Genomic DNA, 252,186 nt, shown 5'->3' with positions numbered 1-252,186 from the left:
AGCAGGCAGATCTCTGTGATCTTTGAGGTCAGCCTGGTGTACATAGCAAGTTCCAGGATAGCTAGGGCTAACCAGAGATATCATTTAAAAAAAAAAAAAAAAGACAAACAAAAATTAAACTTTTTAAAATCTGAGTTATTGAAAAAAAATTTCTATCAAAAATAAAAAACTGAGAATAGTGTTAGTTTAGGCCCTTTTTTGTTGTTTAGTAAGACAGAGTTTCTCTGTCACTGGCTATACTGGAACTACCTCTGTAGATCAGACTGGCCTTAAACTCAAGAGATCTGCCTATCTCTGCCTCCTGAGTGCTAGGATTAAAGATGTGCACCACCAGCCCAACTTAGGTCCTCATTTTGAGCTCCACTGTTAATATAATAGTTGTATTTATTATGTATAAAATGTTCCTCCTGCATGTACACCTCCATGCCAGAAGAGGGCACCAGACCTCACTCCAGAAGGTTGTGTGAGCCACCATGTGGTTGCTGGGAAGTGAACTCAGGCTCTCTGGAAGAGCAGCCTGTGCTCTTAACCGCTGACCCATCAGTGCAATCAGTGACCTCTAAGCCCTTCTCCTAAGACTGAATGGCAGTTCTGCACTGCTGGGTAAAGCTTGGCTGCATGCCTCCAGGGCAACTGAACTTTTGAGGGACACTTGTGCCCTCTGAACTTGTCTTGGCTGAGTCTACTGGGCACCTCCTACATCTGAAAGTCACGTGCCTGGGTCAAGGCAGGCCGGAATTCAGTTCTTCCTGACCTCACGCAGGCCGCTCTTCTCAGGCCACAGGGCTGAATGACACGGATTCTGTGCAGTTAGACTGTGTGCACACCTGGGATGAGCTGCTCTGAGGTCCCAATTGTCTCTAGCACACTTCTCATGGCCACTACACATGAAAAGACATCTGCTGAAGGGCACGGCTGGTTCTCCCAGGTAGGAGAGGGCGCCGCTTCATATGGGACTTGAACTCATTTTGTCAGGCTTGGCAGCAAGCACCTTATCTGTCTTGTTGGACTTGACACCTAGTTATTTATTTATTAATTATGTATACAATACTGTCTGTGTGTATGTCTGCAGGCCAGAAGAGGGCACCAGACCTCATTACAGATGGTTGTGAGCCACTATGTGGTTGCCGGGAATTGAACTCAGGACCTTTGGAAGAGCAGGCAATGCTCTTAACCACTGAGCCATCTCTCCAGCCCCGACACCTAGTTTTTTCACAGAGTTCATAAAATAATTATTTTGGTTCTTTTAAATTTGTTAAAACTTGCTCTGCGGCACAGAATATAATCACTGTTAGAGATCCCACAGACTGCCAGCCAGAGCTGTACTCCTGTTGGATGAGTCTGTTAAGTCCATTTGGTGGACAATGTAGCTTAACTTGAAGTTTCTTCATGGATTTTGTTTGGATGATATATGGACAGATTAACAGCAAGACACTGAAGTCACTTACCACTGTTCTATCAGGACCAGACTAACCTCTTATGCTCGTTACTGTTTACTGTATGAAACTGTAAGGCCTGATGCTCACTGCATTTAAGAATTGTATGGTTTGGGGGGCTGGAGAGATGGCTCAGAGGTTAAGAGCACTGCCTGCTCTTCCAAAGGCCCTGAGTTCAATTCCCAGCAACCACATGGTGGCTCACAACCATCTGTAATGGGGTCTGGTGCCCTCTTCTGGCCTGAAGGCATACACACAGACAGATTATTGTATACATAATAAATAAATAAATAAACAAACAAATAAATAAATATTTTTTTAAAAAAGAATTGCATGGTTTGGCTGAGTGCTGGTGACACAGGCTTTTAATCACAGCAGGGAGGCAGAGGCAGTCCAATCTGAGTTTGAGGCCAGTCTGGTCCAGAGTGAGTTGCAGAACAGCGAGAGCTACACACAGAAACTGGATTCAACAACAACAACAAGGATAAAAAGGACTGCTCAAGCCGGGCGGTGGTGGCGCACGCCTTTAATCCCAGCACTCGGGAGGCAGAGGCAGGCGGATCTCTGAGTTCGAGAAAGGACTGCTCAGTCTAACAAGTACGTATCCTTTCCTGGTCCTAGTTTCACTCTGACATCACTGTAACAGTTATCCTGCAGAAAAGCAGCTCTGATACCAGCTGGACTGCAGCCCTGTAGACTGCACAAAATAAACTCATGGCTCCATTCCACTAGGCGTGTGATAGCTTATTATAGTAAAAACAGGAAGTTAATACAGTACTAATTTAAAAAGGGATACTTTTCAGATAAACTGCTTAGGAAATAAAGTTTTATTATACAAAATTTACATTTACTGTATATAACAAGTATATCAACTATAACCTCTTTTCTTTGAGGTTTTTCTGTGAAAAACATTTCTAACATATCCCCCGAAAGCATAAATTTCTGTATAGCATATATCCAGCAGCTCATTTTATGATTTCTTTGGGATGAGGGCGAAGGCTCAAAACTGATCAAAACAGTGCAGGAGGAAGGCCACTGCCGAAGAGGAGACGCCAAGAGCTGGGGATCTTCCATGGCAAGGCAGATGCTGTGGGGTTGTTACTCTGTAACAGAACAGTAAAAGGCAGTTTTATCTTTAATATCGCCACTCAAATCTCCTTTGGTCCTGACACTTGTGGCTAAAGCAACAAGTTTTGTACATAATTATATAAAATAATGTTTCTAACCTTCATCTCAAATATATTCCCTACTTCCCACCTGAGTGCTGGGATTAAAGGTGTACAACATCCCTCTTGACCCGTGGCTCTTTGTATGATGTAAAGGCTCATTTCTCGGAGTATATGTACTGGCTAATTTTGTGTCTACTTGACACAAGCTATAGTTATTAGAGAGGAGGGATCCTCAGCTGAGGAAATGCCTCCAAGAGATCCAGCTGTCAGGGATTTTCTCAACTAGTAAGCAATGAGGGAAGGCCCAACCCACTGTGGGTGGTGCCCTCCCTGGCCTGGTGGTAGTGGGTTCTATAAGAAAGCAGGCTGGGCAAGCCAGGGAAAGCAAGCCAGTAAGCAGCTCCCTCCATGGCCTCTGCATTAGCTTCCACCTCTAGGTTCCTGCCCTGTTTGAGTTCCTATTCTTTCTTCAGTGATGAACAGCAATGGTGACGTGTAAGCCAAACAAACCCATTCCTCCCCAAGTTCTTTTTTGTCATTGTTTTTTGTCACAGCAATAGAAACCCTAACTAAGAGTATAGCATTCACGCCATGACAGGAAAAGACATGTCAATTATAGTATACTCAACAGCCATGGTACTGCTCACATGGCCACAGCAACATACTTTCCTACAGCACTGAGCTGCACAGAATTCTGGTTTATTATTATAAGAAGCTGCCTGGGGCAGCACGTGGAGCACACCCTTTATTCCAGCACTGGAGGCAGAGTTCAAGCTTTAGAACAGTCAGAGTTACATAGAGAGAACCTGTACCACAAAGTAAACCAACCAAACAAAACCACAAAACAAAAAGCTGTTGTCACAAATACTGTGACATGAACAGTGAGCACATTGAGGAATGCAGGGCTTTCCTGTCTGGAAATCTGCCTTAATCAAACAATGAGATAACAGATCAGTTAACTGTCCTCCCTTATTCTCAAGTTTGGCTCAAAACTATGTAAAGATGTTTATTTACTGAACAAACTTTCATCTCTTTAGTCTACTTACACATAAAATGCAAGTTAATGAACACAGAACGAGTCAGATCAGAGACTTACAGACGGTTTGACTATTTGAAGCCATTCATTAAGATACTCGACAAGACTGACTGCATCTGGGATATTGTCCCCTTCTGAAACGAATTTCAGCAGAACTGCCATTTGGATTTCTTTAGAACAGCTACAAGAAATAAGAAGAACAATTCAGTGTTTTCTCCTGATACGAGATGCTTATTGTAGCGTGTGAATCTTTACAGTTAAGTTAGCATGCCTCATGTTAGACAAAGAAAAGAAATCACTTTGTAAGAAAGATTTATTTTTACCGCCTATTGTCCCATATATGTTCTAATTCCCAGGAGCCGGGGAATGAGGCAAGTAGGTGCCTCATTCTCTTTCTCAGGGAAAACCAACCTTTCTATTTTTAGCCATTAATACATGAAATGTGTTCTGATCTACTTCAAAAGCTTACTTTGAGCTGTGCAGTGGTGATGCACACCTTTAAACACAGTACTTGGGAGGCAGAGGCTGGCGGATCTCTGTGAGTTTAAGGCCAACCTGGTCTATAAGAGCTAGTTCCAGGACAGGCCTCAAATCTACAGAGAAACCGTGTCCAAAAAAAAAAAAAAAAAAAAAGGAAAGAAATGAAACATAAACATAATATAAATAAATTGTTCCAGAAAAACAAACTGAAAAGCTCATACAGTTTTTGGGAGAGAAATTTTAAATGTTTTCAAAATAAAAATCAGGAGGGCCTAGAGATCTGGCTCAGTGGAAAGTTCTTGCAGAAGTAGCATTCCTGAGGACCTGGGTTTAATCCCTACCTCAGTGGGAAGGGGGCAAAAAACCCATAAAAATCCATAAACAAGGGGGCTGGAGAGATGGCTCAATGGTTAAGAGCACAACCTACTCTTCCAAAGGTCCTGAGTTCAATTCCCAGCAACCACATGGTGGCTCTCAACCATCTGTAATGCGGTCTGGTGCCCTCCTCTGGCCTGCAGGCATACACACGGACAGAATATTGTATACATAATAAATAAATAAAAAAAAGAACGTTTAAAAAAAATCCATAAACAACAAGGAAGAAGTTCAATCAAGAATAAAATCTAATGTGCCATGCACCATGGGGATTAGCCCTGCCAGTGAAGAGATTTAAAAAGCTAAAAGTGCAGAATGCTAGATCCCTTTGTTTGAATCCTGGCTCTATTTATTATGTGTATAGCTGTTGGGAAGTCATTTAAGCTCATAGCTTTTAAACTGTTTTTCTTATGTGGTTATCAAAGGTAAATGTATCTGTAGTGAATCATGCATCAACAGTACAGAAAAGTGCCAAGCACCATCATGTTGGTATTACTTATTACAGTTATTAGCTACAATGACTCCTTCAGGGTCTGCAAAAGCAAACAAGCCTGATTGATTATTTCTTTTTTTTTTTTTTTTATTTTTTTTATTTATTTTTTTTCTCATGGTTTCTGATTGATTATTTCTAAGACAGTTTCACAATGTAGCCCAGACTAGAGAAAGGAGGTGTTTGTCCACAGGCAGCTGTGGCTCACAAAAGTCTATCTGAGGAACACAGGGATGGGGCTCATTTCCATCTCTTCCCAGCAGAGGGTAGAGCCAAACATATGGTACTGGACGTCAACAGATGCCTTCTGTAATGCGCGTGAAAGGAAGGCTGAAAGAAATATGATAGTTTTCACCTCTCCTAATTCATTTCCTTCTGTAGACTAATCAAAACAAACTGTACACAAATGTCTAAAACAATTATAAACCCATGTTGTTTTATGCATTGAATAAAAAGGCAAAATGTATGTCGCTGAACAGTGCTGTTTAGAACTGAGTTCTACGCAGCTGATGTCAGTGCTTAGTTTCAGCCGCATAACCTGGAGGTGCATGTGTAACTACCAGGGTGACCATATAGAAAGGTTACAAGTCTATTTCAGAGGCAGAGAGCAAGCATGCATAAACTCTTTCACGAGGACCCAAGTTCAATCCTTTGAACAACAAACAACTATACGACACAGAGGGAAAAGAGAAAAGAATCAAAGTCTATCACTACAGAACATCAAGTAACATAAGAAATGGCAAACAAAAGCTGTAAAACACACAAAGAACAAACATCCTCGTCAGCAATTGTTTAGTAAAGGATTAAACACTATAAAAGGACAGAGATAAACCAGTCTGGTGATGCATGCTTTTGTTCTAGCACTTGGAAGGTAACTACAGGAAGATCACAGGCTGAGCTATTAAAGGAAGCTAAAGACCCCATGCACTTGGGAAGTGGAAACAGGAGGATCAGGGGTTCAAGGCCGACTTGGGCTACACAGACAGTGAGACACAAAGAGACAAACTCACCTTTCGTCATAGAGTGTTTTTGTGATGCCACCTCCAGGAATGCGGATACAAAATTCAGAATCACTCATTTCAGGAATGCACTTACTTTTTTCCATTTCTAGCCAGTCAAGGCTCTTTATTTTATTTTGAACACTCTTTTGCATAGAAGGTGTAAGCAGGTACCGGAAGGGAGTACTAGAAAAATCATATATTTTTTAAAAGTTACAAATACCAGAGAATCCCATCTCAAAAAACAAAGAAGCAAACAAGTCACATCTTAGAATAGTAATTATAGTTCATATACTACTTTATTAACTTTGGGATAAAGTATAAAAGCTTTTATTTCTATTTCTGGTAAATTTTGTCTTTTTTTATATTTAAGAACTCACTCTGAACCAGGTGGTGGTGGCACACACCTTTAACCTGGAAGGCAGGGGCAGGTGGATCTTTGTGAGTTCAAGGTCAGCCAGGTCAACAGAGTGAGTTCCAGGACAGCCAGAGCTACACAGAGAAACCCTGCAAAAAAACAAAAACAAAAACAAAACAAAACAAAAAACACCAGAAAAAAAAAAAAAAACCCTCAGTTTTTGGGGGGTTGGGATGGATGTTTCTCAGAGGTAGAGATTTGGTGTGTAGAAGGTGCTGTTTTGGATCTCCTCTTTAACACACACACTCTCCCTCTCTCTCTCTATACACACACACACACACACACACACACCTATACATACATACACACAAACACATACACTATACCCATACAACCTGGATTTCATCCATACTTCCTCGCCCAATACAAACACATGAAATTACTGGCATACTAGGGTACTAAAATGATTTCTACAAATAAAAATAATTCCAATATAGAGAAATAATGTTGGTTTCAAATGATTTTAGTTAATTGAGGGGCTGGGAGGATAGTTCAATCAGTGACAGTGTTTGCTGTGCACAAGACCTTGGTGTGATCCTTGTGCTGGGAGAAGCTATCTTCCTCGTACCCAGCTGTACTAGCCTCAGAGAAGCTAAAGGATCTACCCTCTTCTTACCTTTCTTTTACCTTCTCTCTAAATTCCAGCTAGGAAAGGATGTAACTGGTATTTAAATTTTAAATAAACAAATGACCATCGTGTAAATCATAGCAATGGTGCCAGGCGGTGGTGGCGCAGCCTTTAATCCCAGCACTCGGGAGGCAGAGGCAGGTGGATCTCTGAGTTCGAGGCCAGCCTGGTCTACAAGAGCTAGTTCCAGGACAGGCTCTAGAAACTACAGGGAAACCCTGTCTCGAAAAAACAAACAAACAAAAAAAAATCATAGCAACGGCAAGAACGTACCTTCGAAGTTGTACATCATTACGGTGATATGAATGGCTGCTTGAAAGAACAATAATCCTGGCACAGCTGCTACTTTTCACCCAGGCCAGCAATTTTTCACAGAATGACTTGGATTTATACTTTGTAAGCCATTGAGAAAGTAGAAAGAAAGCAAGAAATTGAGTTCTGAGTAAAAAAAAAAACCTATGTAACCATTTATCTATCAACTTCAGGTGATAATAATATGACTTACTGACATTAAAATGATCAGTAACCTCAAATCCACCTACTTCTTTTAAATTGAAAAGGATGGGCGAAGATTAATGACTTAAAGTATCTTTATAATCATAAAACAAATTGTGAAGAATGTAGATCTCTATCCTAAGGAAAACTTCCCTTTTCTTTACTTAATCTATTGTACTTAATAACCAACTACATAGTTATATACAAGGTATTCTTATTAAAAATTTCATTGCACTATGATCACAAATAGAGATAAGCAGAATAATTTTAAAAAAGGAATTATCAGGTGAACGCAAAGTAATGAATATCTGGCTTTGATTTCTTTGAGAAATCAATACTGAGAAGAACAGAATGAGGGTGACAGTTAAGAATACCAACTAAAGACCTAACTGCCAAGTGTAACGTGCCAGCCTTGACTCAATCTAGAACATAAAGATTTTGAAAATAATTGGGAAGATCTAAATACACGGGATGGCACTTCCAAACAGTAATAATAGTGCCAGGGTTAAGAATGATGCTGTGGTTGTCTTCTTTTTAGTTATAAACACCTCCCCCCGCCCACCTACCATTCAGCAAAGCTTGGGTATCTGTCCTTGTTTCTCAAAGCTGTGTGGACATTTAAGGATGAAATATATGAAGTGTGTTTGCCTAGTAAGACCAAGGGCCCTGGGAGTAATTTCCAAAACTGGAAAATCAAAAACAAAAGCATACGCACTCCCAACAAACAAATACAAAAGCACTATCATGGAAAAAAAACATAAATGTAGCAAGAGTGGTGCAATGGTGCACTTAAAAACAACGCCACAAGGAAAGAGAATGAACACGCCACTGTGAGGCACAGACGAACTCACCCAGAACACTGACGAAACATCTGCTCTAGGGGTCGGTCACCTCTGTAATAATGATTTACCTCATCACTGTGTGTTCTTGGATAGCTGATAATATTCTATTTCTTCACTTGGAAGAATTCTTGTATTCTTTTTCACATATATTATATTTAGGTAAAAAAATAGAAACTATGTTACAGTTAACTTTCCCAGTAAACTTTTTTTTTTCTGGAGGGGTGTTCAAGACAGGGTCTCACTATGTAGCTCTGGCAGTCCTGGAACTTGCTTGGTAGACCATGGTGACCTTGAACTCAGAGATCCACCTGCCTCTGCCTCAAGTGTTGGGATCAAGAGGTGCCCCCCACATCTTCCACTGAACTCTTAACAGGGCATGATAGTGCACACCAGAGAGGCAGAGTCTAACTCTAACTACATAACAGACTCTGGTCTCCAAAAACAAAAATAAGAACCTTCTGTATTTCTGACCTCCTGAACAGATAATAAATAATCCAGTCAACAAATGTTTACTGAATTTCTGTGTGTGAAAGCATTATCCTATGAGCTGGGCAAGGCATGGAACGACATAATGTCATCCTAATTTACTCTCCACCAGCAAGGCAATAAATACACGGTACGGCAGGTAATGAGCATTTCTGAAGTGAGCACACGATGAGCAGACATGATGTGGTCTGGGAAGGTAAGCAAATACTAAAGAGAAGCAAGTCTTTAGCAGGAAAGCATACTAGTAGAGACTCTGAGATGGGAGTGAATTTATTGTCTGAACATTACCACCATAGGCACCAGTGTGGCTGTAGGTTGGCTATGCAGGGCAGCTACCAGCAGAATTCTCTGCAATCATGGCAGTGGTTTTTTTGGGGGGAAAGGGGTGGGTAGAGTTTCGAGACAGGGTTTTTCTGTGTAGCTCTGGCAGTCCTGGAACTCACTCTATAGATCAGGCTGGCCTTGAATCTCTTGCTATGTGTACCTACAGAGACTACATAGATATATACATGGGGCTAGAGATTATTTTATCACAGTCAGCCAGAGTTTCATAGGTCCTTGTAGAGGACTGTGAGTTAATTTTGAGAGACGGAAAGCCCCTGAGTGCTACAGAGATGAATACTTTGCACTGGTATGGATCTTGGTTTATTGATACATATTTAAGGTCAATTTTATTATATGTAAATTTCTGCTCTTGATTAAGGTATTGTGTTTGTGCAGCTCATTTAAAAATATAATGTATAATTAAGAAATACAGGTTAGCCGGGCGGTGGTGGCGCACGCCTTTAATCCCAGCACTCGGGAGGCAGAGGCAGGCGGATCTCTGTGAGTTCGAGACCAGCCTGGTCTACAAGAGCTAGTTCCAGGACAGGCTCCAAAGCTACAGAGAAACCCTGTCTCGAAAAGCCAAAAAAAAAAAAAAAAAAAAAAAAAAAAAAAAAAAAAAAAAAAAGAAAAAAAGAAATACAGGTTAATAGATAGTCATCTATGATAGTCAAGCTTGTAGTCATGTTAGTTAGGTCTTCTAGATATTCAGATGGATAGGTATTCTTCAAACCTTTCATCAACTAACAGAATATAGCATTTAAAATGTTTTAAGAATTGAGAACTTTTCATGACAATGAGATACATCTGCTCCTGGCAGCACCAATCTACTCCAAGAGGATGATGGGCATTGAAGAGGCTCCTTAGGAGTTTGTTAGCCATTTGGGTAAGAAACTGCTCTTGCCTGGACTGCTTGATGGTATATTGTATGAACTGGACATGCAGGACCCACAGAAAAATGACTGCTGAACTTGCCTAAAGGTCAGATAGTCCTTCAGGGTTCCTGCGTCATGAAAGAATCTGCCAGACATTCTGCAGGATACAGAAGAAAGTGACTGACAAACTGTGCTGTAATTAATATAGTTTCTGTGTTATTATTCAGGTCTGGGCGGCCAGGAAACAAACAAGCAGGCTCCATTTAGGTGCTCCAGGCACCTGAGGGCTTCAAGGAGGAAAAATGTGATTTGACCTGGTTTAGATGACTGGTATGACTGTTGGAACACAGACTGTCACGTGTTCGTGGAGGTGTTGGGAGCAGAGTGAAACAGAAGCTTGAGTGATGACAATAGTTTTATAAAATTGAGTAGTGACTAGAGCAGTTTTGATAAACGATTCATATACCAGAATTTTTCTACAGCATTACTCGAATTGAGAATGTAATAAAAACTTACAAGTCACAATTCTTTCCAGTATAAAAATTAAATGATAGTAACAAAACTGAAATATTATAAAACTTTTATAAAATCAGGCCTTTCCTTAGTGTACATAACACAGGAGAAATGATTCTATGTCTTGATTTTCGATGCTTGTTTGACTTTGTGTTTTGTTGCTATACTTTAATGAATTTAAAAAAAGTAAATATACCAACCTTAATGAAAATTGACCTTAACTGAAGCACCACTAGCTTTCGAGAAGGTAATGCATATACTACAAGGAGAAGAAGAAAGGAAATTATTGGACAGGCTACAATGAAGAAGTTGCTAAGTTGAAATTATTAGTATGATAAGTAACATTTGAGTATAATAGCTTTTTTTTAATTTTTTTCTTATGATTTATTTATCTTTATTTTATGTGCATTGGTGTGAAGGTGTCAGATCCCCTGTAACTGGATTTTCAGACAGTTGTGCGCTGCCATGTGGGTGCTGGGAATTGAACCAGTGTCCTCTGGAAGAGTAGTCAGTGCTCTTAACCGCTGAGCCATTTCTCCAGCCCCAGTATAATAGCTTTTGCACTTAAATATTTTCAACAGTTAAAATAAAGGCTTTAGAACTAGTGTATAAGTGTGAAGAACTGAGTCTGGATCCCTAGATCCCACATGTGATGGTTAGCATTGTTTGTCAACCTGACTCCATCTGGAACCAACTAAAACACATCTGTGAGGGATTTGACTAGATCATCTGAGACGGGAAGAGCCTCCCTAAATCTGGGTAGCACCTTCTGGTGGCAGGTCACATAGAACCACATGGAAAAGGAAGCTCTTGCTTTTTGCCTGTTAGCCCTCATTCACTCTAGCTGGTAAGTTAATCTATCCCGTTGCTGAGGTACTCCTTTGCTGGCATTAGAAACTACTTCTTTGCCATGCAGTGAGGCAAAGGGAGGCGGACCTGTGAGTTCCAGGTCAGCCTGTTCAAGTGAGTGAGTTCCAGGACAGTCAGGGCTACAAAGAGAAATCCTGTCTCAAAAAACAAACAACAAAAACAAAAAGAACCTTCTTCTTCAGGATTCCAATATAGACTGAAAACCAGCTGAAGCATCTAACTTCACTGACTGAATAACTCCTGGATTCTTGGCGTTTTAGAATCAGTCATTTTTGGACCAGCCAGACCCTGTCAGCCACTCTAATATTATATTACATATGCATTTTTATCAGTTCTGTTGTAGAAAACCCTAACTGATACACCATGTATTATACAGTCATGGTGGACATGGCAGCTCATTCCCTACAGCAAGCTGGCTAGCCAGACTAGCTGTGCCATGGGACTCTGGGTTTACTTGACTCTACCTCAATGAATGAAATGAAGAGTAATCAAAACATACAGGCTCTAAGTGCTACGCCCTTTCCAACTACCGTCCTTTAGCTCCTTCCTTTAGGTCTTTTTTTTTTTTTGGTTTTTCGAGACAGGGTTTCTCTGTGGCTTTGGAGCCTGTCCTGGAACTAGCTCTTGTAGACCAGGCTGGTCTCGAACTCACAGAGATCCGCCTGCCTCTGCCTCCCCTTCCTTTAGGTCTTGCTGTTTTACTTTACTGTTTTGGAAACAGGTCTTACAATGAGCCCAGGTTGGCTTGAATCCTGTTTTACTTACTATGTAGCTGGAGTATAGGAGTATGCCAGCAAGTCTGGTTTATAGTCTAATTTTAATTTTTAAAGTCAAGAAATTTGCTGGATGGTGGCACATGCCTTTAATCCCAGCACTCAGGAGGCGGAGGCAGGCAGATCTCGGTGAACTCGAGGCCAGCGTGGGCTACAGAGTGATTCTAGGATAGCCAGGGCTACACAGAGAATACCTGCCCCCCCCACCAAAAAAATCCAGAGAATAAAACAAAACCCTTATATAGTATATGATTTTTATTTAGTTGTACACACACATACACAGTCCCCGTGGAGACCCTGATATGTCAGATCCTCCACAGCTGGAGTTAAAGTGGTTCTGAGTAGTCTGGTGTGGGTGCTGGGAACTGCATTCAGGTCCTCTGGAAGAGTAGCAAGGATTCTTACCACTGAGCCATCTCTCCAGCCTCTAATTAATGTTTTAGACTAGCAGAGCAGTGAGTTTCACCATGGCATTTCAAGTGTCACTATATTTTGTTCCTTAGAGTCTATTCCTAGTTTAAAAGAACTCAGGCTGGACATGTTCATTCACAGGAGGGCCAGGAGTTCCAGAAGAGCCTATATTATACAGTGAGATTGTATCTCAAATAACTAAATACTCTACATTAAAAAAAAAAATGCCATGACATACCTTCAGTATTTATACTGAGTTCGTCTGAATTTTCTTCTGCAGTTGCGTAAGGGTTGTTACCAACCATTGGCACCAGGCAATCAGTATAGAAATAACCAATCTTAGACATGTTCAGTGTAGAAATAATCAGATCGATTGCAAGCTGGCCAACATTTCCAACGGATACTGCTGGCTGAAATAAAAAAGATATGCTCTATGAATCATCAAAATTAGCAGCACTTTTAAGTTTAGATAGCAAGAATACCGAATGCTTATGCTTAGGCATGCGGCAAGACTCCGATTCTTTTACAAAGTAAAACAAACCAACAAAACTTCCTGCCCTTATAGAGCTTCCATTCTACCAAGGAAGGGTTTTGTGATAGCAGTAATACGTACAGTAATGTCGTGAAATAATACAGTGTATGTGTGTATGCTGTTTTTAGTAGGTTGATCAAGAATAGGCTTACTCTAGGTGACAAAAGGCTACAGACTTCATGAAAAAGGTAAAGGGGAGAGCCACAGTTGCTAACAGTATTTTCAAGGTAGGGAAAAAGCAAGGAGAGAAGAGCTGAGGTATGAACAACAACCAAATCTTGGGTCTTCTTTCAGTTAGTCTGCTACACTATTCTCTCTCTCTCTCTCTCTCTCTCTCTCTCTCTCTCTCTCTCTCTCTCTCTCTCTCTCTCTCCACCCCCCCCCAAGGCTTCAAAGTGCCAAATATTTACCTTTACCGCACAAGAGTTTTCTGAACTCTAATCTACTGGTCTACTGGACACGCCATCACGCCATGTGTTTATGGCACAGGCCACTCAATTCACACAAAGCTAAATTTCTGCCCAAACTTCTCCTGTTTTGTAGTTCACAAAAGAGCAATATTTACTAGTTTGCTTAAACCAAGGATTTTCTTACTTTTCCTTTACTAATTAACCTAGTAATGTAATATGCAAACAATTTTATTTACCACCAAAAATATATTTTGTGTCGCAGACGCACATGTGTGTAAGTGCAGCTTCCTGGTGTGTGGGCACAGGTGCTTGTAGACACATGCATGGAGAGAAGTGGATAATGCTGGGTGTGGGTACCTTGCTCTGTTACTGTCTTGGTGCCTTGAGATAGGATCTCTGAGTGAACCCAGAGCTAGGCTGGTGACCAGGAAGGCTCAGTGATCCTTCTTATCTCTGCCCTCCACGGTGCTGGGGTTACAGGCCAGCAAAGCCACAGTTTTTATGTGAGTGCCAGTGATACTAGATCCTCAAGACAGAGCTATAAGAGCTCTCACTGAGGCATCTTCTGAAGCTGCTTGTTATGTTTTTAAACATAGATAACAGTCTATGTATGTGTCCCAAGGCAAGGAACACAACTGAGATCCTTCCTCAGTCCATGGCTGAGGGCTGCCTATTTTCACCCTTTCAGCCATTGCCTTCTTTTGAATGGCAGTCTTCCCTGGTTACTTTTCCACTCTCACTGGTATTTTGACCCAGACTCCTGGTTACTTTCTGTAATTTCCTCAAGGATTTTGCTACTTTTGGGTATAACCATCAGTCTTATTATACTATGGATTATGTCCACTATTATATAAACATACCACAGTACTTATTCCTCTGCAAAATTTGTTTTTAATTTTATGAGCATTGATGTTTTGCCACCGGAGCCGGGTCCTCTGTAACTAGAATCAGCCATTTGTGAGCTGCCATGTGGGTGCTGGGAACTGTACCCAGGTCCTCTAGAAGAGCAATCAGTGCTCTTAACCACTAAGCCATCTCTCCAGCCCTGCCCCCTTTAAATTTTCAAAACAATTTTCTTTCATTTTTTGAGACAGGGTCTCGCTGGGTAGCCCTGGAATGCAAAACGTCGATCAGCTGACCGTGAACTCAGAGATCTGTCTTCTGAATGCTGAGATTAAAGACCTGTGCCACCACCACCCCAATAGTATTTTTACTCTTAAAATTAAAAGAAAAAAGTGTACTTTTGATGCCATAGTACCTTCATTGCCATGCCACTTCTCAGGCCTCTAGAAAGCTAAAATGCTCTGGCAGTGGTCCACTACAGTGTAAGCAGGAATTTATCTCCAATACACAAACACATATGCGCTACCTCAGTGGTTCTCAACCCTCCTAATGCTGCCCCCCTTCTACACCATTCCTCATGTTGGGGCTTAAAATTATTTTCACTGCTACTCTGTAATTTTGTTACTGTTACAAATCGTCACACAAACACCTGTGTTTTCAGATAATCTTAGGCCTTTTTGGGCCGTTCAACACCAAAGAGTGTTCAACACCAAAGAGTGGCGGGACTTGACCCCACAGGTTGAGGGCCGCAACTCCACTTCCACTTCTCCCAGTTATTTGACCACCCCGCAAACATTTCATTAGTAACTTGCTTACCCCCCCCCCACCACCTACTAATGGTGCCACTCCCAAATGAACACTTTGTAAAGCCTTACTTGCTTGAAACATAAGAGATCTCTGTCTCTCCTTTTATAGCAAACATTGCATTCTCCTCTGGTCCCTTCTAGGTCACTGGGCCTCAAGCCTACTCTCTCCACATGGCACTCAGTTTTTTTGGTTTTGCCTAAAAGGCATCCATTTTTTCAGGGCACTCCTAGCCCCATCTTTTTGGTCACCGATTTGTCTAAGAGATCAAAAGCCCCTTGTGTTTCTCCTGTCAACGTTTCAAAGTTTAAAAACATTTTTAAATGACGCGTCTGTCTGTGAGTACATACACATGTGAGCGCAGCTACCCGAGGGAGCCCCCAAGAGTGTCAGGGCCCCTAGAGTTGCAGTTATACGCCACTGTGAGAATGTAACTGAACTTCATTCTCTGCAAGAACCCTACAGGTTCTAATAAGTGAGCCATTTCTCTAGTTCCTTAACCCGCAATTTTTGTTGTTCTGGTTGGTTTATTTATTCAGGAAAGGCAACCCTCTTTCAGGATGTTCTGCAGACGCCTTCCAGCCTCAGTCTTGGAGTGCTGGGAATACAGTCTTGTTCAAAGCACTCTCGACCTTCCTCCGGTCCATGATCACATTTCTGTATCTTTTACAACCTTCCATCTTCTTATTGTTTGCTTTTACTGATGTACATGTGTTTCTAACTACATTGTAAACTTCGATGACAAGCATCTCTTCTAACAGTCACTGTAACAGAATGCGTAACAAAAATGACTAAACCAAGACAACTGCCCATTAGCTAAGGTAGTTACTGCAATTGATGGCCTAGATCAGCACCAAACTACCTGAAAAATAGACTTTCACGGATAAAACTCAAGGATTTCCCCCGCGCTACTTATGTACAATCTGATATCTACAAACATTACAGTAGACAGGCAACGAAAGCTACAGCCGGCAGACAAGTTCTGAAGGCGCTGACAGCAACATGAGCCCGGTTCTCCTAAGGCCAGGTGGCGTTTCCCGGGTCCGGATGGCCACAGCGCCAAACTCAAGTGGAGACTCACCATCAGGAGTGTGAAGTTCGTTAGGTCGGGGACCGACTCCCCGCAGGGAACGAACATGATTGCGACGGGCGGGAGAAAAGCACGAGCACGGAGCTGGAAAAAGAGGTCTGCTCCGGAGCGTAGGAGGCGGAGCACGTGACCGGCCGGGGGCCTTCGGGTCCTTCGGGCGGCCGGCGCTTTGCCTGAGCGCAGCGCGGAAAGAGGCCTCCAGCGCGCGGCCGGCTGCCCTTCCCGGGCCGCAGGTGGGGAACCGACACACGAGGACGTGGGGACCGCGCGTGGGGGCGGGAAATCCCTGAAGCGGCGGCGCGGTGGCCGGCGCCGCTCAGGCAGCTCGGAGGACAACCCCGGAGTCTGTCAGTCCGCACCGTTTGAAAACAGTTCGTTGTGCCGCCGCGGCTACCGGGTTCCCGCCCTGCCCGGTCTGACGCTATCGCGCCGCCGCGCCGCTTTGTGCTCCGCCCGCCACTGATGCTGAGTGTTCGGGACGAAGGGCTCCGCGCTTGCATCGTCTGAGGCGGCCGCGAGGCGCCAGAGTCAGCATGTCGCTGCCTCCGGAGAAAGCCTCGGAGCTGAAGCAGCTCATCCACCAGCAGCTGAGCAAGGTGAGGAGCGCGGGCGGACCGGCCCCGAGCTCGGTTCCGGGCGCTCGGTGGGGACCCGAGCTAGGACATTGGACCCGGCCCGGGCGGGCAAGCATCTGCCGGGTGAGAGACGCGCAGGGAGCGCTGAGGGCTCTGCAGCCAGCGTGTGGACGACTTTGAGACGGAGGCGATCGCTGATGGTTTTCTCAAATTCATGGAGAGGCGAGAAGTCAGGGTTATTTTAAGGCAGGAACCCCCCACTCAGCGATAAGAAGTTGTGGGAGACATGGCACTCATACGAGTGACAGCGAACGGGCTTCGGGGAGAAAGAAGCGCGAGTTTCAGCCAGCGGCGCTCGGCGGCTGCCTGTAAGCTGAAGTAATAAAGCCTCTTTATGGTGCGTTCGTGCGCCAGGCTGTGTGCCGAGTCGCTAGCTTCTTTTGTCGAATCCTCTAGACAGTCTCGCTTTTCCATCGTACAGGCAAGAAAACAGAGTGGCAAATAAGTTTAGAGTTGCAAGCTGAATAAGCGGTTGCTTTCGGTTCTGCCTCCTTCCAGGTTTGTTTTCTTTTGCTTCTGAATCTCCACTCCTTTTCTAAAGATTTGTTTTTATTGAATTATTTGTGGGCAACCAGCAATAAAGTTGGTTTATAACCGGTTCAGATTGCTTCTTATATCTTGCTCGAATGTTTCACATCTTAAAAGCTTGCTTTTATTGGCATTTGCCGGTAGTTTTAGAAGCCTCAAACTCTGGAAGTGTATCTAACTGTTTTATAATGCTGTAAATTGTAATGTGTTCCCTCCACAGATGGATGTCCATGGCAGAATCAGAGAAATTCTTGCCGAGACTATACGAGAAGAATTGGCACCTGATCAACAACATTTATCAACAGAAGATCTGATCAAAGCTCTTAGACGTCGAGGAATCATTGATGATGTAATGAAAGAACTTAACTTTGTGCCTGTAAGTAGTTTTCTAGGCAAACACATTGAAAGTATTAATATCTGCTTATAGGGCCCATACTTGGGGCTCTTCTTTTGTAAAAGTACTGTAAGTTCATTCTGTCTAGTAATAGCCATTTTACTCAGGGTTTTTTTGCTTTTGTTTTTTGAGCCAGGGTTTGTCTGTGTAGCCCTGGCTGTCCTGGAACTTGATATGTAGACCAGTCTGGCGTCTACCTCTGTGTGCTGGATAAAGGGCATGCGCTACCACTGCCCTTCCAGTTTTCTTAGTTTTTAAAAAAGACTTGTTTGTATGGTTGTTTTTTCCCACATGTGAGTCTGTACCACATGCCTGCCTGGACACGGTGGTCTGAAAGGGTGTTGGGAATTGAACCCAGGTCCTCTGTGAGAGCAACCAGGGCTCTAAACCACTGAGTCAGCTCCTGTAATATTCTTTCTTTGGGTGTTTTGTTGTTGCTTTTTGTTTTTCCAGGCAGGATTTCTTTGTGTACCCATAGCTATCCTGAAATTTGCTATGTAGACCAGGCTAGCCTTGAACTCAGATCCTGACTGCTGGGATTAGAGGTGTGTGCCGTGACAGCCTAGCTCCTTTTCTAAGGTTTTAAGTGGGCCCCACCATGAGTTGGCAGATAGTGCTGATGGGATGGGAGGTGTACACATCTTCCTTTCTCAGAAGTGGCAGAAACTCCTTCTGTCACTCTGTGGATCTGTCATTTATTCAGTTAGGTCTGTTTTTAAAACAAATACACTTAGAAAATTCCTTAAGAAAAGAATTGATTACATAAACCCCTCAAATCTCCCGTACAAGTAGGTCAGTAGTGGGATGTAGTCTTGTGCACTCAGTAAGTAGGCCTTAGTTTGAAAATGAGGCAATAATGAGAAACTGTGGCCTCAATACAGGAATAATATCCTATTAAAAATAGGATGGACTCATACCCGAGAGAATTGGGTACATTAATACACTGTCATCTTTTGGGTTTTGAGGGTTGTTATAAAAACTGACCTATTAACAACCTCTGCTTCATGAATGTTACTTTTTATTTTTTTTTTGTTTGTTTGTTTTTGTTTTGTTTTTCGAGACAAGGTTTCTCTGTAATTCTGGCTGTCTTTGAACTTGCTCTGTAAACCAGGCTGGCCTGCCTCTGCCTTCCAAGTCCTGGAATTAAAGGTGTGTACCGCCATCAGGTGGCCAAATGTTACTTTTTTAAAAATCGATTCCTGGTGGAATGTTTTTGGATTTTTTTCCTTTTTTTTGAGACAGTGTCTCACTATATAACTCTGACTGTCCTAGAACCTACTAAGTAGACAAGGCTGGTCTTGAACTCAGAGATCTGCCTATCTCTGCCTCTTAAGTGCTGGGAGTAATGGCGCATACCACTGTTCCTGGAAGCCAAATGTTATATAGGGTTTAAAGGAAGTTTAGCCTTGTTTAAGGTAACGGTTTGTTTTTAAGACCAGGCTTGGTGATGCACACGTTTAGTTCCAGGACTCAGGAGGTAGACAGATCTCTGTCAGTTGGAGGCCAGTCTGTCTTCATAGAGACCCCCAGGACAACCAGGGCTATATAGAAAAAAACCACTCACAAAACTACAACAATAAAAACTCTAAAAAAAAATTGTGAATGGCAAGATTTAAATTAAGACAATTGAATTCCTTCATTTTAGACTTTTACCAGTTAGATCTCTTTTATGCAGCTATTTTTTTAAATTTTTAAAAAATTTTTTTAAAAAATTATTATGTATACAGTGTTCTACAGAAGAAAACACCAGATCTTATTATAGATGGTTGAGAGCCAAATGTGGTTGCTGAGAATTGAACTCAGGACTTCTGGACGGGCAGCCAGTGCTCTTAACCTCTGAGCCATCTCTCCAGCCCCTATGCAGCTATTTAATTTTAATTAGGCTAGGAAAAAAAGGCTTTGATTTGTTTCCAGTCTGTATGGTTTTACTTTTGGAGGCAGTATGATCTAATCTCTTGCTTTTCTTTTTGAAGGTGTTTTGTTCTGCCACTGCCATCTTCTTAACTAGAATTCTTATTTTCTAATTTGTATTTTTCTCTGCTTTTCTAGGAGAGTGTTGATCAAGAACTCCCTTCTCCAAAGCAAACTGTTGCTTTTGATAAGCAATCAACATTAAAAAAAAGTATGTATATACATAAATATTTTTACCATAAATTTGGTTGTGGTTGGTAATGGACATGCTATAGTGTTTGGCATTTGATAGAAAAGATTTCAAGTTTTTCTTTTCAAAATGAAGTACTTAAAATTTGTCATTAGTTTACCTAAAACTTAGGTAAAACATTTTGTATAAAGTATATGATACACTGTATAGTACTGTTGAACCAAAATAAGGAGTATTGATTTCTTATGTCTTAATGATACATTTTATAAGAACTGGTCGTATACCACCTTTAATTCCGGCACTTGGGAGGCAGAGGCAGGTGGATATCTGTGAGTTTGAGGCCAGCCAGGTGTATATAATGAGTCAGGGATACACAGAGAGACCCTATCCCAAAAACAAAGAAATGAAAACTATATGTGCTTGCTTTTTTAGTGGTGAAATAATTATTTGACAAATATAGTTACTAAGTTGATAATGATCTTAGTTTGTGGAGGTGATTATATGCTTAATAAACAGCTAAAAAGCAAAGATACACCTCTCCTTGGCTTTGATTCTCTCAGTCATATCGAAACTATAAACTCAGTAAAGAATATCATAGATTTCTCCTTACCATAACACAAATGATTCTGCTACATAGTAAATTTGGCGATTTATTTATGTCAAAGTCTTTATTTCTGTCACGTCGTTTCTAATGTCTTGATCACACTCATTCAGTTATTGGCAGTTTCCTCATATGTTGCTACACTTTGCAGCTAATATTGATCCAACACGGAGGTATCTTTACCTTCAGGTTTTGGGTGGAAAAGCTTTCTTGGAACATCTGCAAGAACCAGAGCCTTTACCAGGACAAGTTTGTTCAACTTTTACTTTATGTTTACATTATCGGAACCAGCGCTTTCGTTCAAAACCTGTTCCATGTGCTTGTGAACCTGATTTTCATGACGGCTTTTTGCTTGAAGTTCACAGAGAAAGTTTAGGTAAGAAACTGTAATGATACCTAGCTACATTTGTTTGCTTTTTAATTGCAGAACAACTGCAATGGCTTCTGCTATAGAGAGATTGTCAACCCGGCCTGATGGCTCAACTTTTAATCCCAGCTCTCAAAACAGAGGCAGTCAGATGAATGAGTTCCATAGCGAGACAGATCTTGCAGGGTGAGGGAGGAGAGAGATTGATTATGATAGATAAGTATCTTTAAGTTAATTGCTCATATCTGTCATATACAGTATTTTGTACCTTCAAGTACTGGAGTTACAAGTGTGTGTCACCACACTCAGTTTTGTAATTTAAAGTTTGAATCTGGTTGAAGAGGGCACCAGATCTCATTACAGATGGTTGTGAGCCACCATGTGGTTGCTGGGAATTGAACTCAGGACCTCTGGAAGAACAGTCAGTGCTCTTAAGCTCTGAGCCACCTCTCCAGCCCTAAAAATTTTTTTTCCAGTATAGGATTTCTCTGTGTAGACCTGGCTATTGTAGAACTCTTTCTGTAGGCCATTAATATTTTAATAGGGAGGACAGCCTAGTGACAAGCATTTAATTCCAGCCCTTGGGAGGGAGAGGCAGGTGGATCTTTGAGTTCGAGGTCAGCCTGGTCTAGCGTTCCAAGGACAACCAGGACTACACAGAGAAACTCTGTCTTGAAAAACCAAAAAAAAAAAAACCAAAAAACCCTAGAAAAGAGAGATGGGGGTAGGGGCTGGAAAGATGGTTTTAGCTGATAAAGCTCCCGCTGTACAAGCCCGATGGTCTGAGTTTGGCTCCAGAATTCACCTGGTGGTAGGAGAGAACCAACTCCTGCAAGTTGTCCTTGACTTCCATTTAATGCTGTGGCACATGCATACCCCACACACATACACATGTGCACACACCAAAACTTTCTAAAATGTTAATGAACACTGGGTGGTGGTGGTTCACGCCTTTAATTCCAGAATTCAGAAGTCTGAGGCAGGTGGATCTCTGTGAGTTCCAGGCCAGCCTGGTCTACAGAGCTAGTTCCAAGACATCTAGGACTGTTACATAGAGAAATCCTGTCAATCCTGTCTAGAAAAACCAAAATGGAAAAAAAGAAAGAAAGAAAGAAAAGAAAATTTTTAATGGGCTCGGCAGTTGTGGCACATGCCTTTAATCCCAGCACTTGGGAGGTAGAGGTAGGGACATCAAACATCTGGCATTTATGTGAGTTCTGAGGATCTGAGCTCTGGTCCTCTTGATTGTGCTGTATATATTTGAACCATTGAGCTATCTCCTTGGACCCTGGATCTTTCAGATTTATATAGAAAATACTGTAATAAATTCTGGAGTTGAAGAATGAATGTAATTTGAGGATTAATAATGACATATATGTTTATTTTAATACTTATTTTTATGTGTATAGGTGTTGTGCCTGCATGTATGTATGTTTGTGCACAATGTGCAGTGCCTACAGATTCTAGGAGAGGACATGAGATCCCCTGGAACTGCAGAGGGTTGTGAGCTACCATGTCCGTGCTGAGAATTGAACAGATATCCTCTGCAAGAACAAGTGCTTTTAGCCACTGAGCCATCTGTCCAGCCCCCTGGATTTTTAGGTTTCTCTTTTTGGTGTGTATGTGTTTTTTTTGAGATGGATCTCACTGTGTAGCTCTGGCTGGTCTTAAACTCACAGATTTTCTCACCTCATTCCAGAGTGCTGGGAATGAAGGTGTGTGCCACCTCACCTAGCTGATGGCCTTTTCTTTTGTAGTGTTATATAATACATTCTTTTGAAGAATAGATTTTTCATGGGTCAGAAAGCACTGACTACTGTCAGTAACATAATGAAATAACTTCTAAATAACTCGTCCTATTCTGTCAGTCCTGTCAAACATCAGTCAGAAATGGCATGGTATTTTTCCCCGATTCTGGCATACTTTTAGAGATATCACCAAATTATTTCATTGAATGTAAGATTCTTTAGTATACTTTTCAGTAAAAGTGTGTGTGTGTGTGTACCTGAGTGCTTGTGTGTGCACACATGTAAACTTGGTGCTGAGTATGGAATTCAAGGCCTTGGGCATGCTACAATCACTACCACTTAGCTACATCCTCAGCTTGTGAAATGATTCTGTGTTCCTAAGTAATATGTAATATAGTGTATTTTTTCCTTTGGTTTGTGTTGCTAGGTGATGGAACTAGAATGGCTGATTCAACAACAATGTTATCGATAAGTGATCCAATTCATATGGTGCTGATCAAAACAGACATATTTGGTGAGACCACTCTAGTGGCTTCCTATTTTCTGGAATGGAGATCAGTTTTGGGCTCAGAAAATGGAGTGGCCAGTCTGACCGTGGAACTTATGGGTGTAGGTATGATGATTAGTTGCACTCTCACCTTTTTATAGATACTGATTGTCTGTAAATACATTTAATGTCGTCCTAAGGGCTTTACAGGAGGGAGACCTTAAAACAGGCCTTTATGAGAATTTCAGTAGTGAGTTTTCTTAGGAAATAATCAGGAAGAATAATGCCACCATAGTTCTTCAGAGTCAGTCTGGCTTATCCTAAGGAATTTTTTTCCCATTGGAAAATGAATAGAAATTTTGGAGGTTCAACATTTTTTTTTTTTTGTTAAATAAATATGAGGTTTAAAAAAAACTAGGATTTTTTTTTAAAGATTTTTATTTATTATGTATACAGTGTTCTGTCTGCATATATGCCTACTTGCCAGAAGAGGGCACCAGATCTCATTACAGATGGTTGTGAGCCACCATGTGGTTGCTGGGAATTGAACTCAGGACCTCAGAAAGAGCAGTCAGTGCTCTTAACCTCTGAGCCATCTCTCCAGCCCTAGGATTTTTTTTTTAAACGCATGAATATGTGTTTGCATAAGCTTCTTTCGTGTGTGCCCCAGAGTACAGTACATCCCCATCACTGCAGTGGTTCTTGCCGGGAGGTTACAGGCTATTTTGTTTTTGATTGTGGATGGAATCTCACAGTGTATCCTGGGTTGTCCTTGAGTTCCCTATATAGAATAGTTGGCCTGCCTCATGCTACGATTATTCCCTATACCATCGTGCCACCTTCATATCAACGGTTATTGATGAATGAGTAGATATTCCTCCAATCCATTACAGTGGAGAGGTAACATTTGAAAGGTGATAACTTGTTCATTGTCAGTAGCAATGAATAATACAAGGCAGAGGTTGTACATTATCTTATTATTTCCTTCTTTTGCTTACTGCCTACTTTATAATATATGTTAGCTCATAAAACGAATGAAACAAAGATCTACTAATGTTTTATCTATACCATATTGTGGAATTGCACTGGTGTTACAACTTATCCATACAAGTTGAACGTGGGGCTAGCGTGATAGCTCAGTGAGTAAGATGCTGCACAGGTGGCAAGAAATGAGTTTGTACCCCTAGCACCCACATAAAAGGCTGGGCATGGTGACATGCATCTGTAACCCCAACCCTTGATGGCAGCGAAGATATGCAGATCCTGAGAGCCCAGCCAGTCCAGCTAATTGGTGAGCTCCAGGTTTGGTGAGTGAGAAACTTTGTCTCAAAATCTAAGGCTGAGAGCAGTTTAGTAGAAGGGACCCAGCTTCAGCCTCTGGTCTCCACACATGTGAGTGGGGAAAGCCATTTACATATGTGTATGCACACATACAAAGAAAAGAAAGAAAAGCTAAATTTGGTCAGTAAGGCCTTAGTAATTTGGAATTTTTTTTTTTTTTTTTTTTTTTTTGGTTTTTCGAGACAGGGTTTCCCTGTAGTTTCTAGAGCCTGTCCTGGAACTAGCTCTTGTAGCCCAGGCTGGCCTCGAACTCAGAGATCCGCCTCCCTCTGCCTCCCGAGTGCTGGGAGTAATTTGGAATTTAAGTCAGACTCAAAATATATCTGTATTTAAATAAGAAGACCTAAAGTTCTCATTACACATGAAATTTGTTTTTAAAAGTGATTTCTAGTTCTTTGTCTTCAAAAATAGATAGGCCTGGGCCTGGAGAGATGGCTCAGTGCTTGAGAGCACTGACTGTTTTTCTAGAGGACCCATATTCAATATAAAGCACCCACATATTGGCTCACTACTAATTGTAGTTAACTGCAGTCTCTGGGGACCTGGCCTTCAAGGGCACTGCATTCATAAGATGCACAGGGTGCACAGATAGGTATTCATGCAAACACTCATAACTATAAGATAAAAAAAATTCAAAATCAACAAAAATAGGCCTAACATGGTAATCATAACAATGACCTGGAAATAAGTATATGCCAATTTGCTTAAAAAATACTAAATAGTCATATATGTGTGTGTGAATATATATGCATGTACACACACACACACACATATAAAATCATGGGTTGAAAACATGATGTGATAAGAAAGGGTAGATGGAATTACTGTATATTATATATACTGTATATAATAAAAAGTATGAATGCATTCTGGTTTCATTGAGACAGAACAGGTTCTTAACAGTTGCTTTGGTTTTGTACATAATGTGATGTCTAGTTAGAATTATGTACTTAAAGATATAAATTTAAGAATTCTAAACTCATGAGGTCAGAAAAGTTCCTTAAAGTGCTTTTAGAAAGCTAAGAATATATTTAATGTTAAAGTACGTGCTTTAGTAAAAAGTAAAAATCATTTCTATTAAGTGTACTGTTGAGTATTACCTCTCTACTTAGGTGATAAAACACCTTACTCCTAAAGTATTTTAGTATAGTCTTGAAAGTTCTATATTTTAAATAAAGTTTTTAAGTAGAATTTTTAAATATTTATTTGTATTTATAGGCACAGAATCAAAAGTTTCTGTGGGAATTTTAAATATAAAACTTGAAATGTACCCACCACTCAACCAAACACTATCTCAAGAAGTAGTGAACACACAGGTAAGCCAGTTTTTCTTCTTTGTACATTTGCTTTAGGAAATATTTACTCTATAAAGTATTTCCATTTTAGAAAATATATATATATATATATATATATATATATATATATATATATATATATCATTCCCGTTTAGATTTGTACTAAAACTTTGCTGAAAGGGATGGGAGAAGAATTTTAAAGCTTGGGCTGGTGAAGCAGTAGTAGTGTTTGCTAAGCATATACGAGGCCCTGGGTTGATCACACTGTAGGACCGACCGCAAGTGTGATGGGGGAGAGACACAAAGTTGAAGGACATAGGAGGAGCATCGTGGGTGGTATTTTAAAAAGTTTTATTGTATTTGCTTGTGTTTTCTGTGCATTGGGAGTGGGTGGGTAAATGTGTGCTGTGCTACTGTATAACTTTCAGGAGTGGGTGCCGCCATTCCACCATGTGTGTCACAGGCGTCAAGCTGAGGTTATTAGGCTTTTGGGGGCAGATACCTTTGCCTGCTGAGCCACCCTCATTTCATAGACATTTTCTGAGAGCCTGGTTTCTGTGTAATCCTCTGTAGAACGCTTGGAGACGTTCTCTCCCGCTGGAGTCCAGCCTTGGCTCGAGTTCAGGTCCTGAAATGGGAAGGGGTGCAAGGAAAAATTTGACCACAGATGTACTGCACATGAGTGGCCCTGAATACTTTGAGCTGTCTTTATTTATATTTAACAGAGCTTGCTTTGCCAGGCTTACATAAACAGTTTTATTATTAGTTTCTATTTTTGACTACTAAGAATTACATCGTAGTCATCATAAGAGCCCCCTTGTTCCCCTTTATGCTTCCCCAAACACATTTTCTCATCCCCTGCATAATCTCATTCTAGATTTAGAGTTCAGCTTTTTGCAAGCTGAACTAAATTTCGAGGTAGGCACATCCTGCTCTTGCAGCACTTTTGCCAGCTGACAGCTTCCTTCAGTTACAGAGTTCAAAGGTTAGAGCCATGAATACATTGCTCTAAGGAGAACAATATTTTAATTCGAGCAGTTGTTTTCTTATTTGTGAGATATGACTTTATATTGTGCATGGTGGTGCATGTCTTTAATCCCATCACTCAAGAAGCAGAGACAGGTGGATCTCTGAGTTCAAGTTCCAGGATAGCCAAGGCTACACAGAGAAATCCTATGTCAAAAAAAAAAAAATGCTTTTATATAGTTACCTGACCTATAAGAGGGTCCTGTTTATCTCAGTCTCTGTGAGAGGCAGACTTTGATAAGGCACTGCTTTCATATCCCACCATACCTAATTCTTCTTCCAGCACTTCATACACACACTCACTTCTGTGTGTGGTATATATTCATTCTATATTTTGATTGCATTTTTTTCCTCTATTGAGTCAGAAAAGTTCTCAGGGATAGGAACTGCAGTTAGTAATTCAAGATAATGAATTTTGTTGGAGGAGAGAGGCTGCTTATTTGTCCCTGGCTGCTCAGCCCTAAAATAATCACACAGAAACCATGTTACTTAAATCACTGCTTGGCCCATTAGCTCTAGCTTCTTATTGGCTAACTCTTACATATTAATTAAGCCATCTCCATTAATCTGTGTATTGCCACATGGCAATGGCTTACTGGCAAAGTTTCAGCATGTCAACTCTGGCTGCTGCTCCATGGCGTCTATCTGACCCCGCCTCTTTTCTCCCAGTATTCACTTTAGTTTTCCCTGCCTAGCTCTGGTCTTTTGCCCTATCGCAAGCCAAGATAGTTTCTTTATTCATTAACCAATAAAAGAAACACATAGACAGAAGGACCAGAATCTGAGAAGCATTAACCCTCTGCTGGATCTTAGGGAACATTTGAGAAAGAATGGAATTACCAGGGAAAATGACAGCTGTCCCATGTGTGACTGACAGAGTGAAACTGAAAACTGCCGAAAGAATCAACAGCACAAGGAAAGAGGAAAGAGCCTGCAAGCCGTGTGCGTCCAGCAGTGTCCTGAGCTGCCCCGCAGCCCACTGGTCTTTGCCCAGTGAGAGGTGGCCTCCGTGGGCTTTGCTTTGTGCAGAGACCCATTGGACAGTCATTCATACATAACACTGATCTCAAGCGAGGCTGCACAGCCCCGATACTCTCCTAACTCCACCGTCAGGTCTCAGTAGTTACTTCCTGGGTTTTGTAAGATCAACAGATCTCTCAGTCCCTTGAGTTGGATTTCTGTTTCATTGGGTTTTAGCTGCAGCTGTAGCTCTCTGCTTTCTTATGGAAAAATTCGCCTTAATTTTAGTACTTTATACTCTTGGATGGTCTTAGACTTTCTTCCTCTCCTTTTCCCTTCCTTTCTTTCACCCATTCCCTCTATACTGTACATCAAACCCCAGGGCCTTGCAACATGCTAGGCAATAGAGTCTTTTTTTTTTTTTTTTTTTTTGGTTTTTCGAGACAGGGTTTCCCTGTAGTTTCTAGAGCCTGTCCTGGAACTAGCTCTTGTAGACCAGGCTGGCCTCGAACTCAGAGATCCGCCTACCTCTGCCTCCTGAGTGCTGGGATTAAAGGTGTGCGCCACCACTGCCCGGCGAGTCTTGTTATCTTTTAGTCTTGTTATTTCTTAATTTTATTGCTCTTTTACTTTAAGAAATGTATTTTAGCTATTTGCTATCCTAGAGATTGAATTGAGGGCCCTATGCATGATAGACATGCACTCTGCCACTGAATTATAGCCTTAGCCCTTTAAATTTTTATTATTATCATGTATGTGTGTATATATTATTTATAAAGCTATATAATATATGAACAAATTATTTTATTTTTTTAAGAGTGGATTTCTCTGTGTACTCCTGGCTGTCCTGGAATGCACTCTGTAGACCCAGCCTGTTCTTGAACTCAGAGATCTATCCCCCTGCCTCTGCCTCTGCCTCTGCCTCTGCCTCTGCCTCTGCCTCTGCCTCTGCCTCTGCCTCTGCCTCTGCCTCTGCCTCTCCAGTGCTGGGATTGAAGATGCATGTCACCATCACCTGGCTCAAATAATTACTTTAATTACAATTTATTTTGTTGGTTTTTTTTTTTGTTGTTGTTGCTGTTTTGAAACAGGAGGGTCTGGGTTCAAAGTTTGTTGTTGTTTTTGAGTTGGGAATTGAACCCAGGGGTTTATGAATTGTAGATTTACAGCAGCTTATTTTTAGGAGTCTGGAGCTAGTAAGTAAACAAAATGCCAGAGACAGAAAGTGGTCAATGGAAAAATTACTGCAGGGTGATATGTGTTAGAATAGTTACTGGGAGGCCAATTTAGGTCACGTGACTGTGGTAGAGTGATATCTGAACTGCAAGAAACATTAGTATTAGTAATTCCTAAGTTGGGCCTATATGTTCCAGATAGTGGGAGCAACAGCCTTGAGCAAAGGTTTGTGTGAATGGGAAAGAGAAAATGAGACCAGGCCAGAGTCAGAATACACAGGCAGGTAGTTTTCAGTATGGTAGAAGGTGATTGACCTGCTTTATTATTTAAAAATCTGCATTTTGTGCAGGAAAGGGCCACTTAGAGAGTATTGTATGGATTACTGAAGTGGTTATAAAATCTAGGAAATACTGACTTGTTTGCAAATAAGCCGATGATAGTTCATGTTAATATGGTAGTAGGAATGGAGAACAGTAGATTGTTTTAGTAACTTAGGAAATTTTATAAATATTAATTTTTTTTTAAATCAAGCTTGCCTTAGAACGTCAGAAAACTGCAGAGAAAGAACGATTATTTCTGGTGTATGCAAAGCAGTGGTGGAGAGAGTATTTGCAAATTCGACCCTCACACAATTCACGGCTGGTAAAGATTTTTGCGCAGGTTTGTAAATTGTTAGAAAAGTTTCATGCTTGTGTTTGATGTAAATATCTAATTTGCATTTGAAAAATACTTACATTTCCCAGATGAATGTTGATTTCTAAAAGAGTTATCTTTTATTGGCTACATCAATGGCATAATACATTTTTTAAAAATTGGAATATACCTTTTAATGATACTTAATATTGATTAAAAATTGGATACTTGGGGCTGGAGAGATGGCTCGGTGGTTAAGAGCACTGACTGCTCTTCCAGAGGACCAGGGTTCAATTCCCAGCACCCATATGGCAGCTCAGAACTGTCTGAAGATCCAGTTGCAGGGGATCTGACATCTTCACACCAATGCACATAAAATAAAGTTAAATAAACCATAAAAAATATTTTAAAAAAATTGTATACTTTATGGCTTATATGCAAATTTAGCCCTAAGACAGAACAGGGGCTCTAGACGTACATTGTGTTTCTTAGTTTTTACAAAACAAAGCGAAAAACAGTGCTACATGCCATCAAGATGGCTCGGTGAGAAAGCATTTGCTGTGCAAACTGGCAGCCTGAGTTCAATCCCAGATTCATATGAATATAAAGGTAAAAAGGAAGACCAGCTCCACAGAGTTGTTCTCTGACCTGTGCACATGGTCACACACATTACATACACACAGTAGTAAAAATAGTACATAAAATTTTTAAAAAATAATTTATTTGTAGTGCATTGGTGTTTTGCCCACATGTATGTCTGTGTGAGGGTGTTGGATCTCCTGGAACTAGAATTGCAGACAGCTGTGAGCTGCAATGTGGGTGCTAGGAATTGAACTCAGGTCCTCTGGAAGAGCAGTCAGTGCTCCCAACCATTGAGCCATCTCTCCAGCCCCATAAAATATTTTTTAAAAAAATACTAAGTGCATTAATTATGTATAACCAGTATTTCTAAGCCAATGACCAGGAATGTTTAACTGACAATTTCAGCTGCAGATGCACCTTGGCTCACGGTGCAGGTTCACGTTTATGACATGTTGTTAGGTTGAAAGTGCCGTTAATAGAGCTGACCTGCCCTGTTGTGCCTTAGCAACATAATACACTGAGGGATATCACTTGTTTACCTTTGTAATCAGGAGGCACACTGGAGCAGTGGCTGCCCATTCAAGAGATATTACTTGCCCCATTTTTACTAGTCTAATTTAAAGTTTAGTCCCTACTTAGTGCATAAGTTAACTTCTGAGGAACAGATCAAATAGTTTATGTATGTTGTTTCTGTGCAGTGTTAGATTTCTTGACATAAGTGTTTCAGATGATAGCAGTCATGTACATTACATTCCCTAATCATTGGAACAAACTACAGCTAGCTTCATTTCTAGATAGGGAGCTTGGCAATAAGAGTCCTAAATTAGCATTGGCGTGAAGGAGAAAAATTGCTTCTAACTTTATATAATGTTGTCCTTGCTAAGGTATGGGATTGTATTAGGCAAGTGCTATGTAGAAGTACATCAGCATTTCTAAAAATTGAGCAGTAGTGTTTCTATGGCCTGAGTTAGGTTTTATCCTGTCAGAGCATTTTATATCATTTCCAAAATTTAATCACAAGTGGCTCCTTCACTTTGCTATATTAGTAATCACAATGTTAAGAAAAATGTAGGCTTTGTTAATACCAATTCTAAAAATATGGTAGTAGGCAATTGTCAGACAGCTTTGCATTCTTAGTAGTTATTCATCATAATTGTTAACATGCATCCCCTTTGGGGCATGGTAGCACACACCTTTATTCCCTACACTTGAGAGGCAGAAGCAGGGAGATGAGTTCAAGGCCAGCTAGGTCTTCACAGTTCCAGGCCAGCCAAGGCTGCACATGATGAGACCCTGTCTGAAAAATAAAATAAAATATAAAATCATAAAATGCATCCTGTGTTTAGAATATATTGTATTTTCCTAAAATGTTTTTCAAATTCTACTTTCAGTTGACTATCGTCAATCAGTCAAAAATATTTTAATATTCTGCCTGGGTATAAAGTTCTGTGTGTTAATATGAAAGATTATTTCATCCTAGATTTAGATCCCTTTCGTTCCCTTAGTCTGCCTGCTGACCCTTTTTCAGAGCAGTTCTTGAGTAGTACAAGCTTTGGAGTCAGACAGCTTAGACCTTAAGAACCCTGGCTTCAGGGCACACCTTTGATCCCAACACTTAGGTGGCAAAGGCAAGTGATCTCTGAGTTTGAGGTCAGCCTGGTCTACAGAGCGAGTTCCAGGATAGCTAGGGCTACACTCCTGTCTTACAAAACAAAACAAAATCCTGCGTCCATTGTATAACAGCTATAATTTGTTTCTTTTATGAAGTGAGAATAAAATAGAGTTTATAAAAATTTTTAAAAAGTTAGCTCTTAGTAGTGCTAGATGCAAGTTATACACTCAGTAAATGGTGCCCAGAATTATCTACAGAGTAATAGAAAGATGTGACTCCTGGGATAATTAACTTGTTGCAGATACTATTTTCCCCTTCTTCCTCTAGGATGAAAATGGGATAAATAGACCAGTCTGCTCCTATGTTAAACCTCTTAGAGCTGGGCGGCTTCTGGACACGCCGAGGCAAGCAGCACGGTTTGTCAATGTTCTGGGTTATGAGCGAGCCCCTGTTATTGGAGGAGGTGGCAAACAGGAGCAGTGGTGCACTCTGCTGGCTTTTCTCTGCAGGAACAAGGTATCATATGCACATAACAAATAGCAATATCCATTATCATAAGTATTTTTGATTTATAGCATGCTTATAAAAGAATTTACTTGAAAACGTATTTATTACCAACTTGAACAAGTCAAATCTTACCACTATTATCTGTAACATTTACATATCAGCATTTAAAATCTACCATCTTTATTCTTGCATGAAATTCCATCTTTCTTTCTTTCTTTCTTTCTTTCTTTCTTTCTTTCTTTCTTTCTTTCTTTCTCTCTTTCTCTCTCCTCTCTCTCTCTTTCTTTCTCTCTCCCTTTCTCTCTTTCTCTCTCTCTTTCTCTCTTCTTTCTCTCTCTCTCTCCTCTCTCTCTCTCTCTCTCTCTCTCTCTCTCTCTCTCTCTCTCTCTCTCTCTCCCTCTCCTTCCTTCCTTCCTTCCTTTTTCTTGAGACAGGGTTTCTCTGTAGCTTTGGAGCCTGTCCTGAAACTAGCTCTTGTAGACCAGGCTGGTCTCAGACTCACAGCGATCTGCCTGCCTCTGCCTCCTGAGTGCTGGGATTAAAGGCGTGAGCCACCGCTGCCCGGTGAAATTTCATATTTAATAGAATATTATTCCTTTAAGATAGAGTCTCAGACTTACTTGTCAGAAACAAAGTCATAGAGCTGAATGTGTTGCTCATGCCTGTGATTCTAGCTCTTGGAAAGCTAGGGCAAAAGATTTTTTCAAGGCCAGTCTGACAACAGAAAGCTCCAGGCCTGTCTGTGCTATATAGTGAGATCTTGTCTGAAACATGAAACAGCTGGATGAGGTGGTATGCAAAGGCAGAGGCAAGTGATTCTCTGTAACTATGGGGTTAGCCTAGTGTACATAGCAAGTTCCAGCTCATGTCAAGGCTGCATAGTGAGACTATTTCAAAAAAGAGCAAAAGTCTTAGCTGGGTAGTTTTGGTGCACGCCTTTAATCCCAACACTCAGGAGGCAGAGGCAGGCAGATTTTTTGAGTTCAAGGCCAGCCTGGTCTACAGAGTTCCAGAACAGCCAGGACTACACAGAGATACTCTGTCTCAAAAAAATAAAGGAACAAAAATCTATAAACAATAATTATGAGAGAAATTCCTGGATTTTATGGTATTCATTTTCTTCACTGTGTATTGGTGTTTTGCCTGCATGTTTTTCTGTGCATGACACGATGTAGTACTTACAGAGGCCAGAAGAGGGCATCAAATCCCCTGGAAGTGACATTAGAGCACCTAAGTCCTCTGGATTAGCAGCCAGGGCTCTTAACTGCTGAACCATCTACCCAGCTCCTGATAATAAACTTTTAATGGTTTCAGTAATTTAACTTACAGTATGGGACGATTCCTAATCTTCTAAACTCTAAAAATGTTACTAATATAGTGAGCAAGTAAGACTGCTTTTACCATTTACTGTCGGTGAAACTGGAGCAGACAAGTTTCTTTCCCTGCTGCTGTCTTGTAGTCATTTTGTTGGTGGTCGTGTAAATAGAGTGTGCAGTCACCAAGGACAGTTCATACAGCAGAGGAAACATTTGAGTAAGAGGTTGACCTGTCAGTTAAAAAGGTTCGTTTTTTGTTTTTCTAGGTTTCCTTTTTATTTTGTAATGTTTTTGAGGCAGGGTTTCTCTATGTAGTCCTAACTGTCCTGGAACTAGGTTTGTAGACCAGGCTAGCTTCGAACTTGCAGAGATCCACCTGCTTCTGTCCCCAAGTACTGGGACTAAAGGCATGTGCTTTACTGCCAAACCCTCAAAACAAGAACCCCAGCTAATGAATGCTTTCTACCCACCTTCTTTCTAAAGATTTCCAAATGAAGGACTTACATTTTGGTATGTATCTGGGGAAACAAAAAGAACTCAATTGCAACTCATAAAAATTTAAACTTTAACTAAAACTGTCAGTTGAATTTTATGTACTAATGTTTACTCAGTTCATGTGGCTTCATAACAAAAGAACTAAAAAAAAAACGCTGAGATGGATTCTTCCTTCCCATAAACATGAAAGGTTTGCTCCTGGCTTTGTAATTATTTTGAGGTAGATTTAATGAGACAATACTTAATAAACCAGTGTCAAATCTGTTAAAATTCACATAATGGCGTAAAAGGAGAGGGTATCAGGTGCATACTAGATAGCTTAAGATACCTTTCCTAGGTTCCTGAGGGACCCAGCAGTCATAAAAAATCAAGTAATTAACAAAAGTTTGACTAAGTTATACTTCTTAGAGTTGGTAAATTTCCTTCCTGCTACCATGGTCCTTTGATTAACCCAAACTAATTCTTGTTGTAAAATGTATTTTATGAAAGTTATCAAATAGAATTAAAATCTGACTTATAAAGCCAGATGGTGATGGTTCATGCCAGCACTTAAGAGGCTGAGGCGGGCAGATTGCCATGAGTTCGAAGCTAGCTTAGTCTACACAGTGAATTACAGGACAGCCAGGACTACCGTAGAGAGACCCTGTCTCGAAAAGCAAAAAACAAGAAAACAAACAAACAAACAAATCCAACTTACATATGAAAATTTGTGGTTGGCCCTAAATCCAGTAATGATAGTTGTTCTAATCAACTAAGTATACAGCAGCTAAGATCCAAAATGGGATTAGCTACCCCACTATCTTTAGTCTTCAACCATAGTTGTTTATAAGTAGAATTACTTGCCACAGCTTAAAACTCAAAGGACTTGACTGTACTTAAAAATAGGTTGTATTGGAGAAGGTGGTGACAAACTTCTTTAGTCCCAGTACTCAAGAGGCGGTTGCAGGGGGGTGGATCTCTGTGAGTTTAAGGCCAACCTGGTCTACAGAGCTAGTTCTAGGATAGCCAAGGCTACACAAAGAAACTCTGCCTCAAAAATGCTTCCCACCCAGAATAGGTTGCATCTTTAAGATAGTTGGGAAACACATTATTTATTCAAGACAATGTTTATTGCTGAGCTGTAGTTTCTAAAGCTTCTTCTTACATATTTAAACTTAGAAAATTTCTAGTGCAATAGGAATAATGTACTTTTAACATTTTTATTTAAATAAGTATTTGTTTTATAAAGCAAGTTGTCACCCCTTTTAGTTTTATTTCTGTTACTGTGCTAAAATACCCTGACTGAAAGCAAGTTGGGGAGAAAGGTTACAGTCCGTCATAGCAGGGAAGTCAAGGCAACAAGAACTTAAAGCAGGTAGTCATATCATATCCACAGTACAGAACAGAAGGAAATGAATGCATACATGGTTAGGATCAACTAGTGTTTCACAGTTCAGACTTCACACTAAAGCCTGTTGTGCAAAATTGTTGCTTCCACTTTTCTGGTGCCATTTTTTGGAGCTATTCATGTGTCTTTGGGAGTGTATGCCAAAAGTAGAGCTGTCCTGTGCAAAGCATCCAGATAGTGCCTGCCTTCAGTGGCTAGAGCTATGGGAATCAGCTCCAGCGAGCAAGGTAGAGTGGACACCAAGGCTCTTTATTTTGGTTTTTTTGAAGCAGGATTTCTCTGTGTAACCCTGGCTGTCTTGGAGCTCAGAGATTGTATTTTATTGTATTACCACCATGTCATTAAAGATACAAGTAATAATTTATTCCCAATTTATTATCTTTTATATTTATTCATGTATATATTATTTTTCCATAATTTATAAGTAATATATAGATAAAATTTTGTCTTTTTTAAAATTTAATATTGTACAAAAAACACATTTTCCATGGAATTTTTTGTTTGTTTGTTTTGTTTTGAGACAGGATTTCTAGCTGTCCTGGAACTCATGCTGTAGATCAGGCTGACTGTGAGCTCAGAGATCTGCCTGCCTCTGCCTTTAGAGTGCTAGGACTAAATGCATGAGCTCCCACGTCTTGCTTGCTTTGAAATTTTTGATATTATAAATGGACTTTTGCATTAAATGCTTTTTAAATGTTATTTTTGAGTTTTGTTTTTATGACAAAAATCTTAGTAAAAGACACATACTGTGTCTAAAGTTTTCTATTAAACAGTGTGATACGGGTATAGCTCAATAGGAGAGCAGCCCTGGGTTCAGTCTACAACATTGTAAAAAAAAGTTGTGGGATGGGGAAGGAATATAAATATAAATTTTCACATTCGGTCATTATTTTTGCATGTTACCTATAATCTTTTTATACTTAAAATATCTGTATATACAAATATAATATATGCCTATACTGTGTGGCCTAAAATGAACTTCTGATCCACCTCCTGCGTGCTGGGATTATAGACATGCACCATCATGGCCTGCTTACAGAGTGCTAGAGACTGAACCCAGGCTTTGTGCATGTGAGGCACTCACTCTACCAACTCAGTTTTATAATATATGTAAGTTGTAAAAGTAGTGTAGTAAGGGATGGACATGGTGACACATGCCTGTGAGTGACCCAAGCTTCTGTCAGAGACAAGAGATCACTGCAAATTAAAGGCCATCTTTTGCCATGTAGTGAGAACCTATGTGAAAACCAAAACAAAGACAGTAACATAGCAGAGAAAATCTTGACAATAGATGGGAAATTATCCTTAATTTATCCTAATAATAAACATTTTATCATTAATTGTTCTTCTAAGCATCTTCTTATCTTAAAATCATATACATGTACTGTTAGAGTTCATTTGCTTAATTTGAGCATTTTTTGTTTATTTACCTTTCCTCCTGAAATATTTTCAGCTTGCTTATTCATGCCATTTATTTATCTTTTAAATGTTCCTTGTAATTTAGGATCTTTTCACATTAGGATATTTTTTCCTTGCTTCAGATTAACATTGGACTAATAGTTAAACTTGAAACTTTTTATTGTTGTTTTTAGTTATTTAATGCAGCTGTGGATACATACTAATTTTACTTGACTTTACCTTCTAGGGTGATTGTGAAGACCACGCCAACCTCCTGTGCAGCCTTCTTCTTGGATACGGACTGGAGGCTTTTGTCTGTGTGGGGACCAAGGCTAAGGGGGTACCTCACGCATGGGTTATGACTTGTGGGACTGATGGGACCATCACGTTTTGGGAGAGTTTAACAGGGCACAGGTTAGTCAACTAAGTTTACAGGGATAGTTGAATGCACGTCTAGGACCAGTGAGTTGATTCTAAGTGGTCGTCCTCTGCCTCCAATTGTGTTGCCAACGCATGTGTGTATTCACACATCGACATCATACATGATAATAGTGAAGCTCTTAAACATTAAAGGAAACACAGGTATAACTGGGCTGGTGGATCATACCCAAGGCCTTACATTTATTTGTTTTGTTTATTGATTCAAAGTGTTGGGGGTCAGAAGACAATGTGCAGAACTGATTTCTTCTACCATGTGGGTCCTGAAGCTCAAACTCAGGACAAGAGGCTTGGCAGCAAGCATCTTTATCCACTGAGCCATTTGAAATTATATAAGTTTTGTTTGTTTGGCTGGTACTCTAAATTTACAGACTTTTTTTTACTTAATGTAACTAAGTAAATGACCTTTAAGAAAATACTATGTACTTCTAAAATATTCTTTATTATCATGATATTAAGAAATATATATTGGATAGTCACACCTAATAATATATAGTTAAATTATTTTAATTATGATGTTCTGTAGGATAAACTTCCTTGAACTTCATCATAGACATAGAACATTTTCTTTTTTTCTATTTTTTTCATCTGTTTCTTTGTTTGTTTGTTTTGAGACGGGGTTTCTCTGTATAGCCTTGGTTATTGTGGAACTCACTCTGTAGATCAGACTAGCCTCGAACTCAGGGATCCATAACGTTGGTTTTCTAAAGGTGTACCATGCAGATAAGGTGGAGTAACTGGGCTGGGGAGATAAGTCAGTGTCATGCTTGTTATGCAGGCATGAGTTCAGACCTTCAGAACTCATGTAAAACTCGAGTGTGGACATGTGCTGCAATCCCCAGATGTTGGGTTGGGAGCCAGAAGGGTCCTAGGCATGTAGAGACCATCTAGTCTACTCAGAGCTGTGAGCTCTGGGTTCAAGGAAAGACCCCATCTTTAAAAACAAGAAAAAAAGTAGGTAGCTATAGAAACACCTGTGCAATATCAGCCTCTGGCCTCTTCACGCGCAAGTATGAGCAAGTGAGTAAACACTCCGAGTCATCAGATTGTGACGATGCAGAGAGCAAAAGCATAGGCCAAACTTGAGTCTTGGCAAGTAATTACAGCGTCCTTTGTGTGTGTGTGTGTGTGTGTGGCTTAGTATGATAATTGCCTTTATAGTTTTTAAATTCTCATATAAAATTATGATGTCTTTTAGGTACATCCACAAGCCTACTAATCCTGATGGACCTCCACTTGCTGAACAGTCCAAACCATTGCACCCCTATCGAACAATTGGTTGTGTTTTCAATCATCAGATGTTCCTGGGGAACTGTCAACCCTCGGATGCAGTAGAGACCTGCATATTTGATTTGAATGATGAGTCCAAGTGGAAACCCATGAGTGAAGAAGCAATTAAGTCTGTGTGTGCTCCAGGGGCTACCACGTCTCTCCCTCCCTTCCCACCTCTGTGCGCATCCACGATTGACGCCTCAGTCACAAGCAATGAAATCGAAATGCAGCTGAGACTTCTAGTGTCAGAACACAGAAAGGTGACCAACAAAATTAGTTGTAGCGTCATACTTTTGTTTTTAAATTTTTTTTCTAATTCTTTTTGGGGAGGAGGGGTTCAAGACAGGGTTTCTCTGTTTCTCTGTGTAGCATTGTCTGTCTTTGAACTTGATCTGTAGACCAGGCTGGCCTCAAACTCACAGAGATCCACCTGCCTCTGCCTCCTGGATGCTGGGATTAAAGGTGTGTGCCACCATTACTGGATAGAATTATTATTTTATATATATGAGTATTTTGCTTGTAGGTATGTATGTGTGGCACTTGCATGTCCGGTGCCCCATCCAAAGCGACTTTCTAGATCCCATGGGACTGGATTTATGGACAAATACAACCTGCTATGTGGTTACTGGGAATTGGACTTGGTCTTCTGCAAGAGTAGCAAGTCACTTAACCACTGAGCCAGCTATCCGGCCCAACTTCTTTTTCCTTAAGTGTGTTCAATACCGGTAGTCACTCATTATTCTAGTCCTGTTTTTATGAAAATTATTGTGGTGGAAATTATGGGACATAGTTGTGAGACTTAAAAGTTGCCAAATGGAAAGATAGGGTAGTAGCTAAGAACATTTCTTGCTGTTCCAGAGGACCCAGATTCAGATCCAAGAACCCATATCCAGGGGCTCACAGCCTATCACTCCATTTCTTGGGAGTCTGACAAATCTACCAAACCTTCAAAGTTATTACTTCCTCCTAGATTGAATAATTAGAGATTTGTTCACATTCTTCAGTCAGACTGTGGTTCAATGTCACTGTTTGGATTTCCTCTTTGTGAAATGGTTTCTTCAGTTAACCAATACATTTTTTAAAGTTTTGTTAATTTCCTTTTGTCCCCACCCATAGGCTTTTCTCTTTTTAAGGTTCATGTATTTTCTGTGACAGTTTTTGTCTGCATGTCTGTATGTATGGTATGTATGTACACCAGAGGTGTGTGCAGCGATCAACAGAAGGCATCAGATTCCCATTAGAGTTAACAGGGGCTGTAAACTGCCATGTGAGTCCTAGGAATTAAAACTCGGTCTTCCAGAAGAACCACAAATACTTATAACTACTGAGTGACCTCTCCAGCCCTATCTTGTTTACTGTCTTCCACATGGGTTGACATAAAATATATCCCCATTCTAGCTTTAATTTGTATTCCTTTAATAATAGGATCAGATGTCTTGTTTATTAGCTGTGTAGATATCCTTTAAAAGGGCGTTAAAGACAAGACGGCACTGATTAAAAGGATAAAATTAGCATGTTTATGTTTTTTAAAATTAATTTATTTATTTTGAGACAGAATGTCACTTTCCTGCTCTGACTGGCCTGGAACTCATCCTGTAGACCAAACTGTCCTTGAACCCAGAGAGCCCACCTCTTCCTCCCAGTGCACCACCACTAGTGAGATTTATTTTAAGAATTTACCTTAAGCTATGAGTTGTAGTCCAATGGTAGAGTGTTTGTTAGCATGTACAAAGTCCCCAGGATTGCACGCGCACACATGTGTGTACACATACACTGCCCAAACTTGACACTTTGACATTTATCAAAAGAAGCTGTTAGGTGACCAAAGCCTTAGAGTAGTAAGTTGTTTATGATTCACAGCCAACAAGGGACTGAAATCTAAAATTTCTAGAAAAATGTATTTCTAGTGTACCTTTGGTGTTTTTAGAATCTTGTTCTTGGAGAAACTTTCCTTATTTTCCTAAAGCTGTCAAAGGCAAACTGGTTCATTATATTCTCTGGACTCCCAATCACTGATAGCTTTGGCCTAGCATACTCCTTGCTCAATAGCTCATAAAGCATTTACGTGTTTTCAGCATGGAGCTGATGGGGAGACTACTTAATTACACAGCTTGGGCAAAAGTCCCTCCTTGTTTTCTCCTTCTTTCATGTTGCCTGGTAATTGAACATATGAGGACAATATTTTATTGTACTATAAGCTTGTTTTCAACACAGACCTGTGGTTTCACCATGGTGTTCTGGTATTACGTATGAGAATTGGCATAGCTAATCAGCACATGTTAGTAATCAGGGAAATATAAATTAAGGTCAGAATGAGGATATCATTTCCCATTCACTTGTAGCTGAAATCGGTGTCATTAACTAAAGTCAGTAGCACCTGTAACCCATTAGGGGACTGTGCAGGGAAAGGGTTAAGTTGATTCAGGCCTTTGAGACTCCTTTACAACAGCTAGAACCCTGAGTGGATGAAAGGAGACTGTCATGGTCAGTAATCACAGAATGAAAATATTTAGAATTCTAAGGCGTTTTTGATATTTGTACCTAAAGGTTTTTGCTTAGTTTGTATATCAGTAGTTCACTTGTGTTTACAGATGAAATAAATCATAATTGTCTTGAACATTCATAGAAATGTGTGTTTTAAGTTTTCTGTCAGCTGGTAGGTAGCATATTGTCTTTGCCTTTTAAAAAATTTTTTAAGATTTATTTCTTATTTTTTGTGTATGAGTATTTGCCTGCATGCCTAGTATCCATGACTTTTAGAAAGGGCTTGTGATCCCTTGGAACTGGAGTTACAGATGATTGTGAAACGCCATGTGGGTGCTGGGAATGGATCTCTTTAAGGGCAACAAGTGCTCTTAACTGTTGAGCCAACTTTCAAGCCTTGTCTTTACCTTTTAATCTCTTATAATGTAGATGATAGTGCCTTTTAGGATCACTCTTCAGGAAATACTTGAGTGTCATTTATTCAATTGATTTATTGACTTTGTCCCCTATTGTAGGTGAATTTATGCAGATTGTCTTACTAAACTTTTTGAGGGGTAAGGGGGACAGAATAGTTTTTTATACCCTAGGCTGGCCTCAAACTTTCTCTGTAACTGATCCTCCTGCATCCACTTCCTGTGTATTGAGATTACAAGTGTACATCTTCAAGCTTAGTTTTATGTAGTTCTAGCAATTGAACCCAGGGCTCCAAGCCTTACCAAGCAATTTAAATAAAATATAATCTCAAAGTTTATTGACATATGTCTTCTATATTAGGATGATTATGTATATTCTGTCTAATTGGTATTTATTTTGTAGTTTTGAACTTTATACATGCTAGATAAATCATTGTATTGAATGATTTTTAGTTATTCCTAAGAAATAGAACATAATAACGTCCTCTTATTTTTATTACTGTTCATCCCTAGAATAATTAATAGTAAACTGAGAAATTATGATACCTTAAAAAACTTCTCAATACAAAAAATTGAAATAACCCCATGTATCTTATTTGATCACCATGACTTACAATTCATTAGCAACACTAATTTCAGAAAGCCCACAAACATATGGAAATTAAACAGTGTTCACCTGAATCACCAATGGGTCAAGGAAGAAATAAAGGAAATAATTAAAGGCTTCCTAAAATTCAACAAAAATGACCACACAACATACCCAAATTTATGGGACACAATGAAAGCAGTGTTATCCCAGAGAACCTTGACAACAAAGAAAACCCTAAAAGAAACATACATTGATTTAATCTACATAGGAAGTAAAAAAAGACAAGTAAAAGAAAAATCCTAAGTAAATTGGGAGCATGGGATCATGGAAGAGCGTAGAAGGGCAGGGAAGAATGGAGGGGAATGGAAAAAAATATACAGCTTAATTAAAAACAATTTAAAAAATGTAAAGTGCAAAAAAAATTCTCTTCATCTGGGCATGATGACACACACCTTTAATCCTAGCACTTGGGAGACTGAGGTAGGCAGATCTCTAGAGGCCAGCCTGGTCTACATAGCAAATTCTGGGACAGCAAGGGCTATGTAGAAGAAACCCTGTCTTTAAAAAGAAAACCTGAAAGCTTGGGAGGCAGAACCAGTCAGGGCTACCGGGCATGAATTTATCTAAAAACAAACACAGAACTCTTCATGTCAGGTATGGTGGCAAATATCTGCAATCCCAGCACTCAGGAGGCATGAGCAGGAGAATCATTGTAAGTTGGAGGACATCTTTGAAGGCTAGCTAGGGCTACAAAGTTAAATTCTCACACACACACACACTCGACTCATCTTAAGTTGGCAAATGCCTGCAATCCTAGTGTTTGGGAGATGAATTCGAGGCCAGCCTAGTCTACAAAGTGATTTCTAGAGCAACCAGGGCTACACAGAGAAAATGTTTGGGGAAAAAAATCAGTAGAAAGTACATTTTTCTGTAATCGGATTTTAAGACGCTAATATTTTTCACTATTTTAATTGTTACAGGATCTTGGCCTCACTACCGTTTGGGAGGATCAGCTTTCCTATCTTTTATCACCAGCTTTGGCATCATATGAATTTGAGCGAACGACAAGCATATCTGCAGGCAATGAAGAATTTCAAGATGCTATCCGGAGGGCTGTACCTGATGGCCACACATTTAAAGGGTTTCCAATACATTTTGTGTATAGAAACGCAAGGCGTGCATTTGCCACTTGTCTTCGGTAAGGGTTTTATGGATTCAGCTGGGTGCATTCCTTTAATCCCAGCACTCAGGAGGCAGAGGCAGGTGGATCTCTGTGAGTTCTAGGCCAGCCTGGTCTACAAAGTGAGCTCTCGGACAGCCAGAGCTACACAGAGAAACCCTGCCTTGGAAAACAAAAACAAACAAAAGGAATCTAGAAAGGCAATTATTCTGATCATTGCTAGGAGTTACAGCATACATATATGGGAGTGTCTACAGTGACTTTCTCTTTAAACACATTTTCTTTTTATATAGGTCTCCTTTTTGTGAAGAAATAATCTGTTGTCGTGGAGATCAGGTGCGACTGGCAGTTCGTGTTCGAGTGTTTACCTACCCTGAATCTGCATGTGCTGTTTGGATCATGTTTGCTTGTAAATATCGCTCAGTATTATAGGACTAACATTTCCTAAGAATTACTTCTGTGTTCTATTAGAATGGTATATGACTAGCTGTGTGAAGGTTTCCTAATTTAAATTCAGCCTCTGACTTTGGATGTCAATGTTTTGTATAGATCTGACTGGTAATGTTTTAAAATATCATGTATGTACTTAAAAATTAAGTATAAAAAATTTGTATTGAATTTAGTATAAATTAAGTGTATAATAATAAATGATACTTTCTTTTGAGGGACTCAGTTTGACTGTGAATATAAGATGTTTACATTAATAAGTAAAGAGATTTGTCTAGTGATTTAAGCCATAGTTAAATCAAAATGGTCACTATTTTTCATAAATGAAAGATTATTTTACACAAATTAGGAGAAGTTAACTTCGTAATAGCTTATTTATTATATAGATGAAAATATATTTTGCTGAATTAGTATTTTTGTGGTTTACTCATGATATTAGGGATATTTGAGGCTTTCCAGAAATTTTTGTGAAGACTTTGATGTAAGAATAGGAAAAAAGGCCAAGTGTGGTGGCATAGGCTTTTAATCCCATGAGAGGCCAGCCTGGTCTACATAGCAAGTTCCAGGCCAGTAAGGGCTATAAAGTGAAAACCTATCTCAAAAAAAGTAGTATCAAAAGCATAAATATTAATAACAAATCTCACATGAGTATGTGGGAGTATAAATAATTTATTGATATTATTAAAATGAATTGAGCACTTTAGAAAATACTTATTACACTTCCTAGTTACAAAGTGATTTGACTTTCTCTAAGGAGCTAATGATAAATTTGTCCAGTTTGACTGTCCATTCTGTGCAGAAGGTTGTTTTGTTTTTGTGATACTAGAAACCCAGGGCTTCCTGCATGCCAGGCAAACACTACCACTGAGCTAGACCCACAGTATCTCACTATGTAGCCTTTGCTGGCCTGGAACTCACAGAGATTTGCTTGCCTCTGTGTGCAGTTTCTTAGTTTAGTTGCTTTACCCATTGGTTGTCTTAAGATGTAAGTGTATGCTAGTTCACTATCCAAATTATTTATTCTTTTCATTACCTACTGTTGCAAATAAAATAACTTTATTTATTTACTTGTTTTTGGATATTTGACTTTTTTTACATTGACTTTGTATGTTTGTGTGTGTGTGTGTGTGTGTGTGTGTGTGTGTGTGTGATGTGGTGTGTCAGAGTAGGTAAAATCAGGAGAACTTTCAGGAGTAGGTGCTGTCTTCCGTGTTGGAGAGTGGACTCAGGTCATCAGACTTGGCAGCAAGTAAGTGCCTCTACCTGCTGAGCCACCTCACTGGTCTAAAACTTGTTGAAATTATTTGAAATTAAAGTCTAAAGATATTGTGCCAGGCAGTGATGGAACACCTTTAATGCCAGCAGAGGCAGGCAAATCTCTGTGAATTCAGGGTCAGCCGGGTCTATAAAGCCAGTTCCAGGACAGCCAGAGCTGTACAGAGAAACTCTTGTCTTGAAAGATAAAACAAGGCTGGGCGGTGCACTCGGCAGGCATTGGCAGGTGGATCATTGTGAGTTTGAGACCAGCCTGGTGTACAGAGCAAGTTTCTTCCGGGACAGGCACCAAAGCTACAGAGAAACTCTCTTTGGGGGGAGGGGGAGGACTTCTTTTTGTGTTTCCTGTCCAGGAACTACCTCTTATAGACCAGGCTGGCCTTGAACTCACAGAGATCCACCTGCCTCTGCCTCCCAAACTCTGGGATTAAAGGCGTGCACCACCACTGCCTGGTGAGATATCTTAAAACTCAAAAAATGACTTTACCTTAATTTTAGAAGTCTAAAAATATTCTTCCCTCACTTTTACCTCTTGTAAAACTGACATTACTTTAAAGAATTAATCTGTTACCAGAATTACACATGAAGCCATCAACAGAACATTTCTTGTAATGTATTAAGATCAAAGCTGTTTTATCATTAGGTTGGGCCTCTTGCCTTCCTATATATTAATACATTTATTTCAGTATGTTTTGCTATAAATTCTATAATAATTTTTTTTAAAGATTTATTTATTTATTATTATGAATACAATACTCTGCCTGCATGTGTACCTGCACCCCTGAAGAGGGCACCAGATCTCATTACAGATGGTTGTGAGCCACCATGTGGTTGCTGGGAATTGAACTCAGGACCTCTGAAAGAAGAGTCAGTGCTCTTAACCGCTGAGCCATCTCTCCAGCCCTCTATAATAATTTTTTTAAGTTAATAAGAGACTGTTTAAGAGCACTGGCTGCTCTTCCATAGGACCTGAGTTAAATTCCCCGCACCCTCACTGTAATAATCTGTTCTGTCTCTTTAAGAGACAAACCACGCCCACTCCCTCCCCTGTCCGCTGAGGCAGGCTGATCTTCAGCTTCCATCTCCCTCTCAAAGAGGCAGCTTCTGCCCCTCCCCACTTCCTCTCCTCTCCTCTCCTCTCCTCTCCTCTCCTCTCCTCTCCTCTCCTCTCCTTCCCTCCCCTCCCCTCCCCTCCCCTCCCCTCCCCTCCCCTCCCCTCCTCTCCTCTCCTCTCCTGCATTTATAGTATATGAGACCATGCCCAAGTGGGCTGGTATCTTAAAGGAGCTCCCACAGCCTGTCTTGAAAAACAAACAAACAAAAAACAGCAAAAAAAATTATTTGACCATAGATGTACACATGTTTTTTCTTAAGTCGCACTTCTCTTCCTATTATGCTAATATCACACTGTAGAAATGTAAAAGCCATCTCATTTATGTAGCACTATTGGCCTGGGACTCATTAACTAAGCCAAACTGGCTTGGAAGTTGCTTCTGTCCCAAGTGCTAGGATTACAGGCATACCACCATGCCCAGTTATTTTTTGACAGTTATATGTGACAGTTATTTTTTGAGGCAGTGTCTCACATAAACCAGGTTGGCATTATATTCATTCTGGTAGCTGAGGGCGACTGAATTTCTGGTCCTCCGGACTCTGCCTCCTGAGTCCCAGGATTACAGACGTGTGCCACCACAGTCCATTCTCTGTAGTAGTGGAAATCAAACCTAGAGCCTCTGCCTGCACTTTACCCACGAAGCTACACCTCCAGCACACACACTTTTTTTTTTTTTTTTTTTTTTGGTTTTTCAAGATAGGGCTTCTCTGTGCTACATTCCTGGCTGTCCTGGCAACAGGGTTTCTCTCTCTGTGTTACACTCCTGGCTGTCCTGGCTCTAGTTCTTGTAGACCAGGTTAGCCCCAACTCACAGAGATCCGCTTGCCTCTGCCTCCTGAGTGCTGGGATTAAAGGCGTGCACCACCACTGCCTGGCTGCACATACACATTTTTATTACTGTTTCTTTAAAGTTCTGAGCTTGGGAAAGTGTAGATTCACAATCTTGTTCTTTTTCCAAGACAACTCAGATTATTCTGGGTATCTTGAGATTCCATATAAATTCTAGAACCAAGCTGAGAGTTGGTGTGCGCACACCTTTAATCCTAACACTCAGGAGGCAGAGGCAGATGGATCTCTGTGAATTTGAGTCCAGCCTGGTCTACAGAGCAAGTTCCAGGAAAGGCTCCAAAGCTACAGAGAAATCCTGTCTCGAAAAACAAAAATCAAACAAAAATTTTAAAACCAGATTTTCAATTTATATTTTTTAAAAAATCAAGCTGATGGGGAGGGGCAGGTAGAGGAGGGAAAGTCAGTTGGCCTTCTAATGGTTCAGTTGGAGTGTGTGGGTCACTTTGGGGAATGTTTTGTTGTTTTCATGATTATAGCCTCTTCCACTCTTAAACTTTAAACTGATCCGTGTCTTTGCATCTAAAATGTATCTTAAACAGATGACATATAACTGAATCTTTTTTAAAAGCCAGTTGAAAGTCTGTGTGTCTTGATGGGACTGTTAGATACATTCAGACTTTGCATGTGGAAGGGTATGTTGTAAATTCCTAATAACCCCTCCAAGGAAAACACATTCATTATTATATATTAGATTCATTTTTACTGATGTATTTGTACTTAGGTCTGCCATTTTACTTTTTATTTTTGTCTAATGCCTATTTTGTTCTTTTATTCCACCTTTGCTACTATTTTATTTAGAGGTTTTTTGTGTCCATATGTTCTGTGAGCCCCACTGTGATATCTCCTTCCTCAAGATAGAATCTTGCTATGCAGCTCAGATTGCTCTCAAACTTGATCCTCCTGCCTCGGTTTCTCCTGTGCTGGGGTTACATATGTGCACCCCCATGGTCTATTTCTTTTTTTCTGCCTCTCCCCTCTTTTTCTAATTTATTTATTTTTACTTTATGTGCATTGGTGTTTTGTCTGCATGTATGAGGGTATAAGATCTTGGAGTTACAGACAACTGTGAGCTGCCATGTGGGTGCTGCTGGGTCCTTTGGAAGAGCAGTCAGTGCTCTTAATCACTGAGCCATCTCTTCAGCCCTTCTCACTCCCCTTTGTTCTTTTCCCTCACTACTGCCTTTATTTTCTGATGGGTGAATGTTTTGTAACGTGACAAGTACTTTCACCCATGAGCCATCTATCTCCTCAGCTCCAGATCCTTTATAAAAAGTATGTTCAGCATCAATTATTATGAGAATGTCTGGTTTTTTTTTTTAAGACAGGGTTTTTCTATGTAGCCCTGGCTGTTCTGGCACTAGCAATGTAGACCTGGCTGGCCTTGAACTCCCAGAGATCGACTTGCCTTTAATCCACCTGGGATTAAAGTTATGTCCCACCATGCCAGGCTTGAGAATATGTCTTTAGTCAGATATGGTGGCTTAGTCATGTAATCACAGCACTCCAAAGGTTGATAAAGGAGGATTGCTACCTTGAACTACAGAAGTTTCAGGTAGGTCTGAGCTACAGAATGAGACTGTCAAAAAATTTTATTTAAATGGTACATTTATCTTTTAAAGTATGTATATAAGAGAGTCCAATCATTTGGTTGGTATTTGTATTGTTGTATCTGTATGTATATTTTTTGTGTGTCTGTATATGTATATTTGTGTGTGTGTGTGCACATGTGTACACATGCATGTAGAGGGCAGAGGTGTAGTTACTGGGGATTAAAGTTAGGTCCTCTGCAATAGCAGCAAGTGCTCTTAACTGCTGAGCTGTCTGTCCAGCCCAAGATACTGGTTCTCAACTGTAAATTAGCCTTTATGATAATTCATGATTGTTTTTATAGGAATGGGACCAAGTCGATCACGTGGAAGGCAATTACTATGGGACATGACTATGGTGATGAACCCTAAGTGCCAATTAATTTACAAAGACTAATCAAGGAAGGATGGCCTCATTTTGGGGTTTCAGTTAGTGTTTTGAAATATCAAGTTTAAATAATTATAATGGTCTCCTATTGGCGTAGACTTGATAGGATAAGGGATGAGTGTCAGCCCCAGAGAAAAGAAGCTGGTCAGGAGGCCTGGACTCCACTCCCACCCTTTTACTTACCAGCCCTACATTTTACCCTGTGACTGTCTCTTCCTACTTGTTAGACAGGGATAATAACTACCCTTTTAGTTTTTATAACTGGGGAAAGAAAGTATTAAAAGTCACTACAATATGTGGAATACAATGATTGATATTGGAAACTGAGGTTACAAGATGAAAAAAACCACTGTTATATTTTTTCCCCTTTTGGTGTACTTTTCCAGGTGAATGTGTCTCTTAGGAGCATTTGTCTGGGAGTATCTGGGATAAGCCAGGGCTGCACAGATAGGCCATGCTCCCCAAAGGCCTTGGAGCAGCCCAGCCCACATCGTGTCCAGAGCATCAAGCATGAAGTACATCTATTCTACAAAAGTAATGAGTAAATCTAAGAAAAACTCTCAAGGATCCTATTTTTAAAATAAACATGGAAAACTAAGATCATATTCTGAGTTGCATATGCCATTTTCTTTTCCTGGTGTCCTGACACTTTGAAGATATCTTAAATGTTGAATTAGGTTGTTTGAACATTTGAAGTGTAAAAGTCACTTTTAGAAACCCAAATTACAGAGTAAAAAAAAAAAAATGATAGCAACTAGAGTGAAATAAACATAAAGGTATTTGGACCTTTTGAGATTGAGTTGGAAGTAAGAAGCAGAAAGCTGCCCACGATGGCACAGGGTTACAGGGCCTTCATGAGGAGCACAGAGAAACTAGCAGTCACTCACAAGAGAACCTCATGATGGTGAATGAGGGGCTCATCAAAACCGCAAAACATACCGAAGATCTCTCTACAGAAAGTGTCCAGTGTTCAGTTACAACCTGAGTCGATACATACTAGAATATGGACGTGGTTTTAAGGATTTTTCCTCCTGCTCATTCTGTGTAGAGAAGGCATGCCAGTGTTCTAGCTGTCATCTTGCTTCAACTTAATTACATGTCTGCTCACAAAAGGCAGAACATTTACTTTATATTACATATCAGAATTTGTCCTTAACCAAACCAAACTCACATCCCTCTTTGTATATAGCCTGCCAGTGATTCATGGTATTTTCCCTTTCAAAATGTTTACACTTTAAATTATTACCCAGGAAATGAACACAATCCTAGGGTTGCAAATCAGCTTTCAAAAGATTTAAAAAATATTCAACATGGGGGTTGTGGGTAGAGCAGAGTTGTTAGAGGCATTGTCTAGCATGCAGGAGCCCTGGGTTTGAACCCACATAAACCAAGCGTGGGTGCGCAGTCAAGAGTTTGTCCATGGCAACAGAGGGTATTTAGAAGTCAGTCTGGATTACATAAAAAATTCTAATTCTATGGGCTGGAGAGATGGTTCAGTGGTTTAGAGCACTGACTGCTCTTCCAGAGGACCTGGGTTTAATTCTCAGTACCCACACTGCAGCTCATAACTGTCTGTAAGTCCAGGATCCCAACACTCTCACACAGACATACATACAGGCAAAAGCACCCATAAAATAAAAATAATTTAAAAATTCTAAAATTTGGGTTTTAACAAAATTTTCGCTCATTTCCACTTCTTTCCTCCTCCCCCCAATTGTTATATTATTTGAATGTATGTTTACTGCCATATTTGAGTGAATGGCTCATGGACTCCTTTGATCAATCCGTTCAGCGTGTTCTGAGTGGGTCAGGCAGGCAAAGGACAAAACTGGCTCGTGGGCAGCAATACTCCGTTAGATCAGAAGGTGGCGATGTTGTCCATAAAAGTGGCCCATTTGTTTCCCTGCATTGTCTGAAGAATTTTAAGCTCTTCTGTATTTTCAAAAGCCACACCGAATCCAGACTTTTAAAATAGTAAAGTTTGGAACTATTAGCATATTAATACTATTACATAATATATCATAGTAACTCTAGTATTACTATGCATTAGTCTCACAAACCAGGAAAGAGGCTTTGCCTCAGAGTTTTGTCTCACAGAAATGCTACATTAATTTTTTAAACCTGTTTTTGTGTGCATTGTGTGTGCACACACTCACATCGAGTTCAGGGACTGGCTTCATGGACTGGGTTCTCTCCTGTAGCTTTCTGGTCTGTCAGGCTTGGCAGCAAAGTCCTTTCACCCACTGAGCCATCTTGCTGGCCCTAAATACTGCGTTTTTACATTGGAGATTATGAACCAATAATTGATTCTACTGGAATGGTTTGTTTTACCTCTCTTGGAGTGAAAACGAAAGGTGCCTATGGAGCTTTTTTCCTTGATCGCATCTCCATTTCTTTTCTTTTTTTTTTTTTTTTTTTTTTTTTTTTTTTTTTTTTTTTTTCGAGACAGGGTTTCCCTGTAGTTTCTAGAGCCTGTCCTGGAACTAGCTCTTGTAGACCAGGCTGGCCTTGAACATCTCCATTTCTTAACCCTTAACGACTTTGTTTTTCTTTCAATTCCTGCTGTCTGCATGGTGCCATCTTACTTGTGACCAAACCATTATGATTTCTAGTATAAGATTAACTGTCGCGTGCAGTTTCCCGCATTCCGCACAAAATGGCACCTACTATGATTTTCTTACTTGGTTGATGCTGCAACTCTAGGGATCTGGAACACTAGCATGGGTGGCACATTACCAATTAAAACCATCTACCAATGGATGGACATATTGCTTAAGAATTGCCTGTTTTATTACACACTTAAACGGGTTCAGGGAGGTCCCTACCGTTGTACGGATAACTGCCCTTAGTTTTGTCTCTTGACACCAAGTCCTGTTCATATGACAGGCTGGGCTGTTAACTGAGCTAGGATGAGCACGGTTTATCGGGACTACCTCAGGAAGGCTGTTGTAACTTTCTGAAAGGCTGCTTTAGTGAATCTCTGAGCGCTGTGCACCGCACTCCAGGCCCTGATTGGAGAATTCAGGGAGGCACGCCTAAGATCGCTGTCCTCACTGAACACTGGAACGTGTGACTGGAGAGAATTCCCAAACACAAGAAACCCAAGCCCGACGTGGTGGTGCGTACCTTGCAATCTCATTCAACAAGCCAAGGCTGAGCAGGGCGGTGGCGGTACACCTCTTTAATCCCAGCACTCGGGAGGAAGAGGCAGGTGAATCTCTGCTGGGTTCGAGGTCAGCCTGGTCTACAAACCAAAAAAAAAAAAAAAAAAAAAAAAAAAAAGAAAAGAAAAGAAGCCAAAGCCGAAGAATAGCGAGTTCAAGACCAGTCTGGGTTATCCGTGGAGCCTGTTTCCAAATAAACACATAGATAAATATATCTAAAAATTAATTTTGCAAATGAGCGTGTTGAGTGGTCATGGGGCCAAGGGGAGGTCAAAGCGGGGAGGTCAAAGCGGGGAGGTCCCAGGCAGCCAGAGGCGAGGGCGATTCATGTGACTGTTTCTTTTTAGTAAATCGCCCCAGATTGAATTCAAGTTCTTAAATAGAATACGAGCGAGCCGAGGCGAGGCAATCCGGGTGACAGCGACTTGGCAGCCGGACCCCGCGGGACGCACAACCCCGGCCGCGACCGAGCCGTCGGCCCTCGCCGCACGTCACTCACTGCGGGGGCAACGCCCCCCGGCCGCGTTCGGCGGCGGCCGAGCGTCACTCAGCACCGGGGACGACGTCCCCAGGCTTCTGGCAGATCTCGGCCGCGCGCCCCCAAGACGAGGCGGGGAGGGGCGGGGCGAGGCGGGGCGGGGCGAGCGGACGCCATCGCCGCGCTACCGGCCGGCGGCGTGCTGGCCAGCGCCGAGCGCAGCGGCGTCCCCGCCTAGTCCCCGCGGCGGCGCGCGGCCGGCCTGGGCGGCGGCGGCCCGGAGATGCGGAGGCGGCGGCTCGCGGAGACGATGCTCGGGCGCTGAGGAGACGCGGCCAGCCGAGCGCCCGCCGCGCAGCGACGTGGGCCGCATGGCGCAGCCCTCCAGCCCGGGCGGCGAGACGCCGCAGCTCGGCGCGACGGGGGACTCCCGGGACGCGCTGAGCCTGGAGGAGATCCTGCGGCTCTACAACCAGCCCATCAACGAGGAGCAGGCGTGGGCCGTGTGCTTCCAGTGCTGCGGCTCCCTGCGCGCCGCCGCCGCCCGCCGCCAGCCCCACCGCCGCGTGCGCTCGGCCGCGCAGATCCGCGTCTGGAGGGACGGGGCCGTCACCCTGGCGCCCGCCGCCGGCGAAGAAGGAGAGCCGCCCCCCGCCTCCGGTGAGGTCGCGGCCCGACACCCCCGGCCGAGCGGGAACCGGCGGGTGGCCCCGGGAGGGCGGGCGAGCGGGCGGGGCTGCGGGACCCGGGCTCCGGGGACGCTGTGTGCTTGTCCGCCGGCCTCGGCTGTTTACCGGTGGCTGCGCGGGAGGTCTTGTCAGGAAGATTACATCTTCAAGAATGAGCAATCTCCTCGTACCATGTTTTGAATTTGTCACGAGTCTTTGGGAATGCCAGGGAAGCCGCTGAGCCCCGAGAATCCTGCTGTTTTGGGGAGGATTAAAATAAATGACGACTCTAGGTACTGAGTGTGAAAATGGGCTGGGATGAAAAGTACAGGCTTATTTAAAGAAAGAAAATAAAGTAAACCGGCTGTTCAGATAAAATTGCTTTTTAGTTAGTACGGGTACATTCTTCATGACTTGTCATCTAAACAGTGACACATTACCAGGGGCTTACTCACATGCTTTATTGATGGTAACACTGGTAATAGGTTTCCCCTATCCAGTTTTATCTAATTCATTCTTTGAGAAGCAAGTCTATTAAAAACATAGCAAAACAATCCACCTTCTCCTTTAGAAAGTTGATGGAAGTGTCAAAATGCTTAAGGTAGAAAATGTAATTAGACTAGTGTGTAAAATGACATTTAGTGAAAATCTTTCCAAATTCAGTATTATCAGCCCTACTAGAATGTGCTCTCATCTTTTTTAGTTAAAGTAAGTATAGCTTTATTTATTTAAAGCCAGCCTTGTGATGTATTAAAATCCTCAATGTTGCACTATTTTTGGAATACCGTGTGATGTTTTGATACACGTGTATCTTGAATGATATTTAAAGCTTTCTTTTTAATGATTCTTTTGAAATCCTTTTTTCTTCCTTTTAAAATTTATTTGATCTGTTGCTTGATTTTTGACTTAGCCATAGCAGTTGGCAAAGTCAGTTGCAATTTATTTAGAAGATGCCATGAAAAGATAATTTTCTCCAAACAACGAGACTTTGTTTTCATCCCGAACTGTTTGAAGAGGACAGTGTGTGTGCGCGACCTCACTTGAGACCAATCTTTGGTTGTACTGAAAGAACAGCCCTGGTTGTATGGTGTATCAAGGACTGTTGAGGAGCTTGATCCCAGAAATGTTTATCAGACTGATAGGTTCTTTGGGGTGATTTCCCATAAATCTTGTTGGAAGACTGAAATGAATTAGTTTTTGCGTCGTTGATATGGCTATAGCTCCCTTCAGAGAAAACAGTAAATAGATGTTTCCCAGGAACTATAATGAGTTTTTCAAAACTTACTTCCAAATTTTTACTTATCACCGTGTGTGTGGTGCGAGGAGGGACACTTGCCATCCTCCACGTGCAGGTCAGAGGACAACATCCTGGCGCGGCTTCTGGAGGGAAACTTGGGTTGCTAGGCTTGTGATGCGAGGAGGGACACTTGCCACCCTCCACGTGCAGGTCAGAGGACAACATCCTGGCGCGGCTTCTGGAGGGAAACTTGGGTCGCTAGGCTTGTGAGGCAAGCTCTTTACTCTCTGAGCCGTCTCATCGGGCCTCTATTTTATTTTTATTTTTGCATTTTTTTTTGGGGGGGGGGGGGACTAAGTCTCCTGTACTCAGGCTGAAGCTGTTCTCGAACTCTTGGTTCTTCTGCCTTCACCGCCCATTGACATGGCCCATCACACCCTACTTCGTAATGGATTTATAACCACCTACTTTGTCCTATTCCAGTCGGTGATCTCTGCTCCCAGATGCAAAGAGAACCTGACCCGTGTAGTTGATAATCAGGAGCGTCTCAGAGCCTATTGGTTAAAGATGAAAGGAGAGGAAAGAACAGAATAAAATACATTGCATGAGAAAAGATTTTAATGAAAATATTTGGGCTGTCATTTTCTTTCTTTTCTTTTTTTCTTTTTTCTTTTTCCTGAGACAGGGTTTCTCTGTAGCTTTGGATCTGTCCTGGAACTCTCTGTAGACAAGGCCAGCATCGGACTCACAGAGATCCTCCTGCCTCTGCCTCTCAAGTGCTGGGATTAAAGGCTAAGGTTGTCCAATTTCAAATGTTGTTCTATTAGTTTATTTCCTCCCGGAGTTTAAGAGTAGGTCCGTGGCTGTGGAAAATACAAGTCTTTAAACATTCACTCTTGATTCTTGTTTAAGACAGGTTCTCCTATAGCCTTGGTAGGTCTCAACAGTCCGTGAAAGAGACTGGCCTTGAACTCATGACCTTCCTGCCTACAACTTCCCAAGTCCAAGCGCTGGGACATAGATGTGTGCTATCACGCCCAGCTTTAAATCTCTTTTTTAATAAGTGATTAGTAATGACTATTGGTTGCCTGCCCTAGATTCTCAGGGAAAAAAACAATGATTAGTAGGTTGGTATTGGATAAATTTCTTTAAGTCTTTTTTTCTAATTTATTTATTTTTAAGTACATTGATATTTTGCCTATACATGGATATCTATGAAGGTGCCAGATCCTCTGGAACTGGAGTTACAGACGGCTGTGAGCTGCCCTGTGGGTGCTGGGAATTGAACCTGGGTCCTCTAGATCTCTTTACCATTGAACCTTCTCTCTAGCCCAAGGTTTTTTGTTTTGTTTTTGTGTTGTGTGTTTTAGAAATGAAGCAAGTTTATTGAGTACACATCAAGGGGAATCAGACTGGGCAGTAATAAAACACTGCTTGCTTGCTTTTTTTTATTTTTTGTTTTATTTTGTCTCACTATGTAGCCTTGGGTGGCCTTGTACTCAGAGACTTGCCTGCTTCTGCTGGGATGAAAGGCTAGAGCCACCATACCCTACTTTAGGACCTCATTTTCTAACCCAAGCAGGTAGCCTGTAACTTACCTTGAATAGCCCAGACTGACATTTAACTTGTGACAATCATCCTGCTCCCCAAGTGCTGGGATTACAGCCATGAGCTTCATCCCAGCTCATTTATTTTCCAAGTCGAAGTTTTGAGAAGTCCAGTGGCGTGTTCCAAGTCAGACTGGTGACCTCTCTGACAGAAGCCCAGGTCTAAGTGTCACAGCTTTGTGAAGTGACACATTTTGTTTGACTCCCCTCCTTTGGAGCTAAATGATGTCAAGAAAGTCCCCGAGTCTTCCAGTGTCCAGGATGCTGTGGGGAATCAATCTCTCTCTCTTTTTAAAATCTAGGCAGTGTGTTCAGTAATATGTAAATGATAACAGATTCATTCTCCCCCCAGTCTCGTGGTCTTCTCACACCACCATAGTGTCTTTTGTCCAGTTGTTGTTAAGTCTTCACTAAAAATTGAGATAGATGTCGAGGACAGATGTTAATCTCAATACCATTGACATTTGGAGCCAAATAATCCCCTGTTGTGGACTGTTTTGTGCGCCTTATTTCTCTTTGCGATGTCCCAGGGTGCTACCACTGGTTGACAGTAAACCTGTTTTTTCCACTGTGACAATAAAAGATATTGATTTATTTATTTTGAGATAAGCTCTCTCTCTGTAGCTTTGGCCGTCCTGAACTCCCTATAAAGACCATGCTGGCCTTGAACTCACAAAGATCCTTATGTCTCTTTCTCCCGAATTCTGGAATTAAAGGTGTGTGCCACAGCGTTTGACAATGAAAGATCTTTAGATCCTAGGCAGTCTTTGGACTGGGTACTGGAGAGATGAGTCAGTGACTTAGAGCACTTGTTCTTGCAGAGGACCTGGGTTCCATTCCCAGTACCTACCTTAGGGGCTCAGAACCATTTAAAACTCCAGTTTCAGGGGATCTGATGCCCTTTCCTGACCTCCAAGTGCAACCCCCGCCACAGTGTATATGCATATATATATATATATATATATATATATATATATATATATATATATAAAATAAATTTAAGAATAATTAAAAAATAAAAGGTCTTCAGATAGGACTGGAGAGATGGTTCAGAGGTTAAGAGCACTGGCTGCTCTTCCAGAGGTCCTGAGTTCAGTTCCCAGCAACCACATAGTGGCTCAAAACCAACTATGGTGTCTTCTCTCATGCAGGCTCACATGCAAGCAGAATACTGTATACATAATAAATAACTAAATCTTAAAAAAAAAAAAAAAAAGAAACAAAAAGGAAAAGAAAGGTAGGTTCTTCCGTGCAGAGTGGTTCTGACTGAGAAGTGTTGTTAGCAGTTGCTGGGTGATACCCGCATTGTGGCTGTTAGAGCCCTTCACCTGCCACTGTGGGTGCTGCTGTGGAGTTGAATGGCTGAGCCTCTGGTCTGGCCTACCAGTATTGCTCCATTGAATCTCAGGAGAAAGAGCACCTCGTGTGCTTTTCTGATTTAGTTTAGGACTGAGTACAGTAGAGCGTTCCCTGTTCTACTTTCAACTTAACTTGTGCTGTAACCATGTTCATTACGATCTCAAAGGAAAGGAAAAACTTTGTAAACAACAACAAACTCCAGTCTTACTCCAAGCATTCCAGTAACTTTTTTGTATATTTACCTCACTGTACTAAGTAGTTGGTTTGTATGAGGTAGTTAAAAAAAAAACCCCAAAGATAAAAGGTTTTATTTTATCCCCTTTGCCTATGCAGTTTGGGTTTTTTTTGGTCTGTTTGATGTATATGTGGAAACAATGTCCAGCAGTAAACAGAATTTTATTTTGCTGAGTTGTTCTAAAAATAAAAGAAAGTTGCAGGTGGTGAGATTTGGGGACAGCCTGGCTCTTTCTGTGATAAAAGTGTTATTCATCTGAGCTGTCACAGAGAAATGCTTATAGTGTCATATTAGAGTTGAGAATCCTGCCTGGTCCCATCAGCCTTTCGGGATTTAAATACCCATTAAATAGCACTCAGCCATTTCAACTTTGGCTTCAAAATCTTGACATCGCTTTCGTTTTAGATGTATAAAGAACATTTTAGAAATTGTGGCCCCTTTTTGATTTTAAATAACCTGAAGGGAGGTAGCGAGATAGATTTCCTGGGAGCAACAATGGAGGCTTGTGCGCATACGAATGAGGGAGTCCCTTGAGGATGGTTTTTGGTATAGAGCACATTCAGGCTTTGTTTGGGATGTGAAAAGAGGGTGGGATCAGTCAGGCTTCTCAGGAGGTTTACACTAATGCGAGCAGAGTGGTCTCTTTGATTCTAAAGAAACAGTGTTTGTGGAAAAGGTGGACACACTGAAAACGGGCTCAAAATATTTCAGTCCACTCTTGTTGTGTTTCTTGAGTGTTCATAGCTTGATCACTATCATCTGTCTGTGTAAGACTATATGTGTATGAGTCCAGGGTAGATGTCTGGGAGTCAGTGGTGGAATTGCGGACTGCCAAAATCCATTATTGATTACAAGAGTAAGAAAGAGTCATCTTTGTTGCTAGTCAGACTAGTTCAGTTTAACAAACATATCTTGAATTTATATTATGTACCAGCAGTATTCTGATTTCCAGTGCAGTTTAAACATAAATAGTTGTAAAGAGAAACAATGTAAATACAGTGGTGAGTTACCCTAAAGTTAATACTGCTGAAATGTCAAACCTACTCCTCTAGTCTCTCTCCAGGTACTGGGAAGGTTCAGATACTCATTTGCAAAATGAAACCTGATTGGGTAAAATCGATGTCACTTTCAGCTTCACTTTGTCCTCAAACCTATTGTGTTGGGTTGTCTGGAAAGAGTCTCAGCGTTCTGGGGAGAAATTTCTCCCCATTCAAAAGGATGTAAATAGTTTCATCATATTCAGATATTGATACTTAAGTTTGAACTCTGTTAAAAAATTATTAGCTTAAGAGTTTTCACTGAACAGAAAAAAAAACCCCACATACATTTACCAGTGATTGTATGTTGATAGGCTACGAATACTCTACATGCATGGTGACTCTATATCTGAAATTCCAGCATTCAGGAGGCTGAGACAGGAGGATTAAAAAAGGTTCAGGAATAGCCTGGGCTACATAGTTAGAGATTGAGAGAACATGCCTGGAGAGAATAGAACATGGCAGGCCAGTCAATCACCCTGTTTATTCGTCATATCAGAAACATTCTGTGCCACAGCTTCTGTAGCATAGAAACGGGTCCCCTCTTTCTCCTGCATCTGTACATTAAAGATGTTTCTGTGTTTCCGGTAGGGTGGGTACATAGCTTTAACCCCAGCTCTTAGGAAGTAGAGGTCAGTGGAGCTCTAGTTCAAGACCATCCCATCTACATAGCAAGTTGCAGGCCAGCCAGAGTTACTTAGTGAGGGTCCTAAACCCAAAATGAACAAGAAAAAGCCATCTTGTATGTACATACCATGTCCCTGTCTCTCCAGTCTGTGGGAGTTCTTTGCATCTTGTCTTTGCTTGTGTTTTCGTGACTAGACAGGACTGTAGGTTTGAGGGGAAGAATACCAGAATAGTCGAGGTCTCATCTTCTTATATCATATAGCAGTGATTTTAGTTCTGGTAGTTGGTGAAGACAGTGTTTACCAAGTTGTTTTTGCTCTTAAAGATAATTTTACCTTTCTTTATGATTGTTTAAGAATGACACTTAAAAAATAAATGTAATTAAAAGTGTCGGATTTTTTTGGGGGGGATATTGTTAGGAGTGTTATGTCCAGTCTTGTGTGCGTGCTGGTATTCACTCTGCCGCTAAGAACCCTACCATCTCGAAACCTTAGTTTTTAATTTTAGTTCAGATTTGTTTTCATTTAGTCTGATTACTGAAATTTGGATTTTATAAACTGTTCTGTTTTGCATCTCTTCTATATTAATTGTCTTACTGATTTTTGATTTTTTTTCTTTTTCAAGATGGTTTCCTTGTAGCTTTGGAGCCTGACCTGGAACTCACTTTGTAGACCAGGCTGTGCTTGAACTTACAGAGATCCTCCTGCCTCTGCCTCTTGAGTGCTGGGATTACACGTATACGCCACCGCTTTTCAGCTAGTTCATTTTTTAAAATGCCATAAAACAGTATTTTTTTCTTGTCAAGACAGTATTTTTATATAATTTTATATTTATCTAGATTGTTCTATGTAATGTCATCTTGATCCTTCTAGGAGATTTGCAAGATGAAAAACTACTTTCCCTTCTTTTAAATTTTTCTTGGCTTACAAAATAATGGGTTTCATGTGTATTTTCATGTGTATCATATCTACCATTGTACTTTGCTTATATTTAGAAGCCATTTTTCTCCTGTGTCCCCTCTACTAGTCCCCTTAACCCACAAATACTTATTGTTTTATTGTCTTTTATTTATATATGTATATGTGTGTATGTGTGTGGGGTGTTTTGTTATCTGAATTCGGCATATGAGAGCAAAGTTGTGGAATGTTAGTTGAAGATGTGTTACATATAGTTGTGGTTGGTTCATATTTTAGTGTCACATTCCTTTGTGGCCATGTTGTTGATTCATTCCACGCTTCATTGACATTTGAGATTCAGATAGCCAATAGCATGAATAATGCTGCTGTTGAACATGTCTTTTGGTGAAAAGATGTAGCATTTGTGTTAAGTAATGTGCCTGAAAGGGCAGTTGCTCCTTAGTTGTGTGTTCAGTATTATAGTAGATACTGTATTTTAGTTAAAGTTTTCCAAAGTGATTGTACCTCGCAAACTTAAGAGTTATTTTTATTTTATGTGTATGAGTATTTTGTCTGCATATGTGTCTATGCACCTCATGCAGGTAGTACCCATGGAGTCCAGTAAAGGGTGTTGGTTTCCCTGGAACTGGAGATACATGTAGTTGTGGGAATCGAACCTAGGTGCTCTGATAGAGCAGCTTGTGCTCATAACCACTGAACCATCATCTCTCTAGCCTACCTCACAAACGTTTAAAGCCAAAACCATTCTGGGGCATGTAGGTGACTGTATAAATACTGTCTGTTTCAAAATGGTAAAGTGAAATGAGGGCTGTGAGGTGGCTCGGTGGTAGTGCACCTGCTGACAAGCCCGAAGGTATGAGTTTGATCCCTGGAACCCACCTAGTGGCAGAGAGAGCCAGCTGCGCAAAGTTGTCTTCTGACTTCCTAGAATGCTGTGCCACATGGACCGCCCGCAGCTCCTTCCATACTCATCCGCACACTGTAGTAATTCTTCAAAAGGTCTCATATGCCTTTAATCCTAGACTTTTGGAGGTATAGGGAGGCAGATCTCTGAGATGGACGCCAGCCTGGTCTACTTAGTGAGTTTTGGACTAGTGAGGACTACATAGTAATACCTAGTCTCAACCAAAAAGAAAGTGTCTCAGGTTTGAATAGACCAGGGAGCCATGACAAATAAATGGTATGTGATATGTAAATACTGGCATAGGAAAAGGACAGTGGTGGAAAAATGGAAGAAATCTACATTTAAAAAAAAAAAACTTTTCAGAGGCAGGTTGATCTCTGAGTTTGAGGTCATTGTAGTTCATACAGGAAGTTCCAAGCCAGAGTGAGACTCTGTCTGCAAAAAACAAAAAACAAAAGAAAACCCAGAAATTATAACATTTTAAGGTAATAGGTGTAGATGTTTGATCTTCTAGAATGTATTGAAATATCACTTTACATTTCATAAATATATATAGTTTGATTTGTCCACTTAGCACACAGTATTTTTATTAGTGATATGTTGAGGGATTATAGTCTTAATAATAACAACCTCAGGGCCTATATTTAGCTTCTGAAAACTTTAAGTCTTACATGTTTTCACACTGCTTGTGCTAATCTTTTTCTTTTAATTGGGACTATTGTCTTCTCGTATTTGCCACTTTCTCTACTATACCCAGTATGCTTCCTCAATATGTTGTGTTTTTGAGAGGTAATGATGAGTACAGTTGGCAAGGATGGCAGTGTGTAATCAGCCTGGCACATGGGTTGTCTGGCTGGATTGGGCGTCTTAGGTTTTCAGTGAGAACCCCGCACTGTTAGAGGCGTCCCTGCTGAAGGCTTCCGTTTGCTCATTTCACCAGTATTCGCATGTCTTTCCAGTGGACTGTGTTAGATGCTGAAGATGCACAGAGGAACAGAGTACACCTGCACGCAGAAGCTCGCAGGTGCATAAGCTACCACCCTGTGGTGCAATACAGTAATTGAGAAGGCTAGAGACACAGAAACTGTGATCCCAGAGAGAGAGAGTGGCTGCCTTTACCTCATGACTCTTTAACAAGCAAGTTTTAAATGGGAGACTGAGTTTAGAAGTTGTGAAGGTTGAAGTGTGACATGGTAGACATACAGACAGAAATATGTAGGTAGAAAAGTTTGGAACTGTGGAAGGACTCCATATAGTATCCAAAGGCCAAAGTGCCACACGTGTAGACACTAAGTGTGACATTTGTCGTGCCCCCCTTTTCCAGGTTAGAAGCAAACACTACTTACTAATAGGTCATGACTTTTTTTTTTTTTGCTGCTAAATTTATAAGCAGCCTCTTGAGTTCTCAACAAGATGCTTCAGGCAGCCACTACAATTATCTGGACTTGGCATGTGAGGTTAAACCTGTTTGTCTGCTTTGTGGTGGGTGTTCACTGTGCCTGGAGCATAGGATGTGTGTGGGAGTGGTGGGGAGTGAGACAGGCTGGAAAGGCATGTTCATTGAGAGCCACACTATTGTTTGTGCCTATAGGTTGGATGGGCAGTGGAGAGCACATAAGGAATTTACACTGGAAAATGGGTAAACAGATTACTCTTTAGAAAGACATACAGACTTTGTAGAGAGTACCTGTCTTCTGGGATGCCTGTATTCCCAGTACTTGGAGGCTGAGACTGAAGGATTATTTGAGTTTGAGATTAACCTGGTCTACATCAACCAGGGCTACCAGCAAGACCTTGTCTCAATAAAGCAAAAGAATAGATACATGTCTTCTACAAATGTTATTGGACAGACCCCAGTTGACATTTCGTACTACCTTAGGTGTTAGTAGCCTTTGGGCTAATAAACTATTTGGAATATTTCTGCTTCAGACCTGAAGTGATAAAGCTTTGAACTAGATCAGTAAGAATAGAAAGTCAGGTTGGTGCTTTAGAAATGGACCCTGGCATGGCTCTTTTGTTTTGATCTGTAGGTGGAAGAAGAAGGAAGCCTGGAAAGCTCTCAGACTCCTACCTGGGTGATGGGAAAGGCAGGAGGAGCAAGTTAGGGTGGGAAGATGATGATTTATGCTGCAAGGAAATTAAGGTGGCGTGGGACATATTTTCCAGGTAGAGTCATGTTAATTTCCACCAACTTCCTTTGCTCTTTCAGACGCATGCAAATCACCTTTGCTTCCCCTGGTAGCACAGGACTGCATTGGTGCTGCAGGAGATGAGGCTTAGATTATTGGTTCTGAGGCTGAATGTGTAGTTAAAGCCTCTGGTAAAGCTACTTAGCCTTTCTGGTTTTGTTTGTTTGTTTTAATTTGTAAAAATGGGAGTTGTGTTTGTCCAGCTTATAAGGCTGTATGTGAGAGTATGTTGTCAGCATTGTACAAAGTTATTTTCCCATCTTTTTGTGAAAACCATTTCAAGATCCTTTGACTGGAGATTGATAAATTCTAAAACAATATCAACTCTATGTTTTGAAGTCCAGAAAATGAGACTGACAGAATGTGGAATGTGATATTTTTAGGTCCATGGACAGGATTTTTGAATGGACTTATGAGCTATGGAGAATTTCTTCAGACTGCTGGAGAAAGTTTATATCTGATCACCATTCATAGTTCTGCATGATTGCACAAGGAGTTTTTGTGTGGTTCTGTTTCTGTGAACTGTCTAGAGAAGGCAGCTCTTTTCAGACAAAGCATGTTGAATGATGGGGTTTTCACTTGGCTAATGATGCTCACTGCTTGATTATGGGCCGTTTGCAGAGATGCCTATTTAAGTCCTTTTAACCAGATTTGAATTGGGCCGTTTTTCTTCTTATTGTGGTTGAGTTTTAGGGGTTCTTCATATTAGGTCTCTGAAGTTCAGTTAATTTTGTTTTTTTGTTTTTTGATGGAATGAGATAAGGGTCTATCTTCATTTTTCCTGTATGTGGATATCCAGTTCCCCAAGACCGTCTGCTGGAGAAACTGTGTTCTTTCTTTATTAGCTGGCCTTAGCAGAGACACAAATAGCTTTCGATGCATATATTCTTAAATTCTGTTTCTTTTCTTTCCAACTGATGGTTAGTTATGTGCTAACTCTTTAGTCTAGCTTCTTTAAGTACTCTGGGAAGTAGGGCTTCTTTACATCAGTAGTAAAACTGTTCAAGTGTGTTTCTTAATTTCTGTAGCCTTTCATTTGAGGTGTGGGTGAAATGAGACATTTGGACTATTGCCTGCTGTATATAGAATTAAATCTTGGGGGAAATGACCACTCATTAGCCTCGTGGCTCTCAGACTCCGATGTTCTTCTTTGGTTTGTGCTTATTTCATTCTGTTCATCTTTAGAGAACTTGGGCACTAGAGGCCGAATACCAGTGAGTTCCGTGCAAGGCTGGGTAACCTAGTGAGACCCTTACTCAAAAACAGAACAAAAACTTAGTTTTTATTTATTAACATAACATAATGTGTAATTAGAAAATTACAGAAGGCTTATTTCTTGGTAATAAACATAGTAAAAGTTAAACAGCTAAGAATGTGTGTGGGGGCTTATTTGTTTGTTTGTTTGTTTGTTTATCCTTTTCCTCTTTCACTACTGGGGATTAAACCCAGGGACTTGCATGAACTGGTCAAGTGTTATACCACTGAGCTGAACCCCAAGCCAGCCTAGATAGCTTTGATAGTTCAAATAACTCACACCTTCCTTTGCTCCCCTTTCTTCTGGTTCATCTTCACTTCTCCTTCCTCTCCCTTTTTCTTCCTTTTTCTTTCTTCTTCTTTTGAGTCAGGGTGTCACTGTGTAGTCCCAGATAGCCTCACACTAGAAATCCTCCTGGCATATTCCTTTTGTGTGCTGGGCATAAAGTGTGCCCTACTACTTAGCAGCCTTTTGTTCTTGTTAGAGAATTGGGGGGAAAAAGACTTATGTGAAAAGCCAGGCATGGTTTTGCACAGCTTTATCCCAGATCTCAGCTTTGCTTGGGAGGCGGAGGCAGGCAGATCTCTTTGAGTTGGAGGCCAGCTTGCTCTACAGAGGAAACTCTGGGACAGCTAGGGTTACATCTTGAGACCTATATCTGCAGAGACAGAGGGAGAAGGGAGAAAGGGAGGGAGGGAGGGAGAGAGAGAGAGAGAGAGAGAGAGAGAGAGAGAGAGAGAGAGAGAGAGAGAGAGAGAGAGAGAGAAATGGAAATGGGTGGCCAAGTTGTGCCGTGTCTGAAGGGAGGTAGAAAAGTATCGAGATAGGTCAGTAAGATGGCTCCACTGATATAGGTCAGGTGAGCAGGTCAAGTCTGGTGATCTGAGTTAGATTCTTAGAGCCTGCATTGTAGAGGGAGAGAAAACTCCTGAAGGCTGTCCTCAGACCTCCAGACACGGACGGCTCTGTGCTGTGTGTTTGGGCTCAGGTACACACATATACACACACTCAACCACACACACACCAGTAAGTAAGTAAATAGTAAAATAAATAAATAAATAAATAAATAGGCATGGGCTGTGTTTGGGCTTATGTACACACACAAAATAAATAGTGAGTGAGTAAATAAATAAATAAATAAATAATGTTGGTTTGGGTTTTGTTATGTTTTGTTTTAAATGGGACAAGGTTTCTCTGTGTAAAGCCCTAGCTGTCCTGGAACTCACTCTGTAGACCAGGCTGGCATCTGCCTCCCAGTACTGGGATTAAAGGTGTGTGCCACCATGCCTAGCTCACTTTTGATATTAATAGGGAACTAAAATATAATGATGTTCATGGATGGGTCTCAAGTCCTCAGTGGCCATGATCATTTAAAAATTCAGTTGTTATTAGATTGCAAAAAGTTTTTTAATTGTCAAATTTCAACCTGTTCATTATTCAGAATTATGCTTTTTAAATTATTAATGTGACAGCTATCTTAAATCCCACCCACCCCACCTCTCCACACCCACCCGTTTTGTAGACAGTGTTATGTAACCTATGCTGGCCTGGAATTTGTAACTATGTAGCCACAGTTGGCCAGAAACTCAGGAGAGTCCTATTGCCTGAGCCTTGTACTTAAAGTTAGCTACTATGCTGTACTGGGAAATTGTGTCTGGTGCCCTACTTCATAAGCACACATTCTGCCACTGAATTAATCTCCAGTCTCTTCAGTTATCTCTTGACTCCTCTTATCTTTCACATTCTGTAGCTGTACCTTGGGCTCTCCATCCCCTTTGCTCTCTAGAATGACAGAAGCCTCCTGGCAGGCCTGTGCTTGCTCTGTGTCTCTCTGGACAAGGCTGACCTGGAAATACAATCAGCTCATTCTTTCATTTTTTTGAGACAAGCTCTCACTGTGAAGCTATGTAGCCTTGGGTGGCCTGGACCTTGCTGTGTAGACCAGGCTGGTCGCACTTAAAGGATCTGCATTCAGTGCTGGGATTATAGGTGTGCACCATTCACTCTTGATTAGTGCCCCTTGTGTTTCAGAGCACACCTGCTTTTCCTGACACAGTCAACTACCTGCCCACAGGTGTATCTAGGACTCAGGCTACCTCCTGGTTCTCCAACAGCCTCTTCCTCCAGCCTTAAGTCAGCCCTACCCAAATCCAAGGTTTAAATATCCTCAAGAGGGCTTGCCTAGCTAACCAAAGTCGGTCATTTCTGTTGTTTCCTTTCTCTGTCTTTGGGCACCAGTAGCAGATCACCAGCTGCCATCAGTGTTCACTTGCCTACACTGACTAAAATGCAGCTACTGTGGTACAGGGCTGTGTCTGACTTGCTGTCTGTGAATTACTCAGGGATTTATGGGACAACTGAGAGGGATAGGCAAGCTGTGTATCTATCAGTTTTAGCTTGAAAAAGTGTAGTGGGAGGCTGCTTATTCTTCCTGTCCACCAAAAATCAAAATAATCACACATAAACTGTATTAATTAAATCATTGCTTGGCTCATTAGCTCCAGCTTCTTATTGGCTAATTCTTACATATTAATTTAACCAATTTTTATTAATCTGTGTATCGCCACATGACAGTGGCTTACTGGCAAAGTTTCAGCATGTCTGACTCTGGCAGCGGCTCTATGACTCCTCTCTAACTCCTCCTCCTTTCTCCCAGCATTCCGTTTACTTTTCCCCACCTAGCTCTGTTCCCCTATAGCTCTGCTATAGGCCCAAAGCAGTTCCTTTATTAATCAGTGATATTCACAGCATACAAAGGGAAACCCACTTCCCCTTTTCTGTTTAAATAAAAAGGAAGGTTTTAACTTTAATATAGTAAAATTACATAGAACAGGTATTAAGCAAGCATTACAGTTATAATATTTATATCTACTTTATCTCTTATCATAACTAAGGAAAACTATAACTATATATTCTTCAATTCTATCAAAGACCCCAGAAGGATCTAATATTACCTAAGTAAACAGGAAGTACATTGTAAGCAACTTCCAAAACTCTAGAATTGACAGACACTTCCTGCTGCCTGGACAGTCACCCAAAGTTCTTCCGTATTGTTGGGGCATCCATCTGCAGCCTACAGGCCCATAGTATCCAGCAGACTTTTCCATGAAGCAGGAAATTTCAAAGATAGTTCCATATAGGCAGTTTTTCTGTCACTTTTTGTTGTATCCTGCAGAATGTCTAGCAGACTCTTTCATGAAGCAGGAACCCTAAAGGATCGTCTCACCTTTAGGCAAGTTCAGAAGTCATTTCTCTGTGGGTCTTGCTTGTCCATGTCCAGTTAAGCGGTCCAGGCAAGAGCAGTTTCTTGCTCAAATAGTTAGCAAACTTTATAAGGAACCTCTTCGATGCCCAACTTCTTCTTGAAGTAACTGGTGCTGCTAGGAACAGACATGTTTCTGTCATGAAAAGTCCTAAGTTCTTAAACATTTTAAGTGCCATATTCTATAGTCTTTGAAAGATTTGAAGAATGCCTATCCATCTGAAATACATCTCTGTACATCTAGAAAAATCTAACATGACTACAAGCTTGATGATTATTAACCTATATTTCTTAATTATACATTATAGTTTTAAGTGAACTGGACAAACAATACCTTAATCAAGAGCAGAAATATACATATAACAAAAATTTGCATCAGTAAACCAAGATCCATACCAATGCAAATCTCTATAGCATATTCCCCCTTTAAATGTAAATAAACATTTATAGACAATATTTGGGAGTATGGGTGTGGTTCTGTCCAAACTTCTTCCTGCTGTTTATTGGGTGAAATAATTTTCTTTTGGGTGAAATAATTTTTGAGGAGTGTTCAAGGCAACCTTTCAGGGGGGCTTGGTCCATCAAACCATATTAGTTTGGAAGCAATTCTCATCTTCTGTGGAAACACAAGAAGAACCTCTTTTTCAAAGCAACATATTATTAGACCTATATTTTGAATTCAAGATACCTTTAAGATATACATGTTGGTTTAGCTTAGCAGCCCATACAATGAAATGTTTCTCTGTACTTAGCTCATTCACAATCAAAAGATTCAAAATTCAAAGAAAACACAATAATATACATAATCCAGACTCTCTGTGTATTTTCCATCTTTACGTGACTTATTTTTCTTTACTCCTTTTAATCTATGACTAGCTGTACTCTGTCTCTTTAAAGACTTTACCTTCTTATAAAAAAACTGTTTACTCCTTTTTATAACTGTTTCTTTTATAACTTTATAACTTTTTCTTCTCTCTCCCAAACCTATGTACCGTGACCAATCCAATACCGTGACCCATTTATAGGTCTTTTTTTATTTGGATTTGTCTTTATTGCGTATCTGTAATTATTTTCTGACCAGAAGTGCTTCAAATGCTAAGCACTTAAGAATCTAAGCTACAACATTGCTACGGTATATACAGTACTTTCTGTTTGCCTTGCCCATTCCAACATGGTGGAGCTGCTCACTGCTTCCAAGAGCCACACACACCACCCCACTTCCAGGCACACAGCTGGTCCATGTTGCCATCAAGCAAGCCGCAGCATGCTTCTCACAAACCCCTTCCAAATGCTCTGTCTTCCTAAAGAGCCAGAGGTCGCGCTGGCAGCATGGCCCAGAAAGCCAGCATTTCAAAATGGTGAGGCTTTTTCCTGCTACCGCTGAATCACGAAAACCTCTCTTAAAGGAGCCACGGCATGCCACCAGCAAGCAAAACCCATTTGGGAAAATAAATGCGGCTAAACTTTGTTTTTTAGTCTAGAATTCCTTTCCAAGTTTTCTCAGGTTTTACGTGGATTTAGTCCACAACGTTGGCGCCAGTTTGTTGGAAAGAGCCACTAGTTTGTTCTTGGCTCCTTAGCCCTGAAACTTGTTTACACGTGGTCAGATGTGTCTAACAGTTGGAGTTGAAGCACGTAGGACAACATTTTAACCATTTAGCTTAAAATTTTTGATAGGTCTGTCTTTTGGTGGTATACCTTGCTGTTTTTAGTCAGCTAATTTGCATCCTGTTGATAATATGACTGATAATTCATACTTGATGAGGCTTGTCACTTCAGAGAAAGCTTTCCACCTTCATTTAAAAATAGTACTGATTTACATGACAATGTGTTTGGTGTTTTTTTTTTTCCCTGAAACTACCTTAATTTCTACCAACAGGCTGTGTAGTTTATCAGCATTTATAGTTGTCCTTAACAGCCAAGCTCAGGGACCTATTAGGGGCATTCGCAGATGTTCTTCCTGAGACATTTGGAGCATATTGGATGAGTGGAGTTTTACTGATCATTAGCATTTAAAGTTTAATGTCTGTAGCAGGGCTGGTGAGAGGTTCATCTGGTGAAGATACCTGGTAGCAAGCACTTGAGTTCTAGCCTGGGATCCATGTGGTGGAAGGAAGGAAGCAGCTCTTGCCAGTGGAGAGTGGTCCTTTGACCTCCACACATGCTCTGTGCTGTGTATGCACACACAAATGAAAAAAAATAAAATTACAAATGTCTCTTGAAGATAAATGGCTTTTGGTTTTGTTTTGTTTTGTTTTTTAAAGTAACAGGCATTATCTACCAGGACTCCTTCATTACTTAAACCAATTGTATTCCTTTATGGGAAGATATGTCTTCCTAATTGGTAGGCCATGAGGGGGCCTTATCTTCATAGCAGAGCAGATCTTTTACATTGAGTTAAAAATATGAGTTTAAGGGGCCGGAGAATGGCTCAGCAGTTAAGAGCCCTGGCTGCTCTTCCAGAGGACCCCAATCAATTCCCAGCACCCATATGGCAGCTCACAACTGTCTGTAACTCCAATTCCAGCGGTTCCAACACTGTCATATAAACATTCATGCAGGCAAAATACCAATGCACATAAAGTTAGAAATAAATTATTTTAAAAATATGTGTTTCAACTGGGTGTAGTGCTGCATGCTTTTAATCCCAGCACTTGGAAGGCAGAGGCAGATGGATCTTTGTGAATTTGAGGCCAGCTTGGTCTACAGAGTAAGTTCTATGACAGCCATGCCTTTACAGAGAGATCCTGTCTTGAAAGCCCCTCCTCCTCAAAACGGTGGGGGTGTGGGTTGCAACACAGCCATGGTTCTTATATTCTTAAGAAATACAGAGCTGAGCTTTTAAGGGCTTTCTGAGAAAATCAGCCCTCCTGCATTTTTGAGAACTTTGAAATATTTGAAAACTTAATGATTACATGCCACTTCAGATTTAATTAACATCTGTCTTAGAGGACAGTAGTAGTAGTGCACAGTGTTAATCTCAGCACTCGGGAGGCAGAGGCAAGCAGATCTCTTTTGAGCACAGCCTAGTCTACAGAGCAAGTTCCAGGACAGCCAGGGCTACACAGAGAAAAAAACAACAAACAAAATCTGTCCTAAATGTAATCTAGTGAAATTATTACTCGATTCAAAGAGCTAATTCACTGTGATTATAATCTGAAGATTTGTTAAGGCCTACTATAGCTTAGGTTATTGAAAACAACGAAAGTGGAATCATGGAATTTTGAGTTTGAGAGGGATTCTTTGGATATGTATGTTTTTTTCGGAGGCAGAGGCAGCCAGCCCTTGAAGGAAGACTCAGAAATGATAAGACATAGCTCCCTGAACAGGCGGCTGCAGCTTAAGGTGTGGGAAAGCAGTGGGGTGCTAGGATGGCATGCCTGTAGTTTCCCCTCCTGACCTTGGCAGGAGCAATGGAGAGCTGGTAACAAAGCCATGCTGGCATGTATAACAAGGCTAGATGAGCCCTGCAGTGTTTCTACACCTCCCACCTGCTTTGTTGGCATGTGAGCATGTGCCAGTCATGTGACTTCTCTGGCTTGCCATGTCTCATCTGCAAAGTAAATGGATTGTGCAGTCCTGTCCAAGGCCTTTGTAGCTCTGAGATGTGTGATTAGGATTCCCATTCCTAGGTCAGCACCTGGGTGTGGACTTGGATGACAGAATTTGTGGGTGGCTGGGAATGTTGTGCTCCTAACCGGCATGTGTTCTTGCATGCTCAGCAGTTCGTGTGGGGTAACCAAGTGCAGTTGCGTCTTACACAAGGATTTGGTATTCTTAAGAAGAGTAAGTTTTGTTTTGCATCAAGTGATTACAAGGAATCTAATTCAGTAGCCTATGTTTTTTAACATCATACAATAATTCCTTAAGTACTTCGTTATTTTTCAGGTGCAGAAAGTTGTTCACAGCTTCTTATAGTTGTCCTAGCCAGTGTCAGGAGTCTGCTGAGGGTTCCTGAGTTGAATCAGGCAGGATAGGCTCATTGTGCCTTTGCAAAGTGGAGTCTCCCATTTTTGGTGTACAGTGCTAGGTTTTCAAGTTGGATAATAAATACCTCTAGTTCCAGGTCAGCACCCAGAGTTTCCTCTCCTTCCCACAGATTAGGTTTGTATATTGTCACACAGCACAAGCCATGACTTCCCAGCATTGCTCTGTTCTCTCCTCCGCCTATGCTGTAATGGAAGTGGATTTTAGAATCTTCACCAATAAAAAGCATATTTGCTAGGCATGGCCGCACACATCATTAATTACAGCACTGGAGAGGTAGGCAGATCTCTGAGTTTAAGGCCAGCCTGATCTATATAGGGAGTCCCAGGCCAGTCAAGGCTGCATAACCAGACCTTGTCTCAAAAGTGAAATAAACAAACAAGCCCAAATTTCTAATACTTGCCTTCTTTCATGGGGGGGCAGGATCTTATGTAACTCAGGCTGGCTTCAAATTCACTAGAATCTCTAATCTTCACTTCCCAAGTGTTGGAATTATAGGCATGGTTTCACAGTGCAGGAAATGAACCCAGTGCTTTCTGTGAGCACTCTACCAACCCAGCTGTATTCCCAGCCCTTTGTTTCAGAGTTCTTATGATTTTTTTCTTCCTAATGGATTATTTCCTGGGGCCGGAGAAATGGCTCAGTGGTTAAGAGCACTGGCTGCTCTTCCAAAGGTTCTGAGTTCAATTCCCAGCATCCATATGGTGGCTCACAAACATCTGTAATGCGATCTAGTGACCTTTTCTGGCCTGCAGACATGTATGCATGCAGAACGTTGCATACATAATAAATAAATCTTTGTTGGCCGTGGTGGCACACGTCTTTAATCTCAACACTGGGGAGGCAGAGGCAGATGGATTTCTCTGAGTTTGAGGCTAGCCTGGTCTACAAAGCAAGTTCCAGGACAGCTAGGGTTGTTTCACAGAGAAACCCTGTCTCAAAAAAAAAAAAAAAAAAAAAAAACCAAGCAAAAAGAATTATTTCCTCACTCGGGAGGCAGAGGCAGACGGATCTCTGTGAGTTCGAGGCCAGACTGGTCTACAAGAGCTAGTTCCAGGACAGGCTCCAAAGCCACAGAGAAACTCTGTCTCGAAAAACCAAAAAAAGAAAAAAAGAATTATTTCCTATTGGTGATGTGATCCATGTTCTTTAAAGGATGTTGCTTTCTTCTGTGTTACAATTTGCTATCCTGTCCTCCTTTTCCTCTCCTACAGATGAGAGTACTCAGTGTTTCCCCACAGATAGACTCTGTGCTCTACTTTGAGCTGTTTCTTATGGTGTTCTTAGGTAAATTAATTACCAATTCTATAGAAGTCTTAACTCCTATAAGTAATTCTCCATAGTATTATGGTCTGAACACTCTCATGTTTATATAAATAAAATATATATCACCATATATGAGTATAATTTTATGTTAGCAACAAATTTATGCCATATATTCCCTTGGTATATAAAAGCCTTATAACTTAAAGTCATTTTGTATGCATGCTCATGTAATTTTTATTGCTTGTATATACTTTTTATTTTACAAGACCCAAGGTCCCATTTTCTAGTCTGAGTTTCAGCCACTGTTTTATATTACATAGGATTATATTAAGATCATTAGGCATTAAGGAACTGTGGATTTCAACTGTACTTTTCATTTGAAGAATTGGGTGGCATACAGCTATGATTTTTTTCTTTGGTGATGTCACCATGAATAGCAAGATGGCTAAATCCTTCTGGGCATTAAAAATTTCAATCATGGTAGAACCATACTGTGAATAGGTACAGATGTAGCAGTCTGGGAGAAGTAGGAGTTACTAGGAGAGTAGTCCTGGGAGGGAAGGCTGTGCAGACATGTATAAGCCTTAGACAGTGGTGTGTAAGATGAGTAGATGGGGCTCATGAGGTGGCTTAATAAGTTAAAGGTGCTTGCCACCAAGCCTGATGATCTGTGTTCAATCCTCAGGACCTGGACGGTGGAAGGCCGTCTCAACACACATGTGCTATGGCACCTGTTTGTGCCACACATATACAGATAAATAATTGCAGGGGAAAAAGAACAGATGGGAAAAATTAAAAGTTTCTGCCACCCCATGTAAAGTTATTATCTGTTTTTGTTTAAATAAATTACTCTTAAAGTAGCTGATTTTATTTTCAAAGTATTATTTTGTCCCAAATTGACAAAATATATAGTTGTACAAGTTCTTGGGTATTGTGTCTCATTGATGAGAAAACACTGTTGTTGGTATAGCCAACCGTTGTTGAGTTCTAGGGATGTCTTAGTTAGGGTTTCTGTTGCTGTGATGAAACACCATGACCAAAAAGCCAGTTGGAGAAGGAAGGGTTTCCACATCATTGTTCATCACTGATGGAAGTCAGGACAGGAACTCAAACTGGGCAGGATCCTGGAGGTAGGAGCTGATGCAGAGGCCATAGAGAGGAGCTGCTTACTGGCTTGCCCCCCACCCCAACCCGCTTGCTCAGCCTACTTTGTTTGTTTGTTTTTCTGGGGTTTTCTGTTTTGTTTGTTTGTTTTATTTTTTGAGACAGGGTTTCTCTGTAGCTTTGGAGCCTGTCCTGGAACTAGCTCTTGTAGATCAGGCTGCCTTCGAACTTACTTCGAGATCTGCCTGCTTCTACCTCCCGAGTGATGGGCTCAAAGGCGTGTACCACCACCGCCCGGCCAGCCTACTTTCTTATAGAACCCAGGACCACCAGCCCAAGGATGGCACCTGGGCTGAGTCCTCCCCCATTGATCACTAACTGAGAAACTGACTTACAGCTGGATCTCATGGAGGCATTTCCTCAGCTGAGGCTCCTTCCTCTCTGATGACTCTAGCTTGTGTCAAGTTTACACACTACCAACCAGTACAAGGGGTTTCTTTCTCCTTTTTTGTTGTTTTGTTTTGATATAAGGCCTCACTCTGTAGTTCATGCTGGCCAAAAACTAGATTTTCCTGCCTCAGCCCAGAGTCAGTCAATGTCTGTCTGTCTGTCTGTCTGTCTCCCTTTCTCTCCTTTGTCTGTTTGCATTTTTGAGACATTGTCTCACTGTATAACCCTGGCTGACCTGGAACTCACTATGTAGGCTAGCCTCCTTGAACTTATAGAGATCCACCTGCCTGTGCCTTGGTAATTAAAGGTTTGTACCATCCATGTATGGATTTTTTCCCCTTCCCCCTTCTTTTGATCATAAATGCAGTGTTTTCTTTTTCTTTAAAAATTTCTTTCTTTTTTGGGACAGTCTCGTAAGTCCTGGTTGTTCTGGACCTTTCTCTATAGACCAGGCTAGCCCAGAACTTGTAGTGATCTTCCTCTCTAGCATCTTGAGTTCTAGGATTATGAGTATGCAGCCAGCTTGGTAACTGAATGAACCAACAACTTTGTACATGAAAAAAATTATCCTACCACTTGTTGTTTTCACATGTTCAGTTAAGCTGTGGCTGTAGTTGCTTGAATGTATTATTGATGACTTTAAAAGCCCTCAATCATTTGAAAGTAATTTTTTGTATTTTTATTACAGGTAAATTGGGATATTCACATTGTACAGAAACAGAGGTAAGAAAAAATGTATGGATATTTCTGTAAAACAGTCTTATACTTTTTGGCATGACTTGAGTAGTGAACTCTTGCTGTGGATTTCTCAGTTTTCAGATAATGTTATATTTAGAACAGGCATGTAACTTCTCTATTCAGGAAGAGTAAATGTGAAAAAAATCAATTACCTTGTCTACTTGGCTATAGCATTAGAAGAAATGGCTTAAACGTAGCTTATTTCCTATATTCATAAAATGATTTACCATTCAGAGCCCTGAATAAACATTATTTAAGTTTATCTTATTTTTTCATAATTCAGTCTGGTGTGTTATGATCATATGATATGTTATGCTTGGATATGGACGCTTCCATAGTGCTTCTTTAGTAGAACAAGAAAATTAAGACATGGGCATTGTTCAGTGAGATTAATAATGTGAAATGCTTGGGTATTTTTAAAGGAGGTTTATTATTTTAAAATACATTTGATAATTTTACTCGGGATTCTCATGTGAAATTTAAGGAGTTTCTGTGTGATTGCCTGTGTTCCTTACAGGGTTTTCAAGGATAACATTGGACGCCGGGCTGCCTATATGTGTGTCATCCTGTTCAGTAGCAGAGTGCCATCTAAGACTAAAATATTAGCAACTTTGTTAATGCGTACATATTTAAGAAATTTTAGCCAGTGGTGGTGGTACATGCCTTTATTCCCATAATTCCAGCACCTGGGAGGCAGAAGCAGGTGGATTTCTGTGTTTGAGGCCAGCCTGATCTATAGAGTTGAGGCCAGCCTGATCTATAGAGTTGAGTGGCAGGACAGTCAGGGCTGCAGAAAAACATTGTCTCTGAGAAAGGGGGGGGAGAGGGAGGGGGAGGGGAAGAGAGGGAGAGAGGGAAGGGAGAGAGGGGAGAGAGAGGGGGGAGAGAGAGAGAGAGGAGAGAGAAATTGTGTCTACTTTTATAATGAATCTGAGTGCTGCTAATAGGTTTCAGTAAATTTTAACTCCTTTTGTGTAAAATGTAAGCTTCCTAAAAGATGTCACATAATTAAAAACTAAAAATACATTCTTCATTTTAATTCAATTCATTTTTATATTTTCTGTTCAACTTTAAAAGTATAATTTTTTCAAATTAGTTTTTTAAATGGACTAAAAATTTAGTATTTTTTAACAAGAACTTACTGTTTTTGTTTAGTTAGGATTTTTGATGTGTTTTTCACAAGATAAAAAGGAGTAGGTTCAAGCAGAAGAGAGAAGTATTGCTGCAGTTTCAGGGTCTGTATATTTATAGCTATGAAATTCTGAGTGATGAGTTTTCCCCCAGACCTTTGCCTATAAAATATTTAATATAATTTCTGTTAAGCTCATAGGACTGTGGAATTGTAAAAAGAGAATATATCACTATTGTAGATTAAGAGTCTACAAATGCAGTTCACATCCATCAGCATTTGACCTTGAAATGTCCTAATGCAAAGCTTGTCTTGAGCCTCCTCCTCCTGTCTCGTGTTGTGTTGCCGAGAGATCAGCATGGTTTTAACACTGTGTAATATCTGAGAGTGTGCCTATCAGACTAACTGCAGAGGCAAACCTGAGACCTGGCTGCCCACTACCAAGCCCATTAGAGTGTTAGAAAGGTGTAAAACTTTTATTATTTTTTTGGTTCAACGGTAATTTTTTTCTTTCTTAAAAGTCTTATTTATATTAATGTACTGCAGGTTTAATTGGTGAAATTAATAAGTATCTTTAAATTTTGTTTTTATTTCTGGCATTATGAATGTTAGTGGTTTATAGGCTGCGTCAATAAAAGCTCTTTGGTGGTGATTTTTTGTTTTGGTTGGTTTGTTTGTTTTAGAAGAGTATCAAGGTTGGAAAACCAGGCACTCTTGGGCTGGAAGAGAGCCTGCAAGTGCAGCTTGTTCCTGAGAAGTGGGGTAGGAGGGAGAGAGGAAGCCAGCATGTTGAGGCAGCAATATGGAGTGCCTGATGACTGACCACAAAAGCCAGTCCTGGAGAGTGGTTGCATTAGGCTGGATAGGGTGCTTTTGAGAGCCTGTCTTGGTTTCTGAATTGATTTTCCCTTGAGGAAGGAGACTCCCATATCCTAGTATGAGGCCGAAGCCTTTTGTACTCTTGCCAGCAGGAAGGCCAGACTAAGAATGTATGGAGTTAGCTGTGTCAGGACTGTGTACATGTGTCATGTGTGTACATGCCTGAGCTTATGAGTGGGTGTAGGTGGTGGTGGAAGGGCTGGTCAGTTCCCTCTTCTCCCAGCTTCCTAGAGTCCTGGTGGACTGCTGCGAAGGACGGCAGGATGAAGGTGAAGAAACATGTCTTGATAGAGCGTGTTGTTAGAATGTCCTGGTTCCTAAGCAGGGTTCATAGGCTCATGAAGGGACAGAAGGGAAATTACCTTTTCTGAGGCTGTAGTAGTCTAATCAAAGCAATGTAGTCAACATAGAGTTTTAATAGCACATAAAAACTATGTTATGAATTACCTTTTAACTGAATTTTAGTTTATTCTTTGAGATGTCACAGTTGTATACAGTGTATTTTGATCATGTTTACTCTTATTTTCCCTCTCCAACTACTCTTGGATCCCATTTTCCCCCATCTCCAAGTTTCATGTCCTCTTTATTTTCTTCTTAAAACGTAACTGCTGAGACAATTTACACTGCCCATGTGTGCATAGGTGTGAAGCCATCTCCTGGAACACTCAGTCTGGCAGGGGCCAGGACCCTAAAGAAAGCTGACTCTCTGTGCTGGTTAGTTTTCTTGTTGTCTTGACATAAGCTAAGTTTTTCTGGGAAGAGGGAGCAAATTGAGAAACATCTCCATCACAGTTTCTTGACTTTCATTTGTTGTGAGATGGTGACAACCCTGGGTAGATGATCCTCAGTTGTATGAGCTGAACAAGCCAGGAGGAGCAAGCCAGTAAGCAGTGTTCCTCTGTGACCTCTGCCTTAGTTCCTGCTCCAGGTTCCTGTTTGCACTCTTGCCCTGATTTTCTTCCATGCTGGACTGTAAGTGCTAAGATGAAATAAACCCTCTCCTCAGTTGCTTTTGGTTAGGGTGTTTATTGCAGCAAAAGAAAGCAAAGTAGAATATTTCCCCAGCAGCCATCAACCATCAGTAACAGCTTCTTAGCTAGGGGTAGAAGCGTATGAGCCCCTCCCCTCAGCCCATGCTGGAATGCTCTCTGAATACTCTTCCAGGGCTTGTCACCTCACTAGCCATGAGTTTATGGCCAGATTACTGTATCAGGTACCTGGTTTCCTTCTGTGGAAAGGCCTTAAATTCAGTATAAAGTTCTGGCTACTCTAACATTCACGGCAGTAGTGCAGCCATGAGGATGTCAGTCGCACCATATTCTGGTCATTATTGTGACCCACAGGGTTCACAGCTGGGTAAAACTGTTGATGGCCATCCCCCGCAGCAGTCTGTAGATCACTTTCTGGAACCACTAGAGCTAGCTGTTAAGGACAAAGCTTCAAGGTCAGCACTAGCTTCATTTCGTCCTGTGACCAAAGTGTGTGATTCTACCTGGCATAAAGTTTGGGAAGACAAGTAGGAGCAATGCCTATATCTTGTATTGCTTGGGGACACACACTGTCCCCACCCCACACTGATTAGTTTGTTGTTGTTTTATTGTTGTGAGTTCGGATATCCTTATGTAGCCATACTGTCTTGAAACTCACTATGTAGACCAGGATGATGTTGAATTCATAGAGATCTGCCTGCCTTTGCCTCTTGAGTGCTGGTATTAAAGGAATATGCCACCATGCCCAGCTGGCTAAATATTTTTGTCAATTTAACACAAGCTAGGTTCATCTGGGAAGAGGGAATTTAAATTAAGAAAATGTATCAGATTTGCCTATAGGTAAGTCTCTGAGGGCATTTTATTTATTAATGATTGATGTAGGAGAGCTCAGCACACTGTGGGTGGTGCTTCTCTTTGGTATATCATTCTGGGAAGTATAAAAAAAATTGTAGCTGAGCCGGATGGTGATGGTACATACTTCTAATCCCAGCACTCAGGAGGCAGAGGCAGAGGCAGGTGGAGCTCTTTGAGTTGAAAGCCAGCCTGTTCTTCAGAGTGAGTTCCAGGACAGCCAGGAGTTGCAGGGCTACACAGTGAAACAAAACAAAACAAAACAAAAACAACATCAAAAACAAACAAAAAGAAATGAGAGGAAACATAGCGAATCTGGGCAGCAAGCTAGCAAGCAGTGTTCCTCTATAACCTCTGCTTCAGCTCCTCTCTGACTTCCCTTCATGACAGACTATAAATTGTAAGATAAATAAAATAAACCCTTTCTTCTTGACATTGCTTTTCATCACGGTGTTCATGGTGTTTATCACAGCAATAGAAACTTAACTAAGATGTTCCCCCTTCCAACGACTCAAGGAGAGGTATTCCATTCTGGATTTTTTATTTAGCAAACTATGGCTCCTGGGAGGTTCCTGATCCCCTGTATAGTGTAATTTCCATTTAGTATCTCTTTCTCTTTCTGTGTGTGTGCACGTGTGTGTTTAGGAAGCTTATAAAATAGATGGTTCCATATGACTTTTCCAGACATCCCTAGTGTTATGTCTCTTCTGCTCTCTCCTCTGTCTGCCCTCACACGCCTCCCATCTTCTTGTTGTTTTTTTTTTTAACGTATAATTCCTTTTTTAGAATTCATTTTATTTTGGTATGTTTTACTTTTATTTATTTATTTTGCATATGTTTGTGTGTGCTCATACATGCTGCATGTAGAGATCAAAGAACAGTTTTTGAGAGTTGTTTCTCTCCTTCCACCATGTGGTTTCTGAAGTGTCACATTTAACACCAGGTTTGGTGGCATGTACCTTTAACCATGGAGCCATCTTGATGGCTCCTATAATTCTTTTTTTTTAGATTTTTTTAATTGATTTTATTGAGCTATACATTTTTCTCCGTTCTGCTCCCTTCCTTGCCCCTCCCTTTCTACCCTCTCCTATAGTCCCCATGCTCCCAATTTACCCAGGAGCTCTTGTCTTTCTCTACTCCCCATGTAGACTAGATCCATGTATGTCTCTCTTAGGGTCCTCATTATTGTCTAGGTTCTCTGGGATTGTGAATTGTAGTCTGGTTTTCTTTGCTTTATGTCTAAATACCACTTATGAGTGAGTACATATATTTGGAGAACACTCACAAGGACTCGGGGAGATGGAGAGTCCCCAACACTCTAGTACATGCAGGTGCAGTTGTTAGGCTCCCGGTGGGGGGAAGCACTAAGGCTGAGAGGCCTCAGAAATGGCCTCAGAGTTTTACAATGGCCAGCTTTTATATAATTTGTTTTAAGGAATGTTCCTTTAAATAAAAACAGGGTTTTCACTATGTAGCATATGCATCTACCACCTGAGTGTTGGGAGTTCAGGTATATGCTATCATGCCTGGCTTCTACGTGAATATTTTTTTTGAAGACGTGGTTGTTGATCAAGTCTATTTTTATTTATTTATTTATTTATTTATTTATTTATTTATTTATTTTGTTTACAGTGTTCTGTCTGCATGTATGCCTGCAGGCCAGAAGAGGGCACCAGATTTCATTACAGATGGTGTGAGCCACCATGTGGTTGCTGGGAATTGAACTCAGGACCTCTGGAAGAACAATCAGTGCTCTTAACCTCTGAGCCATTTCTCCAGCTCCCTCTACGTGAATATTTAAAAGTTTTTAATAGGCAATTAAATTTCACCCATTTTTTGGTTCTTAATAATTTAAAATTTTAATTGAAATATAATTACATCACTTCCCTCTTCTTTTTCCTCTTACCAAACCCTCTCATGCTCTTTCCCTCCAACCCTTCCCACCCCCCTATTGCCTCTCAAATTCATGATCTCTTTGATTATTACTATTACGTACATACATGTGTGTATATAAACATAAATATATAGCCACAGCATGCTGAGTCTGTCTTATAATGTTTGTATGTGTATAATTTCAGGGCTGACTACTTGGTTTTTGAAGGCATTTTTTCCATTGTTTTATGAACACATCCCTTTGTTAGGCATTATCATGGTCAGATCAAACCATTCCCACAAGTCCTACCCCCATAATTTTCATATTCCCATGCCTAGCAGCTGCCCACTTCTTGCTGCTTTTAATTTCTTTCAGGAGCCCTGCACGCTCCCTTCCAGAAGTGGCTCACGCTCCAGCTGGTAACTTATAAACTTGTAAATGGTGACTGATCTGTGCTTGCACTTGCCTGTCTAGAAGGCAGCTCTGACCCAGGGTTAAGGACAGCTTTAACTGCTGCCATTGTACAAGTTTTTTTGCTACCATTATTAAAATAGTATGTATGGATTGGAACCCTTGAAAATTGCCAGGCACTTAAAATTCCTGGATTGTAGCTGGACTTGTAGTTTCCAATCTGAGCCTGTTCCATTCCATCTTGTAGACTAACTGCTGCCAGTCACAGAGCACTCAGAGCCTTTTCCCTTTGCGAGAGAGCGCCTAATGAATAACTAGAGCAGGCTGCTTTTCTCGTGGATGGTTGGCTATGTTTTAAGTGGAATAGGTTAAACCATTATATAACACGGAGTTAGCTTTTATCATTACTTAATCTTGATAGAGCTCATTTAATTGAGCACTCATTGATAGAGCTGATTGTAATCTGTGCAATAACAAAAACTGGAACGTCATTGAAGGGAACTGTAAAAACACTCATGACTTATTTTTATTTTTAAATATGTATGTGTGTGTGGTTATGTGTGATTGAGTGTAGTGCCCATAAAGGCCAGAGACATTGGATTCCTTGGAGCTGCGGTTATAGGCTGTTGTGAGCCACCCAAGGTGGGTACAAAGAGCTCTGGTTCTCTGCAAGAGTAATGGCTGCTTTTTACTTCAGCGTCTGCTCTCCACCTCCTCCTCTTATATTTTAAACACTGTTTAAGTGTTTACATGCTCATGTCATAAAAACTGTTTGTAATACTTATACTTTTACATTCATTTTAAAAACTACTGAGGGTCTACTGTGGTGAGCATTGATAGAGACATTATTTTAATAACAAACCTATGAAGCTAATTATATGATTATTGACATTTTGGAGTTGAGAATTAACGAACAGAGAGACATAGTACCCTTTGATGTTAATCTTCCCTGTTGAGTTTAGGATCACTTGGGAGACACACTTGTGGATATGCTTGTGAGGATGTCTCTAGAGAGGTTCAACTGAAGAGGGCAGAGTCCCCTTAGCTCTGGGCAGCACTGAGTAAACTGGGTGGAGAGGTGAAAAGGAAAAAGAGAGTTGAGTACCATCATCTATCGGTCTCTCTCTGTGAACACAGCGTGCCGAGCCACTTCATGCTCCTGCTGCTGTGCCTGTCTCCCGTGGTGGACAGGACCGGCCAACTGTGAGCCAGTAAATCCACCTTCAGTTGCTTTTGTCTGCTACCTTGTCACAGCGGAAGTCACTGATAGACTTGCCCAGCTCAGATGGCTGGTAGGCAGCCGCATTCTTTGCCTGCTTCCCTGTGTCGTCGTCATCCACTTGTTTTTGCCTTCAGTGTAACACAGCTGCACAGGGCTGGAAGTCACCTTGCTGTCCCTTTTCTGCATGCGCCTCTTACCAGTGAGTACTGCAGTGAGGGCCTTTTGAAGCCAGGGGCTGTGCTTCTGCTAAACTGAAGCTTGGGAAGAGGCTCGAAGGCAGCCCATGAGCCCTCAGTCTTCATGGATTAGATGGGTGCAGGGTTTTTCTGTAAGAATTTATGAAATAGACTGATTCTAAATCAGAATGATTTAAGAATTGTCCTATATATAGAAATCCTTGGGGAAATTGGACCTGTAATTCTTGGTGTGCCTTGGGGAAATTTAAATGCCTTGGGAATGAGTCAAAAAATACATTGACGTTAGTATCTTAGGCTTAATCCCTGTGGTTGTGGATAGTTTGGGGCATATACTTGAGTAGATGAAAAAGTTTCCAGATAGCCTAAATCACCAAAGGTACTATGTTGGGTTTGTTGCTTTAGTGCAGAGTGTAACATTGGAAAATGTGCATTTGGTCTTTAGCTAAATCTGCCCGTTCCATTTTGACCTCGCCTCTGGCCCATGAATGCTCATGTGACAGGTATATACTGCTTTTTAAGTTGACACTGGCTAAACCTTGCTTAATTTCAGAAGTGATAAAAAAAAATCTAACCTGAAGTAATGGGATGTTTTTATTAAAAGTAGCAGGTTGAGGAAATGGCTCAGCTGGTAAAGTGCTTGCTACACATGCCGGAGGGCTTTGTTCACACCCCCAGCATCTGTAAAGCTTGAGCATGGGCACCCACCTGTAACCCTGGCACAGTGACCAATTGGAGAGCATTGTTGCCTTTGCTGGAAGTTGACTGGAAGATTACCCCAGCTGTCTGAAGTTCTGTGAGTTCCCAGTATGGCTACCCTCCTCCTCAGAGCCAGTCGAGATGCTCCTCCAACGCTGGGTAACATGGACTTGGAACCTCAAGCATCCCATGAGCCTTGCTCTGTTCTGTTGCCTGGAGGCATATAGCAGGTCTCACATGACCATCAGGATGTGGAGACCACAAGGCCATCGTAGAGTCTGTCTGTATGATCAGGGTCACAAACTGTATGGCATGCCTCTCACTGTCTGTCAGAGAACACTCCTGCCTCTCAGGTATCTTGTCAGCTGTGTATGACCCAGGGACATGAGACAGATGAATACCTTAGGAGCTCTGTGCCTCACTTGTGGTCTTTATAAAGACAAAACTAAGGAACTAGGTCAAAGGAGACTAAACAATGACAACTAGAATCCATGATACTTTGTTTGGAGCAAAGTACAGAGAAAACATTTAGGGGACAGGTGTTGACATATTAATGTGTATTATGCATTGTATAGGTGATAATTTTCCTGATTTGGGTAACTACTGTGGTTGCCTAAGATATGTTCTTAGCTTTGGAAAATAAAATTCACACTATTTGGATAGTAGGTAGGCATTGTGTGTGCTGCTTTCCTCCCAGATCTGAGGGAGGCTAGGCAAATGCACAGCAGAAGAGGCATGGTCTCTGTCATTGACAAACCTGGTAGAAGACAAGTAGAAGTTCTTAAGGGCTACTCTTGAGATGTTTCTGAAGCTTTAAAATTATATCAAAATAAAGTTCCCCAAACTGACTTGAGCTTCAAGGACATGTCTTAGAAGTTGGTAGTCTGATTGGGGGTTGACGCTAGTTAATGCTGCTCTTTCACTTCCCAGTTCTAATCTCACAGGAGCTTCAGCTGAAGCCTGTTGTCTGCCACGCTCCAGGGACCCATAGGGGCTGCCGCCTTTCTCCTTGAGTCGATAAATATTGTTGCCCTTTACGTTGAAAGCTGCTGGGTGTGGTGCTGCACACCTTTTATCCCAACACCCGGGAGGCAGAGACAGGCAGATCTCAGAGTTTGAGGTCAGTATGGTCTACAGAGTGAGTTCCAGGACAGCCAGAGCTGTAACACAGAGAAACCCTGTCTTGAAAACAAACAAGAAAACAAACAAACCCAGACCTATAAGCAGTGCTTTGTTATATATCCATTGAGACGATACAGCCTGAAAGCAGGTGAGAGGGGAGAGCCCTTTCCTTTTCTTCTGTGGTCATTAAATGTCATTAGACTGTGTCTTGTCGGAGGGAAATCTTAGAGGTAAATATTGTTTTAATAAAAACTAGGAGCATGGAGAGTACTTGGAAAAGAATCAGTGCTTCTGAGGTAATTTTAGATGTGAGGTACCTTATAAACATTGTATATATGTTGCCTGGTGGTGGTGGCGCACGCCTTTAATCCCAGCACTTGGGAGGCAGAGGCAGGTGGAACTCTGTGAGTTCAAGGCCAGCCTGGTCTACAAGCATTAGTTCCAGGACAGACTCTGTAGTGATTAGACGAGCAGGCGGCAGGCTGGAGGTGAGCAGGCCTGCTTTCCGTCCCGCCCGGCTCCAGCATGGTTAACTTTATACCCGAAATAACAACACACAAATTGTATTCTTTTAAACACTGCTTGGCCCATTAGCTCTAGCCTCTTACTGGCTAACTCTCACATCTTGATTAACCCATATTTAGTAGTCTGTGTAGCACCACGAGGTGGTACCTTACCGGGAAGATTCTAGCCTGCATCCATCTTGGAGAGGAGAGTCATGGCGACTGCTTCATGGCAGTTGCCTCACTTCCCTTCTTCCCAGCATTCTGTTCTGTCTACTCCACCCACCTATGTTCTGACCTATCAGGCCAAGCAGTTTCTTTATTAATTAACCAATGAAACAACAGATAGATAGAAACACTCCTACATCATTCAAAGCTACAGAGAAGCCCTGTCTCAAAAAACCAAAAAAAAAAAAAACCCAAAAAACAAAAACGCAAAACCATTGTATATGTCTAGTTTAGTTTAAAAATATAATTGTAGACCTGTGGGATGGCTTAGCAGGAAAACCTACCTGCAGCTAACCCTGACAACTTGCGTTCTATCAAGCCACATGGTGGAAATGACTCCAGAAAACTGTCCTCTGACCTCCACAGGCATGCCATGCCATATGTGTGTCCCCTCCATATACATGCACCCAGTATAAATGAATTAAAGTGTAGTAACTAAAAAATAATTGCATATAGTTAGAAAGACATAATCATACCAGGCAAGTACAAGAAAATATGTAACTAAATGTCACAGTTATTAGTTTCTACCATGAATTTCATAGTTTTGAAATGTCAGTGATTTGATACCCTTTCTTTTGGTGACTCAGTCTGATCTGTTGTATAAAAATGCAAAATATCCAGACAGTGTGCTGCCTTGGCCTGCAGACACCAGTACAGGCCAGCTGTCTTCACACCCACCACCTTATCCAGCTTCCTGGAGTCCCTAGTAGATGCGATTGGGCAGGGCCTACACACCCAGCTATGCAATAGTGTGGGCTTGACAGCCACTGGATTCCATTCTTCTTTCCGTCATCTAGCATATTTAATTAGGCACTGGCCCAGTTTGTTTTCTGTTGTTGTAATAACACCAGCCAAAATCAACATGGGGATGAAAGGGTTTACTTGGTTTACAGTTTACAGCTCAGTACAGAAGCTCAGGTAAGAACTTAGAGGCAAGAACTGGCACAGCGACCATGGGGAGTACTGCTAGCCTACTGGCTCACACTCAGGCTTGTGTTCTGCTCCCTGTACATCTCAGGCCCTACTACCCAGGGATGATACCATCTGTAGTGTTCGGGGACTGCTTGCATCAGTTAGCAATTAAGAAAATGCCCACAGCCATGCCCACAGGCCAATCTGATAGAGGTATTTTCTCAACTGACTGCCCTCTTCCTAGGTGTCTCAAGTAGACAACCAGTATTAGCTGTCACTGACTTCCTGGAAAGTGCTGTCAAGAAATTTAACTCAGCTATTTCAGGCCTTTGAGAAGCTCAGAAAAACCAATGGAAAGCTTATCTACTTTGCTTCTTCTTTTTTTTTAAAAATATTTATTTATTTATTATGTATACAATATTCTGTCGGTATGTATGTCTGCAGGCCAGAAGAGGGCACCAGATCTCATTACAGATGGTTGTGAGCCACCATGTGGTTGCTGGGAATTGAACTCAGGACCTTTGGAAGAGCAGGCAATGCTCTTAACCGCTGAGCCATCTCTCCAGCCCTCTACTTTGCTGCTTGAGCGCTATTAGTACAAGAGAAACGGGGAGCCACAGCTGTTAATACATAATTCTCAGCAGATCGTTATGCTGCAGCATTTTCCTTGGCAAGCATGTCTTTGAAATAGTCAGATTTATTTTGGGGACCCTAAGATGAAACAATCATTTACCAAATGCAGAGCCGCCAGGCGCAGACATTCAGAATTAGTCTTGCCCTAGTTGTTGGTACTGGTGTGACATAGAAAAGCTGTTCTGGCTCCTACCTGTCTCCGTGAGTTCTCAGTGCCTGTTCATGGTTAAAGCAGCACCTGCCACCTGCTCTGAGCACAGCCTTTTCCTCCACATCATTACCTTGAGCCCAGACAGGAGGAGTGGCTGCTGAGGAAGGAAACAATGGCAAGTTTGAATAAGGGGTGCTCGGGCTATATGAAGAGGCCAGAGCAGCAGGTCCTGCACACCTTTGTCAAGAGCATTCATTGTGAAAGCAACAGGGCTGTGGAGATTGGAGCGGGGTTTGCTTCTTCTTAGCATGGAGGAGGAAATGAGAGGTTAGCAGGGTCCCGAATGGCTCACATTTGCAGGGAGTATGTATTTCATGTATTCCAGGCCAACCTCTTAAGTTGCAGTAGGAGAGTGAAGTTCTGATCCTGTCTCTACTTCTCACGTGGTGGGGTTACAGCTGTGCATCCCCTGCTCAGCTTGTACTCTGGGTCGAACCTAGAACCTCCTGCACCCTGCACAGGCTCTTATCAGCTGAGCTACATCTCCAGCTTCTGGTGACTTCTTACAACATGATGTCAGTCACTAGAAAACTAATGACAAAAGTCCTGCCTCCTGTTTCTTTTTTTGTGAATTATTTGATTGTCATTTTAAACATTAAGGATAATCAAAAAGGAACAGAACAAGGACAAAAAAATTGTCCTTGGAATAATGGAGTTTTATCTAAGCTACAGATTTTGCCAGTAAGATTTCAGTGTGAATTATTTATCATAAGCAACAATTCTGTTACTTACGTTGATTACTCAAAATACTCCCTCTCTAACTTTTCAGGGAAATATTTCTTTCTAAGCTTCTATGCAGTAAAAATTTAAGTACTCAGTGACTTGCCTTTTGTGTCTGATTTATGTATTGCTGTATTTTTGAAAATTAGAATTAGAATGGTAAAAAGAGTAATGTGTGCCTGTGACCCAAAAAAAGGCAAAAGAGAACTGAAATGACAGAGCGGTTCCAGGAGTTGAAGAGTTCGTATGGAGTGGAGGAGGGGGGCTCCTGTTTCACTAGACACACGAAACAAGACAGTGCTCACTGCCTTTGCTTAGCTTCTGTTTAAGTCCTTACCTTCTTTTCATTAAGTAAAAGGTGGTACTTTAGGCCTTCCCCTTTTCTAAGCCTTTGAATTTACTTGGAAACTGTCCACATGGAGTCAGGCCCCGCTGCACACCTGTCCTTGACAGTCCAGAACTCTGCAGAGTGGGCTGGGGCTGGAGCAGCGCTAAGGACTCGTGGGCTGACCATTCATTGTGTCCTTCCAACAGTGGCTCCTTGTGAGGCAGGTTGAGTGCATCAATGCCCCATTGTAGTTTGGTTTGTGTAATCGGTACAGTGTCTCTTCCAGCCCTCTCCCCAACTTTCTTCAGGTGGCAAATAGGTCAAGGTGATGTCCGATGAATGTGACTCCCTGAGGTACATGAGGAAGATAGCAAGGGTGAACTTCTCAAATGACAGTGGCCTCTGACCTCAGAACTCCACAGGTACTGCTGTGTGACATCTCTACTGACAGTTACCTCCCCAAGCCAGACTGCCCCCACATGTGCGCGCGTGCTCATGCATGTGCCAGAGGCTGACATCAGGTGTCTTTCCTCAGGAGCTGTAGACTAGACTGGCCTCGAATTCAGTGATTCCCTTGCGTCTGCCTTCTCAGTGCTGGGATTAAAGGTGCGTGCATGCTACCACTGCCTGGCTTGTGAACTCACTTTTATAAGTCATGTTCTTTGATTTTTTTTCCTGATGTTCAAACATACAAAAATACTTTTGTGTTTCAGCTGTCAGTTTTGTTTTCAGAAGTATGTCCTCTGCCCCCTTCTAGTGACTGCCTACTGAGCTGCAGCCGGAGACACCTTCTCCCTGCTCTGTCTTCCTGAAGTCCAAAGGCAGGGTGGCATCATGCCTAACGCCACTCTGTGGGCTTTCAGGGCGCCATTATCCCTTCAGAAGAGTGCTTACAGGAGTTGGCCAGGAGTCTTGGTCTGCAGCAGCCTGGCTTTCTCAGGTGGTGTTGCCTCTCTTGTTCATTTTCACACGCACTGGCCACCGTCCTGTGTGACAGACATCTCAGGCACCTTCTGTCCCAGGGCCTTTGTACTAGCTAGTCCTCCTTGTAATGCTTTCCCAGATTGTTGTGTGCCCAGCTCTCACTCACCACTGGCCCGCCTTTCTCCTGCTCTGCTGTAGCCATGGGGTACGGTATGCGTTAATTATTACAATTTTATACTGCCGCCTTGAAATACCTGTTCTCTCCACAAGTTCTCTCACCTTTTTCCTACGAGAACGTAAACTTTAGAGAGCACAGTTATTTCTTGTGTCACTGCTGTCACAGGCTCTGTGGTGGTAGCAGATAACGTCATCTTCAGAGAGTTTTCTCAACTGTATAAAATGGGAACATGTTTATAGTGTTCATAGGCATCATTTTAGCTAAGCACTCCTCCAGTGAGCTTATGTTATGCTCATAAAGAAATAAAGAATCAGCCTGTGGTGGTGGTATATACCTTTAATCCCAGTACTTGGGAGGCAGAGACAGGTTGATCTTTATGAGTTCAAGGCCAGTCTACAGAGCTGTTACACAGAGAAACCCTGTCTCAAAAAACCACCAAAAAAGAAGAAAAAATTAATAAAGAAATCATGACACTAGTACAACCCATTTCACAAACTGCGCACAGAAACACAGGTGTAGAAAGACCCTGACTCAGGAGAAGTATCCTGGTATGCCATGTTAGTCTGGGGGCCTGTGGAACCTCCTCCCCCCCATGAGGATGGTATCCTCAGGGACCCCTGGGGACCCTCATACTAACGTCTTTTCTCCACAGAGCTCATGCTGCCCTTTCTCTTGTGGCTTGGACTGTGTGGTGGATGTGAGGCTCATGCCTCTTTTGAGCCTTCTCTAGTTTAAGTGTTCTGCTGTGACCTCACACTCTGGTATGCTTTCTAACATTATGAGGAAAATTCATTTCTAGTTTTCAGACCACATCGGAAGAAAACTTTGAAGCTTAATGTATTCAGAGTTAAAATGGCTATTCAGTTACTGGTTACAGTGCCCTGATGTGCCAATTAGTCTAAGCTTGAACTTGCAAACCTCTTTGACAGTGTTTGCTTTATGCAAATAAAGTATGTGAGCAGCTAATGGGAAAGGACTTATTTGGTTAACATTAAACCACCCTCCATGTAGCAAAAGGTAACTGGTCTTCAATGACATTAGGTCCCTGCTTCCTTGTTTTGATGCATAAGGTGGCAAAGGTGGTGGCTGTCACTGGATTAGACTAGAAGGAGCCTGCAGCTGTGTGTCCATCTGTCTTTGTCCTGTTTCTTCTCTGGCTGGGACTTCTTGTTTGTTTTCTCAGCTTGACACAGAAGCTCTTTTCAGAAGTGATGCACCGTAAACCACTCAGAACAGGCTGGTTTACTAAGAACAGTTTTCATCCAAGTGCCTGGGACTGAGGGCCAGCGTTCCTTGTATACTGCTGATGTGTGTGTGTGTGTGTGTGTGTGTGTGTGTGTGTGTGTGTTTAGAAGCAGATCATGGTGACAGTACCACTGAGTTCTCTCTAGGAAGCCCAATAGGGCAGGCTGCCTGCACACCTCCCTTCTTAGTCCCTGGGCAGGGAGGTCCAAGGTCAGTGTTTCCTCTCCCCTCATTTAGATCCCTCTGTGACCATGTGTGAGTAGAGCCGCACAAACTCATATCCATGGGCTCTAAGCGGTGGCTGCATTGCCTGCTCACGTCCTGATATCCTTAGTCTAGATTCCGAGTTTCTAAAACTGACGGAGGGGAGCGGGATGAAGGTTAATATGCGTAATGCCTATTTAACAATGATAATTAAGATGTGGGAAAATAATTGACATGGGACCTTGTCAGTCACATGGCATCACAGTTCAGTAAATGTCAGCTGATAGGAAAATATACTTTAAGTTGTATTTCTTTCCTTCACATTCTCTTTTTATGCATATTAACTTATCTGTATTTGTGAATACCTATCTGATCTCTGCCAGGAGCTGAGTACACAAGAATGACCGAAACAGACCTGACCTTGAGCACAGCATCCAGCAGGAAAGACAGGTGTGCTTGAAACCTGACAGTTACTAGAACATTTATGTTGAACCAGGAATAGGGTTTTACAATTACTAGAACATTTATGTTGAACCAGGAATAGAGTTTTAAATACAGACTTTAATTTTTAAAAGCTTCTGCAGTGGAAAAGTGAGAAAAAAATCAGTGTAGTTTTCCAGAGTTTTGAGAAAGAGGTGCTTACGCGAGCGAGCTTGTGTAACCGTCCTTCAAGGACAGTTAGTAGGTCAGTAGAAACAGAAGAAGGGGTAGAAAGAAACAGCTTGTAAAGCAGACTGGAACAAGTCCATTGAGGATTTTCTAAATGAAACAAGGAGAGAATTGTGAACTGAAAAGTGAAGTTCCTAATTTTCCAGCACTGAAGTCATAACTCTGACAGCAGAGTCAGACTTAGTAGCTGGTTTGCCACAAAGAAAATTTGGTTTGAAAGTATGAACAAACCTCAACAATTCTAACATAGTGTAGTGGTCATTTTGTTTTTGGTGTAACCGAATACTATATAAAAGTTTATTGTTAACTGTAAATAATATATCATTTAAGCATTTTAAATTTTATGTATATGATTTTTTTCCCTGTGTGTATGTGTGTACGTAGCATGAATTCTAATTGGTCTTAATAATAAAAACCTGGAGTCAGATATTAGGGGGTGAAAGCTGAAAGATCAGAGAAGCAGGGCAGCCAGCTACTAGTTCTTACCTCTCTGACATCCTCAGACAGAGTGGGGTATCCTTTCTCTACAATACCTCAGACTCAATGCCTGAGCTCTAGCCTCCTCCCGCTTTATATTCCTCTCTCTGCCTAGCCATATCCCTTCCTGTCTCCACCTCCCCAGTGCTGTGATTAAAGGTGTGTGACTACCAAGTACTGGAGTTAAAGGTGTGAGTCACCACCACCTGTATTTGATTCACTTTTAGACTGAATCGATCTTGAGTAACTCAGGGGTGGTCTTGAACTCACAGAGATCTGTCTGCCTCTGATCCTGAGTACTGGAATTAAAGGTGTGTGCCACTACTGCCTGGCCTCCATGGCTAATTAGTGGCTAGCTCCTCACTGTAATATTCAGACAAGCTTTATTTGTTAAAGCACAAACAAAATATCACCACATGTGTATACACACACACACACACACACACACACACCTGGTTCCTACGTATTGGATCCTCTGAAACTCTGGTTACAGATGGTTGTGAGCCACCATGTCGGTGCTGGGAACCAAACCAGGTCCCTTGCAAGAACACTAAGCCATCGCTTCAGCTTCTTACACATCATTTCTACAATGAGTAAGATTTAGCATAATGAGAACCAGGCACAGTGGCTCATGCCTTTGGCGAAGATGAATGTCCGTTCTCAAAAATGCAAACCTTCCAGTCAGTTCCTCACAAGAGAAAAGGTTAAATGGCTGAGTAAACTTTTTGGTTTTTGCTTTTTTTTTTTTTTTTGACAGCAGGATGCAAATTAAAACTACTTTGAGATTTTATTTTACTCCAGTCAGACCAGCTGTCGTGAAGAGAACAAATGACAACAAATGCTGGCAAGGCTTTGGGGTGGAGACCTTTTCCTTACTCCCTGCGGGAGGAGTGCAAACTGAGGGAACAACTGGAAATCAGCATAGACCTTCAGAAAACTCAAACTAGGAAACCATGTGACACAGTGTATCACTCCTAATGAAGATGTGCTATATACATAAAGGAATTTAAATTAGCTGTCAAGAAAAATAAAATGATGACGTTTACAGGAAAATAGATGGAACTTCAAAGTGTATTAAATGAGATGACCCCATATCAGAAAGACAAAATTTGCGTGTTCTCTATCGTGTGTAAGTTTCTAACTTTTAATATTTGTGTGTATGTAAATAAGGAGGCATGAGAGTGGATGTGACTTATGAAACTAGATAGGAGACCAGGGAGGAAAATGAGATACTGAGAAAGGGAGGTGGGGGAGAGGGAAAGGAGGCTTTTGGGGGTCATAGGACAGGAGAGGAAGGAGCAGGGATGGGGAGGAATTTGAGGGAAAAATAGCAAATTTTGTGTAAAAAAAAATCCCATAGTGAAACCTAAACCCCAGCCTGGAGCTCCCCTTCAAGGACTTCTGGCCAGGGACTGGATTCCTTGGTAAGGGCAGTGACATTTGTGGATGATTGTGCCTTTACTCATAGCTGGGCTGAAAAAACAAACCCCAAATTCTGGGTGTAGAATTAGAAAGTCAGTGACATCCTTTTTACAACCAAAGCTCTGTATTTCAAAGAGGAAAGTAAAGCAAAATAAAGTGTCCCTTTGCATAGCTGGCTTGTCTTTACTATTTTTGAAATGTTTCTTCTTTTTTTCGTTAAATAATTTTGTTAAACAGTAAAATCATACTATTTTTGTTAAGCCTGCTTTTCCTTTTTGTTTATGCCGTCTTTCTTCTGATTTGTTTTTTTCTTGGCATGGCAGTTCTGTCCCTTTCACCGTCCTGTGTGTGTTCGTAGTGACTCGTGTGTTGTGAAGTTGCCTGTTTAAAACAATTCCCACTTGAGAATCTGCTGCCTAAGGCGTGTCTCGCCTGTTTGCATTCATTAGGATATTTAATATATGTGGACTAATTTCTGTCTTCGGATTGTTAGGCCCGTTTTGGTCTTAATGCCTCCTCCCACCGTGCAAAGCACATTTTGTCGTCAAGCATGTACTTCTGCATAGAAGCAGCGACACAGAAAAGCCACGGGCACTGCTCTCTCCGTTCGATCAAAGTCCCCACAGCTCTTTCTGTCCTTCTGACCATGGTAACAGTTCCTTCCGAGAACGAGTGTCATCAGTGTCAGACAGATTTGGAATTATTTAAACTGTTTTATGAACTTCTCTACCGATTGTTGAAAATTATGATGCAAAACATTGGTTACTGGGGAACTTAATGTGATTAGTGTAGGGTCAATAGTGTAGAGTCAAGTTTCCTATATAAAAACATACCAAGCCACTTTTTTTTTTTTTTAAAGTTGAGGAATAAGTGGGCATCACCGCTTGGGTAATGTAAAACAAGGTTAAATATTTCCTTTTGTTAATTTTTTTTCTCTACAAATGTTCTTTAAGCTTTCCTATACCTTTTCATGTGATCTAGAAGAGACCGTTCCATACACATGCCTTATGCCTTCTCATAAACAAGAGCAATAACTGGCAAAGCCAGAGGGTACCAAAACAGAGAAAATGCGAGGTTGGACTGGGTGTAGTTTCCACTTCCGGAAGACAGAGTTATCATGGGCATGAAGTTGACCTGATTCCTATGGTGCTCCGTTGAGTTGTACTCAGGTGGCTTATTTGCATTGAGCCACCTGTGGAGCTGGGGGGATGGCGTTCTCTCTGAGAGCCTGTGAACCTTGTCAAGTTGTAGACAGTTGTTAGTGAGACCTGTGATTGAGAAGCAGTTCATCGAGTTCCTTGTCTGTCTTCTCAATCTATCACCTAGGCTCTCTGAGTAAATTTTTTTCAGTAGATAAATTTAAAGAGAGGGCATGTTTTCATATTTAACCAGAGTAAAGTTCAAAAATTAACAAACAGGTTTTTTTCTTTCAATGTCTTTATCTTTTAGTCATGGTTAGTATTTAACCTTCTAGTGCCTTGGCTTTCAGAATGGAGATTATAATTTGTGCTGTATGGAACCTTAATTAATACTTACTAATCATGTGCTTTAAGCCAGAGATGAAAGTCCCTTCAGTTCAAAGTTCATAATAACATTCCAAATAAGCAGCTGAACTTTCTGGAGAAATGACTGGCCTCAGATCATTAACTTACATATCATGATTATTTTGTGCTGTTTTGATAAGATGGGCCATTTTTGTTCTTTTTAAGACAGTCTCAGTCCCACCTTCTAGAGTTCTTAAGTCTTTTTATTTCACTCAGTGAAATATCTACTTAGTAGTTGATGGGCAGTGTGTGAGATATTGTGCTAGGAACAGGGCATAGATAGATCTTTCCTTCAGACAAACAGAAGAATGGAAAGAGAAGAATTGGCCCACAGAAAATGTCTCATTTTCCTTACTCTTTCTGTAAGTGTATTGTGACAAAGCACCATGTCATACTAAATTTACTTAGTACTTAGACATCAAGTATGTTAACGCATGCTCACAATACCGTGGAGATGACTCAGTGGCTAAAGGCTCTTGCTGCCAAGCCTGAAAACTAGAGTTTGATCCTTAGAGAGAAGTAAAATGAAAATAGTGGAGGAGGGAATCACCCTCTGACCCCACCACACACCCACACGCACACGCACATGCACAAATATACACACACATAAATTTTAGAAATTATTTGGTTTCTTTATTCTGTAATAGTTGGCTGTTGAAGCAGTGTTTCTTAGGCCTGTCCTTACGCTGTGGATGTAAGCATGTGAATGTGCTCCAGATCCTAAAATTGCCTTTCTTGTAATGCTTGACCTTTTTGTTATGTCTGTAACTTCACCTTAGACTCATACAGAAAGCTTTGTTTTCTTTACTCTGTCGACCTGTGTTGTTTAGTTTGATAGCTACTTCCTACCTTTTAAAATTAAAATTAGATGACATTTAAACCTATCAGTGGTTCTTTGTGCCCAGTGAACAGCAGCCTAAATGTAAAGCACATCATGCTAGAATGTTCTAAAATATTAGACAATGCTGTAGTTTAGAATAACGCTCACTGTGTAAGTTTATGTATATTTTTTCATCCAATTGGGTTCTGCCCAGCAAATCCACATTTTAAGATATTATTTTAGACATCCCATATTGTGGTTTTTTGTTTTGTTTTGTTTTTGCCATTTTCCATTTCTTACTATAACTTCAGCAATAGTTTTAAATGTTTTTTAATTTGAGAATTTCATACATGGCTGCATTATATTTGCATCATTCCCACCCTGTCTTCTCTCGGCTTCGACTCTTCTCCTGTTCCCACTATCCCCTCTCTTTCCTCCCTGACTCCCTCTCAAATTCATGACCTCTTTTATAATTATTGTTATACACCACCTCCTACTGAGCCCAATTAGTGTTGCTGTTATTTGAATGTGTTTGGGGCTGACCACTCAGGGATTGAGGTTTGTCCCTGAAAACCACTTGTTCCCTCTCCCTGAACAGTCATTGACTTCCTGTAGATTTTTATAGTTTTTTCAAAATACAATTTACATACCACGGCACTTGTCCATCTAAAATGTGTAGCTCACGATGTTGAGCATATTCTTTTGGGAAGGGGGAGGAAAGGTTTATTTGCTTTACACTTCCATGCCACAGTCTGTCATTGAGTGAGGGGAAGAAGGACAGGAGCTCAGGGAGGAACCTGAAGGCAGGAGCAGGTGAAACAGCTGGAGAACAGAGTTCCCCTCAGTGTATTTTTGAGCTATGTGAGCATTACAACCACCAAGTTTTAAATACTTTCTTCATCCCAGGAAGAATTTTTGTGTGTTTGTTTGGGTTTCTCTGTTTAATAGTCCTGGCTCTCAGTTTATAGACCAGGCTGGCCTCAAATCAAACTCACAAGAAATCTGGCTGCCTCTGCCTCCCAAGTCTGGGATTAAAGGCGTGCGCTAGCACTGCCTGGAGATTTTTTTTTTAAAAAAATTTGTCCATTTTTTATTTTATGTGTTTGAGTGTTTTGATTGAATCTAGTAAGTGAATCATGTGCATGCCTTGTGCTGCAGAAGGTCTGGATTTCCCGGAGCTGGAGTTACAAGAGGTTGTGAGCCATCGACATGGATGCAGGGAATCAAAGTCCCTTCCCCCAGAAGAACAGTAGGCACTTTTCACCACTGAGCCATCTTACCAGCCCCAAGGATTTTTATACCTTCTGCCAGTTATTACACACTTCTCCTCAGTAGTCCGGCTTTAGGCAATAAAAATCTTTCTACCTCTATAGATTTATCAGTCATAGATATTTCATATAAATAGTGTGATTTCTTTTGCTTTTCAGGGTCTATATGTCAGCAGGGCATTTGTTTTTATGACCCTCTAATAATACTGTTTTGTATGGCTACACCAGAGTTATATGCTACAGTTGGTGGATTTGGGCTTATACTGGCGTTTATAGCCATTCTTATATTTTTGTGATATTCAAAAATAAAACTTGCTGTATAAGGAAGTTAGGGTGCTGAGGGTATAGCTCAGTGCGTGTTTGCTTAGAGCCTGTGGGGCCCTAAGGTGTGTTGCCAGCAATGCCAAGAGGGCACTGGGGAGACAGTCTAGTCAGTAGCATGCCTGTGTAGCTGGGAGGCCTGAGTGTGGATCTCCAGCATCCACATAAAGGCTCAGTGCCTGGCATGTCCGTGTTTCCCCACTGGTGAGGGAGGAAGGACAGGTGGGTCCTCTTGAGTCACAGGGTGTTTATTTGGAGATGAGGATCATCACTGCTCACATGGGCTGTGTGGTTTAGCATTATATATATATATATTGATCAGAAATGAGTCTGTGTGGTAAATAGAAATTACATTGCATCTCACTCCGCACATCCTCTTGCAGTAGACGCTCCTGTGCCTTCCCTGTCAATCTGAGGGTGTGCTGGGCTCCTGGGTACATCCCTTCATCTAAGAATGACTACCACGTTCTTCCCATTGCAGAAGGCATTTCTCCATGTGACTCACACTTAACTGGAAAATTCCTTAGTGTACTTCTTCTTTTTTAAAGCAGTGTTGCCTTTGCAAGAAAACTTTAGTAACCTTGGGTCTTCACCAGAACATGCCCTGATCAGCTGGGAGGCTCTTTCAGACCTTGTCTTTCTCTTCAGCACTTTCCTCCTTCCTCACTCCCAGCTCGAATTACAGTTTTCTTTACTCAAGAAAACAGAAAGCGCCCGAGGAGAGCTTCCACCTTCTCCTCCACCCAGTGCGCTGCTGAGTCTGCTGAAATACCTACTCAGGAACAGCATTTCTCATGCAGGCTGTGGTCTGGATGGAAAACACTGTAGAGTGTGAAATCAAGAGAAGAAACTGGCTCCAAAGGAGGACGGGCAATGTGGGGCCTATGCAGCCGTGATCCCTTCAGAGGCTAAATGACTGAAGGCAGCTGAGGCCTGCCCAGGGCTCTGCAGAGTGAAGGCATGAGATGCAGCTGCCCCTCCTGAGGTGTTGATTCCTGGTACAGTTATTTCATTTTGGAAACTCCAGGAACCACAATAAATAAGATTTGGGCCTTTTGAATGCTGCCAAGTGGTAACACCTCCTTAGAATTGAGTTAAGCTTATATAGTTTTTAAAAATTTTATAATTTATTTGTGTGTATGTCCAAGGAGGCCGGTTCTGCAGTTACAGGTGGTTGTGAGCTGCCTGGTGTGGGTGCTAGGAATGAACTCAGGTTCTGTGTGAGACCAGCCCATGCTCTTCACCACCGAGCCATCTCTCCTGCCCCAGACCCAGGATTTTTGTTGTACTGAAATATACATAACATCTTAACTGTTTCAAGCATACACCCAGTGGTATTAAATCCATGTATAGTGATTCACATCTGTCACTGTCTGCTTCCAAAACTGTTACATAAGCTCTGCAATTAGCAAACCTTAACTAACCTCTCCCTACTAGTCTCAAGTACACTTTCTGTCACTATAAATTCTGTTTCTATAAAGTCTAGATGTTTCATTTAGTGGAATCCTAGTTATTTGTGTGTCTTCCTTTACTTAGCATGATGCATTACTTTGCTTCCTATTGCTGTGGTAAGACACTGTGACCAAAACCAACTTGAGTTTATTTCATCTTACAGCTTACAGTCCATCATGAAGAGAAGTCAGGGCAGGAACTCAGGCAGGGACCTAGAGGGGGGAACTGAAGCAGAGGCCATGGAAGAATTGTTGTGTGTTCGCTGGCTCTTCATGGCTTGCTCAACCTGCTTTCTTATACAACCCAGAACCACCTTCTTAGAGTATGCTGGGTCCTCCCAAATCAATCATTAATTGAGAAAATGCCCCAAAGCTTGCCCACAGTACAATCTGATGGAGGCGATCCCTCAGTTAAGTCCCCTCTTCCTAGATGACTCTAGCTTGTATGAGTTGACAAAAGAACTAACCAGCACATGTTTTTAAGGTTCACCCATGATATCGTATGGCTCAGAATTTTGTTGCTGTAAGGGCTTAGTGATGCTTTATTGTGTATATAGCCTCAATCTGTTAGTTTGTGATGGTATCTCATATTGCCCAGTCTGGCCTTGAACTTATTTTGGAGTCAAGGATGGTCTTGAACTCCTGATTCTCTATTCTAAGTGCTGAGATGACAGACAGGTGACACCATGCATGCATTTTAATCAGGCTTCATTACTGATCAGTAATGTATATGTATAATCCTCAGTAGTGGAAAGTTCCTTTTTCTCAGCATTGTTCAGATTTCATTGTATTTGTTTCTTCTCCAGATTAAAGCCTGTTTGGGTTTTTTTGTTTGTTTGTCTTTTGTTTTTCCCAACTGAAGGAGAGAACCAGTTCTAAACTTGAGTATTTCTTCAGAGAGGTCAGGCAGGGTCTCATGATGACAGCTGGGTTGCTAATGTAGTTCTTCTTTACAGTATAATTTAGTTTAACACCTACTTGAAAAAAACTTTACTTAGCCTTTCTCTTAATCAAAACTAAAGTATTGTATCTGTGGTTTTTTTATGTTTTAATTCTGTGTTTATTATTCATCATACTCATTAATGCTAGTGTAAGCTAAATAGTATCACCTGGATTGAGTGGTTGGTCTGAGGTCATACATCAGATAGCCTGTAGAATCCCGTCTCATGATTCCTGGTTCAGTGTCTTCTTCACAGTAGAGTTAACTCACTCAGCTAGTTTTCAGCAATCTTGAGAGCCAGGATCTGTGGCTCACGCCTGCAGTCCCAACACTTTCAAGGTTGAGGCAGGAGACTATAGAAAGTACAAGGCCAGCCTGGACTGCAAAGTGAGTTCCAGGCCAGTCTAGGCTACCAAGATGAGGCACTGCCTGAAAACAAATCTTGAGGCACAGAAATTTTAAATGTAATACAATACTGCTAATTTAGATAGTTTGACGTCTAAACAAATCTGTAGTCTTGCATAAATGCTATCTGAATCATTTCTTCACAGAAAGTTATCTATCTTTACAGTCAATTCCCGCACCCCAGCTCCAATTTCCTGTAAATGGAATCATGCAGGATGTGTATTTTATGCCACCTTTATTGTTGCTGCTCGGTTGTTTCTTTGTTCTTAGTTTTGATTCAAGAACAATTTTTGCAACTCATCATCAGCAACATTTTGCAGCTATATTATCACATTCTGTAGTAATGTGTTCTCTTTTGTCTCCAGCCTAGTATTCCGTTGTGTTGTAGAATATTATTTTAAGATGTGTTACATTTCTTTATACTGTTGAACATTTGTTTTAATAATGCAAACATATATTGCATTATTTTATGTTGCATTTGTTTAACTCTGTGAAGCTGTATTACTTTGCCTGTCTAAAACACCACAAAGTCCACTAAAGAGCTGAATGGCCAATAGCAAGCAGGAAAAAGGATAGTTGGGGCTGGCAGGCAGAGAGAATAAATAGGAGGAGAAATCTGGGAAGAAGGAAGAAGGAGCAAGAGAGAGCAAGGCTAGCTTCAGAGTAAGAGTGAAAGTTAGATATACAGAAGTAAGAAAAGGAAAAAGCCCATAGGCAAAAGGTAGACAGGTTAATTTAAGAAAAGCTGGCTAGAAACAAGCTAAGCTAAGGCTGGGCATTTATAAGTAATAATAAGTCTGTGTAAGTTATTTGGTTGCTGGGTGGTGGGCTCCCAAGAGTAAAGAGTAAAAACAGCAACAACATTGTGGCACCCCACTTTGGGCATCAAGGTAAAGAGGGAGGGAACTCTGTGATCAAGTCAGATTTATTAACAGGTGCCAACCATTGAAGTACTCTTACAATACAGAACAAAGCTGCTGCTGCTGCAGCTCCAGTTGATCCACCATCACCATTTCCGCTGCCGCCCATTTCAGAAGGGGACGAAATCCAAGCCACCTGCCACATGTGTTCCTGTGGCTCACTGCCAGCTTGCCTACATCCAAGAGAGTGTCTTTCACCCCACCCTTACATTTTATTTGAGAATTCGGGTTATGTGTCCCCAGAGAAGACCATGCTCATTAGGCCAAGCTACCCCAATACAATTGGCCGTCAGATCAAGTTCCCACAACACTATTATATAATGTTCCTTTGTTTATGTTGTTGAATAGTTAGGTTGTTTACAATATGTGGCTATTATGAGCATTTATGTATGAGTCTTTTAAAAATCCTTGTGTCAGATGTGTGTGCATGTAGAGGTCATAGGACAGCTTTGGGTGTTGGTTGTTGCCTTCCTCTTTGAGATAGGGCACTTTGCTGTTTACCCCTGTGCTAGCTGACCTGAGGGCTTCTAGGGACTCTTGTTTCTGCCTCCCATCATGCTATAGGAACACAGGAGTTACAGGTGTGTGCTACTACTGTCAGCTTTATGTGAGTTCTGGGGATCAAACACAGGTCCTCCTGTTGGCAAACAGTCTACTGGCTGAGCCGTCTCCCCAACTTTTGTGAGTCTTTGCTTGTTTGTTTGGAAACATGATCTCTCTATGTAGCCCTGGCTGTCCTAGATCCTGGCTGTCCTAGATCCTGCTACATAGACCAGGCTGGCCTTGAACTCAGAGATGTACCTGTCTCTGCCTGTGCCTTCCAAGTGCTAGGATTAAAATTGTGCCCTGCCGTGCCTGCTCTGTATAAATCTTTTTATAGACATACATGTTTACTGCTCTTGGGTAAATATCCTGGTTGGGTTTTTGCCAACTTGAGGAAGCTAGTGTTATCTGGGGGAGGAACCTTAAATGAGAAATCGTCCCTATCCAGATTGGCTGTAGTCCAGTCTGTGGGCATTGGTTGGTGGTTGATGTGGGAGGACCCACCCAGCCCAGTGTAGGAAGTGTCAGTGAAATAAACCCCCTTCTCTCCAACTTGCTTTTGGTAATGGTGGGTTTTTGGTTTTTTGTTTGTCTGTTTGTTTGTTTTGTTTTGTTTTTTTCCAAGACAGGATTTCTCTTTGTAACAGCTCTAGCTGTCCTGGAACTAGCTCTATAGACCAGACTGGCCTCGAACTCACAGAAATCCGCCTGCCTTTGCCTCCCAAGTGCTGGGATTAAAGGAGTATGGCAGCCAGTAATAGTGTTTTTATCACAGTAATAGAAATCCTAAAACAGTAAATAGCTAGAAATGTAATTGGTACTTAGTGTGGCAAATATGTTTGACTTTTAAAAGAAACTGTTAGACTTTTGGTTTGGAGCTCGTCTTGAAATTCACTTTGTAGATCAGGCTGGCCTTGAACTCACAGAGATCCACCTGCCTCCTAAAGGTAAGGCATGCGCCGCCACCACCACCTGGCTAGACATTTTACAATATAGTTGTAGTTATATTATTTCCTGTTCATAGTAGCAAATATGAAAGTTCCTTTTGTTCTCATCTTCCCCCAACACTGCTTTTAAAGGCTGAATGGAGTTGGGATTTGTCAGACAAAATGTTAGGTGAAGGCAACAACAGAGGGTACTGTGAGTCAAAATGGAAAGTACAACCCAGGGAAAGTGCTCCAAGTGAAGTACACTGGGACTCTGAGAGCCTGGGGGACAACTTGTAAATGGCTTTGTTGACCTAGAAAGTTCTCTAGTGTTGGTCAAGGAGTAACTACCATGTATGTGCAAATAGACTTTTTATCACTTAACAAAAGCACCTGGGCCAGCCCTTGAAGCTCCAGCTCTGTGTTTAATGCCCTCATTACTAAACCAAAACCAAAACCACACAAACAGGTCAAATCTACTTCAGGGAAAGTGGTTCCTTTTTTTTTTTTTTTTTTTTTTTTTTGTGGCAGGGGGGTAGTCCCTAAGCTGTTTGGGAGATAGAATTGGCCACCTGATCATTTCAGTAATTCTGACTTTTGTCTTTCCATTGTCTTCAACTTTTTCCTCCCTACTTCATCACTATTTCCAGACAGAATATCTAGTTGTCTTACACACACACACACACACACACACACACACACACACACACACACACATCACTCTCCTCTCCCCTCTGACTAGTCTTGTATCTCTGTTTATACACGTGGACTGTCCTTGCAGAAGTCCCATGGCCACCACCTCCCTGAGCCAGGGGTTGTGCTCTGTGCATCCCCTTCCCTCTGGACCACATTCAGCGTACAGGTATTCTCTCTTGATTTTGTGACTGTCCTTATTTCATCCTCTCACTCCTTCCTCTCCTGTCCCTTCTTTGTAATTTGGTCCTGGGCTTTTTAGCCTCTAGCTGGCAGTTCAGCATTTAGTTCCTTCCCTATGATTTCTCCTTCGACTCTCATACGACTTCACTGTCTTATAGTCAGTTTAGGACACAGTTTCCTACCTAAGATCTAGGACTGTATTCCCTGCAGGTGTCTGAGCTGACCAAAACGCCACCACAGTCTCTACTAGCATAAGCTAAAACTAAGACTCACTTGGACTCCTTCTTCCTATGTTGAAAACGTTGAAAAGTCTTGTTCATTCTTCCTCCTTCCTTTGGACCCACTGTTGTTTCCCTTCCCCTTTTAATTAATTATAATTACCTTAACAGTTGACTTAGGTGTCTGCCATGGTGGCATCAGCCTCCATTCCTGGCTCAACACTGGTAGAAGCTATCTGCTTGCCATCTCCAAGGCTAAATGAGAGTCAGTGAGTTTTGGATCCTCATCTGTTAACTTTCCCTGAGAGTTTGGGGGCTCCAGCACAGGTGTTTTTGTTCCTGTTTTCACAGTGATTCCCAGAGTCTTTGTAGGAATCTAGGCTTTGACTGTCACTTGGAAATTTATCACATGATTCCTCTAGCATTTTCATTTTAGGATAACCGTAATTGCATGATTCCACAGTCATCTTTCAAGTATATTTAAAATCCTGGCTGTCTCAGATATAGATTAGGAATCTGAGAAGCAGACACTCAGACAGTCTCTGATCCCACCAATAAACCCAGCACCCACATGCAGTGTAGCACATTCTAGCCCTGGAGGAGAGGCCAACAGGCCAGCCAGTCTAGCTGAGCCAGCTCCAGTGAAAGACCGTATCACACAAAAATAAAAAAATAAAAACCAAGATGAAGGCCCACTAAGATAGCTAAGTAGGCAAAAGTTCTTCCATATAAGCCTGATGACCTGACTTCTATCCCTGGAATCCCCAGTGGAAGGAGAAAACTGACTTCTGAAAGTCATTCTCTGACCTCCACATGTGCAACCATGTGGCATGTGTGTGCCCCATTCTCATGTTCTTATATATGCATATGCAAGTAATTAAAATTAAAAGATGAGGCAGAGAATGCTTGAGGAAGACATTTATAACCTCTGGGCTTCACATGAACATATATTTACTTGTGCTCTCAGAGTCACACATAGGTATGTACACACAACATACATGTGTGCACACACACAAATGGAAGTTACATTTTAAAGCCACTAGACTTCAGAGAGATGAATCTAAGTGTGACTAGTCACGTTATAGACGCTTGTGTGCTATCATTTTTACTCTTTTAATTGTTTGGATTTTATACCAGTGCTTAAACTTAACTGGGCCTTAGCTTGAGATTGTTTGGGGTGGAAGTGGTTTTGATGTTAGAAGTGAGACCAGCTCTGCTCAAGTGTTGCTGGAAGCATGGCCATATTCTTTCTCCGTATTTCACTCCCTCTCGAGTCGTATAGAATTGAAGATGGTTTGCAAAGCGCCTGCCTGTTTACTCTGTCTTTCCCTCTTCTTTCCTCAGTCCTCCCTCCTTGTTTTCCTCCTCCAGCTCACCCTCTTCTTAAACTTGGAGGGTTTGTCCTACTCAATTCAACTGGAGACACAGATAGGAATTTTTACCATGTGGAGTTGACATTAAACCTAAACAAAACATTCAAAGCATCACATGATGCTTTTATAGTAAATAAATAAATGAAAGCCATGCTGCAGGCTGGCTTCCTGACTGACTGGTTCCCCAGTGAGAGAGTCATGGGCGGAGGTAGGAGTGAGGGACCTGTGCTCAGCATCACCTGCCGCTGCCTCTTTGCTAAGACAGCAAACAAACAAAAATGCTGTTGGGCTTATTTCTAATTTGTTCTTTGCCACTGTGCTTTTTAAGCTACAGCTTCTGTGTATTTATTCCAGCCAGAAGGCTTCTTTATCTCAGAGCATGAGAGTCCCCACACAGTCCTCTCCTCGTCCCATAATGTTCTGCATAATCTATTGCTGAAGAACTAATATTGGTATATTGTTATTGATGGAAGTCCATAGGATATTAGGGTTCACTCTTTGTGTTGTACATTTTTTTTTTTTTGCATCCTGGCACATACGTAATGACATGCCTCCCTTTACTGTGTTCTGCAGATGTACTACTTGATGGAGTACTTTCCTCACCCCAAAACCTCTGGTGCTTCACTGCCTCCCTTCCCCTGAGCCCTGGCAACCACTGTTTTTCTCCTCTAGAGTGTGACATGGTTAGAATGATACAGCCATAGCCTATCAAATTGTCTGCTTTATCTAGTAAAATCATTAAAGGCTTACATTTCGTATAGTTGTTTTGAACTTGATAGCCTTTTTGATTGCTTGGCTCAGGCCTCATTTAGCTGTACCCAGCCTGAACTCGGTTTTTTATCTGTGAGTCATTTTCCTCTGTCTCTATGTGCTACACATCCCTTGTCCACTTATTTGCTCAAGGTTGTCTTGTCTGTGTTTGGACAATTGTGAACAAAATTGCTGTCTATATTTCATGTCTTGATTTATGTGGACAGAAATGTTCAGTTTATTTGAATGTAATTGCTGGATCATATGGTAAGAAGATGTTTCCTTTTGTAAGAAACTGCTGAACTGTGGGCATGACATGGTGAACATGCCATATTGCATTCCCAGCATCAATGGATAAGAGTTCCTGTTGGTCATAGCTGGTGAGCTGGCATGCACTTGTAGATTCAGCCACTTCCTAGTCGATGAAGAAGGATGACTTGAGGCCAGCTGTAGCGTCATAGTGAAACTCTGTCTCGAGGAAAAAAAGAGAAAAAACCAGTTCCAATTATTCTACATCTTGTTAGCACTTGTTGCTGTCAGCTTTGGCCTTTCTAGTAAAGGGATATAGTAGTGTCTCATTTTTACTTGAAGTTCCTTTGAAAATCATACAGTGTACTTTTTTTTTGTTAGTTTTATGTTTGTTTAGTTTTTCAAGGCAGGGTTTCTCTGTGTAGTCCTAGCCATCCTGGAACTCACTCTGTAGACCAGACTGGCCTCGAACTCAGAGATCCGTCCTCCGCCCCCCCCACCTCCCGCCAGGTAGCTGGAATTAAAGCTGTGAACCACCACTGCCTGGAAAACAGCTTTTTTTTATGTGCCCGTAGCCATCTGCTTTATCTTTGAGGAGGCCACACACTTACCCATTTTACTTTTTGATTGTGTGGGGAGTATGTATACATAAGTGCTTGTGCCTGTGGAGGCCAGAGGCATCAAGTTCACTTGGAGTCAGAGTTACAGGTGGCTGTGAGTGTGCTCAGAATTAAACTTGAGTCCTCTGAAGAGCAGTAGTATGTGCTCTTAACCACCAAGCCATCTCTCCAGCTCCTTAAGCTTTTAAAATGTTTCCATACGATTTGGCCAGCGTTCTTCTAAAGTTAATTTTAAGTAGTTGTCTATAGGAGCTGCTATGTTCAGTTATGTGTCCAAATACTCTGAAATTTTCAGTAGTTTTCTGGTGGTCACCTCTTGTCCCAGCTCAGGACTGCAGAACTGCTAACAGACTTCTTGAGGGTCCTTCATTCCCACCAAAGGGAAGAGCCACCTGGTGTGCATGCCTGTCTAATGAGCCCAGCTGTGTTATGCCTGCATCTCTAAGAGGCCGACTTACATTTAGAGATACCTGTGACTCAGACAAAGTCAGACTTAAGACCAACAGTTCTGGAATGTTTAAATGGACCAGATGCTGTTTACTCTTGGGTCGGAAATCCTCCAGGATGTTTCAGAGCCGATCAGGTTGGGCCATCCGTGTGGTGGTCAGTTGGGAGGACAGAGATTGAAGTGACAGATAATCCTACCTATGACCATAAGGTACTTACCTAAACATAAACCTTGCATACATGAGTGGAAGGAATTTTTATCTTACTGATTTTGTTCATTAACTGTTAAGTTCCTACTGCTCATAAAACAGTTGAACATATGATGATGAAGTCTAGAGGGATTTTTTTGCTTTCAATGAGCTCAGTCTCCTTGTTGGAGAATTAAGATGTGTTCGTAACAGTTCACAGTCTGTGAATGAGCCACAGAGAGTCACAAAGCAGTGTCATGGAGTATTCCCGTTCTTACTGGATCAGTGTCAGCTTAGTTTATTTGTCTCCATCCTTTAACAGGGCTTCTTTTAGACAATATACTGGTGTTTAGTTCACCTTTAGACTCGTATTTGAAGGATGTAGACTATCGATGCCCAGAATTATTGCTGGTAGAGTTGTATTAACATCTACCACATTTGTGTTCTATTTTTTTAAACCTTTGTTTTCTGTTCCTCTCTTTTGCATTCCATGGACTGTCTGCCTTCTGTGATTTTAAAGGAGCATTTTACATGATTGTGTTTCCTCACCTTTCTTAGCACACCAGTTGTACTTATTTTGCTGTTGTTCTCTTTAGTGTCTGCTCTAAAATTTGCAGTGTGTATTTACAGTTCAAGCCGAGTTTCCTTTAACACGATTCCATCCTCAATGTAGGATGGCAAATGACCTGTCCTATCAAGATAATCCCAGTTCTTCCTCCTATCCCTTATATTATTTCTGACTTATATCAGGCATATACATGCAACATAGGAGATACACACACACACACACACACACACACACACAATTAGTATGGCAGTTGTTCTTTTAAATTGGTATCTGTTAATAGTTAGAATAAAAGTTTTTACTTGACCCTAGTTCTTTCTTCATTGTTTTTCTTTCATAGAGATCCGAGTTTCTGACTTATTTTCTTTCTTCCTAAAGAATTATCCCCCACTCCCCAGGCTAGTGATAGCACTTAGGCATTGTATTAAGCAAGGCTTCTGAGAAAGTCTCTTTCACTTTTGAAGGATAACCTTATGGAGTATAAAGTATAGGTTGGGTTGGTTTTGTTGTTGTTTTTCTTGAGGCACTGAATATTTTGCTTCCATCTCGTTGAATGCTTTCTATTGATGCAAAAAAACACAGTTCTCACCCTAAAGAGAATAAGAGATAGTTTATTCTGGAGCCATTTGAGTGACCATGGCCCAGGAGCCAGAACAAGTTTCATGGCGTTTTACAGGACGTTGGTGGATACATCAGAGAGGCAGGTACAGCAAGATGAGGGAGACTTTTCTGTAGGCCTCGGGGGCTGTCTGATGATATTCTGAGCTTTGGGGCTGATAGAAGCCAATGGATCTGCTAAGTCAGTAGATTCCAAGGGTTTTATTTATGACTCATAGGATGCTAGTACAGATCCACACAGGTGTGGACAAGGTGGACTGTCCAGGGGGCTAATGTTAGCCCAAGATAAGGTGACTAGCCTCTGGACCTGCATAACATTTCAGTCTCTGCAGACAGACTAATGGGGTAAGTCATCTCCTTACCCCATTAGTGAGATGGCTGCTCCCCTACTAGCTTCTTTCAGAATGATTTTTCTTTGATTTTTTTGTAATTTGAAAATGTGTGTCTAACTTCAATTTTGTTTGTTTCTATGCTTGTTTGGTTTTGCATTTATGCTGCTTGGTGTTTGCCAAACAGACTGTTTCAGAATGTTCTTCCTGCCAAGAAGTTGTGTCAGAATTAGTTAATAGTTTCCTCTTTCAGAGCTTGGAATGGCTCTTTTAGTTTCTTGCCACCATCTACTAGCTACTGCTTCTCTATGGTTTGCCAGGTACACACTTTTCTGGATACATGAGTTCTAGTGTCCAAGATTCTGAGGAAGTGGGGACAGTAGATGGCTTGTACTTCCTTTTGCCTCTGGGTGCTTCCGGCTTCCACTGTCTTTGCTGAGGCTGTCTTTGTCCTTGTGGAGTCTTTCCACCTGTCTTACTTCTAGTGCTTGTGCTCCCAAGTTGTCAGCTTGGGTGTTGGGTAGGTTGAGTTTTTCCTCCAGGTAAGTCACTCTGGGATGGTGGTAGAGGAAGATGCTGCCTTAGGCTGCCACATTCCATGACTTGCAGACCGCCCCTTCTAGGATCCGTTCATCTTTTTCTGGCTCCAAGTCCTTATGTTAGGTGCCATGTGTTCTAGCCCAGCAGCTGCTATCAGTGGACAAGTCCTACACTAAATGGCAGCTGCTCCCAGGCTTCTTCAAGTATGGAGGACTTTCCGAATCTCCCCTCCGTATACTTCTCCCCACATGGTTCTGTCCTCCACATGGTGTTATAAAGTAAAATACAGGCACTGTGTTTATGATTTAGACCTGCTCCTCCTGGGTGCATTCCTGATGCTTAGCTGCTCTGTCTCTCTTTGGAGCAATCCATTCTGTCGTATCTTGACTCTTCTCCCTTCATCATGTCACAGAGGCAGCCTCTAATCTGCAACCTTACACAGAAGTCTTTTTTTAAAATATTTATTTATTTATTATGTATACAATATTCTGTCTGTGTGTATACCTGCAGGCCAGAAGAGGGCACCAGACCCCATTACAGATGGTTGTGAGCCACCATGTGGTTGCTGGGAATTGAACTCAGGACCTTTGGAAGAGCAGGCAGTGTTCTTAACCTCTGAGCCATCTCTCCAGCCCCCAGAAGTCTTTTTTAAAAAATAGTTTTATTGCTTCAAAATTAGACGTTAAGAATTTTAAGTAATGGAGCTGGAGAGATGACTGAGCTGTTAAGAGCACTGACTGCTCTTCCAGAGTCCAGAGTTCAGTTCCCAGCAACCACATGGTGGCTCACAACCATCTGTAGTGGGATGCCCTCTTCTGTTAAGAGCACTGACTGCTCTTCCAGAGTCCAGACAGAGTTCAGTTCCCAGCAACCACATGGTGGCTCACAGCCATCTGTAGTGGGATGCCCTCTTCTGGCATAAAGTCCATAGAATATTCATATACATAAAATAATTTTTTTCAAAAACCTTTTAAGTAATATTATATGTATTTTAAATGCTTGTATTATTTCCTCTGGTAATAAAACTTTGAGATTTTGTAGAATTTGTTAAGTAATTGTGTGAATGCTTTTACAGGGTATTGTATATGTGATGTCAGTGCTAGTGTGTTTAACTCGTCTTACAACTCTTGCATTAAAAAGTACTATACAGATTATTTTTTAAAAATCACCTCATTGAAAAAAGTAGAATAAAGGAAATGAAGTTTCTTTACAATTTTGAGGTTGGTAACGGGATAAACATTGGAAACAGTGAATGTAGGGAAGAGGGGAAGAACAGTGCATTTGTACATAATCATGCATTTAATGACTTCAAGAGTGCATGACATGTAAATGTTACTAGTACCCATTTTACAGAAGAATTACCAAAAATGATTTTCCTTGAGCCAGATGACTGTTGATAAAGGTCATTTAATTCTAAGTCTTTGGTGTTGTGACTCTATTATTTTCTTTTAAAGGAGAAGAACTAAGATGGAAGGAATAGTGCTGCTGGTGTTATAAAGTAAAATACAGGCATTGTGTTTATGTTTTAGGCAGTGTTGAGGGATAATCTAGAGTTCTCCTTGCTGGCCATGTCTGGAGCACTTGTCAGGGCACTGTTGATGATGGACCCGCTCTTCACAAGTCAGGTTCACATGGATGGAGGCGGCCACAGGGAGGTTCTCATGTCTTTCATTGCAAATTCTGGGTTTAAAAAAATAAATGAATCTCCCATTTGTTTGTACCATTTGAGATAGCTGTGTTTCCAGTGGGTGGAACTCATTGAACAATCTGTATATTGATATGAAGATATTTCTTGTTATTTGGGTTTAAGTGAATTGCTACTTAGAACTGAATTTTTAAGTCTCAGCTACTTTGGGAGATCTATGAAGTTTCTAAACATTGAAATAAAATTTTTTGGAAAATACTGCAAGTCAGCTTGGTCAGTATTTGTGTGTGTGTGTGTGTGTGTGTGTGTCTGTGTGATGAGTGGAAAATACTGATCTTAACATCTAGTATAAATTTAAGAAAATATGAAAAAGGTTTGTGGATATGTTATGAAATCATACAAAAATTGCTGTTTTCAAAATTTTAAATACATGTGTTGGGTAAAAATTTTTAAATTTCTTCTCAAATATTAGTTATGTCTGAAATCATGAACATTTCATGTCTTGCAGTCCTTAGAGTTGTCAGTCACCTCCATTCACCACCTTCTTTAATACCTATAGGTTATTGAATCCCTGGGAATTATTATTTATAAAGCATTGGACTACGGCTTGAAGGAAAATGAAGAGAGGGAGCTGAGCCCTCCTCTAGAGCAGCTCATCGACCAAATGGCCAACACTGTGGAGGCTGATGGTAACCACGATGAGGGATATGAGGCCGCAGATGAAGGCCCTGAGGATGAAGATGGAGAAAAGAGAAACATCTCAGCTATTCGTTCCTATCAAGATGTCATGAAGGTAAAGCCATAGTTCACTTTAGTATCTGACGTCTGTGAATCATTGTCTCATAGTTTAAAAGAGTGGCATAGTGACTCAGCATTTGACAACAGTTCAGACTGTTTGCAGCCTGGCTCTGGCCTTTTGCTGGGTCGTGGCTCTTGGCCACTTGTAGGTGTGTTGGGTGTTGGTTATCTTTCTGTCATCCGGCTGACTGGGCATGATTCTGTCAGCTGGCCTCTGTGGAATGGACGGCATCTGTGAGCAGGTTCTGTACCTGAATACTGAGCCGTGCCAGTCACAGCTGATTGGTGTTTGTTTTTTTATTTTGGCCTTCCCATAGGATCTTGTTTGTTTGTTTGTTTGTTTGTTTGTTTTTACTGATTTTATTGAGGTCTACATTTTTCTCTGCTCCCCTCCCTGTCTTTCCTCTCCCATTCTACCCTCTTCCATGGTCCCCATGCTCCCAGTTTACTCAGGAGATCTTATCTTTTTCTACTTCCTATGTAGATTAGATCCATGTATGTCTCAGGGTCCTCTTTGATGTCTTGTTTTTCTGGAAGTGTAATTTGTAGGCTGGTTTTCTTTGCTTTATGTCTAAAAGCCACTTATGAGTGAGTACATATGATAATTGTCCTTATGGGTCAGGGTTACTTTACTCAATATGATGTTTTCTAGCTCCATCCATTTGCCTGCAAATTTCAAGATGTCTTTTTTTCCTGCTGTATAGTACTCCATTGTGGAAATGTACCGCATTTTCCTTATCCATTCTTCGGTCAAGGGGCATTCAGGTTGTTTCCAGGTTCTGGTTATGACAAACAAAGCTGCTGTGAACATAGTTGAACACATGTCCTTGTGACATGATTGAGCATCCTTTTGGTATAAACCCAAAAGTGGTATTGCTGGGTCTTGAGGAGGTTGTTTCCTAATTTTCTGGAAATCACCATATTGATATCCAAAGGGGCTGTACCAGCTTGCACTCCCACCAGCAATGCAGGAATGTTCCCTTTACTCCACAGCCTCTCCAGCTTAAGTTGTCATCAGTGTTTTTGATCTTGGCTATTCTTACAGGTGAAAGATGGAATCTCAGAGTTGTTTTGATTTGCATTTCTCTGATGGCTAAGGATCTTGAGCATATCCGTAAGTGTTTTTCAGCAATTTTAAGATTCCTCTGTTGAGAGTTCTCTGTTTATGTCTGTACTCCATTTTTTATTGTATTATTTGTTCCTTTGGTGACCAATTTCTTGAGTTCTTGTATATTTTGGAGATCAGACCTCTTTCTGATGTGGGGTTAGTGAAGATCTTTTTCCATTCTGTAGGCTGTCGTTTTGTCTTGTTGACTGTGTCCTTTGCTTTACAGAAGCTTTTCAGTTTCAGGAGGTCCCATTTATTAATTGTTTCTCTCAGTGTCTGTGCTGCTGGGGTTATATTTAGGAAGTGGTCTCCTGTACTAATGCGTTCAGGTGTACTTCCCACTTCTATGAGGTTCAGGGTGGTTGACTTTATGTTGAGGTCTTTGATCCATTTGGACTTGAGTTTTGTGCATGGTGATAGATATGGATCTATTTTCATTCTTCTACATGTTGATACCCAGTTACGCCAGCACCATTTGTTAAATATGCTTTCTTTTTTTCCATTTGATATGTTTTGCTTCTTTGTCAAAAATCAGGTGTTCATAGATGTGTGGATTAATATCCGGGTCTTTTATTTGGTCCTGGAACTAGCTCTTGTAGACCAGGCAGGTCTCGAACTCACAGAGATCCACCTGCCTCTGCCTCCCGAGTGCTGGGATTAAAGGCGTGCGCCACCACCGCCCGGCTCCTCCTGTCTGTTTTTATGCCAATACCAGGCTGTTTTCAGTACTGTAGCTCTGTAGTAGTAGAGTTTGAAGTCAGGGGTTGTGATGCCTCCAGAAGTTCTTTTATTGTACAGGATTGTTTTGGCTATCCTGGGTTTTTTGCTTTTCCATATGAAGTTGAGTACTGTTCTTTTGAGGTTGTGAAGAATTTTCCTGGGATTTTGCTGGGCATTGCGTTGAATCTGTAGATTGCTTTTGGTAAGATTGCCATTTTTACTATGTTAATTCTGCCTACCCAAGAGCATGGGAGATCTTTCCACTTTCTGGTGTCGTCTTCAATTTCTTTCTTCAAAGATTTAAAGATCTTGTCATAGAAGTCTTCCACTTGTTTGGTTAGAGTTACTCCGAGATATTTTATGCTATTTGTGGCTGTTGTGAAGGGTGATGTTTCTCTGATTTCTTTCTCAGCCCATTTATCATCTGTGTAAAGGAGGGATACTGTTTTTTTTTTTTTAGTTAATCTTGTATCCTGCTACATTACTGAAAGTGTTTATGAGTTGTAGAAGATCCTTGATAGAATTTTTGGAGTCGCTTATGTAAACTATCATATCATCAGCAAATAGTGAGAGTTTGACTTCTTTTCCGATTTGTGTCCCCTTGATCTCCTTTTGTTGTCTTATTGCTCTAGCTAGAACCTCAAGTACTATATTGAATAGAGATGGAGAGAGTAGACAACCTTGTCTTGTTCCTGATTTCAGTGGAATCGCTGGGAGTTTCTCTCCATTTAGTTTGATGTTGGCTGTTGGCTTGCTGTATATTGCCTTAATTATGTTTAGGTATGTTCCTTGTATCCCTGCCCTCTCCAAGACCCTGTCCTAAAAACAAAAATTAATAACTAATTAATTAAACATTGGAGTTGGCAGACCAAAAATGTCCTACTAATTCTGTGAAGACCACTGATAAATAGTAATGTCAAATGTGAAGAATAGAATAAGGTATTGCGTAAGAAGCAAAATTTATATTCTGACAGTGGCTCCAGGCTTAGCTGTGTGTGTGTTGGAGGGGCTGCACAAAGACTAGAGGAAGACAGAGAGGCCAGGAGTCCATGCTTTTCTCCACGATGTAGTGAGGCAGAGAGACCAGGATTAAGGTCAGCCTGGGCTCCATGAGATACTATTTTACTAAAAGAGTCAAAAGAAGGTGTGATGGTCCACAACAAAGGTCATAGCACTCCAGAGGCAGAGGTAGGAGGAACTCTATTAGTTTGAGGTCAGCCTGGTGTATATAGCCAGTTCCAGGCCAGCTAAAGCTACATGAAACCAAGTCTCAAGAAAACAAAACAAAACAAACAACAACAAAGAATAAAAGACATTCAATGATAGCTGTATTGTTTTCATGTTTCTTAGTTTTTTGGTTTTTTCTTTTTTACCACACAGAGGGTTCTTGTATTACTTTTTTTTGCTTAAAATTGTTACTTTTATTTTATATGTATTTATCTCAATACAAATAAATAAGTTACAAAGAAAAAGATGCATAAAGAGATAATATAAACATCAAAAACCAGAAACAAAATAAAGAGAACTGGGATATAGCTGACTCTAATAGAGCACTTCTCTGGTATGTATAAAACCCTGGGTTCCATCCCTGCAAACAGAAAAGAGATGTAATGGGGAGGGAACCGGCTGGTCTTAAGAATCCTATCACATCCACATTAAGCTGTCCAAAGCTCAGAAACTGCAGCTCTCTGCAATTGTGCCTGCCATCTGTAAGGTCCAACAGTGCTGGGCTCTAAATATCTAACATGAAGACTAGAACTCAGCATTGCCTTCTTTGCCTTTGCTAGAAATCACAAATCACAGGTCTGTGGGTTTAAGGGCCAAGTCTATAAACCAAATATCAGCCACATACTCAGGTCAGTGCCAACTATTTTCCAGGGACAGTGGATGGTGTTGGTGTAGTTTTTCAAATCCAAGGTATCTAGCTATTGAAACTAAAGCCTTCTGAACAAGTCTGCCATGTAAGGGATTGAAAGAATTCAGTCCCCAAAACTTTATATAGAGAAATATCAACAACAAAGAGAATTTGATATTTATACAACAAAATTCATAATTTTGTTGGCACAGGCTTCAGTAATGTCCATGGTCACTGGCATGGAAGGGCTCCCGCTCCTGGGAGTGCCTATGCTTTTTATGCTTATGGGACTTATTGGGACTTCTACTTCTGCTTCTATGACTCCGCCCTTCACAATGCCCACCATGCCTGCTGGAATAAGCAACAACTGAGCTCCTCCCTCTATCTTTATCTCTGCTCTTTTCTTCTCCTTCCCTCCTGCTCGGGGACTTCTGCTCATGCTTGGGTTTCTCTTTCTTTGGCTCCCACTCGGGATCCTCTGCTCTACCATGGAAGGAACTCCTGATATCAGGGGAGTCTGGTTGGTTTTTCTTTCCCTCTCTGGATTCAGACTTCTGGGCTTTCTCTGAGTTCTTGCTGCTGTGCTTCTTTGGGCCATGGTCATCCTTTTCCTTTGCTGTCTTGCTGCTGGAGGACAAAGAGCAGGACGGCGATTCTGCTAGTTCTCTGTGTTCAGTATTCTCTTTTTCTTTCTTTTTTTGCTTTTTCCCTTTATTGTCTTTTTTGTGGGTTTGACATCTTCATCTTCAGAGACCTCAGGAGAACTTGACAGAGGTGTATTAGCCCCATAGCCTTTCTCATGCAGCTCTCTGGTCACATCATCCACATCTTCTGATTCCTGAGGAGCCCGGTAGTTTGACACATAGTCCACACGGATAGTCCTTCCTTTGATCTTAATTCCATTAAAATTGTCAACAGCCAAAACTGTACTCCTCTGATCTTCATAACACAGGAAACAGAATCCTTTGGATTTCCCAGTCTTCTTGTCTCTCACAAGATTAATGTTGACAATCTCCCCATATTGTGAGAACACACAGATGATGTCTCCTTCTGTCAGTTCATAAGGAAGCCCTCCAAGAAAAATCCAGGCGCTGTCCTTGTATTACGAGTGCCAAGACACCTTTTCTGCCCCCCCAGCTGACCCTCTCGCTCGTTCAGTTCATTGATCAGCTTCACCTTGGCTAAAGGGTTCATATTCGTGCCTTCCTTGTGTTACTTTTTTGTGTGTGTGTTGACAAAGTACTGAGAAAAACAAAGGAGCAAGGACTAATTCTGACTTGTGGCCTCATAGGTTCATAAGTTCTAGTCCATGCTCACTTGGCTTTGTTGGTTCTGGGCCTTTGTGTGGTGAGAGGCTGAACACCACGAGGAAAAGATGAGGTAGAGTGATGTGGCTCTTCATGGTGCACAGGTGGCACAGAGACAGGAAGGAGCAGAGGAGAACACCCTTCAAAAGCACCCCCACAAAGGCTGACTTCCTCCAAGGCCAATCCAACTATGATATCACCAGAGGACTAATCCACTGATGAAGCTATCACAGCACCTCTTAATAGCACTGTGAGGTGTGGACGAAGCCTTTAACAAGAGCCTTTGTGGGGTTATCCCATACCCAAACTGTAACAACTCCCTACTCAAATTCAAAATTATTTCCTCAAGATTTTTTTTTCTTCCTGGAGATGGGGATCAAACCCCATCTTGCTTGCTAGAGAAGTGCTCTACACCTGAGCTAAATCCCCAATCCTAGAATGTATTTTCTAAGACAGTAATTCAGAATCAAATTGCATAAGATGTTCATCACAAACAAAATAACGAAAACCACATTTATAAAGACTATTATAAACCTGGAGGAGGAGCAAGGGTTCTTTACCATGGAGCCATCTCTGGGCCAGAGAATATATTCTTTATTCAAGGGGAGCATATATCTAAATTTGTAGCACAATTTATGTGGCTTTAGAGTCAGCAGCAAAGAGCACCAGAATGAGTCAGAAAAATAATTACATGTGTGTTCATGCTTAACCCAATGTCTGAGTAGCAATGGGATTGATCATAGGTTTGGATTCACCTTACCCAGCTCTCTCTATTCTTTCTAGAAATTGTTAAAATATAGCAGATTTCTTTCCAACAAGTATATTAATGTCTAACTTATTAAGAGACATTAACAGCTTTTTATTGCAAATGAAGTGCTTTAAAATGTGACTATTGGACATGGATACATAAATCTTATTTTTTAGAAACATAACATTATTTCTCCTAAGAGACTATCTTTGCAGTGTAATAAGGACCTGGTGTGCGTTTGTTTCCAGATCACTTTGTGTCATGTTAAGTTGCCTCTCTTATAGCTTGCATCATCTTGAGACATGAGGGCCAGACATAGACAGCACTGGAGGGCTCGCTGGCTCCCTGCCCTCCTCTTCCAGCCTCCATTCCCACTTCCCCAGGCTTCACAAGAGAACAAGTGTGGGCTTCAGAACCTAGTAGAAGCATGCTTAGGTTCTCCTTGTGGATAAAACAGAACAGGGATGATTCAGGATTATATTTGAGAGTATTGTACTGTGTACTGTGCTGTGCATACGCCATGTCAGACATGTATCTGGCATGAGGAATGCTCAGAAAACAGTAGCTGGTTGTCCTAGTTGCTTTCTGTTGCTGCAATAAATACCATGGCCAAATGCAATTTGGAGAGGAAAGGGTTTGTTTCATTTTACAGGGTACAGTCCATTGCTGAGGGAAGTCGGGGCAATAACAAGATGTAGAAACCATGAAGGAATGTTGCTTACTGACTTCCTCCCTCTGGCTGGCTTAGCTAGCTTTCTTATAGAACCCAGACTCACCTACCTGGGGATAGCACCACCTACTGTGGCGTATACCCTACTACTCAATCCGCACATAAGAAAGTGGTCACAATTTAGACTTTGCCACAGCTGAGCAGTGATGGCACACACCTTCAATCCCAGCACTTAAGGAGGCAGAGGCAAATGGAGCTCTGTGAGTTCGAGGCCAGCCTGGTCTGCAAAGCGAGTTCCAGGACAGCTAGGACTGTTACACAGAGAAACCAGTCTTGAAAAACAGAAACAAAAAATAAAAAGACTTGGCCACAGGCCAGTGTGATCAAGACAATTCTTCAGTTGAGGTTACCTTTTCCCAGGTTTGTGTTGCATCAAGTTGACAGCTGAAACTAATTATGACACTTAAAATACATTGTCAATATTTAGCAAATCTTTTTTTCCTCTCAGGCTAAACTTTGGCACATGTCCCTATCATTTTCCAATAGGATCTAATTCTAGTCAGCTTATCTTTGCTGCTAGGTATCCTTTAGTTAAACCATTTTTCCACATGATTATGTGGCCTTTATCCATGGTCCTATGGTACATAAATCTCAGGTGATGGGACTTAGCTTCATCTAAAAGAAAAAATTCAGGTAGACGGGTGTGTCTCTTTTAATGGTACCTAAAATGCCAGTGATAACCAAATTCCATTATTTCCTTTTTTTTTTTCTCCTGTAGATATGTGCTGCTCATCTCCCAGCTGAGTCGGAGGCACCAAATCATTATCAGGCAGTATGTCGAGCACTGTTTGCAGAAACCATGGAACTGCATACATTTCTGACCAAAATTAAGAGTGCAAAGGAGGTGGGTACAAGCCCTAATATTTATAGACATTGAAATAGGTAGCCTCGATTTTCAATATTGTCCATTCTGTGCTTTTTGGTTTGGGCTTTGTTGTTTTCTTTTCCTTTTTAAAGACCAGGTCTTATTGTATACCCAGGCTAGTTGTGGACTCAGGACCCTCTTACCTCGGCCTCTCTGGTTTTAGGATGACAGACGTGTTCTATAATACGTATTCTTGAATATTAACACTGACTCTACTTCATAAAACACAAGCTTTCATAAAGCTTCCTTCTAAGTGCAATAACCAATCGAGATTGTTTTCATCTGTTTCCTGTGGTACTGGCTTTCTCCCTCATTCTGTACTCTTCTGTTTAGTGGGAGGACACCAGAATTCCTGTTCTGATAATCTGAATAATTCAACTATTTTGTTTAGTTACTGTTTGTTCGTGTCTAAGGTTTAAAATGTTGTGTTCAAGGAGAAGCATTCCAGATTATTTGGAAGGAGAGTCCTATTTTATATTGTACAGATGGTTGTGAAAATTCACTGAAATTGTACATAAGACTTGTTGGCATCTGCCCCGAGAGAGCTTGTTTCCAGTATGACTAGAGAGAGTGCAGAGCTTATATGGGGCACCAGGCTAAAACGTTTAGAAAGAGACACCTGTGGGGTATGCAAGCAAGAAGGGAGACGCTGGCCTGTTGCCAAGTGAGACTTAAGTAGCCCTAGTAAAAAGTAGGTGACACATCCATCCACTAAGCCACATTTCATAAGCTCAGCTGTGACAGTTCGATGCAGGTGACAGTTCGAGGTTTTCTCCTACTCTTTCTGAGCACTGTTCATAGCAGGCCAGTGACAGGCCAGGGAAACCTGTGCCTCTAAAAAACCACGCCTGATAAACTGGACCCCAGAGGAAAGCTGTCAAGGAGCGAAGAGTGGACTGAGTTGTTGAAGATCTTTTTACCTCTTTAGAGACAGAAATAGGCAGTACTCAGTGAACGTCTCAAACCTGCCCTCAGCCAAGAGTTTTTTTAGCGTTGTCCTGAGCTAAGAATTTGCCTTCCCATAGCATTTTTTTTCAGACTAGTATAGCAAGTTAAAAGAGTTTTAAAATTTTTCCAACACTAGCATTCTCAGAAAACATTTTTAAACTTAAAGAATGGTAGGCATTTTTAGCTCTCCATTCTATTAGCTTGAAAAACTTCTCTTTATTCTTGATTAAATTTTGCTTTAGGTGGCTGGAGAAATGGCCCTGTTGTTAAGAGCTCTTTATGCTCTTACAGAACACCTGGGTTCAGTTTCCAGAGCCCACATGGTGTTGAACAGCCATTTACTTCTAGAGTGCTAAGATTAAAGGTGGGAACTACCATGCCCATGCCCAGCCTTGGTACATAAAATTTAAGGGTCAGTGCATTTTGCATTCCCAGCATGCACTGCTAGTCCTTGTCTCCACGGTGACAGATTGCCCTTGTTTGCATCGACTTCTCCGATATACCAGAAGTGGATTCATATAGGAAAAAGCTCAATGTCCCAGGGGAATAGATGTTTTCAGAAGGAACTCTGGTAGAGGCAGGAGGATCAGGAGTTCAGGGCTATCCTCTGCTACATAATAAATTAAAGGCCAGCTTGAACCACATGAGTCCTTGTCTGTCTGAAACAAAAATAGGGGCTTCGTTTTGAAAAAGAACGCCTTTTTCAAAGAAACAACTCATTTCAGCTTATAATTTTAGATACGATACCAACGCTGATCCATTTTTTAAGGTGTCTGTGGATGAATTAAATTCTATTTCTGTTATGAATGTATACACCACATTCCTTTTATCCCTTTATCTGTTGATGGGCATCCAGGTTAATTCATAACTTTGCTGTTGTGAATTAGTGCTGTAATAAACGTAGATGTGCAAGTTTTTCTGAATTGTGTTGCATTTAATTCCCTCTGCTATGTATCTAGGAATGTTACAGTAAAATCATATGGTAATTCTATTCTTGGTTTTTTGAGGAACCTCCATACTGATTTCCATATTGGTTGAACTAATTTGCATACCCATCAACAATGTAGAATTTCTTTCTGCCGTGTCCTTGTTTCCACTGTGAAGGAGATATTAGGCAACTCTTTTTAACTACTTATCCTGTCTTAGGGAGCTGTTTCTGTACTTCTCAGTAAGCTTTGCTTGCTTGTCCTTTTAAAAAGAAGAAAGAAATTGGTCTGGTAAGATAGCCCAATCTGTAAAATGCTTGTTTCATAAGTAGGCTTGGGGACCGGAGTTTGGTCTTCAAAACCTATGTAAAAATAACTCGCATGGGGGCTGGAGATATGGCTTAGAGGTTAAGAGCACTGGCTGCTCTTCCAGAGGTCCTGAGTTTTAATTCCCAGCAACCACATGGTGGCTTACAACCATCTGTAATGAGATCTGGTGTGCATGAGTATATGCAGGAAGAACACAGTATACATAATAAATAAATAAAATCTTAAAAAGAGGAAAAAAAAAGAACTGGCACAGTGGTATAGCTTATAATTTCAGTGACGGGGAGGCAGAGATAGGAGGATTCCTGGAACTTACTGGCCAGCCAGCCTAGTCTAACTTGGTGAGCATCAGACCAATGAAAGACCCTGTCTCATGAGGTAGACATTATTCCTGAAGGTGACAGCTGAGGTTGTCCTCTGGCTTCCACGTGTGGGCTTGTAGACACATTTAAGAAGAAGAAAGAAATTATGTCATTTTCAGAAAAACATTATCAGGAGCTTATTAGTATGGTAAAATAATTCTGTTTCACAGAGAGAAGTATCACATATGTCCTCTCATGTATAGAATTTAGAATGGAGAGAGAGGACATGAAAGTAAAAGGAAGCCAGGCATTGCTGCAGGCTCACAGCCTGCCTGGCCTACATTGCTAGTATTAGGCCAGCCAGAAGCTACAAAGCAAGACCCTGGGGGCTTGTATAAAAATATCATAATGAAGCCCATTGCTTTATAATAATTAATTGCTATTTTCTTGTTGTTTTGAGACAGTATCTAGCTGGCCTGGAACTTGCTCATGTAGGCTAGGCTAAGCTTGAATTCACTGAGATCCCCCTGCCTATGCTTCCCTACCATTCCTGGCTAATTATTAATTTTTAAAACGTTCCTTTACTGTTGTTGAATAATTTTTGACCATGTATTAGTCATATGACTGCTTAAATAAGTTAACCTGTGTTAGATACACCCCCATACACTTTCACTTTCTTCTTCCCTCTGTCTCTAACCCACTGTTTCTTTCTCACTGCCTGATGTCAACTCTGTGTCTATGGGTTTCTTCTCTTTCTTTCCTCATGTCTTTATTTCTCCCTCTATCTGTGGTTCTTCGTCTCTGCCTATTTTGCCCATTATTGTCTCTTTCTGTTTTGCTGTGAAGGAGGCTTCTTCTTGCTATGGCCTACTATTTCAGAGCAGCAGCATTTCTTACCCGGTTTATGTCCATAGTACCCTCACCAGTCGTGTCTTTGTGTCCTCAGACTCCAGTTGGGAACTGGAGTGATCCTAGTGGAGCATTAACCAGATGGCAGCCCTTCCAGCTCAGCCCTTCACAGGTCTCAGGGCTTGGAGTAGAGCATGGTCTTTAAGACAGTTTGAGGTTTCTCCAGTTTCCAGGACGAAGGCCTGTGGGAGGGGAAAGGGTGTGCAGAGGTGATTTCAGGAGTGTTCGTGTTCTGAGAAAACAGGCTGGGTCTGACCAGACTGCCCCATTCCTGTCTCTGGTTCTCAGGTTCTCTGAATTTAGCAGAGAATTCTTCATGAACTAACAGGCTAGCTGCCATGACCTCTTTAGCACCCCCTTCCCTAAGCTCCTCCTGTTATCTGCAGGTTTCTTCAGAGGCCTCTTGGTTGCCTAGATTCAGCTGTGTCCCTAAAACTGCCCTCAGCAGGCTGAGTAAAGGTGGCTTAGACTCCAGGGCCCCAGTCTTGCATAATAGGGATACTCTTAACCCCTTCCTTACCTGAAAAGCTGATCCAGACGTGGGAAGACGGGAAGACATGAAGTCACAGCTCCTCCGCTCCCAGGCTAGTGGTTCCTCTTTTGGTCATTCCTCCATCTCACTTTTACCTTTGTTGTCTCCTCTACCCCAGTCAAGCAGAGAGTTTCTCCTGCTCACTCATGTCTGACATCAGAGAAAGAACAGTTAGATTTGCAAAAGTTCATGAAGTCGTGAAGCCTATGCAGAAAGATGGAGTAACATGACTTTATCATGCTGTACTCAGTAAACCAGCATTCCTTAGTTCCGTATCAGTCTTAGCTGTATGTGCACATACAGACATTTTAAGTTTGTACCCAAACTCTTACACATTTTCTTCAGATCCCGTGGGCTTGCCGGCCAGCTACTCTTGCCATATTGCTGAGCTCCAGGTTCAGTAAGAGATGTTGTCTCAAAACGTGAGGAGAATGATGGAGGAAGACACCAGCTGTTGACCCATGGTCCTGCGCACACACACACACACACACACACACACACGCGTCCATGTGCACCCACATGCATGTGTGCACATACCTAGCATGCACACCTTCCACAAATAATGGCATTATTCTAATGACTTCAGATGTTGAAACAATTCTCACATAGGACATTGCAAAAATTTGTCATCGAGGTCTTCCAAATGGCTTGATGTTGTCCTGTGCTTAACAAAGCGCAGTAAGATGGAAAGATGACTGCCAGGTGCCAGTTAGTGTTTAGTTACTAATAGTTCACCAGGCAATGAAGTTCCGGGGTGAGGAACTAAATTGAAAATAAGAATGGTTCCTTATAGATTTTTTCTGAGCATTCTATCTGTATCTTACACTCTGTGATCTGTTATTAGTGAGAAGCTTTACTCAGTGACTTATATATACTGATTTACTTAGTCCTGTGTAAGAAATTCCATGGAAGTAAACGACTTCTATGATGAAATCTTTGATCTCAGTTTATCTTGAATATGACTTTGACTAAAATATCTTTCTTAAAATAGAATTTATATATGCATATATTAAATACTCTGGGAGAGCAATTTTGGAATTGGCTCAGTTGTTATGAAATTGTTTTTGATACTATAACTACATTTTAAAATGTGAAAGTTGTTTTTTCAGAAGACCTGTGTAAATGTTTCCAGTCCCATTCTCTTGTCAAGCAAAGAGGCACCTCCACCTGTGTCATAGTGCAGACTCCATGTCAGCTCATACCGAGATGCTTGTTTGTGAGAATCACAGAAACAAAGCCACAGACCCCTGTCTCATACTGAAGAACATTTTATCAGCTTTCTCTCTCTCCTTGCCTGGCCCTCCCTCAGGCCTGTTCTCTACACCTCTAGTGATACAACTGTGGCATTTAAGTTAGCTGGAAATGTATTCCCATTCCTAAAGTGGGTTTATTATATCCCTCCAAATGGTGAACATATCACTTTTTGACAGACAGAATCACAACCAGATGTCTATGTGAATGGTAGCCATTTGTTCATTTTAATTAGCTCATTCATCATTTGTAACCTTCAAGGTCCTTGTTGCTGCTTGTGTTTTTTCTTTTGTTGTAAATGTTGGTGTACACGAGAATGCTCACTGAGCCAGCGACATTTAAATAATCTCTGTCCAGGGTATCCTTGTTCTTATCACTACTGTCCCGCTTTAATAGTGTTTCACAAGAAGCTTTTGCACAAAAAAAGATGAAAGATTTCTTCCAAGTCCTCATGCACAGAGAAAATGACACCTGGGTTGAAATGGTTACCAAGTTGAGAAAAATGGTGATCTTTAAAATCGAAGGCATTTGTGTAAGAGCCGGCATTGAAGCTATTGAAATGAATTATAATCTGAGCATTTGGTGTGTATGTGATTTACAGAGTACATTTTATTTATTTGTTTTTGAAGATGCCAATAACCAATATATTGGCATGGAGATATTTTAATTGCTAGCTGAGAATGGTTTCACCAGAAAGGGAAGAGTTAATTGGCAAGTGTGTGTGCTCCCAATTAGAGCTTTCTCACTGCATTCCAAGCATAGGCCAGCATCTGTCATTACATTTATGCAAGAAAAATTCATTCAGAAGCTAAAATAGAATCAACAAGAGGACAGAAGCTTATCTCTGAAATAGGACAAATTTGTAGCTTACTTTCAAATAATTGAACTTCTCTTTTGTTAACTGGAAAACTAGACATTTTGAGCCACACATTTGATCAGGCCTGTATGTACAATTGTAGTATTTATGGACTTTCGACAATTTTATTGATTTGTTCTGAGTCAGGATTTTAGCTTCATGAAGATATTAGAAAGAGGTGTCATCTGAAACAAATCTGCTAAGAGTAAAGTGTCTTGGAGGTGAAATGTGAATTTATAAGTAGCCCCTTGCTTGCACTCCTCGGCTCACACATCCATACTGCCCACGTGGCTAAGTCTCTGCATAGGAGCCAGCTGCATCCTTTACCAAAATCTAAGAGTTCTTTTTTGTTTTGTTTTGGTTTTTTATTTATTTGTTTTTTGGAGATGGATTTCTCTCTGTAGCTCTGGATGCCCTGGAACTTGCTCTGTAGACTAGACTGGCCTTGAGCTTAAAGAGATCTGCTTCTTCTGTCTCTAGAGTACTGTGATTAAAAGCATGCACCATTACCACCTAGCTAAAATCTAAGAGTTCTTATTGTGCTTCTTCTACAAATGACAAAATCAGTTGAGGATCAGAGCAGTTAGCTAAGGTATGAGAAGTCACACAGCTCGTATCTGACAGCCATGTTTGCTGCTTTTCAGGAAAGAACAAAATACAAACCCCAGGCTATCCTACAGACTTTTAAGGTCAGGGTGTTCTTTGGAAACAGTGTAGACTAGATTAAGTGCTAGAGATGAGGGGTGGGGCTTCTAGCAAAAAAAAAACCCACAGGGATTTTGAATATTATAAATACTGTTTATCAGGTTGGTACATCTTAAATGATAGACAATGAGGAATCCTGATTTTGTAATAATAATTCCTGTTCAGATTTTGATGTAAGGTCGTGACATTTTTTTTACAAAGACCAGTTAGTAATCATAAATTTTATTCTTTTACCTTGTGTGTTATTAGTATTCTTAAGTATTCATGAATGTTCCTTTTAACAAAATAAGTACAACTTGACCCTTATCACTCCCAGTTCCTCTATAAAGTGGATTAGGGTAGATTTTGGTTGTCTGATCACTGAATGCTTCTCACTTACTAGCTGTCATGATTATTGTTCTAGGACCCTACTCTGGGCCGTACCAGTAGACAAACACCTTAGGAAAAAGCCAGGTTTCAGATAAGTGTAAAGATCTAGAGCTGAGATAGCACAGAAAAACTCATCTACAGGCTTGAGAAATTGCTTTTCTGAAGAGGCTACAAATGCAGAGATTGAGTATGCTTTAAGTTTTTATATATTGTATGCTATAATGAAATATGATTTTTTTTATATTTAGGAAGTGCTAGGTCTCTTTTCTGTGCCCAGTAGTGTGTCAATTTTATGTGTCACTTCCTTTAATACTTACTTACATACAGTAGAGGAGTGGGTAGTGATACTTCCATTTTATAGGTGAACAGAAGACCCAGATTGGGTAACTTTGACAAAGCCACGAACCTGAAGAATGGCATGTGTCTTATTTCAGCATCTCAGAAGGACTCCTGACTTTTAAAGAAGATTGTATAAACACATTCCGAAATAACTAGAAATAAGTTGTTTTTTCTTCTGTTTTCCCCTAAGATAGAAGAAAGAATGCATTACTTGTATCACATTGTCAGAGTTCAGAGTCACCTTTTTTCCTGCATTAATGTTTCTTTATTGAGTATTTTAAAAAAGCTGGTGGTGTTATCTTTGTTTTGCACATGGATAGTATGAAATGTTAGGAAGCTAAAAATGTTTTGTTTATAATGTCATGTAGAACAAGCTAGGTTTCAGATAGTACATTTAAATCCAGTCTTTTGGCAAACAGGCAAATAATTCAGCCAAAGGTAACATATATTAAAGTTGAATTTTGCTATTAGTAGGTATGGAATACAGTGTGTTTATAATTAATTGTAAATAATGCTTTTCAAAATTTTTATTGCATTTACTTGTGTGTGTGAGTGTGTGTGCACATGCATGTGCATGCATGCACACATATATGTGCATTTCATTTGTGTGAAGGCCTGAGGACAACTTGCAGAAGTAAGTTCTGTCTTTCCACCCTGTGGGTCCTGGAAGCCTAACTCAGGCCCGGGCTGGCGGCAGGCGCCTTTGTCTGTGCAGCCGTCTCACTGTCCTGCACATATGTCTTATTATCAGCATTTTCTCACAAGTTCCAGTGTTGAGTGATGCTATTTAAAAGACATTTTATCAATTGAAATTTATAAATAAATTACCTGATAAATATTGTATTAGTTGCTTTTCTTGTCACTGGGCAAAATACCTGACCAAAAAAAAAAAAAAAAGAAGGAGACTTTGTTTCTACTCAGCAGTTAAGGGTGTGTGGTTTGTGTTGGCTGGCAGAGAGGCATGGCAACAGGAGCGTGAGGCAGAGCTGTTTACATGTCATTCCCAGGAAGCAGAGATGGGAATGCTGCTTCTCTCCCTTTTATTCAGTTTTTATCACCAGCGTGTAGAATGGTATCATCCACATTTAAATTGAGTCTTTCTACCTCAATTAACCCAATTTTTAAAAATCACTCTAAGACACATCCAGAGATTTGTTTCTATGGTGATTCTAAATCCTGTCAAGTTGACAATCAAGATTAACCATCACAAATGCATGCCAAGCATCCCAAAGTTCCAAAGCTCTTCTTAACTCTGCTCAGGAAGCCTAGGGGGAGCCACAGACAAGTGTGAACCTAACATGACGCTGAGAGCCCACAGATGAAAAGAGATTTTGTAATAAAAGGGAAGAAAGGAAGTTCTGTGTGAAGGACTAGTAGTTTCAGTTGAACTAATGTCTGCAGAAAAGGAGTGGGCAGTGGAAGAGAGGCAGTGTGGAATGGCCAGGCTGGAGACTGCTTCCCTAGCCAGTAAAATGCAGAGCTAGTCAAGAAGAGAGTGTAAGTTAAAAAAAATAAAATTAAATTAAAGAAAAGAAGGAAATAATTATCCATGAGATTTAATGAACTGTTTTCCTTATTGATACGTCTTTCTACATTTTCTCTGAAGATAACTTTTAGTTATAATTTGCTTATAAGAAAGCTTATTATAATTTTTATGATTGGTTTTTTAAATTTTATTTTAACCGCTAGAATCTTAAGAAGATTCAAGAAATGGAAAAGACTGATGAATCTAGCACAGACCTGGAGGACCTGAAAAATGCAGACTGGGTAAGGAAACTGGGTGTGCTTCCTGGTCAGTTTAGCTTTTAAAAATAAATTTTGAAAGAGCTGCCCCATTGTGTCTGGAAATATTGTTATTAACATTTATAATTACAAATACCTTAAATCACACTTCTGTACTCAAAACAGAAGCTCTGTGTCGGGATGTGAGACTAGCAGTGCGATGCACTTTTCACCCAGTGAGCGTTCACTGGGTGAGAGACCTGTGGATGGAGTCTCTGCCTTTCATAACACGGTCTGGACTTGGGAGATGCTTTCTAGAACAGGTGATTATTGTGTTTCCAGATGACACTAAGTCCTGTCTGTCCTGAGTCCCTGCGCTCAGGTCTTGGGCACTGGACAGTAGATGTCAGGAAGTGCTAAGTAAAGCATTTCCAGATATCAAGGGAGGCACACGTTAGGATTCTGACTTTTGAGATTAAAGGTAGTGAATCGGGCTGGAGAAATGGGTTAGCAGTTGAAATCAGTTACTGCTTTTCAGAGGACAGTTCAGTTCCCAGCATAGCCGGGCAGCTCACAGCCAACTCCAGTTCCAGATCAGATGTTGTGTGGCTTTGAGAGCTCCTATACACACAGTGCATTTAAACTTACTCAGGTTCTCACACACACATAAATAAAATTAAAATCTTTTTTTAAAGGGATAGAAATGGTATTATTAAGTGAAGGAGCTTTTAAAATAGATGCAGATTTGAGAACTATGAATAAGTTCCCTTGACCATATTAGTTTTTGTTTGCCATATTCCTTTTTTTTTTAATTTTGTTTTGTTTTGATTTTTCGAGACAGCATTTCTGTGTAACTTTGGAGCCTGTCTTGGAACTTGCTATTGTAGACCAGGCTGGCTTCAAACTCACAGAGATCCACCTGCTTCTATCTCCCGAGTGCTGGGATTAAAGGCGTGCACCAGCTGATACAGGTGCTAGGACCCAAACTCAGAACAGTATGCACTCCTAACTGCTGTGCCTTTTCTCTACCCAACACATCGTCTTAAAAGCTAGTTTTAGCAGACGCGGTCCTGTTCCCAGCACTGAGGAGCAAATGCAGGTGAATCTCTGTGAGTCCAGGACAGCCAGGGCTACACAGAGAAACCACATCTTTAAAAAAAAGCTAATCTATCATTTTAGAATAATATTGATCGTCTGTTTTCCTTTGTATAGAATACTGTGGCAGTGTGCTAGAGATATACTATACGTTTGCTATTAATGAGGGGTTTTTTGTTTGTTTTTTCAAGACACGGTTTCTCTATGTAGCTCTGGCTATCCTAGTACTCACTCTGTAGACCAGGCTGGCCTTGAACTCATGGAGATCCAGAGATCCGCCTGCCTCTGCCTCCCGAGTGCTGGAATTAAAGGTGTGCACCACATGATATAAAAAATATTTGTAACATAATATTTCTGCAGTCTTCCCCATTCATTGAAGTCAGACAAGTAACTTCAAATATTCTAAAGCTAGCAAACAAAACCAGGCATGGTAGTACACATCTGTAATCCCAGTGCTTGGGAAATAGAGACAGACCTCCAGGGGATTCAAAGTCATCTTTTACTACTTAGCAAGTTCTAGACCAGCTTGACTGCTTGTGATGTGGTTTATTGTGGGATAGGGAGGGGACTTGGTGTGTGTGTGTGTGTGTGTGTGTGTGTGTGTGTGTGTGTGCATGTGTGTGTAGAGATTAGCAACAGCTGGGTGTGGTGGCACATGCCTTTAATCCCAGCACTCAGAGGGCAGAAGCAGGTCGATTGCTATGAGTTCAAGATTAGCTCTTGGGCTACATAGCACATTTCAGGCCAACCAAGTCTACATGGTGAGAGCCTGACTCAAAAGTAAATAGAAACTACTGTGGGGCAGGTGTTATGGCTCAGTGGATAAAAGACTTGCCTTCAAGCCTGTTTGAGCTACAGAACCCACACAGTGGAAGGAGAGAACTGACTCCTGGAAGTTGTCATCTGACCTCCACAGGCATGGCACGGCACACAGATGCTCACATACATACGCACATGTGCTTACAAAATACATAAATGAATGTACATTCTCAATTAGAGAAGAAAAAGTGGAGGAGAGGGCTGACTGTGCAGCGTTGTCTTCTGACCTCCGTATGCTCCGTTCACGCCCACGTATGTACATCACACCTAGTAATAACAGTAGTAAGTCACTTAAGTTTTGAAAAATAATAATTAAAATAATAATCCAAACTGAAGCATCCACTGACCAGAACTTCACAAACTTCAAGGGGAGTTCCTTCTGCTAGATTACGCCTCGTCTTCCGATATCGCTCAGGCGAACTATCTAGAAAGATGAGAGTGAGAGGAGGAAGAAGAGGTGGAGAACTGAACATCTTTAGAGGCAGGCCAGCAGAGGCTCAGTGGGCAAAGGTACTTGATGCCCAGCCTGATGATCTGAGTTCCAGCCTCAGAAGAGAGTGAAAAAGTGTATTAATATATTTTAAATGAAAAAATCATTTTGAGAAATGTAATCATTTATTTTATATAGAGAAAGTGGTTTGGTATTGCAGTTAGAATTTAGAAACTCATACATACAAACCACATCCTCTATCAGTGAACTGTATACCTGAATGTGGAAAATTCTTATGACTTATCTTATAATAAACATTTTTAGGTAGCTATTGCAGACACATTAATTTTGGTAAGTTACATTTTAAAACTGTATTGGTTTAACTTTTCACTGATAAGACAGGAGAACAAAGCGGTTAAGGAATAATACACATTTTAGTATTTGTTATGCTAAGTATTTGATGTAAATTTCATCTTATTAGAACTCTTGAAGGTGGACAGAGCCTATTTTATTATTTGTAGATAGGAAAACTGATTATAGGATGTATAGTAGAGATTATAAAATTGTAATTCTGAGCATTTCATATTTATAAAACACAAGATGTCAATTCTTCACTATTTCTTGTTGGTGAGACACACTTAGGAAGGCAAAGCAGCTGCTGATATAGAAGCTGAAGAGGAAGTGCATGTGTCCTACAGCTGTGTGTGCAGCAGTGCCATGACTAGCCACAGCACAGTCATGTGACTGTAGCTCACTCACCAATCTGCAGGGCAGCTGTGGGCACAGAGCCAAGCGGGCCTGAAGAAGCACAGAGCAGCTCGCAGTGCTTGTGCTTCTGAAGTCTTTGTGGCCTCCCACTCTCACTATCCGCTGACCACACCGTCGTATGGCCAGACCCAGTCGGGGAGATACATGCTTTCAGGAAGCAGAGTAGTAATGGAGACTGTCCTAGAGTTTTATGGTTGTGAAAAGACTCCATGGCCATGGCAACTCTTATAAAGGAAAACATTTAATTGGGGTGGCTCGCTTATAGTTTCAGAGGTTCAGTCCACCATCATCATGGTGGGGAGCACGCAGGCAGAGGTGGTGCTGGAGGAATAGCTGAGAGTCCTGCATCTTGCAGGCAACAGGAAGTTGACATTATACTGAGCGAAGCTTAAGCAAAAGACCTCAAAACCCACCCCTACAGTGACACACTTCCTCCAGCAAGGTCACACCCACTCCAACAAAGCCACACCTCCTAATAATGCCACTGCCTATGAGGTTATGAGGGTCAGTTACATTCAAACTACCAAAGGGACGTGTGTCTTCTAATGCAGTCTACCGACTTCCTACACATCTAATGGTATCCTAAACTCTAAATTGTTTCCTTTACTTGTTTTATATCCATGCTTTTCCTTTATTCTCTATGACTGTAATCATTCAGAGAACATTAGTGATTTATTTATTGATAATGATCCATACTTGGTTCTTTCAGGCACGATTCTGGGTACAGGTGATGCGGGATTTGCGAAATGGGGTAAAGCTTAAGAAGGTCCAACAGCGGCAGTACAACCCGTTGCCCATTGAATACCAGCTTACCCCTTATGAGATGCTCATGGATGACATTCGGTGCAAAAGATACACCTTGAGGAAAGTAATGGTGAGCACTCAGACGGTTGCCTGTGGGTTATTGGTTGGAAATGGGCCAATCAGTATTCTTTCTTCTCATGGGATACTTGGTCACTGCCGGGCAGTGGTGGCACATACCTTTAATCCCAGCACTCAGAAGGCAGACACAGGCAGATCTCTGTGTTCAAGGCCAGCCTGGTCTACAGAGTGAGTTCCAGGACTACACAGAGAAACCCTGTCTGGAAAAAGAAAAGAAAAGAAAAAGAAAAAAAGAATATTTGATCACTGTAGAAAACCTGGAACATACATTAAGTTCAATAAAAGAAACTTATAAACATATGACTTCATAACCAAAGAGAAATTTTATTATTATACTGACTGATTTTGTGTGTCAACTTGATACAAGCTAGAGTCATCAGAGAGGAAGGAGCCTCAATAAAGAAAATGCCTCCTTAAGATCCAGCTGTAAGGCATTTTCTCAATTAGTGATCAATGGGGAGGACCCAGCCCATGGTGGGTGATGCCGTCCCTGGGCTGGTGGTTCTGGGTTCTATAGAAAGCAGACTGAGCAAGCCATGGAGAGCAAGCCAGTGTGCAACACCCCTCCATGGCCCCTGCTGTCAGCTTCTGCCTCCAGGATCCTGTCCTGACTTCCTTCAGTGATGTAAGCTGAATAAACCCTTTCCTCCCCTACTTGCTATCTGTTCCAGTAATAGAAACCCTAAGACAGTTATGCTGCTTCGTCATTTGCATTCATATTCGTCCCCCTGCCCTGGGTTTTCTGGTGGGTGTGTTATTCTTGTTATTTTGATACAGGGTCTTGCTATCTTGCACTGACTGGCCTAACCTGTGATAGACCAAACTGACCCAAAAGTGGTCCTCATGCCTCTCCTCTGCCTCCTGAGTGCCAGGGATTCAAGCATGTGCCATTCCGCCTCGCTTAATCCTCGGTCTTCTTTCTACATTTTATTAGACAAAATGGGATGATTTCAGTTTACAACTTGATATCTTGTTTCACGTTGTGAGTCTTCTTCCGTATTTTTAGTGCTTCTAAGTGATTCCATATGTTCTAGCTTGTGGATGTATCAGAGTTCATGAAACTCATCACCTCAATGTCAGGCATAAGCTGGCTGTTTAATGTATCATGTTCTGTACATCCTTATTAATAGCTATACAGTGAGGTCCTCAAGCCGAGTTCTGAGGAAAGGAACATCCAGCTCCTCAGCAAACCCTGTAAGCTCTGCCTTTAAATCTCTCCTTTGTGAGCCTCTTCTCCCCTGTCACCTCCATCTCTCATTGAGACTCTCGCAGTACCCTCACTGTCCTCCTGTTTGCTGGGGCGACAAGTGTGGAGTACCACATCTTTTAAATTTTTAGCCTAGTTTTGCTGTGCTGGAGAAATCTTGAGCCCTTAAGAAAAATATGTATTCTAAAGCTGCCAGGTGTGGTAACATACATTCGTGATTCCCTGTACTCAGGAGGTACAGGCAGAAAGTCTGTCTCAGAAAAGAGTAGGAGGGAGGGAGAGGCAGAGGAAGTGAGGGGAAAGAGGGGGATATTGTTTTACTAGTGGGGAGTTCTTCTAGTTAATTTACAGAGTTGTTCAAATCCCTTTTTGTTGATGTTGTTGATCTTCTGTTCCGTACACTGTTGTAAATGGAGTATTAAAGTCTCCAGCTATTCTAGAAATGTTCATCTCACTTTCAGTGTTTGATTCTTTACTTTGGTACATATATACTTTTGGGCTTTTTGTTTGTTTTATTTTTTGTTTTTCAAGACAGGGTTTCACTGCGTATCTCTGGCTGTCCTAGAACTAGCTCTGTAGGCCAGGCTGGCCTGGAACTCACAGAGAACTGTCTGCCTCTGTCTCTGCCCTTCAAGTGCTGGGATTAAAGGTGTGTGCTACCACCACCTGGCTGCAAGTAATTATTATTACTTATAATTATTACATTTTTCAGTATCAGGTGTCTGTTTTTGTCTTTTTTTTTTTGTAAGCTGATTTTGAGGCATCTGTCTTATCTGCTGTTAATATTGCTGCACTGGCTCTTTCTTTCCTTGCTTACTGTTTGCATTGACATCCTTTGTTCTTGAACTAATTCATGTTACACATTTCTTTTTCTATTTCTTTAAGATTTATTTATTTTATTCATTTGAGTACTTTAGCTACATGTATGTAAGTGCACTGTGTGTATGCCTGGTGTAAAAGGGGCCAGAAGAAAGTGCCAGATCTGTTGGAATTGGAGTTACACCTATGTGCCCCTGAAATATGATCAAGATTCTGTATTTTCTTGAAGTCTATAATTTGTTCATCTGTAACCATTTCTTATTTCAGTTGGGACTGCTTGTTTTGTTTTAGCAATTGTTCCATGAACTGAGAATGATCTGCAATAGCAGTGTTTTTGTTTTTTGTTTTATACATACTCTAGCTTACTTTGTCTCCACTCAGCTCTCGTCCTCAGAATAACTGCTGGTACACAGTGGGTTGAGAGCCAGGTTGTAGCTCTAAGGCACTGAAGATAAAGCTAGGAATGGTAGCACATGCACATAATCTCAGCACTTGGGAGCTGGAGAAGCAGGATTAGGAGTTTGATATCATTCTTAGCTACATATCAATTGGAGGCCAGTCTAGGATACATAAGACAGTCTCAAAAACAGAAGCACCAGAAGCGCAGCTCATGTGGTGTGTTTGTGTGGCTGCTGGGACTTGCAGGTCAACTTTGTCCATTTTTCACCTTGTTGTGGTGGAGAGACTGTTAAAAGCATGTGAAAATTATTTAGAAGGACATATTAGTCTGTTTTGAATTAGAATTCTAAGTATAGAGCTCTATACTTAGAATGTCAGATTAAGTTGTATAATATCACTGGATTTTAAAAATCTCAACACTAGGAAATCCATGAGTAAGTGTCATGCTACATCAGGCCTGTGGTAGGTTCTATAGCTCCACTTCTTAAGCTAGACACTGACACTTACATGCTGGGCTGTGCTCTGTAGCGATTGCTGCTGAGGGCTGCTATGGGACCTGGGTATAGTGCGCATGGAGGAAGGGAGTAGTGTTGGGTAGATCCCAGTGCAGTTTTCACAGGGGAAGAACCAGGCCTGAGGTGGTAGTTCAGCCTGTTTTATTTAAGTTAGACTGGGAAACAAAGCCATGTTTGATGACATGGTGACCCCAGCACTTTGGATGTAGAAATGAGAAGTTTGGAAGTTCAGGGTCACCTTCCACACTGCCTATGAGCAAAACCAGCCTGGGGTACACAAAACCTTATCTCAAAAACCCACCCCTTAAGAAAGACAGAGTCATACCTTGCTATCTGGGAAGTTAGAATCTTAGTTACTGAACATACAGTGATATTTTATTTTTTGTCTCCTTTTAGGTCAATGGTGACATCCCCCCTCGGTTAAGAAAGAGTGCTCATGAGATCATCCTTGACTTCATCAGATCAAGACCTCCTTTAAATCCAGTATGTAACTTAGCACACTCTCCCCAGGGACAGGAGCTCTCTACCAAGCTCCCCCTTGAAAGTATGAAGCCCACCTGTAAATCACAGTCTACAACACAGTGACATACCTTCAATTATTCAATGCAATTACAACAATCCGAGTCACAGTGCACGATCTTGCTGAATACCAGTTGTAACAGCTGAAAACTCACCACACAGTTTCTGGCATGGTTGGTTTTCCAGCTCAGATCATGCTCAGACCACACTGTCATGCTGATGCTGTTTTACAGTGAATGTATCTTCACTTTCCTGTTAACAGTCTGTTGGCCAGGCTTTTCCTAAGCCATAGACTCAGAATGCTGTTTATGTTTCTCCTTACTTCTTTTCCTCCTGGCTGAGTAGCCGGCTTCCATCAAACCATGTCAAGCCTATGTGCATAAAGTAACAGCGAGGGTAAAGCAGTGTTCTCCCGGTTTGTAGACTGTTGTGTGTGTACTCAGCGTTTCAGACCTTTCTGAAGGAAGGGGAGTCATAAGAATTGGATAGTTCACACTAGCAACACAGCCTAGCTTGATGGAACTCTAAACAAGTTAACCGGCCTCTCAGCCTCGGTGTCCTCCTTAATAGACTGTAGACAGTAGTACTTCAAGGTGGTGAGTTACTAATGGTTCTGTGGACAGGGGTTGTGGTTCACCCTATAATCTCAGCAGTCAAGAGGCTGAAGTGAGGGGTTGCCACAAGTGTGAGACCAGTCTGGACTATAGAATAAGACTTGAGTCTCAAAATGACAACAGTATAGTTAGTTTTCAAAACAGAAGCATAAAGGGGACATGACTTTAACTTTAGCAGAGCTGACTACTTCAGTTTACCTGTGTACGTGTGATCAAATCACTGGGAGACCCAGTAGTCTCCTATTGCAATTAAAAGTCTTGACATTGGGGGTTGTGAGATAGCTCAGTAAGTAAAGGTGTCTGCCACCAAGACTGATGGTCTGGGGTCTTTGCCCAGGATGTCACAAAGTAGAAGGTGTAAACTCACTCCCTTGAATTGTTGTCTGACTTATATATATTAACATACATATAAAATTTAAAAATTTGAAATCTTGATATTGAATGACTTGAATAGCCTTTTATTGTGCAACATGACAGTCAGTGAAATACAGTTCATAATTCTGTATTGTATGAATGACTATATTAAGTCAGAACAGCTAATCAAGTCTCTAACCATTGCTCTTCCTTTCCAAGGCATCAGCCAGGAAATTGAAACCAACCCCACCCCGACCACGAAGCCTCCATGAAAGAATATTAGAAGAAATTAAAGCAGAAAGAAAGCTGAGACCTGTGTCACCAGAAGAAATTAGGCGGAGCAGACTAGGTGAGTCCCCACTTCCTGTGCTCACGAGTCACTGCTAGGAAAATTGTGTTTCTACTCATACATGTAAAAGTAACCCACAGTTCTCTTTCTCCTGTGTCTTCCCTTCCTTCCCGCCCCTCCTCTCCTAGCTGTTACTCACTAACATGTACCCTCACGTTTGATATGACAGTTCTTCCCTTCTCTGATGTTGAACAACATGAGAACATTGTGCTTCCACAGCAGAAAGGGGGGATAAAAGATCTAGCCTCTAGGATATTTTTTCTATAAGAGCTAAATAAGATTGTGCTAAAAAGAGGAAAGAAAACCCTGATAAACTGACATGTGTACAACTGTAGGTGACAGACACATAGTATTAATTCATTTCTTTCAGAATCCTTCTGATTATGGGTGTGGGTGGTTGTGGGTGCTCCTGTGTGTGCTATGCAGAAGCCAGAGGTCAGCATGAAGGGATCTGTTGCTGTCTTCTACCATATGTTTTGAGACAGTTTTTCACTGCGCTTGGAGCATACTGTTGAAGCTAAGCTGGCTGTCCCAGCAATCCCCTGGAACCGTCTATCATCCCCACCCCTCCCACCATTGGGGTCACAGCTTTTCCAGAGTCAGGGCCTCATGCTTGTGCAGCAAGCCTTCTGCCCCACTGAGCCTTCCTCAGGTCTGTTCTGGAGACTCTCCATAGTGGCCGCACTATTCTGTGCCCTCTTCAGCAGCAGCAAGTGCCCTGGATCTACATCCTTGCTCCACTTATTCCCACTGGGTCTTTGAGGAGCTTGTTTATTTGACAGTAGTCATCCTGACACGGAAGGTGATTTCTCAGTGTAGTTTTGATTTTCATTTCCCTAGTGATTGATGATTGATGTTTGCGTGTTCTTTCATGTAGTTGTGAACTATTTGTGTCACCTTTGGATTATCTCGTTAGGTTCTTTGCTTATTTTTAAGTCAAGGTCATCAGATATTGTTTTATTATTGAGTTATTAGCATTTGTTAGTATTTTGAGCATTAACCCTATGTGTTGTGTAGTCAGCAAGTTCCTTTCCCCCATAAAGTAAACTGCCTCTCACCTGTAAGAGTCCTGGAACGGCAGGAGTGTCGGGAGTGTGAAGCAGAGGACAGAAGTGCTTTCCAGATGTCCTCTGATGACTTGACGTCTGTCAGTCAGTCCCTGTGCCCTGCTGGTTCCACTCCCCTCCCCAAACATGAGCCCAGAGGGGATCATCACATTCAAACCATAGCACCATAAGAATTTCAGGAGTGTTTTTTTTTTTCTATTTCTGGGAAAATGATTATTAAGATTCCCATGGAGGGGGCAGAAGGCTGGAGAGATGAATCAGCAGGTAAGAGCACTGTTTGCTCTTGAGAGGACATGGGTTCAAATCCCATATTCACATGACAACTTACAATTCTCTGTAACTCCAGAACTAGGGAATGTGGTGAGCCACCCCCTATGCTTCTGACCCTTGAGGGCACATACATGTATGTATGTGATATATATACTTACATGCAGACAAAGCAGTCATACATACAAAATTAAATCTTTAAAAATTTTTTTAAATGAAGATTCTCTGGGGGCCTGGAGATATAACTCTGTGTAGTTGAATGTTTTCCACATGCCTTTAATGCTAACACTGGAGAGGCAGAGGAGGTGGACGGGTGTTTATGAGTTTGAGGTCAACCTGGTTTACATGGTGAGACCCTTCCTCAAAAAAAAAAAAAGCAAAGAGAAAAAGAATTTTTATGGGAATACACATCTATAATCCCAGCTCTCAGAAGGTATAAGGATCATGAATTCGAGGTCAGTCTGGGCTATATAGTGTCTAACCTTAAAAAGAAAATGGAGGAGCCGGGCAGTGGTGGTGCACACCTATAATCCCAGCACTCAGGAGGCAGAGGCAGGCGGATCTCTGTGTGTTCGAGGCCGGCCTGGTCTACAAGAGCTAGTTCCAGGACACTCTCCAAAGCTACAGAGAAACCCTGTCTCAAAAAAAAAAAAAAAAAAAAGAAAGAAAGAAAAGAAAAGAAAGTGGAGGGACAAGGGACAAAGAGAAGGGAGCACAGGGAGAGGAGAAGAAAAAGAAACTATTTTGGGGGGAGCGGGGAGGATTGATTTGAATCTATAGGTGACTTATAGAGGTGTATAGACTTATATAGGTGTATATGGATTTTCTTTATTTTGATTTTTGAGACCCTGTTACCATGTAGCCGTAGCTGTTCCCAAACTCACTCTGTAGACCAGTCTGGCCTTGAACTCACAGAGATCTGCCTCTGCCTCCTGAGTGCTATGATTAAAGATGTATAGTATCTTTACCTGGCTGGTATATGAATATTTTAACAATATTAATTCTTCCAATCTGTAAACATAGACCATCTTTGTGTCTTATAATTTTCCTTGTTATTAATGTTCCTAAATAGTTTCTTATTTTTCAGTGATGTAACAAATGGTATTTTTTTGTGTTCCTTTTTGCATGTTATATCAACACACAATACATTTGTCTTTCATTGACTTTCTATCAAGAAACTTGACTGAATTTAATAGCACTTTAAAAATGATTTTTATTACTATTTTTCTTTATGTGTTTTGATGTTTTGTCCATATGTAAGTTTGCACCATGTGTATGCCTGATGCCTGTGGAGTCTAGAAGAGACATCCAAAAAGGGAGGTAGTGTTACAGATGGTTGTGAATTACCATGTGGGTGCTGGGAATCAAACCCAGGTCCTATGGAAGGGCAGCCAGTGCTCTTAACTGCTGAGCCATCTCTCTGGCCCCTGAATCTATTAGCTTTAGTCATTTTGTTTTGTTTTTAATGGCATCTATAAGGTTTTCTTTATATAAGATTTTGTTTATAAACTGGGACAATTTTATTCTTCCTTTCCAACTGGAATATTTGTTCAGTCTCTCTGTATTGTTTTTCTTGCCTGATTGCTTTAATTAGGATTCCTGGTACTATGATGAACACAAGAAAGACCATATTTGTTTGTTTCTGATGTCAGCGCTGTTAGGAGAACGTAATGTAGGCTTTTCATGTGTAGACTTTATTATGGCAAAGTAATTTCTTTGTATTCCCAGCTTTTTGAGTTTTCAGCCTGAAAGTGTTAATATTTTGTCAAATGCTTTTTCTGCAGTTTTTGAGATAATCATGTTTTTTATCCTCTATGCATCATTAATTATGTATCACATTAACTGTTTCTAGTTTGCTTTTTCTCTTGCTTTGATAAACACTTTGACCAAAAGCAGTTTAGGAGAGGAAAGGATTTATTGCAGCTTACACTTCTAGGTCACAGTCCTTCGTTGAGGGGTGTCAGGACTGGAACTCTAGCAGGCACTAAAGCAAAGACCATGGAGGAGTGCTGCTTGCTGCGACTGCTCACTGGCTTAGCATAGGGCAACCCTCCCATATCAGTCATCATTCGAGACAGTATCTAACAGGCCAGTCTGATGGAGGCAGTTCTTCAAGTGAACCTAGCTGTGTCAAGGTAGTAAATACTAACCAGGACACCATCCTCGTGTTCCAGAAATAAATCCCTCTTAGTCATGGTGTGGCCTTTAATGTGCTGTTGATAATATTTGTTGAGGTTTCGTGTCTTTCTTTGTGTTTTAGCTTCAGTGTTCCTCCCTCTTCTGTGTCTTAGAACAGTTTGGAAAAGATTGGAATTATTTCATCTCTCAAGGTTTGGTAGAATCGTGGGTGAAGCACTCTCATGCAGGACTTTTCTTACCGGGAACTTTTTGTTTGTTTTGTGTTATGAGACAGTATCACACAGTTGAGGTGCTCCTCAGACTTACTGTAGCTAAGGATGGTCTTGATTTAGGCGCAGATGTTACAGGCGTGTGCCGTTGCTCCAGGCTTTTTGTTTGTTTTCCTGAGACAGAGTCTCATTATATAGCTCTGACAGGCCTCAAACTCACTATGTAGACCAGGCTGGGGCCTCATGTGTGCTGAGATCACAGGTTGGGACCTTCTGGACTTCTGACCCAGTCTCTCATTTGTATTTCTTCATTTCACTTCTTAAAATTTTATTTAACTCTGAGGAAGGGGATCCTGCTTTAGTAAAACTAAACAACAAATTTATGTTGAGTTTGCCATATTTTCATCATGAGCTTTGCTGTTTCACAGTGTTTAGAATTGAGCAGTCCTAGTACGTGGTTATTCAGAGACTGATGATAAGGTTCGGCCGCTTAAGACACTTGCCAACAAGCCTGGTGATCCAAGTTTGATTCCCCAGTAGTGCCCAGTAAGACCCACTTGACAGAGGAGGACTGCCTCAAATCGTCTTTTACACACACAGGCACGCACGCACGCACACTCACATGGCATGTGCACATATACACATTAAATAAATAATTTTTTAAAAGAAAGAAAATGATTATTCTGAGATTCTTGCTTCTAGAATTCTGAGTTTAAACTAGTCTTTAACCTCAAATGAAAAGTAAGAGATTGCTTTGGGTTTTACTATATACTTGTATTTTAAGGTGTTTGGTTAGTATAGAATTGGCAGGATTAACTTGAAAAAATTTCTCTAGATATTTTTATGTTTTCTCCTTGTAATTACAAGTAGAAACAATGCAGATAGTGGGAGAAATGTCTTAATGCCTAAGAGAGTATTATCCATGGTTTCAAAATCCACTGGCATCCTCTGTGAGCTTGGGCATTACAAATAACAGTGAGGGGTAAGGAACGACTCAGTCAGGAGAGCACCTGCCTTCAAACAGGAGGGTTTGTGTTTGGTCCTAGAAGCCATACACGCAGTTCCAGTGTGGCGTTGCGTGCTTGAACTACTGTGCTGAGGGAGATGGAGAAGGAGGGTTCCTGAGGTTCACTGCCAGCCAGTCTAGCCTCATTGGTAAATTCCAGGTGTAAGCAGACTTTTCTTTTTCCTTAGGCTTCTCCCCAAATAACCACACAGAGACTTAATATTAAGTATAAATGCTTGTCCAATAGCTTGAGCTTCTTTTTTTAGCTAGCTCTTATAGATTAAATTAACCCATTTCTGTGAATCTGTGCTGCCCAAGGCTCGTTTACATCATGTACATACTTCCCATCCTGCTCACTCTATGTCTCATGGTGTCTCCTCTGACTCTGCCCTTTGTCTCCCCAGCATAGCCATCAGCCAATCAGCTTTTGATTTCATTCATTCATTCATTCATTCATTCATTCATTCATTCATTCATTGGTTTTCTGAGACAGGGTTTCTCTGTAGCTTTGGAGCCTGTCCTGCTGTCCTGGAACTAGCTCTTGTAGACCAGGCTGGCCTCCAACTCATAGAGATTCGCCTGCCTCTGCCTCCCGAGTGCTGGGATTAAAGGCATGCGCCACCACTTTTTATTAACAGTGAGAGCAACTCATCATCACAGTGTATAGAAGGATTAATCCAGAATATCCAGGCCATTGAAAGACTGTCTTAAAGGAGGTAAAAGCATCCTAATGGTGATATCCAAGCTTGTCCTTCAGCCTCCATACACACTTTAATTCATAAAAAATAAAATTAAAAATTTTAAATAATGGCATAAACTACAAAATCTACATTCTCTTGGTTTAACATTATGGCTGAAAATCTTTCATTATTAAACATAAACCAAAACGTGATTTATTAAGACATGATCTCCCAGCTGATGTCTAAATGATGTATTTCCCTACTCCCTACTGGTGTATGGGCCCCTTCCTCTTTTTCCTAGTAAGTCTGGGTCCTGTTATTTGTTGCACCTCAGCCTCTATTTGCGTCACTGGTTCTTTTTCTAGACATCTGACTGTAACCCTCACTCTTGTCTTTCGGTGGCGGTGGCGTATGGAGCTGAAACACGAGAGCCTCAGTCAGGGATTCACTCAGACCCAAACACCAACACAAAGGGGAGCCAAGACCGTAGCTGCGTTGATAGAGCACTTGTCTACTTGTCTGCCCTGCAAAAGACCTGGGTTCCGTTAGCTTGTGGGGAGTCGGGGGGGGGGGGGGTGAACTTCATTACCCAAGAACTGATAACATTCCTTTTGTATGCCATGGTCAGTTTACTCAAAAGTTATGTTCATGTACCAGAAAAGAACTCAATAAATGATATTACAAGACTTGGTTAAAGAGTGGTTTGAGAGTATGTATTATTTTATTTACTATACTTAGCAAGGGAAATCTGGGATATAGTTGAGTGTAGAACTGAGTATTTTATTGTTTTGAATGGTGGGTAGAAAATTATTCTCACCAACACAAAATCCCTGTTCACTTTCCTGAGACATCTAAAACTCTTGCACATTGGATGGAAATGCTTAAATTCTTAGTTTCTGGCAATCAAATATTATCATTTACAACATATTTATTATTTGATGAACAAAACTTTTGAATAAAACTGACCACTGCATACAAAAGGAATGCTATCAGTTCTTGAGAGATGAGGTTAATATTTTTTCTCATTATCTTATTTTCATTCTCAGTGTATTTTTTAAAATGTTATTTTTTTTTCCTTCAAATTGTTATTGTCTAGAACTGGAATTAAGACTCTTGTGTGGTTTTATTATATTTCAGAATTGTATCTACTAGCTTCTAGCTAGCCTCCAAGGACTGCCAGTGAGAACTCTGCCCCTTCTCTCTGTCCTGTCTCCATGTGGATCCCTAATGGCTGAATTACTTTCTCTTTATTGTTTGTTTTCTTTTTTCAGCAATGCGGCCACTTAGCATGTCTCACAGTTTTGACTTGTCAGGTAAAAAAAAAAAAAAAGCACTTTCACACCTGACATGGGCTGTGTGGTTTCTGTGAATCACATTCATTTGTCTGCCTGTTTAGACATGTCAGAAAAGAAAATTGAAAAGCTTTCTTCTAAGCTGTGGTCAGTAAAACAAAATAGCCTACCTGTTTCAGAGCAATCCATGTAATTAAAGCCACAGTGAACCTGCAGCTCCCGGAAGAGCTGCGCTGCCGTCGGCAGACTGGATGTGGCTGCTACCCAGTGTGTGGCGGCTCTCGCTGGGTCAGACCATTCCTGTAAGGAAACAGAAAAAACCGTAAAGAATTGCCTTCTGTGCCCTTCTGCCTGTCACTCACTGCCAGGGCTCTCTGATGTGTGCCCTACCTCCACAGTGTGCTTTACAATTCTTGTTTAGTAATCCGGGATAATGATTAAATGAAAAATTGAAAATGACTATATTTTATTGTAAAACTAGGTCCTTTTTAAAATAAAAATTTAAATACATTTATGAGCAAATTTTCATATTTTTCTTAATTCTTATATTTTCAAATTCAATTTTTAAATTTCACAAGTCACCATTTCCAGCTAAAATGAGACAAGATGTATTTTCCCAGAATGTTTCTGGAAATGTTATGGAATACTTCTTAAATTAAAAAGAATTGTTGGCACACAAATTCATGTGTTAACAAGCCAGTGAGTTTCAGTATCTTTTTCTAGTGTCATTGTTGAATATTTATTGTCTTCTAACTGCAAGTTAATTTCCACATGTTTTTTAATTTTCTGTTTGCTTTTGTAGCTCTCAAGCATGACTTTAGCAGTTTGGTCCTCATTAACTATTTTTGACTGACCACCAGAGAGCCTTTTCTCTTTTCTTTATCCATTTAGCTAATCTTATTTATTTTATGAACTATGTGTGCAGTGAACCTGTAAAAATTTTAGACTGGAAAATAAAACCAAAATTTTGGGCCATGTGTACTATGCCAAATCTCTAAAAGCTAGCCACTGTCACTCTGGGCATGTGCTGGTCACGTGTCCATTGGCTGGACAAGGAGTAGAAGACCACCTGAACATAGGGATTGCAGGCTGTACTGGCTGGTCAGGACGGCACGCATGCTCTCGAGCGTGCTTCTGCACGTGATCTTGGTGTTCTTACAGGCTCATGGTGGCCCTGTGTCAGGAAAAGCCAGGGCAGAATAGTTTTGTTGTCATTGTCCATTGTCTGCTGCCGCCTGTCCTGTGCCTTAGTGGTGTCCTGTGTGATCTCCCCGATCTTCACTGCCACCGCTTACGCTGCTTACATGGTTTTCACTGTCGCATTTGACTGTTAACTAAAATGTTCCAGACCATAAGTGGAAAAGATTAATCCATTCTTCCAACTTTAAAGACTAACGTACATCTTCTTAGTAGAAAAATGAGCAACCTAACGAGTAAACAGTCTAAGCATGTAGCGTAGATAGTAACGACTCTGACCCGGAGTGCAGACTGAGATGAAGGGATGCGTATTCCTCTGTTCAGGGGTGTTTTAGAAATATTTCTTAGTGAAATCCTAATAAGCCATTCAGCATCAATTGAGGTAAGTCTGATTTATTTTTCCTGTGCAAATATTAACTATTTATTCCATGTTCTAGTCACGTTTCTTCCAACTAAGTAAAGCAGCAGACACAAAATTACTCAAGTATTTAATATCATGGGTATGCCTGGATTTAAGATGTGGCAATTATTAAAATCATCTCTATTTTATATATTTAACATTTGCTCTACATTTTGATGTCTTTTTCCTCAAGAAATTTTGTCTTCAAGAGTTTGACCATTGCCATGTGTGGTGGCTCACACCTTTATTCCCAGACCAGCTTGGTCTACAGTGCAAGTTCCAGAACAGCCAGCGCTAAACAGAGAACCCTGTCTTGAAAAACAAACAAAGAAACAAAAAGGGGTTGACTCTTTTCACTTAGTATACTGAAATAATAGTATTTATTATTTCAACAGTAAATATAATAATCGAACTCCCAAAAACGTTGTGCCGCGTCTTACAAGGAAATTATTCTTGCAGAGTATCTCATCTTGGAGGTCACTGAAGCCTCCTGGGAGAACCTTTTACCAGTACATTCCCCTCAGACCTTTGAACTTATTATGGATGTTCGTTTCGATCATCTCAGGCAGTGAGCCACATGACAGCCGTTGATCTCGTAGCATCTTATTCAGGCAACCATCAAGCTGTTGGGAAGCTTCTCCTGTCCCCTACTCTGCCCAGGGCAGCCTTTGTCATTTAGTGGCTTTCCCTAGACTTCAGTTCATATGCCATTTTGCCAACTGCACAGAGTGGGCAAGGCTAAGCCACCTCCTTAGGTCTTTACTTTTTTGAGTGTGTTTTAGGTCTCATGTGGTTCACATTTGCTGTGTAGCCAGGGATGACTTTCAGACCCTCCTGCCTTCACTTCTAAGCCCTGAGATTACAGGAAACACCACTGTGCCTGGTATTATGTGTGCTGGGGCTTGAACTCAGAGCCTGTGCACACTAAACGAGCACTTTCCCAATGGAGTCCATTTTGTTTTGAGGCAGGGTTACTCAGGTTTGCTTTGGGTTTACCTTATATCCCAAGCAGACCTTGATCACTGAACTTGGCCATTCACTTGCCTCAGCCTCCCAAGTGCATCACCATACCACACTTTTATTTTTGCCAGTTGTATTAGTCAGGGTTCTATAGAGAAACAGAACTGACAGGATGAATTATACACACAATACATATTATATGTAGATAATATACATACATATGAATTGATATAGTGTCTTGACTTACAAATTGTGGTCTGACTATCCCAACAATGACTTTCTTCTGTTGGAAAGTCCAAGAATCTAACGTTGTTTTGTCCAAGAGGCTGGATGTCTCAGATGGCCTTCAGTATCCCAATGAGGGAGTGAATTTGCCAGTGAGGGTGAGGGCAAACAGACAAAGAGTAAGCACGACCTTCCTCTGTGCCCTTCATATAGACTGTCACCAGAAAGTGTGGCGCGGTTAAAGTGGATCTTCCCACCCAGAAAGATCAGGATTTAGAGTGGGTCTTCCTGCTTCAAATGATTTAATTAAGAAAAACCCAGCTGCTTGGATTTTAGCTAATTCCAGATGTCAAGTTGACAACCAAGAATAGCTACCACACCAACACTACTTAAATATTTTTAATCTAAACAATATTAAATACTATCAACATAATTTAAAAATTTTAATCTATCCTGGGTCTGGAGAAATGGCTCAGTGGTTGAGGGGACTGACTAATGGGTCACTCTTCCAGAGGACCTGGGTTCGATTTCCAGTACCTCTGTAGCAGCTCACAACCATCTGTAATTTCAGTTCCAGGAGATCTGACAACCACTTCTGGTTTGTATAGGTGAATACCTGAGGCACATACATACATGAAGGCAAAATACTCATACACAAAAAATAAAACTAAATGTTTTTTAAAAAATTAATCTACCTTAAACGACTTCTAAATTTTCTTAAGCAATAACATCCACAGAAATGTAGGTATGATACAATAGTTTGGGGTTTTTTTTTAATGCATGATAGTAAATGAATATATAGCCAATAAAATCTCTTTGCCTTGATAGCATGAGCCAAGTCTTGGGGACTGGGTTTTTTCTTGTTGCTAAATCTCTTTGTGGGAGGTGAGTTGTCTCACTGGCTTCTGCTGGGACACGAAAGGCTGCGAAGGCACTTGAATGTGCAGTTTGTCTTTTCTTCCATATATTTATTTATTTTGGTTTTTTGTCTGTGTTTTGTTTGTTTTGTTTTGTTTTGAAACAGAATCTTACTATGTAGCCCTGGCTCTCCTGGATCTCACTCTGTAGACCAAGCTGGCCTTGAACTCACAGAGACCCTCCTACCTCTGCCTCTTGAGTGCTGGGATTAAGCTACCATAAGCTACCACTGCCTAGTCATAAAATTATTTTTTGTCCAGTAGATGGCTTGCTACTTGCAGTGTGTTCCAGCCTATCAGTCAAGGAAAATGTAAAAACACAGATAGAAAGGGGCTAAAGATGTAGCTCAGCTGGTAGAATACTAGCCTAGCATAGACAGAGCCCTGGGTGAGATTCCCATCATCATACAGACTGAGCATGGTGGTGCACATTTGTAATCCTAGCACAGGAGAAATGGACCATGAGGATCAGAAGGTGGTCCTTCTCAGCTGCATAGTGAGTTCAAGGCCAGCCTGGTATACACTAGACCCTATTCCAAAATAATAATAATAATAATAATAATAATGAACATACTTAAATACTGAGTGTTTTCTACTTCAGGGATATAGATAGCACTTGTTGAGAGAAAAATAACCTTCAGTTACAATTTTTCCCCTCCCACAGTCTTTCTCAGTTTGGTGTCTAGAAAGCCCTCTACCCAAAAGAAGCTTCATATATGGTTCTGTTAGCAAACAGCCGCTGATTGCTCTGGACTGCTCATTAAACTGCACTGTTTGCCACATTTTTACTTCTCTGATTTTATAGTTAACTATTTGAGGTAATCCTTGTTAAGTCTTTATTTGAAATGCTCAAGAAAATCAATTCCGTTTTCATTGGAGGATTCCTGGCTAGAATACTAAAAAGCAGGCCTTGAGAATCAGCTCAGGCCTACACCACTGTCATTCAAGGGCTTGGGTTACTTAGAAGGAGAACTGGAAACTAGTTATCATTGGCTAACATTGACTATTCTAGGCACAGGATGTTACTCACAGTTACTGACCTGCTTAATCCTCCCAACTAGCTGTATCTGTACCACTCTGCTTCTCAGGGGAGGAAGTGGAGATTAGGGAATTTACGCAGACAGCTAGCAGTAGAGGAAGACCTCGAGCCCTGTCTGCATTATGCCATCTGTATACTGCTACATTTTCTCCCACATGTTGAAGGGCTTTCTCACTGAGATGTAAGCCCTTAATAATTTAAATCTGATGTATTGAGATGTGTCCCAGATTCTCTGTGCTTACATAAATGTGCTTATATGAGTATAGATTCTTAACTTCTTTGATTTTTAGGACAAGACATTTTTAGATCTTATCCCTAGGGAGACAGTGTGTGCTGTATGTTTCCTCTACCCGGGTACCTTAGCATGAGTACAGCTAGCTGCTCTGGGAAACAAGAAGTCAAGGTCGTTTATCTAGGGTTTTTCCCAACTCTGAGTTCTAAACTACAAATGTGAATATATAATTATCCACCTTAGGTTTTCCTGGCAATAATCTGACAGTAGCTTTAATAAACGTTCCATATGCACAGGCATGGCATCACTGTACTGAGCCTTTGTGTTTTATTTGTGTGACATGGAAATGCTGTCACCTGGTTGTGCTTCCAACACAGATTACCTTTCTGGCACAAGAAAAGGTAAGCTTTTGCCTTTCTCTTACTAGATGTCACTACCCCAGAATCTCCAAAGAATGCTGGGGAATCATCATTGGCGAATGGAAGCTTAACATCTCAAACAAAGGAAAATGGGCTGAGCGCTGCCCAAGCCGGGCCTGCGCAGCGGAAGAAACTCCTCAAAGCTCCAACCCTGGCTGAGCTGGACAGCTCTGACTCTGAGGTAAGGATGCCAGGCATGGAGATGCCCTCTGACCCTGTCCCCACCCAGTGCCCGAGCTGTTGGCTCATCTCTTCATGTTTCATCAGTAAAGGGAAGATTGAAGCTAATGTGGCCAGCAGGAAGGATAGTTACTGTTACTGCTACAGACCAGTGTGGTGGCTGTGCTTAGGAAATAGCTACTGAAGTTGAGATCTGTAGTCTTAGATTATAAGTAGGGAAAAGCAGGCCTGCCCGCAGCTCCTCACTACAAATGATCTTGAAAAAGGACCTAGAATTAAGCGTACTCTTTGTGTGTATTTTTAAATTGATGTTTTTAAGTATAAGGAAAGATTAATCAAAGGTATATTCAGAAGTGTTGTGTTCTTATTTTTAGACAGAAATTTTACTTCTCATTACATTAATGAGAATTTAATCTTTAATGTTTAGAAAGCACAGATATGCAGGTGACTTATCTTAAATCGGCTGTTCACATTGGGGCTTTGTACTATGTTATCAAAGTTTCTATTGATGGGGCTGGAGAGATGGAACAGCAATTAGTAGTGCTTGCTGCATACACACAAGTACAGGAGTTCAGGTCCTAGTACCCACATGACAAGCCAGGTTCCCACATGGATCTGTGGCTGGGACTCTAGCTCCAAATGGGGCAAAGAACAGAGACAGGAGGATTTCTGGGCTTATTGACTTTCCCAGGTTCCCAAAGAAACTTTGATTGAGTATTGAGTGGGGGATAGGTTGAAAGATTGTGATAGGGGAAGATGTCCTGCATCTTCTTATACACACATTTTTTGTAAAAGCTTCTATTGATGAAACACAGCTTTATTTAATATTGGTAGATAAATTGTATTCGTCCTAAACATCTCTCTCAACATCAGCTACTTCCAGACTATCTTTTACCTGATTAAAGCCATGAAATATGTCTCTTATAAAAGCCAGATGTTTACCCAGGTAAATGAAACACCTGATCTTAATAATGTGAAACAGTGGAGACAGTTCTCCACATGGTACCTGCCCCGGGTCCTCGCTCTGAGCGTGTGGAGAGAACACTGGGACCAGCACTTCATCTTGTTAGCTGTCAGTGTAGCCTCATGTGCTGGGGATGTCTGTCCCTGCATCCTCAGTGGGGTGAGACAGCCGGTTCTTTTATCCTCTACCTGGGCTGTCAGCTCGCATCAGTGCCACCTGATGGGGACAGTTGATTTTGTTTGATCTTCAGTCTTCTGGATCCAAAATTAGGAAGTGAGTAGCACAGTTTCCTAATTTGGCAGATGGGTATCTCTGTACTCCTCTATTAATTTCTGATGTCAGGAACTCCCTAAACCAACATTGATTTGCTTGCTTGGTCATATTTGTTTTCTTATAATGGCCATAAATACAAAGCTATCAAGTGTTCCCCATATCGCATAGTAGACTATTTACTTTTGCGGGTGTATTTTGTTCCCTACTTGATGTATTTTTCCACTCTTCTTTTTACCAAATTCTTATTCCTCAGTTTTTTTCCATTCAAAGTTTACATTTATTGAATGTCTACAGTAAGTATCAAATGCAGAAGCAAAAGTATGGTGGTATTAACACTCCAATTGCTTCTAATTTATACAGGAATTAAAAACATGCCTGATGAGACACATATTTGCCAGGCACTGCCTGTTGAGAGACTGAAGACTCTGGAAGGACTAGGGACGCCTCAGTGCTTGATTACGGGCATATAGCAGACAGGCAGGGTGCTTGCTATGTTTCTGTGGGATATTGGTCTTGCTGTGCCATGGCATGCTCATGTAGTTCTCCTCCAACTGCCTGTGTCTGTGGTGGCTCTATTGACTAGCTGAGGCTGTACAGTGAACAAATTTAAATAGAGAGGAGTCTCAGGAGCGGGGAGAGGCCCACCTTCTCCCTCCCTCCCTCCCTCCCTCCCTCCCTCCCTCCCTCCTCTCTCTCTCTCTCTTCTTCCTTCCCACTCACGTACTTTCCCAGTTTACCTGAATATTTCCTCATATCTTGAGCATCCAGGTCCCCTGTTTTTAAACACCAAAACATATTTTTACCTCAGATGCACACAGAAGTATAATGTCCAGCAGGTAGAAATGGAATGGGAACCACAGCTAAGTCCATCCAACACGAGCTCCCTGTCTTGCAGGATCTTGTGGAACACTGGGAAGTTTATTGTCCATTATAAGAGCAAGTGCTGGGCCTGGGCCCAGCAGATAAAGCTCTTATTCTAGTTTGCTTTCCAGTTGCTATGGTAGGCACCACACCCCAAATTAACTTGGATTAGAATGGGTTTCTTACAGCCCATAGGTTACAGTCTCCTATGAAATGAACCCTGGACAGGTGCTCAAGGCAGGAACCTGAAGGCAGGAAGCAAAGCAGAGACCATGGAAGAATGCTGCTTCCTGGCTTGATTTCTCCTGCCTGTCTCCCTAATTAAAAATTAATCACTTTTAATTAAGCAAAGTGAGGATATGAGCCCATCCCTAATTTTAGATCCCTTCTAGTTTCTCTTGAGCCTCTGGCATCATAATTTGATGTCTCGTGTTAAAGCATCTGTTTACAAGGGTGTCATTCAGTAGCAGAGGATCTGAAGTTTACAAATTTGCCTTTTTCAGGAGGAAACTCTGCACAAGTCAACCAGCAGCAGCAGTGCATCTCCCTCCCTCTATGAGGACCCAGTATTGGAGGCCATGTGCACAAGAAAGAGTGAGTGCATACCTTACAAAACCCTCAACCTAGAGCAAGGGCCCACGGTGCGCTGTGACCATTTGGGGTATATAGCACTAACCCTTGTGCCTCAGTGTCGGGAGCAGACAGGCTGCATGGACAGTTATCTTAACTAAGTCAGGCAAGTTTATTTTTGTACATACATAGCATGCATATAGATAAATCAGCAGATAGTGTGTGTGTCTATGTGTGTGCACACACTTTTCAGATTATTGACCTCCTAGTCTGAATTTAAGCTCAGAAGCACTTGATAACTATATTTGCTCCCTACCTGCCTGGTGTAACATACATACAGCCATGCCCAATACATGTATAGGTGATAAAAACATTTTTGTAGCTATTGGGCAGTGGATTCTGAATACAGTGTCTAAAATTAAGAGATTTCTAAAGACTTTTAATTGAAATCATTAAGAAGGGTTAGAAATTAATTTATTGAATATTAAGATGTTCTTAAGGGGTGGAGAGATAGCTCAGTAGTTAAGAGACTTGCTGCTCTCACAGTGGCCCTTAGTTAGGTTCCCAGCACCCATATAACAGCTTACAGTCATTTGTAACTCCCTCTGCAGGCCCCTATAGACACCACACACACACACGCACACGCACACACACAAAATTAAGTCAATAAGAGTTGTCTTGGTTGTTAGCTAGGCCCATGAAACCTCACAGAGTCCCATGAGCTGGAGCTTTAACTCAGTTGTAGAGTGACAACTGCCTAGCATACACAAAGCCCTAGATTTGAACTCTGGTGGTGAATAAAACCAGGTATGGTAGTGCAGGTTTGGAATCCCAACACTCAGGAGATAGAGGTAATAAGATCAGATCAGTAGATTGGGGTCATCCTCAGCCATATAGCAGATTTGAGGCCTGGACTACATGAGATCTGTCTCAAAATAAATAAGTGAATAAATGAATATTATTATTATTAGCATGCCCATCAAACTGTGTAAGCAATTTCAGTATCATTTCATTTACTGGAAAGTAGTAGGTTGCCTTCATGGGATAATCCAAAGACATGGATGCCACTTAACTATGCTGACTCTTACCTTCCTCCCTACAGTATGAGCAGCCCTGCTTTATGTACCCATAAAGTAGGAGGAAGTGCTAAATAAAACTGTAACAGCGTAACTTATTTCTAATATCCTTATTCCTTCACATAATGCATCCAGAACCATTCATCCTAAAGATTATCCTGAAAATTGCTAGTTAGTATTGGGAATATAGTTCAGAGGCTGAACGCTTGCTTGGCAGGTCCAAGAATGTAAAAATAGGGTTCACTTGAATTTTTATATAGTTAGGGTTTCTTTTGGGCCATACAGAATATATGTATTTCTGTGGGGATTTTTTTTTTTTTTTTTTTTTTTTTTTTTTTTTTTTTTTTGTTGGTTGGTTGGTTTTTCAAGACAGGGTTTCTCTATGTAGCCCTGGCTGTCCTGGAACTCACTCTGTAGACCATGCTGGCCTCAAACCCAGAGGTCTGCCTGCCTTTGCTTCCCAAGTTGTGGGATTAAAGACGTGTGCCACTGCAGCCAGCTGTTTCTGTGTCTTTAAAATAGGGATGGAGCGGTCAGTTATAAGGTCATGGAAAGCAAAATGAGGACGTTTGCACATACAGACCTTAAGGAGAATCGTAATGTGTTTTAATGTGAACTTGAATAGATATCAAAAGCATAGAACTTTCCCCCATTTTCCTTGCTGTTTCTGTAGCAAGTTCATCTAGTAAGCAATTTTTGGAACAATTCTGTCTTCATCCCCAGAGCAGCCATCTTAAAACAGCTCTCCCCTGAAATAAGTCCTCAGTCTTTGAATACAGTGTCATCATACAGTGCAAAAGGTTGTCTGTCGGAAAATTCAGAATCTAAGATTGTATTTTTTAAGAAAGTTTATTTATTTGGTTAAATCTTTAGAGCCTCCGAAATTCTTGCCTATCTCGTCAACACCCCAGCCAGAGAGACGGCAACCACCCCAGAGGCGCCATTCCATTGAAAAGGAAACACCCACCAACGTGAGGCAGTTTCTGCCGCCATCCAGGCAGAGCTCGCGCTCTCTTGTAAGTACCAAAGGACGAACAGAGATGCCTAGGGAGGAATAGTCAGCTTGTGTTCAAAACGAAAAGGAGAAAAGCCCACACAGGTTAGCCTGAGCTTTAACATCTTTGTGCTTAATATCTCAAGAAAATGGGCTCTGGCTACAGACCAGCCTTTGGTTGATTTTGAGTACTCATTTTCAAAAGCTTTGTCAATGAGTTAGTATTACAGAAATGCTTTCTCTTAGAGGGTAAAATTGTCAAAACGTTCTCAGCATAATCTGACTGAGTAGATGATTTTATCTGAGCGGAGCAGGAAGAACTGTACGTGGCTTGTCAGTGTCTGTAATGCAGGCAGAACCACTCTCTGAGCTGTTCATCAGCAGCTGTTGCTCCTTACACTGGGGTAGCGCACACAGAAAAGTCTGCAGAGATCCTTTGGGTTTCCCTCATGAGCTTCCAAAACACAACACAATACAAGAGGTCCACAAACATTCCAGCCATAGTCAAATACAGAGGTTCTCAGCCTGTAGTCACAACCTCTTCAGGGTTGCATATCAGATGCATACATTACAGTTCATAACAACAGTAAAGTAATGAAGTAGCAACAAAATAATTTTATGGTTGGAGGTCACCACAACACAAGGAACTGAATTAAAGGATCACAACATTAGGAAGGTTGAGAACCACTGGTCTAATAGCTAATGTTTTCTTTCAGATACTCAGGAATAAAAGTCACATGAACATGCTTATATCTCCACCTTTACCTGTGACAGGTCATACGTGTTTCAAATGAGGCAGCAGACAGATGTCCTTCTTCAAGGAGAGGACAAAGTGGTCAGTATAGACAGGAAATGTGAGCAAAATTTAGAATCTGGCATTTGATGTCACATCTATTGCAAAATAATACAATTAAAAGATTTATGGGGTGATGGCCATTTTTAATGAGATTTTTCTAACTCATTTGAGCCACTACTCTCATTTGACATAGTGGTATGCTTGGTAATGCTAACATTTAGAGGGTCACCACAAGTTCAAGGCCAGTCTGAGATACATTGTGAGTTCCAGACCAACCAGGGCTACAGAATAAGAACCTGTTTTAAAGATAGAAATTCTTTGGTGAAATGGAGACTTGTTAATGTCCTACCAGCAGTAAATCAACTTGGGAAAATAAGCTCGGATTTAAAATCTTAAACCTGTTAGCCAGTGTGGACAGATTTTTGCTTTACCAAAATACACAGCTGGATGTGGTGGTGCACACCTGTAATGTATGCACTGCTTTGGAAGTTGAGGCAAAGAAGATCAGAAGTTGAAGGTCACCCTTAAGGTGAGCCTCCTGGGTTTCTTGGGACCTTGTCTCAAAAAAGAAAAAAAAAACAGAAAGTTATGAGCATAAGGGAGCTGTAGTGGCATTTCACTTGTATTTTAATAAATAAAACTTGCCTGGAAATGAAGCACGATTAATAAAAACTCAGAGTCAGATATTGAGATTCAACCTGAAGGTCAGAAAAGCAAAACAGCCAGCCACTGACTCTTACTTCAACCTCAGTCTCAGTCTGAAAATGACAATCCTGCCTTCAGGAATCTTAGAATGAGACTGTGTCTGAGAGCTGTTTCCTCCTGTTTTAGAATCCTCTCTAGGGCTGGGATTAAAGGCATGCACCACTCAGTTTCTATGGCAACAAATGTGGCTACTGGAATTTAAAGTGTGTGTCACCACAGTCTGTAAGGCTGACTGGTCGGGCTGTTTACTCCCTGATCTTCAGGCAAGCTTTATTTATTAAAATACAAATAAAATGCCATTACAAGGAACTTTAGATTACTACAAAATAGTTTGCTCTAATAACATAAATGATGCCAAACATGCAGCCACATGCCAGGCACACAAAGACTGTTGGCTGGAGAAGGAGAACTGTGGTGTGTGCTTGGTCAAACTGTAGGCTCCTGTGGAGGAGGAGGAAAGAAAAATATTTGCACTCACTGAGGAGGGAGGGTCTTGGGAACAGGCAGTGGGAAGGGGCCTGGCCCACAGATAGTGGTGGTTAAAGGGTAGGGAAGGAGGTCGTGCTGGGGACAGCTCCTTGGAGTTCATGGGCACCAGCTGAGAGGAAAGAGGCCTCCTCCACACAGTGACTTTTCTCACTAGTAGCTTGGCGAGTTTGTAGAAATCAATGACAGTGAGTGAAGTCCTCTAGTTCAGGACATGAAGTTCTTAAAGCATAGTCATGGAGAACTTTACCTGCACTGTAGAAAAGGAGAAAGCGTTTTGTGTTTATCTCTTAGACTGAAAATAGCAGGAATGTTTTCACTGTAAATAAATTTTATTTTGTTATATTTAAATACTATTTCATTATTTGGTCAGATTACTGATGTTGATTGCTCATTCAAGTGAAAAGCAGCTGTTGTTAAGGACCTTCCAGGGCAGGGGCAGATGGGCTGTGGGCACAGGAGCTGCATTTCAACAAGCCTCACGTGGGAGAATCAGAGTCCTCATAGACCACCAAATGGAGCAGCTCTAAGTGTCTCTGTTGCATGACTCTTGGAGTGTAGCTTACTGGTTGATTCCTGACTTATAAAAATGAATGGGATGTCAGCATGGACCATTGCCATCCACATGTTGTTTTTTGTTTTGCTTTGTTTTGTTTTTCTTTCACAGTCTGTAATTGTCATTTGTAGGTCACTTGTTCAGCATTTTCTCCTTTTCTTCCCCCTGCTGTTTTCTTTTTCCCTTCCGTGCTCAGGTCCCTAGGATAACCAGTGTATGGCCAAGGACGCCTTTCCGACCGCTTTTCTCTACCATACAAACAGCTTCTCTGCTGAGCTCTCATCCTTTTGAAGCAGCCATGTTTGGGGTAGCAGGGGCTATGTATTATCTGTTTGAGAGAGCTTTTACCAGCAGGTGGAAACCCTCAAAGGTTGGCCTCTTTCCGCTGGTTCTGGGAACCCTTTTCTCTCTGTGTCTCTGACAGTGACACCTCAGCTACTGCACTCTGCAAGAATTAACAGCTCAGATGGGCACTTCGCTTTTGATCGCTGATTCCAATCTTGTGTAGGACGTATAGATCATGCTGTGATCTCATTGGAGAAGAAAATAGCTGAAAGGACAACAAACTCAAAATGCAGCATCAGCTAGAAAGCCCGTGGGTGTTTGTCTCTGGGAGTGACTCACTGTCAGCAGGGCATTGCTTCCTCCTGACTCCTGTGCAGGCAGGCACCCTGTGAGGGAGGGCCTCAGTGACCTCACACCTTGGAGCTTTGGGAAGGTTTTATTCATTCACCCAGCTGGCAAACCAGCGCCCTGCTGACCAAACAGCTTTGGTGGTCACGATGGACACCCTGCCACAACTGTGCAGGTGCATCCCTGGTGTTTCTCCCACGCTCCATCACCAGCTCTGTGATCAAATACCCCCACCTCCCAGAATGCTACTTCTCCCAAAAGAGAAGTGAGTTTTCTTTTTACTAATAGTTATTCAAAGCATTTTTAAAAAACTGTTTCTCATTTTATCACATTTTGGGGGATTTTTTTCCCTCACAGAATAATATATGTTACTGTCATTTGAATGTTTTTGAAAGGCCACATTAAACCATCCCACCCCTTCCCCAGTGGTAGAGAGCAGCAAGGGCCTGGCTCTTCAAGGATCTATTATGAAACAAGCCCTTGACAGACAGAGGACCCAGCAGCTGGGTTCTCTGTTACTTATCTCAATGTAAAGGATATAGGGCACAGTGAGCATGTTCCTAACTCTGTCATTTGTCACAGAATATCTGTGTCCCATCTGTATTCACCACTCCCCACCTAACTTTAGACTATCCCCTTAGACAAAATAGGTGGCTCTTTAATTCTCTTACTGCCTCATGTTGACATTGTATTATGAACATCCTCAAACAGAAATACCTACATGAGGTCCATAGACAGTTTGAAGCAAAAAACAAATTCACTTTCAGTTTTAAAATTGAATTTAAAGAGATGAGTGATTAAATGTAAGTCATATTTTTATTTAAGTTGGATAGTTTATAAATATCTGCTACTGGTATGGCTTAAGCTTCTTTCTAACTGAAGCAATTATATAAATATAAAAGATATAAAAGAAAAAAATACATAAAAGATCTCTCTTCTCAGCCTGCAAGATGGCTCAGCAGGTTAAGGTACTTGTTGCCCACCAAGCCTGATAGCCTGAGTTCAATCCTCAGGGCCCACATTATGGAGGAAGAAAACCACAAGTGGTCATCTTATGTCCACAACCTCACTATGTGCACATGTGCCCCGTGCTCCACATTAAAATAGGTCAGGAAAACAGACAGACGGATCAATCTTCTCATTCTCTGTGGCTGATAACTAATAACCAGAGTTTCACATTCTGCTCTCTAATTTCTGTGCCTCCTCATTCTGACCTCTTTTGTCTGGTTAAACTATAATCAGAATATTCAGTAACATTCAGCTTATAAACATGTAAATAAGGGGCATGCCTGGCCCCATTGTCAAGAGTCTTTGCTGCTCTCCCCCACCCACCCACCCACCCATTCTGAGTTACTTTGGGACATAGAACAACAGGGGACAGTATACAGGGTCATATGGGGAAGGCATTCTCTTGTCTCAGCACCTGGGATATTCCTCATCTGGGAGCATAAGATCTGTTACAGTTTGATTTGGCTTTAGAGATTTTGAATTAATATTGTCAAATGGAAAAACGGTTAAAACTATTGTAGTCACAATGTTGCATTAAAGTCTTGTTGTCCTTGGGCAAGCTCCAGAGTTAAAACATTAGCATTTGACATAATGGAAATTATTTTTACTGAGGATAGTCTGCATGAAATTTTTAAAAAGAATAAAAATAAGCAAGCTCCATGATTTCTTACTGTGAAGCACTGGATTTGCAAGTGGTTCAAAGCAGAAAGTTGAAGGTATCTTGACAAAGTAGGCTGTTTTGTGACTTAGGCTGCAGAGGGGGAAACACAGCTGGGAGTTTGTTTTGTGTGGCAGTCTGTCCTCAAGTAACATTTCCCAGCCAGGGAGCTGCAGGACACAGGGATCCAAATGTTTGCTTCGTTAGTTAGATTAGCAGAGTATTTTGCTGCAACTTAGCAGGTTTGTCATAGTTAACTAACAGCTACCTTTTATTAAATACTGGTAGAAAAACTTCTCTGACAAAAAAATTGAAAAAGAAAAATCATCACAAAACCGTGCTCAGCCAGCACCACTAATTTAATAGCCCACTTACGTGGCCTACCCTTCACAAAGGTAGCTCATTGTGACCCTGCTCTGTTCTCTGGGTAAAACAAAATCAGGGCATATTGAACACACTGCTTAATCCTGTAATCTCTGAAAGTGTTTCCACTAAAGGGGAAATTGTGTGTGATGGCAGCTCTTTTTGAACACCCATTGTGGGCATCTTAGAGCAAATGACACAGTCTACTTGAGCAAACCCTGGCCCCCAGCTGAGAAGCTCCTCATCTTAACCACTCAACTGCAGATTCTTTTCAAAGCATCTAAAACAACCCAGCCCCTTAAGTTAGCTTAAGCAGATCCTGTGTTGAATTGAGTGAAACAGACTTGTTTTTTTTTTTTAGTAAATGCTAATGTTTGTCAAATTTGCAACCTAGATTTATTTTTATTTCTTTCTGATTGAAAGACAGAACTGAATGTTAACACTCCATAAACTGATGCCCTCATGGTCATGTGCTTTCTCATTTGGCTTATTTGGTTCCAGAATGCCTGGGAGCAGTGCTGCGGTGTGTGGGAGTGAATTGTAATGTGTGTGCTAAGAACATTGAGTTTCAGTGTCAATGCACCACAATGGCCCCTTGAAGCCTGGCAGGGCCTGAGTGCACAGGGCTGTTCTGTCTTTCTCTTAGATCCACCAATCAACAGCACCGGATGGAGGACGGATGGTTCGAGGCTCTTATTCAGTGGATCAGTTACATCAACATTTTTCACAGCTGTTTGTAAGGAGGCCATTAACATAAGAAGCCAACATAAATATTTATCATGAAAGGCTCCGTCTCCATCTGTGCTGACTGTGCATTCAGCAGCTGGTGAAAAGACCTGGTACGGCTGCAGAGATGGCCTCGGCAGCTTAGTGCCCGTGTGCCCACCTCCTGCTGCGGTTCCACTCAAAGCTTTAGGGAGTTTTGAGAGTGTGCTGATGTAACTGATCACTCAGCAATGCTTATCTGTATAAAGTACTAACCACCTTCACTTGGCTGTTCTGGGTACCACAAGGCAGTTTGGAAAACAGGACCAAACTTGTAGATTTGCTTCATTTCCAGTAGCGTGTAGTTCAGAACACATTTGCAGAATCATCTGTGACACAAAACTTGATTCGATTAACAATGTTTTCTCAAGCTTTGAACCAGAGATACCTGACCAAATGTGAGGAACTTAGGTTTATTGGAAATTGCATTAGGCTGCAACATTTCACTTGGTCATGGTCCTGTTTTCTACGGTGCACTTAGGAGTGATGTGGTCCCCAGAGGGAGCCAGCTCTTGTCCCAGTGATCATGGGACTCCTGTCCTCTGAAGCTACTAATCTGGTGTCTGATCTCAGGGGAGCACTGCAGTTCTAGAGCAGGGCCGGCGCTCCTCACTCACAAGGCCTTTGAATTTCAGGAGGAATTCTGCTACCCAGTGGAGTGCCTCGCTCTCACTGTGGAGGAAGTGATGCACATCCGTCAGGTCCTGGTGAAGGCGGAGCTGGAAAAGTACCAACAGTATAAAGATGTCTACACTGCCCTGAAAAAAGGAAAGGTAGACTGGTTTAAAGTTGATTGAACTATACAAGGAATGGTCTCTTATGAGGCCTGGGTGCTAGGCAGGTGGTACAGGACTTCAGGGGTCTTAGGAGGTCAGGTATTTATATTCTAGGCTATTCCCTGTTCTTTCTCATTCAAAGAGGAGTTTTTTGTTTCTCCCTTGGCAAAAGTAATAGGTTTAAAAACGACCTAAGAGATAATATATCTCTTAATTAAAAACCCTAAGAGATAATATATGGCTTCCTAAAGCTGTGTGTACTTGGGTTGTACTTTTAAAGGATCAGTAAAGAAAGCATGTCTGAGAAATAGGAGTGCCTTCCCTCAGAACTGATCCCATGACCATTAGATGCTTGAGCACTGAGTTTTTGTTATTTTCAAAGAACTGTCATTAAACATAAAACCGGTGTATGTGTCACAGCCAAGCATAAAAGCTAGGTTTCTGGGTTCTTGTCCTCTTCTGTCTGCAAACGTACCTGAGATCTCCCCTAGATGAGCGGGAAGCAGATCCGCCAAGGGAGCCAGGAAGGGTTGGCCCCATTCTCTTCTCCTTCTTAATTTTGTATTTTTTAGCTTTGCTTCTGTTGCCGAACCCGGAGGTTTTCCTTCTTCACGTGGTCTTACACCTGTCAGTTCTGTAAGAGGTAAGGCTTTTATCACTGTAGAGTTCCAACAGACACACAGAAATGCCAGTTATTCTTTTGTTCCATCGTTTTCCCTCTCGAGAGTGGCATTAGAAAGAACCCATTCTGTGGCTTTACTCTGTGCCTGCCTTACCACTTGGCACTGCAGTTTCTTCAAGAGTGGCTTGAACTATTGTCGAACCTGGGAAAAACTCTGGTTTTGCCTACACCCATTGTGTCCACCAAGTAACACTTCTTGTTTTGTACACAGGCCCGTGTGCTCACAGTGTTGCAAAAAGGTAAGCTTAACTCGGTGGAATTTCCAGTGCATCTGTTTGCTCCCTGTGCCCATCCTGGAGCTCATTCTCACTTTTGTTTGGGATAACAGATGCGGCTGCCCTCCAAGCCATATTCCACTCTACCTATCTTCTCGTTGGGACCTTCTGCCTTGCAAAGGGGGGAAAGTTGTACGAGGTCAGAAAAACCCTCCACTGGTCACCATAGGCCACTTCGGAGTATCGCCAGGTGAGCAGGGATCAGGAGCTTCAAGAGCATCCTCTGAATAAATAGCACATAGGGTTGCGGTGATTATGACAGGGCTAGGGTTTGGGTCAGGGTATGTTGCTGGTTCTTTGTTTTTTGGGGTGTGTTTTGGGGGGATTGTGTTCTGGGTTTTGGTTTTTCAAGACAGGGTTTCTCTGTAGCTTTTGGAGCCTGTCCTTGAACTTGTAGACCAGGCTGGCTTCGAACTCACAAAGATCCGCCTGCCTCTGCATCCCGAGTACTGGGATTAAAGGCATGTGCCACCACCACCCAGCTTGGTTCTTTGGTTTTAATACAGTTTCAGTCTTGCACAAATCTCCAAAGTTCCTCCAAGGGTACTTTTCGGTTGATAATACCTAGTTACTTAAAAAATATTGTAACGCTGGGCAGTGGTAGCGCACATGTTTAATTCCAGCACTTGGGAGACAGAGGTAGGCAGATCTCTGTGAGTTTGAGGTCAGCCTGGTCTATAGAGTGAGTTCTAGGACAGCAAGAACTGTTACACACAGAAACCCTTTCTTCGGATGGAGGAGATATTTTAGCATAGTTTTGTTTAATTATATTTCAAAATAACTTTTATGCCTTTAAAAAGTCATCTTTATTTTTTCTCATTTTTTTATTAAAAATTTCCATCTCCTCCCCTCCTCCTCCTCCTCCCCCTTCTCTCCCCTCCCTTCCACCCATACCCCCACTCCCTCCCTCTCCAAGCCAAAGAGCCATCAGGGTTCCCTTCACTATGTTAAGTCCAAGGTCCTCCCAACTCCCCCTAAGTCCAGGAAAATTGACTTTTAGGCTTTGTGGGCCATGCCTGTGATCCCAACAGTTGGGAGAGGGAGACAGGAAGATTAGAAAGTCGTTGGGGTTGGAGAAGTGGCTCAGAAACTAAGAGCACTTACCATTCTTGCAGAAAACGTGAGTTCAGTGGCCAGCACTCACATGAGGCCTTACGACTACAATTCCGGGTCTTGGGGTTCTGGTGCTCTGTTCTAGACTGTACAGGCACTACACACATACATGTAGGCAAAACACTCATACACATAAAATAAAAATAAATCTAAAAAAATAAATTCCATTTCATCCGCAGCTGCATAGTGAGGTCAGTCTGTGTTTCCTGGGATGCTATGTACAAAAACAACAACAAAACACATTATCCTTGTTTTTTCAGTCTTGTCTAGTCTTCCTTTCCTCCTTATCTAGTTTAAACTAAAATCCATTGACACTTGTGTTTATAACATCTGCTATAGCTGTGACTTGCTTTCTTACTGTAAAGACAGAGATAAAGCTTTATGCCAAGAATTGAGCCTCAAACCATTCAGTACAGGGTAGGCCACTATTGTCCTTAACAGAAAGGAAAGGTCCCCCAGGCCACATGCTGGCAGGGCCAAGAAATCCCTGGCTCTGGACTGTGGGGTTAGAAAGCCATGTGCATAGATAGTACTTAACCTGGGCCTATGAAGCCCTGAGCCCTGCTCTCCTGGGACTTGTCTGGCTGTCCATGGGAAGCACTGAAGGGCCAGGGACAGACCAGGACAGCCGTCAGTTGACCAGGGCATTTGTGCCTACTGTGCCTGCCTTTCACTTTCCCTTTGGGAAAGTAGTTAGTTGACACAGTAGCCGAGTTCAGTGATCTGCAGTTACCGCAGTCTTGGAAGCATTATGGTTATAATTCAGCTCCCTGGCCCTGCCTAGCCAACTACTCAAACGGAATTGTTGGGGATGAATAAACATAGAAACAAAAGAGGATAACGAAAGAAGAGTGGTGAGAAGATATTTTGTCAGGATCAGACTCATAAATTGCTTCTGCTTCTATAGTCTGACCTATTACTATCTGCCATCTACTAAAGTTGATTGGTAGTGATGTAGAACACTGGACCTTGGAAAAAGACTATGAATCAATAGAATAGTTCAGTAGAATGTTATCAACACATATTTGTATTTCATTTAGATGTTTAAAACTGTAATCCATGCTGGGTGGTGGTGGCACACTCCTTTAATCCCAGCACTTGGGAGGCAGAGGCAGGTGGTTCTCTGTGAGTTCAAGGCGAGCCTGGTCTACAGAGTAGGTTCCATGATAGCCAGGAGTGTTACATAGAGAAACTTTGCCTTGGAAATTCAAGGAAAATAAAGAAAAAAGAAAAAACATAGTCCATGATGTGTGGTAATCAAGAAAATACCCGGACACCCTATTTTCCTAAAATTCTACAGGAGAAGAGAACTTCCAGTGATCTCATACTCTTTCTTTCTTTCTTTCTTTCTTTCTTTCTTTCTTTTTTTTTTTTTTTTTTTTTTTTTTTTTTTTGTTTTTCGAGACAGGGTTTCTCTGTAGCTTTGGAGCCTGTCCTGGAACTAGCTCTTGTAGACCAGGCTGGTCTCGAACTCACAGAGATCCGCCTGCCTCTGCCTCCCGAGTGCTGGGATTAAAGGCGTGCGCCACCACCGCCCGGCGCTCTTTGTTTCTTATTTGTTTGTTGTGTTACTGGGGTTGAACCCAGGACCTTCACATGCTAGGCAAGTATTCAACTATTGAGCAGCTAAGTCACAGTATTGGATTTTTATATTGGCTTTGTTTTGGTTTTGAGTGTTTATGTATGTGTGTGGGTACACAGTGTGTACATTTAAAGGCCAGAAGCTGACATCCCTTTCCATCTCATATGTTGAGACTGGATCTGAACTTGGAACTCCCTCTAACTGACCACTTGCTGCAGGGTCTTCTGACTCTGTCTCCTGAGTACTAGGGTTACAGGCAAACCCCCATGCCCACGTGGCTTTTACATGGGTGCTGGGTATCAACACTCCTATCTTCACCTTTGCAGGGCACGAGGTTTTACTTGCTGAGCCACCCGACTTCCAGCTCCAGTATTGCTTCTATTGTTTTTTAATTACTTTATTATTTTATGCATATGGGTGTTTTTCTTGCAAGTCTGTCAGCCATTTGTGAGCCTGGTACCTGTGGAGCCCAGAAGAGGGCTTCAGATCCCATCCATCTAGAGTTTGCTATGGGTTCTAGGAATTAGGTTGAGGTCTCCAGTAGAACAACCAGTGCTCTTAACCCCTGAGCTGTCACTCCAGCTCCACCCACCCCACAGTATTATTATTGGTGTTGCTGTCGTTATCATTATTTCTTCTTTCTTTGTCTTCCTTCTTTTCCCTCCTCCTCTTCCCTCCTTTTCTTCCTCCTTCTTCCTTCTTTTTCTTCTTTCTTCTTTTTCTTGAGACAGGGACTCACTATATAGCCCTGGCTGTTCAGGAACTCACTCTGCAGACCAGGCTGACCTTGAACTCAGAGATGCCTGCCTGCCTCTGCCTTCCTAGTGCTGAGATTAAAGGTGTGCGCCACCACTGCCTGGCTCTCTTACCTATTCTTAATATTGCAGTTGAACTATTAAGAATAGTAAATATTTTTAGTTTTCTCCCACAGGTTTTCCTCAAAATCGAGGTCGGTGGACAAATCAGATGAAGAACTCCAGTTTCCCAAAGAATTGATGGAGGACTGGAGCACAATGGAGGTGTGTGTGGACTGCAAAAAGTTCATCTCCGAAATCATCAGCTCAAGCCGGCGCAGCCTGGTGTTGGCCAACAAAAGAGCCCGGTTGAAAAGGAAGACACAGTCTTTCTACATGTCCTCAGCGGGCCCCTCGGAGTACTGCCCCTCAGAAAGGACTATCAATGAGATCTGAGCCCTGTGCCTTCCCTTTGCGTTTGTGTCCAGGGCAGCCTCAGTGCAGCCGTGCTGCAGGACTCTTCCCAGGGGTTTTCCTTAGCAGGCTTCATCCGCAACAGGTCAGGCTTGTGCTGCACCTTGTGGACAGACGCAAGGCTGTGTTCATATCGGTTGATGGTACGAGGCAGGTCAGCCAGTTGTTCATTTGCACTCAGAAAGCCTAAAACTTGATTTTGTGTGTGTGAATAGGGAAGCCAGACACTTCCTTAGTTCGGTTCCTCGATGTTCTTCAGATAATTTCCTGACTAAGGCAAAAAGCTTCTTGTGTGTGAAGTCGGTCTGACAGAGTGTTGATGTTAGCACAGTTCTAAGCAGTAAGTCATATTGGCATTCCACTCAACAGTGTTCCTATCCATGTACATAATGGTCCAAAGCCCTCACACTCCGGCTCCCTGGGGTGGGCCAGGGTGGCTGTTGTCTCACAGCACAGACCTAGAAGGCCTTGCTGACACTCTCCTCCAGGTGAGCCATACAGGTGGCCACTTCTGTAAGTTGCTGGGTCTGCCCAGCTACCATGCCTCAGTGTCTCCCTAGCTGCTAACAGGCCTCCATTCCCTGTTGTGAATGTATTATGGTTCTGAATAGTTTTATAATACACATTTAAGAATTAAAATTTTGTGACGTTTGAGGATAAAGGAAGACTAAAATTTTGTCAAGCAGCTTAGTGTGTTGGTGACGGTGGCAGGTGTGGCTGTAGAGGGTTCCACAGAAAGGAGCCGCAGCTCAGACGGTTTCAGCAACATTTTCCATAACTTTATAGTGTGGCCATCATGACTCAATTAACCACAGTTTGGTACCTGAGACTCAAACTGAAGATTATTTTTATAAATGAATTTTAAAAGAAAAATCCTGACTCTTTAAAACTTCAAGAAAACTAACCTGCTGCCATGTGTAATTTTTGGATGCTTTTCACCAGCTCTTGTGAGTGCTCCTGAGCGTCTGAGCAGGGCCAGTTGGCCAGTAGTGTGGGTTCCTGTGACTCACGCCATTGTCTGCCCCTCGTTCCCATATGCCTAGAAATAGCCAGGCAATCAGATTGCCACTAATGTTTGGAAAATCAGTTAAAGCACATGCACAGTAATTCCTGAAAGCTACTAAAAACACTCTCATAGTCACCACCGATGGCAGCTCCATTTAATAAAGGGCATGACATTTGCATTTCATACCAACATCAAGGTAAAATAACATTTCTACATTAAATTGACAGCGACACCTCAGAAATGATCCCGTAGTCATTTCTACTGCATTGAAATTTATAGTTTAGTAAATGCCTTTAAATTACTTAACAACTGATGAAATAAACTTTACCAGTTGTCTAAAGTCATGCATGTTATAGTTCCTCTGTACTGCATGTAGAAGTGGGCCACCAGAAGACCCTTACCAACTGCATTCCAGCTGTTTTTAAGACTGTTGTTTAAGAGCTATAAAAATTGCATTGTGTGAATCCCAGTTATATAGTTTTCCCTGAGACCACTTGAACTTTACACGCTCTGGCCCCAGGCATAAATTCTTAAAAAAAAGAAGGGGGGGGATGACCTCCTGGAAGGGAGCAAGGAAGAAGGAATGGAGGTACCTGTGTAGGTTTATAAGCAAGCATATAGGGTGACCTGCTTCTGTAAAACAGTGACTAATTACTGTGTGACTTTCCACATGAGACACTGAGCCCCATTCCCCAAGTGAAAATTTCATTCACATTCCCAAATCAATGACCTAGTAAATCTCATGGCTATGACTTCATTCCTTCAGGCTTATGGTGCTGTGCATCGTGAGCACTTTTCCTAGAGCATCAGGACGTAAATCTTTCAGCACATTAATGGGATTTACCAAGTGTGTGAAAAGTGTTCAAGTGTATGCCATGCTCAGTGAAACACCTGCCAAGAAGTGGTGGAAAAAAATGGCACGTGACAAGGTTGAGCTGGTAGAATAAAATTACCGTTGTTTGAGGAACACCAAAAGAGATGTGTGTTTAACTCTACCTTGTCTACAAGACAGACTTCCCTCCCCCAGCACTCGTTAAGCTAGGATTCCATAGGCTAAGCACTCCAGAGCTGGCTCAGCTTGTGCGCAGCTTGCTTGTCAGTCCTAGCTGCCAGTAATCAGCTTCCTGCCCTCTGGTAACCACATACACAGGCCTTTCGCCCTGCTTTCCTGCTGCGCTGCTGCTTTAGTTCAGCAGAGTCCAGTGCATCTCCTGAACACATCTGGATGTTGTCCCTCTTGACCCCTCTAGGTATGAGCACCAGTTCCATTGATCCCACAGACCACGAGGTCAGAGTATATAAGAATGTTTGTAAATATTGTAACATATCCATTAATATTTGAAAGGCATTTGTTATTGGCAATGGGAATTAGTTCTCCCAAGACAAGTAAAAATTAAATAATTGATTTGTACATTGACTTAATTACTAGATTTCAAGTCTCAGTCCTTTCAAATTAAATCAGAAAGTTGTTTTTGCAGTTGTTCTAAAAACAATCCATGTTGAAGAGATGTGTGGTACTATGTGTAGTACCATGAACTCAACACTACAAAGTTTGTAAGGTTTTTATTTTTCTAACTGCTAATAGAGGACTGAAGTTTAGGTAAATACAGGAAACATAAAAGTTTTGAATTACATTGCTGTTTGTTAAAATAAAACAAAAAATTTACACATTGAAGGACCATGAAGAAAGTGTACTGGTCTGTGTACTGACAGGTCTCTGACCTGGCTTCTCATATGTGTAAGCAAAATATTGCTGACATTCCAAGGTAAATGATACTGCTAAATGTGTTTCTTAAGAGTATTTTGCTGGGCAGTAGTGGCACATGCCATTAATCCCAGCACTTGGTAGACAGAGGCAGGCAAATCTCTGAGAATTCGAGGCCAGCTTGGTCTACAAGAGCTAGTTCCAGGGTAGCCTCCAAAGCTACAGAGAAACCCTGTCCCGAAAAACAAAAACAAAAAAAAAAAAAAAACAAAAAAAAATTACCTTAGCAAGGTGTGTTACCACACACCTTTAATCCCAGCATTCCAGAGGCAGAGGCATGAAATCTCTGTGATTTAAGGGCCAGCCTAATCTACACAGTGAGACCTTGTCTTCTTCCTTTCCTTTCTTTCTTTTTTATTTTTAAGGCATTTTATTTTAAAACTTAAATAGGGAAAAATAAAATGGTTTTTGTCATTTCTGTGTTGCGTTCCTATTGTAAAATAGTGATGTCTTCCAGGAACTAGCTAGCTGTTAGAAGTCATGCAGGTTGTAAAACTTACAACAGAAGTTTAAAAACACTTTAAAAATAAGTTCCCAAGGACCAAGTAGAAAAATAAAAATAGTTCTCCCGTCAGTAGCTTCTGTGAGGAAGCATGTGACTAATGGAAGAAAGAAGTAGTTGTCAGGTATGGTGGAACATTTGGGAAGTGGAGACAGGAGGATCATGAGTCTGAAGTTTGCCTGGGCAGCTTGGCCCTGCAGTGCAGCAAACTTGGTCCTGCTGCTCCCCTTAACTGTAAGCATCCACTTGCTCAGACATGGCTTCTCACCCATCCGCCCTGGAGAAAGGCGGGAGGAAGAGTGTGTGTGCATGAGGAAGTCTCAGCCATCATCCCCAAGAATGTTGCCATGTCTTTTGAGAAAGCGTTGTTGCTCAGAATTAATCAGTTAGACTAGGCTCATTTTCCATGAGTTTGTATATTTTCTGCTGTTTCTGTTACTGTTGATACCCAGCTTTAATCTTAATGTAGATACAGGATGTTATTTAAATTTCCTTGTATTTTTGAGATTTGTTTTGTGTCCTATTATGTGATCAGTTTTGGAGAAAGTTCATGAGCTGCTGAGAAGAAAGTAGATTCTTTACTGTTTGGGTGGAATGGTCTGTAGATATCTGTTAGGTCCATTGATTTAGGCTGTGAACACCATCATTTCTGTGCTTAGTTTTTGTCTTGATGACCTGACTGTTGGCCACAGTATTGAAGTGACATGCTGATTAGTATGTGCGGGTCAGTATGCGATTTGAGTTATAGTGGTGTTTCTTTTATGAACTTGGGTGCCCTTGGGCTTAGTGCATAAATGTTTAGAATTAGGATACTCCTTAGTGGATTTTTTTTCTTTGGTGAGTCTGTAGTGTCCTTCCCCATCTCTTCTGATCAGTTTTGGTTTGAAGTCTATTTTGTCCCATATTAAAATGGCTATGCCAGCTTGCTTCTTGGGTCCACTGCTTTTTTCCATCCTTTTACCCTGAGATGAAATCTGTCTTTGATGGTGAGGTGTGTTTGTTTCTTGGATGCAGCAGTCTGTGTTAGTCTCAGTCTTTTTATTGTGAAATTGAGGCTATTAACAGTTATGGGTAGTGTTTATTGATTTGTGTTATTTTGTTATGGTTTTAGGTTCCCCCCCCCTTTTGATTTATTGTTCTGTGATTATGTTCCTTTTGTCTTCTTGGGTGTAGTTAACCTCTTCAGACTGAAGTTTTTCCTTCTAATACCTTCTGTAAAGCTGCATCATGGAATGTTTTTCTCTCTATATCAATTGTGACTGACATTTTTCCTCAGTATAATAGTCTGGGCTGGCATCTGTGGTCTCTCAGAGTTTGTAAAACATGCATCTAGGCTCGTCTGGTTTTCAGACTCTCCATTGAAAAATCAGGTATTGCTGGTCAGTGGTGGCGCACACCTTTAACCCCAGCAGTCAGGAGACAGAGGCAGGCGGATCTCTGTGAGTTTGAGGCCAGCCTGGTCTACAGAATGTGTTCCAGGACAGCCAGGACAACACAAAAGAAGCCCTGTATTGAGAGAGGGGAGAAGGGAGGGAGGGAAGGAGGGAGAGGGGGGAGGGGGAGGGAGGGAAGAAGGGAGAGGAAGAAAAGAAAGAAAAATCAGGTATGATTTTAAGGAACCCGCCTTTATTTATGTTACTTGGTCTTTTCCCCTTGTACCTTTTAATGTTATTTCTTGTTCTGTACATTTAGTGTTTTTATTATTATGTATCATGGAGAATTTCTTTTCTGGCCCTGGTTGATGTTCTGTATGTTTCTTGTACCTTGATAGGCATCTCCTTTTGACTGGGGCATTCTTCCCCCCCCCCCCTTGTTTTTCTTGAGATAGGGTATCTCCACATAGCAAAGCCCTGATCATCCTGGAACTCACTATGTAGGCCAAGCTGGTCTGGAACTCACAAAGATCCACCTGCCTCTGCCTCCCAAGTGCTTCTGGGATTAAAGGCATGAGCCACTACATACACCTGGGCCAATGGGGACATTTTTCTTCTGTGATTTTATTAAAAATATTTTCTGTGCCTTTGACCTGGGTTTTTTTTTCTTCTTCTTCCTCTAGCCATATTATTCACAGGTTTGGTCTTTTTCATAGTGTCCCAGATTTCCTTGTTGTTTTGTGCCTGGGTTTGGGGGTTTTGTTTGTTTGTTTGTTTAATGGTTTTCTTTGACCGAGCTTTCCACCTGAGATTTTTCTCTTCCATGTCTTGCTATCTGTTGGTGAGGCTATCCTGAGGTATTTGTTTGATACTCTAAGCTTTTCATTTCCAGATTTATTTCAGTTAGGGTTTTCTTTAGTGATTCTCTTTCTATTTTCGTATCTTGAAATGTTTTCATTATTTGATTCAATTATTTGTTTTTGCGGTCTTCATTGAGACATTATTCATATTCTCTTGAGGTTCTTTTTTTTTTTTTTTTTTTTTTTTTTTTTTTGGTTTGTCTTTTTTTTTTTTTTTTTTTCTCATGGTTTATTTTTTTTTATATTTAAAAATTTCCATCTCCTTCCCTCCTCCTCCCCCCTCCCTCCCCTCCTTCTCCCCTTTCTCTCCCCTCCTTCTCCCCCTTCCCTCCCCTCCCCTCCACCCATACCTCCCCTCCCTCCCTCTCAAGGCCAAGGAGCCATCAGGGTTCCCCACTCTATGCTAAGACCAAGGTCCTCCCAACTCCCCCCAGGTCCAGGAAGGTGATCGACCAAGCTGAGAAGTGTCCCACAGAGCCCGTCCATGAAGAACAATCAGAGCCCAGAGCCATTGTCCTTTGCTTCTCAGTCAGCCCCCGCTGTTGGCCACACTCAGAGAGACGGGTTTGGTCGCATGATCCATCAGTCCCATTCCAACTGGAGTTGGTGATCTAATGGGAGATCTTGAGGTTCTTGAAATACTCATTGTAGCCATTTTGAAGTTCTTGTCTTGTACTTCAGCTAAATCTTGTCTCAGAGCCTGGTGTGGTGGGATTACTGGCTTCTAGAGGAGGCATATTGTGTTGACTATTGGAGTTTGTGGTTTATACTAGGACCCGAGGTATGTGGAGATATGCCATGTAAAGTGCTTGTTGGTATGGATATTTTGCCTTGTGTTTGTTGGGGGGTATTCTGTTCTTTGATTGCTGTTTCCCATTGGATCCTAGGCAAGCGGATGGCTCTGGGGTCTTGGTACAAAGTACTTCCGTAGGTCTGCAGGTGATACAAAGGAATGGGAAGGGCTAGGAGGGACATCGTGAAAGAGCTCGGGGACCAGGGCATGGAGATAGGGTGGGAAGAGGTGCTCCTGACACAGGCTACAACAGGATGAAAAGTAAACCTAGAGAGGCCAGAATGAAGGCTGTTGAGACGGGACATCATGTAGCCCAGGCTAGCCTTGAATCCCAAATTCTCCTTCTTCTACCTCCCCAAGTACTCGGATCACAGTGGACACCACCAGGCCCAGCTCTTTGTACGCAAAGTAGTTCATCTGACCGTGATTCTGGAAAGACTCATATCCACAGGCGGGCAGCTTGTAATTCTAAGGAACTGATGATGGTAGCTTATGGTGCCGAGTGGCATAGAACAAAGCCAGCTCTGTGTTGAGTGAAGGCAGCTCAGAGGGAGAGCAAATGCCATCTGCCAGCCACATCCCACCAGTGCCAGGACCTCGGTCTTCGCTTTTACTGTCCTCAGAAAAGAGTAAGCTCTCTAAAACAGAAATTAAAACACAGACGAATGACTGAATAAATACATGGAATGAAGCATCCCTAAAAGGCTTCCTAGTCAGGGGAGTCCAGACAGGAGGGCTTGGAGTGAATGGAGCAGTGCGCAAGGCAGGCCAGTTGTAAGGTGACATGGGAGCCATCTGTGGCTGCGGAACAAATTATCTAAAAGCCATCTCAATTATAAGCCTTTACTATAGCAAACATTTGTGGGTCAGGAGTTCAGCAGCAGCCCAGGACCTCATTTCCATGCAGAGTGACATCAGAGATTCATTGCTTCCAGTGTGGCTCCCCGCACAGCTGAGTGCCCGAAGGACTCGTTGGACTCCTCCATGACCTTACCATATGGCAGACTGAGTTGCAGGCACCATCAGTCCATGCCGCTGTGGGACTGAGTGCAGTGGCCGTATGCGTGCAGATGGCAGAGCCTGGAGGTCGTTTGGTGTAGCCTCCCAGGGGCCATCGTGGATGGGACTCCAGTGTAGACTGGGATGGTGAGGATATGAAACAAAATGGACCTGCGGCCTTCCAAGGGAAGGTTTGCCTGTCTGATGACTGCGCAGAAGCTTCGGGAAAGATTCTTAGTAGGAGTTGTATTGGTAGATGGAAGAACTACATATTAATGAGGAGAGGAAAGCTGTCTGGCGAAACAAATTTGGTTTAATTTAAGTGATTGAACACAGTGGGATCCTTGACAGCAAAGGGCCAGATGGGAAGTGTTTCAGGTTTTTGTGGGCCTTGGCATCTCTGTCAGAGAGCCTGGAGTTGAGAGGGTTTTTTTTTTTTGTTTTTTTTTTTTGGTTTTTCGAGACAGGGTTTCCCTGTAGTTTCTAGAGCCTGTCCTGGAACTAGCTCTTGTAGACCAGGCTGGCCTCGAACTCAGAGATCCGCCTGCCTCTGCCTCCCGAGTGCTGGGATTAAAGGCGTGCGCCACCACTGCCCGGCCCTCGAGTTGAGAGGTTTTTTAAATTTATTTTTTAATTTTTTTTCACGACCCTCTGGAAATAGCAGAGCTATTCCTGGCAGCAAGCTTGACTTGCCAGCCCCTGCCCTGGTAGAGTGTACTATAACCAGCAGCTAGCACAGAACTTGAAAAAGTACGCCAGAGAACCAGTGGCTTCTACTAAGTGCTGATTACTACTTGATAGTTTCACAGTTGACTGCTCTTCCTGATGACTTAAAAGTTAACAAAAATTAAAAATACCCTCTCTGAATAAGTGAACTCCATGGCTGCCTAGCCACGCCCAGGGGCCTGCTCTCCGCTCTGATACCCTCACAGCCCCTTGGAGTAGGTAGTGGGTCCACGGTTCTTGCATCTTCAGCAGGCACATGCCCACCTGAGTTTTCTCAGATCCCTGTAAAGTCCAGACATCTGGCTCTTGTAGGATACCTCTTCCCTAACTCAAGTTCCCAACACAATCCAGTTTAAGATCTGGGGTACGCCCAGGTTCTTTATGGAATTGTTTGAGCCTGGGGGTGTGGCTCACTGAGACCACAGCAAAGAAAACTTGTTTACAAAGGTTCAGCCCTAAAGGAGCCCATAGGCTGGAGAGAAAGTGGCAGAGAAAGGATACAGCAAACTCCCATATCAGAGCACTCAGGCTGCCTGAATGTGGGTTGAGAACAAACACAAAGGCAAACACCAGAAGTCAAAACCTATAGCTGGAGGTTTATCTACCGATCACCAGTTCCCGAGTAACTACTCTGAGGCTTAATATTAATTACAAACCGTTTGGCCTATTAGCTCAGGTTTATTAGTAACTAGCTCTCACAACTTAACCCGTTTCTTTTATATTTTACCACGAGGCTTGTGGATTGTTACCTCACATCTTGTTCCTTCATAGCTGTTGGCATCTTTCCTACTCTGCCTTCTTTCTCCCTGTATCTGTTTGGATTTCCTGCCTAGCTATATTCTGCTCTGCCGTAGGCCAAAGCATATTCTTTATTAACCAATGATAATAAAACATTCACAGCATACAGAGGGGCATCCCAAAAAGCCCACTGGCTCAAATAGGTAAGTAGACACACTGTGTGTGTGTGTGTGTGTGTGTGTGTTCAAGATTTGTGTTTTCATTTAATGTGTATGAATGTTTGCCTGCATGTATATCTGCACCACATGTGTGTCTGGTGCCCAAGAGCCAGAAGAAGAGGGCATCCGATTCTTGGATCTGGAGTTACAGAAGGTTAGGAGCCTCCATGTAGGTGCTAGAAGTGGGGATCCTCTGCTCTTAAGAGCTAGGTCATCACCCCATCCTACAGATAGAATTTTACTATTGATTCCCAAGCCAAGTGGGTAGAGAAGCTTTTTAAATTAATCCTAGTGATCTTCTACAAGGAAGCCTGGCTGCACAGAGCGGCATCTTTATAGGGTGCAGGAAACCCAACTTGTAAGAGGGCATACCTTCTCTTGCATACCATTCGGTGACATGTGGCTAACATGAAGAGTGACAGTACCTAGTCACCTAGAATGCTTAACTCATCCCTTACTGCCGAACACACCCAATGACAGAGCCTGAAAACTGTCATTATTCCTTCAACAACACACTATAATAGCTATTTGTATAACACGCTGAATTAAGTATTAGTCATTTAGAAAATCTTAATAAAAATGTTGCACGTGGGCTGGAGAGATGGCTCAGTGGTTAAGAGCATTGCCTGCTCTTCCAAAGGTCCTGAGTTCAATTCCTGGCAACCACATGGTGGCTCACAACCATCTGTAATGAGGTCTGGTGCCCTCTTCTGGCCTGCAGACATATACACAGACAGAATATTATATACATAATAAATAAATAATTTTTTAAAAATGTTGCACGTTCGTAGAAAACAAGCTGAGATGAATTGTCTTCTCAAGAATTTCCTGGGGACAAGTTCCAGCACCATGGACACAGGCAGCCATGATGAGGCCCTGAAGGAGGGGAGCAAGTCTTTGGGCCCAAAGATGAGTTTCACTGAGAAAAGTACCCATCAAGGGTCCTGAAGGGGAAGCTGTCATCCTTCTCCAGTTCAGAGGCTCTGAGAACTGTAGCATCGTGCCACAGGCGGCATGAGTCCTGAAGGGAGACAACCTTCAGTTCTCAGTAACAAGAGAATCAGGGCTTGGGGGAGCTCCACACAACATGAGCTAGCCCCCATGCCCAGGAAGGACAGGCGGGAAAGCACCAGATAAAGATTGTCTGGGGCCTGGGTGTGGGGCAGATGGGCTTGCTCACAGGTGTAGAGGGAGTCCAGCGCTGGAAGCATGATAAGGTTCTGCTCATCATTTCTGCAGGAGGCCTGCTGGAGTTCTGCATGGAGAGACGGCTAGAGGCTCTGTTATCTGACATGATTTAGCACACGGGGAAATGTCCAGAGTACAAACACTTGCACTTCGAGTAAAGAGCTTGGGGATCTGGAGGCTTGCGTGTCACCTGAGGTCCCCTGAAGATGGCATGCGACAACTGCATGTATAGAACACAAGTCTCACACAACTGATACTAGCAAGGTCCTCCAGTATTGCAGTCACTGAACTAGTTGGGACCTTTACCCCTGCAGATGTTACTGTCCCCGGGAGGGCTTCGAGTGGCAGGCAAGCTCTCAGCAGCTGAATGCCCTGACTCCTGAAGGCACCGTGTGAGCCAGGGCCATTTGAAATGGTTTGTACCAAACATTTGGGAATATAAAGCCTTCGTTACTGAATGGTGCTTGAGGCGTCTGGCCTGACAAATGGCTATGACATAGGCTTCCTGGATTTCATGAGCAAGCTGCTAGGCTTAGTGAGCGGGCTGGACAAGTTCCTGTACTTCCTCTCTGGTGTCGTAACATCCAGTCCCGTAAAGACTTCTCTCCCGGGGTGAAGAAGAAATGACTCAAGGGTCAAGAGCACTTGCTGTCCTTCCAGAGGACCAGGGTTCAGTTCCCGGCACCCACACCGGTGGTTCACAGCTGCCTGCAACTCCAGCTCCGAAGGAATCTGGTCCAGTCTGTCTGCTTCCACAGACATCTACACTCCTGTAACACATCCATGCATAAAAACAAATCTGTTTAAAATAACAGAATTTAGTGGCTGGGGAGATGTTTTGGACAAGGGAGGGCCTGAGTTCCGATCCTCAGCACCCATGGAAAAAAGGCATAGTGGCTTGAACCTGTAATTCTAGTACAGAAGATGCAGAGATGGGAACCCCCCCCCCCCCGACCTTCAAGTTAGTCAGTTTTGTCAAGTATTTGAGCTCCGAGTTTCAATGAGAGACCCTATCTCAGAAGGTAGCTGGGCATGGTAGCATTAGCTTTTCATCCCAACACTCGTGTGGATCAGCGTTGGGGGCTAGCCTGGTCTCTATGGGAGTTCCAGGCCAGCCAAGACTACATAGAGACTTTGTCTCAAAAATCTGAAATAAGGTAGAGAGAGATAAGGAAGACACCTAACGTTCTCAGTTGTGATATGAAATAGAATTTTCTTCTTTATTGTTTAAATTCTTAAGCTAAACCCGTTTAGCTTGTACAGAAGAAACAAAGATAAGGGCAGTTAGAGTTGATAAAAGTTTGGTTATTAAATTAAGCCACTGGAAGTGGCCCACACACAAATACACGTACACATAAAAGTAAATGTAGTTTTTTTAAATATTTATTTATTTATTATGTATACAATATTCTGTCTGTGTGTATGTCTGCAGGCCAGAAGAGGGCACCAGATCTCATTACAGATGGTTGGGAGCCACCATGTGGTTGCTGGGAATTGAACTCAGGACTTTTGGAAGAGCAGGCAGTGTTCTTAACCACTGAGCCATCTCTCCAGCCCAGTAAATGTAGTTTTAAAATGTTATTTTTCCCCTGTGTATGTGGTGTGCATGTGTGCACGTTAATGTCTGTGTTTGTGTGTACCCCTGGAAGTGAGAGAACAACTTAAATATTCTGTTATTCCTTCCACCATATGGGTTCCTGGTCCTCAGGCTTAGCAGCGGGTCTCTCTTCTCACAGAGCCAGCTCACTGGCCCATAATGAAAATATTAACAACTCTTTCTAACTGCCCGTCTTTCCCTATTTCTCTTCTGCAAGTTAAACTGGTTATGCTTCCAAGTTTATATTTTTGGTTGTGAGCCTAGCCTTTAACGGCTGAGCCATCTCTCCAGCCCTGCTTCCAAGTTTAAACAAGAAGAAAATTCTAATTCATTTCTGACTGGTAAGGAAACAGGTATTTTCTATTACTTGTTAGACACACCTGAACTTAACAATCCACATCCTAACACTCAAACTAAGGTCGGTGGTCATGGGAAGACCATGGTGCTGGTGACACGGGCTTAACATTAGGAGGACACAAGCAAGCAGGAAAAGTGACCCCTACAACTCAGGTAGGAGGCCACACACTAACAGGTCCATTGTTTCTCAGCCATGTGCCCAGTAACTGCATCAGAACCAACAGCAAGGCTGGGCTGTGATGGCGCACGCCTTTAATCCCAGCACTTGGGAGGCAGAGGCAGGCGGATCTCTGTGAGTTCAAGGCCAGCCTGATCTACAAGAGCTAGTTCCAGGACAGGTTCCAAAGCCACAGAGAAACCCTGTCTCGAAAAACCAAAAAAAAAAAAAAAAAAAAAAAAAAAAGGAGTTAAGCAGCTCACAGGGGAGCTATGGACTCTCCTATTTAAACCATATATCCAGCTTTCTGGGGACAGTGTGCTTTTTGAGAAAACGAAGGGTCCTAGCCAACGTTTATCCCAGCTATGCTGGTCAAACGGCACCACAAACGCCTGCTGCAGGGAGAGAGTGCACTGGGAGCCCTTTCTCTCGACACCCCGACCTGGGGAAAGGATGGACTCTGGGCAAGCATAATCGACTTCCTAAAACCAACAAAACAATCTTCCTACCAAGAAAGGCCAGAAGCAGAGCCAAGAAACTGAGCCCAGCGCCTTCCTGGCGCTCCTTTCCCAGTGTGAGCTGACTGCAAACCAGGGGAGGAGTGGGGCCAGCCCTAGCCTCCATCCCAGCATGGTCTCCCACTCAGGGCTGTAGCCCACATGTTCTCTGAGTCTGCATTCAAGGGTCAGTGGCCCAACTCCCAGGCCTCCCAACCCTGCCAAGATTACGCCAGCACTGTGGCACACCCTAGAGGCCCCGTGGCTTCCCACGCACTCTATATTCTGTTTTGTGGCCTCATTTGGCTTCTAGTTTGTGCTTTTCAGTGGGGTTTGTTACTTTGGGGATCTATGGGACTCTTCTGTGGAGCATCCTGGGATATGATATGGCTGTCCTTTGAGCTGTCTCTTCCAAGAACCCAGGGTACAGACTAGCTGTGGAGTAGGATGTGTGAGGCCGACGTGATACTGTATTTTTAGAGCTGACTTTTGCCTATTTTCTCAACTTAAAAATTAAGACAGAACACTAAATCATAAAACATATACTTTTATGCTGATGAGGTCCCTAAAGAAAGAGTTGTAGAATCCACTTCCAAACAAAGCAAAAGCTACAAACAAAACCCAACGACTTTACACAGAACTTATATTAAAAACAATGACTGGCTGGGTGGTGGTGGTGCACGACTTTAATCCCAGCACTTGGGAGACAGAGGCAGGCGGAAATCTGTGAGTTCGAGGTCAGCCTGGTCTACAGAGCGAGTTCCAAGACAAGCTCCAAAGCTACAGAGAACCCGTCTCGAAAACTTAAAAAAACAAAGAAACAAAACACAAAAAGCAATGACTGCACAACTACACGCCCTAATTTGCATCATCTCGAAACAAGCATTACACACTTCTCGGACTAGTGTGACAGAAGACCCCCCAACAGAAGCAAAGTAAGGAGAGACGTCTCTAACATAGTCCAGAGGAATGCAGTCTACCTGGCTGCAGAAGTGAGGTGTTTGTGGCACCAATCTGGAAGAAGACAGGAGTACCAGCGCTCTACTGACATTCTGTTCCCCCTTCTCTTACATCTGGGGCCCTTGCCCATGGGACAAACGGTGCTGCCCACAGAGAGGGGAGGTGCCCTCACAGAGACACTCGAGTGTTGCTCCTTATTGCCCTAGGTGTTTCCTACTCCAGTCAAGCTGTCAATCAGTAGTCTATAACTGTCTCAAAGTGGACAGAGTTGTTAAAGAGCCATTCCCACAAAAAGAAACCTCGGGTGTCCCACTGGGGCCCAACACTTTACAATGGTGACAGACCCAATGACTGTGGCAAGAGACCTTCAGGGCCTCAGGAACTACAGGCCAGGCTTTCTACAGGGACTTTTGAAGACACTGCTGTTCAGGGCTGGAGAGATGGACCAGTGGTTAAGAGCACTGGCCACTCTCCCAGAGGACCGGGATTCAATTCCTAGCACCCACATGGCAGCTCATAAGTGTCTGTAACTCCAGTTCCAGAGGATCAGACACCCTCAGACAGACACACAGACAGGTAAAACACAAATGAACACTTAAAAAAAAAGGACTCTTGTTTAAAAGTAGAAAGGAGACAGTCACAAAGATATTTACGGTATAAACCCAAGTTTAATGAAAAAAGGCAAACTTTCATAGGCATAGAAAAATTCTAGGTCTGTAGAAATTGTGATTTGACTAACAGGGAGAGCAGAGGTCTATACCAGTCAGTAGATTCAATACCTCTTTTTTAAACAGCGAGCACGAATTGCCTATACATATATACACGTGTCTCTATACACATCTTTAGTGTTTTAAACCTTGATTTGAAGATGATAGGAAGCCAGGCATGATGATGCTCACCTGTAATTCTGGTCCTTGAAAGGTGGAAGGAGCTCAAAGTGAGCCTCACATCCACGGTGAATTGAAGGCCAGATTGAGTTACTCATACTACTACAAGGAGAGGCCCGGCGATCTCTGTGAGTTCGAGGCCAGCCTGGTCTACAGAGTGAGTTCCTGGTCTACAGCAAGGGCTACACGAAGAAAAACCAAAACGACTACAAGAAACTCTGAGGCGGAAGGAAAAGTGGGCTTGGGGGAGGGGTTTCGATCTAGGCCAGGAGCACAAAGCCCCCACTCAGAGCCAACAGGACCCCGGGACCACGGGAGGTGGAGGAGGGAAGAAGCTGGAAGACTCTCCCTTACACAGCAGCAGGTCCCCAACCTCTCCTTTTAGCCGGTATAAGCTGAAAAGATGGCAAGGACTTGACAAGGATCCTGGTCGGGGCATGGTGGTGCACACCTGGGATTCCAGCACGTGAGATGCCGAGGCCGGAGTTTCAGGAAAACCCGGGCTCCAAGATCTGTCTCAACAACAACCAAAAAGAGTCAAGTATAGCAACCCAAGTTTGTAATCCCAGCACTTGGGGAGACGGAATCAGGAAGATCAGGAGTTCAAGATCATGTTCAGTTCCACAGCAAGTTCAAGGCCAGTCTGATCTTGAAAATCCCAGTCACCACCGGAACCCATAGTGGCCTCTGTAGAGCGCTCCACACCGTTTTTTTGGATATGGTACAAGATGGGGACCCTCAGGGTCAGAAAGCAACTTCTTATCCACCTTCTTCACAGAGGCCAGTGGAACATTATAAGGTCATGCGGCCACCAGGAACAGAGGACAGCAGCCAGATCCCTGGGGAAGGTTCTGGAGAACCCACCCTGGCTTAGCTGGCAGGGCATGAGGAGAGGGGAGCTCTCCTTTGATGAAGTGACTGGAGTCAGCAGGAGGTGGCGCTCCTGCCAGGGGAAGCAGGCAAAAGCTTAAAACCAGCGCAGGGGCAGTGCAGCCCAGTCCTGTCCCAGCCCAGTGATGTGGCGGCACGCACGGTACCTACAGCAGAGGCTGGCAGAGTAGGGCTCCCGACCACTCCCAGGAACCACAGCCTCGCGCTGCTGGTGCTGGGGCCGATGCTGGACTGGGATAGCACGGACAGGGAAGATTCCAGCAGGTCCCAGCTCTTGCAGTCTTGACCGGAACCACTTCCATCCACACTTGCCTTTCCTCTTCCTTGTCCAGCCATACTTCCTTCTTTCCTTTCTCCTTGACTCTTTTTGGTGTTATATCTGACTGAAGGTGGGGACAGGTTAACTCTAGTTTACAAAGAAACAGAACCTGAGGACTCACCTCAGGCCTCCCTCCCTCCACACACAGCACCCACAACAAGCTCAGCTAGGGTTGAGGCTAAGAAGTCCCGTGGCTGGTCTCGGCCTGGGATTCAAGGTAAAGTTCTCTGGCAAACTTTGCTGACTTAGGAAAAAGGGAAACTGTCTTAAAGACACCTCAGACCCCACAGATTGCTGGCTGAGGGAAACGTGAGAACAAATATGTGCTGGGGGCAAGGGAGGGAAGCAGGTTGTAGCTGTCAGCAGCAGACAGGAAGTAAGGAGGCCCCTCCTAAAGGGAATGCCAAGATGAATGCCAACCAATCAATTGTCACCTTCCTGGGGGCTGAGAAAACCAAGGAACTCACAAGAAACGCCTTTGCCACCACGGGGACACAGCTCTGTAGCCGAACACTGGCTTGTACCAAGGGACTAAATAGGTACAAAGTATACAAAGTATTCTTCATAGGAACATGTACAGACCCAGACGGGGAGTGGAGCTCAGAGATAAGAGATAGAGCGCTTACTCAAGTCAAGAGGTGTGAGGTCCCAGGTCCCATTATGCCCCAGCTAATAAAAATGATAACATTGGGGGCTGGAGAGATGGCTCAGAGGTTAAGAGCACTGGCTGCTCTTCCAGAGGTCCTGAGTTCAATTCCCAGCAACCACATGGTGGCTCACAACCATCTATAATGAGATCTGGTGCCCTCTTCTGCTTGCAGGCATACATGGAAGGAAGGCTGATACATAATAAATAAATAAATCTTTAAAAAAATAAAAAATAAAAAATGATAACATTTTCAGAATGAATAAATTTTGCCCAAGACCAAAAAAAAAACCCTCAAGATTAAATCTGCCCATAACACTGTGGACCAATTCATGGAGGCTCTTCATCAGCGGTGACAATCCTGAGGAATGTTCAGGAAACCAAATACTGAGACCTCAGGGCAGCAAATGCAACACTGCCTTCCTCAGACTCCAGCTGGCAATTGCTCAGGGACACCCCAGAAAGAAGTCTTGGCACAAACCCAGGAAACAAAAGAGGCCGAACCTGTCCATGGTGACAGACAGCTGGAAGCATACAAACAAGCGTTCTCTCATGTACTGCATGCACACGGGTAATGAAAAGCCAGACTGTACCAGGTTAGGAAGTTACGGTGGTTGCCCCCGTGTGTCACCAGGCATGGGTGCAGACCTGTTAGCTGATGGCGCTCTCGGAATGTTCAATTATCCACTCGATGGCAGCCCAGCCCTGCAACAACACAGAAGGACTTCAGTTCTTGATACGTGCAGCAAGTCACCAGCCTGCGACGGACTTCACGGCAATAGTAACCAACTGGGACAGGTGCCTTTCCCTCAGATCCTGGTCAGCCTTTCTATGTTCCCCCTAGAGAAACACAGTCAGGGATGCTGTGACCTTAGGAGCTCTACTACAAAGACTCCAGTTCTCAGGAGAACCAGACACGTCTCCACTTCGTCTGTCACATTGCCCCCGAGGGCACCAGAGCCCCGTCCTGAGGTATCCACCTTCTTTGCATTGGAGGATATTGTGCTGGCCATTAGACTTTCCAGGTAGCTCCCGAGGCTGATCCCCTTCACGGTGATGATGGCTTCTTGGGTGAGCACAGTCCTGCAAAAGAGTTGAAGTGAGGGGCTGACTGGCCCTGGGAAGGGAGCTCTGTCCACCCCTGCTGTTCAAGGGCCCCATCCCAGGATGAGATGACTCACTTTTCAGGGTTCTCTGGATGAGGCGTGTACACCAACCTCTCATTCACAGACACCAGATTTGTGAGCGTAATCTTTGAAAAACAAAACAAACAAACACACATAAAAAATTTAAAAAATAGGCCAGCAGGGCAGTGGTGGCATACACTTTTAATTCCAGCATTCAGGAGGCAGAGGCAGGGGGATCTCTGTGAGTTTGAGGCCAGCCTGGTCTACAGAGTGAGTTCCAGGACAACCAAGGGCTACACAGAGAAACGCTGCCTCGAAAAATATATGTATACATACATGCATACATACATAAATGCATACACATATCAATTAATAACTGGCTTTAGGTTTTAATTTTCTTGTATTTCTTTCCAAACCATCTACACTTCCAGCCCCAAATTAGCACTTATGAAAGCCAGAGAAAGGAAATATCCTGTGCCCCCTCCCCTCTACATTGTATGCTAGGGACAGCACTGGGCAGTTCCTTCTGGTGATTATTTTTTTTATTTTTCTAGATTTACTTATTTATTATGTATACAGTGTTCTGCCTGCATGTGTCCCTGCAGACAGAAGTTGGCACCAGATCTTATTACAGGTGGTTGTGAGCCACCATGTGGTTGCTGGGAATTGAACTCAGGACATCTGGAAGAGCAGTCAATGCTCTTAACCATTGAGCCATCTCTCCAGCCCCCCTTCTGGTGATTATTGATTTCCTCCCTCCCCACGCCTGAGGAGGGACCTGCCTTCAAGGCACTCACACACAGTCAAGCCCACCGGCAGCTGTGGGACAGACAATCCACTGGTAGTGTCCATGGCAACAGTAGTGAACTCTCCAGCCCGTTTGCCATGCTGGATTGGGGGTCCCGGCTCTGGACTGGGTGTGCTAGAGCTCGGGATCCACGTAGAGGCTTCATCAGCCTTATCGCCAATCCTCCGTCCTGTCAGCCAGCTGACTTATTGTTGTATTTGCTACTAAAACCTACCTAGACCAGCAAGATAGCTCAGCAGATAAAGGTGCTTGTCACACAAGCCGAGCAACCTGAGTTTGATCCCTGGAACCCGTGTAAGCAGGAAAGGACAGAACTGACTTCATAAAGCTGTCCTCTGTCTTTGGCATGCGTGCAATGGCATGCTCACACAGGCTCACACACACACACACACAGGTTAAAAACAAAACAAAACAAAACACCTAAAAACTGCCTGTAGAACAGCACAGTGAGCGGAACTCCCCAAGGTGCTAACAATGTTGCACTTGTATGTCAGCTACAAACACACACGGCTAATGAACACCCAGGATGCAGATTAAGGAATGGATCTTGATCCTAATTAAATGGCCACATGAGGCTGCCACACTGGTCAATGAAATGTGGAGGGTCCCTGCAGGCTTTCTGTATGGTAAGGAAGCAGTCCATGAGGAGATATTAATGAAACTCGGTTCAGTCCCATTTAGGTAACCAGTGCTGGGCCAAGACTTTGAGTCTGACATTAACTCATTTATTTTTGCCAAATTTAAGCACAACACAGTTTTGGAAAAAGTTTTCTGATAACAATTAACTCAGCCCTGTGAGAATAACAAAGCTGAAGATGGGTTTGCACTGAAGCTCTTTACAAAGTACATATGGCTTCGTCCATAAGATGGATTCTAGACTTAGAAACAGTGCTCAAGGTAAGATAAGGGTCTGGAGAGAATGACTAAGGTGAACACAATGCCCACGGGAGCCAGGGTTGGCCTGGCCCAAAGACAACACAGAAGTCACTTAGGCTGTTGTAAAGTACAAGTGACATCTCCCATAAGGATGAGTTTTATGGCCTAGAAGCAATGGTCAAGGTTTCAAGGTTTCTGGGGGAGCCAGGCAGGTGTGTTACACAAAGAAAGCCTGCCTCAAAAAAAAAAAAAAAAAAAAAGAATTTAAATTTTTTTTAGATTTATTTTATTTTACATGTATGAATATTTTTGCCTGCATGCATGTGCACCACATATGGTGCCTGGTACCTGCAGAGGTCAGATGAACTTATTGGATCCCCTGGAACTGGAGTTACAGATGGTTGTGAGCCACCATATGGGTGCTGAGAAATGAACCTTGGGCCTTTGCAAGAGCAATAAGTACTTGTCACTGCTGAACCATCTCCCCAGCCCCTGTATATGCCTTTTGGTGGGGTGCAGTGGGGAGCTTAAAGGTTTCTTTGTGTAGTCCTGGCTGTCCTGGACTCACTCTATAGACCAAGCTGGCCTAAAACCTGGCCTCTACCTGCCTCTGCCTTCTAAGTGCTGGGACTAAAGGCACGCGCCAACACACTTAGCTCTATATATGTATTTTTAATTAAAAGAAATAAGAGGAAAGGGGAAGAAGCTGTTACATTTCATTCTATCTATTTACTTATTGCATGTACATGCATGTAGGTGAGCATGCCACAGCACACAAGTGAAGGTCAAAGGGGAGTCTGGGAGCTGGTTCTCTCCTTCTCCCATGTGTGTTCAGGGGTTGAACTCAGTTCCTACACCTTGGCACCAAGTACTTTTATGCACTAACCATCTCTCCAGGTGGAAAGTAGCTTTGAAAATGATCACTAAGGAGCAGGGGTGGGAGTTCAGTGGTAGAGGGCTTACCTACTACACATGAGTCCCTGAGTCGGACCTCAAGCATGGGACAAGCAAAGCAAACAATGGCCACCAATCAGGGTATGATGGCATGGAGCTGGAGCCCCAGGTGAAGTACAGGGACTCTGGAGGCTGAGGATCACTTGAGCTTAGGAATTTGAGGCTAACCAGGTTAACACAGTGAGACCCTATTTCAAACACCACTGGCAGTATCTCTACTGTAGGAGGCACAGAGATCCTCAAACTCATAGATAAGCACTAGGGAACCAGGCATGATAAACACACAGGGTTGTCTCTTCAAAGAGGGAGATGCATGACCTGCTGTCCACGTAGAAGGCTGGCAGTGGACATGGTTGATAGCCTGGTGAGTTTTGTGCCATCTGTATGGCTGAGACCACACCGGATCCTCCTCCTCAGCCTGAGCCTGTGTTCTCAGTTAGTCTACAGAACCCATCTTTATGGAAGATGCCACTTGTACTTCACAAAGGGCTTCCACGTGGTCGTGTCTTAAGCTTTGTTGTGCACACGGGACTGAGTTAAGCATCACCAGAAAACTTTTCACCAAATTGTGCCGTGCTTAAATGCGCCTAAAATAAACTACCTGGGGTCCGGCTCTCGGAGTCTGAATCAACACCAGCTACCAAGCGGTGCTGAACTTGCCTCTCATAGACTGTCACTCCACTGGCCAAGGTGTTTGCAGACACACCCACACCCTGCTGTGATGTGACTCAGGACACATTCTGGAGGCTATTTGGCTTGATCATGTCTGTTGCTTTTTCTGACTGCTCACCTACACTTTGTAAAATCTGTGTGCATGTATGCCTTAGCCCTATTTGTATTAATATATGAAAATTATACACAGATAAGGGCACCATAATGTTCCTATGTAGAGTGACATTACGCAACATTCAAATCAGGGTAGGTAATGGCTAATCCCAGCACTAGGAAGGCAGAGACAGGTGGATCTCTGGGAGTTCCAGGCCAGTCTGGTCTACATAGTGAGACCCTGTCTCAAAATACACAAAAGTAAACTTATAAAGTCAGGGTAAACATATCTGTTTCCTCAAATATTTACAATTTCGTGGTGAAGACATTCCAAATATTTTCTTCCAGTTCTTCCAGTTCTAGCAATATATACTGTTAGCTGGGCATGGTGGCACACATCTGAAGCACATCTATGCATTCAAGGCCAGCCTGGTATTTGTAGCATACTCTAGGCCAGCTAGGGCTACATAGTGAGACCCTCTCTTCTTCTTCTCCTTATATATAAAATACACCGTCATCCAGACTCAGTTCACTTATCTAGCTGGTTACTGCCCTTTTCTTTCTTTCTATTTTATTTGTTTAGTTACTTATTTTAAGGAAGGGTCTCACTGTGTAGCTGTCTGTCCTGGAACTCACTATACGGATCAGGCTGGCCTCAAACTGAGATCTGCCTGGTACACACACCACCACCTATTCTGTATGTTGATTATACTTGAATAAAAAGACTAGAAAAAGGCAGGTGTGGCATAGCCTCAGCACTCCAGAGATGAGGCGGGGGATAACCGTAAATTTAATACCAACCTGTGATATCCAAAGAGTTCCAGGCTGACCTAGGGTATAGTGAGACCCCTGTCTAAAAGCTTTGCTTTTAAAGATAAAATACCACTAAACAAATTCAAATCTCCTACTAAAAATAAGCATACCTTGAGCAAAAGGCAAGCGGGAAATACAATTTAAGGGAGGCATTAGCACCACCGCTAAGAAATATTTAAGGGCCTTTCTCATCTTAGACCTCTGCTTACATTGGTGGAACACAGCTCCATTGTCCTTGCAGCCGGATCCACGACGGAGCGCTCTTTGATGTATGTCAAGGTCCTGTTGGCTCCCAAAATCTAGGAAACAAAAGAAAGCTACTAAAGCCACATGTCCAGTTACTCATTTCTTCACACGAAATGCTCTTTACCTGCGGATACAGCAGTGGGCAGAAGGGTCAAACCCTGGCAGACATTAGAGAATGGACTTAAGAGTTTAACACTTGATAGTAATGAATGTTCTGACAAAAATTAAACCAGGGCTCCAAAGCCACAGAGAAACCGTCTCAAAAAACAAAACAAAACAAAACAAAACAAAACAAAAAAAAACAAAAACCCAGGAGCCCCGGGGATCCCGAGAAGGGAGGCTTCTCTGCTGGCAAGAGCTCTGAAGGAAAGACTCAGCCTGCAGATTCTATATCACATCCTGACACAGGATCCAAGAATGGCAAATGGGCCACAAGGAGACAGCAGGAGATGCTAGGGCCATGTAAGGATCTGCGCTCTGAGTGGAGGGGAAGCCAGTGTGCAACCATGCAGGGCAAAACTGTCCCAGCTGTTAAATCCTCACAGCTCTCCACCCGACCACCCCACCCCCATCCCTGGCTCTAAGAGCGAGTGTGTCCACCTGAAGTTCCTCTGTGAAGGTCTAACTGAAGCATTACAAAATATGGGGTTCTTTGCCTTGACAGATGTCACTGAAGAAAGGTCACCCAGCTCACTTATCCCAGAGTGGCTAGTGTGTCCTTCCTAAAAAGCGGAATGGGACCCGTGGACAGCCCAAGGAGAAGAGGGTGCAGGACTGTGGGGATCTTGTGGCATCCCTTAGCAGTAAGGGCGGGCGGCCACACAGAGAGGCTCACCGCTCGCACGAGGCTGGGCAGCCCCCATTCAGTACTGAGCAGGCGCAGACTGTGCAGGCGCCCACAGCCATCCACGCTGCGCTCCAGCACGTCCACGCCCACCACGCACGGGTTCATCGGGTTTGGGTACTTCCGCATGGCAGCCTTGATCACCGTGTCCCAGGGATGGCTGGCAAGAGAACACAATCAGCAGAGTAAGTGCCCCTGAGGCTGAGGATCTGGGGTTCTGTCTGAGCCCAGGTCTCCAGAGGAGCCCCAAGTCTGTGCTGGGCCTATGCAGGGCCATGCAGCTTAGCTCACATTGGATTTTTCCTCTCCTTGCTCTCCTCCAGCCCACAGGAGGTAGAAGCCTTTGTGGGGACTTAGCAGCAGTGAGACAGGCCTCCTTGTCTGCACCTTGTTGGGAAAACACAGACGGCTGTCCTTAATGCAGGCTGAACCCTGACTTCCATTTGGGCTTAGAGGTAGTGTGGCATATTGGAAAACACCCACGTGTACCCAAGCAGGCTTTTGTTCCTACAGGCTCAATGCTACCAAGAACCAAGGACAGTTCCCAGCTGATTGAATTTGGGCCATTATGGACTTTACAATAGTACAAATGTGTATCTCAGGCCTCCTCTTCCACTTTCAGAACAGACTAAAAGGACCTCAGACTCCCTGAAGCTGGAGTTACGGCAGTTGTGAGCGGCCCCTCCAGGGCCCTCTATAAGAGTGGTATATGCTTTTGAACTGCTGAGCCATTTCTCCAGCAGTTTTTACTAATGATATTTTCTTCTTTTTCTTTTCTTTCTTTCTTTTTTGTTTTGTTTTGTTTTTCGAGACAGGGTTTCTCTGTAGCTTTGGAGCCTGTTCTGGAACTAGCTCTTGCACACCAGGCTGGCCTCGAACTCAGAGATCCGCCTGCCTCTGCCTCCCAAGTGCTGGGATTAAAGGTGTGTGCCACCACTGCCGGGTCAACTAATGATATTTACACGCCTTTAATCGCAGCACTCGGGAGGCAAAGACAGGTGGAACTCTGTGAATTCGAGGCCAGCATGGTCTACAGAGTGAGTTCCAGGACAACCTGGTCTACACAGAGAAACCCTGTCTCAAAAAATAAAAAGTAAATAAATAAATACAGTGGCAAAGTCTAGGCACAAAAGTTATTGCATTCCCTGGCTGAAGAAAATGCTAACGTTCAGCCGGCGTGCAAGTCCGGCAACGCTGGGTGTTGAGAAGGGCGTGGCTGGCCGGAGGCACGTGAGCGCCTCAGGGGAGCATCTGACGGGTCATTTGACTGCAGAAGCTGCTAGTGCACAGAGCACTTTGCCACATTTAGGCAGACGAGGAGTTGGACAGAGACCACTCTCAACAGGCACTCGAGAGTCCCAGCTCTACAACGAAGCGTGGTGCGACTGAGTCAAATTCCAAAGGGAGGCCTCTGCTGCCACCCGCTCTTGAGTGGTCCCAGTCATCCATACCAGATTTCTGCCTGGAACCACAGAGAGCAGGTGAAAGGTCGAACGCCGGCTCCCATGCTGTATTTGAGTCCTCTAAAGGAAGAGAACTGATAGAATGTACGTGTGTAATATATATAAATTATTTTATTATATATGCTTCATATTATATATTAAATATAACATATTTATATATTCTATAAACATAATTTATAAAGATTACAATAAAATAGTATAATATATATACAGCTTTCTATCTGTGTGAGCCTGGACTTTATACACACACCTCAACCAAGGCAATTATGTTACAAAACACTGACGCAGAGGTAGATAAGAGAATCAAGCTACAGAAACCCAGAAACCATGGATATTATTTTTCAAGTGCCAGTCCTCCAATTTTTGGAAAATGCAGTTGTTTTTATTTTTTATTATTGAGAGAGGGTCTCATATATGCTCAGCTGGCCTTGAACTCCTGATATAATATAAATAGAATATCATATATAGTAATATATATTTTAATATATATTTTAATATATATTAAAGGGAATCTATTAGACTGGCTTGCATGATATGGTCTGGGTAGTCCCACGATCACTTTCTCACACTGGAAAAGCTGAGAATCTGGCACCTGCCCAGCCCATGAGGCTGACTGATCCCAACAGTCCCAGTCTGGTGCTGAAGGCCTGGAGGACCCAGAGAGCTGCTGGTCTTCAGGCAGTGCAGGAAACCTGGAGAACTGGTACTGATGTCAGTGAAGGGGATTCCTTAGCAACAGGAAGGATGAACTTGCCAGCAGGAATGAAAGCAAGCAGACAGAATGCAAAGCTTCCTTCTTCCATGCGCTTTGATCTGTGTGGCCATAGGGTGAATCTTCCCGCTTCAAAAACCTGATCATGAAAATCCCGCGCAGGTTTATCCAGCAGCTTACACTTGAGTTGATTTGAGATCCAGTGAAGTCAACAACCAAGATCGGTCATCAACCTAAGCAAAGCAGGATGGTGGAAACTGATGTCCAAGATTTGCCTAAATCATCCAGGAAAAGGTCAGTGGTTGTTGGGAGCTGTGGACTCCCAGACCCTGAATTTACTGTAAACAACTTATTATGCTTGCAGCTGCTCTGAGAAAAACTTGTTTTCCTGTGTTTGCAGCTGCTCTGAGCACGAGACCCTCAGGAGTTCCTGATGGCAGGGGAGTGGTTTCAGTTTGGCTGGGGCGTGGCTATCAGTTAAGGATCCCTATATAAGCTTCCCCTGAACGCAATAAAGGGGGCATCTTGTTTCAAGGATGGACCGTGTCCCCATGTCTCTGGCTCTGTATATATGTATGTGTGTCAATCTCCAGGTCCCTTGCCCGAGACTCATGAACCACTCATGAACCTTACCGTAGCGCTTAGTAGCATGGACGGTGTAAGTGGTGGGAATGCGTGGGAAACCAAGCAAGCAGTAAGAGGACCAGTTAGCTCAGGAGACCCACCATGTGTTCAGGACTCTGCTCTTTACCAGGTTTGCTTATTTCTAAAAGTTGTAGAGTTAAAAGTTTAGGGGTAGGGTGGTTAAGAGGCAATCACAGGACCAATAGCTCAGCTATACCTCCAGCGGGTTCCAAAGAGCGTGGGTCATACCCTGGGGGCTCTGGACCCTCTTAGGAGGTGGTTGTCACAGCGTGATTGGGACTTGACAAGCTCTCTAGTCCTATCAACATTTACAGCGATGGCTCTTAAAGCAATGGGGAGAGCAATGCAGGCCAGGCTCCAAACCACAGCCTGGTCACGGCTGCTCACACACGCACTCAGGGAAACAGCTCAGGATTCTCTTAGGAGTATGTGATGAAATGGTAAAGTGGTTAATTTTATCATCACTTGACCTCTGAGGACTCTCTGACAATCTGCAAGAGAACAGGCTGTGTGCCAGAAATACTTCTGCAGAACAAGCCGCTCTCAGGCTGCCCTGGATAGATCAGGCTATTGTGTGGGGAGCCCACCTAGCTCCCCGCTGCCGCCCACCCAGCTTCCTGCTGCCTCCCACCACCCACTGCGTGCCCTTGGGAGAACAATGCACAAACGGTTTGCTCAGACTTGGGGACCTGGCAAGTATTTTCTGGGAAGTTAAGGAGTGAGTGAGCCTGTCACAACTTTGTAAGGCGCTCTCTTTTTTTTTTTTTTTTTTTTTTTTTTTTTTTTTTTTTGGTCAAAGCAGTGAAGGGAAGATACAAAGACATACTCACCTTTTCCAACCGAGGCAATAGCTTGCAAAATACAGGACGCAGAGGTGGGTAAGGGAATCAAGCTGCAGAAATCTAGAAATCATGGATATTATTTTTCAAGTACCAATCCTCCAGGTTTTGGAAAATGCAGCTGTTAAGTTTCGAATTTTTTTTAATTGCTGAGAGAGGGTCTCGGGGCTGGAGAAATGGCTTAGCAGTTGAGAACACTAGCTGCTCTTCCAGAGGTTCTGAGTTCAATTTCCAGCAACCACATGGTGGCTCACAACATCTACAATGGAATCGGATGTCCTCTTCTGTCATTCAGGCATCCATGTAAAATAGAGCAGTCATACGCATAAATAAATACATTTAAAAATCTTTAAAAAAAAAGACAGAGGGTCTTATATATGCTCAGCTGGCCTTGAACTCCTGAATTTCCTGCCTCATCCTCCCAAATGCTGGGATTACAGGCATGTACCACCACATCAAGTTTATGGTGTTGACTGAAGGTTTCACACATTCTAGGCAAGGGTTCTACCATCCTCATACCGATTTTTACTTTAAATTGTGAACCGTATAGGCTTAACACGAGGCATAGTGGCATATGGCCTATCATCTAAGTACTCAGGAAACAGACACAGTCAGAAATTCAAAGTCATTCTCAGCTACATAGTGAGCCAGCCTGGACAACATGAAACCCTGTGTCAAAAAAAAAAAAAAAAGTTTATTATTGTTCTTTGCAATGAATTAATATTTTAAAATTTGAACAGAAATTTCTCTTATTTTCTTTGGCTTTTCTTGAGACAGGGTTTCTCTATGTAGCTTTGGAATCTGTCTTGGAACTCACTCTGTAGACCATGCTGGCCTCAAACTCACAGAGATCTGCCTGCCTCTGCCTCACAGGTGCTGGGATTAAAGGCCACCACCTCCTGGCTCAATTGAAATTTCTAATGACAACAGAATTGGTTGGTTGTTTTGGGGATTTTGGGGGAGGGGGGAAGACAGGGTTTCTCTGTGTAACAGTCCTAGCTGTCCTGGAAATAGCTCTTGTAGACCAGGCTGGCCTCGAACTCACAGAGATCCACCTGCTTCTGTCTCACATGTGCTGAGATTAAAGGCGTGGACTACCACTGCCTGGCTGGATGTTTTTTAAGATAGGGTCTCTGTATATAGCCAAGGTGTGCCTAAAGACCCTCTTTCCTAAGTGATGGGTTACAGTATACACGGCTTTTAGTATGCATGTGCTATGCCAGTATACATGGCTCTCTGATATTGTAACTGTTAAAAGATATAATCAAGGACTAGAGAGATGGCTTGGTAGTTAACAGCACTAGCTGTGCTTCCAAAGGTCCTGAGTTCAATTCCCAGCACTCACTCGGTGACTCACAACCTCCTATAATGGGATTTGATGTCTTCTTCTAGCATACATAAAAAAACCCACATAAATAAATAATTTTTTAAAAAAGACATAACGTAAACCAAAACTGAGGGCCTCAATTTTTCCAAGAGTGTAAAGTAGTTCTATGACTGAGCAGCCTAAGACCTGCTGGCTTAAGCGGCCCCTTGGTTAGTCACTGACAAATACCCCAGAGAAACCATTCAAAAGAAGGAAAGATTGTCTCTGGCTCATGGTTTTAAAGGCTTGAGTATGGTCACGTGTCTCTGCTGCTCCTGTGCCTACGATGAGGCAGAACGTAGTGAGAGAGGAAAAAGAGTACAGCACAATAGCTCACCTCAAGACAGGAAGCAGGAAGGAATAAGAGGTCAAGGTAAAGGGGTCAATGACACGCCCCGACCAGGTCCCAACTACATGGTTCCACCATTTCCCATTTTTAATGTATTACACCACTAGTTAGGTCAGAGACCTCAGGCACTAACTGATCTCCTATGGCAGTGGGTTTGCAACCTGTGGGTCATGACCCCTTTGGGGTCTAATGACCCTTTCATAGGGGTCACCTAAGACCATATGCATATCAGATATTTACATTACGATTCATAACAGGTACAAAATTACAGTTATGAAGCAGCAATAAAAATAATTTTATGATTGAGGGGTCACCACAACATGAGGAATTGTATTAAGGGGTTGCAGCATTAGGAAGGGTGAGAACCACTATATGGAAAAGCCCTCACAAACATACCCAGGGGTGTGCCTCACTAATTTCCAGGTGTCTCTCAGTCCAGGGTGACAGCCAATATTGATCATCACAGGCAGTAAGTATAGCAGAAACACGTGTCCTTTCAATAAGAGACAGGGCAACGCATAACATATTCATAAAATGAGTGATTATACAGCTAGTATAATCAAACTATATATATTATCAATTTATATCCATAGACATATATCTCAGCTTGGACAGATCTCACAAACAGACTCTTGGAAGAAAAAGAAACTGCCAAAAGATCTTACAAGATGATGTCACTGATTTCTATTTGGGAAAAACAAACCATAGTATTTGGATTTATACATAAATATACATACATGTATGTCACATGGCTTTCGGCACAAACCTTTGGAATGATGTTCACCAAATTTACCATCTTGGCTGCCTTTTAAAAAAAATACATAAAAAAGAGGCAAAACTGAAGAGAAGGGAAAGTGGACATTTTCAGCCTATCTGGACAGTCAATTCCTCTCTCCAGCTTTTGGCTAGAAAGCAAGCTAGCTATAGGTCCGACTTCTCAAAGTTCCAGGGCCTATACTGATGGCCTGCCAGAGGCCAATTGCTGCCCTCTAACACATTTAACTCTTTTTTCGTGTGTGGCGTGCATGAGTGTAAGAGCTACACGTAGGTGCACCTGGCTGACGCAGAGAATCCTTTTTGATCTACCGTGTTATTCACTGAGGCAGGGAGGTTTGCTAGCTGGCTTGCTCATCCCCCATCTCCACCTAACCAAGCTGGAATCACAGCCCAGCTGCCGTCCTCCCACTGGCTGATGTTTACATGAGTTCTGGGGATCCGAACCCTGGTCCTCACACTTGCAGGGCAAGAACTTTAACCAGCAAGCCATCTCCCCAGGCCAGAACTGTAGAATACACTTTAAAATGGGTATCCTAGGATCAACAACCTGGCAAAGGAGTTGAGAACAGAACAGAACTGTTACTTGCACACTGTGGCAAACACACCCCACAAGTAATTAATGTAATTTTCAAAATATTAAAAAGGGCCAACCACGGTAGCGTATGCCTTTAATCCCAGCCCTGGAAAAGAAGTAGGTGGATCTCTGAGAGTTTGGGGCCAGCCTGGTCTACATAGCAAGCTCTAGGCCAACTCAAAAAAAAAAAAAAAAAAAAAAAAAGAACCCCCCAAGAAAAAAAAATCCAACCCACACACATACACCACAACATTAAAATGGGTGGTAACACATTAGAGATTACAAAATTACAAAACAATAGAATTAAAAAAATAAAAGGACAGAAGCTGCAAAAATGGTCAAAAATATCAACACTGTTTTCAGAATCAACATTTTGGGACCCTTAGAGCAGCTCTCAGAGGATCCAAGTCAATACTCTGGCTTCCCTGTATTGACTTTCCTCCCCTCTCTGCATTCAGACAGTAGAAATTATGCCTAAATCTTGGGGGAACCTCCTTCAGAAAGGCTGCAAACTTTACCAAAAGAATACATACCACCCGTTCTAAGGTTCCATTTTTAAAAGTTTTTTATTTTCAAAGGTGGGTTTTGTGGTGGAATACTTTTCTAGGAGGCTCGAAACACTGGGTTCGATTTCCAGCACCATCAAAAAATAAAAATAAAGAAGTCAGAAGTTCCGAAGCCAGGCGATACGTTTTTATTAAAATGTTACACTTTAAAAGACAACGGATAACAATTCTGGTTCAAGCAGTTTTCCCACCCCCCGCCCCCGCTCAGAACGAAACGGTTCTCTAGACAAGATCAGAAGCTCTCAAGATTCTTTTTTCTTGAAAAGGTATTAAAACACTCGATGACGGCCGGGCGGTGGTGGCACACGCCTTTAATCCCAGCACTCGGGAGGCAGAGGCAGGTGGATCTTTGTGAGTTCGAGACCAGCCTGGTCTACAAGAGCTAGTTCCAGGACAGGCTCCAAAGCTACAGAGAAACCCTGTCTCAATAAATAAATAAATAAATAATAATAAAAAACTCTCGATGACAAGGTGGAAGGTGCCCTTGGGTCAGGAGGACACTTGAGGTAGCTCAGGGTTCCTCCGGGGTCTTTGAAGCGTTTGTGTGCACAGGTATTCAGGACCAAACGCCCCAAATGCCTTCCTCACATCTAGTCTTCCCCCAGATTGAAGTCCTTCGAGCATCATCTGTAACACCCGCCGCGCAACTCCGGACGGTTCGCAACACCCCCACGGCGCAGCTTGCAACCTGCACACAGGCTGGCTGGGGATGGGAATGGGGATGGGGAGGCCTGCGTCTCCCACCTGCCTCCCGCTCCCCGTTCCGTTCCGCGATCCCGGACCCGGAGTGCCTGCCTCTCCAGGATCCCCGCCCCTTCCCGAGGATGCGCGTGGCTCCGGCCTCGTCCACGAATTCCCCAGCGCAGCCCTCAGCCCGCTCACCCGAACACGTGCTCCGAGCTCCAGATCTTCATCGCCGCAGCCGCAGGCCCTAGGCGCGGGCTCGGCGCTCTGCGGGATGCTGCGCGACGCCGCGAGGGCGGGGCGCCTGCTGGACCGCCTCTTCCATCACGTGGCTGGGGCTGCAGCGGCTAAAAATAGGGATGTGGGAGGCGGGTGGTACCCAGAGCAACGCTGCGGCAGGGACTTGCAAATGGCAGCGCCAGGCTCTTTGAAGCCGTCCAAATTGTTCCTCTGCCCTTTCCAATCACACGGGAATGTTGTGGACAAAGCAGACTGCCACTTCAAAATAAATAGTCTGGGTATTGAATAAGCTTGAAACCCCAGTGATTGGAAGCGTCACAGGCAGCACAGTAGAGAGACTACAACGACAGGTCCCTTGCCCCTAGGAAGCAGAAGCAGCGGATTCTGCGAATGCTTTCGGGGTAAGCTATATGTGGTGCCGCAGCAAAAGGCTTGAGCACAAAGGCAGACTTGGTCCTAGAGTTACCAGTAACTGGAGCGCTGCTCTAGTGGAGCTAATTGCCTTTATGCTGTAACACAAAACAGTTCTCGCCTCAGAGGGAGTAAAAAGACCCAGTTTGTTTTTGAGCCCAATATGAGTGATCATGATCCAGGAACAAGGTTGCCCTGAAAGACGCGTCCCACCGAGAATGTGGTTACACGAAACTATTAGTTACAGAACAAAGAAAGTCACAAATCATGGCCTTTACCAAGAAGTCAGAGGGATGAGAGCAAGTTGGGAACCCTTGCTTAGGCCTTAGATGATAGCATTCTTAGCATTTGGTTGGTGAGAAGTCAGTGGTCTGCTATGGAGTGTACTATAAAGGTTTTGATAGGCACAGCTATTTGATCAGACACGTGGGTGGGCGGTCTTCAGAAGGGCTGTATAGAATAGGGTTGCTGGATAGGTATGGCAGCCCACATGTGATCTAAGTTTACTGGCGGTAGACATAGAATCTAGCGAGCAAGGTGGCTAGCCAGACTAACAACAAGCTACAGTTTAGCAAGAGATTCCATACACATACATACATAAATACATACATACATACATACATACATACATATCTTCCCACACACGTGCCCACAAACATGTGCCCACACACATGCAGCTATGATCATGAACACCACGCACACACACAAACAAAAAAGAAAGATAAAAAGGGACTAAAACTAGCACAAGATAATCTGGACTTTAATCCAGTTTGAGGCTGGCCTCGAACTCACAGAGATCCACCTACCTCTGCCTCCTGAGCGCTAGGATTAAAGGTGTGTGCCACCACCGCCCGGCCACATTCATTTCTTGAGTTCTCAGGTTATCCCATCTTACAGAAAGAGCTAAGGCCTGCTTGAACCTGACCCACATGCTCTCTACCAAATCACATCTCAGTGAGGACAGCTTCAGTGTAATCTTCCTGCTTTGCAATTACCAAGACCAGCAACTAGATCGATGGGAGAAGGATCCGGAGGGTCCATCTCTTTATTTTGTTTTTGTTTTGTTTTGAGACAAAGTCTCGCTGTTTAATGCTGGTTGGTCTGGAAATCTCTTTGCAGACCTCTGTGGCCTGAAACTTGCGGCAATTCTCCTGCCTCTGCTTCCCAAGTGCTGGGATGAGAGGAGCGAAGTCCCTCCCACACGGGCTCCAGCTTAATTTTAACTGCTCGTCTATTCCACAGTTCATGGAAGGGGATCTCAAAGCACCTAGGCAGCCAAGATCACCCAGCCCACCCAGGGCTGCTCAGCCCTGCATCCTACTTCACTGACCCTCTCTGTTGTGCTTAAATGGCTGCACAGTCTCCTGATCGCTCCCTCACCTTCCCATTTCCTTTGTGTATCCCCTCTTTTTCTTCCGTACCTGCCCTCCCTGGGAACACATCCATTGACTCCCAAGCCTGCATCTCTGTGGTGGCTAGTTTTATGTCAACTTGACACAAGCTAGGATCACTGGAGAGGAGGAAGCCTCGGTTGTGAAACTCCTCCATAAGATGGCGCTGTAGGCAAGCCTGTAAGGACGTTTTCTTAATGAGTGATTGATGGGGGAAGGCCCAGCCTACTGTGGGTGGTGCCATCCCTGGGCTGGTGGTCCTGGGTTCTATAAGAAAGCAGGTTGAGCAAGCCATGAGGAGCAAGCCAGTAAGCAGCACCCCTCCATGGCCTCTGCATCAGCTCCTACCTCCAGGTTCCTTGCCGTTTGAGTCCCTGTCCTGACTTCCTTCAGTGATGACCAGTAAGTGTAAGCCGCATAAACCCTTCCCCCCCCCCCCCCCCCCGCAAGTTGCTTCTGGTCATAGTGTTTCATCACAGCAGTAGTAACCCTGGCTAGGACAATCTCCATGTCACATTTCCACCAAGCTTTCCTCTCACTCCAGCGGACTGGAGGCTTGTAATCTCCCAACAGGTTCCAGGCACCGTATTCCTTAGGCTCATTTCTCCTCAGTGCTGCTGTTGGGACCTGGAATATCCAGGGTCTCCAAGTTAGAGACATGTAGTCTGTCTTAAAGCCAGTCGGTCATGGTCTTTGGGGATTTACCTCTTGCACAGGATGCTAGCCCACTCCTCCACCCCCATCTTAGAGGAATCAGCAAGTCTGGGGCCAAGGTTGGCCCCCTCTTCGTGAACTACTTTCCTCTAAGCCTTAGGGCCTTTACCCAAGAAAAGAGCAGGCTGGCAGCAGCCACCCTCAAGGGCAGGTGAGAATGGAATGAAGCCACAGAACCGGCTTTCTTCAGGGTGACCTGCCAGCTGTCATTGCCCTGCCTCCGGACTGTATCCTAGCCCCGTCCACTTCCTCCTCCTGACAGGTCTCACAGCCTCCTATCAGGCTGCCTGAATAAACGGTGCCACCTCGTGCCAGACAGCTGTGACTTGTCCTTGAGAACCTGTCTTCGTGTCCCCGTAGGGAAGCCCTGCAGTCCTCAGTACTGCCCTTGGGTGCCCCTCCCCGCTCCCAATGCTCAGAGCCATCTTGCACCTCTGGCCTTAAATCACCAAGCTCTGTGGCAACTGGATTTGACGGTCAGTCTCTCCTACCAGATTCAAGCTGACTTGGGGCCAGTTTCCAGGCCCGCTCACAGGTCTCTTGAGTGGGCCTTTCTGGGGCAAGATTCAGAAATTATACTTTTGCCAGGCAGTGATGGTCAACAGCTTTAAAACCAACACTTGGGAGACAGAGGCGGGCAGATCTCTATGAGTTTGAGGCCAACCTGGACAGCCAGAGCTATTATACAAAGAAATCCTATCTCCAAAAAAAAAGAAAAGAAAAGGGAGGAAGGAAGGAAGGAAGGAAGGAAGAAAATAAGAAAGGAAGGAAAAAGAAAGAAAGGGGGGCTTGTAAGATGGTTCAGCCATTAAGAGCACTGACTGCTCTTCCCATCACCCACATGGCAGCTCACAGCCATCTATAACTACAGTTCCAGGTAATCTGGAACGTTCATACCAATGCACATCAAATAGAGTTTTAAAAGTACAAAAAGAAAGAAAAAGAAAAAAAGAATACATTTTTTAATGAGCAGCCTGAGCCATTAAAATGCTGGCTAAAGTTTGAAAAGTGGGGCTGAACCTCTTTGAACTGTCCAAGGACAGGATCTGTATCCATTTGCTGTGAACACATGACCTGACCCAGTCTCTGGCAAACAGGAGGTTCTTGCCAAGTGCTTGTTCAGTGACTCAAGGATCATTCCTAGACAGTGATAAGACAAAGAGTACCCTGGCCCTGGGTGGCAGGCACACCACCCAGGATAGCTCCTAGCCGGCAACCAGTCTAGTGCCTCTAGCCCTGTTCTTCAACTACTGACCACCTGGGGGAACCTACAGGGTGTCCAGCAGTGGTCCTACTTTTTCGCCATTTGAGATAGATTCATGCTGTGTAATGCAGGTAGTCTCACACTCCTGATCCTCCTGCCTCAGCTTCCCAGTGCTGGAATTATAGGTCTATATTAGCACAGCCAATAGGGGTGTGTGTGTGTGTGTGTGTGTGTGTGTGTGTGTGTGTGTGCGTGTGTGTGGTGTCTGTCTGTCTGTATGTGTGTGGCATCTGTCTGTCTGTGTGTGTGTGTTAGAAGATTAAACCCAGGGTATCAAGTATGTGTCCCTCATCCTTTAAACATTTATTTTTGGTCCAGGCATGGTGGCACAAGGCTTTAATTCTCTTTCTTAGCATGGTTTCAATGAAACCTAGGCTAACATCAAACTCAGTATATAGCGGAGGCTGGTCTTGAACTCCTGATCTTCCTGCTTCCACCTCCCAAGTGCTGGGTTTATAGGCTTGAGCCACCACAACTCAAATATTTTTTTTCCTTCCTTCCTTCTTTTTTTTTTTTTTTTTTTTTTCGAGACAGGGTTTCTCTGTGGCTTTGGAGCCTGTCCTGGAACTAGCTCTTGTAGACCAGGCTGGCCTCGAACTCACAGAGATCCGCCTGCCTCTGCCTCCCGAGTGCTGGGATTAAAGGCGTGCGCCACCACCGCCCGGCTTCCTTCCTTCTTTTTTTAAATAAAAGACTCTGCTGCTAAAAATAATATTTGAGAGATGCCATACCTGAGTAGGTGTCTTGTTTTGTTTTAACTTTGGGAGAAAAAACAATCTCCTAGCAGGGGATCTCAAAAAACTTTTGGAGCTTCTCCTTGTGCACTTCCCATGGATATTTGTTTCGCTCATTGCCCCAGAATTGCAGGAAGAAGCAGGCACCGATGGTTACCAATTTACTAACACAACCACAGTAAAGACTGTTTATAGAGACTCGCTGGCCTGTTGTGTTATCAGAGCAAACGGCAGGGACACTAACTCGGTCTGCTGAGCTCTTCCTGACAGAATACACTGGGAGTGGCTAAGGATATAGCTCAGTGGTATAACTGCCTAGACCCTGGTGCTCTGGGTTCAAATGCCAACACTGAAAAATTATTGGAGGGGCTAGAGAAAATGCACAGTGATTAAGAGCACTGGCTGCTCCTTAGAGACCTGGGTTCGGTTCCCAGCACCTCCATGGTGGCTAACAACTGTCTGTAACTCCAGCCCCAGGGCATCCGATGTCCTCTTCTGGTCTCCACAGGCACTGCATGCATATGGCATACATACATACATTTAGGCAAAATACTCATAAGATAAACAAATCTAAAAGAAACTACTAGTATCCAAATCTGTCTTGAACCTTATCTAGCCAAGATGCAATCATGTAATCTTTTGGTTCCTGTAGTGCTCTCTTCCCAAGCCCCACTCAGAATCTCTGAGTCTTGCCAACACAAACCTTAAGTTTTTCCTCCTAATTTCTGCTGTGCATGTTAATTCTATACAGTCGAGCCTACGTCGAGGGGGCTGTCATCAAGGAGTGGGATGTTCCTAAGAAGTCTTTCAAGAAGGCACAATTGGGTTGGTTTTGCTTTGCCAAAGATTGAACTCAGGGTCTTGCCCGTGTCAGGAAAACATACTAGCACTGAGCTACAATTCAACCCTAAATCTAGGGACTTTATGACATCATCCGTTTACTTTAGTGTACGACTGAGGAAACGTGTCAAGAAAAATGCTGAGTCATAGGGCTGGAGAGATGGCTCAGAGGTTGAGACTGTTGGCTGTCTTCCAGAGAACCAGTACAATTCCCAGCAATCACATGGTGGCTCACAATCTACAATGGAGTTTGGTGCCCTCTTCTGGCTTGTAGGCATACAGGCAGGCAGAACATTATATACATAAAAATAATTAAAGAAACTACTGACTCACGGTGAGGAAAGGGCTGATGAAGGAATTTTAAATGCCCAGCCGCCACCATTCAGGCAGCTTGCATTGCTAGCCCTCAGGTTAGTGTTGTAATCCATTATTCTTCGTTATCATCTAGAGCCAGAAGTTCTCAACCTATTCGAGACCCCTTTGGAGGGGATCGAATGACCCTTTCACAGGGTCGCCTTAGACCATTGGAAAACATATATTTACATTATGATTCATAATAGTAGCGAAATTACGGTTATGAAGTAACTCGAAATAATTTTCTGGCTGGGGGTCACCACAGCATGAGGAACTGGATTAAAGGATTGTGGTGTTAGGTGGAGAACCATTGATCCAGATGCTCTTAAGTGGACATTTTTAGAGTCTCTCAGCTGAGACACAGTAACTGGGGCAGGTCTTGCACACAGCTTTGTCTTATGGAAAAATCTTAGACTCTCAGCAGATAAACTATGGCTAAAGTAAAATCACTGAATGATAATTTCAAAAGAAGCCCAGACCAGTCTTTTAAAGTTTTAAATTTCTTGTTTGTTGTTGGTTTTTGAGAGAGGGTTTCTCCGTGTAACCCTGGTTGTCCTGGAACTTGCTCTGTAGACCAGGCTGACCTCTGGCTCAGAGATCTGCCTATCCGTTTTTCTCAAATGCTGGAATTAAAGACTTCTGCCACCAAGTTCAGCATTATTTTGAGGTCTTTTCGAAAAAGAGAGAAGAGCCGGGCAGTGGTGGCACATGCCTTTAATCCCAGCACTTGGGAGGTAAAGGCAGACGGATCTCTGTGAGTTCAAGGCCAGCCTGGTCTACAAGAGCTAGTGCCAGGACAGGCTCCAAAGCTACACAGAGAAACTCTGTCTTGAAAATCCAAAGGAAAAAAGAAAAAAAAGAAAGAAAAAAGAAAGAGAAGCTGCCAGTCTTGGAGAGTTTTGTAGCGCTCTCCTGCCATCTAGTGGACAAATACATGCAGCATGACTCACTTGGGCAATCCCAAATTCCTGCTCAGAACCCATTATCATAATGACTAGCTGAAGACTAGAATTCCAGCTACCTGAAAGACTGAGGCAATAGGATCACAAGTTCAGGACCTGCTTGAGCTAACACAGTAAATTCAAGGATACTCTGAGAAACTTATTGAGACTGTCTCAAAATTTAAAAACAATAAAATGTTAAAAACAGAAGAAAGGAAAAGAAATTAAACAGAAAGTAGAAAGTAAAAAAGAAGAAAAAAGCTGGGTATTTAACTCAGAGCTTCTCTAACTATGGAGGCTCTGGGTACAATCACCAGAACCAAAAGTAAACAGGTCTACACCCTGTAGAGTGTGCTAGCCCAGTCCTGGAATCCCACCACTCGGGAGGCAGAGGCCAGCCTGTTGTAAGGCAGTCTGTATATATACTGTGAAACCCTGTCTTGCTGTGGATGTTCAGTATCTTACACACACATGATGTAAATGTTTATTTTATCATTTGAACTGGAACTTACTGAGATGTTATTTCAATGCTCCTCGGGGTCTGGCAAGATGCATCGCGAGTGGATAGATATCTTGCTGCACCAGCATGAGGTCCCTGCTCATCAATTTCAATAAATTCCTCAATCTTTTCAAATCTTTTTACTACTGCCTTTTTAAAAGTCGGAATCTCCTGTCCAGTGTTCTGTTTTACTGTCCTCACCGAGAATTCCAACTTGCTCAGTAAAGATAATTTCTCATCCTTGGACATATCATAACTTTTCAACAGATTCTGACAGTTAGATTCAACAGCACAAATTCTTTCAGATAATTTTGTCAAATTGATAGTATCCCTCTCCATAGTATTGGACCATTTTTAATGAGATAATATGAAAACAAAGCTAATTCCTAGAATCAAGTAAAGGGAAAGAAAATATCATAAGTCTTACATAATACCTTCCATAATATAAGCAAAATAATTATTGAACTCCTGGATGTTACCAGTCATTTTTTGTGGTTTTTCAGATCTTACCTGTTGTAAGGCAATTACAATGAATTGGAGTAGGTGTAATAATCGTTATTGGCCAGTAGGTGTCCCAGTTGCAGCCACATGGCAGAGAGACGCTAGCAGCAGTGAACAGCATGTGTTGCTTACTTGGGTACTGAAAATATGCTTTGTTTAACAAATTAAGAGCAGTTATTAAGGAGATCAAATGATTCCGGGAGTTGAGGTCCAGGATAAAGAGAAAACCCAAAGCTTTCCATCAGTGCAAGTTGCAGATTGTGTGCACTGCAGAGATCGCAGGCAGCAATGTGTGGGCTGGTGTGTGATGCACAGAGAGGCAGTGTGTGGGTTGTGAGCCGGGGAGCACTGAGCAGCAGCCTGCTGCATCTGAGGGCCAACTAGAGCCATGGGTGGGAGAGTTACTGCCCACTGCTCCGTGCAGCTGGCAGACAGATCCCAAAAAGTGTGGACTGGTCCCCATGATTGGGCACCAGATGATGGCAGAAGTTACAAAATAATCCCACACTAGTTCATTTATTTATATAATATATAGTTATTTATTTAGGGGAGACTCACAGGTCACTGTCCTAGATCACAGTCCTCTGCATGAACAGGGAACAGGAACAGAGTCTAGCAAGATAGCGAGCACACGCTTTACAGCTACATTTATAGTGTAAGAGACCATGCCCAAGTGGGCTGGTATCTTAAAGGCTATTGGCTGAAGGAGCAGAAGGCACTCCCACAGCAGGCACTGGTTCAATCCCCAGCACTCAAAGAAAAAAAATCAAAGAGGATACTCAATGTCATTAACATACAAAACTACACATAAAGCAAAAACTCTGTGTGTATAAAGTAGAACTTCATGAAGAAATAAAGTGTATATGTTTGCAAATACACATGGAACACAGAGTCACACATGGAAAAGATGTCCATGAGAATGGAAGAAGAATGAGAAATAGAGGTTTTTACTTTGCTTCTTTATGAGCTAGTGTCTCACTCCAGCTCGGACTGGCCCTGACCTTATTATAGAGGTCATTTGCAGTGACCCTCAGCTTCCCAGATGCTGTGAGTATGGACATGAGCCACCATGCCCAGCTCTGTTTAGTTTTTGAGGTAAGATCTCACTATGTAGCTCAGGCTGTCCTTGAACTTGCCATTCTCCTGTCTCAGCCTCTCCACTTCTGGGACTACAGATGTGCACAGCCATGCCCAGTTCTAGATAGGCCTTTAGACTGCCTGTCCCTGATGGAGAGTGACACAGAGCACCGTTCCATGCGCCAGCTTAGGCCACCTGTGTTTCTTCCCTTTAGGCATTGATGACTAAGGGCTTTTGCCAAAAAGGAAAGAAAGAAAGAAAGAAAGAAAGAAAGAAAGAAAGAAAGAAAGAAAGAAAGGAAGGAAGAGGAAGAAGAAAGTGTGCCTCTGGCCCCATGTGGAGTGTGTGTGTGTGTGTGTCTGTGTGTGGACAACTTTGGGTAACGATTGCCTCCTTCCACCTTTATATGGGTTGTTGGGATTACATGAGGTCATCAGGCTTGCATGGCAAGCATTTTTACAGGCTGACACATCTTACTTCCTTGTCCTTGTTTGTTCTGGAGACCACATTTCACTCAGTAGGCCAGACTGGCCTCAAACTTGCAATCCTCCATACCCTAGTGCAGCAGGCTTTCTCATTTGAGTCGCCAACCAGCTCTCAAATCATGACACAGAGACTTATTTTTAGTTTTGAATGCCAGGCCTAGCTTAGGCTTCTTTCTGACTACCTCTTTTAGCTCAGATTAACTTGTTTCTCTTTATCCACTGTTTGCCTCAGGGCTTATTACCTTTCTTTCTTTCTTTCTTTCTTTCTTTCTTTCTTTCTTTCTTCCTTCCTTCCTCCCTTCCTCCCTCCCTCCCTCTCTCTCTCTCTCTCTCTCTCTCTCTCTCTCTCTCTCTCTCTCTCTCTCTCTCTGTATCTTACATTTCACTTCTTTTCTGTGGGGAAAACAGAGTTATGGAGCTAGGACCAAGGGAGCTGGGAACAAGCAGCTATCTTTTAAGACTGGTACCTCAAAGCTATTGGTGGAAGAAATTTCCACAGCATTTTTCCCTTTTCCTTAAATAGGAAGGTTCTAAACCTAATACAAAACTATATTACAATAAGAACAATTATCAAGTATTTTCAATGAGAAAAAAGGATAATAACATACAGTAAAATGAAATTATAACCAACAAGAACAACATCAATCAAGAGACACATACTAAATATCCCAGCTATAGGTAACTGGCAAATAACAGAGATTATTCTGAAAGTTGTCCTATCCTGAAGCATCTAAGTCTTGTACCTAATATGCCTTAGCTAAGATAAGAGAGGATAGTAGCTGTGACTATCTGGTTTTCAACCCCATCAAAGACCTGAGAAGGAAAATAATATTACCTGAGTAATCAGGAAGTGCAAGCAATCGACTTCCAAAACGTGCAAGAAATGACAGAAACATCTGACTGCCTGGACAGTCTCTCTGCAATGTTGGGGCAACCAACTTTGGCTATAGGCCTAGAATATCTGACAGACCATTTTCAGAAGTAGAAAATGTTGAAAGACTGTTCTACCCTGTCTTGGCAAGGTTTAACAGTTCTTGTCCTCAAATCCTGCTTATCCAGATTGGACAGTGTGCTTATTGTCAGCTGTAAGGCAAGGGCAGGTCTTTGCCCAATAGGCCAGTTTTGTCCAGAAGAAAGCAAGCTCCACATGGAGTGTCTTCAGTGTTCATCAATCAGCACTGCCAGGAGCAGTCATATCTCATGTCAACAGATTTCTAAATTTTTAACACATTTAAATGCCATATTCTGTAGGTGTTTGGAGCGTTTGAGGATTACCTACCTATGCGGAGTACATCTCTGTGCATCTAGAGAACCTAACTAACATAATTATATGTATGACAAACATGGGTGACTATTCACCTGTAGTTCTTAAAAACCTATATAGCTTAAAGACTGAAGCTTTTCATTATAAACAATCTTCAAACATGTCTATAGATGTAATTAAGGAAGTCCATGAGAGCTCAGAACAAAAGATAACAACGGATTATTTGGGGAACACTCACAATAAAAAAGCTGCGACTGTCCTTTGCTCTGTTGGTGCTATTATTTCGTTATCAAATAATTTTTCTCAGTTAAAATCCTCAGAAAATTGTCGCAAGTGTAATAATCTTGATTGACCAGAAGGTGGAGCCGATGTTCGGGTCGCTGCTGAGATTTTAATAATAACATTTGGCCAGCAGATGTCGCAGTTGTGGCGCTAAGGCAGGACCTGAATAACTTGTGAGACCTAGCAGAGTTCAAATGAATTACATCTAACAACTTTGCTTAGATTTGGTTAGAATCTGATTACCGGGGGTGGGGAGCGAAAGTTGCGGGCGGGCAGAGTCACCGGGGAGCCCACAAGCAGGTACACGCTGCTCGATCGCCGGTGGGAAGTGCCTGCCCCACAGAGCCACCAGAGGAAGGAGGGATTGATTGATTGCACACAAGCAACAAGGAGCGGGAAATTTAAAACCCCGGGTTAAAACGCACTGGCGCTGGGGCGTGCCTGGAGGAGCCGCCAGTACTGGGACACCTGTAGGTGGCTCCCCGGCTGGAGGCACCGGGCTGTTCAACCGGACGACTGCGGAACTGGGGTGAGGGTGCTTAGCGAAGGCTCAGAACTCGCCGAATGCACAGCAGTGTCCGGCCACCGGTACATCAAACAAAAACGACAGGCAGCCCCGGCTTGAACGCTGTTAAAAACCAGGGGAGAACTCTGGCATACAGGGCCAGTGGTTGGCTGAGCTGTTTGAAAAAGCCCAGGCGAATGTGCGGCAGGCCTGTGGCTTTTTCACGGCTGGATCCGCAGCTCAGTACAGCGAGTGCACGAGCTCCTGGCGAGTCTGAGCAAGGAGTCTCTCGGTGGTACTCACTCGAAAGTGGGTTTTAAACATAGAGCAAAGAAAACCAGCCCACAAATCACAATCCCAGAGAACCTAGACAGCAATGAGGACCCTAAGAGAGACATACATGGATCTAATCTACATGGGAAGTAGAAAAAGACAAGAACACTGATATTTACATGTGATAATTGTCTTTCTGGGTCTGGGTCATCAGTGTTTTTGGTCTTGGCCATTCTTACGGGTGTAAGATGGAATCTCAGAGTTGTTTTGATTTGCGTTTCTCTGATGACTTAGGATGCTGAGCATTTTTTTAAAAGTGTCTTTCAGCCATTTTAGATTTCTCTGTTGAGAGTTCTCTGCTTAGGTCCGTACTCCATTTTTTTTTTAAACTGGATTATTTGTTCTTTTGATGACCAATTTCTTGAATTCTTTGTATATTTTGGAGATTAAATCTCTGTCTGATGTGGGGTTAGTGAAGATCTTTTCCCATTCTGTAGGCTGTCGTTTTGTCTTGTTGACCGTGTCCTTTGCTTTACAGAAGCTTTTCAGTTTCAGGAGGTCCTATTTATTAATTGTTTCTCTGTGTTTGTGCTCCTGAATATCCGTGTTTTCTGGTGGTCTTAGGAGATTCCTGTGAAAGGGTCATTCATTCCCAAAAGGGCCATGACCCACAGGTTGAGAGCCACTGTTTAAGCCAACACGTGGATGTTGGGAAGCCAGGTTTCTTGTAAGAGCGACAAGTGATCTTCACCAGGGGGTGATCTCTAGCCCCCCTGTATTCTTTTTACACAGTGCAATACCATTAACCCAACAGATGGAGCCACCTCCATTTAGGGAGGATCCTCCTTACTCCTTTAGACCAATCTAGAAACTTCCTCACAGGTGCGCCAGAGGTTTGTCTCTGAGGTGATTGTGGATCCCGTCCAGCTGTCAATCAACACAAAGCATCAGAGGCACATGCTCAGGGAGGGAATTGCTGATGCTGTAGTGTCTTACAGTGATTGCTTAGCTTAGCCTTTCCACAACAGCGATACCCTGCACATCCCCGCCGATGGAGGTGCCGGCTTCTCCACATCTTACCAATACTTAGCACCTTTGAGAAAAAAATTGCCCATAGCTCTCATGGGAAATATGTCATGTCTTACTGAATTTTCAGGCTTTCACCTCCGACTCTGATGTTAACTGAGGGTTTCCCACAACTTCTTCTATTCAATTAAGGAATGTCCTAGTTTTTCTTTTGTTTGTGTTGTGTTTTGAGACAGGGTTTCTCTGTAGCATTGGAGCCTGTCCTGGAGCTCACTCTGTAGACCAGGCGGGCCTTGAACTCAAAGATCCACCAGCCTCTGCCTCCCGAGTGCTGGGATTAAAGGCATGCACCCCCACAGCCAGCGTTAGTCCTAGTTTTATGAATATTTTTTATCATGTAATGGTGCTAGATGTCTCCATCAATTGGGATGAATGTGATATTTTTAAAAAGATTTATTTATTTATTATGTATACAATATTCCTTCCATGTATGCTTGCATGCCAGAAAAGGGCACCAGATCTCATTATAGATGGCTGTGAGCCACCATGTGGTTTCTGGGAATTGAACTCAGGACCTATGGAAGAATAGTCAGTGCTCTTAACCTCTGAGCCATTTCTCCAGCCCTGAATGTGATATTTTTTCCATCAACTTATTAACCTGATTTTTTGATTTTGTTTTCACCAACTTTCCATGTCTCAGTAAATCTCATGGGGTCGTCATGTGTATTTCACATATGCAAGAGTACACCTAACTCTATATTTGGTTTTCTGAGATTTTGTGCAGTCTTTTCCTGCACATCTGTACGGTATACTATCTATGATTATTCTTTTTCTTCTGATGTCCATCTGGTTTTGGTACCTTCTGGCCAGGCATGGTAGTGCACACCTTTCGTCCCAGCACTCAGGAAGCAGAGACAGATTTCTGTGAGTTCACGTCTAACCTGGTCTACAAAGGGAGTTCCAGGACAGCCAGGACTACACAAAGAAACCCTGTTTCAAACCACCCCCCAAAAAAGGTAAGAGAGAGAAAGGGAGAAAGAAAGAAAAAAGAAAGAAAGAAAGAAAGAGAGAGAAAGAATTCAGGCCTTCACACATGCCGGTCATGCTGAAGTTTTCTATAAATATTAATTAGGTTTAGTTTAATCACGGTGATATTAGGTTAGACACAGGATGAATAACGCTTAGGGTTATTAAAGGACTAAACATAGCCAAGACAGTTTGGCTCTGGCTTTGCAACATTCCAGCTCTTCGCGATCAGGTAGTTTTGACCCATCAGTCAGCACTGTAGAATCTTTAACGCCACTTCAGTTCACAGTAGTGTGTGAGGACAGCCAGAGCCACATAGTAGACCCTGTCCCAAAAAACAAGACAAAAATAAGTCAATATCTGTGTTTTGGCCTTTATAGAACCTCCCACGTGCCTGTCAGTGAGCAATAACTTAAGTACGTACTTGACAAGCCAGAGGATGAATTCTAAATTGTCAAACAAGACCAGTGGTCTCCAGTTCTGAATGAAAAGAAATGTCCTTTTTCATATGGCCTTTGCTAAGCCTCCTGTCAACCACTCCTTAAGGTCTGCACACCAATCTTGCACTCCTTATTTGGCCCTCCCACTTTCTTCGGTCCCTCCCTCAGCCCCGCCTCACTTGCATCGTTCCTCTTTCGGCCACGCCTCCAGTAGCTCCTTCCGCCCGGCTCCTTCGACCGCCCCACCCCTCACCAGCCCCACTCTTTTTTTTTTTTTTTTTTTTTTGGTTTTTCGAGACAGGGTTTCTCTGCAGCTTTTTTAGAGCCTGGCCTGGAACTAGCTCTTGTAGACCAGGCTGGCCTCGAACTCACAGAGATCCGCCTGCCTCTGCCTCCCGAGTGCTGGGATTAAAGGCGTGCGCCACCACCGCCCGGCCAGCCCCACTCTTTGGACCCAACCTCGGCAGTCCCCTTCGGGCCTCGCCTCTAGTCCCGCCCCCACAGTAACCTTAGACCCCGCTCCTTTTTCTGTGGACCCCGCCTCCAAAACCCACATTTGCCTCCGCCTCTCTCCAGTCCTCCTTCAACTCCGCCATAGCCCCGCCCAGCTCCCTAATCAGCCACGCCCCAATCCGGCCCTACTCCTCCTTTTGCCCCGCCCACCGCCGCACTCTGCTTCTCTTTTGGTCCCGCCTCCAGTCGGGCTCCGGCGCTTTGCGCGCCCCGCCCCTCCCAACCCGAGGGCGTGGTCGGCCTCCTAGAGGTCACGTCGACGTCCTCACGCAGGGGCGGGGTTTGACGTACGCGTGTGGAGCGTGGGTTCGCGTACCGCCGCGGGTCCCGTGCGCCGCTGGCGCGCAGTTCCCGGAGAACCGACAAGCTGCGGAAGCCGAGGGTCGCCGCACGCCCGCCTTGGCCCCGTGCCTGCGCGCGCCGAGGAGCGGGCCGAGCCCGCCATGGCTCACCGCTGCCTGCTGCTGTGGGGCAGGGGCGGCTGCCGTCGCGGCCTCCCTCCGCTGCTCGTGCCCAGTGGCTGCCTGGGTCCGGGGCGGCGGCCCTTCCTCCGCACGGTGAGTCCCGCGTCGCCGCTGCTCGCTTCGGCCGGCTTCCGGCGCGGGCGCTGGGTGTCAAGGTCACCGGCCCGGGACGCGAGACGACCTGAGCCTCCTGGTCCCCGCGGGCCGTGTGGGCCGCGCAGCTGTGAGTGACGCCGGGGGCCCGGGAAGGTCACGCCTCGGCTCGGCTGCTTGCTGCCGTGGTTTCGCTGACTTTCGCGGCCCCGGAAAAGGACGGACGAGTGGGTTGCTCCGGGGTGCTGGAGGGGAGAGAGTGGAACCTCCCTTTCGCATCTGTTGAATAGGGCCGTTGCTGGCATCCTGAATACTCACCTGCAAATATGGCTGGTGTCCGAACCGTAGTTCGGAGTGGTCCTATGTATTTCTCTGCTTAACAGCCCCTATCGTGAGGCCTCGCTGCTGGTCTAGGGTCACACACCATCTGGTTCCTTTTATTGAAGTGATGTTGTGTTGGCAGGACCATGACACAGCTTCTTGCCATCTGCCAGCCCAGCACAGGTTTTACCCAGAGGTACATAGCATGGTGGTTGAGGAGTGCAATTGGACGCTGGAACCTGGTTTGACCACCAGGTTGCCCTTGAGAACCTTACCCCCTTCACTTACAAGCTATAGGTAATAAGTAGTACATCAGACTTTCATCATCCGCAGGGCGTTGATGCCAGGACCCTTACCAAAATCAGAAGATACAAGCACTTTATGTGCTTTGGTTTGGTGATACTTGAGACTAGGTCTCACTGTAGCCCAGGCTAGCCTCCTGAATCTCCCACCTGGTCCTCCTAGTCAGGCTGACTCTTCCCTTATACGTTAATCTAGATTAATACCTAATAGATATGGTTTGTAAATAGGTTTTATACCCTAGTGTTCAAGGAGTAATGACCAAAACCCAACACAAATCAACCTACCAAACACCCCCTCCTGCTCACTCTCAGAACACTACAGAACACAAATTGGCCTCAAGCATTCTTCATTGCTGAGGTTGGTGTTGAACTCCTGAACCTCCTGTCTCCCAAGTCTCAAGTGCAGGGGTTACAACTATGTACCTACACCCCAACTTATGTAATTTTTTTTCTTTTCCGAGTGTTTTTCATCAGTGTTTGGTGGGATACAAGAATGGAAGCCATGGCTAGGAATACCTGCGTTTGTTGCTTTGAAACTCCCTTGTCATCTTGTGTATTTGAGTCCTTATCTTTTCTACTGTGTACTTCTGTGTTGTATGCTATCTGTGCAGTGTTCGTCTATTCTCCCGTCCTACCTTACTCATCTGACCCCTCCTTTTATCATTAGTGAACTTTGGACTCAGGGATCCGCCTTGTGAGGTTGAAATTCATGAAAAAGGCCTTCATGGGACTGTTGTCCCTGTGAGTCACCAGTGGATGCTGAGACATAAGGAAGTTGTTGCTTCAGACAGCTACAGCTAATTGTTGTGGGTGTGGCATATACCCCTGGTACTGAGTGTACATATAAATGACACCTGAACATTTCTTTGCTATATAGGAGATATATATATATATATATATATATATATATATATATATATATCTCCTATGTAGCCCAGGATGACCTTGAACATGTTATCCTCCTGCCTGTTTCCTCAGTATTGGAATTACAGGTGTGGTGGCCCATACCTGGTTTGTTACGTGGTGCTGGGCTATCAAACCCAGGACTGCACTACACCATCTGCTACATCCTCTGCCTCCAGAAGGCATTGGATTTTTTTTTTAAGATTTGTTTATTTTGTTTTCTGTGTATGATGTATGAGTGCTTTGCATGCCTGAATGTATGTGTTCCCCATGCATCCCTGGTGCACTAGAAGGTCAGAAAAGAGCATTGGCTCCCCTAATATGGAGTTGCATACTGTTATGAGCCACCATGTTATTGCTGGGAACTGAACCTGAGTCCTGTGCAAGAATAATAAATGTTGGGGCTGGAGAGATGGCTCAGAGGTTAAGAGCATTGCCTTATCTTCCAAAGGTCCTGAGTTCAATTCCCAGCAACCACATGGTGGCTCATAACCATCCGTAACGGGGTCTGGTGCCCTCTTCTGGCTTGCAAGCATACACACAGACAGAATATTGTATACATAATTAACAAATATTTTTTTTTTTAAAAAAAGAATAACAAATGTTTTTAACCACTGAGCTCTAGCCTCTCAACCGCCAGAGGGCATTTTGAGATGATAGATATCTGTAGAGTGTAACTGTGTGCCTAGTACATACCAAGCTATCATGTATTGTGCTCCCTTTGCTTCTGCATATGTGTGCAGGTGTGCATGCCATGACACTCACGTGGGAGTTAGAGAGGACACCATGTGAGTTCTGGGGATTGAACTTAGGTCATCAGTCTTGGTGGCAAGTGTCTTCACCTACTAAAATGTCTCATGGGCTCTCTACATTAAACATGTTGAGAATTTGCCAAACTGTTCCAGAGTAGCTTGGCCATCACCTCTTAGCAGCAGTGTGCAAGGGCTTCTGTCTCCTTTCTTCAACACCTGTCTTTCTGGTGGAACCCACACACCCAAGTGGGTGTGAGGTGTCCTACCTGAGAAGATGCTGTTTTAGTTTTCTCATCAGACCATAAAGGAGATTGGACTGCAGTGACTAATACAATAGCTAATACAGATGAACTAGTGCACTAACACAGAGAAACCTCACTTCCAGCACCCTCAACCCCTGCAAGCAACTGTTCAGAATTTTGTGGTGCCAGGGTTCAGACCCAGGGCCTACGCATGCTAAGCATGTGTTTTCCTGTTGAGCCATACGCTAGCTTTTTAGTAACATGTTTTTTTTTTTTTTTTTTTTTTTGAGACAGGGTTTCCCTGTAATTTCTAGAGCCTGTCCTGGAACTAGCTCTTGTAGACCAGGCTGGCCTTGAACTCACAGAGATCCGCCTGCCTCTGCCTCCCGAGTGCTGGGATTAAAGGCGTGCGCCACCACCGCCCGGCCTAGTAACATGTTTTGAAACAGAAATCTACCCATAGTAGATTTTTCTATGGGCGTGACTCGTCAGGATGACAGCCCATCCTTAGCAGTTGCCTAGTGTAAGATTGACATTTAGCTCTGTTTTCCATCTTCCTCTCGGAGAGGCAGCTTTGCTTCTCCCTCTCTCCCCACTTCTCTCCTTTTCTCTCTCTCTCTCTCTCTCTCTCTCTCTCTCTCTCTCTCTCTCCCTCCCTCCCTCCCTCCCTCTCCCTCTCTCCTTTAATAAAGCTTTATGCCTAAAAAAAAAAAAAAAAAAGATTGACATTTAGCCCTGACTCTTTGATGTTACGAGAGAGAGAGATAAGTTAGCATTGTTTATAGCAGCACCAACTTGTAACTTCAGATAAGTACCTGAAATGAATCAGCATGAAACAGTAGGTTTTGGGTCAGAGTTTGTCTTTTGGGTGCTTCGAATCAGGTAAACATTGCCCAAGAGAATGGGTCTTGGGTATTTATAATTGTGTCTGACTTTGAAGCACCCATGTTTTTTGAGTAGTGTTTATCTCCTGGTTCTGTTGATAGACTAGAGTAGCCTTGTGCCATCAAGCCCTAGTCTTCCCAAGGGGAGATTCATAGCTCTCGTGGGTGTTAGGAATCAAGTCCTTCCCTCTGTTTTGTAGAGCAGTCCTCATGTTCTTACTTTGATCTCGTGTTGCAGCTTTATCAATATGCTACAGTGCAGACAACAACCAGAAACTCTCTTCTGAGGGATGTAATTGCTGCTTATCAAAGATTCTGTTCCCGACCTCCTAAAGGTAAGTGCTTCAGTCTGACTCAGTGCCCTGTGTTCTTGTTGAAGGGACATGCCCTGGAAGGGGCTTCCTGTGTGTGTTGGCTTCAGGATAACTAGCTGTTGTCCTCTGTGTCTACACCCTGACTTCAGCTTCTGGCTAATGGTAGTGGGGAAATATGTCACCTACAAGGGAATGTCTTGCAGGTGATGAAATTGACACCTCTGGGTTGTGAATTATATTATTTAGAGTGTGATATATTGCTATACAAGAAATGTTATGATTTCTAATGTTTTATCAGCAGCTTTATAAACCGTATGTGTAAAACCTGATGAATTTTAGTGTGAAAATGTTTTTTATCTTTCCTAACAGGATTTGAAAAATACTTTCCTAATGGAAAAAATGGGAAAAAGGCTACTGAACCTAAGGAAGCTGCTGGAGAAAAAAAAGGTAGTTTTAAAAAAGTTTAGTTTTATTATTTTCCAATGATATTTCTACCAGAGAAAAGAGTCACCAGATGTTGACTGTGTCAGAAGTACTAACTGTAGATACACACACACTTAAAGTTCAGTGGACCCTGCTTTATTCCTTGATTCCCTTTTTATATCTCCCTGCCATTTTACACATTAAAGTAGTTCAAAGTCATCTTGGAGAGATGACCGTACTAAATCTATTTGTAGGTATCCCTAAGACATAATTAAACTGTTGAGAAAAATCTTAGAAACCTGACACGTGCAGTTTATTTGATGTTTACTATGGGGTAGCACAGACTGTTCTATTTTTTTAAAAAAAAATATTTATTTATTTGTTTGTTTGTTTATTTATTTATTTATTTATTTATTATGTATACAATATTCTGTCTGTGTGTATGCCTGCAAGCCAGAAGAGGGCACCAGACCTCATTACAAATAGTTGTGAGCCACCATGTGGTTGCCGGGAATTGAACTCAGGACCTTTGGAAGAGCAGGCAATGCTGTTAACTGCTGAGCCATCTCTCCAGCGCTGACTGTTCTATTTTTTAAAGATTTATTTTAAATTGTGTGCGTGCACATGCATGTGTGTACGTATGTATGTGATGTGCAGGTTACAGATGGTTGTGAGCTGCCTGATGGGGATTAACGTGCATCCTCTGGAAGACCAGGAAGTACTCTTTAACCATTGAGCCATGTCTCTGGTTCCATAATGCAGTGTTCCTAGATTTTTAAATTAAAAATTTAAATTAAAAAAAATTTAAAACCGGGCGGTGGTGGCGCACACCTTTAATCCCAGCACTCGGGAGGCAGAGGCAGGCGGATCTCTGTGAGTTCGAGGCCAGCCTGGTCTACAAGAGCTAGTTCCAGGCCAGGCTCTAAAAAAAAAGCTGCAGAGAAACCCTGTCTCAAAAAAAAAAAAAAAAAAAAATTAAATCCTGAACCTTAAGAGAGTCCTGTCTACTGATTTTTTTTTTTTCCCAGATGGGTTTCTGGAATTCACTCTGCAGACCAGGCTGGTCTTGAGTTTACAGAGATCTGCCTATTCTGCCTCCTGAGTATTGAGATTAAAGACATGTGTCACCCCTTCCCAGCCTACAGAGAGTTTTTTTAAAGACAGGTGGGCAGATCTTACAGCACCAAGTCTTCTGCTTTCATTTCATAAGTATTGTGCCGTTTAACACAATGTCAATGTTTGGCACCTATTGGCATCCAGCTGGCATCCCTTTTAGGGAAAATGTAAGTCAGACCTTTGGCCTTTTATTATTGGTGGTTCTGGACATTGAACCCAGGTCCTCACCTATGCTGAGCAGATCTGCTGTTGAGTGACATCTCCAGGCCAGCCCTTGTTTTTAAAGCTCGCCCAGACTCCAGGCTCTGGGAGGCAGTATTGGTTACATGGGGAGCACAGAGGACAAACCAGAGGCATAGCGCAGCAGTTGGCAGGCACATCAGTGGCAAGGGATCTGCAATATGAATACAACCCTTTGGGTGTTACCTCGTCTCAGAGTACTTAGGAATATTGTCACCCAACTTGATTGTGCCAACTCGGTCATAGTGCTGTGTGTGTCGTGTTGGGTGGCCTGAGCTAGTTAGTGTATGTCACATCTGCCTCCGTGCAGGTAATAGCTTAGTGAGTGTGTCGTGAAGCCACTGAGGGTGACAGGAACTGCTCCACAGAGAGGTTGTGTCAAGGTAGTTGGTGACATTAGAATGGTACTCGTAGGTCATTGGGCAGAAAGTGAAGTGACAGAAGACAGGGAGATGACAACGACTGCACTGATTCATTTGGGCTGCCTTGACAAAGGGTCAGATCTTTTGGGAGGAGGCCTTACATAACAAACTGGTCACCTTAAGTTCTGAGGCTACCACACCTGGTTTATGTGGTGCTGGGGCCTGAACCCCTTTTTGTACATGTTAGACCAGCACTGCCAACTACGTTACACCCCAGCCCTGCACACACTTTTTAACTTTGATGAGGTCTCAAGAATTTGCTTGCTTGGGTTTAAATCTGCCCCTTTTGTTCATATGTTCACATGGCAACATATTACCCAACAAGTTTCTTAAACTCAGGGTTTCCTACTAAAATGGATGTAATAGTAGCAATCTTCTGGGGTTATTGGGTTACTCTGTATATTTTCTGAGGTCATTGTAGGAGGTGCTTTGGAGCCTCTTAACTGTTGCCTCTTTGTAGGAATGTTTTCCTCATAGTGTTTTGTGCAGTAACTGACGAATTGGCCAGTCAGTCACTTCCTTAGGTCCTCAGTCTGGTGTGGAGCTGTGCACGCCTTACTGACATGTGGTGGGTGTTGCATGCTGGACATGCTGCTCTTTGTTTATGACAGACTCACAACCAGCGGCTCCCAAGTCTTCTGGAGGTGCAGGTGGTGGGGGAGGGAAGCGCCGTGGCAAGAAAGAAGATTCTCACTGGTGGTCCAGGTTCCAGAAGGTTTGATTTCACACTGTTGGCTTTGAGGTTGGGTTGGTGGCCCCAAGGAAAGTCCACATAGCACAGATCATATTTACTTACAGAAACTGTGTCCCTCTCTTGTCTAGGGTGACTTTCCATGGGATGACAAGGATTTCAGGTTGTACTTTCTCTGGACTGCTTTCTTTTGGGGTGGAGTCATGATTTACTTCCTGTTCAAGAGTTCTGGGAGAGAAATCACATGGAAGGACTTTGTCAACAACTACCTTTCTAAAGGAGTGGTAAGTAATGTGTAGGGGTCACAGTTCTCAAGAATGCAGTTGTGTTAGACCACAGAGTGGTCAGTACTTACATAGCTAGCCATACTTGTCCATCATAAAATAACTTTGCATACTGATACTTTTCTTGAAAGCTTTAATAAATTTATGTTTATTTATTTGTTTGTTGACAGAGGTTTCTGTCCCGTCCAGTTGTGCAGCCATTCAGTTCCAAAGAAACACACAGAGGTCTATATTAGTTATAAACTGATTGGCCTATTAGTTCAGGCTTCTTATGGACTCTAACATCCTACAATAACCCATAATTCTTGTCCATGTTAGCCATGTGGTTTGGTACCTTTTTATCAGTGAGGTATTCTCATCTTGCGTCTTCTGTGTCTGGGTGACAACTGCAGACTGACTCTTTCCTCTTCCCAGAATTCTCCTGTTCTCATCGCCCCACCTCTATTTCCTGCCTGGCTATTGGCTAATCAGCATTTCATTAAAAGACCATTGTCTCATAGCATTTCCCCCCCACTTTTTTCTCAAAACAAGAACTCTGAATCTAATCTTCTTTGTTTAGCTTTTTTTTTCCAGACCATTATCCATAACAACTTGTGAACAACACTCTAAGCAAAGAGAAATATCCATAATCCATTTTTTGGGAATGTAGGCAGGTGTAGTTTTTTAGGCTACTTCTTGCTGATTGGGGTCGATGATAATCTTATGGGGATCTAAAGAAAATTTAGAATTATGATCAAGTCCTTACTGGAGTATCCTGTGAGGCTTGATCATGTCAGCTAGCAGTCTTGAAACTGTCCTGGATATAGAACTCAGATATCTGGGCCATCTACTCCCTTCGGCGATTTCTCAGGGTGTCTTCAAAATTAAACCTGATTTTTCTTAATGCAGAATGAATCCACAGTCCCTCATATCCTGTGGAAACGCCAAACCTCGTCTCCAAAGTAATATATCTTTTGACTTAAATTTTGAAGTCACAGCATTTTCAAAATATATGTTTGATTAATCCAGCAGCATTTATACTCAAATGTCTTTTAGCAGCTGTTGCTCCTTCCTCAGCCATTAAACAATTCAAAGACAACACAATAACATACAATATACAGATTCTCTGTATTTTCCATCTTTATGTGGCTTTATTTTAAACTCTATTTCTTTTTATTTTAATTTTTAATTTTTAGTTTTTTGAGCTTAGGTTTCTCTGTGTATCTTTGGCTGTCCTGGCACTCACTCTGTAGACCAGGCTGGTCTTGAACTCACAGAGATCCGCTTGCCTCTGACTCCCCCAAGTGTTGGGATTAAAGGTCTGTGCCACTACATCTTGAACTCAGAGAGATTGTACACCTTAGCCTCCTAAGTGTTGAGATTAAAGGTGTGTGCTACTACATCCAACTACTCTTTTTTATTTTAAGGACTTTATCCTTTTTCTTTTCTCTCTCAAGCCTACATATATTTTTAAACACACTGTAAACCATTTAGAGGTTTTCTTCATCTGAATCTATCTTTACTGTATCTCTCTTTCTGGCCATGTGAGTCTTTAATTTGCTAAGCCATATGACTAGGATTAGAGCTGTGGCTTTGACGGCTGGATCCATCCAACTCCTTAGATTTCTGAGCCTCATGATGGAGGTACTGGCCAGAGCCATGTTTATTGCCACAACTCTATGACGTTTCAAGGTCCCTGCCACCACCAAGAAGCATGTTGTCAGCTATTCATAAACACCATTTAAGTGTTTGCTGGCAGGTCTTCTTAAAACAGCTACAAGGTTTTTGCAGCTAAAACTGAGTCAAGAAGACACACTTGCCTCTAGTAAACAGAGCCCCCTTGAGAAAATGCTGCTACCAAGAAGCCTTTCTTAGCTTTTGTGTTTAGAATTACTTCCCAAGCTCTCTCAAGTTTTGTGTGGATACAGTTGTCCATGTTGATGCCATTTTGTTGTAGGAGGTTTCTGTCCCACCAGGTCCCTCAGTGATTTAATTAATACAGTCTATGTAGTTATTTCAAGTCTGGGCAGCCGGGAATGAACAAGTGGTCTCTTACAACATTTGTTTGTTTGTTTGGTTTTGGTTTTTGGTTTTTCTGAGATAGGATTTCTCTGGTATAGCTCTGACTGTCCTGGAACTCACTCTGTAAACCAGGTTGTCCTTGAACTAATAGAAATCCACCTGCCTCTGCTTCTCAGGTGCTGAATCAAAGGTGTGTGCTGCTGCTTATTAGTTTTGTTTTAGACTTAAACTGTGTGTTCCTGTGTGTGTGTGTGCGTGCGTGTGTGTGTGTGTGTGTGTGTATGTGTGTGTGCATGCATACAGATCAGAGGACAACTTGTAGGAATTAGTTCTTTCCTTCTACTCTGTAGATTCCAGGGATCAAACTCAGGTTGCTGGCTTAGAAGAAAGCGCCTTTACTTACTGAGCCATCTCACTACTCCCTTGGTTTGGCAGGTAGGAGGTGTTAACAACATTTCCTTATGTAGCCTTGGCTAAATTAGAACTTGCTATGTAGGCTAAGCTGGTCTCAAATTTATAGTAAGCCTCCATCCTTTACCTCTGCCTCCCAAGTGCTGAAATTAAGGGTATATCCTGTATGAAGTGACAACATGACCCTCCATGGTTGAGGAGAAGATTTTTATTGTAGATATGAGGGAGACAACAGCCAGAGGTATCTAGATGAGTTTGGAGTGGGGAGAGAGTATAGTAGATTGAACATGGCCAGCAGACTGGAAATGGTCATGAAAAGAGAGATGGGACAGAGCAAGAGAGGAAGACAAGGTGCGGAGAAAGGAGAGGGGACCATGAGAGGAAGAAAGCATGGCCTAAATAACAGGGTTATATGGGAATGAGAGGCTGGGGGAAGCCCAGAAACTGGAGAGGGGGGGGTTAGAGGGGTTATTGAATAAGTCATGGCTAACTCAAACAGAGACTGGTACTGAGGAAGCCTTGAGGCCAGCATGCGCTTTGATATGCTAATATTACAGGTAGCCATTTGTCCCTTCTTCCAGGGATGAGGTAATAGCTTCTTTGGTACAGGGAAATGGGTGGGCGCCAGAATTTGGGGGAGTGGTTTCCTTTGAATCTGACATGTACCACCCTGCCCAGTGGTGCTGCTGGCTGCTGTGTGGTGACTTTGTACTCTGCTCTGTTGCTGAATTCATATATGTGGTCCAGCTTTTGGGGTGGTTTCCAGGGTTTTCTAGATTGTGTCCTCATTTAGGATGTAGGCACGTGAAGTGTATCCTTTTGAATACTTTAGTGGTAAGGATAAAAAACGCTTTCTGCAAACCCAGATTTGAATTCTCCACTTCTTTCTCCCTATGTCTTTTTCATCTTCTGTTACCTGCCTGTTATATGAGTCAGAATGTGGCCTGCCTAAAGGTCCTCTTGTGAAGTCTGTGTATGTCTCCAACAAAGGGTTTTGCTCTTCTATTAAAGAGCACAGGAAGTACTACATGGGGAGGAATGAGGGGCACTTTACAGAAGTTTTGTTTATCAAGGGATGAGGTCATTACAAATGACCCTAGCTATCCCAGATAACAAATGAACAAATGCTTCCAAGCAATATCTGTATGTTGCCTCCAACATTACTGGTGGATATTTGTTAGATAACGTTGTTTCCAATCTACTTAGGATTTTCAACATTTATTACCAAAACCCACATACACCTTTTGCATTACTCTGGGTCATGGAGGAGTATATATCTTAAGGTCACATTTATTCATTAGTTGAGGTTGTAAAAGCTGATTAGATGGGAAATCCAAGGCAATTAAGATTGTTCTCTTAATGAAGATTAAACAAACTGAATATATAGTAGGATAGTAGTCTTAAGTGACCTCAGCGTTTAAGAGCATTGCCCGCTCTTCCAAAGGTCCTGAGTTCAATTCCCAGCATCCACATGGTGGCTCACAACCATCTGTAATGAGGTCTGGTGCCCTCTTCTGGCCTACAGGCATACATGCAGACAGAATATTATGTACATAATAAATAAATAAATATTTAAAAAAGAAAAAAAGAAATGAACATGTCTTAGAGGATTCATGCTGTTCCTGTCCTCAGATATGGTATTCCAAGAGTCTTATTAGAAGTGGGGAGGAAAGAATGCCAGTAAGAATCAGATACAGGGCTGACAAGATGGCTCAGTGGCTAAAACACTGAAACTTGATGACCTGACTTTAATCCAAGGAACCCACATAAGGTGGAAGGAGAGGCTGGTTATGACCTCTGTTCTCTGTGTGCTTACTGTGGCATGTGAATGCCTCACCCATACCTCCCCTCTCTTTATCTGTCACATACAAAAGTAATAGTAATAGTAACAAGAAATCAAATCAGATATAGGTAGCAGGTTAAAGAAAGCAAGTATATACTATATGATATTCAGGGAATAGAAAAAGAATCTTTTTTTTATTATTTATTTATTTATTTATTTATTTATTATGTATACAATATATGCCTGCAAGCCAGAAGAGGGCACCAGACCTTATTACAGATGGTTGTGAGCCACCATGTGGTTGCTGGGAATTGAACTCAGGACCTTTGGAATAGCAAGCAATGTTCTTAACCGCTGAGCCATCTCTCCAGCCCTAGAAAAAGAATCTTAAAACACCAAGTGTTAGAGATGAAAGCAGTCAGAATCATTGACTAAGAAGAGTGTAAATTGGAGAGCCCTTGTGGGGAGCAGTTTAGCATATCTAGTACAGTTGAAGGGCTGTATGCTCTGCAGCTCATCCTTAGTGTAACTGTCTATAGATTGTGTATCCTGGAAGAGATCTTCCAGAAGTTATCTACGGGGTGTTCATTGCAGCATTTGGTAAGGCTTGAAAGGTATGACTTGAAACAGCCTAACTATTAGTGAGCATGAAGGTAATTTGGGAGTGTGCTTATCAAATGTAAGACTCCACAGAATTAAAATGCCAATGTATGTAAAGCTTGCACATGTAATTATAGTGATATTTTATTCCTGTTTTAATAAATAAAGCTTGTCTGAACATCAGAGGGCAAAACTAATCCACACGAGAGGTCAGGTAGTGGTAGCACACACCTTTAATCCCAGGATTGGGAGACAGAGGCAGACAGATCACTGTGAGTTCAAGGCCACCCTGGGATACACAAGATAGATCCAGGTGGTGGTGGTGGTTCACACCTTTAATCCCAGTGTTTGGGAGTCACACACCTCTAATTCCATCACTAGGAAATAAAGAGAGGAACGACTTGGCTGGGTGGAGAGAGGAATATAAAGGGGGAGAGACAGGAGCCACCCAGTGAAGTGTGGAGTCTGAGGATTCCTAAAGAAGGCATCTCACACTTTTGGTCTGAAGATTTGATAGAAGTAGAAGGTCTCTCTAGTGGTTTGCTGCTTTGTTTTTCTGAACTTCAGGTTGAAGGTTCTTATTATTCGTGCTACATGTAATGGTGGGAGGAAAAGAAAGGTCAGTAAAAACAGCCATTTAAAGAGCTTGAAAGCACCTGGCGTGATGGTGCACACCTTTAATCCCAGCACTCAAGAGGCAAAGGCAGGTGGACCTCTGTGAGTTTGAGGCCAACCTGATCTACAGAGCAAATTCCAGGCAGCCAGGACTGTTAAACAGAGAAACCCTGTCTTGAAAAACAATCAAAACAAAAAAAGTTGTATGTTTTTTGAAAAATACTTATCCTTATATGTATTTATGAGTGTCTGCATTTACATGTGCACTGTGTGTGTACCTGGTGCCCACAGAAGTCAGAAGAGGTGTCACGTGCCCTGTGACTGGAGTTCTAGGTGATCACCATCTACTGTGTGGATTCTAGGGATGGAATCCAGATCCTGTGCAAAAGCTACAAGTGTTCTTCATCACTGAGCCCTGTCTCCATCTACTCCTCATCCCCTGTGCCTTGTTTTGATACAGGGTCTCAAACCTGTAGTAGTCTTGGCTGACCTGGAACTTATTATATGGAGTCGTCTGACTCTTCCTCCTAAGTGCTGGGATTAAAAGCATACATCACTATGCCCAACGTGACATATGCCTTTTTATTATCATTTAAAAGTGAGAATAAAATAACATCTTGAGTATTTTCTGTAAACTTATGTTTATATATTTGCCTTTTTAACGTTTCAGGTGGATAGACTAGAAGTTGTCAACAAGCGATTTGTTCGTGTGACCTTCACACCAGGAAAAACTCCTGTTGATGGGGTAAGTAATTTTATAAATTGATGTGAATTAGGAAGTGAATCTTTTTCAGGTTTAGAACTGACAAGAAACCATGCCTTGCATTACATAGATATGAACAGTGGGAGAGTGGGATCCGGTGTGCACAGGAGTGACCCTCAGTGACATCAGCTGATATGTGCACATGCTGATGCGTGGAGTACTTCAGTGTTGTGTTGGTTTTGGTAATCATTTTAGATTCACACCTAGGACACAGTTCTCAGCATTCCAAAATAATCTGATTCTTTTTTTCTTTTTCTTTTTTTGTTTTGTTTGGGTTGTTTTTTGTTTTTGTTTTTTTGTAGTTTGAGGCAGGGTTTTTCTGTAGAAAATTGAGAGTTTTGTTTGTTCTTCATTCTAAGGATATTTCTTTTTCTGTTTTTATAGCAATATGTCTGGTTTAATATTGGCAGTGTAGACACCTTTGAGCGGAACCTGGAGACTTTGCAGCAAGAATTGGGCATAGAAGGGGAGAACCGGGTACCTGTGGTCTATATTACTGAAAGTGATGGGTAAGAAATCATTTTAAATACATGCTTTGTGACAGACATGGTACACATTCCTATAATCCTAGCACTTGGGAGACTGAGGCAAGAAGATTGACAGGAATTTGAGGCCAGCTTCGGGTACATAGAAAGACCTTGTCTCAGAAAGCTTGAAAGATATATAAATAATAGAAAAACAGATTTGAGTACAAGTGCTATTCATAGTTCACTATCTTTTTGTCACCAAGTGACAGGTTACAAAGTTAAAGTCTTTAAGTTTTTTTTTTTTTTAGTTCTTTGTCCTATGTGTACACTGCACATTGGAAGAAGGCATCAGATCCCATTATAAATGGTTGTAAATGACAACCATGTTGTTGCCGAGAGTTTAACTTGGGACCTCAGAAGAACAACCAGTGCTATTAACTGCTGAGCTGTCTCTCCAACCCCCATAAATTAAAGTCTTAAGCAAGTCTTGGTCTGTTTGACCATATTGAAAAATAAATCTTTAGTAATTTAGTTTTTGCACATGACTATCTTCTTTCGTAAATGACTATTTAGTGTGTTAGGGTCCCGTATGCTATTCTTGAAGGGCTTTTGCATGAAGAGCCCTGTGTCATTTACCTTTATAGTTAATAGTTTTTCAGGATTTAAGAAATTTTTCCAGGCTAGAGAGATGGCTCAGTGGTTAAGAGCACAGACTGCTCTTCCAGAGGACTTGGGTTCAATTCCCAGCACCCACATGTAGCTCACAACTATCTGTAATTCTAGTCCCAGGGGATTCAATGCCAACTTCTGACCGCTGTGAGCACAAGTCATGCAATGGTGCACAGACATCTGTGCAGACAAAAATATTTATAGGGTTTCTCTGTAGCTTTGAAGCTTGTCCTGGAACTTGATGTGTAGACCAGGCTTGCCTCAAGCTCACAGAGATCTACTTGTCTCTGCCTCTCAAGTGCTGGGATTACAGGTGTGCGCCACCACTGCCCAGCTACCCCTAGGTTTTTGGTTTTTTTTAACAATGTTTAAAAATATATAAAAATTTAGCAAATTTGTACTTAAAAGTTACATTGGATAAATGTTGTTATTAAAACAAAAGATAGACTACATCCCTAGGCTTTGAGGCACCCATGCAGGCTCCATAATGCAGAGGTTCTGCTGGAAGAGAGCCTAAAGTCTGTTAACAAGAGAGGCCTGTGACGCTCAGGGCAGAGACATTAGACATCGTATGCATTACTTTCCAAACTGCCATGCTGTTAAATGAAGACATTTCCTGAGGTTGAGGCCTCCCAGTATGAGGACTGGAGTCTGAGACTGACACCAGGTTAGGCTAAACATTTAAGTGAGTGATTGGAAAGAAAAACTTGGTAGTAGCTAGATGATAATAAAATATAAAGAGCATACATGTCCTTTTTGTTATTCCGTGACTTTACTTTAATGACACAAATATGCCAAGGGTCTTCTGTACCTCAGACAAACTACTAGAATATTTCGAAATATTAGTTTTTTGAAAATACTGGATTATTAAAGGTTTTATCAATTGCCCTGGTGTCTGAGGCAGATGGGAAACTTGCCACCCCTCTTACCAGCTGTGCTGTTGTTTCCTCCTCTAGTTCCTTCCTGCTGAGCATGTTGCCCACAGTGCTTATCATCGCGTTTCTGCTCTACACCATAAGAAGAGGGCCCGCTGGCATTGGTCGGACTGGCCGGGGAATGGGCGGACTCTTCAGTGTTGGGGAAACCACGGCAAAGGTCTTAAAGGATGAGATAGACGTGAAGTTCAAAGATGTGGCTGGCTGTGAGGAGGCCAAGCTAGAAATAATGGAATTCGTGAATTTCCTGAAAAATCCAAAGCAGTATCAAGATTTAGGAGCAAAAATCCCAAAGGTAAAAAGATACTTGGAGAGGATTAACTCCAAAACTTGTGTGTCTCTGAAGCTGTCACCATATTACTTATTCAATTAGTCATTCTTCTTTCTGATCTTTGTTTCTGTCTAATTCAGTTCTGTACCCTGTTTTTGGTATCTCATTGTATCGATTTTGTGTATTTCTGAAAGTGTTTGTTTTTCTCCTCATGGAAGCCTTTTTTGCCTTTGTTCTCCCTCTAGTCTGATTTAGACACCCTCCTCCCCACCCCTTGTCAGCTGTAGCCCCTACTAGCATTTTCATACTGCAGTGGCCCAGCCTTTTCTTCCACACAGTGCTGGGTCATCTACTCACACCTGACACTGAGGTCTTGGCACAGCACTGTCAAAGAAGAGACAACACTAATGTGCACTTCCAGCACCTGCCTCGCAGCTGCTGTGCTAGGGCTGCTCTCGCACCACAGCGGCTTTGCAGCCCTTTGTTAGGCATAAAGTAGCAACTTGTTAAATGGATTGCTTATGGGTGGGGGTCCTGAGGGTTGAACATGTTTGCTAGCACAAGGGTCTTGTGCATGCTAGCCAAACCCTCTATCACTGAGCAATAGATACTCCTACATCAGCCTTCCAAGGAGTTAGGATTACAAATATGTGCTACAAGGCCCAGCTTCGATTAGCTGTTAAGTGGATAAAATAATTCATTAATAAAGCTTACTTTAAAGAAATGCTTAGGGGCTGGAGAGTTGGCTCATTAATTAAGTTCAAACACTTTCTGTTTTTTGAGAAGACTGGAGTTTGGTTGCCAGCACCTATATCAGGTGACTCACAGCCATGAGTAACTCCAGCTCCAGGGAACCCAGTGGCTTCTGGTTTCTGTAGACACTTGCATACATGTGGCACACACACACATACATACATATGTACGTACATACAGATAAATGTTTCATAAAAGAAATGCCTTTGTTTGGTAGATAGAGTCTTACCATGTAGCCCTTGTTGGCCTGGGACTTGGTGTGTAGACCAGGATGGCTCAAACTCACAGAGATCCGTCTGCCTCTGTCTTTCATGGTGGCATTAAAGGTGTGTGCCACCATACTTGGTCTGAAAAAAGCTTTGTAAAAGGAATCATTTCTATAATTTTCATGTCCCATCTGTATGGATAAAAAAAATCATGTACATGGCAAAATAATTTGCCATTACTTAGTACTATTCACATCATACCTAGGCAGATGAAAATAAACATTTTGTAAAAAGATTTATACTTGTATAGTATTCTGTCTGCATATATGCATGCATGTCAGAAGAGGACACAAGATCTCATTATAGATGGTTGTGAGCCACCATGTGGCTTTCAGAATTGAACTCAGGACCTCTGGAAGAGCAGCCAGTGCTCTTACTTAACCTCTGAGCCATCTCTTCAGCCCTAAAATAAACAAATTTTTAAAAGTGTTCCAGTGTTCTATTACAGTCTTGCAAGTCGTGTGTCTTTTCACCATATTATTCATCTCCCCACACACACTATTTGGAAATAAGAGTCATATGTTTGTTTGTTCATTTATTTATTGGTTTTTCAAGATGGCTTCTCTTTGAAGGTCTAGCTGTTCTCACTTTGTAGTCCAGGTTGGCCTTGAACTCAGAGATTCACCTGCCTCTGCCTCCCGAGTGCTGAGATTAAAGGCGTGCGCCACCGCTGTCTGACTTTTTGTTTTTTTCTCTCCAAGACAGGGTTTCTCTGTGCTTTGGTGCCTGACCTGGAACTTGCTCTGTATTTCAGGCTGGCCTCAAACTCACAGAGATCCACCTACCTCTACCTCCCCAGTGCTGGGGTTAAAGGCATGAGCCACCACTGCCTGGTGACTTTTTTTTACTTTGTGTATGTGAATAATTTGCTTGCATGCATGTATGCTCGCCATGTTTGCCTGTTGGATCCCCTGTAACTGGGGTTACAGATGGTTGTGAGCCATTATGTGGGTGCTGGGTATTGAACCCATGTCCTTTGCAAGAGCAACAAGTGCTTTTAACCACTGAGGCATCTTTCTGGCCCTATGTACATTTTTAAGACAGAGCAGTTTCTGATGTATCACTTAATGTGAAGTCAACGGCAGTGAATCACACATGTGTTAGGCCCTTTCTGTCACAGAGATGAGACAGTTCATAGAGGGTTTATTTGGGCTTAAGATGGCAGAGCAGAGGCATGGCGGCAGGAGCAGGATGCTGAGGGCTCACATCTTGAACGACAAGCACAAAGCAGAGAGCAAACCAGTAAAGCCGCAGGTCTTTAAAGCACATCTGTAGTGCTGCAGTTCTTCTGCAAGACCACACCCCCTCAGCCTCTGCAGACAGTGCTGTCAGCTGGGGACCACGACTTTAAGTACCCATTCTCATTTCTCATTCCAGCTCCCACATACAGCTAGGCTTAGGGAGACCGGAATCTACGCAAAATAGTGACTGACTTGTACATTTTCATGAAAGTAAAAGCCAGTGTTTATGTTTATTAATTACATGGATTCAAAAACCAGTTTTACTTTTAAAGAGCAAAATAATTTTGTAAATTGGGAATGTGGTGTCCATGTTTCTTTATTGTTTAAGGAATAGTTTATTAGCCTGGCTGCTTTCTTTTCATACTATTAGGATGAAAGCTTAAAAACCGCTAAAGCAGCTGCACTACAGTTCCCAGCCATTAGAACAAACCCAAGGCCTTGTGGTGTTGGGGATACAGCCCAGTGCTTTGTGCATGCTAGCCAAGTCTACCACTGAGCCTCCCACACACACTCAGCACTGAAGATCTTTAGACAGGAAGTGTTTAGATTTCCCTCGCGTTGTTGGCAGATTGGCCTGAAACAGACCTGCCCCCTCCGATAGCTCTCATATCTTCTCTACTGTAAAGACCTCTGTAATGTAAACGTTTCCACTTGTCACTAAGATTTAGAGTCAGAGGTGCCCTATGGAATTATGATGGGTGTGCAGTTTCTGTTTTCAAGATTCTGATTAGATGTAATCTCTCTGTGTCTGAAGGGTGCCATTCTCACCGGCCCTCCAGGTACTGGTAAGACGCTGCTAGCTAAGGCCACAGCTGGAGAAGCCAATGTTCCCTTCATCACTGTCAGCGGATCTGAATTTCTGGAGATGTTTGTGGGTGTTGGTCCAGCCAGGGTAAGTCTTGTTCTGTTCTGGTGATGGAACTTGTTTACTACAACCCGTTCCCCTGGGTGTGGACTGGTGAGGATGACCCTGTCCCTGGAGTCCCCAGAGTGACCTCTCACTGGTCACTTCCAAGGCTATCTAGCAGAGCCTGTGTGAGTCCCACCTCCCCCAGTGCAGTACTTCATTCTTAAGGTAATTTATGTATTTCAATAAGTGGCTTTACTCTGTGGATAACTTCTTCTGGCAGGACTTTTTTGAGGCATATTTAACAATTGACACGAGTGTCCAGTTAAATGCCTTTTACATCTGTGCAGTGTGAATACATTTTACTCACTTTAAGAAGAAACCTTTAGCAGTCTCTCCATCCCCTTAGCCCTAGGCAGAATCTAACATCTCTAGATTTCCTGTTTTCAGACATTTCAAATAAATGAAATTGTATAATGTATGATCTTTTTGTTTTGGGCTTTTTGTTTTATATTTTTTAAAAATAAACTGGGCGTGGTGGTGCACACCTTTAATCTCAGTACTCAGGAGGCATAGGCAGTCAGATCTCTGAGTTGAAGGCCAGCCTGGTCTATAAAGCAACTTTCAGGACCACCAAGAAGCCCTGTCTTGAAAAGTATTATTTTTATTTTTACGTGTGTGAATGTTTTTCCGTATGTATGCGTGCCGCCATCCGTTCTGAGGTTAGTCTTGTTAAACTAGTAACACTGACTTGACACGTAACTCATCTGTCAAGGTCCGAGACTTATTTGCCCTTGCTCGGAAGAATGCCCCCTGCATTCTCTTCATTGATGAGATCGATGCTGTGGGAAGGAAGAGAGGTCGAGGCAACTTCGGAGGGCAGAGTGAGCAGGAGAACACACTCAACCAGCTGCTTGTGGAGATGGACGGTGAGTGTCACGGACATGCTCTAACGGCTCAGCAGAGGAACAGAGCTCCAGTCCAGCACCCACAGGGTGACTCACAACCATCTGTAACTCCGGTTTCAGGGGATCCAGCGCCTTCTCCTAGTCTCTACAGGCACGCACCTGATGCACATACATGCACCTAGTATTGTTTTATACCAGTATCTTAACTAGCATCCTGCCTTAGCATTGGTGATAAGATTATATTGACTAAGAAAATGGGTAAAATGATGAACAAAAGAGCTAATGTCTGTCTCATTCTCAAAGTTGAATATGGTTCTGAAACATTGCAAAAGCCCAGGTGCAATGAAATGTGAATTTGGCAAACGTTGAATACAGGTGCCTTTTGAACTTTGTGGGTTTGCATTTAAGTTGAAAATATTCTAGTTCTCTGCATGTTTACACCTATAATAGTATTCACAATCTTTTTATGTCCATCCAATTCTATGCTGTCTATTTTTAGAAATTACATTAAGGTTCTGCTTGCTAATGTTTTTGTACTAGTTTCAAATAAAGTATCTATTTTATAGAAAGAAAGAAAGAAAGAAAGAAAGAAAGAAAGAAAGAAAGAAAGAATATCCTAAGTCCAAAATACAGTGAGTCCGCCTGGCCCACAGAACTTCCTGCTGAGCAGCACAGCACATTGCAGAGTGTGTTTCTTAAGGGCGGTGTGGCTGACTGGGAGTTGCAGTCGCTGCTGTCACCAGCATAGCTAGAGAGGATCAAGCCAAGCAGTGGGAGAGGCGGGTTCAGAATTTGAAGTGCAGTTTTACTGACTGCATCACTTTCACTCCACCGTTGAGGTGGAGCCATGTGTGCTCCTTAACCTAGAAAGTAGCAGTCCTTCCACACTGGCCAGCTGCTTTGTCAGTCAAGAGGCAGTTTCTGGGGCTGCTGCATCCTTCCTGAAGGGAAGGCACAGTGCCCAGCATCACACTGGCTTAGATGAGGAAGCCAGGCGCAGTACCAGAATGAGGAGGTGGAGACCTTGCTCCATTCTGTGGCATTCGGTTCACCCTTCAGACTCTAAGTTCAAACCGAGTGCCTCATTGGGGTACCAGCCCATGCAGTCTTTTAGTGCTTGTGTCCTGAGGTCAGAGGATGGCTAGAAACATTTGAGAACAGCAGAGAAAACTGAGACATTCAGGAGCCAAAGGGATGGCTTAGTGATTAAGAGCATGGGTTCCTTTATACCAAAGACCCCAGTTTCATTTCCAGCAACCCAAGTAGTCAGCGTAGAACTGTCACGAACACCTGTAACTTTAGCTTCTGACCTCTGAGGGTACCACAACTTACATGTGTATCCACTTATGTAATTAAAAATAATAACAATAGCTTGTTGGTAGTAACACGTGTCTTTAATTCCAGCACTCAGGAGACAGAGGCAGGTGGATCTCTGTGAGTTTGAGGCCAGCACGATCTGCAGAGCGAGTTCCAGGGCAGCCAGGGCTACACAAAGAAAGAAACCCTGCCTTGGAAAAAAGTCTAGAAAAGACAGAAAACTGTCGAGCGTAGGGGTATAGCACTTCAGAGGCAGAGCTTAGAGACACATCACAAGTTTGGTCCACAGAGTAAGTTCTAGGACAGTGTAGAATACAGAGTGAGACTATAGCCTAGGAAGGAAAAAAATTTAAAAATGTGATTCTTGAAACTGTGCCGTGTAAAGGAAAGGGCTAGAGAGAGAATGACTAGGGTGCTGGAGTGGCTGTGGAGGAGTCATTTCTACTCTTCTGTAACAGCAGGATAACCACGGTTGTGTAGAGTAACAGAACTGAGTGGGGAGAGGAGGGAATATATATACGTGTGTGTGTGTGTGTGTGTGTGTGTGTGTGTGTGTGTAGAGAATTTATTAGAATGGCTTACAGACTGTGGTCCTGTTAGTCCAACATGACTCTCTACCAACAGAAAGTCTAAGAAGCTAGTATTTGTTCAGTCCATTAGGCTGGGTGTCTCAGCTGGTCTTCAGTACATGCCAGAATCCTGAAGAAGTAGGTTCTAATGCCAGTGAAGGATGGACATGCCAGTTAGAGGGAGGGCAAGCAAGCAGAGAAAAAGCTTCCTTCTTCCATGCCCTTTATATAGATATATTCTATCAATCTGTGTATTGCCACAAGGGTGTGGCCTACCGGCAAGGTTCCCTTCTGGCATCTTTCTTTGACAGCTGCATAAAATCTCCTTGATTCTGTCTACTCTGTATATCTGTTTGGATTTCCCTCCTGGCTTTACTAAGCCATTGGCTGAAACAGCGTAATTTATTAGCTAATAAAAGCAATACATATACAGAAGGACTTCCCACATTAATTAAAAGTGGATCTTCCCACCTTAAAAGATCAGAATTAAATTGAGTATTCACACTTCAAATGATTTAATTAAGGGGAAAAAACTCTCACAGGTGTATCCAGCCTTTAGGTTTTATTTAATTTTAGATATAGTCAAGTTGACAACCAAGAATAGCCATCACAACAGCTGATAATAATTGTTTATTTCAGAGTTGCTACCAGAGGGCATGTTCAGTGTTCCAGCACAGGTCCTAAGTCTCTGAGTGATTGATTGATGTCCAGTTATCTTGTTTCTCATGCTTAAGAGTCATATTGCCCTTATTTATACATACAAGTATGTTAGCTAAAATAAGTATTTTTAAAAATATGAGTAAATAGTAACAAAAACTTTAATATGTGATTATTATAACTAAGAACAAAATGACTAATGAGAAAAATAATTCAAGTTTTGGCCTTAAAACTGCTAGATAAGGATCTGGAGAGATGGCTAGCAATTCAGGGCACTGACTGCTCTTCCAGATGGTCTCAGTTTGATTACCAGCACTCACCTGACAGTTCACAATAATCTTTTAATTAGTCCCAAGGTACTGTAATCTCACGCCCTCTTCTGGTCTCCACAGGCACTGCACACACATGTGCACAGACACATGCAGGTGAAACACCCACACATATAAAATTTTTAAAAGTTATAGGTAAAAATAGAAAACAATGTCTGATACAGATATGGATTTATGATGTCTACTGCTAGCTAGTCTTGCATTCTGTCCTGTGTTGTTTAATTCTGACTCCACCTTTTTAGGCTTCAACACAACCACCAATGTGGTCATCTTGGCAGGCACAAATCGGCCAGACATCCTGGATCCAGCTCTTTTGAGACCAGGCCGCTTTGACAGGCAGATCTTTATTGGTGAGATGGTATTCACTGGGTTCAGTCCAAGTTAGTGGTTGAGATGTGCCTCACTGTGACCATTTTTCCCCTTAAAAATAATTTCTAAAGGACCCCCAGACATAAAAGGACGAGCCTCAATCTTCAAAGTTCACCTTCGGCCATTGAAACTAGACAGTGCCTTGGAAAAGGAGAAATTGGCTAGAAAACTGGCATCCTTAACCCCAGGGTTTTCAGGTAAGTGGAAATTACTGCTGCTTTTAAAGCATTTTTCAATCACTGGCAAGTAACCAGGTCACTGTAGTTCCTCTCACTTGGGCCTTTGTCAGATGTTTTTACCTTTTAATTATGGGAAACTTCAGGTGTGCGCATAATTAGAGGATACAGAAAATTGACCCTTGAGCACTTCCCCAGCTTCGAGAATGCGCAGGGGGCTGTTAACATCCAGGCATGGACCCCACCCTCTATCAGCATAGTGGATTATGAGCAGCTCCTAGCATATCCCTTTATCCATAAATCTGTGAGGATTTGTTCCCAAGTCTTTTAACAGTTATGATAGAGATAGCATGCATGCTGCAGCGCTCACCAGTACTAAGTGTAAGTTCGGTGGGTTTTAGTATATTGACATAGTAGCCCAGCCATCACTATAATTTAATTTTGAAACATTGTATCACCTCGAGAAGAATCTATCAGCATCTCCTTCCACCTCCAGACTTGGACAACAGTAATCTACTTTCAGTCCTTACAGGTTTTCCTATCTGGATATATTCTATAATTGGATTATTCAGTATGTTACTGCCTCTGTTCACATAGGATGCTGTTTAAGGTTGGTGTGTCTGGTAACATGGAGCGACTTCATTTGTTCTTCTGGTTATTCGTTATCTGGTGTGTGGTTATGCCTAGTCTCACTTACCCTGTTCTTCATTTGATAGCGTTTGAGTGCTTTCTACTTTGTGATTGTTACGAATAACACTCCTAATATTCACCTACAGATTTCTGTGTGGGTGTATTCATTTCTCTTAGAATTGCTTGAGCCTATGATGTGAATGTATTTGGATCTGAGGAATTACCTGGCTAGTTTCTGAAGCGACTGCATCATTTTAACCTTTCACCATAGACTTTGAATATGTGTGCCAGTCTCTCCATATCCTTGCCAGTAACTGCTGTTTGCTCTGTCTCCTCCCACCTCTGGTTTTGAGACAAGATCTTGCTCCAAAGCCTCCGCTAGTCTGCAGATTGCTAGTTAATAGCTCAGGTTGACCTGAATTTGTGGTGATCCTCTTGCCTCTGGCCTCTCAGTGTTGGGATTACAAATGTGAGTCACCGCAGTTCGTTTATCTGTCTTTTTATTGTAGTAATCCTAGGGGCATAAATTGGCATCTCTTTGATGTTTTGATTTGTTATCCAATAAATTATTGTATGAAGTATTGTTTCCATAGTTTTACTGTTGATTTCTAGTTTTATTCTATTATGATCTGATAGGATATGAGAAATGGTTTTGATTCTTCCTGAATTGTGTGCTCTATATTTGTTAGATCAAATATTCTGTAGATGTCTGTTAAGTCTGTTTGGTTTGTGGTTTAGTTTAACTCTGAAATTTGTTTTTAGTTTGGATGATTTATCTAAAGATGGAAATAGGGTATTGAGTTCATCCACTATTACTGAACCAGGAGTCTGCCTGATCTTATGCCCACTAGTGCTTATTTTAATTTATATCTTCTGGATGAACTGTTTCTTTATTAATATGTAGTTACTGTCTATCTCTTTTGACTAATTTTGATTTGAGGTTATGCTTAGCATTGATTGTCAATTTCCAGGATCTGGACTAACTAGGAGACAAACCTGTAGGTACATCCTTGAGAGATTACTAAAAATGGGTAGCCTGGTAGCCTGTGAGGAGATTATCTTGATCAGGGTATTTGAGCTGGGAAGACCCACCCTAAGGGAAGAGGGCATATTTTCTGTTCTTGGGTCTTGGACTGAATAAAAACAAGGGTGCTAGCTGCAGGTTGCACTCATCCATTTCTACTTTCTGACTCTATAGACACAGTGTGGCCAGTGTTTAAGGCCGGCTGCCTTGACTTCCCCACCACAGTGGACTGTGCCCTGAAACAGCCCAGATAAATGCTCTCTTTTTGTTCTTTTGAGACGGTTTCTCTGTGTAACCCTGGCTGTCCTGGAACTCACTCTAGACCAGGCTTGCCTCAGACTCACAGAGCTCTTCCTGCCTCTGCCTCCTGAGTGCTGGGGTGGTATACCACGCCCAGCTGAAATGTCATTTTGGTCAATTTTAAAATACACCATTGTTTGCAGTCACTTATTCATTCATTCCATGCTTTCTTGGCTTAATCCTCCACATTACTCGAATGTGTTGGCTTTGGTGGGTGAGTTAGCTTTTTCATTTAAAGCTTTTAATTTCTTTGTTTTGCATTTTGACATGTTGGTTCTGTGATGTTGTGGGGAGATCCTTTGGAAATGTGCTTTTGGAGCTCTAAAAATTTTTACATTTGGATATCCATTTCTTTCTCAAGATCTGGAGGTTTTTCTTTGAATTTATTCACAAAGCCTTTAGTGTTTATCTCAGTTTTTTTCTATTCTGTAGATTCTTAAATGTGTTCTTGATCCAAGTCCTTAGTTAAGTCTGTTGGTGATACTCTCCACTTTTTTATTTGGCTCAATAAGTTTTTCTTTTTTAGAATTTATTTAATTATTTCAAAACCTTAGTTTCCTTGCTTAGTTTTCTTCCATGTTTTTGCCGACATCTCATCCATTTTCCCGACTTTACCTCTGTGTTGCTGACTTTCCTCTCCAGAACCTAGATTGAATTCATTTGATCATTTTTATTATTAAGCTTTCTAAGTTATCATCTGGCATTTTATGTCTTTCAGTATCTTTGATTTGAATATTTGAGGAGGCATACAAAATTTCATGAAAGTATGAAGGTGCATAAAAATAATAAAAGTCTTTCTTAAGAACCATGAAGTAGCACTCGGGAGGCAGAAGCAGGTGGATCTCTGTGAGTTCAAGGCCAACCTGGTCTACAAGAGCTAGTTTCAGAGTTCCAGGACAGGCACCAAAGCTACAGAGAAACCTTGTTTCAAAAAAAAAAAAAAACCATGAAGTAAAAATATAAACGTACTTTGAAGCTGGAGATACATCTTGGTCATCCTGTGGTGGCACCCTCCTCTAATCCCAGCACCAGGGTGTGTGTGTGTGTGTGTGTGTGTGTGTGTGTGTGTGTGTGTGTGTGTGTGATGTAGATGGGGTGGAAGCAGGAAGATTGGGAGTTCAAGGTTATCTTGGGCTACATAAAGACAAATAGTGATTGTTTATTATTGTGTGTATGTTTGGGGGTATGGAAGGCCCACATGTGGCAGAGGACAACTCTGAAGTCACTCTCTCCTTCTACCTTACATATGTTCTGGGGCTTGAACTCGGGTCATCAGGATTGCAGTGTAAGCATTTTACTAACTGAGCCATCCTGATTGGCACCTGATAGTGAACAATTCTGTTTCAAGAAAAAGAAAAGTTGTAGTAGTTTGTTTCTGAGTCTTTAGGAATTGGAGAGTATTGGCTATGTGCCCTGGAGAGGGTCAGCAGCCTGAACTATGGACTCTTGAGTGGCTTCCCTTGTTTGCATATGTGGGATCTCTGCCGGCTCTGCTTAGCAGTCTACAGGCTGTGCTTCCATGTTCGTGCTGACTTCTAGGTTCTGCCCTGCTGCTTGAATTATACCCACTGGGGTGTTAAGGGTCTGGCTGGAAGGAGAGGGGTTCTCAAGGGTGCTGAGGGTGGAGAAGGAATCTATGAGGCACAAGGCCTGTGTTGAGATTTTCAGTCTCCTGTGTGCTCATCATCTTGCTGGAATGATACAGCTGTGATGTCAGGTATTCCTTAGAGCGTCGGTGTGCAGAAAGCAACAGTTCCAGGGGTTGATCTCATCCTCAGGAAGTGATGTCTTCTCCAAGAAGGTGGGGCTGCTTTTTCCTGTTCACTCCTGCCCATTTGTTTTGTTTTGTTATTTTGGTCCGCATCTGGCCCTTCTGTTTTCCACAGCTTCCTTCCAGAGTTCTCTCGCCCTGGGACTGTGGCAGGTTAATTCAAGTCCTGACTAGTGATTATTCTGTGTTCTTAGACCTCTGGGGCAGCTCACTTTTAAACACTAGATTCCTTCCGTGATAGCACCTGACTACTTACTCCAAGTAAGTAGTAGTCACCAAAATCTGCCACCAGAACGGATGGCTGGGAAGCCTGTGCTTGTTCTGTAGGTGGCACTGCCCATCTCTTCACAACAGTGCTACCTTCTGATGAGACTTCTGCTGCTTTTGCCCACCTGAGAGCTGCCCAGCCTGAGCATGCTCTGCTGGGCCTGACTTCTCCCACGTCACCTTCCATGTTCTGTGCTTTTACCATTGTGAATTTCTGAAGCTTTCTTTGTCCTTTGAGTAAATTCCATTTTTTCTTACCCTGATCCTTCTCCTTCAGTGGGCCACACAGAGGCAGTTTCTTGTGGGTCATGTTACCCAGAAGTACTATACTGTTGAAAACTTGTTTACTTAGCTCACTTGTGTTAACATACACATAACCTGAGAAATCCACGTAAGGCCATTATGTGCCAGACAAACATTTGACAAGCTTCACATTACTTAAATTTAGTTTGTTAGCCAAATGTACTAGATTATTTTAATATGTTTATTATAAGTTATGTAAGCGTGTCGTCTAACATGCCCATAAGTCATTTTTCCAGCAAAGATGGCAAAACTAAGAAAATTAATGTGCATTTAAAAATAATGTCAGGGGGCTGGAGAGATGGCTCAGAGGTTAAGAGCATTGCCTGCTCTTCCAAAGGTCCTGAGTTCAATTCCCAGCAACCACATGGTGGCTCACAACCATCTATAATGGGGTCTGGTACCCTCTTCTGGCCTGCAGGCATACACACAGACAGAATGTTGTATACATAATAAATATTTAAAAAAAAAAAAAAAAAAAAACAGCCGGGCGGTGGTGGCGCACGCCTTTAATCCCAGCACTCGGGAGGCAGAGGCAGGCGGATCTCTGAGTTCGAGGCCAGCCTGGTCTACAAGAGCTAGTTCCAGGACAGGCTCTAGAAACTACAGGGAAACCCTGTCTCGAAAAACCAAAAAAAAAAAAAAAAAAAAAAAAATAAAAATAATGTCAGCCGGGCGGTGGTGGCGCACGCCTTTAATCCCAGCACTCGGGAGGCAGAGGCAGGCGGATCTCTGTGAGTTCGAGACCAGCCTGGTCTACAAGAGCTAGTTCCAGGACAGGCTCCAAAGCCACAGAGAAACCCTGTCTCGAAAAACAAAAAAAACAAAACAAAAAAAATAATGTCACTGGAGTCCCACAGCCAAACATTAGGTGGAGCTCAGGGAATCCTGCAAAAGAGGGGGAGAATGGATTGTAAAGCCAGATGGGTCAAAGACATCACAAGAAAACCCACAGAATCAGCCAACCTGGACTCATAGGGGCTCACAGAGACTGAATCAACAGCCAGGAAGCCTGCATAGGTCTAGCCTTCTGCACGTATGTGACAGTTGTATAGCTTGGGCTTCTTGTGGGACTCCTAACAGTGGGAGAGGAGCTGTTTCTGATCTTTTGTCTGTGTTTGAGACCCTTTTCCTCATACTGGGTTGCCTTGTCCAGCCTTAATATGAGGAGGTGCCTAGTCTAACTACAACTTGATATACCATGTTTGGGTGATATACATGGGAGGCCTGCCCTTTTCTGAAAGAAATGGAGGGAGGGTAAATGGGAGGGGGTCTTTGGTCCGGTTGTAATATATGAAAGAATACATTTTTAAAAAATTTTAGAAAATATTGTCATTGGGCTCAGTAGTTATGAGCACTGGCTGCCCTTCCAGAGGACCCAGGTTCAATTCCCAACACCCACACAGCTAACAACAATCTATAACTCCCAATTCCAGGTAATCCAGCATCCTCTTTTGGTCTCTGTTGGCACTGCACACACGGTGCACAAGCATACATGTAGGCAGCATGTTCATACACATAAATAAAATAAAGATTTTAAAAAGCTATCATAGCTTGCTATTACCTGAAACATATTATTTATTAAGGTGAATTGTCTGCAGTTACCTGTTTGCTATTAATTCTCTCAGCTCACAGGGCCAAGGATTAGGATTATAGGTTTGTACTTAATACTAGAATAGCTTAGGATCTTGTAAACACTTGAATTATGTTTCAATTAGACCTCTTCACAGTCTCCTGATGGGTAAGATCTGTGTGGGTTCAGTCCTCCCTAGTGTGTGCCTGTCAGTTTGAGCATGGTTTGGTGTGTTTGTTTGTAGGAGCTGATGTTGCCAATGTCTGCAATGAGGCTGCCTTAATTGCTGCAAGACACCTTTCAGATGCCATTAACGAGAAGCACTTCGAACAAGCGATTGAGCGAGTGATTGGTGGTAAGGCAGCTGAATATAACTGAGGTTTAAAGGCTGATGGTAGTCAACATATTAGGTGGTATGTGGCTGCCATCCCAATACTTGGGAGGTGAGGGAGGAGGTTCTTAATTTTGAGCCCTCTTTAAGGTAAATGATGAGACCTTGTCTCTTTTTTAAAAAGCTCATAAAAGAAAAGTTCAGCCCTTGATTACTGTTTTGGCAGGATTGCAAGATCTACAAAGAAAGTATATCCACACAGCTGTGGGGCTTGCCATGCAATCTCCGGGCTTACCTTGTGCTTTCTTGTCTCTGAACCCTTCCCTCTCTGAGGTAGAAAAGAGCTTACCTATTGATAGTGCTGCCTCCGTGAACCACGACCTTGTCTTTGTAATAATGCAGCATACTGAGAAAGGGAAGAGATCCTGTGATGAACTGTGGGGAGATGGTTTGTAATTTCAGATAAGCGAAGGTTAGGGTTATAGCGTAATAGTGGAGTACCTGCTTAGCATACACAAGGCTCCAGGTTCCATCTCCAGCACTACAAAAAGAAAAAGAAATGCTTGTGGAACCATGGGTGTATTAGTAACTTTTGACCCTGATAGCTTTGTGGAATATATTTATCTCAGATGAATTACATTGAGCAAAACAGAACCTTCAAAAGATGGTGTGATGGTTTGCCTCCACAGAATATGTACCATCAGGGTTTACAGTTAAAAATCATGATACAAGCCGGGCGATGGTGGCGCACGCCTTTAATCCCAGCACTCGGGAGGCAGAGGCAGGCGGATTTCTGTGAGTTCGAGACCAGCCTGGTCTACAAGAGCTAGTTCCAGGACAGGCTCCAAAGCCACAGAGAAACCCTGTCTCGAAAAACCAAAAAAAAAAAAAAAAAAAAAAAATCATGATACAAAGCGAGGCTGGGAGCCAACCTCTCTGCAGCTGGGAAAAAAACTGAAATGGCAGATCTTTGTGCCCTCCAGTTGGTATTGAATTCTGTCTGTCTGTCTGTTTTTTCAGACAAGGTTTCTCAGACTGCTCTGGAACTCACCAGACTGGCCTTGAACTCACCGAGAATTCTGCCTGCCTCTGCCTCTTGAGTGCTGGTATTAAAGGCAGGTACCACTGCCTGGAGGCATTAAATTCTTACCACAGGGTCTTTTGGACTGTGTGTCAGGGAGTGACCTTCGTAGAGTGTTTCTATCTGGCCTGTGTGATGACTTGCCAACCCTGAGTAGGAAGTTCGGGTCTTTCACTAGGATGCTATTTTCCTTCATCAGCTCCCACTGGCTACAGACAAGCATCCTTATCTCAGGACTTGGTGGTTCTGATTAACAAAACCAAGCATAGTCTTCCAGACTTCTCTAAGAGTTTCCTGTTTCATGCGACCTAAATGCTGAATTACATTACATTTCTGTTGATTTTCCCCAAAATAAGTATGTGGCTTAAAACAGTGGGTGGTTATAATAAAAGCGATCCTGAGGCAGAGATGAAAAATATACATTTTTGTTGTTGTATATATTTCAGACTTGACCTTTTATTCTGATTTCGGTTAGAAAGTTTAGGCGGGTTAGTTGTTAAATTATGTCTTAGGTAATGAGGTTGTAGCATTACATCGCTATTTTTTAATGTCATTGTCACTAAAATAGTGATTTGGGGTTTTTGTTATTATTAGGCTTGGAGAAAAAAACCCAAGTTCTGCAGCCTGAGGAGAAGAAGACAGTAGCTTACCATGAAGCAGGCCATGCGGTCGCCGGCTGGTATCTGGAGCATGCAGACCCGCTCTTAAAGGTGCCACAGAGTGTGTTGCAGCAGGCAGGCCAGCCTAAGTATGAGCAGTGACTGAAAAGGAGTTATATTCACTGGAGAGATAGCAGATACAGTGTACCTTTGGAGGGATGTAGCAGAAACTAGTGATGGCTGAAGGAAATGTTTACATACATTCTCCTACAGATATAGCATAAATTTTGACAAAACTTTCTCTGTTTGCCACCCTAGAGATTAAACCTAGGACCTCGTATATGCTGGATAAATCCTCTACCACTGAGCTATACCCCCCAGCTCTTTTTATTTTATTTTATATTTATTTTGTATTTTTCAGTATGTGTGGTGTATATGTATGTATGTGTTCAAGTGTGGGGACACAAATACCTGCTTACACTTGTGCACTTGATTGTGGAAGCCAGGGGTCAGTGTTAAGTGTCTTTCTCTATAGCTTTCCATGTTATTATTCACCATTATCATTATGAAGATGGCATCTCACTGATTTGGGTATGTTGATTCGGCAAGACTAGCTGGCAGCAAGTCCCAGGAATCCTCCTGTCTCTCCCTTGTAAGTGCTAGGATTGCAGGTTCTTCAGGAGGATGTGAACGCAGGTCCTAATGCTTGCATAGCAAGCGCTTTCCTGACTGAACCTTCTCCCTACCCCTCTACCTTTTATTTTGAGGAGCGTCTCACTGTTCCCAGGTTGTCCTTGAGCTCGCTCTGTAGTCGAGGTAACCCTTAACCTTTCACTCTGCTCAGCCTCCCAAGTGATTGAGTGAGGCCTGAGCCACTGTGCCTGGTTCAGAAGACTAGAGCCGAAAAGTGTCCAAAACAGCAGGGTTGGGAGAGAGCAGCATTGGTAGCGGTGAGGATTGGAAATGCACCACTCCCTGGCCTGAAGCGCTCTGTAACTAGAACCCAGTGGGTAAAGGTGCTTGCCACCAAATCTGACAATTTGAGTTCAATCCCAGGATCCACCTGGTGGAATAAACATTATGACATTCACACAGACACACAATACACTTAATCAGTCAATAAAAGTTGATATTAAGACATCATTGAAATTTAAAACTTAGTCTTTGAGGTCCAGGCATTACATGCCTGTAATGTCAGCACTTGAGAGGCAGAGGCAAGAGGATTTTAAATTTGGGGTCAGTCTGGGCTATATAAAGAAACTAGCACTACTGGTGGTGTAAATCAGTGACAGAGCACTTGACCAGCGTGCATAATAGTGAACCCTGCCTGAGCAACATAATAAGACCCCCAACTCAAAAGTAAACAAAAACAAAACCCACAAAACCCCAGCACCCTTGTCTGTGAGAAATGCCATTAAGAAAATGTGAAAAGGTTGGGTAGGCACATGGTCCTATACTCAGGAAGCAGAGGCTGGAAGACCAGGATTCCAGTCCATCCTGGGCTGTGTAGTAACACTCTGTCTCAAAATGTAATCATTTTAAAAGGAAGTGGGGGGGGGGGGAGGCCACGTTCTGAAAATGTTTGCTGTAAATGTGACTGACAGAAGGTTTATAAATCTTAAACTCAACCTAGTAAAACAGTAGATATATATACACTTCATAAAATAAGGCATATGAATAGGCACTAAACCAGGGAGTTGCCAAGGAAGACATGGATACCAGAGCCACTTAGGAGTGGTTAGAATTTAGCAGGGTGTCGATGGCAAGGATGTGTGCACTACTTACAAGAGGTAAATGTGATCCTGACTTGATCCTCACCTAAAATGGGTGAAAATGGATTCTACACAAGGATTTTTCTGCTGTATTTATAGTGTAGTCAGCTGGAAACAACCCTGATGTCCATCAAAAATGACCTGGAAGCCAGGCATGGTGGGCTCATGCTTGTAATCCCAGCACTTCGGAGGGTAAAGCATTAGAATTAACATGCTGTGAGCTCAAGCCAGAGCTTGGGCAAGTGTGAGACCTTGCCTCAAAAAAATAACAACAAAAAATGGATACCTGCTGTATTTACAGCAGTAACATTCTGTAAAGCAGTAGAAATTAATAAGCAGGCTGTTAGTACACACAGCAGTGTGGATGAATCTCAAAAACAAGGAGTGAAACCAGACACACAGTGCAGTCTGTGGGGTGGTGCTTACACACAATTCTAGAAAGGGTGAACTTGCCTGTGGAGGCAGGCATGTGGTTGCTTGGGACTGTGCATGGCAACTTGGGGGCATGGTGGCAGCTTTTATGTATTAGTTATGGTTGGAAATTGCTTCTAAAACTCATGTTTTAAGGGGTTGGAGAAATGGCTCAACAGTTAAGAGCACTGGCTATTCTTCCATAGGATCTGGGTTTGATTCCCAGCATCCACATGGCAGCTCATAACTCTGACTCCACCCAGGATGTCCAACATACATGGTATACAGATACACATAAGCAGAGCAACCATAAAATAAAAATAAATATAAAACTTAAAAAAAAATTACTTAAAAAATATCACTGTAGGCCTGGAGGGATGGCTCAGCTGTTAAAGGCTAGGTTCACAACCAAAAATATAAGAGTTCAGTTCCCAGCACCCACAGCTGTCCCTCCAGGTACCAAATAAAAAATAAAGAAAAATAAAAAAAAAACCACTATATATGCTTAAAGTTGGTAGACTTTATATAGAGAAATCCTTTCCAATACAGTTCTAAAGATAAAGGAAATTGCCTAGTTTCATAAAAGGGACTTGGTAGGACAGTGAAAGCTCTTGCGCATCTTGGCCCACCGTCCCCTTCGTCCTCTGAGGCACAGGTGACTGCCAGAGTTGAGTCAGCTCTGTGATCTGCCAGAGGAGACCTCAGCAGCAGTCCTCAGGACTCCTTTACTAAACAACTGGTTTTAGTCTGCCTTTACAGAAGGCAGAAGTGCTTTCTGGAACTCTGAGGTGAGAGGGGTTTCCCTCCTGGCCTTGCTAGATGAGGACTGCATTGGGAGTGGGAGCCTCACTGCTGTGCTTTCTGCCCACCAGGTGTCCATCATCCCACGTGGTAAGGGGCTGGGCTATGCTCAGTACTTGCCGAAGGAGCAGTATCTGTACACAAAGGAGCAGCTGCTGGACAGGATGTGCATGACTCTGGGTGGCCGCGTCTCCGAAGAGATCTTCTTTGGAAGAATTACAACCGGTGCCCAGGATGACTTGAGGAAGGTTACCCAGAGTGCCTATGCCCAGGTGAGTCTGCACCTGGGCCTCTGCCTCCCTTTCTGTTAGCCTGGGAAGTCAGCCTTCGTGAAGGACTGAGGTGACACAGATGGTTCACTAGTTTAGGTTCTTAAAGCAAGGATTCTTCCCTTTTTTTAAAAAAAAAATTTATTATTGATTTTATTGAGCTATATAATTTTCTCTGCTCGCAAGGAAGGATTCTTTCTTAAATTCACTGGAGAGACTGGAGAGATGGCTCAAAAGACTGTACTGTTCTTGCAGAGGATCTACATTCTCTTCCCACAACTCACGTTGGGCAGCTGCGACTGCCTGTAACTCCAGATCTTCTGACCTCAAAGAGCATCTGGACTCATGTATAGACACATATAAATAATTTAAAATACTATAAAAACAAAACCTAACAAAAAGTTTCTGGGAGGTAGAGGTGCCCTTTAATCCCAGCACTCGGGAGGCAGAGGTGGATGGATCTCTTGAGTTTGAGGCCAGCTTGGTCTACAGAGCGAGTTCCAGGACATCCAGGGCTACATAGAGAAACTCTATCTCAAAAATCAAAAAACAAACAAAACAATAAAAACTTACAGAAAAAAAAAAGGGGGTATTGCAGTCTTCAGAGTTTTTCCTAAGAATCCTATATGTAATGGTTATAGGTAGAGTTTAAAGTTTAGTATTTTCAAAGCTTTTATTTTTCAGGGCAGGGTCTCTTGTTCAGGCTAGTCTCAAATTTGATGTGTAGGTGAAGGTGACCTTGAATTCTCAAATCCTCCCAAGTGTTGGGATTTCAGTATGGGCCACAGTGCCCAGCTGTAAAGTTATTTTTTAAAAATGATTTGTTATTTGTTCTATATGAATGCTTTGGATGCATGTACGCATGTGTACCACGTATGCGTAGTACCCTTGGAGGCCTAAAGTGCACAGGATCTCCTTGAACTGGAGTTTCAGATGGTTGTGAGCTGCCATGTGGAACCAAACCTGGGTGCTCTAGAAGCCCTATTGTTTAATTTTTAAGTTCCATGTCCCTGCAACAGTTTGACAGTGAAACTCGGGATCTCCCTACAGCCTGTCCCTTGCCTCTCCCCTAAGCAGCAGCCTCTCTTGACCTGTTCCCATTCCTGTGCTTTCTTTAGCTTTTACTGCTGGTTTCAGCAGCCCCAGCAGTAGGCTGTGTCCCCTGGGCAGACACGAGCAGTCTCTGTGGGAATGCTCTCCATTGAGGCAGCTCTTTGCCTATTGTCCATGTCTTGTTTTGAAAGTGGTCCCACCCGGTGCCCCCCCCCCCCCCCCCCCCCGGTGTGGCATCAGTGATCATTACTTAATATTTGCTCTTGTTTCTTTCTAGTTTAAGCCCATTTACTTGTTTGTGTTTGTTTGTTTTGGGTTTTTTGAGACAGGGTTTGTCTGTGTAGCCCTGGTTGTCCTGGAACTCATTCTATAGACAGACTGACTTCAAGCTCTCAGAGATTTACCTGTTTCTGCCGCCTGTGTACTGGGGTTAAAGGCCGTTGCCACCACACCCAGTCTAGTTTAATCTTTTACAAAATGTTTTTTTTTTGTTTGTTTGTTTGTTTGTTTTTTTTTTCTGGGGCTGGAGAGATGGCTCAGCGGTTAAGAGCATTGCCTGCTCTTCCAAAGGCCCTGAGTTCAATTCCCAGCAACCACATGGTGGCTCACAACCATCTGTAATGAGATCTGGTGCCCTCTTCTGGCCTGAAGGCATACATGCAGACAGAAAACTGAGACTACTGTACACATAATAAATAAATAAATCTTTTTAAAAAAATTTTTTTTCTGCAGTGTGTAGTTTTCCCTGTCTTCTAGCCCCCCAGAGTCCTTCTGTGTCTGATTCACAGAGTCCATTCTGCTTCCTCCTGTGTGCTTCATTTCTGGAACAGTGGGTCACAGTTTCCTCTGTAATGCAGACCTGTTTCCATCCTGCTTTTCCTCTCTGAAAACATTATTCTGCGTTTTACTTCTTTTTCTCACAGTAACTTCACAAGAGCCCACCTCTTGTCCGTGTTTTTGTCTTTGAGGTCTCAGGAGTTGGGAGGTCAGGCTGTGGAGAGGTGGGGAAGCCTGTGCTTTCCGCTCCCTTGTCTCTGTGCCGCTTCCCACTTGGATCAGAAACACCCCCTTCCCTTAAGATCCTTTCACTTCTGTTTTATGCCTATGGGTGTTTTGCTTGCATGTGTCTGTGTAGTGTGTACATGCGGAAGCCAGAAGAGAACATCAGGTCCCTGGGAACTGGAGTGACAGAAGGTAGAGGGCCTTCACGTAGTGCTGGGAACCATCTGAAACTCACACGGCCCCTTGGCTCCTTTGACACAGTCTGAGATGCCGGTGTCGCCCGTGTCACGTGTCCTCGGGTGTAGACTGTCTTTTCACAGGAGAACTTGTTGGCACTTAGATCTTACCAAGTGCTTTTTTTTTTTTGTTTTGTTTTGTTTTGTTTTTTATTTTGGTTTGTTTTTTTTTTTGAGACAGCGTTTCTCTATGTTGCCCTGGCTATCCTGGGACTTGCTTTGTAAACCAGGCTGTTATTGAATTCAGACATACCCCTGCTTCTGCCTCCCAAGTGCTGGAATTAAAGGCGTGCGCCACCACCACCAGCAACATCAATTGGTTCTTTCTTCTTCCTGTCCCTCCACAAGTGAAATAGCCTGAGGGCTTCAGAGCTGCTATAGTTTGCCCACTGCTTGTCCACTTATTTTGTCCTGATTGTGCTCCCGTATAAGTTTAAATCATGCTGCTACCCTTGGCTGTCATCTACAGAATGTCTTTGTTCCCTGGCCTCTGGAAGTGTTCAAAGGTAAAGGTTCTTTTCTCTAACCTTTTAGTTATTGATGCTTTTCAGATTGTCCAGTTCGGCATGAATGAGAAGGTGGGGCAGATCTCATTTGACCTCCCACGCCAGGGAGACATGGTATTAGAGAAGCCTTACAGTGAAGCCACGGCGAGGATGATAGACGATGAAGTGAGGATACTCATTAATGATGCCTATAAAAGAACTGTGGCTCTTCTCACCGAGAAGAAGGCTGATGTAGAGAAGGTAGGTGCCAGCGTATGGATGATTCTCTGCATGGGTGCTTTGTTTGGTTGTGTGTGTGTGTGTGTGTGCACGTGCAAGCATACAAACGTCAATCAGATGATGGTTCTCTCCTTCTACCTTTATGTGCATTCTAGGGATTAAATTTAGGTCATCAGGTTTGCTGAGCCTTCTTGCCAGGCTCATGGGTTTCTTGAAGCAGGATTTTGCTGTGTAACCTTGACTGGCCTGGAACTCACTGGGTGGAGCAGGCTGGTGCCAGTCTTCCCCTGCCTCTGCCTCCTGAGTACTGGAATTACAGGGGTGAGTCACCTTGTCTGACTTTCTACAGGTGATTTAGTTGGTGTCTAGACTATCAAGAATTCCTTCCTTCCTTCCTTCCGACCTCCTGTGCTTCTTCCCTCTGGTGTTGAGTGTTCCCCGTGGCTGGGGAACAGTTCTGGTTCTTGTGTTAGGTGAACAAAGTCTGTGAATGAGCAAAGGAGAATGTTAGGGCCAGCCTTATTCTCGTGCAAGATTATCTCACTTCTGCCTGGACTACGTGTATTCAGTATATACCAAAGGAATGTTTGGTGGAAGGAAAATGTGTTGAGTTGGGTAAGGATCCTGACACTGTGGGTGTCAGAAGGATTTTGTGACCCAGCAGAGAAAAGGACGCAGATAAAGTGTTGAGCATGTCAGGGGACCAGTCTACTGGGAGGAGAGGGCTTGAAGGCTTTGCTCTCCTGTGCAGGTTGTCTGAGACCCTTCAGAATAAGGAGAACTAGCTTACACAGTACCAGCTAGCCTGCACCCCCCTGAGTTGTCATTATCCCCACGTCTTAGTGAAGAAACAATGCAGAGAGGCCATGTGGTGGCTTAAGGTCACAGAAGTGGTGAGTGGCAGAGGCAGTGTTCTGACCCAGCTACAGCACTTGCACGTCCCCTCTCTCCTGTGCTATGTCCACGACGGCTGTGGGTGGTCACCAAGCTCTGGCAGTGCTGTGAGAGTGGCTCAGTGTGTGTGCAGATGTCCACGCTCACCCACGACTGCGCTGTGTGCTTGCATCAGGGGAAGCCTGAAGCTTTCATTCCTCCTGCGCTCCATTCACATTAGTTATGAGAAATGCACTCTGTCAGTTTGGTTTTGCTTGTATAAGGATTTCAGATGAGAAATAGTTCCAAGGTGATGGTCGCCTCAGTAGCACATAATCTATTCTTTTTCTCTCCTAAAAGCAAGCGTAACCTGCATTGCACATTTGTGCTTTACTTTCTTGCAGAGAAGTATGTGCATCCCTTTATTACAACTACATAACCTTAATTGTGTAGATGTGCCAAATGTGTTTGCCTGTTTGCTTATGAAGGCCATTTCGGACTTCCACATATATATTGCACATCTTACTCTTAAAAAATCATGTGATTTTATTTATGAGACATGTTCAGTTGTCTTTTTGATCTTTTTTGGTTTTTTGGGGTTTTTTTTTAGATTTTTTGTTTTTTTTGTTTTTTGAGAAAGGGTTTCTCTGTGTAGCCCTGGCTGTCCTAGAACTCACTTTGTATCCAAGGCTGGCCTTGAACTCAAATAGATCTGCCTGCCCCTGCCTCCCAAGTGCTGGGATTAAAGGCATGCAACCACCACTGCCCAGCCCATGTTTTATTTTTTAATATTACAGTCTTTTAATGTGTATGAGTATTTACCTGAATGTATATATGTGCAGAGTGTGCGTGTCTGGTGTTCTCAAAGACCAGAAGAGGGAGTTAGATGCCTTGGAACTGGAGTTACAAGATAGAGTGAGCTGAGAACTGAACCCTGGTCCTCTTTAAGAGCACTTGCTGCTCTTAACCACTGAGATACCTCCCAGACTCCTTAGGTTCTTATTAGAATGAAGTCAGCTAAAAGTAAAAATCTTAACTTCTGAGTAAATTTTGCTGAGTAATTTTTAATGGAAATCGCTTGTATTTCAGGTTGCTCTTTTACTGTTAGAAAAGGAAGTGTTAGATAAGAATGATATGGTTGAACTTCTGGGCCCCAGACCATTTACAGAAAAATCCACGTATGAAGAATTTGTGGAAGGCACCGGCAGCTTGGACGAGGACACTTCACTCCCTGAGGGCCTTCAAGATTGGAACAAAGAGCGGGAGAAGGAGAAGGAGAAAGAGAAAGAGGAGCCCCTGAGTGAGAAGGTCGTCAGCTAGGCTCAGGGCTGGAGGCCCCTTACCTTGTCCTCCCAGGGCTTCAGCTTGCAGTTTCAGCAGCAGCAGCCCCGGTGCAAAGCCAGCTGCTGACTGAGCCAGGCTGAGCAGAGGGCCTGCACTGCGGTTGCAGGAGTGCCAGCAACTGCCCAGGCCTTTCAAGGGGACTCTCCTGCCCCTCAGCCTTGGCCTCACAAACAGTGGCCGGAGCAGGAGAGATGACTCCACCTGTCCTGTGGAATCCTATTCTGTGGTAGGAGAATGTTTTCCCGTTACCTGCTCTCCATTCTTCCTCCTTTGATATCTCTGCAGAAGTGCTGTATAAAATTCAGTTCGAGTCCTTTGATTCAAGCAAATATTTTAAAATTTGATTCAGATCACTTATTGCTGTTTCAATAGAATGGTTTTCTATAGAGAACTAACATATTTAAAAACCTGAATGTATTGTGTAAATACGGATTCTTTACATCAGAAATAAAAGGTGGACATTGTACTTTTTTCCTGAACATGTGCAGGTCACTATGCTGTGCTTATGTTTAGAGAACATAATGTCAGGAAATTAAGTGGTCTTCATTTTTGAAGATAAATTCTTCAAAATCTTACCCACTGGTCTCATCAGCTGCCACAGAAAGCTGCAGCCCTCCAGATTTATGTCCTGGACTGGTGCTGTTGAAGCCAAGAGTCAGTCGTTGGGAGCTGTGACAGCTGCATCAACTAGGTTCTCCCCGAGCTGAGCTGGTCGTGACAGGTGTGCATTGTGCCGTCTGGGCTCGGCTGTCCTGAACCCTGAGTTCCTAGAGGGAACTCCAGCAGAGGGTTATAAAGATTGTACAACCGCAGATCGACTCCTGTCTTCAAATGCCATTGTTTGAGCTTAGAGATACTTGTTTATTTTTTAAATTGGATCTACTCTAGCCCACTGGCCTGGAAGTCACCGTGTAAGTCCACACTAGCACTGAACTGACAGCAGTTCCCTGCTTGACTTTCTTTAAAAGATTAATTTTTATCTTTTTATGTGCATGGGTATTTTGCCTACATGTCTGTGTACTCCATCTGCCTGGTGCCTGAAAAGGACGGAAGAGAGTGTCAGATCTCCCGGAGCTGGAGGTACAGGTAATTATCAGCTACCAGACTTGGGT

General features: G+C 42.5%; 6 protein-coding genes and 1 non-coding gene across 9 annotated transcripts; 3 read left to right on the top strand and 4 right to left on the bottom strand.

The window, feature by feature from the left end:
- Window positions 1–2,245: 2,245 nt before the first annotated feature.
- Psmg2 (proteasome assembly chaperone 2) lies at window positions 2,246–16,428 on the bottom strand. Its single transcript, XM_038332082.1, has 7 exons — window positions 16,290–16,428; window positions 12,858–13,029; window positions 10,766–10,824; window positions 7,304–7,422; window positions 5,997–6,170; window positions 3,702–3,822; window positions 2,246–2,539 (listed from the first exon to the last, which is right to left on the bottom strand). Exons 1-7 carry the CDS (start codon window positions 16,344–16,346, stop codon window positions 2,447–2,449), a joined length of 795 nt encoding a protein of 264 aa, XP_038188010.1. The 5' UTR covers window positions 16,347–16,428; the 3' UTR covers window positions 2,246–2,446.
- A 256-nt stretch (window positions 16,429–16,684) lies between these two features.
- On the top strand, window positions 16,685–44,777 carry Cep76 (centrosomal protein 76). Its single transcript, XM_038332066.1, has 12 exons — window positions 16,685–16,894; window positions 17,682–17,837; window positions 19,905–19,977; window positions 20,709–20,933; window positions 23,100–23,285; window positions 25,719–25,816; window positions 29,489–29,617; window positions 32,112–32,300; window positions 37,135–37,301; window positions 38,524–38,857; window positions 43,064–43,281; window positions 43,557–44,777. The coding sequence occupies exons 1-12, from the start codon at window positions 16,832–16,834 to the stop codon at window positions 43,693–43,695; spliced, it is 1,977 nt and encodes a 658-aa protein (XP_038187994.1). The 5' UTR covers window positions 16,685–16,831; the 3' UTR covers window positions 43,696–44,777.
- Window positions 44,778–52,935: 8,158 nt separating this feature from the next.
- Window positions 52,936–166,996, top strand: Spire1 (spire type actin nucleation factor 1). 2 transcript variants are annotated; one of them, XM_038331655.1, is made up of 17 exons: window positions 52,936–53,224; window positions 75,357–75,391; window positions 111,546–111,779; window positions 118,971–119,096; window positions 128,271–128,348; window positions 132,125–132,289; window positions 135,634–135,720; window positions 136,944–137,073; window positions 149,131–149,303; window positions 151,904–151,994; window positions 153,920–154,062; window positions 156,780–156,953; window positions 160,646–160,783; window positions 161,359–161,429; window positions 161,680–161,707; window positions 161,797–161,933; window positions 165,370–166,996. In XM_038331655.1, the coding sequence occupies exons 1-17, from the start codon at window positions 52,936–52,938 to the stop codon at window positions 165,626–165,628; spliced, it is 2,358 nt and encodes a 785-aa protein (XP_038187583.1). In that variant the 3' UTR covers window positions 165,629–166,996. The 2 variants fall into 2 exon arrangements, with proteins under 2 accessions (XP_038187583.1, XP_041911038.1); XM_042055104.1 differs by lacking the exon at window positions 156,780–156,953 and having other exon boundaries at window positions 52,972–53,224.
- On the bottom strand, window positions 115,683–116,661 carry LOC119815505 (RNA-binding motif protein, X-linked 2-like). Its single transcript, XM_038331656.1, is given in 3 exon segments — window positions 115,683–116,185; window positions 116,188–116,598; window positions 116,601–116,661. Coding segments are annotated over 3 exon segments (975 nt in total).
- A 14,098-nt stretch (window positions 166,997–181,094) lies between the features above and the next one.
- Window positions 181,095–196,803, bottom strand: Prelid3a (PRELI domain containing 3A). 2 transcript variants are annotated; one of them, XM_038331854.1, is made up of 7 exons: window positions 196,732–196,803; window positions 188,550–188,718; window positions 187,678–187,767; window positions 183,307–183,377; window positions 183,106–183,208; window positions 182,774–182,830; window positions 181,095–181,543 (listed from the first exon to the last, which is right to left on the bottom strand). In XM_038331854.1, the coding sequence occupies exons 1-6, from the start codon at window positions 196,761–196,763 to the stop codon at window positions 182,777–182,779; spliced, it is 519 nt and encodes a 172-aa protein (XP_038187782.1). In that variant the 5' UTR covers window positions 196,764–196,803; the 3' UTR covers window positions 181,095–181,543; window positions 182,774–182,776. The 2 variants fall into 2 exon arrangements, with proteins under 2 accessions (XP_038187782.1, XP_038187781.1); XM_038331853.1 differs by lacking the exon at window positions 181,095–181,543 and having other exon boundaries at window positions 182,697–182,830.
- A 1,289-nt stretch (window positions 196,804–198,092) lies between these two features.
- LOC119815956 lies at window positions 198,093–198,221 on the bottom strand. Its single transcript, XR_005285627.1, has one exon. It is a non-coding gene; the product is annotated as a small nucleolar RNA SNORA61 (small nucleolar RNA).
- Window positions 198,222–211,600: 13,379 nt separating this feature from the next.
- Window positions 211,601–251,553, top strand: Afg3l2 (AFG3 like matrix AAA peptidase subunit 2). The gene is made up of 17 exons (XM_038329263.1): window positions 211,601–211,871; window positions 215,514–215,610; window positions 215,959–216,036; window positions 218,402–218,505; window positions 218,613–218,765; window positions 224,846–224,920; window positions 225,323–225,447; window positions 227,031–227,304; window positions 230,295–230,432; window positions 231,163–231,316; window positions 234,410–234,517; window positions 234,608–234,733; window positions 240,822–240,932; window positions 242,584–242,699; window positions 245,644–245,844; window positions 248,684–248,878; window positions 250,820–251,553. The coding sequence occupies exons 1-17, from the start codon at window positions 211,758–211,760 to the stop codon at window positions 251,048–251,050; spliced, it is 2,400 nt and encodes a 799-aa protein (XP_038185191.1). The 5' UTR covers window positions 211,601–211,757; the 3' UTR covers window positions 251,051–251,553.
- Window positions 251,554–252,186: the final 633 nt, after the last annotated feature.

This window comes from Arvicola amphibius, chromosome 5 (genome assembly GCF_903992535.2).
Source record: "Arvicola amphibius chromosome 5, mArvAmp1.2, whole genome shotgun sequence".
In the NCBI taxonomy this organism is placed as follows: Eukaryota; Metazoa; Chordata; class Mammalia; order Rodentia; family Cricetidae; genus Arvicola; species Arvicola amphibius.
Note: the sequence above shows the minus strand (reverse complement) of the source record. Positions and strands in the feature narration are given on the sequence as shown.

What these genes read in the sequence shown, in the direction of transcription:
- Afg3l2 (XM_038329263.1), top strand. Translation starts at nt 211,758, where the DNA reads ATGGCTCACCGCTGCCTGCTGCTGTGGGGCAGGGGCGGCTGCCGTCGC. An exon ending in TGGGTGTTGGTCCAGCCAGG is followed by an intron (nt 230,433 to 231,162) that starts GTAAGTCTTGTT and finishes TCATCTGTCAAG; the next exon opens with GTCCGAGACTTATTTGCCCT. An exon ending in ATGCAGACCCGCTCTTAAAG is followed by an intron (nt 242,700 to 245,643) that starts GTGCCACAGAGT and finishes TCTGCCCACCAG; the next exon opens with GTGTCCATCATCCCACGTGG.
- Prelid3a (XM_038331854.1), bottom strand. Translation starts at nt 196,763, where the DNA reads ATGAAGATCTGGAGCTCGGAGCACGTGTTCGG. An exon ending in AGCTCGGAGCACGTGTTCGG is followed by an intron (nt 188,719 to 196,731) that starts GTGAGCGGGCTG and finishes TTCTCTTGCCAG; the next exon opens with CCATCCCTGGGACACGGTGA. An exon ending in TGCCCAGCCTCGTGCGAGCG is followed by an intron (nt 187,768 to 188,549) that starts GTGAGCCTCTCT and finishes TTTGTTTCCTAG; the next exon opens with ATTTTGGGAGCCAACAGGAC.
- Psmg2 (XM_038332082.1), bottom strand. Translation starts at nt 16,346, where the DNA reads ATGTTCGTTCCCTGCGGGGAGTCGGTCCCCGACCTAACGAACTTCACA. An exon ending in TAAGGTCAATTTTCATTAAG is followed by an intron (nt 7,423 to 10,765) that starts GTTGGTATATTT and finishes TGGCTTACAAAG; the next exon opens with TATAAATCCAAGTCATTCTG. An exon ending in AATGATGTACAACTTCGAAG is followed by an intron (nt 6,171 to 7,303) that starts GTACGTTCTTGC and finishes TGATTTTTCTAG; the next exon opens with TACTCCCTTCCGGTACCTGC.
- Cep76 (XM_038332066.1), top strand. Translation starts at nt 16,832, where the DNA reads ATGTCGCTGCCTCCGGAGAAAGCCTCGGAGCTGAAGCAGCTCATCCAC. An exon ending in TCCACCAGCAGCTGAGCAAG is followed by an intron (nt 16,895 to 17,681) that starts GTGAGGAGCGCG and finishes TTCCCTCCACAG; the next exon opens with ATGGATGTCCATGGCAGAAT. An exon ending in TAGTGTCAGAACACAGAAAG is followed by an intron (nt 38,858 to 43,063) that starts GTGACCAACAAA and finishes TAATTGTTACAG; the next exon opens with GATCTTGGCCTCACTACCGT.
- Spire1 (XM_038331655.1), top strand. Translation starts at nt 52,936, where the DNA reads ATGGCGCAGCCCTCCAGCCCGGGCGGCGAGACGCCGCAGCTCGGCGCG. An exon ending in ACACCTTGAGGAAAGTAATG is followed by an intron (nt 132,290 to 135,633) that starts GTGAGCACTCAG and finishes GTCTCCTTTTAG; the next exon opens with GTCAATGGTGACATCCCCCC. An exon ending in GGCCATGTGCACAAGAAAGA is followed by an intron (nt 151,995 to 153,919) that starts GTGAGTGCATAC and finishes TTAAATCTTTAG; the next exon opens with AGCCTCCGAAATTCTTGCCT.